Here is a 274921-nt window from a genome sequence, read left to right on the forward strand (position 1 = left end):
AGAATCCAAATGATCAAATCATACTCTTCCGAGTAACCATAAAGAAACAAATGAGTTTACTGTATTAAAAATGTTACAAAGAATGCATAAGAAGATTATTAATACCAAGGCAATTTAAATTATTTCTGATTTTGGGATTTTCTTCTCCAGGAATGCTTTCATTAAATCAAAATATTTAGCTTTCCTTGTAGAGAAGATAACCTTCACAATTATACAGAGTCTGAAATAAGGCAAACTTGAGCAAAGGAAGTGAGACCATCCTCCATCAATATGAGGATGGCTTTTGTTACAAAGAATAATTACCAATGCTTTCATGGGAACTACTCCAGCCTGTATATATCTATAGTAGGAGTGTCCTATGCCAGCACCAGCAATTTTTACTTTCAATCAGTATTCTTTTTTTTTTGAAAAATTTTTTATTGGGTTAGAACATTTTTATTTTTACATTACAATCAATTTTCCCCTAATTTTTCGTTTCTAACCCCCTCCCTTTCCCCCCCTTTTGTTGACTTCCAACAGCTTTCCCACCCTCTGTCCCTTTTCCCTTACTTCTATTAAATTCCTCTGTCTAAAACAGATATACATTCTCCATTATATTAAGCAGTGCATCATTAACTCCTTTAATTATTATACACCCAAACTTTACGTCTTTAGATAAACAATTTATCCCATTTTCCAGTTTTGAATAATTCTATATAGACCTATATATCATAAACCATAAAAATTTCCCACATTTAAATCAAACAATTTGATTTGTTCTCTATATATTACTCATTTCAACTTTTTATGGTAATTCTATATAACTCCTCAGATACTCAATCAATTTAACTCTTCTATACATTCAGTTTGGTGCATATAAATCTTGTCAAAAAAAAGAAAATATTATTAGTTAGTCAATCCTCATGTTTAAACCTTATCATTAATTATTCTCTATCAGTTGACCTATACATATCTATATATATCTCAATCAATTAATCTAACTGCTTATAAATTCACATTTCTCTTCCTCCCCCGGTAAAGTCACCCCTCTCTTTTATACTTTTATTATATTTCAGTAGTTCTCAAACTGCCACAGTTTTCCTCCCACCTCCCATTTCTTCTCCAGGTATTGTTTCAGCTTCTCCCAGTCTGTGTTGAACTGCCCTGAGTCCAGATCTCTCAGTTTTCTTGTCATCTTGTCCATTTCAGCCATATACAGCAATTTGTAGATCCAATCTTCAATAGTTGGTACTTCTTGTACTTTCCATTTCTGCGCATACAAAAGTCTAGCTGCTGCAGTCATATAAAAAATCAACGTCCTATGATGGGCTGGAATTCCCTCCATTCCCAAGTTTAGCAGCAGGAGTTCTGGGTTCTTATTTATTTGAAACTGTAAAATTTCACTCATTTCTCTTATTATTTCCCCCCAGAACTGCCTAGCTACCTCACACGACCACCACATATGATAGAGGGAGCCCTCATGTTTCTTACATTTCCAGCATTTATTAGAAGTATTCAAATTCCCTAGCGCAATCTTCTTTGGTGTCATGTACCAACGATAGATCATTTTGAAAATGTTCTCTTTAATATTAATACATGTCGTTGTCTTCATTGTAGTTTTCCACAAGTATTCCCATGCCTCCATTGTTATTTCTTTATTGAAATTTATAGCCCATTTCACCATCTGTGTTTTAACTATCTCATCCTCAGTATACCATTTCAGCAATACTTGGTATACCTTGGATATTCTTTTCTTGTCTTCTTTAAGAAGGGTCTGCTCTAGTTCCGAGTTCTCTGTTCGTATGCCCCCTTTTGCAAAGTCTGAGTTGTATAAGTCTCTAATCTGTCTATACTGAAACCAATCATAGTTAGGTGATAGTTCCTCTTGCGTCTTTATTCTAAGTTTAGATACTTCAATCTTAGTTATTTCTTTATACGTTAAACATTGTTGTTCATTATCCACAGCTCTCGGATCTATCACCTCATATGGAACCACCCACAAGGGGGTTCCTTCTTGTAAGTAAGTTCTATACTTCTTCCAGATTGTAAATAGACTTCTCCTTACAAAATGATGCAGGAACATCGAGTTGACCTTTACTTTGTCATGCCATAGGTATGCGTGCCATCCAAAAATTTTTTTATATCCCTCTAGGGCTAATAGTTTCTTATTCTTTAATATCATCCACTCTTTTAGCCAAACTAGGCAGATTGCATCATGGTAAAGTCTCAGATTGGGCAGTTGCATTCCGCCTCTCTCCTTTGCATCTTGTAAAACTTTTACTTTCACTCGAGGCTTCTTGCCTGCCCAAACAAAATCTGATATTTTCCTCTGCCATTTTTCAAATTGTTTAGAGTCTCTGATGATTGGTATTGTCTGTAACAAAAACATTACTCTTGGTAACACATTCATCTTAACTGCTGCAATCCTGCCCAACCATGACAGGTTCAATCTATTCCATTTGATCAAGTCTCTCTCTATCTGAGTCCATAATTTTTCATAATTATTCTTGAACAAATCTATATTTTTTGCAGTCAGCTCAACTCCCAAATATTTCACCTTACTAGTTACTTCACAATCCGTTATTTCCATTAACAATTGTTGTTTCTGCTTAGTCATGTTTTTGCATAATATCTTTGACTTCTTTTTGTTAATGAAGAAACCTGCCAAATCTCCAAACTCCTTGATCTTGCCTATCACTTTTGGCATGTTCTCCAGTGGGTCTTCTACAATTAACATTATGTCGTCTGCAAATGCTCTGACCTTATATGAGTATATATATGACTTATATGACTTTCAATCAGTATTCTTAATAACATTGATTCTATTTCTTTATCTAGATGAACTGCACCACACATTATTCAGTGCTGATGTTCTTTTTCAACCTCTATCACATCTTCAATTTCTGCTACAATAGTCAGAAATATATGCAAAAGAATAAGCTTGCCATCTACACAAGATCTAAGAATACTAATGTCTGCTGTATACACAATACTGCTAACAACACTATAGCAAAAACCCCAAGATTGTGATCCAGCAAACCCTGAACTCATAAAATTTGTACTGTCAGAATAGAGTTTTGCAAAGATCTTTCCATGTGCTGTTCAAAATCCCTTGGGAAAGGTGGAAGTCCCACTCATGTGATTTGCTGTATCAGGGTCCAAGTCTTAACCAGTCCATCATGTCTATAGCTGTTGTGTGGTACAAAGAAAAACAAACTTCAGGCACAAGTGCAATCAGTTTAAAACAATTTCACGGATACTTTTTATAAGGAAAGCAGCAATCCTGGATTCTTGTTTCCACTTGGGCTTACACAGTTGGCAGCATGAACATACTTCCACCAGAAAACAAGAAATTGCATTCTAGTATTCCACATACTTACTTACAAATTGCCTGTTATTGAACCCTTACCCTTGCTTTGCAAAATCTTTGTACTTCATTCAGCAATGCCAAAACCTTTCCATAAGAAAAATTAAAGAAATGTTACAGATCACAAATTGATAAACTAGGGGAAACAAAGGCTCTCCTTTATTCCTTGGCCTAACGCAATAGGAATTCTGTTTTTTTTGTATTATGCTTGAACTCCTGGGCAAGCAGCCATCTGAATTTGGTCCTTTATTAAAGAAATGACTGTTTGGCTTCAACCCATATCAAACTTCACTTCATTAGCTAAAAGGAATAAAAAAAAGTCTTTAGTACTATGACTACATGACATTGCTAAATTTTAACATTATTAACTAAGAGTTCCATTCTCCTGAGTTTGCGTTTATTTTTTGGCATAGGTTTGTCATATAAACCATTTTTAAGAAGATGTTCTTTGCTGTGATGGATTTGAGCACCATGCTGAAGCTGGAAAGAGCACAGAGCTTGAAGAGGCCGGAGTATAATCTGTCGAGAAAAAACAGAAAGAATGTAGATAACATTTGCTTTGGAGTTCATACTGGATTGTTTTTTTCCGCAAAATCTACAACTAAATCTGAGCCTATTTCCCAGGATTCCAGGAGATCTTTCCTGGACAGAAGGAAGCTCTTTATGTAATTAACTTGTGGAACCCACTGACACAGCTATGACAATTAGCTTATATAGACCTAAAAAACTATTAGACCAATTAATGGATAATGGATCAAAACAACACTTTCATGTTCAGAGGCAGTTTACTTCTTTAAGCTAGTTGGTGGAAGGCTGTGGACTTTCTGAGGCATTGGGTTGGCTAGAAAAGAGTGTTGAATTAGACGGGTCACTGATCTGATCCAGTAGGACTCTTGTTATGGTTAAATATGCTGACCAGGCTATATCATATGTCTGAAAAAGGTATCAAGGATCCTTTCTTGATATCAAAAGACTAGTGAAAGAATTCTAAGCACATTGTTGAAAATAGTTACAGAATATGATTCCAATCCTTGCTTTTCTTATGCTCTGACCCTACTGAACTGGTATGAGTCAAGGACTGCCACTGGTCAATCCCTTAGTTGCCTGACACTCGTAGGCTACAGAAATCCAGTGAGCACCTACTTTGTGGGGCTCTTATTATCCCTAGCACAAGGAAGGAGACGCAGTGGCAGACCCTGCCCCTTTATCAACACGTGGCAGTTAACAGAATTGGCTTTAAGAGCAGAAGGAAAAGGGGTTCAACGCCTTCCAACTGAGCATTACTTTTAGGATAGTCAAATGGGTGCAAAGCATAATGGGATTGTTGAACCTTCAATGAAGAGCAGGGCATTTCAGATTACTTCAGTCATGCTGTGGACAGCTCTACTGTGTACAGAACATCTACTATCAACATAATGCCTACATGAGTTCTGGCAGAGGCATCTCTCACATTGTCTGAGCTAAGTGAGGAATCTTCAACTAAATGGAATGAAAGGGTTTCTCTATTAGTGGAAAGGAGCCACACTAATACTAGCATGACCATGCACAACATTGTTTGGAGACAGCTCCAGCGTTCAGAGAGTTTCCTCTCAGAGATGGGCAGATTACTTTTTCAAAATCTCTCCAGTGTGTTTGTGATTTGCAGGAGGGCAGCTGTGACAGAAGAAGCAGTGCTCAGGAAAGTTGAAATGCAAAAAATTTCTGGAGTTTCTGAACAGTCCATATAACAGCCATGTACCCACGTTTTGAATGCATAGCAGGGGGAGGAAATAGACCACATGTGTGGGTCCACCCCCTCCCAACCTCTTGGAAAAAGATGTACTCACACAGGCTGTGTTTCCTGACTGCACAGAGACTAGATACACAGAACAACACTTCCTGCATTATCATATGTAATCCTAGTCAGTTTGAGAGCCAGTTTGGTGTAGTGGTTAAGAGCATGGGACTCTAATCTGGAGAGCCGCGTTTGATTCCACACTCCTCCACGAAGCCACCTGGGTGACCTTGGGCGAGTCATAGTTCTCTGGAGCTCTCTCAGCCCCACCCACCTCACAGGGTGATTGTTGTAAACTGCTCTGAGTGGGCATTAAGTTGTCCTGAAGGGTGGTATATAAATCAAATGTTGTTGTTGTTGTTGTTGTTGTTATTATTAGTCCTATTGCATATCTTATGCTGTCAGACTGAATTATTTTCTGTATTTTGCAGTTTACCTTGGGCCTCAGTGAGAAAGGAGGGCTAAAAATAAAAATGCACCATCAGAACTCAGGAAAAACATGCTTCCTAATTTTGCAAAAAGACTTGTACACAAGTTGGCTAAATACAGATGTTCACCCAAACTTGGAGGATTGCAGCAGGACAGTATGCAAGCCACGCTCTAGCTCAAAAAAAGGTAAATGTGAGTGACCACAGTTTTCGATGTTTCACATTTTCTGCTGCACAATTTACTCTTCATTTTTCTAACTTGTGAAAGAAAGTAAATTATAGACTTGACACAGCTTCCTACTGTGTATACACACACTGGTAAGCATGGTTTCACTACCAACTCACACGGCCTTTAAGTCAAAACAGTCTCCAAAGCAATTTTCACAGCATCCTGTAGTCTAACTGTTCTCCTAATTACTCTCAATGAATCTTCTGATGAGGAGTTTTGTTCTTGAAGTGTTAAAGATGATGTAGCATTTCAAGCATTATTTACAAACGACAAACTTCAGTGAAGACATTTTAGAATCTTGGCAGCATCTTCCATCACAGACCAGGGGGATCACTTGCAATGCAAAGGCTAATGGTTGATTGTGAGTTTTGACCTATTGGAATAAACTTAAACTCCAAAAGCTGTCACGTTCCAAATTCTTGTAGCGAGACTTGACAGTTCTAAGCTGATCAGTAGATTGAAATAACCTAATGGGTCATATCTGGAAGCTAAAGAAGTGCTTCAAGTCAATGGGATGAGTTTACAAATACATTTTAATTTCCAAGCTTGCTTCAAGGGTTGCTTAGGTCATCTGTGCAGAGTAACTCATGCAAAAATAATTTCCATGTAGGAGTATTAATTACTTGGTTGAAAGTGGATTGACAGTGCCTTTAAGACTTCAGAGTTCACCACTGACGTCTTTGGATTGTAGATTAACCATTTAACCTGTTTATAAAACATTTGTGTATCACAGTTCTAAGAAAGAAGGTAACTGCCTAACCTGACTCCAACAACTTTTTGTTAGGTATGACAAGTTACTAAAAATACGAAAAATTGTCTTATCTGATCTGGCAATAATTCCTGAATTCCACTTACATAAACAACCCTTGCTGCTAGAAGATAGGCATAAATTTAGAGTGGAATCCTAAACAGAGTTACTCCAGTCTAAGCTGATTGATTTCAATGGACTTAGACCGGAGTAACTCTGCCTATGATTTCACTGTTGGAGCAATAATTTGCTTCTGGTTCACTTGAATCATATATATCCATTGCCACACAGCCAGATATATTTTGTTCAACAGGCTCAGTTGAACAGCAATCAGAATTTATATAGCATACACATTCCACCAAATTAAGCTGAGGTACTTTGATTTAAGCCCATGTTGTCTCATTTAACTCAAAGTACTACTTCAGCATGACAATGGATAAGGCTGAACACAGTGGCACACTTGGAAGAATGTTTTGACTGATTTCAGTGAGGTTTATAAACAAGAAAGTAGATTCGGGATCATAGTTCTAATTAATGAGCGCAACACAGAGAGACATATTTAGTTTAGATTTTGAGATTTTTTTCTGGGAAAGAGTATCTAAGGAAAGGAACAGACTGACTTCGAAGCAATTTTTTTTTGGAACTAAAATGTACCGGGAGAGTGTATTTTTGACACTCTCCTGGTACATTATGACCAAACCACCATCCATGTATGCTTTAGTCTACTAGCATTACTGCATTTTTCAAGAGGGAAAAAAACACCCTCCTGTATTGCATATCACCTTATGTCTGTTAATGTAGAATGCCAAGCCCCCCCTCTCAAAAAAGAAAGAAAAACGATTGAAATATATACACTTTTAAATTCTCTGTCCCTCTGAGGGGTTTTTTTTGCTTGCATTTGGCATTTATGGCCCAAATACTTAAGTATCTGCAATTGGCTGAATTTTTAATAAGATATATATTGCATTAAGACAAAATGATGGCTTTCCCTTCTGGGTCGCTGCTAATTTTATATTCTGCCCAAATCTGCTATAGTTGCATTAATTTTTTGAAAGAGCTGTAAAAGAACCAATTCACTGCGTGTTGTTCACGTTTATTCAGATGAAAAGTAAATGCAGTCTTTTAGAATCATATATATTCCATGTTTCTCCTAAAGTGCCAACTCCAGGTTGGTAAATTCTTAAGAGATTTGGGGGTGAAACATGGGGAGGATGTGGTTTGGGTAGCAGAGGGACCTTAGCAGGATATAATGCTATAGAATCTACCCTCGGACGGTAGACTACAACCATTTTCTCCAAGAGAACTGATGTCTGAAATCTGGGGGAAAATTATAGTTTGTCCCAAACTGACTTTGCTGACATCAGCACTGTTAAGCAAGAAACAGTTTGCAGTATTTAACAAAATATAGTGAACAGTATCCAAAGGAGTACTCACTGATTATTATGCAAGAACTATGATGGCTTTCATTAATAATTTGAATTACAACAAAACAGGTTTCACAACAGCTCTTCAATTCAAGCCTTTGATCTAACAGGAAGAAATAAAGCATGCAGCCCTGAGACTACAGTTTTCTAAAACTCTATCATATGGATGGATTAGGCTCAGGAGACAGGACAGCTGAAAAGTAACCCTGTAGTTACTAAGTATGGCAACGCAAGAAACCAATTACCACAACTTTGCTCCTTTGTTCTGTTAGACCTCTGAAGCCAACACATTACAACTAGCAGACTGTAATGAAGTATTTGGTCCTTAATAAACACAGCCCTGTTAGTGAAATAACACGGCTTTCACCATGAGACTCCATTAGCAACATAAATGACATAAAATTACTTACTTCTTTAATGCAATCATTTTTTTCCATGATGGCAAGAGCAACAGCTGCGCATTCAAGCGTGGAAAGGCATGCATTTGTGGGCTGTGTACGAATAACATACTGACTTGAAAGGCTAGTTCTCAGTTGTACCTGAAAAACACCAATGATTCCATGTTACAGAAATGAACTATACCACAGTCTCAGTGTTTGAAATACCTATTTTTCAGAAAAACCCTGTGGCGCAGAGTGCTAAGCTGCAGTACTGCAGCATAAGCTCTGCTCATGACCTGAGTTCGATCCTGGTGGAAGACGGGTTCAGGTAGCCAGCTCAAGGCTGACTCAGCCTTCCATCCTTCCAAGGTCAGTAAAATGAGTACCCAGTTCCCTGGGGGTAAACTGTAGATGACCGGGGAAGGCAATGGCAAACCACCCCGTAACAAAAGTCTGCCAAGAAAACGTCGTGATGCAACGTCCCCCCATGGGTTAGTAATGACTCAGTGCTTGCATAGGAGACTACCTTTACCTTTAATTTATTTTTCAGTACTGGGGTGGGGATCAATAATATACATATAATGGCTTAGATCCAAAGGTGCCCTTGCACAAGAAGAAGGCAATTCTGATATCCCAGTGCAGTTGCAGTGCCTCCTCCCAACACCACATCCTGCATCATTCCAGGGGAGCTGGGGCTGAGAGGAGTGGCTTACCCAAGGCCATCTGCTGAGTCACGGCAGTAGTGAGATTTGAACCAGTGAAGTGCCGCATTGCAAATCAAGTACTTAATCACTATGCTAGACCATTATGGTTATAAACACTATGCTAACAAATCACCATTTTGAAGGATTATTAACACTAACATAAATCAGATTTAGAATAAGTACAGTCTTAAAAATCTGTTTATCTAAAATCGGACATCATAGCTTATTATGCCAGAATAATATATATTGATACTGAAAGTTGAATAATATGAGCCTGTCATGCAAATTTGCTCTGATGCAATAAAGGTGATTAAATTTGCTTTCCTCTGTATATACTGTTTTGTATGTTCAAGTGAACACTGAACAGTGAGAAGTTGTTTAATGTCAATTACTAATAACTGTGTGCTTTGTAACATTAAAAACAGGAGAAATGCAGAGTACTACAGGATCCAACTTTCTGTGATGCCATGATATTTATTTTCAAAATGTATATTCCTCATTTAGGCCTTCAGGGTGGCTAACAAATGAGTTGTTTTCAACCTCAGCTTTCACATAAGGGTCTTATGGGCTTCAACAGACTCTGTCACCTACTTTCCCTCTCCATGACAGAGGGCTACTTCAGCGGATGCTGTTGGCTAAGGAGTGAGCAGCACTTCTAAGAAGCTCCTGCTCCTTGGACCAATCAAGTAGCAGACAACAAACAGCAAGATGAAGAGGGAGTGGGTTATGTGCGTGGTATTGTATGTTGTGTTTCATAACAAAAACCTCAGTCTCTTACAACAAACATCTCTCACAGAAATTGACCGTGAACTCCTAAGCTGAGTTACTCCAGTCTAAGCCCATTGAAATCAATGGAATTAGACTGGAGTAACTCTCCTTAGGATTTCACTGTAAATGTTAGAAGAATTATGTTTAAGCTTATTTTAATGTAAACTACTGTTAAGAGGTTGCTTTAACTTGTGATTATTTTACAATGTAATTGTAAAATGTTTTATAAATGGAAATTAATTCATTCTGCAAAAAATGTTCAGAAATGTATCCATCATTGTAGTAGTTTAGTATCAAGTTATTTTGCTTTCAGTTTGGTTGAAATGGATTAATTAGCTTTGACTAATGCGATAAGGGCTTTATGTTCTTTATGCTCATGTTAAACCACTTTTCAAGAATGGTATTTTTCTTTCAAGCATGAGGCAGAATTTTTTATCAGCTGCAAAGCCTTTCATTGTATTTATAAACAACTGTTGAAAAATGTCACATTTGCATTTGTGACACTGCTAAGATGTTATTCATTATGTTGTTCCTTTGGCATCTCACATAGCCGGAATGGCTTTGCACCCAATGCTGAACTAGCACAGCCCAATTCTCACTCCAGAGGACATACATAAAATGATGAGACAGACAGACTGGTGGTTCATATGCAGGCAGTCCAGTGAGCCAGGCGGGTAGGGGGCCCTCCTAACCACCTCTGTGCCTTCTGCAGCCACCTGCCTCACCAGAGTGCAAGCAGGAGGAGTTACACCTCCCGGTGCCTTTGTGTCTGCTCCTGCAAGAAGCCAGAATGTGAAGAGGACAGTGCTGTCCATCAACTGGCTCACTGGACTGCGATCACCCTGGTGAGCCGGCTGCTATGGGACATACCCTGTCTTCCTCAGTGCCTTCTAGGTGCTGCTTATGGTCTCATTAACCAACAGGTGGAGAGCAGTTCTCCTCTCTGCCCTAGCACCTCCTACGTACAATAAGGTCCTGAGCTAAGAGAGAAGAATGCTCCCCATGTATATACCCAAATGGAAGACATCCCCCCTTTACAAAGCCAAAAAACAAAAAAGGCCATCTTCCTTTTGAATAAATACAGTATCTGACTAAATCCTAGCAATTATAGTAAAAATTCAAAAATTATTGAAATACTAATGCCCAACCCAAATTCCCAAGCACAGTATTTAAAGCTTATGCCGAAAAGAAATATGTTACAGTGCTTCAGGATGATGCTAAGGTTTCAGTTTCAGGAATAACCACAGCGGTTATTTCTTAACCTTCTCTTCTTTGTACTGTGATCTCTTTCCTTTTTTTTTTTCACCAGACCTCAGCTTTGGCAAATCTCCAAACAGAAGGAACAATATAAAGGTTGAAGAGGAACCTCTTTCTGAATAGACTACAAAGAGAATAAACTAGAAGATAGTACTATTACAAACATGGTTAATGCTCGCAGGCAGAATTAGCCAATCACCTCTAATTCCTGGAGTAAGGAGTTGTCCTTGGATAATATGAATGGCAGCACCTGCCTGTACTTCTTCAGGCCTCTATCTAGTGCAGACACATTTTTATTGCCGCTGCAGAGCCAGCACAGCTATTTCTATGACTCCACAAGTCCAACAGATGCAGCCCCTAGCATTCACTCTGATTTGCAGAACAAAACACTGCAGGAGCTATTTGTTCGCTGGGGTTTGCCTGGGGTTTGTTCGCTGGCATCTCCTTTCCCTTTGAGCAAAGTTCTCAATAAACGGCCTGTAGAAGTTTGCAAATCCCAAGAAGGACTGTAATTGCTTTCCGGTGGAGGGGGGCACCCAACTAGCTATTCTGGTTCACTTTCTTGGAGTTTAAAGCTTGCATATGGGGACAGGCAACTAAAGCTATTTTAATACTGTAGAAGAAAGCACAGCACTTTTTTCTGGACTAGGAAAAAAAGGAACATGAAGAGAACCTACCTGCCTAACTTTGCTTTCAAAAAAGTTTACTTATATAGCTGGGCTAGTTCTGTCATGTTCTTTACAAGTCTGGTTAGGAGAACGATCAGAGCAAGACAAAGGAGCAGTGGGACCAGATGGCAACAGAGAGAGAGGTAACAGAAATGACAAGGACAAGGAGAGGCTTGGATCCAGAGATCTGAGAACCAGATATCGCTTAGAGGAAAAAAAGTTAATTCTTCTATAAGAGGTAAGTATGCTAAGGATAAAAGGAGATTAGTACCTTCCTACAATCTCCCTTCTACTCATAACTAAGTATACCGTTTATGAGAAAACAACATCACCTGCCTCGCCAGATAAATTTAGAAAAATGAATGAAAGCCATGAAATATATAAATAACTCAAGACTGATTTTAAATAAGCTTATGTTATAATTAAAGCATTTTCCTTTCTGTTGCCACAATGATGTTCAGCAGAACTGAATGCTGAATTTCTAGAAGAATTACTACTAAAGCCAAACATGAACAACATATGTGATTCTTAAGTTGAATACAGAGATGCAGGAAAGCAAGCAATCCCAAAGCATACAGAAAACACTTTGGACAGCCCCCTCTGCCCCCGCCAATACTGAAATAATGCAGATAGTATCACCATGGCTGAATTTTTTTCTTTAAAAGACAGCAATGCGTGATAAAACATCACTGCCCTTTGAAAGATCTTCTTTGGCATTTTATGTATTGAGGGCAGATAGGAAAGAGTATCTTCCCTAGTTTGATATTCTGTAGATGCTTTCTGCTAAATAAAGTTCTACCCATTTCCTTCTTGACAGAAAAATGCAGAGTTGAAGTGAGCGTCAGCCCACTGCTGAAATTTACATCCAGAACATAAATAAGTTAGCCATTTCAAACATCTTGGCTTTAATTTAAAGTGACATTTTAAGAGCTCCACATTTTCCTATTCTACCGGGAATCTCTGCCATGCAAATGTTGGGAACAGATAGCCACAAAAAGTAAAATTGATGTCATGAAACCTCTCTTCTTTTTTCATGTTCTCATGCTTGCATATGTGTATATATTCACACTGAATTTGCATACTGTGAGAAATTTAAATTGCTTACAGAAAAGTTGGGTTAAAAGTTCTTTTGGTTTTTCCCATCTCTATGAGTTACCTTCTGCCAGAGAACATTGACAGGCAGGGAGGGAGATTTCCATCACTACCACCATTGCAGACCCTCATTTGCCACCCAGCCACCCCGTTCTTGAGGCCTCTTGATGCCCTAAAGAATGGGAGAGGGAGGCTCAGTGTGCTGTAGCAGAAGGGGGGAAATGGGGAAGCTACATTCCAAACCCTTCATTCTGTTACTGGTGCTTAGGATCCAATCCTATCACTTTCAGAAGTTCTGCAGATAGCCTTTTATTAAATTTCCATTCACATTTTAGTCATAAATTCATTTATCCAGAAGCTTCCTGCATGTTTTGCTGCTATCTAGGCAGATAATTTTAATTTTTATCACCTCATTTAATGTATTCCTTTACCAGGATTAACAAGAAGTATTCATTTCAAACATTACATACAGTATAGGTAATATTATCAGTAAGTGAATGAGGCTACTAGATATTATTTGAAGAGACTTGCATTAAGGCTTAATCATTCTGAGGTGTAGACTTAAAACATATACTGCAGGAAAAAGTGGGCAGGATAGTCATATGGTCCCAAATGTGATGGGTGGCTGTTGAACCAATGCTACTGTGTAAACCTTCTGTGACACCTGTCAGTCAGTCTGATAACATCAGCCAAATAGCAACAATGTTTCCAATGCAATAGTACTGGTTGAGTCAAAACCTCTATTCTGGCCTGCCTGCCTTGCTGATTTGGCAACATCAGATAAGCATATGATGAATAGTTCTGTCCTGAGTTAATCGATAACATAGGCTTTGAATAATACTAACTTTCTGTATGGCTCACTTTGGTGCTCAGCTGGATTTTAGCTTTAGTTGTCTACATTTTGGGCCTGTGTGTTGTAATATACCCCTGAGATTGGAATATCACAGCAATTTGGGGCGCAGAGAGGTGTGGCAGTGGGAGGATGCATGGAATTAAAATAAGTGGGTTGAGATATGGACATGCTCCCTTCTAACCTCCACCTTATCCCTAGGAATGATGGTGGTTAGGTCCAGTGTGTTTCCTTCTCTTCCAGTTTGATGTTGTGTAACTCCAGGTCAGTGAAGAACAAAACTGATACTCTCTGGGAGCTTATCAGGAAATGTAATTATGACCTAGTTTATGTGACCAAAACCTGGCTGAGTGAGGAAGAGGTGGTCCTTCTCCCGCAATTAACTCTTCCAGGTTACTCAGTCCTTCATTAACCTCAACCAGATGGTTGGGGATGTGTAGTGATACTTTTTCAAAATGTTTTCCCCTTACAATGGGTCCCTGGACCAAAGATTTCTGGCCCTGAATGTATAGGAAGCTGGGAAGAGAATGGGTGTTTTGGTGGTTTACCATCCGCTCAGCTTGCCAGGTGACACTATGCTGAGGCTGTCCGAGGCTGTTCCCGGTTGGGTCCTGGGGGACTTAAATATCCATGTGGAGACTCTCTTGTCAGGGGCCTCAGACTTTATGGCTGCCATGGTGACAAAGGGTCTCTCTCATGCTGTGTCAGCTCTCATACGTGAAGCTGGCCACATGCTAAATTTAATCTTATGTGCAGGAGGTGATCTGGAATCCACAGTTGTCTGTGAAGTGGTGTCATGGTCAGATTACTTCCTTTTAGGGTGGGATTGAAGTTAGCTTCCCCCTCTCACTTGGGCAACAAACTGATTTATGCTCGCTAACAACTGATTTATGCTTGCCAACAAATCCTGCTTTGCATAATTTCTCTGAGACTGGAGGCAGCAAACTTGATGGGCTTTCTGAGTTCTGGAGTAAGAGTTTTCGGCAAGCCATTGATTGAATTGCTCCCCGATGCCCTTTTTGCCCTTGGCACTCAGTGACTTCATGGTACAATGAGGAGCTAAGAGAGGCTAAGAGGTTGTTAAGATGGATAGAGCATAAATGGCCCCAGATTCATGACAACACTGTAAGAACATGTTTTAGGTCTCAGTAGTGTCCTATGAAGTAGCTGCAAAGGAGCAAAAAAGAATTACCCCCTAGAGACTATTGTCAACTTGTCTTTGAGCTCCAAGATTTTCCTCAGGGCATTAAAGGAGGCCATGGTGCGGCCTCTCTTAAAGAAACCATAATTGGACCCCACCAATCCAGTCAGTTACCGCCCAGTTTTGAACCTTCCTTTCCTGGATAAGGTGATTGAGTGGGTGGTCAAGGAACAGCTGCAGGGATTCCTGAATGACACCTTGGCCCTGGATCCCTTCCAGTCCAGTTTCCACCCAGACATGGGGTAGAGACATTGCTGGTTGCCCTCACAGAAGATCTTCGCAGACACCTGGATTGAAATGGATCAGCACTGCTGATACTATTAGACCTTTCAGCAGTGTTTGATACGGTCAATCATGATCTTTTGACCCATCACTTTGCCAATGTGGGGATAGGAGGGATGACCTTGCAGTGGCTTGTCTCCTTTCTCAATGGTTGGGGACAAAGGATGATGCTAGGGGAGAAGCTGTCATCCCACCATTTGCTGGTGTGTGGTGTACCGCAGGGGGCAATACTCTCCCCATTATTGTTCAATATCTATATGCGCCTCCTTGCCCAGTTGGTGCGAAGTTTTGGACTTGGGTGTCACCAATATGCTGATGACACCCAATTATATCTGTTGATGGACGGCCAGCCTGGCTTGGCCCCGGAGGTCCTGGAGCATGCTTTTGAAGCCATGGCTTGATGGCTGAAGCAGAATCAGCTGAAATTAAACACCACGAAGACGGAGGTCCTATACTTGAGTCGTGGGTGTGTGGATTTGGGACTCCGGCTTCCAGCCCTTGATGGGGCGTTTCTTATGCCAGTTCCGAAGCTTGGGGGTGATTCCAGATGCCTCCTTGAAAATGGTGGCTCGGGTCACAGTAGTTGCCAGGTCCTCTTTTTTCCATCTTCGACAGACCATGCAGCTTGTCCCTTACCTCTCGACCTGCGATTTAACTACAGTGATCCAGGCAATGGTCACCTCTACGTTGGACTACTGTAACATGCTCTACGCAGAGCTTGCCCTGAGCCTGATCCAGCGATTGCAGTTGGTTCAAAATACAGAGGTGCATGTCATGACCAGCGTGCCAAGCGGTACACATATAACACTGGTATTGCGCCAGCTGCATGGGCTGCTAGTGGAGTACTGAATCAGATTCAAGGTTCTGGTATTAACCTACAAAGCCCTATGCAGACTGGGACCGGTGTATCTACGGGACTGCCTCTCCCCATATCTGCCCCAGAGGACACATCTGATCATGAGATAAACAACTATTGGTGGTCCCTAGCCCCAGGGAGGCCCACTTGGGCTTGACCAGGGCCAGGGCCTTTTTGGTCCTGGCCCCAACCTGTTGGAACTCTCTCAAATGAGAGCAGGGCCTGGCAGGATTTACTATCCTTTCGCTGGGCTTGTAAGACAGAGATGTTCCGCAGGCGTATGGTTGGGGCTGAGCTGGGTCTCTACCAGCCACATAGAGGAGATCAGGATCCCTTCCTATTAGAGGCATCCACCATCTAGTCTCTTTAATGATGGTTTTAGGTGGTAGATTGACTGCCCCTGACTGGTTGACTGCTGCTATTTTTGTATTCTCTTAAATATTTATATATTGTATTGCTGTTTTAAACTGTTTTAAAATGTACATTTTAATGAAATATTTTTATTGAATGTAATCTGCCTTGAGTCTGCCTGTGCGGGGAGGGTGGAATAAAAATTGAAAATAAATAAATAACTAAATAAATTTTCTGCCTCCATCTTGTCCACTGGTTAACATCCAGCTCAAATGTTTAGATTGATTCAGTAGTTAACTAATCCTCTTGTGGAGTCTAAAGTTGAGATAATTCGATTTTTAGGTGCATAAGCCGTAGGAGAGCGCATCGGGAGTTTGTAACGCACTGTAAGTAAAGTGTATTGAATTTTTATATGTAACATTATGTGTGCATTTGCTGATTATAATTTTATGATTACAGTGCGTCCAGTCCGAATTCTTTCATGCCCAAGATGAAGTGAGTTTCCCACTCACGAAACGGGTTAATGACATTTGCCTGCACATCCCCGTCGGCGTTTCTTGAATTAATTTAAACTATTGGACTGTGAATGATATAACATCTTTTCGCGACTCTCCACCTCCGGCCTTTTACTAAAATTGACATTTTGCACTTTAAATGAATGGAATGAACTGTACGGACTACAAAGTCTCTTTAATGATATGTGTACTGGATATGATTGTACTGTGTATTTTTGCATTGTGAATTTATTAATTATACAATTAGACATCTTTGCACTATCGCACTTTTGCACTTTCATACGGTATAAAGAATATATAATATTTGTATAAGTGGTTCCCTGGTGTTGTTGTTTCTTTCTCTGGGTCTGCTGTTCCAGGGCTGCCCGTAGTTTTTTTCATAAGCTTGTTGATAATATATTACCAGTGGCTCCATCTGCATTGTTGGGTCTATTTTTAGACTCCTTCTGTCCACTTATCCCTGCATATTTTGAAAGAATTCCAATGGCTGTAAAGCCCACCTCCTCACTCAAGGAGGCTGTAGTGAGACCTCTCTAGGGAGCTAGCAAATTACTGCCAGTGCTTTTTGGAGCTACACTGTGGGGTCCCACAGGAATTGATCCTGTCTCTGATGCTTGCTTTTTAAAAATATATATGTATATGTGCATCTTCTAGATGATGTTGTCAGGAGGTTTGGGATTGGATGCCACCAGTATGCTGATGACACTCAGCTCTGCCTTCTACTTGATGAGCAGCTGGAAGGAGATATTTCTTCCTTGGCCCAATGCCTGGATGCCATGGTCGAATGGCTGAGGGGTAGCTGGCTGAAATTAAATCCCATGAAAACACTTTAACACTTTCCCTCAGCCATCCAGCAGTACTATGAGGACAACAATAATGCCTTGCAGAGTTTTTGCAATGATTACAAGAAGATCATGCAAAACACTTGGAATATTCAAAAGTGCTATGTGCATACTATTATTATTATTATTGCTGACCAAGAAATTCAGTACTGATGCATGATATGTTGCCTGTGTACTGGAAAGACATACAGTTGGTGCATCATGGCGGCATGCTGCTTGACTTATCATCCATACTGAAAAGTGTGTCAAATTTTCAATATACTGGACTTCATTCCTTTCCTAAAAACACTCTCCCACACCAAGAGAAGCACCCTGTGTGTAAATAGCTCTCCCCCCCCCCCCACACACACACTCCACTGTGCCATCTCTCTTCCAACAACAGCCAAATGATTCAGGCCAAGTATGTTCTATAGGGCATAGTATATCATTAAATTACCTCATTTGAAAAGAGACCTGTGCATTTCCAATGGCTCTAAATGTCAAATTTTTAAATAAAAACAGCACATTATTGAAAACAATTATACCAAACAAATAGACCAAATATGAAATGCATAATTAATAGCTAAAAATAGAATTTAAATGTTTCAAGTCTCCTTTCATGCAACAAAAAACTGGAAACGCAAGCTCTTGAAAAGACTCCTCATATTACCTTTTTGCTCTGCATATTTTCCCCCCCAGAAATGAATGTCAGGCAACAGATCAATATTTTATGCAGTGCTATCCTTTAATAATTAATGGACAAGGGAAGTGCTGCAAGGAAATGCAGGCACTGAGCAGAATAAGGATCTCAGGGTCATGAAATGAAGAAAGAAAATGTAATTATGCATATCACTACAGCTAGTTAACTTTAATTAACTGTAGATATCAGAAATATTGACAGACACGAGCAATAGCTGAGCTCTGATGCTTTTTGGAGTCTAATTATCTACACATCCATTTCTTTAAATTATTTGTTTATATTACTGAGTAGTTGTTTAGTATAAAAAAGAGTTGTGTAGGCAACATTTATAAAGCATCATTCATCTATAATAGAAATCTCACATTATAGATGAAACTTTACTGGGAAGGATGGAAAGTGCTTGAAGAGTGAGTATTAGATTGCCAAATCATGTTGAAACTTGTTAATTATGAATAAGATAAATGGGAAGAGTCGGCAAAAATCAATACAATTAATTTTGGTGAACACAAGTATGAATTAAAACAGACAATCAGGGCACGCATACAAAACTGAAAACTAACTGATGTGAGGATCTACCACTGTTAATCATGCATTGTAGCCTAACTGCACAATTTCTTTTAAAGTGTACTACACACATATTTCTGCCATTTAAAAGAGATTAATTATCCTAAGAAAAAATAATGAAGATAGCAATTAATACACAGTGCCCATGAGGAAAAATCATCAATGTAGTGAGAAAATGTAGTTTTCATATTTTAAGTTAACTCTTCTAGCTCAACAGGGTGACAAACCACCATCTTTTTAGACAGCTGGTAAAGCAGCAGGTAACAAGGCTAGCATCAACCCACCTAAGCTCTGCCAATGATATTTTTAACAGAGTCTCTAAAACATGAAAAGAACATTTGCTCTTTTCCTGAATTGCTTTTGCTTCTCATTTTAGTATCATTGTCACTATTATTTATACTATACCACCATTATTTACTAACAGGTGGCATAAACCTTTGTTCCGAAGAGGGTCACAAAATTAGTTTTAAAAAGCAGAGAGACACAAAGATGTGATAAAAGAAGTTAATAAAAATTAAATACATACTGGAGAACAGGACAATTCCTGTAGCCCATTATGAGATTGCTGCATACTTTTTACTACTTTATTTCCTCTAACAGAGATAATACATGCCTATTGAAAAAGGTCAGTATCACCACACAAGTGATTACTTATAATTAATATTTGACCTGGCAGAAAGGACAATAAGATTAAAATATTCCAATGAAACCCTCCACCAGAAATTTCAACTAAAAAGCACTGTGTTAAATGATAAAACAGAACAGAATGAAGACATTTCTCCTAGAAGTTTTGTAGAACACTGACAAGTCTTTTCACCAAAGAAAGACCAAGAATGAAAATAGGTTGAATCCAAGGACATGAATACACTGAATACATATTTCTTATTTCATGAAGCATTTCATGAGGAAAGAATGAAGCAGGAGGTGGAACTGACATGGCACAGAAAGAGGTAGCAGACAGAGGTTGGACAAACACGAAAAAAATTATAAGCAGTCAAGGAAATAAAACAATCCTTAATTGGTTTACATCAAATGTGTCAGTAGTTTTTGTTGACATTACCCCTAAGCCATTTGCTTTATGTTTAAAAAGTCTCTTTTTCAAGATCACTAAACAAGAATGAGAAAATATGAAGTGCGCGCAATATGCAAATTGGTAGCAAGTCCACACTAAATAAAAACCATTAAAATGATGTTACAGTTAAGATATAATGGCTTAGATCTTACAAACAAGTTTCATGCATGATAGATATTATCTGCTGTGATGCCTCCTCATTGCACAAGGCTAATTGAAAACCTCTGAAACTATCTAGTATGCATAGAATTCATTCATAGAATTTAAGCCAGCGTCTGAAAATTTGTCACTTTAAATATGCTACAAGGCAACAGCATCATTTCCAAAGATAGACGCTTACGAACCTAGAAATGACAGCACACAGAGGCCCTCATCACAGGCTCTGTCCCTTCTCTGAGCGAAGGATCGCCACAAGAAAGAGCCCCTTCTCCATCTCTGGAATGTCTTCCCACTAGAAGTCTGAAAATCGCCATCCCTAGCCTCTTTCCAATGGCAGATAAAGAAGCATCTATCTGGGCAAGAGTTTAGCAGTGTCTCGGGGAGGAATACTAAGCAGATCTACTCAGAAGTAAGTCCTATGTTATTCAGTGGGGTTCCCATGAAGATGTCCTTACAGTTGCAGTCTCAATTGGGGAGGGGGATTTGTGGATGTTTGATGCCTTGATGGGTGTTTTTTATGCTGACTTTGCTTTTATGCTGGTGATTGCAATTTTATTGATAGCATTTTACCATTTGGCTTTACCGGAAGCCATCTCAAACATCAAACCAGTTTTACTTGTACTGTAGCAATGTTGGAAACTAACTGAATGTATGATTACCTGGAAGCAAGTCTTACTGTATTCAATGGGGCTTTCTCTTATGAAAAATGTGTAAGACTGCAGCCTTTGTGATTAGGATCCTGTGGGAATCAGCAGTGGCTTCTTTGCCTGCTTTTCTCCTCACTTCTGTTATCCCACGATTCTTTTCATAAAAACTCCTTCAGCCTTTGACTAATCTAAAGTTAACAGCTTGACTAGTCCAAAAAGATCTAGTCACCTAACCACTGAAATATTTTCTAACATTTGTCCATTTTTTAAAATGTTATTAGAACAAGAGAAATACTATAATCATTAACATTAGTTAATTTTTTGGTCAAACAAATGGCATTGACAAATAGTTATTTTATTTGAATAACTGAAGTGGTTTCAAGTGTGGACCCTGAATGTTAGAAAATGTCACAGTTACCATTCGGCGATAATCAACTAATCGTTTTTGGTATTTATATATATTATTACGTATTATAGACTATATACATCATAGTAAACAATTATGCCAACGATAGGATAGGGAAGAAAAAATAGTAGGAAGGGGGATGCAGAAGAGGGGGTTGCTACAAAGGAGGTCAACATGTTAGATTTTTTGGAACATATTTTACAATGGCATAGATCTTTTTATGCCAGCCATGTGGAAGCCACTGTTACATAACTGCTTTCTGTCTCACCAGGATAATGTGAAAAATCTTGAGCTACGCCCTGTCACTGCTACTCATCATACCAACAATATCACTACCAGAAACCGGAACAACATTGATGCAAGGAGGTGCTGCAGCACAGGCCCCTCCCCCACGGGCCCAGGGCTCCCCACATTACCTAAGCTGCTCAAGTAGCAGAAACATTGGAGCTCTTCCTATGTTGCCAACTGCAAGTCACACAGGGGCCTAAGTATTTAGGATCCTATTTCAACATTAATTTCCATGCTTTCTCTAAAGAATGCTTACATGAGAATGAGTCATCTATGTAACTCTTTTTAAATCTGGTTTGTAAAGGGGTAATGCTGACACTTATGACAAAAGTTCATTCTAGAATGAGCATGTTTTATTAGCCTCTAGGATCCTGCAGAAAATATTTTTTCCTTCTAATAAGCAGCAGCATGACAATTTTTATTTTAAGAATCCCCACATCCTGCTTTTGTGAAGTAAAACCTACCAGTAACAGTATAAGGAAATCTATTTCGGTAGTGAAAAAGACAGAAAATAAATAAAACTGATAAATGACAACACTTGCAAGTGAAGACGCTACAGATTGTACAAGTATTTTTGCTTTTGTTAGTAATAAACAAGAAAGATTCAGCACAACCGCATTCGGGGCCAGCATCTAAAGTTTCTAAATTTGTAAAGGCATATTCTCTCTATATTTTATTTTTCATCAACTATGTGACTATGAAAGGGAAGAAACTAAGGAAACCAGTGCTAGTTTTGTATTATTCTGCACATAAGTGCTACAACAAAGTTTTAAAGAAATGTGTTAGAAACGTTTCTGCTAGACTGCACAAAAGCTGCCATACAATGTAATTTTATTATGCAGTATGGACAGCTTTAGTGAAGAAAGTGAACAAGGATCATAGCAAGCATGCATGGCACTGCCAGAACATATTTTCTCCTCTTTACCCTCAGTTTGCTTGCCTGTATGGATGAGCTTTCAAGTAGGGCAGCAGTACAGCTTTTACCGAAAAGCAGGGAAAGACCCCCAAAGAATAGCTTTCCCTCCTTGGGACTGGTAAAAATTCCACTAATACTCCACCACTGCCACAGTGATATGGTCTGGAGAGCTTGGTAACTAAGGCTGCCAATTCTGGGTCAAGAAATTCCTGAAGAATTGTAGAAGAAGCCTGAAGGGGGGAAGGTTAGGGTTTCAATGGAGTATAATGCAATAAGAGTTCACTCCTCAAAGTTGCCACTTTCTCCAGGGGAACTGATCTCTGTTGGGGAGGGACTGTGGCTCAGTGGAAGAGCCTCTGTTTTGCATGCAAAAGTCCCAGGTTCAATTCCTTGCACTTCCAGTTAAGGATCAGGAAGTGGATGATGCAAAAGACCATGATGATCCAAGGGTCTGATTTGGTATAAAGCAGCTTTGTGTGTGTTAATCTATGATTCTGGGAGATCTCCAGGCCCCTCCTGGAGATTAACAACCCTAGGGTTTATATAAAACAGGGTATATACAAAAGGGGAATCTAACAGAGCATTTAATAAGTTGAGTCAGGCTAATTCCATAAACTAGGGTCTTCTGGATTCCATAAACTAGGGTCTTCTGTAGTTCAGGCACTACATTGCTCTCTTGTTCCTAAGGCTAAGGGTGTACCCTGAGCTCTAGGCTAGCTCACTGTACGCACTCGCATTCCTCTTATAGAGTTCCCTAGAAGCTGCAGTCAAGAATGCGTTCAAGTAACAAAACATCATTGATATCTGCATGGTTTGACTGCCTTTTTGCAATGAAAAGTTGTTGAGTTGAAAAATGCTATTTTAAATGTAAAAATCAAATTTTACAAATATACATATCATTCTTAAGAAAAACAAATGTAATTACTTAGGGGGACTCTCCTTCACAGTCCACCTCTCTCCCTGAATATAAAAGGATAGAAGCAGAAGCTTGTGTGTATAGTTGTAAGAAAATCCGAATACAGTCTGCCTCAAATTAGCAGACAGAAAGATCAGATTAATTAGTTGACAGAAAGATCAGGATGAACAGCAACTACAGCAGACTGAATTATTGCTGGGGAATTATGCTTTAAACTACAAATAAAGAAATTAGGGTTTGAACATTTACATTTTTAAATTAAAATTGTTCTCTGTAAAATGAAAGGATGTACACTTTCCAAAAAGGTCATCAAACATTTCCTATATGGACACAGTATGTTTTGAAAAGAAAATGTGAATATGTCAAAGGGTTAGGCTGTGGGCCACCCTCTCTCACATGTCTGAGCAATTACTCACGAACACAGCCTCTAGAAGTGAAAAAGGCCTGGCATGCCCTTTTTGACCACAGTTTGATCTATGGCTCTGTCACAAGACTGAAAGACTGGTGCCAGAATAGTTTCTAACAATAACTTTAGAAAGGCTGACTTTAAGCTTGTTGAGCCCCAGAATCTAGCAATTTCAATTTATCTCTTTGAGAACCTCTGTAGGTTGACTAGAAAAAAAAGAGAGTAAGGTCTTGAGTTTAACACTGTTGTACAAACATTTCAAAAGGGAAACTGATGCAGCTGTAAGGAAATATTCCTCGAGCTAGATGCAGATCCTTCAAAGTGTAAGAAATGCTAAGTAAAAGACAAAGGGTTGGAAAAGCTTCCTTGTGCTCACAGGAGTGGTAATGTTTACTGCATAAGTTTTCTCTCATCTTCTTCCTACTGCAGACCCTCCACTGTTGTAGCCCTAGGGTTGCCAACTCTGTCTAGAGAAATTTAAGGAAATTTTGGGGCAGCTGTTAGGAGCCCAACCTGGGGGACAGGGAAGTGTGGGAGGGCTTGCCTTGTACTTGCGCGCTCTGGAGCTCTTCCTTGTTGCACCAAGAATGATGTCATTCTCGGTGTGACAAGGAAGAGTGTGCTCCCACGCGACCCAGAGCTCCTGGGCCCATTCCCCACGCTTCCCCCCTTGCTGGTCAGGTGAGTGGTGGTGGGGGGTACAGGCAGGGAGTGGGGATTCCCTGTAGCCACAGGGGGACTGGTAAAACTTTGGCAGCCAACAGCTCCCTGAGCACATCTCGCGCAGACTGGTAGAGGGCAGGCAGGACTCGATGACCCTCCCACTGATCCCGGCTCAGAGGAGCTAGTAGCCCTCTGTCTCCCCCTGCCGGATGTTTTGCTGGCCAAGGACGGAGACCACAGTCTCGGGTGGCATGTCTTCAGGTGCCTAGTGAGGACCATCGATGACAGGTGCTTTGGGTCATTGCCCCTGCGCACCAGGCCATCACAGACACGGCACTGCACCACACAGGGATCATTCAGAAGGGCCCGAAAGTGCCTCCATAGAGAGAGTTTGAACCATGCCCCACTAACTGTTCCAAGGGAAGGAGGACGAAGGGTTACTGGCTGTGCCGCGGAGCTGGCAATGGAAGACGGAGTGAGGGGTGGACTGCAGGCAGGGACAGCACCGGGAGTTTGGGATGGGGACAGGATGGATGTTTCAGCAAACCCCAACCATTCTGCCACAGATCCCTCGCCCTCCTCCTCCTCCTCCTCAAACATTTTAAAGAGTTCCTCTTCCCCCGGCAACAAAAGGTCTTTGGTCTCCTCCACAGCACCCACAGGTGAATTTTGAGGAGCAGGAGTCTCTGCTGCCCCTGAGCCCTGCCCAGCACTGCTTCCCGCAGGCAACCGGAACAATCTTTGCACTTCCCCCTACGACCACCCTTAGCCTCCGCCTGAAACCTCATTGTGCCAGCAAACAAGGATTAAGGAGGAAAGAAAAGGAGAGAACACTGTGAGCCCTCAGCTGAGGTGCCCACTGAGCTTGGCCCCAGGGCCTGGCAGCAGCCCTGGAAACAGAGGGGATAGATCCATATCCCACCCACCACACAGAGAAAAAATCCCAGCTCCAATGCACTCTCCCTGTCGCTCTCCCAAAAGGCTAGCAACAGCTCTGTCCCATTCCACTGCCTGCTGAAACTGAAAAGCCAGAGCTTGGAGCACTCTTCCTTTTATAACCAGAGGTCTCATAGAGAATAGCAGGAGGTCTGCGGTTGGCAGTCAGAACTGCCTAACAGGTTTTGCCGGGATGAGATTGGAGTACCCATGGCTACAGAACACCCCTCCCCCCTCCCTCCCGCCCACGTGGTCTCTGGTCCCATGCAACCAATTGTAACCAATTTGGAGCTCCACACTTGGAAGGAAGACCTGCCTATTAAGCTAAGTTGAAAATATAGTGCATGATTATATATACAATAATAAATATACAATAAATACAATAAAATATTGATCTCTCTGTCCCAACATGCAATAAATATGGTAAAAATACAGAATATGATACTAATGGTTATGAAGTATATTTTTCAAAGGAACAATGTCCATGAATTAATTAAGATGAAAATGTAGCAGCATGCAGGTTTCCTCAGATAGAGCTCCAATGTAGACGTGTGGGAGGCATGAGATGGCAAGCTCCAGTCCAAACTGCAAATAAGTCCAAAAGTGCCGACGGGATTATGCGTGCATATTTATACAATTCCCGTTTCGTATAACATACTTCTTCATGGGCACAATAAATATGGACTGTGAACAAAAGTTAAACGTAGTCAATTTATAATTCAACATACATAACAAAACTCTGTACATACATTCCATCTACTCACCAGCCCCCACTTCACCGGTAGCTCCAATATTGCTGCTTATACCATTCTGATTCCATACAATTTCAAAAAGCATGAATTGACAGACAGAAATCATGCATAGGAAAGGACTCTCTTAACCACAAACCAGTAATTGAATGATTGGCCAAATTACAATGAAACAAGCAACAATTAGATTGCAGCACAGACCTCAACACCACTTAAGTCCTGTTCCAATTTTAAAGAGACAAGTAATATTAATTACACATTCAACAAGACAATGCAGTCTATATCCCCCAAATGGGTAAGGCAACGCTGGGCATCCATTAACCCAAAAAACATGAGTAATCCACTTCACTATTGAGTCCTCCTGGTGCCAAACTCCGTATTTTAAAGATCCACCTAGACTCTAATTGCAACAATTTCCTGGGGCCATCCTGAACCCCCTCCCGAATCATATCAATAACTGTTACCTTCAGATCTCTTGGGTTATGCTGAAAACTCAAAAAATGTTGGACCAATGGTGCCTCTCTTACCTGATTACGGATTCTCGATATATGTTCCTGCACTCTAGTTTTGAGTGGACGTGACGTGCTGCCAACATAAATTAAAGGGCACCCGCAGCAAATCGCATATATCACATTGGGAGTCCGACATGTACTGAATCCACCTGGAGCGTCTCGGCGTCCAGGGAACAGATCTTCAAATTTTGTCATCAGGGTACAAACGTTACAATCCCCACACGGGAAATGTCCCCTCGGCACCCGGGTAGCGGAGCCACATGGTAATTTATGCTGTATAAATTCTGAACAAGTAAGTATGTCCTTAAGACTACGAGTTCTACGGAGACCAATGCTTGGACTCACCTCGCACCCGGGAATATTATCAACAAGGTGCCAATGCTGTCGGACAATGCGGCAAATGGGGGTGGCTAGTGTGGTATAGTCAATAGCCCATTTTAAATGTGTGTTCCTATCCGTGACTTTAGGAACCAATAGTTGTTCACGCGGTGTCCTCAATGCCCGGTTCCTAGCCGAAGCAATGGCAGCCAAAGGGTATCCTCTACTAACCAGTGCCTTCCCTAATGCAGTGCCACTTTCCCTGAAATCCGCATTCTGTGATGAATTCCGTTTCAGTCTAAGGTATTGACTAATGGGAATATTGTATTTTAGTCGCTGTGGATGGAACGAGGAGAAATGAAGGTATGAACACCTATCCGTATTTTTCTTAAAGGGACGCACACCTAGTCTCCTCTCACTGCATTTGTAAATAGTTACGTCCAAATAGTTGATACATTGACCATTCCCCTGCCAGGTAAATTTAATATCCGTACTGATCGTGTTAATCCATTGGCCAAACTGTTCTGCACTTTCCTCATTTTCCATAATGGCTATGATGTCATCAATATATCGGCGGTAAAACCTAATGGTCGCCTTAAGAGGATTATTAATGTCATTCAATATGTAATCCTTCTCTAGTTGTGACATGAATAAATTGGCGATACTAGGGGCCGCCGCGCACCCCATCGCCACCCCCTTTATCTGGTAATAAAATTCCCCATTAAACTTGAAATAATTACGTTCAAGTATAATGTCCAAAATGTTTAGAAGAAAAGGAGTGGAGGGGCTCTGCTGTGTCCTAGTTAGCAGTGCTGTTTGTACCACGGCCCTGGCTGCCTCGTGGGGAATCGATGTATACAGAGAGGCTACATCAAGAGTCAACAAATAGGCTGAACTAGGTAGCTCCAATTCTTCTATTAAAGAAATAAGGTGCATAGTATCTCGTAAATAAGCCGCCGTTTCCACAACAAGTGGCTGTAGGAAGTTATCTAAAAACTGGGAGAGGGGTTCAAGGACCGAATTGCTCCCCGAAATGATTGGTCTGCCAGGCGGCGGAATGCCCCCTTTATGTATTTTCGGGAGTAAATAAAACACGGGGGTGCGGGGATTCTTATTCTGTAACCCCTCGTGTGTTTTATTATTTATTTCAGATTGGCCTAGACCCTCATCAAGGACTATTTTAATAACCCTCTTAATTTGCGGTAATGGATTCGTGGCGATTTTCTTGTAATCGGTGGCAACTGAGAGTTGTCGAGTCGCCTCCTGAATATAGTGGGCAGTATCTAGGATAACAATACCCCCGCCCTTATCAGCCGATTTAATTACTATTGTGTGGTCATTTTTTAAGGAATTAAGCGCTTGCCATTCCTCTCGGTCCAAATTATACCTCCGGAATCTCCTCTCCCTCTCCAGGTTCTCAATATCACGCAGAACCACTCTCTCAAAACAATCAATGGAGGCATCGGAGACGGGTGGACAAAAGGTAGATCTGGATCTAATTTGCCTATCAAAATCCTGTGCCCTATCAGGGAGGTTGCCAAAAAACTTTCTAAGCTTGATAAGTCTAATAAGTTTGTATACATCCAATCTGGTGTTGAACCCATAGTAATTAGGGGTGGGTACAAAACCGAGACCTTTGTTCAAAACTCTCCTCTCGGCCTGAGTCAGCGGCCGAGAGGACAGATTGAACACTAGGTCCTCGGCTTGTACGGTCTCTTGGGGCGTGGCGGACCTCTCCCTAAAAAATTACTCCGGGGGCCCCCAGAGGGATAGGAGACGTTACGATTACGCAAATATTTAGTACTGGTCCCCTCATCACCCGAAGTGTCCGTTTCCGAGGGCTCTGTCGTCTCAAATTCAGACCCAGTCTGGAGGTTTTTAGCCCAAGATACTCTTTTGCGGGGTCTGGTGGGGAAATCCTCCTTCCAGGTATAAATCCTACCAGAAGTATAGTCCTTCCTATCACGCTCAAACTTCCTTAATTTTATTTCCTTGAGCTTTTCTTTACTTTCTGCCACAGAGCGGTCCAGTTCCGCCCTTTTGGCATCAAACTCATCAATAGTTTGTTTTGCTTTCAGTTGTTCCTCTATTCGAGTAATCTCTAATGAAAGCTTATCCGCCTCTACGTTTGATGTTTTAATAAGCAATAACATCAGATCAAACGAACACTTATTGAGAATAGCTGCCCAGCGCTGCTTAAAGTCCTCATCCTCTTGAAACATCCCGGGGGGCTTATGAATACGTAAGCCTCTTGGGATAAACTTGCTGACTGAATAGTCCGTCAAGGAAGCTGCATTAAGCAGCAATCTACATTTTTTAGTCTCTAATTGTTCCAATGTAATCCAATCCTCGAGTGGTATTGGTGTCTTACTGCTCAATAAAGATTTATTAATGGCCAAAATGGAGTCTCTTTCCTCAGCCGAATATGCAAAGCATTCTGCAAGGTCCGACATCTTTCCCTATGCAGGTTACTCTAAGCAAACAAGGGAATCCACCCGGATAGTAGAAAACCAAACAAACAAACAATTCCGGGAATATGTATATATCTAACAATTTTTTATATTTTTATAGTGCAAAGTGCAAAGTGCAAAATATAGTGCATGATTATATATACAATAATAAATATACAATAAATACAATAAAATATTGATCTCTCTGTCCCAACATGCAATAAATATGGTAAAAATACAGAATATGATACTAATGGTTATGAAGTATATTTTTCAAAGGAACAATGTCCATGAATTAATTAAGATGAAAATGTAGCAGCATGCAGGTTTCCTCAGATAGAGCTCCAATGTAGACGTGTGGGAGGCATGAGATGGCAAGCTCCAGTCCAAACTGCAAATAAGTCCAAAAGTGCCGACGGGATTATGCGTGCATATTTATACAATTCCCGTTTCGTATAACATACTTCTTCATGGGCACAATAAATATGGACTGTGAACAAAAGTTAAATGTAGTCAATTTATAATTCAACATACATAACAAAACTCTGTACATACATTCCATCTACTCACCAGCCCCCACTTCACCGGTAGCTCCAATATTGCTGCTTATACCATTCTGATTCCATACAATTTCAAAAAGCATGAATTGACAGACAGAAATCATGCATAGGAAAGGACTCTCTTAACCACAAACCAGTAATTGAATGATTGGCCAAATTACAATGAAACAAGCAACAATTAGATTGCAGCACAGACCTCAACACCACTTAAGTCCTGTTCCAATTTTAAAGAGACAAGTAATATTAATTACACATTCAACAAGACAATGCAGTCTATATCCCCCAAATGGGTAAGGCAACGCTGGGCATCCATTAACCCAAAAAACATGAGTAATCCACTTCACTATTGAGTCCTCCTGGTGCCAAACTCCGTATTTTAAAGATCCACCTAGACTCTAATTGCAACAATTTCCTGGGGCCATCCTGAACCCCCTCCCGAATCATATCAATAACTGTTACCTTCAGATCTCTTGGGTTATGCTGAAAACTCAAAAAATGTTGGACCAATGGTGCCTCTCTTACCTGATTACGGATTCTCGATATATGTTCCTGCACTCTAGTTTTGAGTGGACGTGACGTGCTGCCAACATAAATTAAAGGGCACCCGCAGCAAATCGCATATATCACATTGGGAGTCCGACATGTACTGAATCCACCTGGAGCGTCTCGGCGTCCAGGGAACAGATCTTCAAATTTTGTCATCAGGGTACAAACGTTACAATCCCCACACGGGAAATGTCCCCTCGGCACCCGGGTAGCGGAGCCACATGGTAATTTATGCTGTATAAATTCTGAACAAGTAAGTATGTCCTTAAGACTACGAGTTCTACGGAGAAAGGGAAAGATGTCGGACCTTGCAGAATGCTTTGCATATTCGGCTGAGGAAAGAGACTCCATTTTGGCCATTAATAAATCTTTATTGAGCAGTAAGACACCAATACCACTCGAGGATTGGATTACATTGGAACAATTAGAGACTAAAAAATGTAGATTGCTGCTTAATGCAGCTTCCTTGACGGACTATTCAGTCAGCAAGTTTATCCCAAGAGGCTTACGTATTCATAAGCCCCCCGGGATGTTTCAAGAGGATGAGGACTTTAAGCAGCGCTGGGCAGCTATTCTCAATAAGTGTTCGTTTGATCTGATGTTATTGCTTATTAAAACATCAAACGTAGAGGCGGATAAGCTTTCATTAGAGATTACTCGAATAGAGGAACAACTGAAAGCAAAACAAACTATTGATGAGTTTGATGCCAAAAGGGCGGAACTGGACCGCTCTGTGGCAGAAAGTAAAGAAAAGCTCAAGGAAATAAAATTAAGGAAGTTTGAGCGTGATAGGAAGGACTATACTTCTGGTAGGATTTATACCTGGAAGGAGGATTTCCCCACCAGACCCCGCAAAAGAGTATCTTGGGCTAAAAACCTCCAGACTGGGTCTGAATTTGAGACGACAGAGCCCTCGGAAACGGACACTTCGGGTGATGAGGGGACCAGTACTAAATATTTGCGTAATCGTAACGTCTCCTATCCCTCTGGGGGCCCCCGGAGTAATTTTTTAGGGAGAGGTCCGCCACGCCCCAAGAGACCGTACAAGCCGAGGACCTAGTGTTCAATCTGTCCTCTTGGCCGCTGACTCAGGCCGAGAGGAGAGTTTTGAACAAAGGTCTCGGTTTTGTACCCACCCCTAATTACTATGGGTTCAACACCAGATTGGATGTATACAAACTTATTAGACTTATCAAGCTTAGAAAGTTTTTTGGCAACCTCCCTGATAGGGCACAGGATTTTGATAGGCAAATTAGATCCAGATCTACCTTTTGTCCACCCGTCTCCGATGCCTCCATTGATTGTTTTGAGAGAGTGGTTCTGCGTGATATTGAGAACCTGGAGAGGGAGAGGAGATTCCGGAGGTATAATTTGGACCGAGAGGAATGGCAAGCGCTTAATTCCTTAAAAAATGACCACACAATAGTAATTAAATCGGCTGATAAGGGCGGGGGTATTGTTATCCTAGATACTGCCCACTATATTCAGGAGGCGACTCGACAACTCTCAGTTGCCACCGATTACAAGAAAATCGCCACGAATCCATTACCGCAAATTAAGAGGGTTATTAAAATAGTCCTTGATGAGGGTCTAGGCCAATCTGAAATAAATAATAAAACACACGAGGGGTTACAGAATAAGAATCCCCGCACCCCCGTGTTTTATTTACTCCCGAAAATACATAAAGGGGGCATTCCGCCGCCTGGCAGACCAATCATTTCGGGGAGCAATTCGGTCCTTGAACCCCTCTCCCAGTTTTTAGATAACTTCCTACAGCCACTTGTTGTGGAAACGGCGGCTTATTTACGAGATACTATGCACCTTATTTCTTTAATAGAAGAATTGGAGCTACCTAGTTCAGCCTATTTGTTGACTCTTGATGTAGCCTCTCTGTATACATCGATTCCCCACGAGGCAGCCAGGGCCGTGGTACAAACAGCACTGCTAACTAGGACACAGCAGAGCCCCTCCACTCCTTTTCTTCTAAACATTTTGGACATTATACTTGAACGTAATTATTTCAAGTTTAATGGGGAATTTTATTACCAGATAAAGGGGGGTGGCGATGGGGGTGCGCGGCGGCCCCTAGTATCGCCAATTTATTCATGTCACAACTAGAGAAGGATTACATATTGAATGACATTAATAATCCTCTTAAGGCGACCATTAGGTTTTACCGCCGATATATTGATGACATCATAGCCATTATGGAAAATGAGGAAAGTGCAGAACAGTTTGGCCAATGGATTAACACGATCAGTACGGATATTAAATTTACCTGGCAGGGGAATGGTCAATGTATCAACTATTTGGACGTAACTATTTACAAATGCAGTGAGAGGAGACTAGGTGTGCGTCCCTTTAAGAAAAATACGGATAGGTGTTCATACCTTCATTTCTCCTCGTTCCATCCACAGCGACTAAAATACAATATTCCCATTAGTCAATACCTTAGACTGAAACGGAATTCATCACAGAATGCGGATTTCAGGGAAAGTGGCACTGCATTAGGGAAGGCACTGGTTAGTAGAGGATACCCTTTGGCTGCCATTGCTTCGGCTAGGAACCGGGCATTGAGGACACCGCGTGAACAACTATTGGTTCCTAAAGTCACGGATAGGAACACACATTTAAAATGGGCTATTGACTATACCACACTAGCCACCCCCATTTGCCGCATTGTCCGACAGCATTGGCACCTTGTTGATAATATTCCCGGGTGCGAGGTGAGTCCAAGCATTGGTCTCCGTAGAACTCGTAGTCTTAAGGACATACTTACTTGTTCAGAATTTATACAGCATAAATTACCATGTGGCTCCGCTACCCGGGTGCCGAGGGGACATTTCCCGTGTGGGGATTGTAACGTTTGTACCCTGATGACAAAATTTGAAGATCTGTTCCCTGGACGCCGAGACGCTCCAGGTGGATTCAGTACATGTCGGACTCCCAATGTGATATATGCGATTTGCTGCGGGTGCCCTTTAATTTATGTTGGCAGCACGTCACGTCCACTCAAAACTAGAGTGCAGGAACATATATCGAGAATCCGTAATCAGGTAAGAGAGGCACCATTGGTCCAACATTTTTTGAGTTTTCAGCATAACCCAAGAGATCTGAAGGTAACAGTTATTGATATGATTCGGGAGGGGGTTCAGGATGGCCCCAGGAAATTGTTGCAATTAGAGTCTAGGTGGATCTTTAAAATACGGAGTTTGGCACCAGGAGGACTCAATAGTGAAGTGGATTACTCATGTTTTTTGGGTTAATGGATGCCCAGCGTTGCCTTACCCATTTGGGGGATATAGACTGCATTGTCTTGTTGAATGTGTAATTAATATTACTTGTCTCTTTAAAATTGGAACAGGACTTAAGTGGTGTTGAGGTCTGTGCTGCAATCTAATTGTTGCTTGTTTCATTGTAATTTGGCCAATCATTCAATTACTGGTTCGTGGTTAAGAGAGTCCTTTCCTATGCATGATTTCTGTCTGTCAATTCATGCTTTTTGAAATTGTATGGAATCAGAATGGTATAAGCAGCAATATTGGAGCTACCGGTGAAGTGGGGGCTGGTGAGTAGATGGAATGTATGTACAGAGTTTTGTTATGTATGTTGAATTATAAATTGACTACGTTTAACTTTTGTTCACAGTCCATATTTATTGTGCCCATGAAGAAGTATGTTATACGAAACGGGAATTGTATAAATATGCACGCATAATCCCGTCGGCACTTTTGGACTTATTTGCAGTTTGGACTGGAGCTTGCCATCTCATGCCTCCCACACGTCTACATTGGAGCTCTATCTGAGGAAACCTGCATGCTGCTACATTTTCATCTTAATTAATTCATGGACATTGTTCCTTTGAAAAATATACTTCATAACCATTAGTATCATATTCTGTATTTTTACCATATTTATTGCATGTTGGGACAGAGAGATCAATATTTTATTGTATTTATTGTATATTTATTATTGTATATATAATCATGCACTATATTTTGCACTTTGCACTATAAAAATATAAAAAATTGTTAGATATATACATATTCCCGGAATTGTTTGTTTGTTTGGTTTTCTACTATCTGGGTGGATTCCCTTGTTTGCTTATATTAAGCTAAGTTGGGCTTTGATTGGGGTTTCTAGGGCAACAGAAAGAGCGCAGACAGAGTTCAGGCAGTCCCTGCCTGCGTTGCCAAGGGAATTGATTGAAGGTGCCTGACTATATGGCTTCACGAACAGTGGACGAACGCAACAAACAAGGCTTGCGACGACCACTTGTTTGTTTACAATAGCACCTTACGAATGGCTTGTTTGCGAACAGATGAACGGGCTGTTCGTGTGTTTTTTTCATTCATATTGCTGTTTGTGCCCATGTCTACAGACAACTCTTTCACCAGCTCAGGTAACATAGCTCACATAGGTTTACTAGGAAGACTCAGACACAGGGAACTGTTAAACTCAATTTTATAACCACTCTTATTAACTTCAAATACCCAAACATCTGTGACGATGGACACTCAGGATGCATAAAAGTGGGTTAATCTATCACTGAAAACAATAGGCTTTTCCTGCAGTAGTCAGAATTGCTTCTGACTTTGGGCCAGATCCTTACTCCTTGTTAATGAGAAATCTTGCCTGAACTTATGAGAGACTTTATGCCTCTGATACTACCCTTGATAGGTAGATGTTGGGCAACTGTGAGGATGCTGATGCTGGTAAGGTTGGTATCTGTGGTAGTGATGTTTGTACTGTTGTTGCTGCTGTTTGTAGAAAGGATGAGAACTTGACTGCTGAGAGGGTGATAACACTCCACAGGATCTCACAGTCTGCCAATCTTTCCATTTTTGAGATAAATATCAGTTTTTGAAGAGAATAATGTCTCTCCTTCAAATGGTAAATCTTCCACTCTGCCTCTCATCTCAATAGGTAGAGCTGCAGATCGGAGCCATGGATGCCTCTGAAGAACTACTGCTACAGCCCTGGTGGAAGAATTGGCCACGTGCTTTCCAGCATTTATCTGTTGCTTGAAAAGTGCGATCACCTTCTCTTGGATCACTTTGATTAGGATCTTCTGGTCTTCTGGTAGATGTTCATTATACACTGCCACTTTATTCCAAAGGAATATCTCATAAGCCCCCATAATAACAACATAATTAGCAATTTTTATCTTGAGGGCTGCAAATATATAGACTTTTCTGTCCAACTTCTTTCCCTCTCTGTGAGCAGGTGTAGAATGGTGACCTTGCCTATGTCCTGATTGCATCTCCTCTGTAACGATGATGAAAGAGGATGGGTAAATATAAAGGGACATTTAGTCTTCAGCCTTCTTAGATAAAAGGGGAATATAACCTGGCTTCTGGCAAATGTATACAGCAAAATCTATGAACTCCTCAATCATGAGGAATGGAATGTTGGCTGAGTTCCTAGAATAGAGGTGTTGCTGTATTTTGTTCTTGGGTCTTGGCTCAGAAGAAGCCATGTATATGTCTAACGATTTCACCATTCGGAGCATCTGCTTGGCATAGAGTCAAAAATCAACCGTGGGAGAAACAGGTTCCTTATCTCTCACAGCCTCATCTGGTGATGGTTCAGATAGCAGACTTGGGCTCTGCTCCCCCAGAAAGGGCTCCAGTCTGATTTAGGTACATGAAATGCCATGTATGACTTTGGAATGGAGTACTGTCACAGGTGCACTATAGGTTCTGTAAAATCGGATTGCAGATCCTACAGATTCTGCTTTGTGGGTGTTCACCTCTGTAGATGCCCGACGCTGGAGGTACTTCCTGATATCATGCTGGACATTTGTGCACACAGCAGCTCTGGTGTGAAATTTATTCATGCCCCCTAAGGGTTGTGTAAGAGGGTTCTCAGGGTAATTCCTCTTCCTCTTCTGAGAAGCAAGCTGAGTGGGAACTTGAGTGAGGAGAAGGGGTATCTGGGGGTCTTCACTATTTCCAGATATCCAGTCTCCAGGCCTATGGCCTACATTCTTGGTCTTCTTTCTTGGTGGTTCCAGAGACTCCAGATTCAGCTCTTCAGTTCCTTCAGATCCTATTGGGCTCGAAACTGGATGCAGATCTATAAGGGTGGGTGTCATAGATGGAGTTCATGCCCTTGGATCTGATGGCTCCCTAGATTTGGAGTGTTGTCAGATTCAAGGAGCTATCAAAGCTGATGGGCTCAGAGTGCCTGAAGCTTGGTCATGTTGCTGGATCTGTGACATTTCCAGATTTGAAGGGCTCGGGTGCCCAAAGCCAATTGGCAGATCTGAAATGGAGTTGGATCCAATAAGCTTGGCACACTCAAGGTCAAGCAATGTTTCTGGATACGAGATGGTGCTGCCAGATCCGAGGAGCTTGGAGCCTCTGAGAATGTGACGGCTGATGGTGTTGGATCTGGTCAATCGGCAAGCTCCACAAGGGCAGAGAACTTAGCCAATTTAGTAAATGAGCTAGTCATGGCCGAAAATGCCCAATCACATAAAGTGACTTTGAGCCTGGCAGCTCTTTCTGTTCTGGCTCTGGCAGTGTTTGCACAAGCTAACATTATACTCCTTTCCAAAGTGGATGAGGCAAAGAGAGTGCTCATCTGTTCTGGCCATTTTTGTATTACACTGCATGTATTTTTTAAATAACATTTTTCCAGCCATTTTGACTATTGCTGTCTCCTGTTTGTTATAGGTGAAGAATGAAATTGATGGAAGATTGCTATGAAGAACCTCTCCAACCAGCAGCATAAGAGGAACTGATAGTCAGGGGGTCGCTCTTCTCAGAGAGCCAGCTGTTTTGTTGGGATACAAGCTGCATCTGCACTCTGGGAAGGTGCAGACACTCCTTAGAGGAATTTTTAGCTATAGAACCTACTGATTGGCAGACCTGTGCATGCGAAGTCCCATGTGGGACTGCACAGAAGTCGGGAAATGAATCCTAAATGGCAGAGTTCAGGGGAGGAGGGCACTCACAGGGGGGATGAGATGCCACAGAGCCTGCCCTATGACACTGCTATTTCCCCGATGGGATTGGGTCTGTAGCCTGAAGATGAGTTGTAATTCCAGGAGAATTCCAGATCCCAGATAGAAGACGGTAAACTGATATACCCTTGCTGTTCCCATGGGTGCACTCGCTTTAGGGAACTGCATATAAGAAGCAACAAAAAGATTTAAAGAATGGACTTCCATGGGATTGGTCATAGTAAATTAGTAAATTATTTTGCAAAAATAATTAGATAAAAAGATGAATAAATTAATGTTTACAGTGAAGAAAGAACTACTACTAGTGAGCTCAAAGCTAACAGCTATGGAAAACTGAAACAATGTAGGATAAATAAATTGTGGTAAAGAAAGCTGGAATTAGGCATACCACACAAACAGATTTACTGAAATCTTGATTCCACTCAAATCATTGGTGTATGGTATAGTAGCCTTCCAGTCTTCTGAAGAGAACACATTCATTTGGAAGCAAGTAAGCACCATTGAAACGTATTCAGGGCTGTGGTGCCAGGTGCTGGTGGAAGTATTAAAACGATGGCTGATGCTTTCACGGATAATTGTAAAAAAATTAAATATTTCCTATTTTTAACTCAAAGTACAAAAAGTGTACCTTTTACACTTAATATTTAAAGATACCAGTAGCTCTCATTTAATGAAAAACATTGCACAATAGCACATAAAACTAAGGAACTTTCCACATTCTCCTGTGATCATGATCAGAAATATTAAAAGCCACCTTTAAAAAAGGTGGGATTTTCTACAATGGAAAGCTTTTCTACATTTGATAAATTCAAAATCTACATTTTAGCTAGTCATGCAATACCAGGGCTTTTTTTCAGCTGGAATGCGGTGGAACGGAGTTCCAGAACCTCTTGAAAATGGTCACATGGCTAGTGGCCCTGCCCCCTGATCTACAGACAGAGGGGAGTTTAGATTGCCCTCCACGCCGCAATCTAAACTCCCCTCTGTCTGGAGATCAGGGGGCGGGGCCACTAGCCATGTGACCATTTTCTCTGAGGGCAACCCACTGAGTTCCACCACCTCTTTTCCCAGAAAAAAGCCCTGTGCAATACCGTTCCTATAACTAAATACTTTTATGACTGCATAAGTGTACTACATAGTGCACTGCTTTTCTATGTTGCTTAGAATTTTGTAACTGAATTGATGAAATAGAAGATGAGGGGTTTTTTTTTAAGAGGTTTATCAAGAAGCAAAGAGTTTTATTTTTGCAAATTTACTGGAGAGAATACCAACACAGTTTTATGGTCTCTGTCCCATTATTATCATAGTGTTCTTGGATTAGTTATAAGTTTACATTTAAACCATCATTAGCCTTATATTTCCTGCTACCTCATCATGTCAACTATTACGGACCATGAATACACAGACTCTTTTCTATGGAGTATTGTCTTATTGTCGCTTGGATGGAGTAACTTGAAAGGAACTCCATTTGACTCTACTCTGCATCTAACACCTGATGCAGGCTTTAACAGGACTTAACACTATGTCCTAAGGTATTTTCCCTTCCCAAAACTTGTTTTGTACAATTCTTTTTTTTAACATCCATCCTGAAGAAGAGTTCTGGTGAACTCAAAAGCTCACACACAGTTAAGTGCCATTTGGTTGACCCTAATAAGAGGCATTACATGAATTGTATTCTTGGTTTTAATACACGTCTGCAAGAAATGAAAATAATTTTCACATTTACATTTGCTTCTGAAAACAGCTTCAAGCTTTCTACTGCTTATTTAATGACGTATGACAAGGTTAAGCGCTTTTTAGCCATCTGGTCTCACTATGCAATTCACATAGTTTTTCATAAAAGCAGTCTTGCTTACTGTGCATTGTGATTGCTTGCTTTATGCAACACAACAGCAGCCTAACGGTGCAACCACACCTGCTGCGCAAACTCACTTGTCTTCTTCCTTTAACTAATTTGTATCTGTTAGACTAGCTTAATGTAATACTTCTTTAGCGTCTTCATTGCCAACTGTGACAGCTGTTGTAAGGATGCCTGTGGTGGTGTCTAGGACGCCCTTTATGTCCTTTCTCAGTTGTAGTTGTAGAAAAACACCACTGGGTAATGTGTTTCTGTAAAGGGACACCACTCCAATAGCCAAACACAATGAGTAAAACATTGCTCATTAAAAAGGAGGACCTTTTAAGCTACGCTTGGCATACACATCTCTCTGCTACTATGACAATTCCGTTCCATTCTGTTATCAAGGACCCAGAAGCTTTACATTTATATCACTAGGTTAAAAATACAAGTATAAATACATAAACAAGTATATTTTCAAGCTACATTTTTTAATGTATCACAAAATTAATCAACAAAATCTGCTGTAGATTAATAGCAACATGGGGCTTTGATGATAAAAGTCATCTATAGTAAATCAAAGCACTAAAAAGGATTGAATCCAAACAAAATTTTCCATCAGCTGAATTGAAACTCTCCTTTCTCCTCCCACTGCAACACAATGATCTTTATCCTAGAAGAGAGGCAACCTTAAGGAATGACATGAAGGGGATCTCAGCAAGTATTGGGGGGGGGGGGCGGAATCAGTGGAACTTGGCAATTTAGTTTATATCCAACCCAAAGTATCAATTGATCCTGTATCATTTTCTCTGTGTTCTAGTTTTGTGGGCCCAATATAGCTACTACAGTTCTAATCTACACAGAAGAATATATGTATAAATTATGAATTACTACACAACTAAAATGCACATTTGGTGCTCCTTAGCATCTTAGTAAGACAATTAAGTACCTAACAGAAATACAGATGTACGGTTTTAACATGATAAAACCATCACTTGTAAGGATATGGGTCAATTAAGTGGATAGTACATATCATGCCCATAATACATCCAGGACTTCTGGAGGTCATAAAGAGCTCACAGAGTTTGCTGCATATGAGGTTTGTGCAAAACTGTACTTAAAGCAGAACTGGGAAAGCAAATCCCATGTACTTTTACTATTGTTTCATGGATGTAATATTTTTGAGTTTGCTTTTAGTTTTGCTTTAAAATTAAATAACCCTCTTTGGAAACAGTTACATGAGTTTGGGACCGGACTCCAATAGCTAACAATTTCTAGATACTCTATATCCATCTCTTCGAACCCTATCTTATTGGTGTTCTGAACATTCATCCTATTTGTGCAACCACCTAAGTCCTCAAAAGAACTTCTATAGCCTGTCTTTCCTTCATTCTTGTTCTTTATACTCCCACTATAATATTCTCCGCACCTGGATAGACAATGATTTAGAGGCATCCAGGGTGCAAGGGTATGCTACATATACAATCATATTTCTTTAAAAAAGTCATAGAGAATATACACTTGTCCAAGTGACATGATTGAAAAAGTGGAACCCTCTTCAGAGGTACAAATTTAGTGAAAAATTAAACATGTGCATTCAGGCCTATCCCACATCATGTTAATGTTAACTCCCCCCCCCCCTCTATTTTTCTCTGGCTTTCTTTGCCTTTTATTTACAATAAATTCCATCCTTGTTTTGCTTATTTAATATAGCCTTACTAAGAGCCAAGCTACAAGTGATGCCTGACACAGGTTGGACCCTTGTCAGCTTCCCTCAAGTTTTGATGGGAAATGTAGGCATCCTGGTCTTGCAGCTGTAATGAAGAGCCAAGCTGTAAAACCAGGACACGTACATTTCCCATCAAAACTTGAGGTGAGTTGACAAGTGTCCAACCTGTGTCAGGCGTCACTTGTAGCTTGGCTCTAAATTTCAAGAGTGCTGGAAGGTTCAACAAGGTTGGAAATGCCTCAAACACAATTTCTCAAAGTGACAGTCCTGGGATAAAGAAAAAAAGTCAACCCTTTTTGGTCAGAGGAGGAGGGCAGCATTTTTGGAATTTCAAGAAAAATCAGGGGACACCATCACAAAATGCCTACTCTAATAACATTTGATTTATATACACTAGAGGAGCTGGGGCCCATTACAATATATACAGAAGTTTCAAGCCAACTGCTGTCCTATGCTGAAGGCAGCTATTTTCAAACTGATGTTTCCTGCAGAAATTAAGGTTATGCAGCCCCAGCTCTTCTGAAGTACTTCCAGTTCCAATAAGATGGAAGACAACCAGGATTGGTTATTTTGCTCTGGGGAAGTGGGAACCAGGAAATTCATTGTAGAGCACCAGTCTATAGCAATAGAATAATCAAGTCAGATTTGATTAAACCACAATAAAGAATAGAATATACTTTAGAAGGACTGATCTATTACACATCGACTTTGGCTAATTTGAGAGTTCTTCAGAGTGGAAAGGCACACACTTCTGTGGCCTCAGACCACTTACTGCATCAACAAGGGTTACAGCATCAACTTATTTTTCAGAGATCATTTGCTTTCTCAGAGTTGCACTAATATGATTTAGAAAGACATGGAACAACTGATTTTATACTTTAAAAAATCAAAGGCAATGCTACAAGTGCTCCATATTAAACACCAAGATCCTCCAGAAGACAAAAAAACAAGCCCAGACTAGCTTTGTATTTGCAATGTAGTAATATTATCCTACTTTGAGACCAGAAAAAGAAAGCAAAAATGATAACCACTTAATTATTACCTTCCAAGCAAACTTACCTATGTTCTGATGTTACAGACCTGTATGCTCCCCTTCACCACATACATAGATGCTATCAGGAAGAAGAGGTTGCATAAAGTTGCTTGCAACCTCAGGATACAGGGTAACAGTGCAACCCTAAATCTCTATACCATTCTGAGTCTACTGAAGTCATTGGGCTTGGAATGCTGTAACTCTATTTAAAATGGCACTGTAAATTATTTAGATATTATGAAGGGAGAGGACCAAATGAAATATATGACTACTGTCTTCAGCAGTGTTTGCTCATTTAGTGTAATGTACAGTTTGGCCTTCAAACATTCACTTGAGTTTCAGTGCTCATCTTGCCAGGAATATGATTTGCTATAGTGCTGTAACTTTGCGTACCAGCTCTTCTATTATTATTTAAATCATGTCTTGTAATAAAAACTTGCTCTAGTAATTTTAGAACCAAATAAATGCTGGCACCAAAGAACTTATTTTGAAGGAATAAAAATTTAGTAATTCTCTAGAGAAAAAGAAGAAATATTGCATACTTTGAGAAGAAGCAAAACATGGATTGTGCTTTATTTCTGTGTTATACAGTCTACTCTCAAAGGATTGGACATTTTGATTATAAGAAAATAATGTAATAATATAACCTTTGTATTAATGGAAATAAAACATGGAAGACACTCTTTAAACCTGTGTTAGGCTGATCCTTTTCACTATAAAAGAAGCTGCAGTTCAGGCACCGATAACTTTTATTGATAGCAGCATCAGAACATTACAGTTCTTTTGATATGTAAATTTTATGAAAAGGAACATTACTGTGAACTTTCTAGACAGTTTTTCAATTGTTTAGCGTAACTCCTAAGGGGTTTCAAATAAAGCAAGTACCTAGCTGTATGTAAAGTAGTTGGAAAGGTCTTTGTTTAAACTTAAAAATTGATCAGTTAGGTGTTTCGTGGGTTACCTTTTAGGGTTAATTCACAGAGTCAAACTGGTATGATAAAAATACTGGTTGAGTGGACCATCAGAGATATGTTGCAGTCAGGAGTCTTTTTCACTACATAGTTTGCAAGTACAAGACAACTGCTGTGCCAGTCTCTGTATGTTTTCATTCAACCTATATAGTCAGAAAATCAATTTGACCATGAGTAGATACCTCTCCATAAGCAGTCAAGTGCCATTAAAGAACCCTCTTTGTGAGTAGTTACAGCTTCATTGTTAGATTTTTTAAACTCTCCACATCAACAGGAAGTATGACCAGTTACTTAATACATAACTTCAGCTACATGGCAGCTGCTTTTCTATGAGCTTTGCTTAACTTTTTAAAAAACGCTTACTTTTCCTGCACCGGTTCAAGATCTTTGGCCAACACTTCTTTGCTACTGCCTCTTCAGCACCACTGCTACAGGAGCAGCAGTAGTAGCCACCTTGTGCTGCTCACTACTGCTATCCCCAACCTAACCACCTACAGCCCCGAAGTCCTTAAGATGAGCACAGTAACCTATGCATACTAGTTTCTGAAATCTTGCAATCTAGCTTCTCAGTGTGTTTGTTCATATTTGAGGTACACTGTTGCCAGCGCAAACCCTGTGGTGGCTAACATTATATTCATTTTTAAACTATTTGTATCATACTTTTCCTGTTGAAGGAACCCAAGGTAGCTTACAGAAACAAAAATACAATATAAATAAACCAGCCCTGAGTACAGCAAACTACAGTGTGGAGCAGTCCTGGATTCAGTAGCTACCTCATTCAAAAGTATAGGCAGTGAGCCACAAGCTAAAAGCCAAAGGGTCCTTTTGTCCTTTGGCTCATACTTCTCGCCACACTCAAGGGAAAAGTAACTGCTCTAAGAAGATTTTTCAGCTACCCAAGATATTACTCCCAATCTTTCCCTTCTTGTGAGGAATCCTGCACAAATTTAGAAATTGGCACACGCTGCTTACTTTGCTATTTTTAAAAACATCTAGGAAGTGAGAAGCTAAGGAGAATTTTCTTTTGGTTCCCAGCAGCTGAGCAGCGGGCAGCCCATAGGCAGCTGGTGGCAAGTTGCTGCCCCCTCCCCCGCGCAATCTAGCACCTGAAGCTCAAGGTTGCCAATAAAACTTTAAAAAACCCCAGTCATCTAAGCATGATAAATGCAAATCAAAAGCACAGTACCAAAGGAAATTAAGACCATTAAGAAGAGCCCTGCTGGATCAGACCAGTGGTCCGTCTAGTCCAGCATCCTGTCTCACACAGTGGCCAATCAGTTGCTATGGAGGGCCAACAACAGTACATACAAGCCAAGGTCTTCCCCTAATTTTTCCTATGACACTGATATTCAGAGGGCCTCTGAATGTGGAGGTTCCCTTTATTCACCATGGCCAGTAGCCACTGATAGACCTATACTCCATGAATCTGTTTAATTCCCTTTTAAAGTGTGTGGCTATCACTACATCCTCTGACAGTGAATTCCACATTTTAATCACTTGTTGAGTACAGTAGTATTCCCTTTTGTTCATCCTGAATCTACTGCCCATCAACTCCATTGAATGCACTTGAGTCCTAGTATTTTGGGAAAGGGAGAAAAAGTTCTCTCTGTCCACTCTCTCTACCCCTGCATATTTTTCTAAATCTCTATCCTATTCCCACCCCCACCCAAGTTGAACTGAAAAGTCCAAGACTCTTCAACCTTTCCTCATAGGAATGGTGCTCCAACCCCTTAATCATCTTGTAAAATGCAAATAAAGCTGTTTTTCATGCTTTTCCAAGGCCTGCAGGAAAAGTACCTGGCATGTGAACCCTGGGAGGATATTCCACTGCACCAGAGCTGCAGTAGAATAGGCTGACTTCTAACAGAGGCCAAATGCACAGAGCAGAGAAGGGATTATTAACTGTGTGAGCAGAGCCAATTTTTATGGGACTCTCTTGTGGAATCTATACTTGGTTTTCCCCACATAATTGAATGATTAAAGTCATGTAGCTAAAGCAATTTTTGAAAGACTTCTGTATGACTACTAAACTCGAGTAACCTTGGCTTGGTTCAGCATTTTTGTTACAGTATAGTAGGTGCTGTATTTTTTCAAAAGGAAAGTGACACTGAATATAAGGCCATGACTCTCCCCTAAAAATGTTATACACTAAAATCAAAACTGTTTTACTGGACATAACTGTGTCTTGTACGCACATGCAAAAAGACCCACTCTTTTTTTTTTCTTCGAGATGGTATACCTGAAAAAAACCTAGTCTTGCATTACTGTACACAGAAAAGGAGCGAAGTGGCTAAGAAGTGACATTTCCCAATCTTACCTCTCTCTCATATGAATGTAGATTTCTCCAATCTTAATTGCATTCTGATAAAACAGCATTATTATGCATTTTCTATTCACCACAGTAAGAAGAAATTCCAAAGACAATACTTAAAGAGTTTACTGTCCTTTGGATGAGAACGCACTGGAAATGTATTTCCTTTGTAATATTTATTTTACTTACAAATGTACAAGCAAAGCACACTGAAATCAAATAGGCATTCCTATAGCAGGCAGCACATCTACTAAACCTGCATCAGATTCTCACAAAAAGCCCTTGAACCACACTATGCTTCACCTTCAGCCAACTAACCACTCCAGACTCTTATTTTGACCCATCCTTTCTCTTCTCAAGCATCAAAAGCAAGGCTCTAAAAAGCTTGTGACACCTGCCCAGCTCTAAGGACTGAAGACTGAATTCCAGGACATCATGGAGAACATCCATGGTAATAATAAGGTACTATCCTGGTCACATTTACAAGATAGACAATGCTAATGGTACTGATGGTTATTTAAAACTATGTATCTTGCCTTGCCATTATACATGTCTGCAAAACTGCTTATAATTCATGAGCATACATTAATAACTTGAGGGGGAGATCAGAGAGAACTACTACAAAATGTCAGCAGCAGTAAAAGCCATAGAAGTTAGTTTTTAAATGCTCAAATGAACAGTCAAAGTTAGCCTGGTACCTATTATGCAGTCTGTGAAGAAATGTCATGCACCCTAGAGTTTCTAGTCAAAGTTCACTGTAATTGGGTCTACACTACAGGGTAGTTGTGAGGAGGCAATGGACATATCTCAGGGTTAGTTTATACCAGGGAAAAGCAGCTCAGGCTTGACTCATCTTACAGGCACAGAACCATCTGGTATTTTATAAATGAAAATGACATAAGTAGGCAAGAACAAAGAGATATCGGCTCACATAGCAGCAAGAGTCGCATCTAGGAATGCCTTTAAATGACCCACAAGTGGTTGGGCAAGGAAAGATGCTATATTCATGGAAGAAGAGTTGCTCTCAAGCCATGAAGGACTAAGCCTTTACCTAGGGACTCCGCATCTTGATTATATATTGAGGTACAACAGGGAGAAGCCCCAACTCTGAATGCTAAGATAATTCTGAATTTTAAACTACTGCAACTTCAAGTAATGCTAGCTTATCCTAATTAAACACTGTTTAGGATAAGTACCAAATGTATGGTGAGAGGACTGCATATATTCACCTTTTTCTTTGTATCCTTGCTTAGGCTTGAATAAATCATAAGTACTCTGTTTATTTAATAAATTTCCTTTTATTTTGACTGTGCAGTTTGATTCTGTAACTAAAAATCCAACCCGGGGGGCAGGGGGGGCGGGGAAGAGCAGTTAAACCTCTCACTCCTCTAGTAAGCAAGATAAGGTGCTAGTGCCCAGGATTGCCTAGGTAAAGAGAGCAGGGAATTGCCCATAAGAAGCCTGTAAAGGCAGTGGGGAAAAAGAGCCTGAGAATTCCTTTGATATAGTCTATAGTGGAGACAGCTATTCAAAGAGATGGATTTAAGGGGGCAAAGAAAGAGGGACCGGGCTGGATAGTGGTGCAGATGGCTGAGCAGTTTTCTCTCCTATCACCAGAAAACTGGCTCTTGCAAGGACTGTTTCTCCCCACAGTACAAGACTTACTGGGATAGTCTAATCATTATCATGCCAATTTTAATGTCTTCTTGAGTCACTCTAAATAAACCACTCATCTTAGATGTTGTCAACCAGGACTAAAGGCTTGCAGGTTCTCAACTCCAAATTAGGCATGTGCGGTTCAGGAATCTGATTCGGAAAAAATGCCCAAATTGGACCCAATCCGTAAAGATTCGGGATTACAGAAATCCCAAATCAAAGCTTTCCGAAGCATTTGTAATGCTTCTGAAAGCTTCGGAGCTAAATGGCCCCACTGCTGGGGCCCTTTAAACATCACCCCAGCCCCCCAGCCCGACTTACTATGTCAGCGGCACCGGTGGCTTCGGCCCTCCCCACCGCCCACAGCGCCACGGCGGCCATTTGAGGGGCAGGAAGGGCTTTCTCCACCTCCTCCGGCCCTTCCTGCCCCTCAAATGGCTGCCGTGGTGCTGCGGCCATTTGAGGGGCAGGAAGGGCCAGAGGAGGCAGCTCTGGCCTTCCCCACTGCCCTGCAGGCTCAGGAGGCTGTGCGGTGGCAGAGGAGCCGGCTGGCTCCAGGTCACCGCAACCTCGGAATGCCGCTGCGGTGGCAGCCTGCTGCCCAGCTGATGAACCTCCCGCTCTCCCTCCGGCCAGGTAAGTGGGTGGGGGTGGAGGGGCCCCAGGGGGTTGTGAGGTGGGGGTAGAGGGGTTGCCCCCCTCACTTCATTATGCTCCGAATATTTACGGAGCATACTGACGTGAGTAAAATACCATAATTCTGAAGTGGCTTGCCACTTCAGAATTATGGTATTTCCGAATTTTCCCCCCGCTTCGGGTAAAACCAAAGCAGGAAACCTTAATCTTTTCAGGCTGCACACCCCTACTCCAAACTCAAGAATCCTGGGCAAACTCAAGAAATAATCCCACCCAAACAGTTCAGCAAATTATACTGCTCCTGTTTCTGCTGGTCAGATAGACAACCCTTTAATAAGCAAAACCCTTTAACAAGCAAAAAATCCTATTCTATTATTGAGATTAAAATTGGTATACTCAAGAAGGAGTACAAATTCCTATGAATTTTACAGCAGATGAATACAAGGATAACTTACTGATCATCTGAGATAGTGCTGGAGATATTATTCCATTTCTAAATGGCTCTATATAATGCTTGAAGATACATTAATGCAAGCTGTTCTTCTCTTGGGCTTTAAAGCTCTGAAAACAACTCTGAAATTAATATAACTGACAACCAAAATGGAAAGAACATACTAATATGCAGATTAAAAAATTAACAAGAATCTGGGGTATGAAAGATCTTTTTATTTTACTGAACTTGCAAACACTTTCTTAACTACCAGTGTTTACCTATTACAAATTAAATATAAAACACAAGTGGGGTTCTACAAGAACTTGCATCTCATTTTCCCCTTCCCCACATCTTCTTTCCTTTCCCTGCCCTCCATAGCCTCTCCCCATTTTTCTACTTCTTTCTTTCCTTTCCACCCACATTTGTCTGCCCCGTCTCTACCTTTCCCCCTCCTCCTGGCAGCCTCTTCTCTATGGCCCACGTGCATGGTACCAGGTAATTTGGGCCAAGTTGCATGGTGGGGAACCTGCAAGGACTTATGGAGGGTACTTCACTTTCACCCTTCCCCATACTATTTCCTCTTCCTGGCAGCCTCCATATGCCCACCTTTTTTTACGTCCTTCTCTCCTTCAAACTCACTAAACAACTTAACTTTTATATGCCCTCATCTTCATCTATATTTATTACTTCACTACTAGTGAAGTTCTCTTGGGCTTTAAAGCTCTGAAAGCAACTCTGAAACCAGTTTGGTGTAGTGGTTAAGAGCACGGGACTCTAATCTGGAGAGCCGGGTTTGATTCCCCACTCCTCCACTTGAAGCCCGCTGGGTGACCTTGGGCTAGTCACGGCTCTCTGGAGCTCTCTCAGCCCCACCCACCTCACAGGGTGTTTTGTCGTGGGGATAAAAATGACATACTTTGTAAACCACTCTGAGTGGGCATTAAGTTGTCCTGAAGGGTGGTATATAAATCGAATGTTATTATTATATACTTCACTATTATATACTACCTTTCCCCACAATGGGGACCCAAAGCAGCTTCCATCATTCTTCTTGCCTCCATATTATCCACACAACCTTGAGAGGTAGGTTAGGCTGAGAATGTCTGACTGGATCAAAGTCAACTAATAAGCTTCCACAGCAGAGTGGTGATTTGAACATGGGCCTCCCAAATCCTACACACTTTGGGGGGCGGGGGGCAGGTCCTGTTTAACAGTAGCAAGCAGCCAGGCCTGGGTGGGTCACACAAGTCATGTGGTATTAAATCCCTCTGGCAGTTGCTTCTGGGCCTGGCCTCAATGACTCCTTCCTCAAAGGCCAAAACAACATGGCTAAACTGTTATGGATGCTAAGCAACAGCCACTGAGAGCATCTGGGTTAGAGCTACAAGCACTCCTTTTATCACTTGAGCTTCTTTAACTCCCCAATTTTTATTTTTTTTCAAGATTTCAGATTTTTCTGCAAATTTGGGGCATTTTTCAGGTGCATAGGAAGATCTGTCTTGCCAATTCATGGCTCCAATCTCTGGATTCAAGTATCCACAGACCAGAGTCACTTGGCTGTTAGTATATAAGATTTTACTTTCTAGGCCTCCATTCCAGCATTTCCTACAGTATTCATATCAAGAAATAGTACAATAAGCTGATTCAGTAATGGGAATGCATTTGTCTACTGAGTCATTGAAGAATCATAGATGTTTTTTTAAAAAAAGATACCTCCCTCGACCTTGCAGCAAGCATCATGATCTGGGTTTCTGAACAATCATGCTCTTTCAAGTAGTATAATGTATGCCTGAAATGCAAAAAAAAAAAAAAAAGCCAGCTCCCAGTGATGAGAGACCCAGTTGCCACCACTGATCAGGAATGAAAATTCAAGAACAGAGCCTGTGCTTTACAGTTACTTCTCATCCTCACATTCCCATTTCTCAACTATTTTCAAACTACTCCCTAATCCAAATGAATCCACTGTTGTCTAGGATTTGCAAATGAAGCTGCTGCTATGGCTATCATCTCCTAGATGGTCTTTTTCCTTCGTGTACTACAAGTAGACATAAAATGTAAGGGACACATGCCTAGGATTCATACCTACCTGAAATAGCTGCTTCATGTTTCCTAAAAAAGTTCAGTCTAGTTACTCACTGAACCCTTTATTAAGTGATACTGGTACCATGATCCTTAAAGAAATAGAACATCATTTTCACATTGGTTCATACAAATCTTGGTAAACGTAAATAAAATCTAAACTCTCAAAATCTGCAGTTTTGTGACTTGGATCCAAACACTTGGAAGCAGAGCCCTGCTTGCACAATACAACTTTCCCACTTCATCTATCTCCCATGCTCCTTGAAAAGTTGACCCCAAGGGTAAGGGACACTTCAGGAATGGCATTCAATGTGATACTGGAGTCTGCATCAAGAAGAGAGAAATCATCAAACACCCTTCATTTGTACTAAGGCAAGTCTGGATCCAAGCCAATGAAACAAGCAGCTAGCAGAAAAAAATAAGATACAGCTCTTTGATTCTCGCTTCAGTAAGCTATGATCCCAAATGTCAAAATAACTCTTTTAAATACAGTATTCATGCTGATATTGTATGAATGAGGTTACATTATCATTCTGGTATCAAAACTGAACCCAACAGTTGGATCCAAAGATGCCCTCCTGTACACAAAAGTTTGTCTTTTGCTTTATACCTCCTACTAAAACACTGAATAAGAGAAACTAAACCCCAAAAGATATCCTTTCACTCATACAAAAAAGAATTATCAGAAGCATGAGTGCTGCTTGAGAACACGCTATAATTTGTGGACAAGCGCTAGTTTCTACCATTCATACGTCTTTGGATCCAACCTATTGTCTATATATTAATCATGACAAATTATTCATAAAAGGACAATTGCACCCTCTTTCAAAGAAAAATAAAAATAGTGAAAATACTGTAATGTATTTACCCATTGCATTTATATTCTGTGTCTTTCCCCATTCAAGGGCTCAAGGCAATATTTATTTATTTAATGCATTTACGTGCTATCAGTTGACAGTCAACTGACACCACTATTTGCACTTTAGATGAGTTTGAAAGCAAGGTAAATGTGGAAACTGAAATAGGAAATTGCTTTTATGAACACCAGGTGCATTCATACCAGCTCATAAAAGCACACATAAATGCCTTCTCAAACTTGGGGAAATTGCTTTAGCACTGTTTGAGTCATACATAGGGGATGAGGGCATAGCCTGCTTTTCTGTCAAAGAACCCTGGAGGCTCTTTGTCTCCAGATGTGTTTCCTAAAGGTAAGCGATGATGCATATATAGCAGGATTGTCGAATTTTGAAGTCCTGCAAAAATCCATGACTTCTGAGATGGCAGAAATCATAACGTATTTTGTGATGTTACAATAGTATGTAGTCCTACTTCCTTTCAAGATACTTCCAGTTACTGCAAAGGAATCTACAATCATTTTTTTTCCAAAGCACTAAACGTGCAAAAATGACACAACAAACAAAAACTGGTTTGCTCCTCCTGAAGAATGACCACTACAGCCAACTACCTCTCCAGGAAGAAAGATGTAATTATTCCATATCCTGGAAATGTTCACACGTTTTGGGATGCTTGGACCTAGTAAAAAATCTTTGCAGATTAGCAAAACTGTGTTGAACAAAAAGGGCATATATAAACTTTAACACAGTTATGGACACATGTAGTGACATTTTCCAACCTAAATTAATAGTAAGCATATGCAAATATAGAGTGACAGATGTCTGCAAGACAGCACAGAAATTGACATGCACACACACTCCATTTTAAAGGAAAAATATTAAATCTTACCTGTTTAGGTATCCGAAAAAGAGAGTTTTTAAAGAATATATCTTTGGCCTGACTCCATGTTCCATCGATGATTACAATTATGCAAGGATCAGGAGAGCTCAAGTCTACATCTTCCAAATTTGCTGCTCCCGCTCCAGGATATAATATCAAGGTATTAGGATTTCGGCACACAGATGCGAGCTCAGGGTACCTATACAAATATTGAAAAAAGTTACGTTTCAACCCTCATGAACTTTATTTCCTCATCTTTTTCTGTCCCCGGCGATCTCAGCTATCGCCTGTTTATCAGACAGACCTCAGGAATCTTCTGACGTCTAGGCATCACGATATGTAGACATCAACCTACACTTAGGTCTTCCATCTGCTTAAGCACCACTGCATCAAGGCCTGCATAAAAACAGAACTTGTTAGACTACACACCCTCATTTATTTGGTAATGAAAACTATGGAGGTCTATTAGGGTTGCCAATTTTGACGTAGGAATTTCTTGTAAATTTGGTTATAAAGCCTGAAAAGTGACATATAATGCCACAGAGTTCACTCTCCAAAGCAGGCATTTTCTCGAAGGCAACTGATCTCTGGAGTCTGTGATCAATTTATTTCTGGGAAATCTCCAGGACCCATATGGAGGTTGGCAACCCTAAGGTCTGTTATGATGTGAAGGCGCATTAGTGGTGGTGACTGTTAAGGGAGGCAAAACCTATGGAAAGAAAATTTGCTATTTTCCTTGGCCACTTAACAGCATACACCTCTAAGATTTAAGAGATTGGCTAAATTATTAGTTCATTCCTACATAATTATACATAAATAAGTATACCCAAGAACCTGCAAAACTATGGCTGAAACACTACATGAATATGAAAAAAAAATCAAAACAGCAGCAGATAATTGTGCAAAAGGAACACAAACAGTGCAAATAAACCAACACATCTGACTCCTAATAATGAAGATAAGAACATCTTGGAGAGAACTCAATTGCATTCAGTGAAGAAATGTATGCACCACAAGGCTAAATTGCCTTTCCCTTGTCACCTGTGGTAACTTAAGAACTGTATCCAGGACAGCAGCAGATGGATGCCTTATCCCTTACTCTCTCAACACGTCTGAGAGGCTCTATGACAAGTACTGCATTCAACAAACACCATGTCCCTTTGCTTGCTTTTACCCAGCCCCATATTCCCTTTCAACAGACAAGCTCTGCATACTCTCTGAGCATGTGCAGTTCAGATTTGAACAGAAAAAAAGAGGGGCGGAAACAAGCAACTTAACATCTAAAATAACCCAGATGAAGTTAAGAAGTCATAAACTAAGAAACAGCAAAAGAAAAAACACTAAGAAAGCAGCAGCAGATAAATTATATATAATATTGAAAATGGGTTTCCTGGCAAAGTTCCAGAGAACCTTGAAAGAGCCAGGACAGAAAAAGGACACCCCTTAAAATGCACATTTGCATTTTATGATAGCACTCTTAGATTTCAGAAAATATTTACTTGTCTGATTACTTGAATTTAATGCACAACTTCTGTTTTACTGTACAGGGAAGTGCTTCTGTAGGGGAATACTATTCACAGTTGTGCTTCAATAGTGCTTGAAATGGATACTGCTGTACTAAAGAGCAGTAGGAACCTTAATGGTATCTTCAGAGTGACTGCAAGTGCTTTGAAACTCCCAAGATTCAAGCAGAAACTGAATTATCCCCCAATCATTTTTATTAACAATCATCATTTGCTCCCTCTAGATCAGAGTAGATCTTACATCTTGATGCCAATCTGAAAAATACAAGTTACCCTCTGTTATATACACATATGAATTTCTTATGAACAGTCTACTTTCCTCCCAAGCCTCAGTTACTTCAAAGAGGCTGCCAAAAAGGCTTGCAGCTGCATCAATGCAAACTGAGGGCAAAATGAAAGCTCCCACTGAGGTAAGCTCCCACTGCTAGAATTTTCAATCCTCTAAAGATTTAGCATTACTAAAAATAAACGAAAATGGGTTTTGTGCTCTTTCACAATTCTTATTTAAAAGCTAGAGAAAGTTTCTCTCGCAGAACTGAGACAAAGCTGATCTAGATACAGAGGTACATATTCCTTTCACCTTACCCACAAAATATATATTCTTTCCACACCAAAAGGGAAAGAAACTAATCAAGATTATTTGCTTAACTCTCCTTTTCAAACCCACAAATATTGGCTTGAGTGTTTGTCACATCTAGAATCAGGCATATATTTAAAAACTGAAGATCAAATGAGGACTTCTTTAAAATGTACACCATTTAGGATTTTCACAGAAAATCCGGGCGCTTTCTACTAGCTGGCCTCACTGACAATAAACAAATACCAGTTTCTGCTGTCCGACATGTAATAACAAATGATGACCAGGGATCCACAACAGTCTATGGCCAATATGAGTTATATAAGTTATGCTACAAAACTGCAGAAAATAGTTTTTTTCCCAAGCTCCTCATGGCATTCCCAATTATATAATTGAAAGCACATCCAGGCTATATTCTTTCCCCCAAACAATTCCACCATGCACTACAAGTCTCCCGCATACCAATTCTTGAACCTTGCCCCGCCCCCTTCCTTAGTTTGCTGGTGATGGCAATGAAATGGAGAAAAGCCTCTCAAGACGCCTCCAAATAAGACTTCAGTTCCTCCATGCCTGATGCATGGAATACTGAAACATAGTTCAAGAGTCCCTGAGTGTGTATGAGTGCACATGGAATCTACATAACCCAGAAGTCCTTGTACCTGTGAAGTCATCATACTCATAAGCACAGCTAGGACTGCTTAGAGCCCACAGTCCTATCAAGTTTGAACAGCAAAGGTGGCTCTACTTCATCAAAAGAACAAGAGAAGGTATTTCTCCTGTGAATTTTCATAGATTTTATCTATATTCCCAGGTTTTCTGGATGGTAGATTGTGACAAATTTCACATGAACTTGGATGTTGCTGCCATAGCTACCAGGAGAGAGGCCTTTATCATGGTGGAACCAAAGACCTTGATTGCAGGCTCTGTAAGGGCAAATCTAGGCTCTGCGTGAGAAATTACACCTGTGACTGAGTTAAGGGCAGGTGTAAGTCACCTAAGGTGGCCAACTCCTCCCCACCCAGTCCTGGCACCTAATTACTTCACCACCACTTTCAAGGATAGAAGAAGCCAAATGTTACTAACACTGTCCTATGCCCTATCACCACTTATTTATGTTCTATTTCTCTTGTGTGGTATTAGGTATTTAGTTCCTATACAAAACTACATGTTCAACCACTGGTAGTTCAACCAAATGTTTGTGGAGCAGAGATGGAAAATTTCAGCGTGATGGAACAAAGTGGAAATGTCACAATGCAAACAATGTATGTAACCAATAAAAGAAGTTATAAATCACTTCTTATAATTAGCGTCGTGTAGTGATAAGAGTGTCTGACTAGGATCTGGGAGAACCAGGTTCAAATCTCTACTCTTCCATGGAAGCATGCTGAGTGATCTTGGACCAGTCACAAACTCTTACCCTAACCTACCTAATAGGATTGTTGTGAGGATGAATTTAAGGAAAGGAAACAATGCAAGCCATGGCATGGCATAAATGAAGTAAATAAGCAAACATTTGCAGTTGTAATGTGTTTCCCAAACCCTCTAATGCATTTGAATTTCTGCTGAGCACCTGCCTGTAATAATGCTGGACATTTATAGAACATTGCTAGACTTATTTTCTATGAATTTTGAACTTTTATAACTATTTCGCACCCTTAAGACTAACCAACTTTATTGTAGCATAAGCTTTCGAGAGCCACAGCTCTTGAAGAGTGAGAGAGCTATGGCTCTCGAAAGCTTATGCTACGATCAAGTTGGTTAGTCTTAAAGGTGCTACTGGACTCTTTACTATTAGTGTGAATGGTTACCCACTACCCTAATATGAGGATTCTGCTTCCATAATCAATTGCAAAAATAACCATTTCGTTATAATTTCTGATCTATTAAACATTAAGTTCATTTGAATATATTGTGTGTGGGGTGGGGGAGGATTAAGAGTTATTAAAGCCAAAGGAAGGGGGGGGAGCATTAAGACCATTTTACTCTCTTTTTGAAAACTTCACAACAGCAATAGCCATGGATTTCACAATGTAAGTACAAATATTGCTCAAACAAGTATAAAACCACTCAAAGAATGCCAATCAAGATAATCTACGGCTGGCAAAAATAGGTATTATCTTATGTTGCTTCTGCAAGCTTTCAGAATCTTCTACTGGTCAACTGAAATATTATTTATGACTTAATGGTTGGGAAATTATTATACTTATTAAAAGACAATGAATCCCAGATTAAAGGCCTTCATTTTTGGCATTAGTATCTCTGTGATGAATAACAGAACAAGCAGTTAGTCAAAAATACACAATACTTATTAAATAAAGCAGTATACATTGGCTTCATTTATTTATATTGTGTTTTAAATTAAGTATCACAGTATATAGATATGTTTTGTGTCTTCTATATTTATTTAAGCACATTTATGTAAGGATACAATACTGAGCAATAACAGACATAAGATAAATTGGCAGAATTCAAGGACGAGCTTTTGAGAGGGAAGCCTTTGGACTCTCTAGATTGCAGAAAGAAGCATAAGAAGGTAAGAGAAATCTTAAGCTGAATGTGCAAGTGCATGGGTAACTACTATTACCACTTCTATTTATTCCTGAATACAGGAAATGTAAGTGACATGGGATCTGCAGAGCAATCAACATTAAAAATTGACAACTGAAAGTAAAGGAAAATGTGAAAAAGGATTTGAAGCTTGTAGTTGATGGAGTGATAGGAAGCCTGTACAAAGGCTTATGCTAGATGAAAACAAAAATGGGCGATGAAGCTATATTGGGAGAAAGAAGAAGCGGTGGAGGAATAAAGAGATTACAGGAATTCAACAAGAAATAAACAGGAAAAGAGATGGCAGATGTTTGGAGATGCTGAAAAAGAAACAGCAACGGGATTCAAATAGCTGAGAATTTTCTAGGCCTTTTAGGTTGTGGGAATTGTGTTTCATTAAAGGTCCTGTGCTGCCAGAGAACACTTTCAGAGGCCGCTTATCAAGGCTTCTCTCCTTCTCCTTTAAGTGTATATCTCAGATCTCACCTCTAGAGGAGAAGGTTTACAAGTGTCCAGCTACTCATCTCCACACGGCATTCGGACAGGACTAAAGAGGACTCCTACTCAATATAGGCTATTTTTTAAAATTCCAGCAGGTCTCACAAGATTGCAGCTGGCCTCCCACCTCTGTCACCCCAGTCATCAAAATTATGACAGGTTGTGATCTGAGCCTCAGATCTGTGACAGGTACACAGACCGTGGCAGCTCAGTATCCTTCCCCTGATGCCTGGATAGTGTTGGAATGGCTGCCAAGAGAATGGCTTTGCCGCATTCTCTCACTCCTGTGGCCAGGTCTGATCTTCTGGACAAGCTGACCTCAATCAGTAGGTTTGGAACAGAATCCAAATGCCGTGATGTTTGTAATGCTTTTTTCCTCCACTATGATTATGTTCATTGTAAATGCACTGGACCAGTAAAATCACAAACTAAAAACACACAGGCTTCATTTAGAATCAGCTGCTGTTCATAAAAGAAATAGAAGATTATACTCCTTACCTGTCTTCGCTGAAGCGACGACCAATCAAGACTTTACATTTGTCTTCAGGTAAACAAGCAGCGAGCAGAGGCACAGTCCGTAGTACTCTACTTTCCTTCAGTTAATATAGAATGTTAAAAAAAACACCCTAATTACAATTTCATTTTTTAATCCTGTCCTTAGCAAAAATAAGCACAGCAAATATAACATATGTAACTATGAATCCAGTAACAGGTGTCAGAATTAACCAACACGGTCAACACAAGGAAACAACTGATGAAATTGTACTGTAATATAACACTGCAATTCTTGTGCTATCTAAATTAGCTAATGCCGCCTAATCACTGACAGATGCTTGCAACGTGAAATTCACTGCCATTATTGTAAGCCTGAAATCACAAAGAAAAGGAGAAAAGCCAATATCCCTTGACAAAATAGTATACTTATACAGAATGGTTTCATTTTAAACCATTACCAACCAAAGATATACCTGGACTTACAAATGTAAAAAAGTAAGAAAAGTAGAAATAATAAGCATTAAGAGGATTGATTCTTGTCACCATAGACAAGAGGTACACTGATGAGAAGATATAACAGATGCATACAAAACATGAATGGCTTGAAAGGCATGAATAGGGTGGAATAGGTGTTCCATCCTAGATTCTAGATAGCTGGAGCTTTTGTCTCTAAAAATTATACAGAAAAAAACCACACATTTCTGAAATTGTATCCACATGTTAAAGGCCCAACTCCCATCATATGTGGATTGAACAAGCCCACTGAGGGTGCATTGAGTGAAGTGCTATTGTCAACTTTGTTTCCACAGGTGTCTTTCCTTCCCTTTTTATGATTTGAGTTGTCTTTATCTGGGGCATGTGTTTGTCAATATAAACGTTGAGGGTTTTTTTGTTTTTGTGCAAGTGTGCAGGGCAGGGAAGGGAGAAGGGGCACATATGACATGGGCCGCTTTCCCCTCAGCCTGCACTGATTGTGCGCCGAGTGAAGAGATTTTCCTTTGTGTTTTACACACACACACCCCTCTTTTCCTCCCCTGCACCTTGGAACACAGCTTTGCTCCTACTGGTATAGGTGTGAAAATGAGCAACGGTCTAGACAGACCAGGTCTAACGGGGTGTTTTTGTGCTGCTGTAATTCAAGAGAAGGGAGACTTTCCTTGTGATTTGGACTAAGGGAACTGAAGGGTTAAACTGCCTTCTCTCCCTCTAAATACCTATTGCCTTGGAGCTAGCAAAGAGAAGGGCACCACAGAGGCGCAAAGTTTTGCGCATAACAATAGCAATCCCTCTGCCCCAGCTACCATAGCTAGGTTGGTGTAGGACTGCATAGTTCATTCATTCATTCATTCAATTTATAGTCTGGGGAAGTTAGTTGGGATAGACACACTTTGTCATTTTCCTGCAGCCATGTCTCTGTTAGGCAACCCACATTTCCCCGCAACACCCCAGCAACACATGCAACCTTGTTCCTAACAGATCTGGTATTGCATAGTATTAATGTAGTGGGGGGTGCTGGTGGAAGTGGGTCCATTGTCAGTAGGTGGAATACTAGAAAGGTTGGATAAGCAACAAACATTACTGCTTGATGCGGAGTGCCTTTGTTAAGTCTCACTCTCATATTTACCAGCTCCCAATTGCACTTGAATAGTACATTTGCCAGACATTTTCACCACACAAATAAGTAGTAAGTAGTAAGTAAGAAGCTCAGGATCAGACTCCACAACATACTTGAGGTCTCAACATAGGCAACAGACTAGGGCTACAATCATGGTATAGTAGAGCAAGCAGTGTTGAATAGGTGCTGCACCCATCCTAGACACAGTTCATAATAGAGTGATGTTCCTTCTATCCTCTCATATCCTCTAACTCGTGTGGCTAAGGACTGCTCCCTGGCTGCGCGCGCCAGGCTAAGAGCCACAAGCTCTTAGCTCTCATCCTTCGGCTCCTGCCAAGAGGCTTGCGCATCCCTGCATGGTGTCCCAGTGAAATAGCCAGGCTAGCAAGGAGCACTACCTGTGAAGAGACAGAGGGGGGTGGAGGTGGGGCCTTGGGCCTGGAATCCAAATGGTCAGCAGCTGCAGACCAAAGGGAAGTATTGCAGGTATGTAGAAGTTGCAAAAGTATGTAATAATGAATATGCAGTAGCGATGGAACAAATAATGCAGTTGTAAAATAAGTAAGTTTTTAAATTTGAAACTTAAAATGTTGAATATAAGTATATCCAATGTAAGTAAGTATCATTGTATTTTATAGATAGTATCTTTAAAAAATTTGATGGGCAGAAACATTTCCTGTTTTATATATTTGGTGTGTGTGTAAACATTTCCTGTTTTATATATGCCTGGGGAGAAACATTTCCTATTCTATATATTCTGTTATATATAATTATTTTAAACTTATATAATCATGTCATATAATCCTCTTTTTTACTTTCTGTATTCCATCTAATCTTTAACTTTGTTTCTTAAAATAAATATATATATTTTAAAAAATATTTCAATTCATACACAAAACTAAAAAAATAATAGCTGGACTAAAAATAAACTTCATTTTAGTTTTCTATCTTAGAGACATAGTGGGCTGCTGTGTACACAAATCCTGCATGCACAGAAGAAACACTAGATTAGTTAATGTCTTCCCATTATTTCCAATCAGATCTCAATCCCAGTTCTGAAATTGTGCAAATGTGAGTGGTCAACTAATCTGCACCACACTGACCTTTTAAAACAAAGATATCAGTGTGACACAGAGAAACTTCAGTACGCTTAAACCACACAGAAATGGAATTCAACCCCTCAAGAGCCCTATTGACCCCAATACGGCTTAAGTATACTTTAAGGATGACTTAAATATGGGTTATGCCAATTATGCTTAAATACTCAACCACAGAGTAAAACAACATTAGAAGACATGTAAACCTCTTCAGAAAACAAGTATGAATCCTTCTGTCAGGGAAATTTAGTTTAGTCCGGGCAAGGGAAAGTCTGTATTTTTTTTAAAAAGTGAGCATTCCTACTACTTTCTAAGTGTGGTAAGGAGGAATGAGGCGAGTTTGAGGATCATTCTCCTTCTCACTCTGTGTGCGCACTAGTGAGAGTGTGTACATAAGGACAGAAAGGGAGACAAAGAGCAACGTCTGAACTGTCCCCAAGGGAGAATAGTAACTAAATGGACAGAGCTGAAACTCCCTGTCTAGTCTGTAGAAAATGCAGCTGCTGTCCCAATAAAAGGCAAACCTCAGTTTTAAGCATAATTGGAAGAGACAGTAGATTATCTCAGACCAACACATACATACTTTATAAACAAATTATGCTCAAATAGCAGTGATTTTTAATGTAGTAAAACTCTGGATTAATGGTGAATGGTGGGGACCCTATAGACATATTTTAATTTGCTTCTGAGTTGCTTTCGGATTTGTGTTTAAATCGATTACTTGTTTTCCTCTGAAATGGCTAATATGCAACATAAAACCTTTCAATACTTACATCTTCATTGTTCAAGAGGGAATATCATAGACAGTAAATGAAGTTTGTTAATGGCACAAGATCAATGCATGTGAACATTACACTCAAAAGATATTCTATGGTATGAAACATCCTTCATAGATTTTTAGATCAGCTTTATTTATATGTCAGGATCACTAAACTTTTTAAAATACATTTTAGGTAATGTATAGTTGGCATTCTAATGCAATAGAGTCATATTCCACTAGTCAAGCAAACTGAACCCCTTCACTGGAAGTTACTTTAACCTTCTACACATGATCCTTCTGCACATTGACTGAATGTATAGAGAGACAGAGTGGGTACAAATATGCTGAACTGCCCAGCACCATGAGGTAGCCACCACACATTGCCAGTGGCTGTGGTATGCTCCTCCCTTCCATGATTGGGCACTGCTTTCTGAACACTGCCAATCGAGGGAGGGAGTGTATACATGGACACTGGCTCCACATATAGGAACCATCCTGAGAAGCTTGTGATTACATAGAGGCTGGGCCAACGTGCTCATGCTTTTTCTTCCTCCCCATGTGTGTTCAGTCAATGTGTGGAGGGGTTGTGTGTAGAGGGTTTTTATTAAGAAGGGCAGAAAACCAGAAAAGAGAACTCTACAAGGAAATTCACATTTTTAGGAGATTCACTTTAAGCAGCTTCCCTCACTGAACCTCCAGATTGTTTCTTCAATAACTCAGTTTAAGACACCAGAATTTGAGTATCATTTCCATATCAGGGCCGTTTCTCTTTGATTAGGCCTTTCATCAAATCCCGAATTCCTTTTTAAACCTGGATACAGATATCAACAACAAACCTAAATACAGTACACTCCTGAATACACATTATGGGATCATAAGTTGATAGGCTGAAATGCTACTGCATTCTTAGGGACACAGTCATGTTAACTCAAAGCTATTAACGTTAAATTGGTGTATATTCATTTTAAATAGTATATTTTAAACATTTATTTTAAACTGGTTTTCTGTACATCACCCTTTAAATTCATGCCTATACTTTATTTTGAAAACCTACTTTGATTATCTTGCATTATTTAAACACAGGTGTATAAACATTCACATCATCTCTAGAAAGCAGAAGAAAAGGCAAAAACAATGGTAGATTCAGTCAAAATCTGGCTATGTCATGTAAACCTGCATGCAGTAGAAGAAACAAGAACAAGTAACATCTCTCTGTCAGCACACTAGTAGCTAATTGTTAAAGGCCTGTGAAATTTCTGTCTTATTTTTTCAGCCCTGCAGTCCCCCAAGCAATTATAACATTGAAATTGTTATTTTAATTTACATAAACATATCAATGTATGTATGCAAATTAGTAAGCTTTCCATTTTTCTGTCAGATATTGAAAACTAATCTTAACACCTTTAATATATTAAATTTGATGCCTCTTATTAATTCAGTGGGTTACAGTACAGAGTGAAAAAAAGTGGGGATGGAATCATTTTTAAAATAGGCTCACGCGTGGCTTCACAGACTTGTTAGTTAGGTAGTAGTAGTGAGTGATACTGCTGTGGAGGAGCCTTCCTCCACCTTAAATGCCTCTTCCATGGGAAGAAGAGCTACTTAAGCTGAAGGAAGGTGCCTTAGGCTGGAGGAAGGCATCAACCACTGGAGTGGTTGGATATAGGTTGGATCCACTGGAATAACTGTAGAAGCTACACATGGCTTAACATATTTTCATTCGTAACTTTGTCTTTTTGCTGAAAAATAAGTATTTATGTCATTTATAGTCTGCCTTTCTCACTGAGACTCAAGGCGGATTACACAGTGTGTGATTAGTACAGTAGTAATTGAACTTCGGCATTTCACACAGTGATACTCACCTCTGCTGGATGCTGGATGATGTACAAACAGGTGGAGACTCTCAAGGGATGGACTGGCAAAAATGGACACAAGCACACCTTTTGAGGACGGCTATAGAAGAGTAAGGGGGGGGGAAATCAGCAGAATAACAAGTTTCTAGTAAATTCTAGTACAAGTTCTGAAACAACTAAAACAGACAAAAATTCAGAAACAGCACACTTGAAAATATTTCAGGTACATCAAGGGGCATAACATAGGAATACTACCATGACTTCTGACCCTGTATGCTTATAATGAGGAGAAATGAACTTATTTTCAGCTATGATACGTTTCTAGTGATACTATGATTCTATATGGTACTTTTAAAAATGTTTTGTCTGTTGTCTCTTTCGAAAAGAATTAGGAGTAGTGTCCACTGATTCTTGATAGAAGTGGTCTTTTGAAATTATATATTTGGCACCACAAAGTTATTACTTGAAGTGAAATATCACGCAAGCCGGAATATAACTACCAACTTTCTTTACCCGGCATCTAACATGCTCTTTTCAAGACCAACAGTTTTAAAAACTGCCTGAACACACTTCTAAGATAAGTTTACATCTCATAATTAAACAGTTAGGTGATTTTCATATCTCTAGAGCACTTCTTTTGCTATTGTACTTTTCATTGGAGATTGTGCAAGAGAAGAGCTCAGTCAAGCACATCTATTAGAAGAAATGCCTGGCTAGCTATCTAGATAATAAAATGACATTAACTTATTCAAACACAATCATGCTCAAATATCTACTCACCTTCAAAAGGGGCCTTGAACAAGTCACTATTCTTCAGCATAACACAGATGTTGTAAATCACTTTGTATACTGAGAAGCTAGAGTGGTGTAGTGGTTTAAGTGTTGGGCTAGGACATGGGAGACCTAGGTTGAAATTCTTACTTCGTCATGGAAACTTGCCGGGTGACCTTGGACCAGTCAGCCTAATGTACCTCACAGGATTGTTGTATGGATAAAAAGGAGAAGAGAATGATATAAGCTCCTCTGGGTCCCCACTGGGGGAGGGAGAAAGGTGTGGGTATAAATGAAGTAAAATTTAAAAATAAATAAATAAATGATAGTCTTACAAAAATAATTGGAACAGTGGCTTGGACCCAAAAAGCCTCATCACCATCAAAAGGTGGTGTCCAGAGGGTGAGTGGCTTTGAGGGGCTCTTCAGGGGGCACAGTAGCTGTAGTTTGGGGTGGGGAGGCTACTCTCTCTTTTTCTCTTAAACTCCTCTCATACATGCTGTAAAGTCCGCCACTCAAGCAACAGGATTTTGGGAAGCTAGCCAATGCTTACAATATTTGGGCGGCAACAATTTTTGAATGAATGATGGCAGCAAAACTGTGAAACAGTCAGCAATCTGCTGTCTTTCAATATGTGGCACGACATCAATTATCAACTTTAAAAAAAAGGATGAGCTGGTGGTGGAAAGTACTTCTCTAAGCCAAAACTTTACAGGGCATTATGGTAACACCATACTTGATAAATCCTTATATCTACCTTCTTTTACTCCCTTCATACATTTTCCACTTAAGATGCCCTCATTAAATAAATATTCCATAGTGTGCATGCTTTACATAGATGGTCTAAATTTTATTTACAGTTCTAAGAATGCAAGTAATTTCAGCTTTACAATTATACCTGTGGGAAATTACTCCTATGTTTATAAATTATCCCTCCCACACACACATATATACTAATGGATATTATAGATTAGGGCAGAAATTTGCAGAATGGCTTTTCCACGAACAAGTAGAATATATGAAGAAATAGCACGGAATGTTTATTTTGACAAACTTTACATGAACAGCAATAAGTTTTAAGAAGCTGTACTCATAAATAATGTTAATAAATCAATATAAAGCAAACAGCACCACAAACCAGACATTCCAGTTTACCTGTGAGTTTCAAAAGAAAAAGAAAAAACCTAGAAGGAAGGGGGAATTCTGCAAATGTCCATTCTCTTTGAGAAGAAGTTCCTGAGATATACTATTTAGTACCTTGCAGGTCAATCACGACCAACCTGCAGAAACCAATAGACAGACAGTGTCTCATCAGCACTAGTGCAATGTGATCTTACCCTGGTCTGAAATCCTGTTTCAGTAAACAGACTATCAGTGTTTACACTACTTGCAGTTTACAACAGCCACGCAAAGAAGCACAAGGCACACACAACATGGGCCACATCTTTATCTTACAGGTAAAGGTTGTCACTGTTGTGATTACAGGAATGCAGGATACCTGTGTTTAAAACAGATGAGATACTGGTATCCCTCTTTCCTGGGAAGGAAGCAATAAACTCCCCCAGATCTCAGACTGAAAGGAGATTGTTTCCCTCTATGGAGACAAATAGGCACGATAGAGATGATCATTTGCCTATCTGCCAGCAAGGAGCAAGATTGCTGTTTTTGATATCCTGAGTTACAGTCATAAAAGTTGAGGTTGGGAAATGTGCTGGATAGCACATGTAGGGAACTCAAACCCAATTCTAGGATAGGTTGGGGAGAAAGCCTTCCAGCTGGGAGGGAAAGAGTTAAAAGGATTAGTCACCTTGTGAAAGTTGCAGAAACCAAGGACCAGGAAACAGAGATAACGAAGTCTGCCTTGACCAGCCCCTATTTCAAAGTTCCAGCTTTGCATGCATCCATTCCTTGGAATAGAAATGCCAGTGACTTGAGCAAACTAGTTAGCATCTTGATTTTGTTCCTTTTTATTTTGCTTCAGTAACATTCTTGCTAAAATTCTGAGGCTATTTTTCCTATACTCTTGTGCTCCCAGAAATTAGAAATATTTGTAAGTTAATAAGATCACTTTGTTTCTTTAAAAGAGACTAACAAAAGGCTCTTATCCAAAACACCTGTCCATTAATGCCTAGACCAAAACTCATGACTAGATTGGAATTAGATTAAGAAGGAGACATGCATGCCCCCTCCCCGCATGTCTATCAGCTCCTTCAAAAGCTGATAAGCAAAGGAAGGGCAGAGTTTGAGTGGTGGCAAGGGGAGTACATCTAGAAAATGTTTTTTGTGGTTTTGTACCAAGGGCTGTTAAGTGAAATGTTTAACATGACTGGGTAATTCTACTGTGGGATGTTGCCAGGTTATCAAGCAGCAGCCAGCAGGAGAGCTTCAGCCAGCCAACACCTTTTAAAAAAGCAACAACCTGTCAGTATTCATTTCATTTCCCTACTCTTAGTGACTGACAATAATAAGTTACCTTTCCATAGAAAACTCTGCATATGTCTTCCTGCCTTCTTTGTGGTTTGTTGCTTGTGTCATTTCAGAAAGTGAGGGAGGCTTCGACTGCAGCCTCCTCCCCTCAAGCCATCATTGCACTTTCATTATTCCCTATCAAGGACTTCCAGGGGGGGGGAGTATTGTTTTTCAACCAAATGTCAACAAGTGTCTTCTGCCTGCCCTTCAAAGAACCCCTGGTTTCAAGCAAATTGGGCAGTGTTTGAATTCAACAGACCCCTAAGCAAGCCAAGGCTCTTCTACTTTCACAAGAAAAAGTATCTCTCCAGCCCACAAGAAGGGAGGTAGAGGAGAATAGCAGCTCTCTGCTGCTAGGATTGGCTGGGAGTGCTCTTTGCTTCTCTCTTGCAACGCTCTGATTAGAAGGGAGAAATTTTCCAAGAAATCAATACAGATTCAAAGTGAAATGTGAGTTCATGCAGCATTGTTGGTAAATGCTGTAATTTGAAACACATGCATTTTCCAAAAATGTTTTAAATATGTTTTAAAGGGAAGGAAGATCTAGCCACTTAGGGCTAATTTTGGGTGAAGATATATTATTGATGGTAAAGGTAAATTTGAAGTTAGATTATAATTTGTAGCATGTATAAATCTTTTCATAGAGAAAATTGGTACTTATTCCTAATTCTTATTGTCTTCTTTTCTTTTTTATCTTTGTCTTTTTTGTGATTTTTTAAATTAACTTGGAATAATCTTTTAATAAAAACTCTTATAAAAAAGAAACACATTTTTTTTACAGGGAGGGATTTCTTGACTGCCAAGTAACTAGGAGTGGTGTTTCTGTTCTAGAGAGTCACAAGTAAGACCCAGAAACAATCATTTTTGTGATTTTTACAGCTTGTGATTTTCATTATGCACATTCCTAGTGGCATCTTACTTCATATGACAGGAGGGAAGGGTGCAAGTGGTCAAGTCCTCTTTTTACATAAGCAGATCTCCCACCGCCTCTTGGGTGCTCTCTGGCAAGGAAAGCAGGGAAGGAGAGTGGATCATAAGAGTCAAAATAATTCAAGCTGCATCCACAGAATCTGTAGGTTATTGTATAAGCCATCCAACTGGGCTCAGCACTTGATTTTTCAAGGGGTGTACAGCTCCTACTTGTACCAGGGGTTTACAGGAACTGGAGACCAAGTCCTATGAGGAAAGGTTGAAGGAGCTTGGTATGATTAGCCTCGAGAGGAGACGACTGAGAGGTGATATGATAACCATCTTCAAGTACTTGAAGGGCTGTCATATAGAGGATGGCATGGAGTTGTTTTCCATTGCCCCAAAAGGTTGTATCAGAACCAACAGGTTCAAATTAAATCAAAAGAGTTTTTGGTTAAACATTAGGAAGAACTTCCTGACAGAGTGGTGCCTCAGTGGAAAAGGCTTCCTCAGGAGCTGATGGGCTCTCCTTCTTTGGACATTTTTAAGCAGAGGCTAGATGGCCATCTGACAGCAATGCTGATTCTGTGAACTTAGGCAGATCATGAGAGGAAGGGCAGGAAGCGTTACATCAGTGCTTAGTTCTCGTGGCCCCTTCTTACATGCCTAGGGTAATGCTGATCGCCACTTTGGGTTCAGGAAGCAATTTTCTCCAGGCAAGTTTGGCTAGGGATCCTGCTGGTGTTTTCTCATCTTCTGGGCATGGAGCAGGGGGTCACTGGGGGTGTGGGGGTAGTTGTTAATTTCCTGCACTGTGTAGAGGGTTGGACTAGATAACCATGGAGGTCCCTTCCAACCCTATGCTTCTATGATTCTATAGCAATAATGAAGTTGCCTGGTCTTCTAATCACATAAGTTCTCCTATCAACAACATGTATGTCCTATCAGCATTCACCTTCCTTTTGATAAATTTCTTCCAATGTGACCACCTTCACTTACGTCCTTAGGGACACCACTGTTGCATCTGGATCAGAAGGGAGGTAAACACAAAGCTATAAGTTATGAGTTTACCAATGACACAAAGCTCTAAGTGTCAAATAAGGTTTTGCATGAGATTCACATACATCTTGAACAATACTGGCAACAAGACTGATCCTGTTAATTCTGACAGGTGAGTCAGAAGTCATCCATTACTCCTTCTTGAATCTTCCCAGCAGGCCAGAGCTGAATTAGCTTAAACCAGTCTACAGTTTAACCCACTTAAATGACATGAAAGGATTTCATGTTTATTATTTTCAATGCCATTGAACAAAACATAAGAACTAGTAGTCATTTTTCCTTCTTCATAGGTAGATAATCTAAAGCAAAGGTCCCCAGCCTTTTAAAGCCTGCAGACACCTTTGCAATTCTAACACAGGTTGGTGGATGCAACTACAAAATAGCTGCCACAGGAGGCAGGAACTGAAGTTATACATAACTCTAGTGGTAATACGTCAATATTTTAGAAAGAAGCCCTGCTTAACAGGATGTCATTATAAATGCACAACATTCAAAAATAGTTCTTTCATACATACAACTTACCTTCAGTCATACAGAGAAGTTTCTCTTGTGCTATGGTGACAGCTGCTACTGAAAGAAATGTTGTTTTTTAAAACCTGCTCAGGCAAATAGATAACCAAGGGTCAATAAGAAGCCCTGCTAGAGAAAATCCCACCTGGCCTTGCCCATTTTTTAAAAACACTCGTTGGGCACCAGGAAATGTGTTGGTGGGTACCATATGCCCACAGGTACAATGTTGCGGACCTTTGATCTAAAGGATACTAAACCAATGCCTGCATGAAATTCCACCTGAAACCAGAATGAAAAAGGTCCAGAAAAAACTGTCTTCTTATTACAAGAGTTTTGAGTTCATCGGCCACCATGAGGTCAATTATTCTGCCCAAGAATTATACACTTGAGAGTACTCAGATCTAAGGATGACTCCTTTTAGATGTAACTACCATCTTCTCCTAGGAAGAGTGAACCACACATTCATGAAGGGATCATTCATCCCCCTTCCCCATGGAAAAGCTTGATACCATTTTAATTCCATTTGTTCTGTTAACTTCTCCATTAATAATGTTCTCTCTGTGACTCCCGTATGCTCTTTCATTTCTCTGTATCTGATTATCTCTCTGTACCACCATAGACCTGCATCCCTATTTCTAGTCCCCCCCCCACTTTTTCTTCTCAACCCCCTTCTCTCTTTCTCTCCCTCTATATCTGTCCCTTCTCCCCTGGTGAGTATGTAGTAGCTACATCTTTCAGCGTGTTCCCTTTTCTATTTTTCTTGCAATGCGTGTCTTTCTGTCTGCTGTGCCCTCTCTGCACATTTTAACTCTAAGCTGTTTTTGTGTTTGAGAGAGAGAAGGTGGAGTATAAAGGTAAGAATAAATACAGCAACTATGAAGTTCAAGCACACAGAAAAGTGTTTCCACCAGCTGTTTCCTGGCTTTAGAACTCCCTTTCTGAGGAGGTCTGAAAATGACCAAGCTTAGGAATTCTCAGAAGCAATACAAGATTTATTTAAATGAACTTTTAATGACTTGTTGTATTATATGATGTTAGACGACAACGGGAGTTATATGTTTAATTTCTCAGCATGTGTTATCTATATTGTTAAACTGTTACTAAGGACCTAAAATCTATGCAATAGAGCTGGGTGAAGGAATTCAATGAATAAACGTGTTTACTAATTTCTAGTTCCAGTATTTTCCAGTTGCAAACTCTTTCATTGAGACATTTTTCAAACACTGTATGGGCTTCTGTCATATATAGTTCTTTTGAAGGTGGCAGTAAAATAATATGATCACAGATGTGCCAACCCCTGGGGGACAAAATTTTAAAAATGCAAGAACTACAGGAAAACTAAAATGAAAGGAATGTGTGTGCGGGGGAGGGGGAGTATGAGAAATCACAGCCAACTTACTGATTGTTTCTTGTAAAAGAATTTAAAAGGCAAAGAAAAACATTGGAACAGGTGCTCACAATCTTTGCTTCAATCTATTCACAGGCTATAATAAGCGCCTAATTTCCTGAATAAAAATGAGATTTCAGATAACTTTTTCTTTTACTGAATCATTCATTTAAAATATGTTATTTGAAAATGAGTAGTGATTCACTTGTGAAAGTAATCCATATTTAACACCCCAGTCATCCATAACAAGAGGTTTGCATATTACTCTTGTCACTGGAGCCTGAGAGCCTGAGTCAAAAACAGGGTAAGAACAAATTAACTTCACATGTGCCAGAATTCCCAATAACAGTAGCTTCTGAAGGCTACCGAGTCCAATAAGTTTCTAATTAGGACCAGACGCCCTGGGAAACCAGATTTCATACCTGGCTTGGCAATCCTTAATGCTTCTGCAGCACCCTAAGGCCTCGCAGGCACTACAGCAGCCCTTTGGATTGCTGTCCCAATGCTAGGTAAACATTAGCAGGAGAGGAAAGCTGGCTGGTGTGACTGATTTATTATTGGTCTAAACCAGTGGTTCTCAACCTGGGGCCATATGGCCCCCCAGGGGGCCCCAGGATATTCCAAGGGGGGCACAGGTAACAATTGTATAAATGGGGTGCCACAGCATGAGACTAGGGGGCCACAGAGGGAAGTGAGAAGTGAAAAAAACAGAGAAGTGACCGGGAAAAGAAAACAGAAAAGACAGTGTGTGGGGTGCTGTTTCTTCATGCATGTGTAACCCTGAGTCCACTAGGGGGAGCTAAAGAGCAGGGGTATTCCATATAAGGAAGAAAAAGTGCAATTTCCCCAGAGTTATTGGGAGGCCTGAAGGACTGTACATATTTGATATTCTAGGTATGAGAATTCCCATACGTTGATTGGCTATCAGTTTGTATTTTGATTGTTGTTGTGAATGTTTGTAATGGATGTTATATGAATCTTCTGAGAGTTATTGGAGGGCCTGAGCTGCCCTCCAGCTTTATTATAAAAGCATGTATTCATAGGCCAGGGCTACATGGAACTCTTGAAAGGAGGAGCAGACAGACCAAGACAGCGCAGAGCTGCAAGTGTGTTCACCTTCAAGGGACTACAGAAGCCAGAAAGGACTGAGCCCCTGGTACTGCTTTACATGTAAACTTTTTCTTGAATGTAATATTGGAGTTTTGACAAAGATTTTTTGAAATGGCAGATTACGACTGAGAGCCGTAAACTCCTTGTAGTGCTGCAGTTTTCTCTTGGGCTGATTTATTGCCCTGTGATGTGATAACATTGGTCTTGGGCTGATACCTTGGAAAGGAGTGACAAGCAAAAGTTTTATTGAAGGGGACTGAAAACCTAACACATGACTTTCTTCATTCTATGCACTTCTATGCATCTTTTGCAACTGTGGACTTTTGCATCGCTGTAATCTTGTGCAACAGTGGTAGAGGCTTTGTTCTCCCTTGTATGTGAACATTGTTGTTTATTATGGTCTAGAGGGTGGTCTAGAAATGTGATGTGATAAAATAAAATAAATATTAGCCGTGTTGTATTCCCTTTTTGGGGAGTATTTTTTTTTGTAAATTTGTAGATTTCAGTTTCTCAGTAAGAACTGCATGTGTGCATTTTGTGTGGCTATTTATGCTTATTTGTTCCTTGGCTATTTACAAACAAGACATTGAAACAGCTACCTTCAAGTACAACACCTTTATCGACATATAAAATAGCTACCTTTATACCGGTAGGACAGGGGGGCCACGGGAAGGAAACAAGGTCGGAAGGGGGCCACGGTCGGAAAAAGGTTGAGAAAGTTTCTTTTTAGTCTGTGAAAGTTGGGTTTGCTGAATCATTCCTGAAGAGGCTGAATACATGCTGCTTTCTACGAGTTAAGAGCCCCATTCACTTTGATGTCCAGAACAAATAAGGCCAAATATCCACTTCTTAAAGTTCAAAGAAAGGACCTCCTTGATTTTGTTCAGATTCCATGTCTACTTAAACTTTGGATTCCTTTTAAATGCTGCCAAAAAGGATGACAATTAGTGCCAGCTTTGATCGAGAGTCCTCTCTTGTTGACACCTATGCTGACACCACCAATCCAATCTACATTACCATCAAACAGCCGACCTATTGTAACAATTTTCAGTCACAACTCCACTGGTCTAAATCTGAACAAGTGTAGCAAAATATTTGAAAGACAGTTACAATATTTGGTTATCACGCATTGAAGTTAAGAGCTGAACATAAAAAACATACTCATGTATAAGGGCTTTAAAACAGCAATTATATATCTTGAAAAGATTAATACACAACCTTGACTTTTTGACATCAAAAACAGTTAATGAACACTTCGGGAGGAAAGAAGGGGATAATACGGGTACTATATGTAGTATCATTTATGGTGATATACAAATTACAAACTAACAAGTCACCTGGCTTGGACAGCAAATTACAAAAGTTCTTGTTGAGCTCTTAACAAAAATATGCAATTTACTACTCCAGTCGGCAAGGAATGTAGGAAAGGAACTATCTTTTTGAAAAGGGATCTAGAATAAGTTACAGGAAATTACAGGCTAGTTGGCAAAACATCTTTTTGAGTCAACTGGTGGAATTAAGCTCATAGAAGAATGCACGATCCTGAGCAAGCCTCAACATGGCTTCTGTAAAGGCCAGTCATGCCTCACAAACTTTCCTTTTCTTTCTTTGATCCAGAAAACATTATATACTAAAACATCCAAAAATACTTTCACTAAGTCCATCCCCAAAGGATCCTAAGTAACTTTAGCAGTGATGCAGTTTTTGTAATAGAAGGAAACAAGCAGTGAGTTATACTAGAACTGATGCTGTTCAATTTATCCATAAAAGATCCAGAATGGGGATGAAACAAGATGGCCAATAGTGTGCATCTCATCAAATTATTCAGGATGTGAAAAACAAAGCAAACTGCAAGGAGCTCCAAAAGGATTTGTGCAGGCAAAAACATGGCAAATGAGGTTCAATGTGAATGTACAGCAAAGCAGACTCGAGTAAGGAAAAACTCCAGATTTTAAATATGATAGAGTTTTAATTGACAGTGACTGTCCAGGAAAAAAAATCTTGGAGTTACAGTGGGTAGCTCAGTGGAACTATTAGTTTGTAAATGGTGAAAAGGGGAAATTCTATGCTAGGTATTATTAGGAAGGAATTGAAAATAAGACAGCCAGTATTATTAAACCCATCTATATATGTATGGCACAGCGGCACTCAGAATATAATGCATAATTTGTCTGGCAGTGCCTGGTGTCTGCACCATCCACCCCTTGCAGCAGCCCAATCCCAAGATGGCAGGACTTGGGTGGGCAGGCAAACTGGCCCTGGTTGAGCTGGGAGGGGAGGTGATAGGTGGACTGAAAGGCAGAGGCAGCCCTTATGGCCAATAGGTTGAGGAGAAGGGTACTCAGGCCAGCCAGGGAGGAATTGGAAGGAGTGAGACAAGGAAACTCTGTGAAAATGAGCTCCTTGGAGGGCCGAGAAGAACGCAGAGCAGACAGAAAAAATCACACTAAATGCGCAAGACCTTATGATTTCTATTAACTCCTTTAAAAAGAAAGGATTTATGTACGTAATTCCCATTAACAAAAGGTAATATAAATTGGCCACAAATCAAATGGGAACGGCCTTATGGTTACTTGCATTATGTCTATATTTTACATGAATGGCACTGGGCTTGATAGAAAGCGTTTTAAGAACTGTCTTACACATAGTATATTACATGGGCCGGGGGGCGGGGGGAGAAGCTTTGACGGGGAAAGCCAAGAACTAATCAACTTGAGACTGTTGACTTTTTAAAATGGATTTTGAGCCTGTAGTTGGCAAGACTGTAAGCTGAGTAGTGACACTTAATAGTGTCTTCATTTTGCTGAATAAGGTGTGGCACTAATGGTAAATTAAATTCTGCCATTAATAACAAATCATTAAACAAATCCTACTATCTGCAGTTGCAAGAGCTGTGTAATATATGAGTCAGCAGTTTGAAGATTCTGATATAGCAACCCCCATGATCTCAGATTCATATCATACAGCACAGGGGGGGAAAACATTGGAGCTAAAGCAAATCCCATTCTAAGAACTCTCAGACATCACCAAAATATACATCAGGGCTGCCTTGCTAAATTGGACCAAGTGTCTATCATGCAGCATTCTGTTTCCATCTATAGCAGCCAAATGCTTCTAGAAGCAAGGGGATCATTAAGTGGCTGTCCTCTTTCTCTTGTCTTCAACATCTGGCATCCAGGGCTATACTGACTTAGAACATGGAGATTTTTATGAAGCTGAAGTTGGTTCCCAGTTCCTTATTCGCAAGTCCAAACACACGTATTAGGGAAAATTGAAAAGCTCTGTACCCCAAAACAAAGCTTGGAGAAGCACATGACGTACACTTCCATGTTCAAGGGACTCTGCTCACTAAGTGGACCTAGGCTGAGTCCTTCCCCAAAGCCCAGTTCTTGAGTTAAATGATTCAAAGTAGGGTGCCCCCAGGACAAAAGAACAAGAAGAAAGGGGGATAACTGCACCCCAAACCAATCTTTGGATCACCCCAAATCACACAGACCTGCACTCCAGAGACTGCCCCCTACAAGAAGACATGGCCTGGACTCAATTCAAACTGTGGTTCCGGCATAAAGATATTCTATTTGGGCTACCGCCCAGAAGCTTCTATTGGGAAGAGATGCGAATAAGGAACTGGAACAGCTACGTACCCTTTGGTGCCCAAAATGAGGCTTACTCCAGCACATATCATACACCCCTATAGGCAGAGGACTCAGTCCTCCAAGTGGACCTGTGATGCTTCTGGCACTAAGGCCCAGTTCCTGTGCTAGCTGCTCCAAAGTGGGCTGCCCCCCAGAGAAATGCACAGGCTGGAAGGGAGGAGGGGTTGGAAGATCTGCAGCTATATCTGAAGAAACGGAAAGAATGCATCAGTAGGACCATGGAAGAGGCAGTCCTCTACCAGCATGCCCTCCGCCCCCAAACCGAGGCTTACTCCACCACATATCACATACCCGCCCCCAGTCAGGAAGATCTGCTCACCAGGTGGACTAATGATGCTTCTGGCATCAATGCCTAGTGCTAGCTGCTCCAGAGTGGGCTACCCCCCAGGACAAACGTACAGGCAGAAAGTGGGGGAAGCTGCACCCCAAAACAATCTTTGTATTACCTCAAATATATGTGAATAAGGAACTGGAAAAGCTACATGCCTTTTGCACCCCAGAAAACGGCTTACTCCTCCACATATCATGCGATTGTTGATTGCTTTGATAAAGTTTTATGTTTATTTTTAATACCCGTATTATGCATATTTTCATCTCTTTTTATGCATAATTTTAATGCACGTTTTAACACCAATTTTAGTGCACTTTCTAAGTTGCAGCACCAGTTACAATATTGATGTTTGGTGTGGCATCTGCTCTAAAGTGGGCTGCCCCCAGGAGGAAAGCACAGGCAGGAAAAGGGAAGATTACACCCCCAAACTACACCCCAATCTCCTCGAATCACTCAGCCCCACAACTCCAGAGACTACAAGAGTCGCCTACAAGAAGAGATGGACTGGGCCCCAATACAAACACTGCTTTCGTCACCCCAAAATAACTTTTGAAGTACCCACATTCAGAAATTCTATTGTCCTGTACCTAAACTGTTGACCAGCACCTCACTCAGCAGAATATTAACATTATTTATAGCTGTCTTCAAAACTCTCTGTTATCATGAATGCTATTAAGTCCCTTTCATTTTACAAAAACTCTAATATTATGATGTAATCAATACTGTATTTTTATGTTTTTTTAAAAAAATCTGGTAGTACTTGGTTCTGGCTATTTTCTGGAAAGGTGGCACCAAATGCTTTCCCTATCCTTCCTCCCATTTGTTTCTCAGTGCAGTGCTAGAGTGCACCTTGTCTGTACCTTCTTTGATCAATATTCTGGGAATTCACACGTCAGTGACAAAATGGTTTATTTGTTTCTTTAATAACCTGTACATTACCAACATCACGAGGCTGGTAATGTTTAAGAATGCCTTTGGGACACTTTGGACCACATTTAACAACTTTGTGAAGGTGATACTTGGTGTCTGTTTGTACTAGCATTTCCTAAGCTATGTCAGCAGCTTCTGTATGCACTTTGCATTGTTACTAGTATGTTTTCAGTAAATGTGCATTTCACATGGGTTGTCTCTTTACATCAATGTCATCTTACATTGTTTTTTAAAAACGTCTTGGAAAACCAGACTCTCTGATCCTGCATTTGAGGGCAAAAACATGTGTTAATAGAACATCATCCTTATCTACAGAAAGAAGATGATCAAAAGGCCACATCCATTTGGGGAAGACTAGACAGTAAGTTCCTAATACAAGCTTCTGGGAAGCAGCCCAAATAAAATTTCTTTGTGCCAGAACCATCTCTTCCCAATACAAACTTCTGGGAGGCAGCCACCATTTGAATTGGGTCCAGTCCATGTCTTCTTGTAAGGGGCAGTCTCTGGAGCACAGGGCTGTGTGATTTGGGGTAATCCTAAGATTGATTTGGGGTGCAGAGGACATGTAGTTTTTGCAGTTCCTTATTCACATCTTTTCCCAATAGAAGCTTCTAGGAGGCAGCCCAAATAAAATCTCATTGTGCCAACTGCACTCTGAATCGAGTCCAGGCCATGTCTTCTTGTAGGGGGGCAAGTCTTTGGAGTGCAAGGCTGTGTGATTTGGGGTGATCCAAAGATGGTTTTGAGGTGCAGTTATCCCCCTTTCTGCTTGTTCGTTTGTCCTGGGGGCACCCTACTTTGAATCAGTTAAGAACTGGGCTTTGGGGAAGGACCCAGCCTAGGTCCACTTGGTGAGCAGAGTCCCTTGAACATGGAAGTGTACGTCATGTGCTTCTCCAAGCTTTGTTTTGGGGTTTAGAGTTTGTCAGTTTCCCTCAATATTTGTGTTTGGATTTTTGAATAAGGAACTGTGAATAAGAAACTGGGAACCAACTTTAACTTCATACATTTTTTATTTAGCTATCAAAACTTGTAGCCTTTCCACTTTCCGTGTTTGAAAGTGGCACCACTTCTCAGTCCTAGGGTTGCTTACCTCAAGTTGGAAAATTCCTAGAGATTCTGGGGATGGCAGACAGCTCATCAGGGATATAACGTCATAATGTCCCATTGTCTGAAGCTGCCATTTACTCAAGGGCAACTGCCCCTGTAGTCTGAAGTTCAGTTGTTATGTTGAGAGAACTCCTGGAGGCTGGCAACCATTCTCAACCCTCCCGCAAAATGTGAGAATTTCCATTTTGCACAATAAATGTTATAGTCCTTAGATATGCCAAAAAATAAACAAAAATCCTCTGCTGATACTAAACGCTAAATTCTCAGATAAGTTCAAACCTTGCTTCTATTCAGAGGATTTTTTAAATCTGGCCTGCCAATTCACCAGATACTACTTAAGAAATCCCTTAATAGCTTGCAAACTTCTGTGAACTGGCTAAACAAACTGTCTCTAATTATTCTGTTCCGGTGATGGCAAAGATTTCTTCCAGAGTAAAGCTTCTTATGCCAATGGAGCAGAGTAGTTTCATATAACTCATAGAGATGATCCTGACTGACTGAATAAATATTCCAGTGACCCCTATTTTTTGTTTTCTCTGAATTTAGAAATGAATGCCATTGTGCCACTTCACTAAGTCAAACTGGACCCACATCCTGTGGGATGTGGCATATCATCCTAGCTTCATTGAACATGCTGTAGTGGAGAAAAAATAGAAGTCTGAACTGACAATGAGTTCTCAGGAGGGCTTCCACTGAAACAGATAAGAAGGTGATAAATCACACAATAGGAAAGACCGAGTAAAGACGTTTTAAATTCAGGATGCATAATATAGACAACAGCAATTATTTCCCCCTACACTGGACATCTAATTTACATTTGTGCAGTCTTTCCAACGTGAATTCTCAGCGGAATGCCACCCTCTAGGGGTAGGAGTAATTTCTGAATTGCCGCTATATTTCTGTAATGCACCCCCACTTAAAGGATTTCTGTAACGTTTTCCACATGAAACATTCACCACAGCTTCAGACACAGATTCAGACAACAAATCCTCTTTGTATTCCATTCACTTTCATCTAAAGTATATCTGCTTAAAGCAGAGGACTATACTGCTTTCAAAGATCCTTTGTTCCCACAAGTGAGATTTTTTTTTAAATGCTGAAGTATGACTTGTAGTTCATTTTCCACCCCACCCCCTCACCCCCGCTCCATGGCATAAGTAAAGATGTGAAGGCTTGGAAAACATTGGAAAAAATCAGGGGGGGGGGGAAATAAAACAAATCGACAGTAGTAGATAATGGTAATTACTATATATAATATAGACAGTTTCTGCCCAAATAATAGACTTGTTTGTTCACTACAAAAAATTGTTTACCTTCAGCTTCTACCTCTCCCCCCCTCCCCGCCCCCTGCTAAGTGCTTCTAAACATACAGAAATTTTGGATTTCTAGGCATGAGTCAAAAGCATTAAATATAAATCCTAATTTGTGTGTATTTGGAAGCACATCCAGCTGATTCCAATGGGATCTACTACCAGGTAAGTAGGCGCTGGGTTGCAGCCTTAAAACATGACATCATTTTGTACTTGAAATATTGCTTTTCAAAAAGCAGAAGGTTTGCTAATCCCTTTTTAACTGACTCTGCTCCTATATGGTCAATAATATCTTGTCAAGTTTAACTTTAGCTGTTGCTGTTTTACTCACAGCAGAGATAAACAAAATTATTTGCCTGCTTAATTTCTGCATAACTAAGGGTTGCAAAAAGTTGGAGATGCAGCAAATGATTACTTACATCACATGCAGAAAGAGCCTAAAATATACGGATGATGGGAAATACTGTGACACATTAGAAAAGTGTTATCTGTATAAATTCGGAAACTATTTTGGATGTGTTTCTTCTATAGCACTGTATAAACTAAACACATTTGTGCTACAAATCAACAGGTAAATAACCCTTAGAAATTCCTCATTCATTGTCACAATGAGCTTGGTTTTCTTTTGCAGACAGAGAGCCACTCTGCATCTCCAAAAACGCTGTAACAAAAGCCGTTTCCTATGTAAATGTGATTGATTTCATAATGTATTATTCCCAGGTCACCAAGTCTCAGCTTGGCACTGGACACAAGGTTGCACTTCTATTCCATCTCACTATCAGATTACAACGAATCAAAACCCACCAACACCTTATCATCATCAAGAAGTAGAAAAAACTTATAGCGAGAAGTACACTTCCAACACTGAATAAACACCACAGCAGAACCATTCCAGCCCATAACAACACAAATGGTATTTGCATGGTCTTTAGAGAATGAGAAACACTGAACGACTGGGGAAACATGAGCCACCTTTGGGGGCACAGCAGAAAAGGCCCTGCATGCTCCTCCCTATAGCTAATTATCTGAGCTACAGGGACCCCCTAAGGAAGAGAAGGAAAAAGAGACAGACCAGAGGGACTGTCTGAGAAATAGATCCAGAGGAGATAGCTGTGTTAGTCTGTAATTGCAAAATAAAGAGTTCAGTTATCTCATGTATCTGACAAAAACAGCTATTTTTTCTGAGAAATGCAGATGTCAGGCATTGAAGGGCTTTAAATGCCAAAATGGGCACTATGAATCAGGCCTGGTTGGTACTCAGAAGTCCCTGCATTGCCACTTGTTGATTATACCTACATAACTTCACACTTGTTCAGTTGCAGAACATGATAGTCTGCACCAGAAATTATACCACCTCTTATACCACTATTGCATAGGTAATGGCACAGAAAATCTTTAACACCAGCACACTGTTATGATAGAGTAAATCACACATTTTCATTTATTTCAGAATAGAGTTTGCAACTGGGCAATTTACAGCACATGCCAAGCACTTACAATACAGTTTTGCTGTAATTATGTTAAAAGCAGTGCTCAAAATATTTTAATGACTAAAACTTGGGTTTAATATATATGATTCTTTTAAAATTGGTAGTGTTTTCTCTAGATTATATATCCTTAAAATAAATACAAAAACATTCCTGTATTATATACAAATATTGGGATAGGATTTTAGAGAGCAAGACAGATTTTTTTTTATCAAGTTGCTATATTTATGAAAAGGAGAAAAAGGCAGCTAACAAACTACACCACTGCCCTCTGCAGGCCTCTTTCAGAATAGCATGTTCAATCTTTATCCTTAGATAATATCTTCAAAAACAAAGTTTTTGAAAGTTAGGTGGGTGAGTAACCATGTAGGTCTGCAGTAGAACAGCAAGGTTTTAGTCAGTGGCACCTTAGAGACCAACAAGGTTTTCAGAGTGTAAGTTTTTGAGAGAGGAAGCTTTGACTCTCGAACGCTTACACTCTGAAAATCTTGTTGGCCTCTACAGTTTTTGCCAGAGATACAAGACACTGACAGACACTACAGCCTGCTAGGAACTGTTAATTAATAGCTTGACTTTAAAATAATGAAAGACTGCAGCTATAAGACCAAACTGTCCAAAAGCCAGAAATCAAACTTTTTAAAAAATAGCTTTTCCCTTACACATTACAAATTTGCTTATCAAAAAATCAACACATGCTGGCAGTAAACTCACATTTTTTTCAAGCTCATCATAAAACACTGATCAAAACACAACACTTTACCAAATAATGCTGTGATTGCCATTTAGCCATTGCCTCTAAGATATGAATAAAAAAGGGGAAAATGGCTGAAGACGTACCTCTGCTGTTTGTATCAGAACTCTAACATGCAAGTCCAACACAAAAAATTTGTGAAGCTCTAAGTTTCGTACACTAGATCCACATCTGACAAGATTCACCTTTTTTGTCTTCATTTTCACCTGAACTTGTAAGGTGCAGAAAACTCCAAGAGAGCAAAGCAACCAACAGTTGTTAAAGGAGGGATGGCTGAAGCTTTTGCCTTCTCATTAACTAGTGCATGTATTCTAGATATTCAGTAGTTGAAAGAAAATTGCTCTATTGCCATTATTCAGAGCTGAGAAGGGCCAAAGAGTTCCTCTGCCTTTTTTATCATTTATATTGCATAGGCCTCACTCTTAATGAAGACAGAATTTTATAGTACATACACGGCCATACCTGGCCAAATACATTCCATAAATAAGGTATTTTGCATAAGTTATATATATTCATCACCTTCGGATGCCGTCTCAGTAAGTTTTAGGGGCTCCAAAATTCACAGAGAATACACTAATGAGCATACATGGTTTGAAATCTACAACCACTTTAATTATTCTACAAAAATATTAGATACTGAAGAATTATAATTAACTTGTTTTACTAAGAAACTTAACAAGTTGGTTCACTTCTCAGAGGTATACTTTTTGTGAGTTCAACCAAAAAAAGGTTCTTCAAAAACCAAATCCACGTCTATGTGCTCAAACAGCTATCTTTCCCAAGTATGCAGCAATTTGACAAAATACATTTGTAAGACTGTTTGGCTACAGAAACCTGAATGCGATTTCTTATCCCTTGAGAATACAGTCAAACGATCACTATTATTGTGAAGCTCCAGTCCCAGTGGATATGGGATTTCTTGTTGAATATTTGTACACGTTAAAGACAGACAGAAATGCTTGTGGCGGCTTTGGTTAACGTATTCAGCATTGTCACAACCTTTTATTTAAAAGCTCATCTTTTGTGACTATAACAACATATCAAAAGGGCTTTAAATGGACTTTACAAACATGTCAGAATGAAAAGATGTAGAAAACCATTTGCTCATTGAAGCTTTAAAGAGTAACCATCTCTATTTATTTATATTATTGATTTGTACACTTGAGAACCACAAAGAGCTGTCTAAATCACTCTAAATGCTCACCGTAATTGCTTAAAAAGAAAAAAAAATCAGTGTACCAATATAAAAATGATAAATGAATCATAAATGATTTGGATGAAGGAATAGAGGGAATGCTTATTAAATTTGCAGATGATACTAAATTGGGAGGGGTAGTAAACACGGTACAAGACAAAGTCAAGATACTGGATCATCTTCACAGGCTGGAAAACCGAGTTAAAACAAAATGAATTTCAAAAGAGATAAATGAACAGTTCTGCATTTAGGCAGGAAAAATCAAAAGCATAATTATAGGATGGGGGAGACATGTCTTGGCAGTAGTATGTGCAAAAAGGATCTAGGGGTCTTAGTGGAACATACGCTGAATGTGAGTCAGTACTGTGATATGGTAGCTAAAAACGCAAATGTGATTTTGGGCTGAATCAACAGAAGTATAGTGTCCAGATCACATAAAGTGATGGTATTGTTCTACTCTGCTTTGGTTAGACTGCACCTAGAGCACTATGTTCAGTTTTGGACTCCACAATTTAAGAAGGATATAGACAAGCTGGAACATGTTCAGAGGAAGACAATGAAGATGGTGAGGAGTCTGGAGACCAAGTCCTATGAGGAAAGGTTGAAAGAGCTCAGAATGTTTATCCTGGAGAGAAGATGACTGAGAGGTGATATGATAACCATCTTCAAGTACTTGAAGAGCTGTCATATAGAGCATGGCGCAGAGTTGTTTTCCGCTGCCCCAGAAGGTCAGACCAGAACCAACAGCTTGAAATTAAATCAAAAGAGTTTTTGGCTAAACATTAGGAAGTACTTCCTTACAGTTAGAGCGGTCCCTCAGTAGAACAGGCTTCCTCAGGAGGTGGTGGGCTTTCCTTCTTTGGAGGTTTTTAATCTGAAGGTCTCCACAGGCAGTTTCCAACCATACTCAACCAGGGATCTCTTCACTCTTCCGAGCTACCTCCCTGTTCGATGGGTAGGGAAAATCCCCTCTCCTTAGAAGATCTATCTCCTTTCTTTGGCCCCTTTGGGCATCTGCACATACTTCTCAAACCTCCTTGCAAACTTTCCCCAATTCTCCTGCTAGTGTTATAACTGCTCTGCATTAGAACTCCGTCTCCCAACTCTTCAGACTCAATCTCTCTGCTAGGACTCAAAACTAGCCCTCCTCTTTCCAGCTCATGCTACCCAATCAGATCCCTTGGAGTAGCGTGTCAATCAAAGCTCTCTGATTCTGTGATGGATTAATCCTTAATGGTCCTACAACTGTGAGTGTACAGCAATTCCATGCTTTTCAAAACCTGCAATCCGTCACAAATGTCTTCAAATTTTGCTCAGTACAGTTGTAGAATACATGGCGATTAAAAAAATCCCACCAGGAGTTTTGGGGGACTTTCTTTTCAGCCTGACTTATATTTCTCCCTGCCTGTCAGATGGCAAAAATTAAAGATACAGATGCTATAGTAGCATAGGGTGCAACACTTTGCAAATCCTTCTCATATGCACAGCATACTTGCAGTTTCTCTTATAGAAAAGAAATTTTATATCCTAAGTTATAAATAATGCATTATATGTATTTAAATAAGTAAAAGTAAAATAATGATTTTATTAGATCCTAAACTCGATGTAAGGGGCAAGGTCCAAGGAGGGGAATTTCAGTTATTTCAGCAAAATTAATCAACAGTGAGGCTGGGAAAGCAGGCTTAGATCCAGAAAAAACAACTACAAAGGTAGGAGATCTGGAGGATGATTTTGATGCACCTTTAATTATATCAACAGGGAGCTAGTAGCTTCACTCAGATGGGACTGAATTTAGGGTAGAAGCTTGTTCCAGGGCAGCCTGGATGATAAGACTAGTGATTGAATTATAAAATGAAGCTGGATGTCAGTGAGAGGTACTCAGTCTGACAATAGCTGAGGCAGGGCTGGAAGTTCTGCTAAGGTGCTTCGTTCAGGACCAAACTACATGAGACACCCGACACATGTCAGATTCGCAAGTTCACCTGGGTAGTGCAATCAGGCCACCAGCAAGATGGGAGGGAAAAAGTCAGCGAGGGGAGCCCAAAGCTGCCAGGTGTCTACCTGCTGGAAAGAAGAAGGGAAAATTCCCTGCAGGAAGCAACAACACTCAATGTGCAAAATCTCTCTTATAATAATAAATATTTGATTTACAAAGTGCACGTGCCTCTTACTTCTTCAAACAGTGTTACAAATCCATTCATAACTACAATTCCTAAACATACAATAATCCAAAGACGGCGCAGTATACAAATGGACTTAGGTTTGGTAGAAACTCAGTCCAGCTCCAGTCCTTCAAATACTTCCTTTAGTTAGTTTGTTCATTCTTCTCATGTTGTTATTTCAATCCCAGGTTCTTCCAGGTAGGTGATACCGTTCTCAATGTTAAGGGGAAAGAAGGACCGCCACGCTCAATCTGGGGCCGGCTACGAACACAGATTACGTGCCACCTTCTTCAGGAGCGTGTCACACTCCCCCTCCGAGGAACCATCACCACTTCATATCTCTCCCGTCCTGGACAATGGCTAGACCTGCGCTCTCTGAGCTCTCTCTGAGCGCAGGTCTAGCCATTGTCCAGGACGGGAGAGATATGAAGTGGTGATGGTTCCTCGGAGGGGGAGTGTGACACGCTCCTGAAGAAGGTGGCACGTAATCTGTGTTCGTAGCCGGCCCCAGATTGAGCGTGGCGGTCCTTCTTTCCCCTTAACATTGAGAACGGTATCACCTACCTGGAAGAACCTGGGATTGAAATAACAACATGAGAAGAATGAACAAACTAACTAAAGGAAGTATTTGAAGGACTGGAGCTGGACTGAGTTTCTACCAAACCTAAGTCCATTTGTATACTGCGCCGTCTTTGGATTATTGTATGTTTAGGAATTGTAGTTATGAATGGATTTGTAACACTGTTTGAAGAAGTAAGAGGCACGTGCACTTTGTAAATCAAATATTTATTATTATAAGAGAGATTTTGCACATTGAGTGTTGTTGCTTCCTGCAGGGAATTTTCCCTTCTTCTTTCCAACCGGTATTGTTGCAGGAACAGCCATTTTTGGGTTGCAGGTGTCTACCTGCGGCAGAAGGAGCTGCTGCCACTGTTGCTGCTAGACTCAACCATCCCTTGTCACAGATAAGGGAAGGAGGGATGGTTGAGTCTGGCAGTGGTGGCAGGAACAGCTCCTTCTGCCGCTGCTAGCCACCTGGAAGCTTCAGGCTCCCCTCACTGATTCTTTCCCTCCCATCCTTCTGGCCCTGCTGCTGCTGCTCCCACCCCCGAGCTCTCAGAGGAAAACCCGAGTGGAGAGGATGTTTGCAGAGCAGCAGCAGCAGCGCCAGAAGGGTGGGAGGGAAAAAGTCAACGAGGGAAGCCCCAAGCTGACAGGCAGCTAGCAGTGGCAGAAGGGGCTGCTGAGGCTCTCGCCGTCGCTAGACTTAACCATCCCTTCTCCCTCTCTGTGAGAAGGGATGGTTGAACATAGCAGCGGCGGCAGTTCCTTCTGCCACTGCTAGCTGCCTGGCAGCTTCAGGCTTCCCTTGCTGACTCTTTACCACCAGTCCTGCTGATGGCCTGACTACACGACCCAAGTAAATGTTTTGTGAACCCGACATGTGTCGTTTTAAGGCAGCATTTTCTATTATTAAAATGACTTAGGGTGCTCTCTAATTTCAGACTATGCTGAAATCTCTTTTTCGCAATCACACACAATAGGTCACCGCTCAAGGCAAGATTGAGCTGAAATAATTACAGAAGACAAACTTGATCAAAATGGTAATGACATTAATTAAGAAGATTAGTCACTGCCATAGTTGCAGGCCCCTGTTGTTCTCCTTCACCAAAAAAGCATGGTCACATTTTTTTTAATGATAACAGATCAAAGCAGGTAATAGCTGAATCAGTTAGGCACAGAATTAAATGCCCTGGAAATATCAAAACTCATTACAGTAATCATATAATTACCTCCCTGCCAAATCTTTTAATCTGATCCAAATATATGTACCATGTTAAGATTTTAGTATACTGTGTACCAACACAGTGTCACAAAATGAGACTGGAGCTAATATTTCTATGGTTTCAAGATTACCTCAACATACTCAAGAGATAGTAGGATTCTAGTATTTAAAACAGATGTTATATCGAAGAACACACATATACTGTTATTTGTCAGAAAGGCTACTGTTATAAGGATCTTAACTCAACATCCAGGGCAAGTCTTGTAAGTAGAGATGGGCACGGACTGGCATTCGCCTACAGACTGCCGGTTCGGGGTTCGTGGGCTTCCACGGACCATGGACCACGAACTTTTAATGGACCAGGCCCGGTTCGAGAACCGGTTCGATTCAGAAAGGCCTTGTTTTTCCTACACATTTTCACTTCAGTCGACTTTCCCCACCAAAGGTTCTCATGTAACGCTCCTCGATTATCACTTTTCCAAAGAGACAAACAACAACTTCCCCTCCCCTATTCTCACTGACCCTTACCCGCCCTTGGGGGAAGGAGAGATACTTGTGCTCCTGTCCAAGAGAGGTGGCTGCCCACAAAACCCACCTACATGGGGCTGCATCAACAAGAGACGCCCTCCCCGGGGGCGGGGAGACCAACTCTCCATGATGGGCAATGAATGGATGTATTTGAGTGAAAGCCAACTCCGCAACAGGAGATCATGGAGCAATTCAAAGGCCCCTTGCTGGAATGGAAGGCACGGGAGGGAGGGAAAGGATGTCTTCCACACCTTGAGGGAAGGAAACTCATGCTACCCTGATCAGAAGGAGCCTCTTTGGGCAGTGGACAACGAGTCCCATCTCAGTGACGTGGTGTGTCAGTTTGCTTGCTATCAAGCAAGCTGACCTGGGCCACTGTCCTACTTCTCACCAGACTTTGGGGATTGACCCTCAGAGGGGCCCTTGCACTTGCGGAAGCAGGACAGTCGGTCGCCGATGAAACCCACTTCACCGAACATGGCGGCATTGGCAAAGGAAGGATATGCTGGTTGGGGTTCAAGTGGCTGGCGAGAGGGTGGCCACCATGTGGGAGAGGTGAGTTTCAATGGCGGCCACCCCCTCCCTGCAGGGGCTCCCTTCACTGGCCCCAGTTGGGCTTTGAGTGGCTAGCGAGAGGGGAGCAGGGCGATATTCCCCGCCAGGAAGGAAGGTGTCTGCTGGCGGCGGCTGCTGGGTCTGGCAGGCCCAGGGAGGTGGCACCGAGCCGCCTCCCCTGAGGGGGCGGGGGATCTGGCCGCTCACTGGCAGTACCTCCCATGTGCCCGGCCGCTGGGCCAAAGTGGAGCGGGGCGGAATCCCCGCCAAGGAAGGGAGGTGGGTGAGGATGGCGGACGGCAGGCCCGGGGAGGCGTTGCCAAGCTGCCTCCCCTGAGGGGTCAGGGGCTCTAGCCGCTCACTGGCAGCACCCCCCATGTGCCTGGCTGCTGGGCCAAAGGAGAGTGGGGCGGAATCCCCGCAAAGGAAGGGAGGTGGGTGAGGATGGCAGCCGCCGGGCCCGGCAGGCCCGGGGAGGCAGCACCAAGCTGCCTCCCCTGAGGGGCTGGGGGGTCTGGCCGCTCGCCGGTGGCACCCCCTATGTGCCCGGCCACCGGGCCAAAGGGGAGCGGAGCGGAATCCCCGCCAAGGAAGGGAGGTGGGTGAGGACGGTGGCCGCCGGGCCCAGCAGGCTTGGGGAGGCGGTGCTGAGCTGCCTCCCCTCAGGGGGCGGGGAGGTCTGGCCCCGCGGGAGTGTGCCGGTACTGTCACTGGGGTAGAGTTGACATTTGCCCGGTGGGCAGCCTGATTCCCCCCCGCTATTGGGGGACCGCACCTGAAGTGCTGACTGCCGACTTAGCATGCTTACGGTGGCAGCTGACCTCGCCCACCTTCCTGCCTTGCCAGAAAGGGGCATGGCGTGTCACCCTTGGGTGGATACAGAGACTGGATGTGTTGTCGGGAGGAGGGTACTGGGACAGGTCTTGTCGTCATGAGGAGTGGGGGGGATTTCCCCCATTTCCTCCAGGCCAAATTCGAGCGTGCTGGTATTCTTCCGGGGGGGGAGGAGGCCACATTCCCCCATGGGCGACCTGATCCCCCAGCTATTGGGTGACTGCACCTGAAGTGCCATCTTAGTGTGCTTACAGCGGCAGCTAACCCCACCCACCTTCCTGCCTCGCCAGAAAGGATGGGAGGGACAACAGTCATGTTTTGTCAACATACAAATTATAATGGAAGTAGTTGGGTTTATAAAGAATAAGAGGAGGTACTTAGAAGGTGCCAGGGACAGGGCTTGTCGTCAGGAGGAGGATACCAGGGACAGGGCTTGTCATCAGGAGGAGGAGATGAGGGACAGGGCTTGTCGTCAGGAGGAGGACGCCAGGGACAGGGCTTGTCATCAGGAGGAAGATACCAGGGACAGGGCTTGTCGTCAGGAGGAGGATACCAGGGACAGGGCTTGTCATCAGGAGGAGGATACCAGGGACAGGATGTGTCATCAGGAGGAGGATAACAGGGACAGGACGTGGCTGGAAATGCCCCCCCCCAAGTCACCCACTATTTATGGAGTGAAAAAGGCTTTGAAAGGAGTGAAGCGGAGAGAGCCCCCCCCCAAACGTGCTGCCAGTCACCAGAGAGTAGGTGTTTCACAGAGGCCAGCAGCAGTCTTCCCCCTTCACCTCAAAAGCCAGGCTGGAAATGTCCGCCCAAGTCACCCACTAAAAAGGCTTTGAAAGGAGTGAAGCAGAGAGCCCCCCCCCCAAAGCAAGCTGCCAGTCACCAGAGTGTTGGTATTCCACAGAGGCCAGCAGCAGCCTGCCCTGCACCTCAAAAGCCAGGCTGGAAATGTCCGCCCAAGTCACCCACTAAAAAGGCTTAGAAAGAAGTGAAGCAGAGAGCCCCCCCAAAGCGAGCTGCCGGTCACCAGAGTGTAGGTGTTTCACAGAGGCCAGCAGCAGTCTTCCCCTTGCACCTCAAAAGCCAGGCTGGAAATGTCCGCCCAAGTCACCCACTAAAAAGGCTTTGAGAGGAGTGAAGCAGAGAGCCCCCCCCAAAGTGAGCTGTCAGTCACCAGAGAGTAGGTGTTTCACAGAGGCCAGTAGCAGTCTCCCCCTTGCACCTCAAAAGCCAGGCAGGAAATGTCCCCCCAAGTCACCAACTATTTAGGGAGAGAAAGGCTTTGAAAGGAGTGAAGCAGAGAGAGCCCCCCAAAACGTGCTGCCAGTGGTCCTAGGGTGGGTGTTTCACAGAGGCCAGTAGCAGTCTTCCCCCTGCACGTCAAAAGCCAGGCAGGAAATGTCCCCCCAAGTCACCCACTATTTAGGGAGAGAAAGGCTTTGAAAGGAGTGAAGCAGAGAGAGCCCCCCAAAACGTGCTGCCAGTGGTCCTAGGGTGGGTATTTCACAGAGGCCAGTAGCAGTCTCCCCCTTGCACCTCAAAAGCCAGGCAGGAAATGTCCCCCAAGTCACCCACTATTTAGGGAGAGAAAGGCTTTGAAAGGAGTGAAGCAGAGAGAGCCCCCCAAAACGTGCTGCCAGTGGTCCCAGGGTGGGTGTTTCACAGAGGCCAGTAGCAGTCTTCCCCCTGCACGTCAAAAGCCAGGCTGGAAATGTCCCCCCAAGTCACCCACTAAAAAGGCTTTGAAAGGAGTGAAGCAGAGAGAGCCCCCCAAAACTTGCTGCCGGTCATCAGAGAGTGGGTGTTTCACGGAGCCTAATAGCAGTCTTCCTCCCCTTGCATCTCATCAGCAGCCAAAAAAGAACGTGGGGGAATGAAGGCAAGAACTCAAGCAGACAACGCCCAAAGCTGCCTTGCACCCACTGTGGGTCTGTGAGTGGGGTGGTGTCAGAGCACAATAGAACCCACCAGCAACCCAGAAAAAAGGAAGAGATTTGGGGGCGGGGGTTAAGCCCGAGAAGAACCCAAGGACTCAAAACGCAGAAAGAAATCAGAGTAACCTGATAGTGCGGTAAAAGGATTTTTTTAAAAGTGCTCTCAAGAAAACTACAATAGAAAGGAGGAGAAAAAAATTAAACAGGAATGGAGAAAAGAGAAAGCTCTCTTGCACCAGAAGCCCCAAAGTCCTAAGGCACAAGCCGCGCTCTCACACGCACAAAAAAAACTTCCCCATAGCAAGCAGTTGCTGAGCTTAGAAGCTAACTCGCGTCCCCGCGCCAGCAAAATGCAGCGGGGCTTCGCGCGCTTTGTCTTTTATGCAGAAAGGCTGGTGATCTCTGTTTGGCTGACAGAGCTGCCAATCAAGGTTTTCTGGGCTAAGATTGGTGTGTTCCAAACGGGGAAGGTGGCTCCACCGTTGCCTAGGAAATTGTTTGAGCAGGAATCCTGGCATGACGGGCCAACGGACACACGGACAGAAAGCCCCAATGTTCGGCGCTTTCGTGAGAAAAACACAAGCCCATGGCCCGCGTGTTCGCGAAGCACGAACTGGGTAAGTTCGTGACGAAATTAGGTCCGTTATGTGGACCATGCCCACCTCTACTTGTAAGCCATCTAGATGGATGTTAAGTAGCCTGATAAATGCATGGGGGAAGGGATTGAAACCCAATCTCTATTTGATAGCCCAAGCTATGCTGGGCAGGGGAAGAGAAGACAAGAGCTTTCAGAGGAAGGGACGGTCTCTGAACCTTTCAGTGGTAAAAAGAAATCTTTCCATTATTGACCTTCACTCGCTGTTCTACCTGTCCTTTGAGCATATATGCAGAGAGGCAAGAATTTTCATGTTGTTGCACTCCATGCATGGAAGTGTTTCCAAAGAGCAGGAGGGAAACTGTGGCTCTACAGGGCTTGTAGCCCATCTGATGGTTCTGACGTATGGACTGAGCACTACCACTTTATACAATAAACCTCTCCTCCTCCTCCTCCTCCCTCCCTCTCTCTCTCTCTCTCTCACACACACACACACACACACTAAATTAAGTATAATCCAGTATGTGATAGAAAAGCAAACATTTGTTATAGTATGGAGGATAAAAAAGCAGAACCAACTAGGCATTTCGTCCTGCAGAGCCCCAACAACATCTGAATTGTAAAAAGCACATCGGTTTAGTGCATAAAGCTAAGTTAGTGGAGAACGAACAAACTGAACAGGATTGACTTATATTAATGGAATATTTCCTAGTCATTTGAACCAATGAAGATCACATTCTTCCTCAAATGCTGAAGTAACAATTCTTAGTGCAGTAAAAGCTTTGTTATTCAGCACTCATTGGGAATGGGGTGGGGGTGCTAGTTAATTAAATGTGCCAGATACTTAAGTTTTGCCCCAGGCCCTACCCACAGCAACTCAACCCCAACCTCACCAGCTGGAGTTCCCCCCAGAGCACAAAACCATCCTAAGCAACAGGCAAACAAGTGAGCCAGTTGCTGTGGAGCCTGTTAGCAGCACCTCACTGCTCAAGGCAGATTGAGGGGGAAGGAGGCCACTGAGGATGACGTCAGCTGGCAGGGTCAGCAAGCCAGCAACAGCTAGAGGCATCAAGCTGAACAGCTAGACAGGGATGGAGTGGGGCATGTGAACGCCTGAAGACACACGGTTATGGCGGCTAAGGGGAGGAGTTTACCTTCTGGGTGACGTTGGTTAACTGAGCAACCTGGATAATCAACAGCTGGATAACAAAGCTTTTACTGTATACATTAGTAAAGTGCATCAGAATTCTAATCTACTATTTCATTAATCTATTATCAAAATCTAATCCCCAAACTGGACAAATTGTAACATTGCACAGCAAGGCTACGCCCATAAATCTGTGTACATCAGGCTCATCCAAAAGAAAAATAAACAAATGTAGTTCTTTGTGGCACTTGTGCAAAACAAACGCTAACCATTTTTAAAAAAACAATTAGTACATTGGTTCCAAATCATGGAGCATATATTCAGAAAGAAATCACTGGCTCAAAGGGACAATGTTGGATGTCTGAAAGGGTACCTCAGTGAAATCAAAAGGCAAGTCTAGAGATCACATCTTCCTTGGAGTTTGCAGTCTGTCCCTTTCTCTTTTCAGTCTATCTCCCACTTCTACCATAGTGGGAAAGAGCCAACAGTGGAAATTCAGCAACCAGCACGGGGAGGAAGAGCCATGTAATTGTCCTCCTTTTTATCAGCTCCGGAGGCAGGACTTCTCTTTGTCCTAATTGTCCTGCAGAGCCTGCCTGTCTATCAGGGCAACTGCTATTGTTTTCTCTAACTAGACCTTCCAGGAAAATGCACAGCCTGCCTGTCTATCAGGGCAACTGCTATTGTCTTCTCTAACTAGACCTTCCAGGAAAATGCACAGCCTGCCTGTCTATCAGGGCAACTGCTATTGTCTTCTCTAACTAGACCTTCCAGGAAAATGCACAGCCTGCCGGTCTATCAGGGCAACTGCTATTGTCTTCTCTAACTAGACCTTCCAGGAAAATGCACAGCCTGCCGGTCTATCAGGGCAACTGCTATTGTCTTCTCTAACTAGACCTTCCAGGAAAATGCACAGCTAACTGCTTTTAGTATATCACCAGACGAACAATTTATTTGCCATGAGGCAAACATGAAGGTGGGGATTTCAGAAACACACAATACATAATGTTGTTATAGAAAATAGCAGATTCTTTTGCAGAATTGAAGAGTTATATATACCCACATCTATTAAAGAATGAAATTTGTCTACATAAGCACCTGACTTTACCTTGTAATATTTATCCAAGTCTAATTTATGGTACAAGTTAGAGCAAGCACTGTAAGAAATATGTATGATTAATTCTATTCTGTCTGCAGCAAGATTGACAGAATAGGCCCATCTTCTCCTCAAAAAGCAAACATCTGAAAAGCTCTGAGGGCTTGTAAACATATCCATTAGGGACTTAATTAAGAAGGACTGGAATAATCTCTCATAGTATGCAAAGCTTATTCCCACCATCTAACACATGATTAGCTAGTGCATTAATTCCCTAAACCAAGACAGACTTTCTTTGTGAATTATGAATAAGCTATTCCAAACATTTTTCATTCTTTGACAAATCTCACAAGTCAAATTTAATACATTTCTCTTGGTGACGATGGTCATGACAGACACGAGTAAAAATGTCAAGGTGAGCACATATCTCTGAGGTGCAGAGGGCTGCTGGTACAGTCATGAAGGACTCTGGAATAGTATTTTATATCAAAACTCCATAACCTTCCGATTTATTAAACTTCACAGTTCACTCATTTTATAGCTATTGGCATAAAGCAGTTATTTGCAAATCTCTCAGTTATGAGTTCATCTCAATCCTCCACCTGGACTGCATGAAAAGGAGTGACTTCTTTGACTGACAGATATGTATAATACATAAGTCATTTTAGACAGTAATTTCTTGGTCTCATAAATGATAACTGTGATATCAAAACCCAATTATAAAACTGGAGTCCACATAATATAGGCTGCAGAAAACTGCAGGAGGAAAAGACATCACTAATAAACCGTTTGTACTTTATTTTAAGCCATCTAAGCCTTGTGCAGACTCACACGATCCCTTCCACTAGGGTTGCCGTCCCCTTAGTGGAGCCAGGGGATCCCCCACTCCTAATCTCCACCCCTGCGACCACTCACCCTGCCGAAAGGGGGGAAAGGTGGGGAAACAGGCCTCCTGGGGCATGCTCCTGAGGCGGCACGATGACATTACTCCCATTTGGGATGACATTACTCCCTAACTGACTCAGTGCAAAGTGCTCGCACACTCCCAGGGCTGTGTGATGTCACTTCCCAGCCACATCCCTCACCAATGGGATTAAAGGGACTGTACTTTGGACTTCCCAGCCTGTATTGAACAACTTCCCTGGGATCTCCCTATTGCACATACAAGAGTTGTGCTGCTTCAGGTCACACATAAGATGGAGCACACATTACCAATGCCTCAACAACTTAACTGGTTGTTAATCCATTTCTTTTGCCTTTAAATCCTTAACCTCACTCCCACTTGTTCTCATATACTGTCCCATTATTTGAGATCTACCAATGAGGCTCTGCTCTGAAAACCATCAATGGCCATCTTTTAGGACACTTCTGCAGCCATCACAATATTACATAAGTCCCTCCTCTGAAGCACCATGTAGCTTTTGGAATATAGTAATATCTAATATACAGCGAAGAAAACAAGATCCTGCAGAGGGCACCAAGTTCTATATAGACAGGTCTGTAGGAGAAGTTCTTACTTTGTCAAGGACATTCACTCTTGGTCTGTTTGCATAATGCTAATCTTAAAATGTCCTCCTAGAACTCTCCACACTTCACTCTCTCTCTCAATCTAGCTAAGCAGCTAGGTATATTTCTCCACTTTCCTATCCAGTTCTAATTATAAAGCTAGGGTTCCAGGTCCCTATACCATCCTGGTGGGAGGTAGGGGACCTGGGATTTACCTTGTGTCACCCCCTCATGTACTCCCAGAGAGTTGTGCTGTGGAATCAGATTTCTTTGCTAATATTATGAGTTCATGATATATAGTCTTATAAATTTATACAGAAAAACTTTTTAAAAATCCAATAAATATTTGACCCAAGCTAACATCACCACAATAGTTTATATCACAATTAAGTGTGGTCGACATGCTTCTTTTATATTAGTGAAGAGAACTGGGTGATGTGACCCTAGAAATATAAGTTTTCCCCACCGTTGAAACAAGACACTGTATTTTACAAATCCCAAATACCCAGAGATTGAAAATTTAATTTTACATGAGGTGAAAAATGACCATGTTAACAGGATTAATTTTATTTTTAACCTGGGCGTTTTTTCTGCTCCAAGAACACATCTTTCTATGATTAGGTAGCTGTCCTGTAAGGAACACCTGCATCTTTCAAAAAACTTTGAAATACTTCTCTGGAGAAAAGTTTTCTGGAAAAAACAAACAAGTGGGTACCCCAAACACATTTAATTGGCTGAAGTTATTATTTTTTTTAACCCTGGGCACTTTTTTGTGTACAGAACGAAAACTATAACTGGCTATATGTTGGAGACATTCGCTGCAAGGTCAAGAACATTAAGCCCCACTATATAGAATGGGACTTTGGTGGGGACTTGTTTAGCATTGCTCCCACAGTTACTAATGTGCAAATAACAATTTCCTCCTATGAGGGAAAAAATATAGGGCCATTTCTGCATGCATTCTGTCAAAAGAGAACAACTGTGGTAAGACTTTACCACAGATAAGAATTTACCACAGCACAGAGCCAAGGTTAAACTGTTATAAGCAAACATTTACATGTTAAAATAAGTTAAATATATAAGGAAGGAATTTCATATCGCAGATTATTTTAAATAAACTTTTTTTCACTAGATGGCAGTATAGTATCACCAAATAACACAGCTTACAGCTCTTAAACCCAAATTTAACTAAAGATAGCTGTAATACTCGGGTTTATCGATTGGCAGACTATAGAGTTGCCCACCACTGATCTGCGAATTTCCTCTTATTTATTTATTTAGAACATGTATAAGCTGTCTTTCTACCTTATGGCGCACAAGGCAGCTTACAGCAAACATGAAATTAATAAAAAACATCAATTTAAAAACACAATGTAAAACTATTAATAAATAGCAAGGTAGTCAAATGCAGATCTAAATAAGACTCTCTTCAGCTGCCTCCTCATAATCAGACATGAGTGGGCTAGGCACATCTCCCTGTGAAGGGAGTTCCATAATCGTGGGGCTGCTACCATTTTTACTACCATTATGGATGCAGTTTGCAAATTTCTCACACTAAAACACTTTCAATTAAATCCTCTTAAAGCAAATGGAACTACTAAGAATTTTTCGGATTAGAACTGTGATGACTTGAAACCATTATAATAACTGGAAACTTTTTAAACACTTGCTCTAACAACTATGTACATTAATTCTGACTCCAAAGCAAAAAGAAAAATTCCACTTCAGTAGCAAAAATAACATATCTTTGTATCAACACTTGTCGTTTAGGGCCATTTCACATGTTATGAAATGAAATTCACATATGTACATCTTGTATGGTAGCTGTTCACGGGCATTTCATTGTTATGTTTAAACACTGGAAAGCAGTTCTCAATTTTCACATTTCTTCTACTGATCCACAATACAAGATGCATTTATGCATGCTTATGACACATTTCTCTATATGCAGTTGTTTTCTGTAGAGGCAAAACATATTACACAAGCCAGTGACAATACCCCAATAATAAAAACTTCCAAGTAGAAGTTGCCACTTTCTGGTGCCCCCCCCCATTTAAGATGGCTTTCTTGGCACCTACTATAGCCCATTCTTTTTCTATACTGGCCCTTTGAGAGGTGGGGGACACTATCTTTAGAAGTCTTAGTAGTTTTCAATGGAATTTACACTATGTATCTTCTTAGGGAGGGAATAAATTGGGTTTTACTGCATTTTGTATGCTGTTAATTTTTGGAATTGTTAACTGCTTTGAGCTACAAGGGACACCAGGGTATAAATATTTTTTGTGGTGCAAACATACATTTGTTACACAATTCTTGTTTTGAAAACATGATGATGTGTGCACTCATGTAGACAGCCCTGCATAAAACTAATTGTTTATTTCTACAAATAGTTACTTTTTGAGTAGAATTCTGTAACACAATACCTTGACTCAAATAGTTCGCTGTGAGCATTGTTCCTTAGATTGTCTTTGAATTTTTGTATTCCTAGTTCTATTACATTGTTCACTGGATGTCTTATACCAAACAATTACATTTTGTTTTCTCTGTAATCCTCCTGAGTCTCAGTGAGAAAGGCAGGCTATAAATAATTAGCCACGAAAATAAAAATAAGAGGCCCCCAACCATTTCCAGAATAACAGCCTATTAGCACTTTAGCTGCTCTAAGACAGGAACTATTATTAGGCAATGACCACTAAAACACAGATGAATGAACAAACCTAGCCTTCTTCAGAACAGTGCTAAATACACACATCACATTTTGGTTCTGGGTGAAATGGATAGAATATAAATATGTTTACAATGGTGATGTCTTTTAAAAAGGGGTGGGTCTAATTCTCCTGTTCCTATCTGGGGTCCAGACTTGGTGCATGGTGCAGAAAACTATTCCCTTTGGTTGCTGGAGAAGGTACTGTTTCATCAACTACAACACATGACATTAAAGGAACTGGACTCCCTTGAGTAAAATAAAATGAAAAAGCACTATACAACCAGTTCTATACATTGCAAGCCACTCTGAGCACCTCTAACAGAAAGGCAGCTAACAAATGTTTTAAATAATTAATACAGTCCAGAATTATCCATGCACATTTTCTCCCAGCAAATAGTAAAAACTGTAACTGTCCTTCTGTCAAATGACCTGATCTTTTCATCAGATTTCAAAAGTAATAGCAAGGGCAATGGGTCAGCCTTTGGTGCTGTCCTCTCAAATATCCTAACACAAAGAGAAGTCTCCAGGTATTGACAAGGAACAAAGGGGGGGGGGTATGGTCATCCTCTGGAAGAGCAGGAAGCACAAAGCAACTGCCTTGCTTAAACACATGAGACAGCCCGCTGTCATCACAGCCTGTTTTTTTCCAAACATGGGGAAAACACAGATGCATAAAGAAGCAGCAATATTTAAATGTATACCGACAAGTGTACGAAAACAGAAGTTCTCCAATAAGGGTCCTTATGGGCAAGAGAAGCTCTGCTGCCCGTTGGTTTCAGTGGGAAGCCTGACACAAGAGGATGCAAAGTAAGGGGGGAAATGACAAGGAATAGCTCCAGGTGCACTTCTCAATCACTGGCGGTTCTACTCTATGGCAAGTTTTAATAGCGGAAAGCTGCCCTTGGAATGCCTTCCCCCCACCCCCAGCCACACTAGTGAAGTGTCAAACTAGGATACAGGAGTTCAGATTTCCAGTGTACCATGCTTACTGAATGACCTTGTGCCAGTCGCTGTATCTCAGCCTATTTTAAAGCTCTGTTGTGAAGGAGGAAAAAAGGGAGAAGTATAAAATCACCCTGAGTACGCTGGTGGATAACATATACAAATATATACAAAAAGTATTGGGACATGTCCTTCCCACAATTGCCTCGTGTCAATAATTGTAATTTTAAAAGGATTTAACAGCACAGCAACTCTGAGCACACTGAGGCGACAACTGCAGAGGGAAGCAAGGATAGCCTGAAGTTTCTTCCTTGTTAATAAAAAAGATTTGAACCCAGAGTCCTTGCGGATTTGTTACAAGATCCAGCGGTGATGAGGAAAATCATTTATTATGAGACAGACGCCTGTGGGGTGCAGCAGACAAAAAGGCAGAGAATGTTTCGAGCCACCGCACTAGGCACTCCCCTTTAGCCTCAGCTGGCTCACAGAGCTGTGGCAAAAGTGAACAGGAGGAGCTAGGTCAGGCTGCTTCCACACGTTGGATAATCCACTTTCAATACTCTTTGCTGAACATTTGGAACGGCTTTTCCATGTGTAGAACAAGAAATCCACTTCCAAAGGATTGCTAAAGTGCATTGAAAGTGCATTATTCAATGAGCGTGGAAATGGCCCCAGATAGATCAAGTCCAGCCCACTTAGATGAAGGGGCTAATAAAATACCATCGTGTTAAGTGAGAGACCAATGAATATGAATGCACAGGGGCTTTTTGTCAAAAACTAACACATTTTTATTTTATCCCGTCTGTCTTGTCCACCAAAAAGCGCGACGTATTAAACCCCCGGACTGAAAGGTTGACCAGAATCGAAACCGGGCGGGGCTGTTTCACCTCTCTCTCCGCACGTGGCTGGCGGGGAGGCGTTCGGAACAGCTACCAGTCGTCGCAGGACTGTTCCTTAAGATTTCGTATTGAGGTCACTAAAGTCCGGTTTCCCACGGAAACTAATGGGAGGGTCTCTCTTTTTAAAAACCTGGCAGGTCCTCTGAAGTTGCTACAGGCGGTTGTATCGGGGCGCGGCTTTTTCACTCACCCACAGCGATCACACTCGCGTCTGCGCACGCTGCACTCCACGGGCAGCTCCCACAGGCCCTGGCAACTGTCCTCCTCCGTTGCTGCTTCGCTCTCGCTGATAGTGTGGCTGGCCAGATTTTCCCCGCTGCCCGCCGCCTCTTCCTCCATGGCCAGTGAAGGGGCGTCCTACTCCTACCGGGGTAGCCAGGTTTTAGACAGCAGCACTAGGACCCTGTAAGGATGGCACGAGCGCCCGAAAAAGCAGGCGCGAGACGGAAGTGGCTGCCAGCGTCTTCACATGATTGGAAGAGGGCCGCTCGTTCCCTGTCTCGTTGCCTTGCAGCCGCCTTTGCAAACCTTCGGTCAACCGGGCGCCGGCGCGACGAGCGTTCGGCTCTTTAAAAGCTCCGTGAAACGATTGAACTGCCTCTCCCTTTCCTCTGCAGGAAGAGGTGCAGTTGGTGGCCTCGATATGTTTTAAATATGAAAACGAAAGGAAGTTATTGTTTGCCTCTTGGAAATGAGCCTTACCTACTCTTTGGAGTTTATTGCTAAAGAGGAAACGCACATTAAAGCCTCACATGGTCAATCTACAACTACTGGTAAACTTGGAAAGTGTTTAGATTAGGCTGGGTCGTGTAATATGAGGTTAGGGTAATCAATTGCAGGAGTGGAGTGGAGTTCACCAGACATTTCAACCGATGTCCAGGCTAGGCAGATCAGTTCCCCTAGAGAAAATAGCAGCGTTTTAGTCAAGCTCCACCTTCACATCCTTACTCAGCTCCTTCCCCTCCCAAACTCTGCCCAGTCTTCAGGAATTATCCAAGCAAGAATTGGCAACTTGTAAAGGGAAAAAATCCAGGGGACTGGCCCACTGCAGGGCTCCTGGTTGCCAAATTCCGGGTGGGGGCAGGAGTTCTAGTCTTAGAATTGATTGCCAGACTACAGAAATCAGTTCCCCTGGAAGAAATGGCAGCTTCAGGCAGTGGACTGTATGGCACCCTGCCCCTGCGGAGCTCCCTCTCCTCCCTCCTCGGGTACTGCACTCAAATCTCCAAGAGTTTCCCAAGCCAGAATTGGCAGCCCTACTCAGCAAGGAAAAGAATTGTGGGGGGCTTATTTCTTGATATTTGAGTGGATCATGACACCTGGGTGTGCTGAGTGTTGGAAACTGCAATGTCTGGTGTACTGCAGCAGCAAGAAGGGAAAAAGAGCCTTCTATGCAGGGGACAGCAAGCGTCACTTAGTTAAGTTAGTGAGAGCAGCATCTTTCTTGTTTCCTGAAGGTCATTTCCTTGTCTTGTCTCCTATTGGGCTAAACAGTTGCAATATCCTGGTTCTCTCTCCTGCTTTATCACTCTTCTCCAAGATGTAGTCAGATAGTCAGGACTCTTATCTCTGTCTCTCGTCTTCACTCTCAAGTATGTATTTCTTAAATAAACTTTTAGCCTCTTTAATAAGTACAGCGTAACTTCTCTGCTTTATTTGCACTCTGCCAACACTGAGAGGCCTCTATCAGGAAACTTTGTCTTGAAGGTCTTGGTGAGTTGGCAGACCTGCAGGTAATGAATGAATACTCTTGAAAATGTTCATAGATAGGATATTCTTTTGTATGCCACATAACCATACTATGTTAAATTCAACTGGATTTATTTCCAGATTAAGTGCTCATAGGATTGCAGCTCTTCTTTCCAATCCAAATTGCATTTACTCAGAAACAGACCCGTTTAAATAGATTTACTTCCAAGCATATCTATTAGGATTAGGATTACTGTACTCTATTTAAAACAACTGCATTTGTGCCTATTCAAGCTAACCATTCTCTCAGTCTTCTCCTAAACATTGTATCTCATTTCCCACTATAGTGACCAATACCTTATGTAAATTTTCTACTGCAGGAACTCTGTAAATAACCTTTATAATTATATAAGCATCTGTGGAAAACTTGTAGCAGCTGCTATATGACTCATTGTAGTGTATTGGTTAGATTGTAGAACACGATCTTAGGAGCCTGGGTTCAAATAATTCTGCCACAGAAGCCACTTCAACCTAACCTACCTCACAGGATCGTTCTGAGGATAAAAGAGGAGAGAACAAACAATTACCAAGATAATACTGAATCATAGCTAACAGCATATTCTTGCATGTTTATCTGTTTTACTACAGTAGTAAATTATGGGAAAGCCTTTAAGTCTTTAAAGGAACAGAAAGTAGAGAGTTAATCTTTATGTGCCTGCAAGCTGCAACATATGAACAGCCCTTCTGCCCAGAAACCAATGCTTTTTAGTTTCATACATCAGAACTGGATGTGTACTGGAATATAATGCGTCAACACTGCGAAAGAGACACTATCAGCTCCTCCAATATTTGCAATACAAACACTGCAGTACATTTTGGTATTTGAAATTGACCATAAATTAATTATCTGCACTACAAGAATCTGGGAGAAAAATACAAGCAATACAAAATTGACACATGTCTTATACAGGCATATTCTCTTCTGCTATACATGTTTCAGTGGATTTAAAAGCTATCCTTACTGCTAAATACATCCGTATCTTCAGTTAAATTGAGTACGCAAGCATGGTAGAATTTTTAGCAGACCTGAAGTATTTCCATTCATACTTCTATCCCACCGTCTCACCACAGAAAGTGCTCAGGGCGCTTCTCCATTGTTTCTTCACAACTCAGGGAAATAGGTTAGGCTGAGAGTGATTGGCCCAAGGTCACCCAGCAAGGTTAATGATTGACTAGGTATTTGAATCTGAGTCTTCCCTGTTCTGCTCCAGAACTCTTAACCGTTAGTATAGGACATTTACAGCCTATTCATATCTTTTCCTCAGATGAAAGTGCCACTGAATAAGTATGTTTAAGGTTTTAGAGAACTATAGGTACAGCACGTTTCCTCTGAATAAGGGCCTTAGCATCTGCAGTAGCAGATGCTAGAAAATATCTTCAGCTCTTCTGACAGTAGCCAATACTGAGCAAAATGGACTGACTCCATACAAGGCTGTTCTGTAAACAAAAAAATATCTGCCTTTATGAGTGCAACTCAGTCCTGGAACACAATGTTCTGGATTATTCTGTGAATACAGTTGACAGCGCATACAATTCTGTAGCAGGATCTGGTAGAGGACAATGCATGCATTGGTTCTAAATAATTACCAACTCTTTAAAATCAAGTAATAACTCCAAATCTAAATACTTCCATTTAACAACAGCAAAAGTATAAAATTTTGGAATTTTATTTTGTCCACATTTGTTTTAAAATATGGCTCTCTGTTATTTGACATTGTTAGTAAGTTCCCAAATATTCATGTCTATTCCATTTATTTTGCAGCTGATTAATACACATTGATTTTTCACTAGATATTTCCCTTTTCTGCAAGTGTTTCTTCCTCAATTATCACCTGAGAAATAACTGTTAAATTGAAGGTTTGCTAGATGCTGCAGAAAGTTCCAAATACTTCCTTTCTGTATTTTTGGTTAAGCCTTCTACTTATTTCCATCGCTATCAGTCACTACCATATGATTACAAACTACTATTCTGGAGTTTAATACAAATGGAAAAGGCATTTTCTTAAAAACAGTTTAGAGCAAAGCTAAATCATAAGAATGACTAAAATAGCTATTTGTTAAAGTTAAAAGGAAGTGATGAATTCATGTGCGATTCACACTTCTTCATTCAAGCAAGGCTCGTCTTGCTAAAGTCAGTCATGTTTAAATGCTATTAAAACAATTAAGACTTAAATTTGTTGTACTTTACTTGCTCCACTGGTTTTATGTTTTGCCCTCAAATCACAAATAGCAACCCCATAGGGTTTTCAAGGCAAGCAATATTTAGAGTTTTTTTGCCATTGTCTGCTTCTGCATAGCAAGCCAAATGTAGACTTTCTTGGTGACCTCCCATCCAAGTACTTACCAGGGCTGACCATATTAGTAGCCAAGATCTGATGAGATCAGGATAGCCTGGCCTGTCCAAGTCAGAACACTGATTTCAATAGGATATAGCTAACTTCAGCCAAATTAGGGCTTAGGTGAATATTTCCGTTTAACTGTAAGCATTATTGCTGACTTGATGCTATGATTTTAAGAACTCTGATGTTCCCTTTCATTTACATTATACACCAGGAAACATGCACGCAAAGTTCCATATTTACAACTCTTAACTTTTTCTTTGACCACCCTACCCTACCCTACCCTAATGATGGTTCACATAAGTTATTTATTTTAAAAACTTGTCAATTTTACCAGCATACAATACATTTTATTATACCTCTTCACATTTCTGCAATACTGTTCTCCACTTCCTACTTATTCCTGGCACTATCACTGTGATTCCCGATTAAGAGGCAATGGGCTCTAGATAGACTGATTTATCCCGTATGTCCAATACCTTCAGTATTTGTTTGAATAAAATGGTTGTCATTTCTGCGGACAGGGTAACAGGCTCTAACCCATTAGCATTCCATACTCATTGCATTTAAATATTACTTTTTATGTAAATAATTTTTAGACACGCCTAAAGCAGTCATACATAATTCTTCTAAGTCATATTTATACCTAGGCAGTTATTATTCTTAACATGGAAGTAAATACCCACTTCCTAAACATGCATCCAGATGAAACAATTAACCTGCCTTTCTTAAAATTAGAACATCTCAAAGGAAAAAAAACAGAAATACAGATACTTCACAAAATAATGCTGCTGATTTAAACAAATGCTTTACTCTCTTGACTTCTTGGAACGAATGGTTCTCTTATCAGTTTAAACATGGGTAGTGTGTGAAAATGATTCTAGAGGTTCTCTTCAGCCAAAGTCCATCTGCTAAACTAGCAATATTAAGTTTAATTTTGTCATACATAAATAAAACATGCACCAATATTTTCCCAAGTACAGAAAACACCAAAGAACACAGTCTTTTTTTTTTACAAAAAAAATTGGTTCTTGACTTTTAAATTGTTACATACAGTGCAGTAATTATTCTAAGTCAAGAACGAATTTTTTTTGTAACAATGGCAACCCATCAAAAGAGGTGAACATTTCATCATATTAACATGTTGAAAATTTCCCCTTGAGATTGTGGTGCAACTACAGCAAATGCATTGCCTACAGCAGCTAAGCAGAATGCTGTTTCCTACTGCAATATATCCATGAGCCACCTAAAAAGCTCTTGCAAACCATACATTAAGCTGGTTGCAAATTAATATTAATAGAATCCTGCAGCCAAATATATGAGAATATACCAGCATTTAGCCTTCTGCAGATCCTTTTAGCCATTTGTACCAATAGTAACATCGCCCATAATTCCTACACTATTGTGAAGCTTTTACCCAACTATCACATAATTCTTCTCCCTCAGACACTTCACTGATTTTTTGATCTATCAATAACTCAGATATCAGTAACTTACTGTTTTATTCAGCTGTCTCACTTCATCCTGTATTAGATTTTACATTTTTACTATCTAACAGTTGTAAGTATCTGAGTGAAGAGATTATTTTTTGGATTGAATCTTGCTTTGAACCAGCCTCTTTGCAACATCTCTCCCCCACCTTTCTGTTGTGTATATAAATGGGACCTGATATGTTTACAGCAACATAGGTACCATCTAACAACATTCCAAGGCCGAGCCTCAGTATTAGTATACTAACAGCTCAATCCTAAGAAGAGTTACGCCAGTCTACTAGAGCAACTCTGTTTAGGATTGCACTCTTTGTCTTTCACGTAGGCCCTAATTTAATTAAAGTTAGCTAGGTCCTATTGAAGCCAGTGCCCTAACCTGGACAGGCTGGGATAGCCTGATGTCATCAGATCTTGGCTGGTAAGCATGGCCAGCCCTGGTTAGTTCTTAAATGGAAGACCACTAAGGAATGCATCAGGTGCAGCTGTTCCTGAAACCATACTATCAATACCAGACAAGCAACCAAAAGTATGTCAGCTCCACAGTATACTGACCCTTAAGATACCCTTCATTCAGTCTCTCTTTTTTCCACCCCAGTAAAGAGGCAACAGCTCCATGACTGAAGATGTCACCTTATTTTCTGAGTACGTTTCGTTACTCAATTGGATCACTCAGTAAGTAGAGTGCAGTGGTTAGTGTTGGACTAGGATCTGAACTAGGATTTGAACTCCCACTTCACAGGATTGTCGATGTAAGGATAAAATAGAGGAAGAACGGTGCTTTGAGTCTCCAACGAGAAGAAAAACGGTATAAATCTTTAATAAAAAAATATGATGGTTCACACTGCTGTATTGTCATAAAAAAATCTCTTCTAGAAGGACAAAACAATTCTATCTGGATTCTACTATCAAGAATATAATGGCACCAGGTGCAACTGTTCCTGAGCCCATACTACTACTACTACTACTACTACTACTACTACTACTACTACTACTACTACTACTTCTACTACTACTACTAGTCCACCACTCTCACTGACATCCAAGGCAGATTACACAGTGCAAGTGAAAATACAATATAATCAACAGCTAGAATATTCACTGAGCAAAGAACAGTAATGAACAACAGGACATTCAGTGAAAGAGATACAATAGGGTATGGTAGCAGAAAATCTTTCTGCAACCCAGCAGCATTAATTTACGTGACATGTTTAGCACTGGATCCATCTCATTAGCCTCCCTGCCGCTTTCCTGCCATTGGGGGGCGGGGAGCATATGGTCAATCTGCCTCCCCATGCTTGAGGAGTTAGAAGCCACACCTCCACCCATTTCTTCCCTTATGTATGGGTGGGCAGGGGAAGGGGGAAGGGTGCCCCATCTGGAATGTGGATATCCATGTTTGCACTGAGATGCTATTTTACTGGTTTTACCTATTGTACCTTATTTATGATTGTAACCTGCCCTAAGCCTGCTTGCAGGGAGGGCGGGCTAAAAATCCAATAAATAAACAAATAAATGTGTAAAACTCCCTGGTAAGCACGTCTTTATTAGCAGGCAGGCAGTACCCAATGAAGTAGCATATAGTCCTTGTTCTTATCAATGAATCTCTCTGTGCTACTTCTTATGGCACAGTCCTATAATCTGAGTAGAATGCCCTCCTGAATAATTCAGTTTTGCATAGTTTGTGGGAAGTCAGGAGAGTGGGAGCTTTCCTGACTTCCTCAGGCAGGCCATTCCATAAGGTGGCAGCTACCACCAAGTGTGTATACAGGTAGCTTTTCCCCAACTGCAGGGCAGTATCTGCAGAAGATCCTGCCTAGATGAGTGAAGATGCCATGGCAGAACACCACCCCAAGCATAAACAACAGGATTTATGGTTGAGACGACAACATTTAAGAGAAAACGGTGTTGGGATAGCGACAAACAGGTTACTTTACTGAATTCCTTGCTCCAAAGAACTTACATGAATTATAATACTGATAGGTAACACAAACGACATCCATTGCTGAAATAATTTCAGCTATCTGAAATAATTTCAAATTGGGAGCCTTATGTGGAGGAAAGGGGCTGAATCCTTTTACCTCCACGTGGTTTCAGTAATTGAATATGGTCTCTCCATACTGTTACCATGCCTTTAAAGATCAAAGCCTACTTTTTATTTAAAGGGCAAATAATAGTGTAGGTATGGGGCTTCAATTAAAGGGTTCATCTTCCTATTTCTCTCCCCACACAGCTTTGATCCAAGATCAGATCCCACACAGCTGTGATATAGCTTTGGAATAATAAATGAAGATGTGATCTCAGTCTTGGTCAGTTTCACATACATAGACAATGGGTTTGTCCTGAGTGTCACAGGATTTAACACAAAGATGTGTGTGTGTGTGTTATGTGCCATCAAGTTGCCTCCAACTTATGGTGACCCTATGAATGAAAGATCTTCAATACATCCTATCATTAATAGACTTGCAGTTCCTGCAATTTAGAGGGTGTGGGTTTTTTACTGAGTCAAGCCATCTCGTTTTAGGCCTTCCTCTTTTCCTACTGCCTTCCACTTTTCCTAGCGTTATTGACTTTTCCAGAGAATCTTGTCTTTTCATGTGACCAAAGCATGATAGCCTTCTCACAATGTGACCAAAGTACGATAGTACGAAGATGACTGGTTGCTTATGCTGCAGTATTAAAGAGCATAGATCCAGAGGAGTTAGCAGTGTTAGTCTGTAGTAGCAAAATCAGAAAGAGTCCAGTAGCACCTTTAACCAATTTTATTGTAGCATAAGCTTTCGAAAATCACGTTCTCTTCGTCAGATGCATGGAGGGCAGAAGGAAACTGGCCAAATATAGAGGAGGAGAGGGGGGGGGGAAGGAGGAGAGAGGGATGTAAACAACTCCTTTGATATGGAGATGCAGACAGCTCCTTTTGGTGTGGGGATCAGTTTGCTTGTGTAAAGTTTCAAAGGAGTTTGCCGTGTTAGTTAGTAGCAAAATCAAAGAGTTCAGCAGCACTGCAGCACAAGCCCTCGATAACCACAGTCCTCCCCACCAGATGCACCTGACAGAGAACCATGGTCCTCGAAAGCCCACGCCAGGTGCCACTGGACTCCCCCTGACCCCGCCTCTGTAAAGCGCAGTCACCAAATAGATCATTTGTTTATCAAGACAGATAAAAACACTCTCTTCCCAAATGGACACTGATCTTCAGCATGACCATTAGTATCTCCCCAAACACCAATATACACCAAGATGGAAATATAATAATTGTCTATCTAATTTCTAGGAGTGATTACTCCATGCTAATCTCAAAAACTCCATGTAAGTAGAGCGGCAACTCAGAAGTAGGATACAGTTTGAAGGGGGGAAATCCCAAAATTTGAAGAAGTGTAAAAAACTAAGCAGCCAACCAGTTGCATCTGAAAACTCAGTGGAAACTGTTAAGGCAGCCTTGCTACAACTCTTATACCAAGATCATAGTGTCTATTTTATATGTCAGAATCTTTCTGTATATGCAGTTTCCTTTTCAAGAAAGTATAAATATAGAATGTACATTTAGCATCTCCCTATTGCTCTTTCATAGATTACCTTCACCAGCAGTTGTTTACATTTTTCTCTGAAGATGGGTAAAACAGCCACTGATCATCACAATGGCGGGGTGGTGGTGGTGAAGTTTGCTTTTTTATGGTTGGTTGTGGTAGAAAAAGAACTGTAGAATCCCTGGGCTCAAGTGACTGGATTAAGAAATTTTTCCTGCACCCCACATTTAAGCTTCCGGAGACAGTGCAATCCTAAGCAGAGTTATATTTTTCTTGAACCCATTTACTAAAGTAGTCATAGAAGGCTGTAATTTTGTTAAGGGTTGCACTGCAAGTAACTAATTGCATATGAACATGAAGGAAATTCTAGAGAGAGCTGCTATAGCATATTGGTTAAGTGGTTGGGTTGTGAATGGGCACTCTGCTAGTTCAACTCCCACTGTTGCCATGAGCTCAGTAGGTGGCTTTGGATAAGCCACTCTTCCCAGGCCCAGCTCCTCAGCTGTATTGTGAAAATAGTAACACTGACTTTGTTCACAGCTGAGTGAGCATTAATCTGTGGAAAAGGACTGTATATAAGTGCGGTTATTATTAACTGAACCATGGTCCAGGACACTCCTATTTCACATCTGAAGCACCAAGTTTTGCAGATGGTATAAAATAAGGAAACCACTCTTTTCAAGCATCAGCTGCATGTCTGTAATTCGAGAGTTTGCTTTTATTTATACAAGCTGCAATCAAGACAACACATTGTAAGATGATACCATGTGATTTAAATGGTTTATTATTGTTTGCAAAGAAAGATGTGCAATACACAGATTTTGAGGCACAAAATACAACAGATGAAAGTACCTGGATAAATTCATCCACAATACATCAAGCATACTTCCAAATGTTATTTTACCGTCTCAACAAAATCTGCTACATAGCTCAGGAAAATTGAGTCAATATAAAACTCAGTGAGAGCCAGCGCAGTGGAGTAAATCTCAAATCCCTATTCAACCATGATACTAGATAACTATGGCCCAGTCACCCTCTTTCACCCTAATCTAACTCAAAGGTCTGTTCAGAAAACAAAATAAATAAAACGCCATCACAGACTCCTCACTACAAAGCAAGTTTTATTTTTTCCTACTCCTGAACAAGTTAACCGTCACTGTCTAGACACAGCTTCAGGTGGGTAACCGTGCTGGTCTGCAGTAGAACAGCCGAATTTAGATCCAGTGGCACCTTAGAGACCAACAAGATTTTCAAGGTGAACGCTTTTGAAAGTCAGACCTCCCTTTCTCAGTATCAGAGACAGCAGCAAAAAACATCAAGAGAAGGAAGAAGACTGGCTTAAAATCTATCTAGTTGTGGGCACTCCCTGTAAATCACCTTGATAGCAAATTGCTTAAATAAATGTCAGCGCTCCCTTCTTCAGATAGGGCTAGACTCTCGGCTATCCCGTGCAACCCAACTAGTGGGGGAGAAAGTCGTATTGGGAAAGAATGCCATGAAGCCTGCGAGACCCCACAATTATAGGCCAGCGACGCCACTATGCTCGGACTCCGCCTGTGCGGGCGCCTTCCGGCTCGACAGGCAGGGAGACATCAGACGTTGCTTTGTTTCAGCAGCGACTCCTCCGCGCAACACAAAGACAGACGACGTCAAGCACTGCCTTTATCTCGCCCCCCACTCAGATCTAGTTCCACACCGCCCTTGATCAGACTGACAGAAGTCAAAGTCCCACTGCGCCCACTTGCAGAGACAGTGCGCCGACCCCTCTACTGCCCATGACCAGACTGCCGGCCGCACTACACACCTGCCTCCACAGCTATGATCACGCAACGCTACCCACGTCTCAGATTGAATTAAAGCTTTTAACACGAACGAGTTTAGGCAGCTCTAACTGCGTCCCCGCAACCCTGACGGCGCCTCCCCTTCCCCTCTCGTTTCTTCCCTGACGGAAGTGCGCTTGTTCAGAGAGGACCGTCCCTCCCACCATAGAGACGCGGTTTCGCCACGCAGCCCTCTCGGAGATACATCAGCGCATGCGCTGATGTTGCAAGGGATGAAGGGAAAAAGGGAGGAGATAGAGAAAGGAGAAGGTTGTTGGATGAAAAGAAAGACGTAATGGTTCCGCAGTTCTCGCGAGGGTTCAGTTCGCAAGCGGCGAGGCCGCTCGGTGAGGCAGAGGGTCGGTGAGAAAGAGAAGGGACGCGCGTGCGCGCGCCTCCTTCTGAGGGTGCTCGCGGCAGGGGCTAGGCGACGCGGTGCCTGCCCACGAGGGAGGCGCTTGAGCGGAGGCCCCTCCCCGCGCTATGTGCCTCCTGCGGGACTGAGCGCGGCCGGGCGGCTGCCTCGGTTTCGCCCTGCTGTGGCGGCATCGGTCGGCCTGGGCCAGAACGGGCAGCCGGGAGCTCCACCATGAACCTGCACCAGGTGCTGACGGGGGCCGTCAACCCCGGGAACCACTGCTTCTCCGTGGGCAGCGTCGGCGGGCACCCCTTCACGGTGAGCAAGCCTTCTTGCCGGCTCCGCTCGGGGCTGCTTCCTCGTCCGCCCGACATTCCTCTCCGCAAGGTCCGACCGGGCTGCGGTGCCCGCGTCTCTCGTCCCGCTTTGGGCACAGTTGGGCTTCGGCTAGCGAAGAGCCGGGTGGCGGACGGACAGGCAGGCGGTGTGCGTCAGGGATGGAAGCGGCGGGGTGGGACAGGCTGACTGAGCAGGTGCCAGGTTGAGACACACACAGGATCCGTCCATTCCACCTCAGCCGAGTCCTTGTGGGTATTAAACACGCAATTAGGCCGCCGCTTTCGCTATCCCGAGTCGGGGAGAAGGCTTCAACTTCCGCCCCTTCCTTCTCTCCCCACCCCCCCCCCCCCCTGTCCCGGCACCATTTGTGCAGTTCTGCGCGACTGAAATAATTTCTTGGGCGCTAATCAACCTCGAATTATTTGCGGTTAATTTCATAGAGAGAGCCGATGCGGGGCTCAGAGTCTCTTGCAATTTATATCCTTTAATCCCAGATAAAAAAGAAAGGGATGCCTCACATGCTCAGGCACCTCCTTCATTAGTTTCATTTTAGGCTGAGCATTCTGACGTGTTCAGAAGTTTACACCTAGCTTAAATTGAACCCTGGGTATGAAGGTTGTGGAGAGGGGCTACAGACAATCCTATGAGTCCTTGTGGTCATCTGACGTATTTTTGGAGTGTCCAGTTTGTTTTTATTTTTCATAGATGCTGGTATTAGTCCTGTGTTTATCCACATACATCTTTTAGAACTCAGTATGTGCATCAAAAGACAAAATGCTTGAAAGTGAAGTTTGTGACTTGTGCAGTAAAATATTCCATACTTACATAACTGCACTAGTAAAAGTGTGACTGACACTAGTACCACTGAGGCTTGAAAGAATCTTGTATGCAACAGATAGAAATTTTTATCATTTTATAGATAATGACATTTCGAGTAATGGACCATATTTATGTTCACTAAAAAAATCCTTCAGTTTTATTTCTTGTGTCTTGATATAGGGTTAGATTCTTATCAGTTTTGTAATATTTGTCTTTCAGTGGTAGATTTCTCAGCACTTAAAAAACAAATGGTTACCCAAGTTGATCTTCAAACTTCGCTGTTATCCTCAATTTTTTTGTAAACTTAAAAGTTCTACTGAAGTGAGTGGATCATAAAAGATTATATTGAAGTTGCACTATATTATATTGCTAACTGAATTCAAAGGAGTGGTAGTATGTGTCTTATTCAAAAAAATAAGTTTTTAAATAAATAAATGAATAATAAAGTAATTAGGACTTCTCATCTGTGTTGATCCTCGATCAGGAAATGCTTCATTAAAAAATGACAACGTGCTGTCTCTTAATGCTGTTTATGACCTGAAATGTTACTTTGTGTAATACAGTTTTGTAACATATAGGGTCAAACTAGATGAAACGGCGATTTACTTGTTTCTTTTGGTATTCCTACCTCATTCATTCAGTTGCCTTGTTCACATTTTACAATGAATGCAGTTACAACTTGAATGTACATGCATATTACTATAAGAAAGAGCCAATGTATGTTCACTTTAGAAATAGTGACTGTACTTGGATAAATAAATGTATGAATTCAGTCACGTGTTCAGTGGTACATGTGTTGAATGTAACATAAGCATTACTTAGTACACATGTAACAAGTTTACATGGTACTCAGATTCTATGTATATTTACCATGCTCTAGCATAGTGGTGAAGTGGTTCAGATGCAAATCTGCTGGTTCGACTCCCACTATGGCCATAAGCTCAGTTGGTGCCTTGGATAATAATAACACTGTCTTTGTTCACTGCTTTGAATGAGCATAAATCTGTCCAGAAGGGTAGTATATAAACACACTGTTGTTGCTATTGTTTGTTGTTTGTGAGTGGAGCTCAGAAAGGCACTCAGAACCTTAAATTTTCTGAATCGGTTGTTTCAAGCACTTTTTTGCCCTTCTCAATAATAGTACTAAGGTGGGCTAAAAATGAGACAGTGCAGGGAAGTAAGGCACAGAAAAGGAGGAAGTCTCTGCAATGTTAACTGCATGCACCATATACAGATAAAAACATCTCTTTTTTATGTGTGTGCTGTTGTGATTAACCTCCATATTTACATTGGCCTTTTATATAGTATAGACTCAGCATGCTTTGAGTGTGTGAAATCTTTTCACAAAAAGATTATACACACTCAAAAGATAGTCTGTTAAAAATATAGAGAATTGTGTGAATGTCATTTCTAACTTTTCATGCATGTACCTAGAAGTGGAGGAAGATAGGGGTTATGGCTCAATGTTAGAGCATCTTCAGAAGCTCTGAGGTTCAGTCCCAAGCATCTCCCATTTTAGTGGATCAGGTAGGAGGTGGTGTAAAATACCTTTGTCTGAAATCATAGACAGCTACTGCCAGTCCAAACAGACAGTACTGGCCTTGATGGGCTAAGGTCTGATTCAGCATAAGGCAGCTTAATATGTCATGTGCAAGACTTAGATAGAGGGTAAAATAACTTAGTTTCATTGGTTTTTATGGGATTCAGGAATCCATACTGGTACTGAGGAGTCTTCTTTCAGCTGTGTTGCTGAATAAACATTTATCTAGATGAGACTAGAAAAAATATAATTATATTGCTTAGCTACAGAATTCACTGAGGGATTTTAGAAAATTTCTTGTTACAAGAGATGCTCTTTTCTATGTAATATAGAATGTACTTGTACTTAACCAACTATAATGTGTCAAGTGCTATTTATTCATATGAAAAATCTAAAAGAAAGGTAGCCTTTTGGTGATTTACAGCATATGCCGCCAGTCATTATGGCTTGTGCTGTGACATATTGACAACTCAGACAGGAACTGTATTGATGAGAGCAACTCTGAGCTGTTTAATTTATACTTGGGGCTGTTTTCATTGAAGCTGTGCCTCACATCTTAGTGCTATGAAGCCCAAAAATCCTTACTGAGATTTTGACGTACATGAAAATGGCAAGTAATACTATTTAATAATAATTGAAAGTTACATTTTGGACACAGAATGAAGATATTTCCTCAGGAAATGTTATGTTGAATGTCATTTTAGGAAGGAATTGTTTAACTGTTATATCCAGGCTGCTGTGCAAAAGGCTTTATGGAGTATGAACTACTTGTGCTTCATGTGGTCTAATGTCAGCCCTTGAATTGTTTATGTTCTTTTCCAGCATTTCTTCAACTCTGTATTGGATTCTTACTACTGCTATGTCTTTGTAAAGTTGTGTTTATTTACCTTATGGCATTGTTTATGGAACTGTCCTTGAAACTGACAGTACTAATCTCACACTGTGTAATCCGCCTTGAGTCTCAGTGAGAAAGGCAGACTATAAATGACATAAATAAAAATATAATAAAGAATAAGGGCTGGTCTTCTACGCTGTATTCTAGGGACTATAAAAGAAGCCCATTTCTCAGCCTTGGATTGCTCTAGCAAAACTGAAAAAAGTAGTTTATATGACATTTAAAATGTGTATGTGTGAGAAGAGTCTCTGTGTGTTTTTAAAACTAGCAAACCATACAGCACAAACCTGTAAAGCCAATTTAAGAATACAAATGGGAGCCTATTTCTGAATGAGAGTAGTTTCTTGAATGTTTATAAAAATTGCTATCACTTTCCAAATCTGAGCATATGAAGCTGTTTTATATGGTAAAACAAAGGTCCAGTGATACCACAAAGATGAACAACTTTTATTTTAGCATGAGATTTTGTGAGTCAAAGCTCACTTCCTTGGTGCTGTATGCTGTGCAAGACCATTGAACTATCTAGATAAGTGTTATTTTCATTAGACTAATACCAATCCCCAGGTTTCATGCAAAGGATTTTCACAGCTCTGCTATCCTGAGTTTCTTCACTTAGAGATACCAGGGATTGAACTAGAATTTTATGAATGCATTAATCGTGGGGGATTTTTCTTCCTCCATGTCTTTCCTATGGTATCATCAAATAAAATGCTTGTTTATCAATGTTTGGCTGGTTCTTTCTTGTTTAAAAAATGAACAAGTGAGCAAAAGTATTGTTTACTAAATAGTCCAGGAACATGGTAATGTCAACACTAACTGCTTGTTGGAGTTGCTGTGTTGAGGTGATTACATCAAAAATAGCTTAAGGCATTTTTATCTTAGAGGTGACTTGGAAGGGCTTTTCTTTGCTTGGTGAAAGTTCAGCTGCCTCTTTCCATCTTTTTTCTGTTGTGATGTGTCCCTATAAACAGTTGAAACCAAGACAATTACTGCACAAAAATAGTTAAGATTATCTTCCCTATTGCCACAGCTGACATATTGGTTGAGGGAGATGTTGGAGATGATCTTTCTTTGCAATATTAATAAAATTGGTTTTTTAAAATTAATATTATAAAGTAAAATTGAAAGAGTCCAGTAGCACCTTTAAGACTAACCAACTTTACTGTAGCATAAGCTTTTGAGAATCACAGTTCTCTTCGTCAGATGCGCATCTGACGAAGAGAACTGTGATTCTCGAAAGCTTATGCTACAGTAAAGTTGGTTAATCTAAAAGGTGCTACTGGACTCTTTTCAATTTTACTACTACAGACTAACATGGCTAACTCCTCTGGATTATAAAGTAAGACCACCTCCAACATTTCTTCCCCCCTTCCCCAGTTATGTCAGTAGTAGCAGTGTGGAAGATGATTGCCTTCAACAACTGACTGTTTTCAGCAAGCTGTTCAGTTTAGACACTAAAGCTAGGTCATTCATCCAGTCACTGGAAAATTTTGAATAACTGCTGACTTAATATTTTCAAAGGGAGACCAGCCATTGCTGCCTTGTTCTGGTAGGTTTGATGCTGCCTAAGATCATCTTTGGACCTAGCAGGGTATAACCTACTTAAGGGTTCTATCCTACACGTTCTTACTTGGGATTTAATTCTCAGAAAACAAGCACGAGAGGAGACTGCATGCCCAAACACTGCTTTAAGATTGCTACAAAAACTACATGCGTGGGCTTTTTCATGTCTATCAAGCAACACCTTCCATCTTTTTTTTTTTTTCATTCTAGTGTGAAGCAGAATTCTGGTGAACACAAAAGACTGCTTGCTCCTTTATTATGTTTTAATAGGTTTTCTTTAAAGTATTATGATCCTGTTGCTTTTGATTTTTTTTCCAATTGAACTAACATGACTGCCTGAATTTTTGATTGATTTCTGCAGAGATTATCATACTGAACAGGCTTTTAATTCCTGCAATCCTTGTAAAAAGTTCTGGATCAGCAGTGACAAAACATTTAAATTCTCAGTCATCAGGGTTAATGTTTTAAGAGTCAGCATAATATTAATAGGTAATAGCTTGTTGATAGGTAGAAAAAATACGAGACTGTTTAAGCCCTCAAATTGCATTTTTAGCGTTTGAGATTTTACTACCTTGGCTAAATGTGACAGGCCTTTACTTCCAACTGAATGAACCTGCACAGCCACCTCTTGTATTGGGGAGCTGGGTGTGTTTTGAAATGTAAACCTTCTCAGTTGATAGATATTCTTATGGTAGAAAGTGTAAAGGCTTTGAGTTCTTTGTTATGAGATGAGTAAGAAGAACTGCTGTTGCTGAAGCAGGAGGTTTATAAAAATAACAAAGATTGATTTATATACAGGTTGTTTTTAAAGAACAAAGCAGCAGCCCAAGTCTCCCAACATTTAAAGGAGAAACCTGGCTGAAGCACATGAAGCTCTTTATAGCTTCAGATTGTGATTTTAATTCTTTTTAGTGCTATCAACTACAAGTTGGATTTTGTTGACTCACCACCAGGTTAGAAATGTTCACACACAGGATTCCACCCACACCAGCTTACCCTTTCACACATATCAGGCTAAAGGGTACAAGGTCTGCTCATCACCAGAGACAGGCCTTACAACTCTGTCCTCTCTCAAAGGTAGAGTTAACCCACTTTGCCACCATTCCAGATGGTGCTATACACAACTGTCTGCTCTCTTGTTGAGGCAGACCTGAACCAAACTGCTGCTGTGACTCCCCCGGCAGTCCATCCCTCCTCCTCTGGAAGGCAATTGGATGCCTGAGCAGCAATTCCTGTAGGAGTTTGTGACTACATTTCATAGTGAATTAAAGAGTTTTGGAGGTGTTTTGTTCATTCTGATTCATCTAGATTCATCTAATTTCGAATATGTGATTTCATCAATACATGTTGCCCAAAATGAAGTGTCTAGGAAGTGATTAAATACAGACCAATGTAGAAAATGTTATTGAAATCCAAAGTTTGACATTGACTTTATTTTATAGTATGTAGATCCTTGCATTTATTCAGTAGAGTTGTGTGTTTGTGAAATCATGTGATGGAATAATTGGATAAACTTATTGAATCGGTGTCACTTATGATGTGACACTTTTCACATTAGCAACACACATGTTCCGCTTTACTGGGTTCAGGACACTGAAGTGATTCATTAACTTAGAGATAGGTAAATTGACATCCATTTTTGTTGTTATTGAATGGACAAAAGATATTGGTGTGAATCAAACAAAATGTGTGTGGAATGCAAATGCAGTGTGGTTCAGTTTTGTTTATATAAGGATTATTTTGCAAGCTGTAGTGCTGCACTAACCATCAGGGGAGCTCCGTTGGTATCACAAACCAATTGATACAATCAAATAAATGTGTTATAAAACAATCCATTAATTAAATGCATTTGTTAATTTTTTATGATTTTTTTGCTCACATATAGCCCTTGTGCTTTACTTTCCTGTGTTGTGGTTGCTATTTGACCGGTAGTACTCCCTTCCACATGTGTGTGATCACATGTCTCTTATCTTCATAGTGCCTCTATTCTGTTCACTGTCAACACTGGTAGTTTCAGCATTATGCCTTGCACAGTCTGGGTACAATAAAGTATACTTTGCACAATGGTGTAGTGCAATTAAAAAAAAACTTCTGCTAACATAAAGGCAATTTGACTCATGGAAATGCAATGCAGGATGCACACTTTTTTTTCTAAATCACTTTATATGAGTTTGATCTTTACTCCAGCAGATGAAATATAACTAGAGAAATGTGTGATCGGATAAATTAAAAGTAACTTCTGAAATATGCTTTTCTCTTGATTCAAAAATGAAGAAATATTCAGCTTTCTAATTTTTTGTAGGCATATGCATCAGGCTGTGATATTGTGATACTGGGGACTGACTTTGAAAGATTACAAATAATTCCTGGAGCAAAACATGGCAATATACAAGTGGGATGTGTGGATTGCTCTATGCAGCAAGGGAGGGTAAGTAGTAGCAATTCTATTAAATGCTGCTTCTTTATATAGTTTTGAATTGTGTGTAAACTGTTTAAAAATCTGCTCGTAAAATCCTGCTGTTCTGTTAACTGATTTCCCACTCAGTTATACTTTTAGCTAGGGTTTTTTTGTTGTAGACATTGCTATGGCATGAATACTAGCTTGGTCACAGTTGTACTGCTGAATTTTTTGTGCTTAATATCTCAGTGTTTCACGGTGTTGCGAGCCCCTTTCTTTTTCAGTTTGGTTATAGCCTTTAACCCCGTTCTTTTACACCCTCTTGGAAGATTGCTGCCACCAGGAATTATATTCCAAAATAAGTAATTTAAAATTCCCTTTTAATAACATGCCCAATCATCAGGCTCCTTCGTGGGTCTATGTGGCCCTGAGGATAGGAATGAGATACGGGAATAACAGGTACTCTGGGATGAAAAAAACCAAACAAAATAAACTTTTATTTTTTTAAGAAATGTTTCGGTTTCATACTGTTAATTAAGTTTGATGGTTTCAAAGTTATCAGTTCTTAAAGTTCCTCTTCATAGACTCAGTCACACAGACATCCACAAACTTTCCCTCTCAGGCTCACACACAGTTTGCCTGCTTCAGAGATCACTTTCTCACTCAACTGCACACACACTTTCACTCTCAGATGCACACACAGTTTTCCTGCTTCAGATAGAATTAAAGTTCTCTCACAGACACACAAAGTTCAGGCTTCCACACAGGTTGTCTAAATGAGCTAGAATCAATATTTCTCTCAGAACACCCTCAGGCTGCACACAGCTTGCCTGCTTTGCACAGACTCAATATTTCTCTCTACTCAGTAACTAAAACTGCTGTTCACTCCGCCCACACTCTGTCATCAACCAAACATCTCACTCACTCATCCCTCTCTTTCACCCCCACTCTTCATCTGTACCTCACCAAGCATTTAAAGACATACACACTTAAAATCCTTACACATGGACTAGTATTTGAATAAACAAGCACAAGAATGATTTGTAACATTTGATGGCTGATATAAAATAATTCCCTAGTGCGGAGTTACCACCTCTGCTTTCATGTCAGGAGAATATTGTGTAGAAGTATGAAAATCATATTCAGTGTCAAAAGAGACTAGAGAGAAGGCTTGAACAACCCTCATGCTACTTTATTAACAGCCTCAGGAAGAAGTGGTGTTAAGAAGAAAGAGGTAGCAAATGCAATATTTTATCATTACTAAAAATGAGCAGAGATTTAGGTATTTTAACCCAGGTTGATAGACAATCCTAGTTGTCTCATGTTCGGTTTTAAACTTATGGTTTGCAATCATCTGGTATAATTTCTGAAAGATAAACTGTCAAGTGAACAATAGCACACTGCTCCCCCAAATTATTATTTATTTATAATTGTTAAAACTAACTTTTGTCCTGGCACCTCTAAAAGAAAGGAAGAATTTCATGTTCTAGAATGATTAAAAGAGAAGTAACATTCTTGATTGCTCATTCTATCTTGCAGTGGTAATCCGTGTGCAGCTGTATCCTAGAAAGGTTGCTCTCTATCTTGATATCAGCAAGAATTAAAAACAGGCTTGAAAGCCTCATGTTATTTAGAATGGCAAGCCTTTATTGCTCCTTAACTGAAATTTCTCATGAGTTTCCACTACATATTTATTTCTCAATGGCTGTGTGAAAATTGAAGACATATGTCACACTTGAATGCTGTCATGGAAGAAAAAGACAGTGTCATACTGTGAGGATAGAGTACTCTGTTGTTCTGGCTGACACTGGTAATGTAGTTAAGCACTCAAAACATGAAGTAGCAATTTAGCATCACTTTCTTAGGAATATTTTTGATAGATATAGTTATCAATCCTTGTTCCAATTAATTTCATAATAGAAAATGCCAGTCTTTTGTTGAACTATCCAAGGAAGGGTTGATATATTATACTGTTTTCTCTGATTTTTTTTAAAGTTAGAAAGTAGATTTTCTCTTTCTCAAGTAAGGGGAAATCAGTACATGCTCTCTTCTTTTTAAAGAGCAGTGGAATACTGTGGTCACTGTCCATGTTAACTGAAAGAACCAAGATGAGGGGGACCCACTAGGATTTGCAGAAGGCATCTGATTTCCCCCCTCCCCTACTATTTCCTCTTTCCTTTCTCTGAAAGCCCCCATAGCGACTCCCCTTTCCCTTCTTCTCTCCTTCCCACCTACCAGCCAATGTACATTTTATCTGCCCCCCCTCCCCATTTTCAACTATACTTATTATTTATTTGCTTACCCCACTTCTCTCCACAACGGGAATCAAAACCAGCTCACAGCATTCTCCTTTCTTCTTTATCATCCCAACAGCCAGGTGAGATAAGTTAGGCTGAAAATATGTAACTTGCTCAAGCTCACCTGTGAACTTCCATGGCAAAATGGGAATTTGAATCTGGGTGTCCCATATCCTGATATGAAACTATAACCACCATATGGCACTAGCTTTTGTGGAGTGGCTGCTGTTGAACAGCGGCAAGTAGCCAGGCCTGGGTGAGTCATGCAGTTCAGCTTGTAGTAAGTCACCCAGTGGTTTCTGTTGGGTGTGGCCCCAGTGAGTCTTCCTTCAAATGCTCAAACCACCCTGGAAATGGCCCTGTCCCCTTCCTCTGTCTTTTATTGACATAAACCAATGCTTAGAGGCTGGCAATATTGTTATGCCATCCTATAAAATATTCTATAAAATAGTGTTTGGTAGTTTTTAAAGGAGTTGGTTTAATTACTTGTGGGCATTTGTTTCTTAAAGTTACAGGCACTGCTTCTATTGTTTTGGTGGGTTTTAACCCCTCCTCCAAGTGTATTTTTTAAAGTCACATTTTCCTGCAAATATGGGGCTTTTCCTAGGTTGGTAGAAAGATCTGTATTGTCTATTCTTGCCTCCAATCTCCAGATTTAAGTACTCACATATTTGGCCATGTTGAGAATTAGATATGTTGATGATGACACCTAAGGTCTTCCCTTCCTCTATCTACAGTGTTACAAATTATAACTATATTAAAATTTTCTGATAGGATTGGTTACAATGTAGAAAATAATGATTTGTTTCTTTTCTTTCAAGGTTGCTCAGTCTGATAAAGAATATTTTTGCAATAGTTTCTTTTTGCCTCTGGAATATGTCCATTTTTATGTTTACTCAAAGTTTCTGAGTGAAAGTATACTATAACTCAGGGGTGGGCAAACTGCGGCCCGCGGGCCACATGCGGCCCACTACAGAGTTTTTTGTGGCCCGCCAAGACAGTAGAAAAGTGTGATAGGGTACATTTGTCTCATTAAACTGATTCTAAAATTAAATGTGCTTGCAGCTATAGATGATATGAAATTAGCACAATAAATACATTGAATAAAACTACCACTATTTTGTTTAATTTATATTTATTGATTTTTATGATACAATTTATACCTTTTCTGAAATGCAAAGTTAACTAATGAATGCAATCATTTTAAAAGGTGCAGCCCTCCGCTAACCTCCGCTCCCACAAAGTGCCCCCCGAGCCAAAACAATTGCCCACCCCTGCTATAACTAATGTTTTATGCAAATATACAATAATGTTTTATGACATCCTATAAAATACTCTTTAAAATAGTGTTTGGTAGTTTTTAAAGGAGTTGGTTTAATTATTTCTGCAAGGTGTTCATGAAAGTGGAATATTATTCTGACTAATGATAGTTCAAATTAGAATATTTGACACTCCTTCAATTTGAGTCTGCTCCTCAACTAAGAAAACGCAGAACATATAGAACCAAGAAAACATATGTCTGTATTGATACCTCTGCATGTATATTGTTGTTGCTTCCTCCTTTATGTGACCCTTATTTGTTTTTAATGTATTGTCTTTAAAATGGTACCTTGTGCTTCTCTCTCTTTTACAGTCCACATATTTTATCCCTGATAAAATCTTACATTTTTTCAAAGAATATTTGACATTCTGGAGTAGTGTCCCTTATCTGTAGCAGATTTCTTGCCAAATATCTGACTACAAAATGTTCTTTTCATGCACATATGTTTTTGAAATTTAAAAAGTCCTTGTGCCATATAACTTAAGTAAAAGAACTTGCACATTAACAAATCTTGGGTTGGAAGTTCACTATATCTGAATTTTCATAGAGCTGCTGAAATTTTGGGATTATCTTGAAATTGTCCTTTAAGTGATAACTTTTAGGTGGTAAATATAAACTTGATATGGTAAAAGGAAGGTTACACAATCTGGGAATAAAAACAGATAAAATAATCTTGTTGAAAAATGTTCTTTGTTTTAGATTGCGGCCTCCTATGGGAATGTGATTTGTATTTTTGAGCCAGTTCAGTGTCTGAAACAGAAACATAATTGTCATACTGTAAGTAGTTCATCTTTCTCAATATCTTCTCTGAACAGCTACACAGTAACTTGCAGGACTTCTGTTACTTTAAAGATGGCAAACTTTTGTTAATTATTTTTGATAAGTAAATTGGCGATTGTATGAAGCAGGATGCTGTACTAGATGGACAACTGGGTTGATTTAGTATGGTTCTTCTTACGTTCTTATATTTATTAATTTGTGCTTAATTATTTGCTGCTGTTTTAGTTAGATTTTAACACCATAGTTTTTATGCTTATTGTTTTCAGATTATGTTGCTTTATCAAGAAGCAAAATAATCTGTCTTGAGAGAATAGTATAACAATAAAATAAATAAGACTGGAAGGCTGTCTCTGCCCTGTCCTTCCCAAAAAGCTTTCCCAATCAACCCTGTAATAAATAACTGGGACTTGCATTTTGCTTTTATATAGGCAGTGTTTGAGAAAGTAAGTGCACAAAGATCTCTCACTAATAAAACTAAATTAACCCTGTCAAGTTGTGAATGTGATCACCTCAGTGTGCATTCTTCAAGAATGTTGAAATTGTCATGCGTATTTCAGTAATGCTATTCTGAATTGAAGAGTAAATAAGTTTTTGTGCTTTGTTTCAGTGTATTAATGTGTGGGTTTAAATATAAGTTTACTGTGGGTTTAAATACAGGTCTGATGTGAGAAGGATGGGGGCTGGATGGGTGAGTGAAATGTGCTGTGATTAAGTGGTTGCTGTACCCTAGGGAGCAGAGTGAACTGCTGTTTTTTATCTGATACGATCTTGCCTTGTTATACTTACTGAGTACAACCTTCTGCAACATTAAGCAATAATAGCCAATCAATTGTATGCCTTTTATTTTACATTTAATCTACTTGTCTTAAATTTATACAGCTTTAGAATTTTTCACTAATATTTTAGCAACAGGTTTCAACGTATTAGCCATGCTAGTCTGTTGCAGCAGTCAGCAACAGCAGTCTGCCAGCTGAGGGCTTGCTTTCTCAGTTCAGTGAAATAGACTAATGCCAAAATATATGTGCTAGTCTATAGGTTTATATGGCTCCTTCAAAAAAAATTCTTCTTATGTGGAATTATTTGTCAAAGAAAAATAATTGATATAAGGGTTTCTTTGGGTTGGATCCAAACTAAATTTTTCCTCCCCGTCCCTCACTGTGGAGTCATGATCTCCATGAAATGCTCCTTCTGAGGATATGGGACCCTGAGGAACAACATGATGGGGGTGTGAGTGGGGAGCTAGAATCAGCAGAATTGTCAGTTTAATGGGATCAGATTCATTATATGCTTTATTCAGTAAGTCATTAAGTTTAGGTAGTCCGACAACATAAAACATTATATCATGCTGTACTTTTCATTTTAGGGACTGCATTATCAGTGGCAGAAATCAGGTCAGTTTTCACTGGAGTATGTAGTACACAACTTAACATGGGACCCTACAGGTAAGTACACAAACATTTTTCCTTGCTTCTTAGCTTTTCATTTTGATCGACGCATGTTACTGTGTAGGGAACAGCAGTGTCTTAATTATGAAGCAAGCTCTCCTGTTCCTTTTTCAGATACTCTACAGCAAGGGAGGGCAGACTTTGGAAGAAACTTAATTTTTTAAAAAAGAAACTTCAGAACTAGGGATGTGCACCAAAAAAAAATCTTGGTGGTCAGAATCTAGATTTAATTAAAGAGGGGAAACCTAGGATTCCTGAAATCCAAGTCAGATTTTCTGATCTAGATTAGAGGATCTTGGATTTAACTGGTCATTATTCCCTATGGGAGCCCCTTAAAGGGAGCTGGTGGGGGGGGGAGAGAGCAGCAGTACAGAGCTTGGCAATTTGATGCCTCCCTTCTCATGCTGCAAGCAGTTTAAAGGGCTCATTGGAACTTGGGCAAGCCTCCTCTTCTGCACTGATACTTGGTGGTTTCTGTTAGGCTTAGAAATTTTATATATACTATACATATATGAATACAAACGAATCTCAGATTTGTAGGGAAGCATCTGAAAAATTCATTTGCTGATGTGTATATCTCAAAATTGATATTTCAGCTTCCTTTTAAAAATATATATATGTGCCAGCCTAAGCTGGTCTACTCTGAATCCTACTTAAGTATTTTCAGTGCACATAACTCTCAGGAAAGTGTTCTTAGGATTGCAGTGTTTGGTTTTATTTTAGCTTTCTTTACTAGGTTTTGTGTGAACTGTTGTGACAGTGCAAGGTTTTCTCAGCTAGGAGGGTTCAGGAGAGGCACAAATCTGCAAGCCAAGGTAGCCATCATCCACCTCTTTCTTACTTGTCACTGCTCCCTCGCCCCTTCCGGAGCTGGGACTCCAGAGTCAGATAACCTGCAAGGGGACTTGGGTGGTTATTGTTAGTCAGACATTCTGGACTTTGTTCTTCCCTTGAGTGAGTGCAAAGTCCCAATTTTCCGTTAAGCCTCCCAGTGCACTTGTGACCTGCCACCATGTGTACCCAATCTCCTGCCTCACGCACAAAGTCCCTGTTGCAGGAGGCTGCCGGGCAGAGCCTCCAGCCACCGCCCACTTACTTGAGTTCATGAGCCACTCAGCTGGAGGTTACGTAGGGTGTGTGGGCAGCCAATTGGCTGTGAGGAGGGAGGCTCACCTGGAAGTGCATGGGGATTTGGCCCTGCGGTAGTTGCCATCCTATACCCCGTTTGGGCCATGAAGTGCCAGGAAGATGGCCCGAGTTTTTCCATTAAGTGGGTGCCTCCTTTTTTTGTAGCATAACTTTGCCGCTGCAGGGAACATTTCTGGACCTGGAGCAGCTTTGGAAGCCAACTAACTCATGGTCCCCCCTCCTTGCTCCCTCCACCGCCAGCACAGGACCTTGCGCCGCACTTATGCCTCTGCCTGTCCGCCCAGTGTGCCCACCGGCAGCAACCCGTCTGCAGTAGTGTGCCTTGGGCAGCTGCTGGCTCAGGGGGGGTTATGCTCTTGCGAGTGCCATTTATGCCTGTGCAAGCCTTTGTTCTCTCCCTGTGTACTTTCTAAACCTTTCCTTAGGATTGTACAGTTAGTCTCCTTTTGTAGGACTAAATCTACCATTCCCTTAGATTTTATCTATGCCTTGCATTAACTTCCTAAACATCACTTTGTTTGCTCAGCTAGTACCAATTCACAGTGTACCTGACTGTTCTTCTGGCTTAGTAGATACAAGCTGCTGAAGTATATGGCAGGCTGGTGGAATGCTGGGCAATCTCCTCCTGTTCTGTAAACATTAAGCATTTGATATAGGATGGTGCTGGCTGAGCGGGACTTAGGTCTTTTCCACTTTACAAGTCATGGGTTTGTTGTTTTTAAAGTTTATGTACATGTTGTATTTGAACTGTTTTATGGTAAGTGGCTAAAATTGCTTCCCTAAGGAGATGGTTCCAGATTCAAATATTTAGGTATATAATCTGACTTTAACTACCTGAGCCCGCTTGTGGGGAGGGTGGGCTAAATACCAAATAAAGTAAAGTAAAGTACCACATTTAATTTACAATTTTTTACAAATTTGCAAAATGTAGGCTGTCGTCTGTTGACTGGTTCCAACTGTCTGCAGCTTTGGTCCAATATTAATTTTGAAAACTCAGCAGAAGATGAAAACCATGAAAAAGCAGATGTTCAGGACTGGCGAATTATTTGGCAGTGCAAGTAAGAAAAGTATAATTATTGCTTCACCTTTGTTGTTGAACTTAATTGGGGTGTTGCCTTATTCTGAACAGTGTTATAAATATGCTTTTCATTGAATTAGGTTTATGTGATGAGCAAACTTAGTATTACTTTAAATTGTACTCTGAACTAACAGTAAGGGATTGCACTGCAGTGTAAATAGTTTTTCCTCTCCTTCTGAAGAAAATTTGAACTGAACTTTCAGGTTTCCTGAGTGCTGTATGTATAATATACTCTTGTGTTCCAAAATGACAAAGATGAAAAGGATTTTGTAAAAGCCCTAGAAGTTTTCTACTTTCAAGTCATGAGTTCACATTGCATAATTAATTAGGTATTAGTGTTAACAGACAGGTCACTTTTTAAAAACAAAAAACTTAATGTCAAATATCAGTGATTCATTTGTTGGTGAGTCTTTAATCCTTTGAAATTATTTGTGCCTATTAAAATGTTCTCTTTCTGATAAGATTTTCTTTCTGAAAGATCACATTTCTGATCCATTACTGCATTGTAGAGTCTCTGAGAACATGAATGTGCCCCTGGACTTCTGGCACCCCCTGTCTCTCAAGAAATCATGGAGTCAGAGCACTCCAGCATATACAAGAACCAAATAAAGCAAATGCTAGGACTAAGCGCCAGAACAGGGTTGATTTTTCTCAATATTGTGACGCTGTACGCTTTTGAGGAATGTACTTGTATGCTGGACCTAGAGATTAATTATATGAACATTTTAGAAATGATAAAAATTCAATTCCAATGAAATATGCCCCAAATATACAGTATATTCTACTGTAATCCTAGCAATTGTAGACTTTGTTGTTAGTAAGTAAGTAGACCAGGTGAACCTACTGTTCCATCCTCAGCTTACTGGATAACTCAGAAACAGCATCAGTTAACAGGGTTTAATTATCTTGTGACAAGTAGGATAGTGAATTTCAAGGAAATTATTTTCCAGTTCTGTTAATATTAAACATGATTTTCATTATGCTCAAGATCTCTAGAATACTTAACATGTTGTTGTTTTGTTTTTGTACAGAACTGCTTCCCAAGTTCATCTAATGAAATTTTCACCAGATGGAGAATTTTTTGCTACTGCTGGGAAGGTAAACAAGCTTGATAAGATTCACAGAGCTTTTAGTCTGCTTTCAGATGACATTTCAAAGTATCAGATGAATCTGGATTTGCCAGTGAAATCCTGCATGCCTTTCACAAGTCGGGCCCGCTTAACATAATGCAGCTCCTTACAGATTTCTTTCTACTGCTGTTTTCATTTGCCTTTGTCTGTGTCCCTCCACATTAAATGGGCTTGTCTACTAATAGAAGTTAGGAAGAATATCAGTATGTGGCACGAGCTCAGCGGCTTCTCTGGAATACACATTCACCTACATCTTGAAGACAAGGCAGTACAATTTGGTGACCTGTCAAAAGCTACAGTGGCTAAAGCCTGACTTACCAAGGAGAAGGAGTCTTTGGTGGACTTAAAGTCCAAGTCTATTGACCACAGTCGTAAAGCAGTATTATCAGTGGATAAAAGGTTAAACTTGTATTTGGAAACTTGAATTCAAGTTTAGGGCATTGTACAAACCCAACTGGCTGTTCCTCAGAGATGATGATACAATGTTACTTGTAAGAAGAATTCCTCTCAGAATTGTGATACTAAGTCATATTCTATAATTACTTGTTGCTCTCCAAAGTAAGTTATTCTTCTTTTAACCTAACAAAGTAGTCTTTGGTTTAAAGTCAACTGATTTGCCATCCTGTGCAGATTTTTGCTAAACATTTGTGTACTTTTTAAAAAGTATACGCGGTGCAGGAGCATAACATTTCAATAACATAGTAGTCTGTAGCAACTGATGTCATACTCATGTGATAGTAAGATGTATTCATATGTTATGTCTCTGAGGACAAAGGCTTTCATTAAAATTGATGCATTTGACCATAGAGGACCACTTGGGAGAAAAGAGAGCTTATATACTTAGAGTCTCATTACTTTACCTGTTTTGAACATTTTCAGTTCTGTGAATGAGATGTCTAGGATGCTTTTGCGAGAACTTCTAGAGAGCCCTTGTAAAAAACAGACACACAAAATAGGAATGTGACACAGGAGGTAGAAATAGCAAAAATTAGATGAGAAATTTAACTTTGTGTGATATTGTGCAAATCAAAAACAGAGATTTCTAAAGATAATTGTAACGATAACTTAAATTTAACATTGGTGATTCCCACTAGCATTCATGTTCCCCCACTCGGCCATATCAAAGCAAGAAATTCCTTACTCTCCTCTAAGTGAATTTCAGAGAAACTGGAGGGAGAGGTTGGGAATTTCAGAGAAACTGAGAGAAGGGATGAAAGTCCAAACTGCCCATTCTCTAATCTCTGGCATGAACAGAGCACTTTTGGGAACCGAAGGATCTTGTCTCTCTTCAAAGCACTGCCAGCAGTGAAAAGCAGCAGAGTCCCTTGCTGTTCTGATCTTCTCTAATGCCTGGTTCCAAATGGATCTGGGGAGGAACAGGGTGAGCGGTGGCATAAAATGATGTTTGGCTGCCAAGCACAGCCAGAATGTTCAGATCATTGGTCAAGACAAATGAAAAACAGCAAAAGTTACGGGTGATATTTCAGTGAGTATAAGGAATTGTAGGAAGGGAATACAGTTTGGAAATCCCATCCAACTCTTCAAAATTTCTTGCTGCTATGTTCAATAAGCTGTAAGGGGATGAAGCAGAGTGCTCCCTTATTTTTCTTGGCTGCTCTCAGTATTCTGTGCTCCTGAAGCACATTTGGTCTTCAACAGACCATATTTTGGGGGGTTTCCCATTAAAGTTTGTGATGTTTTGTCCCCTTTATGAGATCTGAACATGACTTCCTTCGTATTCCCAAACAGTTTACACTGTCTGAGTTCTCTCAGTTTGTCTTGTAGTTATAGAAAGGCCTTGTTATAGTTGACAGAATGGTCAGCACTTGAGAGTGGCTGTGATGTAAAAGGGGTTCCTATATACTAAATGAAATATAAGTTTTACTTAAACAAAAGTAGAGTTTATTTATAAGTACATAGAACAGCGGTTTCAAGATAAGTGCATATCTTCAGCCGTTTCTAAAAGGACTCCTTTACAAAGATCACACAGTTGCCCCTTAGGCTAATAATATCCACAAAGAAAAGAACTTCCCTCAAATTATAGTGCTTCACTCCTCCTCCTCCTTTCTCCATAAAAGCTTTCCAGTATACTTGAACAGTGCACTGAACTGCCTTCACACAGACACGCCCACTCCCTAAAACTTTGAGCTCACTCTACCCCTAGTGTACAGCTAACATCCACTCAGAACACACTTTACCCACCCATCCAGCCCCCCCCTTCTTCTCTTAGAGGCCTGTGTTTTAAACCACAGCAAACATGCATTTAAAATCCCACCTTAATTAGCAGAAATAAAATATGCAAACTATTTATGTGGCATAATATTTCAAACTCATATTTTTCTTCATACTCAGAAAGCCTCTAAAATATGTAGGAATCTCTTTCTTCTCTGAGTAGGCCCATTTTGCTACTTTCATTGTTATAACAGGGGCAGCCAATTTATTATTTACTGTTAGATATTCTGACAGGTTAGAGGTCTGCAAGCAGTCAAGTTGGGGGTGGCATACCTGCCCTAATTTGGATATAGTGGTATAATTTCAAAGTGATTTCCTTGTTAGTTTTCATGTTGTGAAATAATCTTATAAAAACAGTAAGATCATCTAGAAAAACTGCCTTATGTTTTAGAGTCAGATGAGGATTAAATGATGACAATGTGGAAATAGTGCATTAATCTATACTACTATTTTTCTTTACTAGGATGATTGTCTTGTAAAAGTGTGGTATAATACTGATAGTTGGAAATCAGCAGTTGCACCTCAAGTTCCAGAACCTATTGCCCAAGAAGTAGATTTCTCATTTATTTATTTGGTTCACCCTCGGTCTGTTAATGGATTTTCATGGAGAAAGACAAGTAAATACATGCCACGGTGAGGACTAATTCACATTCTTAATACTTTCATATCATTAATAGTTTTGGTTTAAATTACTCTTCTCAGAATTGTGGCTACTTGATTTTGTTAGCTATCACCATTTAGTATTAACTATAATTATTAAGCTAAGGAGGTTTCACTTTTTAGAAGGCATTAATCCTAACATTGTGCTAAGATTCTTTAGTTTTATATAGGTGTCCACAAATAGTGGCTTGGATCCACAAGAGCATTTATGTGGATGGAACGATTTCTGCCTTTGAAGTGTGCCTTTCTTGCTTCTTTGCCACTTGCTCCAGCTCTTCCCCTCCCAAGTGCTGCTGCTGGGGCAAGGGTATCACCAAGCACAATATTTTTGGCAGCAGCAGGGGAGACAAGAAATTTATGTTCTACAAATGAAAATCCCTCTTTTCTATTCTTTCTGAATCCAGTCTGGTGCCTGTACTTGGTAACCAGCTTTTATTTTCTACTAGCCAGCTGCACACTTCAATTCTATCAGAATATTACTTATAATAGTAAGATAATTTTTAGATGTATAGGTTCTTAAACTGTGTTAATAAAAGCAAAATTATTCTTTAATCTTATTAGCATTCAGTGTGTGATATTTTCCATCTTCTCTAAATTAATGAATGTATTATTTTTACTTAGATTTAAATAATTATGCAACGTTGACTGATTTGCTCTTTTTAATTTAGATTATTTTGTGAGCAAATACATATTTTTACATAAGCTCAAATTCTACAACAAGCATGTGTAACTGTGAAGGAAATCTCTTTCATAAAATGAAGAAATTTGGGGCAGCCAAAAATGAAGTTGAAAAAACTTTCTCCCTACATGGTTCTCCAAAGAGCACTATAATTCTATCTTGCACAGACTTCAAAGTTTTGCAAAGACAAGAAAGAATTTATTTTGCTTCAGCAGTACTAAGGCAAAGCAATCAAATGGATAGCCTGTTCCATTTCCTAGTGCTTGCAGCTGGCAAATAAATCAGTTCTTAACCTCCATAGGCGCATTCTCCCTGAGTAGTAGCTAGTTCCTTGAAGTTTCTGAAAGGGTATCCCCTTCAAGGAATATATAAAGTTACCATCAGGACTACAGCCTCTACTTTCCCCCCCTACATTGTACTCTTAATATCAGAGCATGACTAGATGCTAGTTCTGGAAATACTGCTGTGTACGTGATCTTCTCCTGAATACTATCTTCAGGCAAGCCAGTTAGCCATATGTGAAACCGTACAGAGGCCGTGAAGAAGAAAAACATGTAGCTTGCCTGTAACTGGTGTTATTCTCACGATCACTTCTCCCACAACACTCCCTTTCATGCTGCTGCCCTCTAATTGTGTGTGTGTGTGGAAGAACTAGCAGTTAGGGGTGGTCTTTCTGTTTCTGCCTTGAGCTGGGCAGTGGCATTTTTTTTGGTTTATAATTCTTCTTTTAACTTCTGTTATTTTCTTTTCTCTGGTTTATTGGTTGTGGGTTGTTATCTTAAAGTTGCTTCTTTGGTAGGCTTGAGTGTAGCAATTAGGGGTGTGCACAAAAAAAAATTCCAGGAAATCTGCTTCTGGGTTTCAGGGCTCCCCAAAAAATCTGGGATTCCTAAAATCTGGGAAAGTTTTTCTTACTTGGTTAAGACGGATTTGAGAGTCCCTGATTTATTCAGGGGGTTGAGGTGTGTGTGTGTGTGGGGGGGGGATAATTTTTCAAGCAAAGTCCACCAGATTTGCAGGGAACCTACTCCTGACTGTCCTCTAGAGACCTCCCAAGTTTCAGGGAGATTTGACTTGCTGTGGGGGAAACATTTCCAAGCAGGCTCACAGGTAGAAATACACAGGGGCAAGGCTGCCAGTAGCAAAAGGCATGCTCCCAATTGCAAGAGGAAGCCTAACTGAACTAAAGTGAAGCAAGGGAATGGATAGAATCCTCCCAGAACCAAAGTGACTCAAGGGGACCAACATCAAACCAGAGAATCATGTCAAAACAGATAATTTCACCCAAACCAAATTGAAGCAAGGGACACTGTTGCAAGTTAGCCCAGCTGAGCCAGTGTCCCTCTCAGAAGATGGCAGCCAAGGAGAGCTCCTGCACAGATTGGCCTCTCATTCCCCCCTCCGTTGTCCCCTTCCTCTCTTGGAAAAAAAGAGAGAGATGCCCAAATAGGAACCAGCAAGATGCTGAAGCCATGTTTCCTGGATTTATTCAGGAGTCTGGATCTGGGCTCCCGAATCAGATCCTGGATTCTCTGATTTAACTCTGGAAAGCCAGATTTAGCCAGATGAGCAAAAATCCAGCCTTTTCTGGATCCAGATTACACACCCCTAGTAGCTGTAGTAGACGCTTGACTGCCCTCTTGGAGCAGATGCAGAGCAATAGCATCTTCCTTTTTGGGAAGGGGATTTAGGTACCGGGTTTGGATTTTCCATAGTTACTTTTGTAGTTACACAGAGTGTCTCTCTCTCTCTCTCTCTCTCTCTCTCTCTCTCTCTCTCTCTCTCTCTCTCTCTCTCTGTCTTTCTGTCTCTGTCTCTCTCTGTCTCTCTCTCTCTGCTTTGATTCCACTTGAAGGACATCAGTTATGCTTAAGAAACCAGCTTTTTTCTATATTGTTTCCCAGTCTTCACCCCATCCTACATTTGTGCATGACAAGAAAATGTTATTTGTTATAGATTCTAGTCCACTGCAGGATTCAGAAATGCTTGTTTTTCAAGTACCTTTTCTTGTTTAACCAATCTCACTTTTTTCTAGTGGTGTGGTGTGCAATGTATTGCTAACATGCTGCAAAGATAATATATGCCGTCTCTGGGCAGAAACTTTGCTGCCTAATGATAGTTTGCTCTATGGAGGTGGATGTAGCCATTGGCCTGAGCCGGTGAAATTAGGAAATAACTTTAAGAGAAATGCTTCTAGTAAGGAGAGCATGAAGAACACTTTAGAGGTGAGAATATATTATCCAATTTTGAGAGAGCCTGTGAAATCTATATTGTTTATATTCCAAAGGATATCCAGATTTATTTGCTTCAGTAATAAGAAAGAATCCTGACTATGTTAATGAACTCTTCAATAATGCAGATTTTTATATAAAGAAATATATTTTTGCATAAGTGGTTGTTAATAAAATATGCTTGCAGTATTCTTACAAAAATGTTCAAATGCAGTGATATTGAATGGTTATTTGTGTGTGTAATTTGTATTTGAATAATATGTTGTATGAACAGATATAAAGTAGTCCCATCTCCCAACAGTTAAATCTAAAGCCCTTTCGACGAGGGAGGAGGAGGTCTATAGCACTTGCACATACTGGATACTTGCCACATCAGCAAGATCCTCATGAAGTTCATCGAAACGCTCCACTCCAATCTAATGCACTTTGCCACTTTCATATTGCTGCCAGCATCAATCCAGCCACAGGTAATGAATAATACAGCTTTGTAATATAAGTGGTGCGATTCAAATATTCTTTGGTAAAGCATTTGAAGTATTTTACAGGGTTTATAGTAATTGTTTTAAAGTTTTCCTGAAAAAGGAATATGCTTATACAGTAAGAATGAGTTAGAAACCGATATGTGAGAGAGCATGGTTTTTGTCTGCAGTGGATGTTTTTTTAAGATAAAACAATTTATTTTAATTATATCAGTCCACAGCCTGAATTGGCCAATTATCAGTTAGTCTGATTCAAATGTAATAGTTTGAGTTAGTGTAATAGCTCAAATCTGTTTAGATTTTCCTGGTAGTGGTTAATCTATCATCTTGGAATTATATTATGTGAAATTATAGTCTAAATGGCTGTTTGCTCTCTCTGCTGGAGATCTTGTAAGCAGGAAGGCATGACCCTATTACATATGTGGTGGGAATGCCATTTCGTTCAGGAATTTTGGAGAGTGGTTCACAAAGAGATATCCAACATGATGGGTCTTTCGTTGCCATACTCCCCCAAATTTTTCCTATTGGATTTTTGGCCCGACTCTGTGCTAGATAGGAATACCAGATGTCTTGTTTCGACATTAGTTGCCTCTGCTTGTCTTGTCATTGCTGGGAATTGGAAATCCCTCGTAAGCCCATTGCTAAAAAAAATGGTATCAGAAAATCTGGGAGCAATATTTGATGGGTAGGATTATGCACAATCTGTTTTTTGGAAACTTGCATGTGGTAGTCCCTTTATTCGAATATGATGAAATATGGAAACCAGTTTTAGATGTTTTAAATGCCAAAGAAGTAATCCCCCCAATGCAACAAAATTTAAATGCTTGTTTATTGTAATTCTTGGGTTTTAACAATTTGCCAAGAGCTGTTGTGATAATTTCTTTTATGGTTTAATTTTAATCCCTTTCCTGTTTGTATTTTATGGTTTTATCATTTCTTGTATTAAATCTTTTTCTTCTTTATTAAAAAAATGGCTGTTTGCTGTGAGATGGTAAGGGTAAATTCGAACACTTAAGCCCCTTGTACTGAGAAGCTGACTCATGGTTTTACACTCCAGCAAAATATCCTGGAATATGGGTGGGTTTGGGGGGGCGGGGCGGGTTGGTAAAAAGTTTAAAGGAAACTGTTGGTGGAAAAAGACTAAGGTTTTCAATGTGGTTGAGGAGTTGCCTTTGATGACCAGATTCCAAAGACACGTATTAGGCTTTTGTATATCCAACAGAACTTTTACGTTGAGTTTCTCAAGCAGCACCCCTCTTTTCAAAACATAATCAATAGATCTAATTCTCAACATGGCTCCATATATGGATAGTTAAATTCAGAAACGGGGGCCATGGGCAGACAAGACAGATGTTTCTACAAATCTGAGGAAAACTCCAGGTTTATGGAACAATCTGAAATCTTTTAAGAAATATGGGAGTTAAACTCCTTCCAAAATGATCAAAGCATCACAGCTTTAAGAAAAGAATGCTCTCACTGGCTGTTACTAGTTAACCACAGTAGTATTGCAAACTTTCAAGCCTTGGTGTCTGTCAGTAAAAGGCAGGGGAAGGAAGCAGAGTGCTTTCCAGGGCTCTTTTGGCTTTTGAAGGAGGACTCAACAGGGTTAGGCCCCACAGCAACCAGGGTGACGTGCTACTGAGTGACTTGCTACCACATGACATACCCATGACCAGGTATTTGCTACTGTTCAACAACAGCTACCCTACGAAAGCTAGCATGTTATAATAGTTAGAATTTCAGATTAGAATTGAGGAGATCCAGGTTTCAATCCTTCCTCTGCTGTGAAAACTTTTGGGCCAGTCATATATTCTTAACCTAACCTACCTTCATAGGGTTGTTGTAAGGGTAAAATATAGGAGAGGAGAATGATGTAAGCTGCTTTGGTTTCCTATGGAGAAGGAAGGTGGAATATCTGTGAATTAAATAAATAAAACTGAAGATGGGGGGCAGATAAAGGTAGCTTGGCTGGTGGGTGGCAAAAATAGGAAGTAACAAAGGGGAAGGCTATAGGGGCTTTGGGGAAAGTGGAAATAAAGGGGAAGAGGAAAGTGAAATGTTGCCTGCAAGCCATACAGGTCCCTCGTTTATCCAAATGTATTTTGAAAGTGGAATCCAAGTGGTATGCACAAAACATGGTCATACATAAAATTGCTCTTTGGACTCCAGCCATGAATCTTTGGAATGTTTTTTGTCAGTCTTTGTGCTATGTGTTTTGTCCATGCTTAACCTTGAATAAATGTTCTAAATAAATGCATTTGTTTCTTAATGTAAATATATTTTATGCTGCATAGGGGTGCAGTTGCTGTGAACTCTTGTGCTTCATTTGAAGAGCCGCTTGTCAACAGAACAGTTATCTGGTTTTAGTGGATAATTGCACCAGCAAATCTTAATAAGAAGTGTAGCTTTAAGGGGATTGTGTAAATAGAGGGCTGTTTATCCATGGTGGCACAAGTTGCTGATTATGTCGCTCATATTGCAGCTTGGGGTAGGATTGAAATAATTATTTCAAGTAATGCTACTGTCAAATATATATCAATTCAAATATATATCACTAATTTTAATGTAATTTTTTTTGCTCACAGACATTCCTTTGCTCCCTTCCATCATGTCTCTGAGTCTTAATGAAAATGAGGGGGAAAGTGGACCTTTTGTAGTGCACTGGCTAAACAATAAAGAATTGCATTTTACTTTATCAATGGAGGTCTTTTTACAACATCTTAAAAAGAATTTTGAGCATATTTCTTCAGAGGCCAGCACAGAAGAATCTAATCAGATTGATATAAAATCTGATGAAGGTAAAGTGCATGCCACTGTTTTTTTCCCCCAAAATATAAATGTTGTAATACAACAGCTAATATCTGTCTTACCATACGTATTTTGGTTGTATAATATTCTCATTTTGAACAATTTACACATTTAAATTGTTTGTACAGAAACTGAATACGTAAGAGAGCCAGTGTGGTGTAGTGGTTAAAGTATCAGGCTAAGATATGGGAGAACCAAGTTCGAATCTCTGGCGTGCTGGGTGACCTTGGACCAGCCACACTCTCTCACATGGTGGTTGTGGGGATAAAATGGAGGACAGGAGAATTAAGTAATCCACCTCGTGTCCCCATTAGGGAGAAAATTGGGGAATAAATAAAATAAAAATAAAAATAAAAATGTTTGAAAAGGAATCTTAATTGGAGTGAAGTTTAGTGTGTATTTTAACTGACACTCTTGTGAAGCCATGACCCTCTGAGTTTTTTGGATTTCTTATTCTTTCTAAATGTGACACTGCAAAGCATATATTTCCTATATACACATAGGTTTGTCAGAAGATTGTACATAATGGGTTCTGTGTCCCAACATTCCTCTCAGCTAAATACTGAACTTCCCTCCAAGCAAATGAACCTTCTTCTGGAAGAACAGCCACTTCTGCTGGAGGAAGGCTCTACGCTTAGCTAAGTGGCATAGTAGGATGCAGTTCAGGATCAACAAAAATCCACTATTAAGATTAAAATCCACTATTATGATAACTAGCACTAGCATGATGATACAGTGGAATATTCATGTGCCTAACATCGCACGAACCTAAGATAATTCACTAGATGTTTAGTTATTGGCAAGTACATTTTGTGTTGATGACATTTATGCTGCTACAATGACTGGTAATCTGGCCTTTAATGTTATATTAATGTTATATTCAAGGAATTTTTTTATAATCCTTCTAAAAGGCATGTCTATAAATTAAATGAACTACTTCATCTACTACAAACTGATCAGAAATTAGTAAAGAGTCCAGTAGCATAACACCTTTAAGACTAACCAACTTTATTGCAGTGTAAGCTTCCGAGAACCACAGTTCTCTTCGTCAGATGCATGGAGGGTATGAAGAAACTGGCCAGAGATATATAGGTGGTGAGGGGAGGAGGGAGTAGAAGCAAATCAGTTGCAGAAGTCATGAAAGAGGTGGAGTGCTCAATTCAGGCTGGGTGTGACCCCTCCCCTCCATAGCTGAATCTGAATGGAATGCCTGAAAGGCAGTTACTTCTGATAATGCCTTTCAGGCATTCCATTCTACTGGACTCTTTACTATTTTGCAACTGTAGACTAACATGGCTAACTCCTCTGGATCTATGATCTGAAATTGGAAGTCTTAATGGCATGGATTCTCTCTCATGCACGCTTACACAATTTGAATCACTTATCCAGTGTAGCTGAAAATGTACAGTGTTTCTTTCAGAGGATTTTATTTTATTTTTACTTCATTTATATCCTTCCTTTCTCCTCAGTGGAGACCCAAAGCAGTTTATATCACTCTTCTCTCCTCTGTGTATCCTCACAACAACCCTGCAGGTTAGTCAGAGTGTATGACTGGCCCAAGGTCACCCAGCAAGCTTCCATGGCAGAGTGTGGAATTGAACCTGGGTCTCCCAGATCTTAATCTGTCACTCCAGCCGCTGCACCACACTGAGTATTCTTGTCAGGGTTATGTCTTCCATGTAGCTCAATGTAGATTGTTACATGATACCCTTCATTATGACTAGTGATGGTGCCCCTATGGAGCTCTACTTGACTTTGTTTTCAAGGCCCCAAAAGTCCACATTTTCTCTCACCTCCCTCCTTAGTCATCTGGAGGCAGTAGCTAACAAGGATGCCTAAAAAAGCCTTCAAGCAAACTGCTGACTTGTCAGTCACCTTGCAGCTTGTGTTGGCAGCCACTAAAGCCAGCCAGCAGCCGTGTCCAGAAGCACATAAAGAGGTACTTTAAGGAAGCTGCAAACAGAAAGCCTGCAGAATTAAAGCAGGAAAGTCCTCCAGTGGCTCTGCTGGAATTAGCCCAGTTATCCTCTCAGAACTCAACCAAGATGTGTCTGTTCCCTTTCCCTTTAGAGAACTGTAATGGTGGCACCTTATAAAACCATGCCACACCAAAATGCAGTATGGAGTACTCACAGTGAGTAGCCTCTCCTAGAAGCTACAGTCCATAGGAAATCCACAACATGAGTGTTGAAGGAGGGAAGGGACCTCAACACTGTCTGATGAACTGACGTGCCCTTCCCCACCCCCATCATCATAATCAATGCATCCATCTACCTAGTTCTGTGTGCTTCAGTTAAAAAGGCAGTTATCATCAATATCCAGGTGGCTCTTCACCAGGAAAAAGGCAGAAATTACTTCCCCTTCTAGCTCAATGAGAGCAAGAAACGTTTTTTTAAAAGATCTTGGTAAAAAACGTTATAAGAGCACAGCCTCTTCCTTCTGTTGCCCTATCCATGGTATTTGTGGGAAAAGGTGGCCCATCATATGTATATCATTCCCACCTCAAAGGAGCTTACCTCATTAATCCACCTGTCATCCGTTATTTCCCTCGTGGGATCTTCAGAGTTCTATAATGAGCTGTACCAGAATAACACTTTAAAATAATATAATAAGTGAAATATACTTAAAAGATTATCTCTTAAGCATATTCCACTTAGGATTTTCCGTCTTTTAAAATGTTTTCTACTATGCTTTGTCCAAAACTAGACTCGCCACGGGATACAGTCACTCCCAAAGTTCTGATAGCAAGCAGTAGCTTTTTCCTTGAGTCTCTTTGTACTGTCTCCCTACAGCCTGTCAATAATTGGTCTAGACCTAGTTGTCTTCTCTCAGTAGCTCTCAAACTTTTTTGGGATCCAAGTCATTGTTTTACTTGATTTTATTTTACTTCATTTTACCCCACCTTTCTTCTCAGTGGGGACCCAAAACAGCTTACATCATTCTCTCCTCCATTATTCCTCACAACAACTCTGTGAGGTAAGTTAAACTGAAAGTATATGACTGGCCCAAGGTTACCCAGTAGGCTTCCATGGCAGAGCAGGAAATCAAACTTGAGTCCATCATTCTTGTCTCTACTCCACACTGGCTTTTCTAAACTTATGTAGGCCCACTTAAAAAGTAACTTAATGCTACTTCCTCCCGCAACATAAAATTCAGGAATGTCATATAAGTTCAGATACCAATTTCAATTGAATTTTTCATTTCGGATATTAATTAATATATAGCAAATATATATAACAAACTGTAGTTCTCTACCATTTGTGCTTTATGTAAGAGCAAACACCAATGTGCTATCGAACCTACTAGAGTCACCACCTCCCAGGTGACCTCTCGGGTCACCTGTCCTACATCCTCTCTCCTGGCATTGCAACCCACCTGTAGGAAAGTCATGACCTGCTTTGGTTTCCAAACCATAGTTCGAGAGCCACTGTGTTGTGTTAAAATGTTCTAGATCTTTGTTATAGCAAACCATGCACTGAGGAATCACCTCCACTCACTCCAGCATTAGTGCTGGAGAAGCAAGTTAATGCACTGCAAAAAATGTCTTTAGCCCAGAAGATGACCTTGACTTGGCCAGTCTTACTGACAGGATCCGAGACATAGTAACATGAGTACTGTAATGAACTCTACATAGTTCTCCCGTTGAAATCATCTCCAGTTGGTACAGAATGCTGCCCCTTTGTTATCATCAAGCATTAGATGGAGCATGCATATTACACCTATTCTGTAGTCACTCCATTAGCTGCCTATCAGTTCCCAAGCTCAGTTCAAGGCCTTGGACTCTCGTATTTGCAAGACTACCTCCCCATCTATGTTCTGCTGTGACAATTTCACTCATCTGAGCAGGGCCTTCTGCAGATGGGCAAGATCAACAACTGCCCATACATGTGTCTTCCCCAGCCTGTGGAATGGCTACATATGGAGATCAGGAAGGCTGTCACACTCCTGGCGTTTCACAAACTAAAACAGAATTGTTCAGGAGGGCCTCTTTATAAAGAAAATAAGACATCATAACAAATTGGTCCAAGAAACTACTGTTTAAACTGATGTAAAACCTGTTCTGCATTGTTTTAACATGTCATGTTTAAATTAGGCTTTGTCATGTTTAATACTTACATTTTGTTCAGATGACAGTTGCATTTCAGCAGTTCCTAGTCCTATTACATGGATTATTAGATGTACCATCCTATTGATTGCATAATGGTTTGCCCCAAATATCCCACCCGTCCCTTCATTCCTTACACTGTGGGTACATCAGTGTTCTGCAAAAATTGTGAAGGGGAGACAGGAATCCTCAAACAAGCTGAATAGGTTCACCTTCCTGGCATCCTTTTACTGCTTTTTTTTTGGTGAACGTGTGCCTCCTACACAGCTTACATCTAACTATGCTGTAAACAGAGAATAATGAACAAGCATTTTATAGTCTATGGGGTACAGGAGATCTCTGATGTGTTCTGGAAAATGCTGTAGCTTTTTGATTTTAAAATAACTGAAATGTTTAAAATAACCTTTTTCTTCTCTCAGAAATGGATGAAAATAGAGATCGCAAAGGAAATCAAGATCAGAAAGAACTTAGTGGTGAAAAACCCATCTCAAATTCAAGTTATGTTCCCTTGCCGTCTGCTGCTATTGATCATGAAATTGAAGTACAGCTGTCTGAATGGAATAAAAATGCAGACATGTTATTTAGTATTCATCCTATGGATGGGTCATTGCTGGTGTGGCATGTAGGTTGGCTAGATGAATACCAGCCAGGCATGTTTCGTCAAGTACAGGTACTGTAGGTTTTCTGAATAAAATATTAATATATCTGAATATGTTAACATATATTTTTTAAAACAAAATTTTAACATTTTCTGAATAAAATATTAAAATAGCTGATTGCTAATTGGAAATCCTAACTTCTTTCTAATAATTCTCTTTTTCCTTGTAAAATGTTTTAGGTATCATTTGTTTCAAGAATACCTGTAGCCTTTCCCACTGGTGATGCAAATTCGCTTTGCAGAAGTATAGTGATGTATGCTTGTACCAAGAACGTTGATCTAGCTATTCAACAAGGAAAACAAAAACCATCTAGTTTTGGCCGTTCCTGCTCCACGTTAATCTCTTCAGGACACAACAAATCATCAAACAGCTTAAAATTAAGCATCTTCACCCCAAATGTTATGATGATATCTAAGCATGCAGATGGCTCTCTGAATCAATGGCTAGTCAGTTTTTCAGAGGAATCTGCTTTTTCAAACGTAGTCAGTATTTCCCACAAATCAAGATATTGTGGTCATCGTTTCCATCTTAATGACTTGGCTTGTCATTCAGTACTGCCATTGCTACTTACAACCTCCCATCATAATGCAGTAAGGACACCAGTATTTGAAAGCCTGCAAGAGACACATGATGGCTCACCTTCAAGATCTCAGAATAAAGATGCTACTAAAGGCACAATGTCACAGGATTTCACTGCAGTTTACAGTGAACTTATCCTTTGGAGAGTTGATCCTGTTGGGCCACTCTCTTTTTCTGGTGGAGTTTCTGAACTTGCACGAATCAACTCTCTTCACGTATCTGCTTTTTCAAATGTGGCATGGCTGCCTAGTCTTATACCCAGTTACTGCCTAGGTGAGTGTTTCTTCCTGATAGATGAGAGTGTTGGAGATTGCTGTATAGAGGGAAAACCATATGTGAATGAAAATAGTGGTTTAATTTACTGAGTGCCCTTTATTGATTTCAATGTAAAATTAATTTGTATTTAAAAAATACTTTTTCGCAATTGTTTTTAGGTGCATATTGCAATTCACCAAGTGCTTGTTTTGTTGCAAGTGATGGACAGTATTTGAGACTGTATCAAGCTATCATTGATGCCAAAAAACTTCTGTGTGAACTGTCAAATCCAGAAATTTCTGTAAGTAAAGATTAATTTAGGATTCTTCATTACATAAGAATAATGATGTTGACAACTATATTTATTACAGTGAATTGGATAGCCATTCATGAGAGTCTTAATTGGGTTTAGAAAACAGGGCATTGGACAGTTGAGAATGTGCAACAGATCTAAGTGATTGCATCTTAACACTTGTATGAGCAAAAGAAACTCTTCCCCAACACCTTCCTCCTTTAGCCACCCCCCCCAACCCTCTACTTAAGTATCATGTCAAGTGCCATCTAGCACTGAGTATTGCAATGAAGAGGAAATGTTGGGCAAAATTGTCCTCCCTCACTGTTGCATGAGCAACATGAGTTTGCACTCGTCTGAAGGTTTTCGGACAATATGGCGAACTTGGGGGCGGGGGGAGATGGAACATGGTAACCCAGTTATCTGTCTTGGGTGGGCATTTTAGAAACTGACTTTTAGTAAACTATACTTGTTGCTTGATACAAGAAACAAGAAGTGTGAGTTCCCTAGCATTTTGCAATTATTTTCTATAAATTATTGTTTGTGGGAACTCCTGTTTTCACACATAGCAACCCAGCACCATTATAGTGGAGGAGAGCACAATACAAATACAAATTAACCTGAAAGTGCACATGTCATCTCAATATGAATAAAATTTTATTTCTTTAAAGTATACTGTGACTATTAAAAAAATATTGTCAAGACAAGCAAATATGATTTGTAGCTTTTCAGACTATTTTCAGTAGAAAATAGAAACAGTCCAGAAGCACCTGTAAGACTAACAAAATTTGTGGTAGGGTATGAGCTTTTGTGAGTCACAGCTCCGTATCGGAAGAAGTGAGCTGTGACTCATGAAAGTTTATACTCTACCACAAATGTTGTTAGTCTTATAGGTGCTACTGGAAACTTACTCTTTTCTACTGCAACCGACAGACTAATACAGCTACTGATCTTGATCTATCTCTATTTCAGACAGCTATCTGTCATCCTGGAATGATCTGTGATGCTGTACATTTTCAGGGGCTAGGTAGCCTAAAACTAAACACAAAGTCTTATGAAGAATAGGGAAGATTACTTTCACATCAAGTATGTCTTCTTAACAATTTGTTAGCAAAACACAATCAGGAATTAATATCAGACTGGATATGGAGACACATGGTTTCTAGATCTTTACAAAAATACTTTAATATAGTTGCAGGGGGCAGACTTTGCTCTGGGCAGGAGGGGCTTTTCAACCATTAAAACTGCTCTTCTGTGTTTCTTTCCTTCCTGCAGGAAATCATATATCTAGTATCTTTTCCCCTACAAGTGAAAAAAAATAGTTCATAGTGAGAAAATTAAGCACATCATTCTTCAGTGCCGTGCCTCTGCCCCCATTTTGTACCCCCAATTAACTTGATGCTGCTTATTTGTTTATTGGGAAAATACATATGCTGCCTCTCCAGAGACCCATTGTGGCCTCTCAAGAGCCATCCAGGTTTGGTTTTTTTGTTATAAATAGTCAGGAATTTTGGCTTCCTAAGACTTAAGCATTACTTAAATACAAACCTCAATTTAAAATCTGCCATTTTTATAGCCATACATAATCCAGAAAAAAAAATCCCTTGTTTTAGGGAGATTTAAGTAGACAAAATTACATTACCCTCCCATGTTTCCTAGTTTGTTATATTACCTCAAGAGTCAAGCAATAATAAGTAACAAGTGGGGGACCCACAAGGACTTGTGGGAAGCATCTCATTCCCCCCATGTTGTCTTTTCCCCCACCCTGCTCTACCCTCCCTAGCCTCTCCCTCTTTTCTTGCTTCCTTCTCTCCTTCTTACCCACCTATCTCTGCCCCCTCGTCTTCATCTTCCCCCCCCCCGCCAGCAGACTCTCTCCTGTAGCCCTGTGGTGTTGGCCGAGCTGGGCCCGTTTACATTATGGGGAACCTACAAGGGATTGTGGGGGTGGGGGGTACTTCACTTTTCTCTGTATCCCCTTCCCCACACTATTTCCTCTTTCCTTTCTTCCTGCAGCCTCCATATCCCCACTTTTCCCTATGACTTTCTCTCTTTCAAACCCACTAAACAACTTACCTTTTATCTGCCTCCATTTTCATCTTTATCTATTAATTTACTTCATTATGTACTGCCTTTTTCTGCAATGGGGACCCAAAGAAGTTGACATAATTCTCCTTGCCTTCCCTGAGGTGTAGGTTAGACTGAGAGTGTGGAACTGAATCCAAGTATCCTGGTGAGCTTCCACAGCAGAATGGTGATTTGAACATGGGTCTCCCAGATCCTATTCTGAAACTCTAACCACTGCATTTTGCACTGGCTTTAGTTGGAGGGTGGGGGTTAATCAGTAGCAAGCAGCCAGGCCCTGATGAACCATGCAAGAGGGAGAAGTGGTTGTTTCTGCGCCTTGTCCCAGTGATCCTCCCTTGAAGGCCAAAACAACCCTGGAAAGGGCCCTGCCCCCTCTCCCTGCCTTTTACTGATGGAAATCAAGCCTGGAATACTGACTAAACTGTTATGGCTGTCTAGCAACAGCCACTGAGGGCTTCTGCTTAAAGTTACTGGCACTCATTTTATCATTTTGGGTTTTTAAAAAAACTCCCCATTGTATTTTTTTTTTAGATTTCAGATTCTTTTACAAACCTGGGGCATTTTTCAGGTGTGAAGAAAGATCTGTCCTATCCATTCATGGCTCCAATCTCCAGATTTAAGTATCTAGAGATCAGTGCCACTTGGCTATTAGTGTATAACAATCTGTTATTCTAAAATATAATACTTAACTACAGAATTAGTAACAACATAACTTTTAATACTGACTTTACAGAAATATGTTGGTGAAGTTTTTAACATCGTAAGTCAACAGTCTACAGCCAGACCAGGGTGCATTGTAGAACTGGATTCTATTACAGAGCTGGTAAGGACTTTAAAAAGTCAGTGAGACTATTTTGTTTGTTACTGTGTTATTCAGAGACAATATTTTTGTAGTATTTACTATATTGTATTCAAATACTCTCTCAGAATTTGAGATAATCATAAATGTAATCATTCTTATGAATTTATAGATGTTTTGCATGCACATTTTAGTCATTCATCTGTATTTATTCATACTTTGTTTACTTTAATTTAGCATGGTGGAAAAATGCAGTTACTTCATGTTTTTCAAGAAGATTTCATTTTGAATAACCATGAGAGTAAACCATCAGAAAAAAGCACCATGTTACCAGACTCTGGTAAAGCACATATTTCAATAAACTTGCAGTGATGTGAAATAATTATGAATGTTTAACAGATATTTTGTTTGGGTGGCTTAATGTTTTTGTAACATGCATTTAAGATCATGATTTTGCTTGGTAGTAGTAGTCAAATCCTATGGTATAGTGTGGAGAACTAGAATATTGTGTGTGGATTGTTTCTTAAACTCCATCTTTATTCCAAGTACTATGCTAGTTGGATTTTCAAATAATACAAAATCAGCATATGGAGCAGTAGTGCCTTCATGCATAGTTACAAAAAATTATTATAAATAGTGGGGAAAGATAAGCTGTGTAGTATAGGTTTCAATTCAGAATAGTCTGAGTAAATGTAAGCACATTACAGACTTTCAGTTTTACACCAAGTAGCAGTTCTTAGTGCCACAGCTTAGATTAACATTTAAATTTCACTGAATATATAAAGAATAATTGTGCTAGCATATTGAACCTTGATTACATGTGTAACTGTTACTCCTTTAAGTAAGGAGCTCACTGGTTTGAGTCTACTCTGCCCAATACAATGCATATTCACTTGGAAGCAAATTGTATTGATTCCAGTGGTATTTACTTCCATGCAAATGTGCATAGGCTTGAGGCCTTAGTGTTTCAGCTAAGCTAATGCACATAATAAAAGTGAGAAAAAATGTAGTCAGTAGTAGTTGGTGACAGGTCCAATTGCTATACTAAAAAGGAAATCTGTTCACATTTTTACAGGATATCACAAAAATGGATTTTCTGAAAAATTCTATTTAGTTGTAATTGAATATTCGCAAAGCCGTTCAGTGTTGCACATGTGGAAACTACATTTGAAGTCCATACCAGTCTCAGTGGGTATGTTATTAATATTTGTAATTTAAAGTATCCAGTTATAAAATTCATTTATCTTTTTTGATGATTTATTGTCTGATTTGGTAATGGTGGTTTAAAAAAAAGGTAGGTAAAGGTAGTCCCCCTGTGCAAGCACCAAGTCATTACTGACCCGTGGGGGGTGTCGCATCACGACATTTTCATATTTGAAAACGTCATGAGCAGAGCCTGGGCTGCAGTACTGCAGCTTAACACTCTGCGCCATGGGGCTCTTAAGGTAAAGGTGCAAGCTCCGAGTCATTACTGACCCATGGGGGGATGTTGCATCATGACGTTTTCTTGGCAGACTTTTGTTATGGGGTGGTTTGCCATTGCCTTCCCCAGTCATCTACACTTTACCCCCAGGAAACTGGGTACTCATTTTACCGACCTTGGAAGGATGGAAGGCTGAGTCAACCTTGATCCGGTTACCTGAACCCGGCTTCCTCCAGGATCGAACTCAGGTTGTCGTGAGGTGGTTACAGTATTTAAAAAAAATGTTATTGCAGCACTGTAGTTCTATAGCCTGTTTCTCCATGTGCATTCTTCCTGATATAGTCATGAGGTATGAGGTTCAACTTTATTGTCCTTGCCTCAGAATTTTCTTTTGATCTTGAAAATAACAGAACAGGAAAATTAAATATGTAAGTTATCTTGTTAGGTTCAAGCAATAAAAAAGCAAGGTAGGGAATTTCATCTAGGCTAGTACCTGAAAGAATGATGGATAGATTGGCTAGTTGTTTTGAACAACATCTAGATAGGCCTGACCATTCAATCCCATTTTTATCCTATTCCTTCTTGATAAAGCATCAGGGTAACATTCATGATATTTACCTGGGAGGCAATAGATACTGCCTGTTACTATCAGCTGCACCAATTTTTTAAATGTATGTTATTTATAGTTCACCTTTCTCACTGAGCTCAAGGCATATTCGACAGTATAAGTCAATACAATCAATTCCTGTGACATTCAATAAAAATAAAATAGGATATGCATTGCAGAAATTTGAAAAAAAACAAGAAGATATCCAATACAGAGCTGAAACAGTGCTGAAACAAAACATGAGCAATTTATAACATGATATATTAAATGACACAAACTACCTAGTGGGAACATACTCACAGCAACAGACAGTACGTAGTTGTATAGTCTACAGTCCCCAGCCCTTTACAAAAGCATCTCTCTGAACCATTTCCTTACAGCGCATCACCATTACCTGTGTTAAAAATTCTTCTTGAATGATACAGTTTTTTCTAGTTTGCAGAAAGCCAGGAGAGTGGGAGTTTTCTTAACCTCTTCATGCATACCATTCCATAAACTGGGGGCTGCCATAGAGAATGCTTCTGTATGGGCAGCTGTTGATTTTGCCCATTTACAGGGTAGGACCTACAAAAGGCCTGTACAGATAACTGATGCTGCTGTGGCAGAATATAGGGAGAGAGACTTGACTTGCTTTTCTAGCAGCAGTGCTGGATCCAGTATAGTTCTTAGGCTCTTAACCAAGAGTCAACTGAAGGGTCAACTGAACCCCAACAAAAGTGGGGAGCATAGTGTCCTTCAGTATACCAACCAGTATCACTTCCATCTTGTCTACTTTCAGTTTTAGTTTGTTTGCTTTCAGCCACTTGACCATAGCTGTCTGGCAGTGACTCAAGATTTTTACTGCATTTCAATAGAAAGATAAAGCTGGATACCATCCACATATCAATGACTAGGGGTGTGCACTGGGGAAATATTTGGTTTTCCCGCTTCGGGTTTGCAATTCTAAAATCCCCTTTGGCATTTTGGAGTCCAGAGGGATCCATGAGCCTCTGTGGGATAACCATTTTAATGCATTCCCATTCCCATTCCACTTGGCTTGGCCAGCAAACCTGCTCATGGAATGCTCTCACCTTCCACTCAGCAGGTGACAGGCTGTCTCTCTCCTGCAACACCCTGCACTCTGAGGGTATAAATCACAGGGCAAACGCGAAAGAAACGTGGTAGTTTGCCTTCTTTTTCTACTGCTGAGTGGATGTCATAGCTTTCTCTCAGCTCATTCTGTTCTCCCATCCTCCTGGCCTTGTGACTCACTTGCAAAAGAATAACAATGACCCCACATTTGGGTCCCAACCCACAGTTTGCAAACCACTGTTGGCAGTTTCAGTCTGAAAACCGGGGCAGAAACTAAATTGAAATGGGTCAGTGTAATCCATTTTATCCCCAAAAGCCTGGAGTTGTCTGGATAACACTTATTTGAGCACTATGCTCCAGGATGGTACTATGTGTTGCTTTGGCTGGATCATGCCCATGTTTGAACTCAATCAATATGAAAGAATCTTAAATAGTTGTTTAGCAACACTTTTATTTAAAAAAATGGTGGTGATTTGCTTTGATGTAAATACTTTAATCCAAAAGTTATTGTACTTTGCAAGACGTTGTGCAGGTGATGCATCTCTAAATGCAATGCATTGTCAGTAGCAGCTGTCACTTGACTCCTCGTACTAAAAATGGCTTGGTGTGTTGAACAACGGCAAATGTACAATCTCTATCCATGTTCTGCCTGTGTAGTTCAAGATATTGTAACAAAAATAGTTACCCATTCTTTTGTAAAGTTTAAGTGACAGAACAGGATGGCTGCCATTTTTTTTATCATAAGGCCTAATGTACCAGCAAAGTTCTAAGGATGGAGCATCTCACAAACATGTTAAGTCATTTTGGCAGGAAAATAAGCAGTATAAATGCTCAGGATTGGGGTAGTGGTTGTATTTACAGAATTAACATTGTTTTACGTAACAGTGTATAATACATTCTTCTGCCTTTTTTTTCTTTTAGATGAACAAATAAACTCAAAGGCATTTGAAGCAACATCACACCAAGAAGAGCTCTATTGTTCTCCAGATCAAGAGAAGCTCCAGTGTTCCATCACACAGAAATATGAAGCTTGCAGAGAGAAACTTCAAAGTACCAGTCAACTTGCTCTTTTTTCCGAAATAGTTTATAGTCAAGAACTGAATTTGCCACAAGGAGTAGAGATAATAAGTATAAAGCCATCTGCAGGTTTGTAAATGTTGGAAAGGAATATGGGGCTTAATGGCTGTTTATTTGTACTTCTTACTCTTCTTTCTTGTTGGACTTCCATATGTTCTTGAAAGTCTAGCCATTTACTAAAGTAAGCTTAGATGTAAAAGTAATATTAAAATGGAATTTAAAATCATAGCAACTATTGTAGCAAACATCATAATGTAAGACAAGGCATTTTGTAGGGGATTGGTACTGCTTTCACCCTGAAAATTTAGATTTAAAAATCTGTAATTTTTTAAAACTATTGGTACCTGAAGAAGTTTCTCTTTAATTTTTTAGGTCACCTGAGTTCTTCCTCCATATATCCAGTCTGCCATGCTCCTTATCTTCTTGCAACTTTATGCTCAGATAGTAAGGTTAGATTTTGGAGATGTAGAGTGACATTGGAATCAGGTATGGCTTCTGAACCAGGGAGTAGCCCAAATGCTGATACGTATATATGGGAAGAATGGCCATTGCTAATTGAAGATGGATTTCTTAGTAGTAGTTCCCTTAATGTGCCAGGTAAACCTTTGGAAATTAGTTGTGCACATACAAATCGATTAGCTGTGGCATTTAAGCGAAAAACACCCTCAAATGGTGGTGGTTCTCAAGACTCTTCCGTAAATGTTGGCATTTTTGAATGTGAATCTACTGGAGGAGCTTGTTGGATCTTGGAACAAACTCTTCAGTTGGACGAGCTAAACCCAACATTGGATTCTTTGGGTACTGACAATAATTCAGTCATAGATGGAAAAGAGAACATAATATCCAGCACAAAGCATTTAGTTCACTTAGACTGGATGTCCAGAGAAGATGGCTCACATATTCTAACAGTAGGTATTGGGCCAAAACTTTATATGTTTGGTCATCTGGCTGGGAAATTGCAAGAACAAACTGGTAAAGAAGTGTTTGTATTGCCACTTTGGGATAATGCTAAGACTTCAGGCCCTTCTAGATTTGTATTGCTACGATGTGTGGATTTAATATCATCTGTTGAAGGCTCACCCCCTACACCTGTTTCTTTGTCTTGGGTTCGTGATGGCATCCTTGTAGTTGGAATGGATTGTGAAATGCATGTTTATTCTCAGTGGCAGCCCCTTTCAAAGCAAGAGCCCATTTCCATAGATTCTTACAGTGACAGTACGCCATCCATAATAAGTTTAATGAAACAAAACCACCCATCAAAACGAACATTAACCAGATCAATGACAAGTCTTGCTCAGAAACTTAGTGGAAAGAGAACTGTATTTGATCTGTCATTAGAGATGGAAGATTCTGGCCTGTTTGAAGCGGCTCATGCGTTATGTCCTACTTTACCTCAGTACCACCCTCTTCAGCTTCTGGAACTCATGGATCTAGGAAAAGTACGTAGAGCAAAGGCCATTCTGTCTCACCTTGTTAAGTGCATTGCTGGAGAAATTACTGTCGTAAATGAATCTGAACCCAGTCATGAAAGGCGGCACCATTCTCTCTCAATCTGTGCCAGTGGGAGCACTACACGGGACCCTAAAACATTCAGCCAGCGCTTTAGTGAAGTTTCAGATTATATAGAAATAGACTCTGTTCCACCGCTTCCTTTATATGCATTGCTTGCTGCAGATGAGGAATGCTCATATGCTTGTACAGAGAAGTCAAACAATCAAAGAAACATTAACAAACAAAATGTGGCAAATGAGAACTATGAAGATCTTTTCCAGAATTCCAGTCTACATACAGAAGATCTAACTTTGTGTGATGTAGATGAAGAAGATAAAAAGCCAAACGTTATTGATCTTTCTCAATACAGTCCAACTTACTTTGGACCAGAACATGCTCAAGTTCTTTCTCGTCACTTGCTTCATTCTAGTTTGCCAGGCCTGACTAGGATAGAACAAATGTCATTAATGGCCTTGGCTGATACAATTGCCACTACCAGTACTGATATAGGAGAAAGCAGAGACAAAAACCAAGGTAAGCTCTCTAATATATGAAAGTCAGTGTTTGTCCTAACCTATGTATTTAAAGAAAGTTATAGCTTCTACAAACTGTCACTTCAGATTTGTGTGTGTGTTTAGTTTATTAGCATGATTTTGTTCTTTACGAATCTGGTTATAACTATTGTAATATTGTTGCAAAAATCAAAACCTTCAAAGTTGGCAAGCTAGTGCCACTATAGTTACAAAACAAACTGTTAGTTATGGAAGGCCTTGGGAGTGAGGATCTATGAGATTTGGTGTTCTAGAGTAGCTTAAACTTGATTAGTTTTCAAATATGTTGAGTAAGACAGGCTTGGAATAACTCTTTGAGAGTACAGTAGTTTAGTGCAGTATTGGAATGTGGTTGTTAAAATACTGCGTGGTCCATTGTGAATTTAAATATAAAGTTCAGCACTTTTAAGGATCATTTTGCACTTCAAATTAGTCTGTCAGGAGTTCACATCTTTCTGTATCAGGAATTATAGTTGATTACAGAAATCAACTGTCTGTGCTCTGTATTGTTAGTATATTGCTTGACAACTGTTAGGGAATAATTCCAGAGATGTAGCTGTGTTTGTCAGTTGCATTAGAAACGATACATAAAACCATAAAGAGTGCTGCTGAATCAAACCAGTTGTTCATCTAGTCTAGCATCCTGTTTCATTCAAGGACCAACTGGTCGCCTGCAAGGCAAACCATTCCCTAATAATAATATTCAGAGGTTTATTGTGTCTGAATGTGAAATTCCCTTTAGTAACTATGGTCACTGATTGACATCCTCCATGAATTTTTCTAATACTGTTAAAGCCTTCTATGCTCGTGGCCATTGTTACATCCACTGGTAGTGAATTCCACAGTTTAATTACTTATAAAGTAGCACTTTCTTTAGTCTATCTTCTTTCTATTGCTCATCAATTTATTTGGGTGCTCCCAACCTAGTACTATAAGAGAACTGAAAAAAGTCCTCTGTCTACTTTCTCTACTTCATGCACAATTTTATTAAGCCTGTAAAATGTTCCCCCCATCCCCACCCCTTAGATGTCTTTTTTCTAAGATGTCTTTCCTCACAGGAAAGGTTCTAACACCTTAATCATCTTGGTTTCCTTCTTCTGTACTTTTTCCAGCTCCGAAGTACCTTTTTTGAGATATGGCAGCCAGAACTACTCTCAGTATTCTGAACAAGGCAGCACTATAGATCTATACAGGAGTATTACACTAGTGGCATTTTTATTTTCAGTTCCTTTCCTAAGTATTCACAGCATGCAGTTTGCCTTTTCCCCCTCTGCTGCATACTCCGTGTTTTCATCAAACTGTCCACTACAACACCTAGAATTCTTTTTCTCCTAGTCTCTGCCAGTCCAGGCTCTTTGCTCTTGGCTTTTACAAATGAGGGTGGGAGGAAGAGTCTTTATCTGCTATCTAGTGCTGTACTTAGCTACACTATTTTTAAATTCTTCTTATACTGTAGTAATAATAATACAAACTTCTCATTCTTTGTTTCAAGGAATTATTCCCTTTGGATGCAGTCAATACAAACATAATCTGAATAATAACACCATGGAATTCTATTGTATTGTCGCTGAATCTTTTCCCTTTGAGTATATATATATAGATATTACTTTGGTGGACAATATTCAGATCCCATAGTTTTACTTAGCTTTTTCATCACACAGTTGACTTTGCTTCTCTCCATTGTCAAACTTTCCATAAAACAGTGCCTTGTGTATGCCAGAGTGGATATCATTTAAATCCATGTACAAAGAGATTGCTGAATGAAAAATCATATTACTGTCTTTGGAGAGAAATTATACAGACTAAAACTCTCTTCATAGGAGGAGAAACACTTGACGAATGCGGTTTAAAATTTCTTTTGGCCGTCCGTCTTCACACTTTTTTGACAACCTCTCTGCCACCTGCTCATAGAGCCCAGCTACTTCATCAAGGTAACACTTTCCCCTGTTTCCATTTGTGTATAGAGCAAACATTTTAGGGATGACTGTTCATAGGCACAAATAAGATGAAAACATGTTGAGGAAATGTGTAGGATTGGGCCACTTTTGTGTTTATTAGGAATAACGCTTCCCCATTGGAAGCTGGATTGTGTTCTTAATGGAATACTCAAGCTTGTTTGGGCTGTAAATGCTTTGACTCAGGATTGGGGTGATATAGGATTCAAGTTTATCTATAAGCAGTAAAGTTAGGGTTAGCAATTTAAATATCAGTGTGATTCAGTTTAAAAATTCTAAATTAAATAATGTCAGTTTAAGAGAATTCATTGCATGTGCAAATTATAATGATGTTAAATAACGTCAGTTTAAGAGAATTCATTCCATGTGCAAATTATAATGATGTTAATGTTTATATTTTTCCATGGCTGCATTCAGGTAGAGTGACAAGCTGTGTTTGTCATTATGAAGACAAACCTTGGAAGGTCTCAAGCTTCTCTCTCATCTCTCTTTGCAGGAGATTCAGGAATATAAGGGTTCCTGATCACAAATAGCTCCTTTAGTTGTACCGTAGAGACATTCCACTGATGGAAGAGGAAAGAGAAACAACTTCACTCTTATTGCAATCCTCAGACCCACTTCGATTTTGTTTGCAAGGATCCCCTGAGTCTAGCGAATGCCTTTGTTGGGAGAGGGTCTAGAGAAGGTTGATGAGAGTTGAGACTGGCAAGGAAAGATCCACTTGTACTTGGAGAATTCTGTTAGATAAAACACGTGTTTTATTGCTGTATCTGAGACAAAATTCTGGTTTATTGGTTTTAAAAAAAAATCAGTCCTCTTCCCCTGTCAGGAGGGAGTGGGGTTCTAGAATATCTTACTAGAATTTCATTAAACAACTATAAATATATTTTTTTTGGATAATATAGGTTTGTCTTCTAGTCATTTTGCCTGGGCTTTTCATTCAGTAGCAGAAGAAGAACTGCTAAGTATGTTACCAGCAATGCAAAAAAGTGATCCCACATGGTCAGAACTCAGAGCAATGGGAATAGGATGGTGGCTTCGAAATACCCATAGTTTGCGCAGATGCATCGAGAAGGTAAGTGTACTTTACAATAATAATTGCATCAGATGATCAATCTGCTGTTACATTAGTGTTGATTTTTATTCCTACTATAGCATTTTGATATGGGTAATTTTTTAATAAAGTACTTTAATTTCTGCATTTGACTTGGATCCTGTTTAATGAGAGTGGGAATAAATTTTCAAAACTCCTTCATCCCACTACAGACTGATGTGCTCCATGGGAACAATGTGGGGGCAAAGTGGAAGTCTGTAGTGAGGAGAAATGTATACCCCACCCCACCCCCAGTTTCCATTGATGGAGATACCTTTTGCATGTATTCATTTGTTTCCTTACTGCTAAATAAATAAGTTGGCTTCAAGCAGATTTTTTTGTGTTGTTGGAAACATTGGAAGGTCCTGGCTAATTTGTAAGTAGTGTAACTTTTTAAGAAATAGATTATATTCAGGTATACCCATTAAATGAGACAGCCGTATGATTTTACATATAGGTAATGTTTTCCTCTACTGCCTATGCAACATCACGTGGTGGGATTTAAAGAATCATGGCCAGATGTACATCTGTTACTTACATTGTTTATGTTGGTTGTACTTCCCAATCCTTGGCTTCCAGAAGGAGCAATAGTAAGGATGTGGAAATAAAACTTTGAAATGTGGAAACGCTTGCCGTGTTTCAAAAGCCACACTCCCACAGATACCATCGGGGAGAGAGGGCAGTATCTTTAAGAGAGGGTCTAATCTCCCTCTCTCAAGGTCAGTGAGAATTCCACATTCAAGTATAGGAGAGAGTCCAGTTCAGTTGTTCCATACAGTGACTGAACAGGGGAAACTGATCTTCCACATACCCTTCTTCAGGCCTACAAGCCTATCCATCTGGGTCTAATGGCGGTAGGACTAGGGTGGGGGTTTAGTGTGCAGTTCCAATATATGCAAAGGCTAAAATGTCTGCCAGCCTATATACTCTGCTAGCTGGGTTGTACAGTCAAGTACAGTAGCTTTTCTGCAATGCAGGATTCTTCTGATTTTGTTCCAGTGTATCTGACTAATGCAAATACAAGATGCAGATTACCATGACATTGTAGCTTTTGATGGTTTTTCAGTGTTACATAGTCCCAATGCAGACTGCAGTGAAGTAATGTTTGATTTTGCTTTAAGATACTGAAGGTTATAGCACAATTTGTAAGTGACTAAATTGAAGCTTATTGTGAAGACCGGTGTTGACGGGGTGTATTTTTTGCCATGAAGTCTGAATACTGCTTGCCAGACGTATATGTGGAAATAAAAAGAATGTTTCTCTTCATTAGATAAATCGATAATGATTAGATGTACTTTTTTCCTCAGGTTGCTAAAGCAGCATTTCAAAGAAATAATGATCCACTAGATGCAGCCATTTTTTACCTTGCAATGAAAAAGAAGACTGTGATTTGGGGGTTATACAGGTATGTCATAGGGATTAATGTAGCATGTATGGAAAACTGTCTTTGCTTTACTTCTTGTGGCCAAGGAACAGCAGCATTTTTCAGCATGTACATACCTCAAATAGCTTTACAATGCTGATACTATATAGTTAGCTAGACTGTAGGGACTTTCCATTGTGATTGTGCCATTAGCAGTGCATATACCACCTTAGAGACAAATCCTGAAATGTTTTTGATGTTCATGAATTAGAGATTTTTCAACACGTGATGACAAGACATTACTGATGCTTAACTGCCTCTCCTCACCTTTAAAAAGCACTGGTTTTTTTCCAGAGCATTCTCCAACTGTGCTTGAAAGAAAATCTTTGATATTTGCCAGAAAAAGGGGCAAAAGCACCCACCCATTCCACAGGTGAAAGCAAGGTGGAATGAAAACTGGTAGCTCTCTTCCCCTCTTACAGACTCCGTTGCAACCCTGAGTACCTTTTAAAGTTGAATTCAGCTAAGTGCACTTCACCTAAGTTGTGGCAGGTTCCTCCGAGCATGTACAGAGATCCTTGCAGTACCAAGATAGTGGAGGAGATTTTAACCCTTGGCCCACTGGTCTTGGGGTCTCCAGATATTACAAAGTGGGGACAAAGAAAAGTCCAGAGCTCCCAGATATTTATGGGCAATAGAGTCTGACGTAAGCCAGCCTCCTCGGTGAGATTGATTAGTGGATTTAACCAATCTCAAGCAAAGTTCCATCAGGTGTTAGAGACTTTTTTTTCCAATCAGAGAATTATTACAGGATGGTCCTGCCATTTTTATGACTCTGCACTAACCTGACAAAAAGGGAATCTGGCCCAAACTGGTTGCTCTTTGTCAAAAAAGGATTAAGGTAGCCAGGTAGCCCCAGTATGAAATGGACTATAAAGTGTTATTCTCACATAAACCCCAGGGGTCCAAGACGCTCTAGATAGCACCCTTGAGCCATATTGAATCTTAGGGTTCTGTCATACCTGATTTCACCAAGACTGCCCTGCTCCAGTTCCTGCATCTCTTCCTTGGACAAGCAGAGGAGGAGAGACAAGAGACAGTGTTCTGGGGTCAGTTGATGTTAAATGTTGAACAGCAGATAGCAAATAATTTTTTACAACTGAGTACTTGAACTGAGCAAAGACTTTTCCCCGTTGCATTGGAAATTTTCAGAAGCAAGTTGTGCATACCAGATTAGTTTGTGGGTGCACCCTCATTTGATAATGTATATAAAATACTTATTTTCAGATCCCTAAGAGATACTAAGATGACACAGTTCTTTGGACACAACTTTACTGAAGACAGGTGGCGCAAAGCGGCACTGAAGAATGCTTTTGCTCTGTTAGGAAAACAACGTTTTGAACATTCTGCAGCATTTTTCTTGCTAGCTGGTCATCTAAAAGATGCAGTTGAGGTAATTCATTTGAAACGACAATACATTTTCGAATATGTTCACCAGTGTATGTTACTACAGTGAGGTGTTTTCCTCTGTTCACAAGCTGCTCCTACATTTCTTTCAAATAGGTCTGCCTAGAGAAACTACATGATATTCAGCTGGCCCTTGTAATATCCAGACTTTATGAAACAGAGTTTGAAGCATCTGGGACCTACAAATCAATTCTGCAGAAAAGAATTCTGGGAAGCCGGCATCATAGCAAGGAGAGTTCATTAAACACACATGCTGATCCTTTTCTTCGAAGTATGGCTTACTGGATTTTGGAAGATTACAGCCAGGCTCTTGATACTCTTATAAGCCAACCCATTTTGGATGCAGGAGGTAAGTCAAAATGTATTTTAAACATACTCTTCAACATTAATGCATATTGAAAAATAATCCTCTGATACCATTCACTAGGTAGAAAATGTTTAATTTGTATTCTGTGCCCATTCAACTAAATGAGAAATTTATAAGAGCACAGTTATGCAGGATCTGTCCCTGTTCACATCTACCATATAGCAGCAAGAATGTATCTGATAATCAAATCTTTAGACTAGCTCAGATTATACTTTGTTCCAAGATTGTACATAAAGTGAAACTTTGGGCCTCAGGTTTGGCTATTCCCATCTACTTTATTATGAAAAGTTCACATAATCTACATTCAAAGTAGTATTGTGTCTTACTGCCTTACTCCTTCTCCTTTTGGCAGAGCAGAGATCCTTCCCTGTTCATGCAACTGATGCTCATTTGTAATTTTGTGTTGAATTTTAAGCATTTTGTTAACAAGGCCATTTGAGTGATCATCAAAGATAATATTCAAATGATCTTTACTGTTTTATTCGAACTTTTTTCTTCTGTAAGAGCTCCAAAATACTCTTTAAAATAGACCATAAAAATATACCTCTGCAATTTCATATGGACTGACCAGTTGCATTTAATATTAATCACTGAGATTACATGCATTGTAGCGTAAATTATTCTTGAAAAGTGCCAGATTTATCCTCATAATTTCAAATGCATCTAGATGATTGATCGGGGGATTTATTGTAGATGAACTTGATTCTGGTGTTATCTTTTTATAGATGAAGGAAGCATCTCAAATTGTCACCCTTCAGTATTTAATTTCTATAATTATCTAAGGACACATCCTCTGTTGTTGAGACGCCATTTTGGTTCTTCTGACTTATCTTCTACAAGGATTTGTGTAACAGGAGAAAATGGACTAGCAGATGAAATCAATTTAGATGAAAGAAGATTGTTCTTCACTGCAGCATATGCTCACTTAAAGAGTGGTTGCCCCATGTTGGCTTTAGAAGTGTTATCAAAGATGCCTAAAGTGGTCAAAAAGTCAAGGACTTTAGTTAAAACACCTAGCTTAATGGACAGTAGCAAAGGCAGTTCATCTTATTCTCCAGTACCAATGGAATCAAGGGATGAGCAGTCTTCCAGCATTGACTGGTCACAACCACTAGTAAATGGTTTAGGATCATCTTCAGACTTTTCAGACAAACATTCAAATTCTGTCCTTTCTTTTGATTGGAGTCAGCCAAGTATGGTCTTCCCAGATGAGCCTTTGGAGCTGAAGTGGGACAGTGACAAAGGTGAGGAAAGTGAAGATTCTTGTCTTGAAATGAAACCTTTGCAGAAGACAGTGAGTGATAAACCCAATGAAATTAGTACTAGCTACACAGAAACTTACAGTGCTGCTGTTGAAGATGATGCTTTAATTTTATCAGAAGACATCATTTCTGCACAGTTGAAATTTAGAGCATGCTTGAAGATTCTCACCATGGAACTCCGTACATTATCAACTGGCTATGAGGTAGATGGTGGAAAACTAAGATACCAGCTTTATCATTGGCTTGAAAGAGAAGTGGTAGCTCTTCAAAAGACTTGTGACTATAGTGTAGAAGCAGAGGACATTCAGTCAGGAATTAGCCCAGTAGTGGATGAAGGCTCATTAAGTGAAACAGCTGAAGAACTGTCAGACAAACAGCTAAAAATACAGCAGATGGAAAATTCTCAGAGAAGACAGTGGCTTGTAAAATACCAGTCACTTTTGAGGATGTTTCTAAGTTATTGCATCCTCCATGGATCACATGGTGGAGGTTTGGCATCTGTAAGGATGGAACTGATTTTGCTTCTGCAAGAATCCCAGCAGGTATGGTGTTTTATTCATGTTGTCTGGTCTTCTACATTTTTAGAAGTATATCACTGACAAAATTATGCAGACTATACTACTTTAGTAATGTAATTACTTCCTAGTTATTTGTTCCTCAGGTAAGACACCAGTTGTTTATGTACTTAAATCTCTCAGTTACAGATAGTCATATGTTATTCAGCTTCAAAATGATAGAAAGTATTCCTATTTTGTCTTACAGAAACGTTGTTAGTTTTACTTCCAGGTCAAAGTTCCAATTCTTTATTGCCGCGCAGAACTGATGAGTTCGTATCTCATTTGGTCTTTATTGTAATGTCCAGGCTGAGGCTGTTGTGAATCAAATTGTGAATGAGTATTCTCCTAGCCTGTCAATTATTACAACTGAACCTGGAGTTTGAATTAGCAGCTTGAACACAGCAGGCCACAGTTTTGTTGACCAGGCACGGTCAGAAGACCAAGCTTCTAGTATTTATGCCTGGCTTGCCCAATGAGAAGCTTCATAATACCTACTAATCACAAGAGCCTATAGTTGGTTGTGCCTGTTGTGCACCTCCCTACATAAGGGGTGTTTGGGGCAGGGGGTGCTTCAACATAGACTTGGGAACATTGTCAGGTTAAACAGTAAGGTTCTTGGTTCAAGTTTTAGATTCCCATATATTTTCTTCTTTTTAATAGTCCATAGGGTGGAGGAATAATGCCATTAACTCTTTTATTTTCATGTGGCATTGCCATTCTGTGTTCAGCTGCAGTTTTTTTAAAAATTAAATTATTATAACGCTAATCTAGCTACAAATGAAGGAGTGATACAGATGTATGTAATTAGAAATTAAACACACTGTAAATGTCTTCACTAAATAAAATTCTTTTAGAAAAAACTGTTGTTAAACGTGCTAGTATATAGAATCTTGTAAAACTCAGAAGTTAAAACACATTTTCTGTACTTTCTTTCTACAAAGGAACAGACAATGCAATTGCCTACTAATAGTATATCAGAACAGAGTTCCATACCACTTCTGTTTGCTTGTACTGCAAGTGCCAAAACTGTGGTGGCCAATCCATTATTACATCTTAGTAACCTGACACATGACATACTACATTCAATAGTAGACCTTGATTCACCACCTCATCCAGATATACAGAATAACAAGGCAAGTACATTGTTAATAATGTAAACCATTCAATGTTGGTTTTTTTATTTTTTTTCTTGAAACCTGGAAACATTTCTGTTTATGCATATATGTTTAATAAAGTACAGATGTCTGCCCTTTAAGATATTCTAAACAAGTCTGTATTAGTACATGTGTATTAAGCAGTCTGAAAGTTGGCCATTTTGAATTGAATTCAGGCATGTATCACTATATGACCACTTTCATTTGACTTGGTAAAATCTTTCTAAATTTAAATAAACTAGTGTTTTCTCTGAATTATAATATGTCCTACAAATTTCTCTTCCAGATACATGTAATGCATACATTAGCGGCATCTCTCTCTGCTTGCATATACCAGTCTCTTTGTGGAAGTCACAACTATAGGTAAAGTTCTTTAAAAGTGATATGGTGCACAGCAAAAATGATAAGTTTAATCTTCCTATATTTTGGGGTAATAATTTTTGCCATAGATATTTTTTAAAAAGTAAAAATCTTTTCTATTCCATGTATTTCCTCATAATAAAGGGTTTATGAGGTGGTTCTGGCCCCTGTCCATGTATATGTGTTAAATATAATTTTACTGAAAGGGCTTTGGGGGAAGCAGTATGGGAAAACTTTAGCACAGCACATCCAATGTATTCGTTGCTAAAATTCGAAATAATCTAACATAAGCAAACTCTCAAATAACAACACTGTAGATACTTTATAATGATGCAGCAGTTAAGGTAAGGTTCATATCTCTAAGAAGTTTTTTGCTGAAGGAAAAAGTTACAAACAACATACATAGCTGTATCTCTGCACTATAAATAATAATTTTAACGTAGTGTTGTGTATTTTAAAAATGATGCCTTGTGAAATCTTTTTGTTCTTTTAATTGGCAGCCATGGACTCAATGTCTGATTGCTAAAGAACTTTTTACTAGCACTTCACAAGTTCAAAAATTTAATATGATGATCCATTGAACCTGTGTACTCTGCATTAAACAAATGTGTTCAGTTAATATAGCCACTGGCTTTGTTTGCTCTTAACAGTTCATTACAAGCAAATCAATTCACTGGAACAATTTACCAGACGCTGCTGCTTTCTCATCAACGTTCTTTAAGAACTGCAAGTGTAGATGAAACTGTAACTCCCAATACTGCACCAGCTCAATGGCCAGGTAGTATTTATTAATTTATATTAATTTATAATTAATTTATATTAATTTAATTTATAACATTGCAGCAGAGGGAGTGGACCTGGCATGTGTGACCAGACCTGGGTGAGGGAAGGTAAAACAGTCGCCTTGAAAGAATTCCCCCACCCCCCAAGGTTTTTCAGTCCTTCACCAGTCCTGGACCGGGATGGGGGAGTGGCAATACTTATTTGAGAGTCTCTTTCAGGACACTCCCCACTCCTAAAATCACTGACATTGATTGTGTCGGTCTGGCATGGGATGCTGAGGAGAGTTTGGCTATCTACTTGGTGTACCCACCGCCTAGCGCACCAGTAGCTACCCTGTCGAGCTTATTAGAGGTGGTATCGGGATGGGCATTGGAGCACCCTAGGCTGTTGGTCTTGGGTGATTTCAGTGTCCATGTCGATGATGCTGCCTCTTCTCAGGCTGTGGACCTCTTCCATGGCAGCACTGGGACGCTCCCAATTTGTTACAGCTCCTACGCATCAAGTGGGCCACACGCTGGATCTGATCTTTGGGGCGGGGATTCAGGTGGACCTGGATGCTATTAAAGCGGTGCCATGGTCAGACCACCATGTCCTGAGGGCTCATTTGGGTATGCCAGCCCCTTCCTGCATAGGCGGTGAACTGATTTATGCTCGCCTGCAGAGACTTATGCATCCAGTTGGTTTCGAGAATGCTCAGTGGGAGCCGATGCCCCCTGATGGTTCGTTAGATGTGCTGGTGGGGGATTGACATGACCATCTCTTGAAAGCCATTGACAAAATCGCTCCCCGTTGCCCTCTCTGTCCCCGTGTTAGACTGGCTCCCTGGTGCACAGAGGAGCTACGTCGAATGAAGCAGGAATTGAGATGGCTAGAGCGAGTGTGGTGGCGGAATCATCTTATAGGGCGTTTATGAAAGCCTATGAGGTGGCTGTGAAGACGACAAAGAAGGAGTACTTCACCGCCTCCATAGCATTTGCAAGCTCACGCCCAGCAAAATTGTTTCATGTAGTTCGGTCCTTGGTCTCCCTTTTGCAGGGGGACTGCCAAATTAGAAATTCAGCCATCTGCTGTGAGGCTTTTGGGAGCTTTTTTGCAAACAAAATCTTGTCTCTCCGCCACGACCTGCCTGCCATGATTGATACAATAAGGGAACTGGAGACCCCTTTGCTGTATTCCAGTCCGATTTTGGATCACTTCAGCCTGGTCACCCAGGAGGAAGTGGACAGGATCCTGCGGCTGGTGAGGCCCACTACGTGCTCCCTGGACCCCTGCCTGTCGTGGTTGGTGAAAGCCAGTGTCGACGCATTGGGGGCCCAATTGAAGGATATTATTAATTCATCATTGATCTCTGGGGTTTTTCCCAGGGCGTTGAAGGAAGCTGTAGTGAGGCCTCTTTTGAAAAAACCATCTTTGGACCCCACTGACCCGTCCAGTTACCGCCCAGTATCAAACCTCCCATTTCTGGGAAAGGTGATTGAGTGGGCAGTGGTGGAACAGCTGCAGGTTTTCCTGGAAGAGACCTCTGTCCTGGACCCATACCAGTCCAGTTTCCTTCTGGTCCATGGGACGGAGATAATGTTGGTTGCCCTCACGGATGACCTCCGTAGATACCTGATTCGTGGTGGGTTGGCGCTGCTGATTTTGTTAGACCTTTCAGCGGCATTTGACATGGTCAACCATGAGTTGTTGGCCCACCGCCTCACTGACGTGGGGATTTGAGGGATGGCTTTGCAGTGGCTTGTCTCATTTCTCCATAGTCAGGGACAAAGGGTGGCTCTGGGGGAGAGGCTGTCCACACGCCAATCTTTGTTATGTGGTGTCCCTCTGGGGGCGATACTCTCTCCCCTGTTGTTCAATCTTTATATGTGTTCCCTTGCCCAGCTGGTGCGGAGGTTGGACTGGGTTGTCATCAATATGCGGATGACACCCACTTGTATCTGCTGATGGGTGATCAACCTGACTCTGCCCCTGATGCCCTGTTGAGAGCTTTGGAGGCTGTGTCTGGGTGGGTGGCACAGAGAAGGCTGAAGTTAAATTCCACGAAGATGTAGGTCCTGTACTTGGGCTGTGGGCTGTCGGAGGAGGGGATCCATCTCCCAGCCTTTGGAGGGGCACCCGTTGTGCCCGCACCATTAGTCAGGAATTTGGGCGTGATCCTGGACTACTCATCTATGGAGGCTCAGATTGCAATGGTTGCCTGGGCTGCTTTTTTCCATCTTTGGCAGGCCAGGCAGCTGGCCCCCTCTCTCTCAGCCCAGGACCTAACGACAGTGATCCATGCAACGGTCACCTCCAGGTTGGACTACTGTAACTTGCTCTACTCAGGGCTACCCTTGGGTATGATCCGGAGACTACAGTGGGTCCAGAATGCTGCTGCACGTGTTTTGACGGGTGTTCCTTATAGGATACACATTACACCAATTCTGCAGCAGCTCCACTGGCTCCCCATGGAATTCCATATTGGGTTCAAGGTGCTGGTTTTGACCTATAAAGCCTTAAATGGACTGGGACCAGCATACCTGAGGGACCACCTCTTCCCATATGTGCCCCGGAGAATGCTCCAATCAGCTTGAAAACATCTGCTGGTGGTCCCTGGCCCCAGGGAGGCTTGGTTGGCCTCGACCAGGGCCAGGGCCTTTTCGGTCCTGGCCCCAACCTGGTGGAACTCTCTGTCTGAGGACACCTGGGCCCATCAGGATCTTCTATCATTTCAGCTGGCCTGTAATACAGAGATGTTCTGCCAGGCGTATGGTTGAGGCCAGCATGAGATCCTTACTGAGCCTCCCACCGGTCTCCCACTAAGTGTGGGGTTATACAGTGTCCACTGGCCGGCTGCCTGATGTATGGGTACAGCACAGAGCTATGTAGTGCCCATTCATTAGTTGAGCCACGTATGAGTTGCAGTATGTTATCTGTCCACTTCCCTCCCCCTGTATGCTGATGAGCAGGAATCTCGATTTGACCCCGTCTTGGGACAGTTCTCTGTTTGTTGATTTTATAATATGAACTGTTGTTCTATGAAGTGTTTAATATTTTATTTTATTTTTATAACTGTTGTACCTTGCCCTGAGCCCACTTGTGGGAACGGCAGGTTAGAAATGTAATAAATAATAATATATGGAATATGTATGTCTCTCCAGAGACATGCTTGAAGCAGTTCACAAAAAAAATCACTGCAATAAAATAAGAAAAACAGCAATGTTAGAAAGTATTAATAATGAAATAAATTGGGGCATAGAACTGTTTAGCAGTCTAAAATGATATTCATAAAACAGTAAAATGGTCCTCAGGTTAGAAGCACACCTTTATGATACCTCAGTTAACCTCAGCTAAAAGTGTGCATTTAAAAGTATTTTGCCTTGTTACATAAATGTGAAGTAGCTGCCAGGTGAGCCTCAAGGAGAAGTGCATTGCTAAGATGAGGTGCCACCACTGAGTATGTTCTGTCTCTAGTCACCACCTGCATAACTTTCCCAGGCAAAGGTACTGAGAACAGAACTTGTGAAGAGGATCTTAACAGGTGGGCTGAACAGTATAGTGGGCCTCCAATGATTTGTCTTCATTCTTTCCCCAAGTTAATCATGTTAGTTGTGAGATGTGTATAATAATAATCAGTGCATTGTTCCCACTTTCCCCCCCCTCTCGGGCACAATCTTTTTGAGGTGGGAACCTTGTAATCTTCCTAAATATGGGAGTCTATACACTCTTCTGCCCCACCCCACCGCACACACACTTGCCCCTAGCAAAGAATGCTTGTGGCAGCTCAACATTTTGTGTATCTTGTCACTGCATATATACACACATTGCACAGCACACACAGAGAGTGGATGACACAGATATGTACACACATCTTGAACTTTTATATTCTCCTCTGTGCACCTGTTCAGTCACCATTGTCAGAGTCATGTATGTGTATCATCTATGCTTAAAATGTTCATTTACATTAAAGTTTGACACATTGGCATATGATCTGCTCCTTCCAGTTTCCAGTGTTAAATGTGAAACTGAAGTCTGCATGCAATAGATTATTTTAAGAAAAATAGGCTCCCAGTGGGGTATGTTAATACAGTTAAAAAAAAAAAAAGATTATATAGAATTGCAGGGAGTTAGCATAGGTTGTAGAAGTTTGTACAGAATTATAAATGAATCAGTGGCCTTAAAAGAGTTCAGAGTGCTTTTTGCCCTAATATTTCTGAGGATAATTGCAAAATGTAGTGTATTCTGTTTTTTTTAATTGTATGGTAATTTTTATTTTTCTAGGAATAACACCTTTAATACAGTTATTGAATTGTGCTGGGGAAGAAGCCCAGCCTGGGATAAGAATTTTGCTCTGTGAAATTCTGACAGCAGTCTATCTTAGTCTCTTCATCCATGGTTTAGCTACACATTCCAGCAATGAACTGTACAGGATCATGGCCCATCCTCTTAATGACAAAATGTGGTTTGCTGTCTTTGGTGGCGGAGCTAAGATCCCTAGAAAAGGACAAATTCAACAAACAGCAAAAATGGGTTGGTTTACACTCTTTATTTTCTTTACTTCTGTTAGACTCAGACTGTATGAGAATTTTGTTCCTTCTTATTTTACAAACTGGCTCAATAATCTGAAACTTATGTTTTTTGATCTCTGCTACAGTTAGCTCTAAATAAATTACCATCTTTGAGGTATTTAAATTACTTTTTAAGTTCCAAGCATTTGCTGTGCAGCCTATAAAGAACTGTCAGTTTTTTGGCAATTGAAGTATGAATGTTAATATTTAAAATAACAGGTGAAAAGTTACTTTCCTATATTTAATATAATCCTATTCCATCATTCTAAGAGCAGTATATGTTTTCTTTCTTTGGCAGGTAGGCACTTCCCTATGCCTAGCCCACATCAGGTAGTAGTATTCTCCATGGAATGTGTGGGGTTTACCAAATCTCTAACAGCCATCACTACTCATAGCCCTACCAAACAAGCAGGCAAGATACTAGATTCAGTTTTAGGCATTTAAATCTGGTGCTGCTGTTTGATATTGCATACATAGAAGTAAAACTAAAAAGAAAAATTTCTGTTTTATAAGTCATGGTTTCATATTTTAATTGTCCATTATTTACATTTATAATAGCCAAATGAATTGAATTCTAAAGGGAAAATATTTTGATCATTCATATGTTTGGAACACTCTATATTGAATCACTTCTAAATTACTTTCAATAATATTGAAACGAAACCATGGCTTGCCCTTAGCAGAAATATTTTGAATATATTTTTGTTCATTAAGACTGCTTGTTTTGTTTCACATGACCATAATGATATGGCTGTGGATTTCTAAGTGTTAATTTCACATACAAAAGTGTTATTTGGTTCATAGTTGAAAATGGTTCAGTAGCTGCTAAAGACTAAATTAGGAAAGCAAATAGTATTCTCATGATAGCATTCCCATGATGGTGAAGTAACAATATTTCCTTTTGGCTATAAATGGCATGGGTAATGTATAATGGCCTTGTGAGAAAAGCTTATGTAATTGTCATTTTATATCCCATTGATCTTAACTATCACAAAATGCTTCTCTATATATCCATGAGATTTCTTGGAAAGATCAAATAAATGGAAAGACCCTTAACATACAGACAACATGTGTGATGTCTATGAAGAGAATCTAGATTTTAATTATGGTTTCATACCCACTTTCTTTGGGGCTCTAGGTCCAGTTGTGTGGCTACATTCATTTCTCAGACTCATTGATCTCAATGGGTCTTGCATCCAAGCGTGTAGTTTAGGATAGCAGCTTTCCATTGTCATGCTTCTCCTTACTTTCCTCCCCCCTTCCCCCAAATTTGTATTTGCAAGCATATTTTTAGTCTGTTCTGTGCAACTTCTTAGGGGAAGTAGAACATGGAGAATGTGTGCGTGTGTGTGTGTTTGTTTGTGCGCGTGCGCATGCGTACGTGCATATGCATGCCTACTTTGTGGGGCTGCAATAGCATTTGCAGCAATATAAGTGTCTGAACCTGACAAATGTGTGATTTTTATAAGAGAGCACTTGGAAGGATATATTAAACCCAAATAATGTCATCCATTATGAAAAAAATGCATTTCGATTTTCTGCACTATAGTTTGGCAATTTCTAGAGAAAGGTTAGGTTAGACTATTTTCCTCATATTTAGCTTGGGTTATTAGAGTTCATGTATACTTTGCCATAGCATGAAACAGTTTGTTAGTAGTGAAGTGTCCCATCAGCCTGGCACTTGAAAGTCACAGTTGCTCAGTGAGGCAGTACTGGCATAGATGGAGCAGTGGTCTGACAGTCAGCGTTTTACGCTCCTGTGTACTAAAAGGGCATGGTTCCAAAAACATACAATTTTGATTGTTTAAAAAGAATCATTACTTTGTAATTCCAGAGGCATAAATGAGGAGAGTTCAGGATAAACAAGACACCCTACCCTTGCAACAACAATATATATACATATATATATATATATTTATTTTACTACCTTTATACCCTGCCTTCTGCCCTCATAAGGGCCACTAAGCTGGGTAATAAAATGTACATAATAAAATAACATAATTAAAACCAATCCCAAAATACATCATTAGAACAATTAAAACCAGAGCTAAAATACATAAAAACAGTTAAAACATTGGGCAGGAAGGTGGGATTAATGAGGGAATGCTAACCAAAACAAAAAAAAGTCTCCACCAGCTAGTAGAAGATGGCAACAGGAGACAGATGAGCCTCCCGTGGGAGAGAGTTTTAGGTTTTGGTACCGCAGTTGAGAAGCCCTCTTGTTGCCACCATCCTAATCTCAGAAGATGGGGCCAACCAAGGAGGTTGAGTCAGTTCACAAGAAAGTAGATGGTCCTTCAGGCATGTTGATTCCGTACCTTTAAAGATCAGCACCTTGAATTTTTACTGGAAACAGATTGGGAGCTAGTGTAGATGGACCAAGACCGGAGTGATACGCTGGGTCCCTATGACCGACTTCAGTCAATATCCTGAATGCAGCATTCTGCACCAGTTGAAGTTTCCAAAGACTTCTCAAGGACAGGCCCATACGGAGTGCATTGCAGTAATCTAATCTAAATAAAACAGGGCATGCACCATCTGCAGGTGATTATAATTTGAAGCTGATAAAAGGTACTCTTGGCCATAGCTGTCACCTGCTTATCTAGCAATAGACTTGGATCCAAGAACACTGCCAGACAACATACCTTTTACTTCAAGGGGAGTGCACTCCCATCCAGAATGGGAGACACTTTAAATTTGTCCAGTTGTGTGGGGTACCGTTCAGCTTGTTCAGGATGTGGACTGGATTCTCCGAAGTTTGAGACCTACCACCTGCGGGTACAATCCTTGTCCCTCATGGCTGCTTAAATCTGCTGTGTGTGTGCTGGTGGACTGTGTTCAGGAGATACTAAATGCCTCCCTGAAAGAGGGATTGTCACCCCTACATTGAGGGGGGCAGTGGTGTGTGCACTCCTAAATATACCCAGAAGAATTGATTTAACTATAGTCCAGTCTCAAATGTACCATTCCTGAGCAAGGTGATTGAACAAATGGTGGCTGGACAACTTCAGGGATTTCTGAATGAAGCAGATTGTTTGGATCCATTCCAATCTGGTTTCAGGCCTGGTCATGGGACTGAAATGGCTTTGGTTGTCCTGGTGGATGGCCTGTTCCAGGAGATGGGCAGAGGGAGTACGATCCTGTTAATTCTCCTGGACCTCTCAGTTTGCATATCCTTCTGGACCACCTTTCAGGATTGGGATTGGGAGGCACTGTGTTGTGATGGTTTTGTTCCTACCCTGAAGGTAGGTTTCAGAGTGTGGTGATAGGGGACTGCTGCTCTACTTTTTAGTCTCTTGCCTGTGGGGTTCCACAAGGTTCTATCTTGTCCCCCGTGTTTTTTCTATGTAAAGCCACTGGGAAAAGTCATCTGGAGATTTGGGCTGAATTGCCACCAATTTGCTGGTGACACTCAGCTCTGTCTTGCATTTACCACAGATCCCAGGGATGCTGTGAGAACTGTGAACAGGTGCTTGAGGGCAGTTTTGGGATGAATGAATGAAAATAAGCTGAAATTTAATCCCATCAAAAACAGAGAAGCTACTAGCGGGGAAAGGCTTGATCCAGGAATGGGAATATAGATTGCAACCCAAATGTAATATGGATTACATTTTATAGATGTAAAAGAACATAGGGGACAAGATGGAACCTTGCAGGACACTATACGCCAAAGGCCAAGTGGCTGAGCAAGTTTCCCAGCACCATCTTCTGAACCTTCTCTCAAAGTGGGAATAGAACAACTGCAAAGATGGAGCCTCCCAATCCCAGCCTGGAATGGCAGTCCGAAAGGATACCACATCAATGGTATTGAAAGCTGCTGAGAGGTCCAGGAAGACCACTGTCCATCTCCCAGCACAGGTCATCCACCAGGGTGATTAGCTATTTCAGTCCCATAACCAGGCCTAAAATGAGATTGTGAGGGTGGTACAAGCAAGGGGTAGGACTCAAAATCTCCCAAGGATCCTGTCTACATCCTCAGACTGAATAAACTGAAAAGTATCCCAAACAACTGGATAACGGCATCCTGGCACCATCTGACCTGGTCACTGCTAATGTAGAGTCCAGGTTGGAACGAATGTGAGAGATTTTATCTGCAACGTGGCGAGCAAAATGGTCACATTGGTCCAGAAAGCAGTCTACCTCCTCCTACAGGCCAGATCCTATCAGGCCTCTGACCACCTGGAACAGCTTTGCTGGCTTACACTGTACAGACAAAGTGGTGGCAGAAAAAGCATTGTTTCTTTGTGGCTGTTACCACCTTGGAGTATGCTTTAGAATGAGCTTTAACCCATGTCTTCATTGGATTTGTCCCAAGTCTTCCTCCCCTGTTGTTCTAGCCATTTCCCTTATACTTTTATCATCCACAGTCTCTCAGTAAACCAAAGGGTTACCTGGGTTCTAACACTTGAGAAAGGATGTCTTGAAACAATCATATCAACCGCCCAGATCATTTCTTCATTCCAGAGATTAACAAGAGATCAACTAGAGCATAAAAAGAAGTGTCAGTCATAGCCACACAAAAATCTCCTAGAGCTGCCAAAAGGCCATTCAGAACCATATAGTTTCAGGGTTATGTCATTTTAATAGATTCTCTCACTGCTGCACAAAGTCTTGGTATCCCTGTAAGTTAAACCTGAGGAATTAGTGATCTGTCCATGAAAAAGGAACAGACAAGTTCCTCCATTCTCAGGTCTCATTCCTCCTACCCAGAACAAAATAGTGTGGCCCGCACAATATGTAGGACCACTTATTATCTGAGAGAGGACCATGATTTTGGAGGCTATGAAATCCTGAGCCGCTCCTGACAAGATAGCCTCAGCATAATGATCCATCACAATATAATTGTATGGAAGGTTGCACATATGTACAAAGGAAGATAGCATGTGGGTGCTAACCAGGGCTTTTTTCCTGCCAGAACACTTTGGAACAGCATTCTGGCAATTCTCAAAATTGCTGCCCCGCTCCTGGCCGTTTCAGTCCGAAACGGGCATGAAACGGCCAGGATCGGGCATGAATTGGCCTGGAATGGGCCAAAATGGCAGTTTTGGGCCCAAAATAGCCACCTGGGGCCTGAAATGGCGAGGATCAGGTCTCTGTCGCGCGGGGTGTTCCCCTTCCCGGCAGAGGCTCGATCCTCGCCATTTTGGGCCCAAAATGGCCACTAAACGGCCAAGATTGGGCCTCTGCTGAGCAGGGGGGGACACTCCCCTGCCTGTCAGCAGCCCGATCCTGGCCATTTCAGGCCTGAATTTGGCCCAAAATGGCCAAAAAGGGCCTGAATTTGGCTGAAATGGGCTAGAAATGGCTAGGAACACTCCCCTGCCAGGCAATGGCCTGATCCTGGCTGTTTTGGGCCCGTTTGGAGCATTTTGGGGCCCTAAATGGCCAGGATCGTGCCCAAAACAGCCAGGATTGGGCCACTGCCAGACAGAGAAGTGCTCCTCCACACCACAGTGGCTTGTTCCAGGCTCATTAAGGCCCCATTCAGGCTGAATTCAGCCTGATCCGGGCTGAATTGGGGGCCCCATGGAGCACAGGAGCGCTCCCAGGGCGGCCACAGCCTGCGTGATGATGTCACTTCCCAGAACTTTCATCGCACAATCCCAGGAGTGCGTGTTGCGTGCACATGTAGTAACAGCGGTGCCACCTCCCCCCAGGAGTTGCCTTGGGTGAGAATTCCCCCACCTCTTTCCCCAGAAAAAAAGCCCTGACGGCCTATGGAGACTAGGGGAATCGTGGCCACACCACCTGTCCTCCTAGTCCTTTTTGCAAATAGCCTCTGAGGCCAATTCCTACTCCCCACCTTTCAGCAGTCCTTCTGTGGGGAGGGCTCAGTCTTCTTTGCAAACAGGGCTGATTGGGCTCAGAGGAAGCTTACTGGATTGTTTTTTGGGGCTGGAGATTGGTTTCTGAGAGAGTTTTTTTAAAAAAACTGCTTCCCCATTAATTGCTTGTGAATTTCCACACACACACACCCCATGGTGAATTTGTAGCCGTTAGTTCCTGTATCTAGGTTTTAGAAACTCAAATTTTCTCTATAATATATTTGTAGAAGAGTATTTTCAGTCTACGCAGTACTAATTTCCTGGTACACATGTACAAGAAATTTAATTACATTTTTGCCCGCAATCCATAAAACCTGTTCCCATTTGTTGAATTGGTCTTTCATAGTCTTTGTTTAGCTTGTGCAAGGTAGTACCTAGGAGGCAAGCAGGCAGACCTAGGAAATTTGGTAGCCATAGTCAGAATTTGCAGGATTGTGTTAGTTATACAATTATGTTTACATTTAAGCCAGGGTTTGAGAGAGAATACTAGAGCCATGTGATTGCTGTATATCAAATAATTATTTGATTATTATATCAAATAATTGAGAACATACGAAGCCTCCATGTGCATATATTATATATTTCATGCAGTGTTCCAGATAGCATAGCAATAAGTGAACTGGAGAACAGTGTTTTAAGATCTTGTATGTGCTTGCATAGAAAACTAAATTACGGAGAAAATCTGTCATCTGTGAATGGGTATCTTTGAATAGTCTGTTGTATTTTGATCTGTTGATCCTTCTTCGATACATAAAATTGTACAACATTCTTAAGCCATGCCAGACAACTAGCTCTGTTTCTTAAGGTTAGCAATGAAAGGCTGTCCAGCGGGAAACTATTGGCAATTTATTCATAAATTGTTCAGATTCCTACTTATTTTATCAGACAGTCAAATTAAACATTTTCTAAAGTCATATTGTGCAGTAGAGTAGGCTGATTGTGGTTCAAAAGGTGTCACCTGGTGAGCCTGCATGGTACAGTAGTTTGAGTGCCAGATTTTGATGTGGGATATCCAGCCTTGTCTTTATTTAACACTTACTGGGTTGTCCCGAATGTCATTGATAGAACTCAGTTTTACTGAACAGATTTGAAACTTTAAAACAACAACTAGAAATCCATATTACCCTTCATTCGGTGTGTTCACTTGCTTGACACTACCAAAAAACTCAATAAAAACTGAAAATTGTCATGCAGAAGTAGTTCTGTTGCAACATCCTATCAGACTTCTTATGAGCTATTGTTTTGGGCTTCAGGTGACAAATGGAATGCAAATTGGCTGCGCTAATTGTTGCAGTTTACAATTGCAAACTAAGGAATGCTCAAAAATTTTGCTGCATATGCAAAACATGATACAGTTTGTGGTTGTTTCTTACTAGCCAAAAAGTATTTTGTAATGCTTTCAAATACCTGTGGTCTAAATACTAATTCATATTGTACATTTAAATTGATCTTGTTAACTTAATACTTGTGAGGTAAGAAAAAGAATAATCTTAATTAAAAATGCTTAAATTAACTTTACTTTTGTGGAAAAAAACATAGTCTCAATTGCAGACTGTAGTTTGTAGCTTATGGATGAATATGCTTAAAAATAGGGGTTTTTTACTGCCTATTTGTTTACCTGTGTAAAGGCAGTTCTGTACTAAAAAGAGTCTACCTAATTAAGATAACCATTAAGAAGTAAATTCCCTGCATCAATGAGGCTTCCCTGTAATATCTTTGGAATTGATTGGTAGTCTCATATGTAACAGATAGTAGTTACAGAAATCCAAACAGCAGAATCCAAATGAAAGAAATAAGATGTAAGCATAGTGGTTTCAGCTTCATTGGGGGTCAGAGGATCTGTATTATTGAAGTTCTGTATCATGTAACATTTTATAAGCTTAATATTTTGTGCCTTCATTTCATCATAAGAGTAAATTTTTTTGTTGAGCTCAAACTAATGCTTTATTGAGCTCAAACTAATGCTCTGTATTAAGCAATGCATGTGCATGCTTGTTATGCTGGCTAAAAAGCAAAGCAAGTTGTATGAGACTCTGTATTACAACATTTTTTTATCTATTAAAGAGGGTAAGTAGCATTTAAGAACAATTTTACAATTTGTGCCTTAACAAAGAGATTGTATGCTGATAAAGTATTTTGAACTAATAAATATTAAAATGCAGAAATACTTTATGCCCATAATCTGAAAAAGTGGAAATGAAAGCTCTGTGTCAGTGAGGCTGTAGTTTACTTGTTCTGCATAACATCACCCTGGAAGGCCATAGTATAGCTCCTGGATTGAAGCCTAACACCGTTGTCCTCAGGCCACATAAAAATATTATCAAGTATTTGATAAAGAAATGCCATGCTTTTTAGGAGTGGCCAGACAGAGAACATGGATAGATTTGGTAGCTAAGAACTAGATTAAAACATTCATTATAATGAAGAGTGGATGTGATAGAGAATAATTTTGTGTTCCTGTTTGATGCTTATAGTATTGAAGGCAAGTATAATTAATTTAAGGAAGAGCTCATTTTAAAATTATTCCTGTTAAACTGAAGGTTATATCTAGAACGTGTTTTCAAACTTGACTGTAAATGTACATTTTTTTATTTCTGTAGCTTGTCCTCCAGCAGATGATGGTGAAAAACAGCATAAACGGTTTAGACTGTCATCAAAATCATCTCCAAAAGAGAGTTTACAATCTACTTCTTTACCTTCGGTAGAGCAAGACTCTCCAAATTACAGAGAGAAGTTTATTCCCCCTGAACTTAGTATCTGGGACTATTTCATAGCAAAGGTAACGTTTTTTGCTCACTCTTGAATAGGGTTGTCAAACTCTAGGTGTGGCCTAGAAGTCTCCTGGAGTTACTGATATCCACAATACAGAGATCAATTCCCCTGGAGACAATGCCTGCTGGGGAGGGTGGACTGAATGGAGTTATATCCTACCGAGGTCCTAAATCCCACCCCCCACAGGCTTCACCCCTCTCAAATCTTCAGGAATTTCCCAATCCAGAGTTGGCAATCCCACTCTTGAATTGTTTACCCTAAGCAAAGAATGCTGCTTCTCTATACTTTTATAAGTTGGAAAGATGTACAAGTGAATTGTGTATTTGGGGGGCGGGGAGTAAAGTGAAAAATCATCACAACAGAGGAATACATCATGGTTAATCTTATATGAAGAAAAGTCTAAAAGCTTAAGGACAAAAGACATAAGGTAAGGAAGCTTATTTGGAGATTGTGCCAAATAATTAAATGAAACTATACATTTGCAAGATATAAAAAAAATAAATCAAAGGAAAGCCTGGCATTCATGCCCACCTACATGTTGAAAGCTAAAAGGCATAAAAAATGATTTATTATAAAGCGAAGCTCTACAATAACCTGTCTGAAAAATAGCTGAATGTGTAATTTTTGAATTCGCCTCTGTTGTGGCATGAGTTTTGTGTTTTGTTACACTGAATTTTAGCACTTCCTTAATCTCTGTTCAGCCATTTTTCCCATCATCACAAATGAAAGGTGAATATGATTCTGAGGAAAGTACAGAAAACAGTGATGATGAAGATGGTGATGATGAACATTTGAAACTTCAAGAACATTCTAATTCAAATTCATATAGGTAATTAAACTTTATTTTACTATATCTGTAATTTTGCACCTGTGAAATAGCTGATATCTACCTTAACCACCCACTCATGCTCACGTTGGGATTTTATCCAGTGGCACAGAGTGGTAAGCTGCAGTGCTATAGCCCAAGCTCTGCTCACGACCTGAGTTCAGTCGTGACGGAAGCCAGGTTCAGGTAGCCAGCTCAAAGTTGATTCAGCTTTTCATCCTTCCGAGGTCGGTAAAATGAGTACTCAGTTTCCTGGGGGTAAAATGTAGATAACTGAGGAAGACAATGGTAAACCACCCTGTAACAAAAGTCTGCCAAGAAAACGTCATGATGCGACATCCCCCCATGGGTCAGTAATGACTCGGTGCTTACACAGGGGACTACGTTTACCTTTTACAGTTTCTGACACTAGTTCTTCATACTGTCAGGTTCAGTTAGAAGCTCCCCTGATCTTCAGACAACATTTTGAGGGGCACATCAGGATTATGTACAATGCTTTGGAAACCACAGTGTTCATGTCACTTCTCATCATTTTGAATCTCTCACTCATTCCTCTGAATACTGGGTAGGCAGAGCAATCAGCTTTAGTATCTGGCACAAACTGGCAATCACCATTCCCCATGAGTGCTAGATATCCTTTTACTTATACTGAAATCCTACAGAATCAGGTATGAAAGTATTCCAAAAATACAGGAGAATACTAAAAAATTAAAATTATAATTTTGAGTAACACAGATTTTAAGTAAACCTTGAAAATAGTAATAGTTCTGCAAGTAAATTCTACTTACCTCTTTGCAAACTTGTTGAGGTAGGCTGATTTGTCTGAAGGAAGAAATTTATGATCTTAGGAGAGAGAGGAGAATGTGGAAAATGCCATTGTTATTTTTTTCTAATTATTAATGAAATTACTAGGTTATGACATAAGATTGGCAAAAGTGTGGAATAAGCTAGAGTTCAAATTTGATGGCATGAATATGTTCAGGAGTGGCCTTGGTATGCCACTGTCTTTTAAACTCCAGCATAGTATGTGGGTCTTCTGACTTCACAGGTCTTCTTTAAGTACTACAGAATGTAAGTAGTGTGTTTCAAGCGCTTACAAAAAGTATTGCAATCAGGATTTCAGTGGCTAAAAGTTTAAGTCAAGAGAAATTGCATAATACGCGGTGACGGCCTATAGCCAGCTGGCTGCTCTGCCTCCACACTGCTTCCTGCCGCACTGCCGCTCCGCGGCCCCACGGGCAGCAGGGAGGGCCGGAGCCACCGCCAACCGTGGGCCGGAGCCACCGCCAACCGTGGGGTAAGTGGGGGCGGGTGGGGGTGGGCGGCAGTTTTTGATGGTGTTTAAAGGGCCCGGCGCTGCTTGCAAGCAGCAGTGGGGTCCTTTAAACTAAGCCCCGAAGCTTTCCGAGGCATTCGAAATGCTTCGCAAAGCTTTGATTCAGGATCGGGTCAGATTTGGGAATTTTTCCTGAATTGGATGTCCAAACCGCACACCCCTACTTTCGACAGTAAAAAGTACATATTGAATTATCACAGAAAACATATTTTGAGACCACAACTTTGTGAATATCACCAAAAATTACAATAAATGTTTGTTTATTTTGTATAGTTGGTCACTGATGAGGCTGGCTATGGTTCAGCTGGTTCTTCATAGTTTGAAGAGTTTCTATCCTTTGGTTGGGCACGATCTTTCAGGTAATAGTCTGCCTTTGTAATTAACTGTCTTTTGTAGAACTCCACAACCTATTTTCAGAGTTAGTTATGTGTACCATTTACAGATTCTTCTGGTGTGTTTACTTGTGTATGCTTTATAGTACATATAACTGCTCAGTTAAAGTATTAAACTTTCAAGCTTACTAATGATTTTAAAATTTTTAGAAGACATGTGGCTTAGTTTCTGATGAGTTAGTATAAGCATCCAAGGTTTTGTTCCTTTTCAATAAAAGATATGATTGATAGTTGTGGTAATGGATCAGTATGAAGAGACTGAAGTTTAAAAAAAAAATCTTTTTACTTATTTTCAGGTCTTCCAGTTAGCTCTCCGCTGTGTCATGCAGTTCTAAAGGTACTCCAGCGCTGGGAGCAAGTTCTTATCAGACGACTTGAGATGTTTGGTGGCCCACCACAAAATTACATTTCTGTTCATACTTCGGAAGATGCAACCTCTTCAGGACCTGCACTACTCCGTCACAAAGCACTGCTGGAACCCACAAACACCCCTTTCAAGTAAATATGTACAGCGTCTGAGTTATATTGTTAATATATATAAATTCATTATTTAGCAATGAGTGTGAAATCTGCTTTCTGAGATGCACAGTTTTTTGCATTCAGTAATGTTGGTCAGTTGAAAATTCAGTCATTTTAGTCAAATGGTTTTCAGCTTTTCTAGACTTGGGATCCACCTTTAACCACTAGGTAACAGCATAGAACACATAACTCTGCAAGCAAGTGATGAGGAGCTATGGAACAAGAGAAAAGGAGCTAGAATTACGACCTCACCAATGTCAAGGCCAGAACTGTGGAAGCCAGGGTCAGGAAACATTAGCAGAACACCAATATTATAGTGAAGAACAAGGGAAGAGTCAGAGCCTCTTGAGTAGCCTCGCTGCCCTGCTACTCCTTGTCCATGTGAAGAGCACCAGGAAGCATGGCTCCTTTGCTATCTATGTATGCTCATCAACAGCAGATCTGTCTCAAAAACAGCAAAAATGGTGCCTTTATATGGAGACCTAGCAGGTGAGGTTCTGCAGCTTATCTAAAGATCTTGTCTCTAAGGTTGAAGACCCCTGTCTCAGTCAGTTGCTTATTGTGTAACCTCATGTTGCTTTTTGTAATATGGATTCTAATAGAAGCTTTCAGCATTTGAGTCCAGTGGCACCTTAAAGATCAATAAGACTTTCAGAGCCTAAGTTTTTGAGACTCAGAGCTCTCTTCTTCAGACACAAGTAGGAATAGAGATCCCTGAGCCTTTATATCCAAGGCAAAGGTGGATGGGATGTTACAAGGGAGGGCATCAGGACGCAAAGGTACAGTATAGCTTGATTAAAGCAGAAATTGGCACCTGTAGTGAAGAACAGTGCAACATTAGTGATCATCCTTAAGGATGCACCTTGTAGGCACCATGTTAAACCTGCTGTAAAAGTTGGATTTCCTCACCTAAAAAATGTGAAAAAGTTTTTGTCAGTAAGTACATTATACAGATACTTGGGTATAAATTTGAGGTGTGCAATCCAGATCCAAGATTTGGCGGTTGTGGGGGGGGGGGCAGATTTTGCAGATCTGGCTAAATCCAGCTTTCCTTAATCAAATCAGAGAATCCCAGAACAGAGATCCAGACCCCTGGATAAATTTGGGTAAATGCAGGAAACGTGGCTTTGGCCTCGGTCTGGCTTCTTCATGGGCTTCACCTGTTTTTTTTCCAAAGAAGGGAAGAGGGGGTAAAGCAGAGGCAGGAGGGAAGGGGAGTGAGTGGTCAATCCATGCAGGAACTCTCCTTGTCTGCCTGGCTTCTGTGAGTGACATTGCTTCAGTCGGGCTAAGTTGCAACAGTGTCCCTTGCTTCAGTTTGGTTTGGGTGGAATTCTCTGTTTTGACATGATTCTCTGGGTTAATGTAGATCCTCTTGATTCACTTTGGTCCTGTTGGGCTTCCTCTTGCATTTGGGAGTATACCTTTGGCCACTGGCAGCTTTGCCCTTGTGTGTTTATGCCTGAGAACCTGTTCGGAAATGTTTCTCCCACTGGAAACGTTGGAGAGTGCCTGGACAGCTTCTTTGATGTTCACTGCTAGGGTAAATTTTCAGTTAAATAACAGATGGACAACCCAGTGGAAATATGCACTTAATTTGGCCGTAATAGCATGTCTGCAATGGTACGTTTTTTCTGTGTTTACGGTGGCCAGTATGTGCCTGTGGCCATTCATGTATTTCTTGCAAAACCCGTACTACTATATGAGATTCCCATTTGGGTTAGTGCGTCTAATCATTTTGTTGAGAAGATCCAAACTCCATTTTTTCTGTCGTATTTTGGGTGTTCCAGATTGTGCAGGATACACACCCATGTGCTTAGAAACTGGGCAACTAGAGCCTGGCTTCAGACTTTGAAATTTTAGCTGCACCTTCACTTTATATCTGAATACCCTAGTTACGTGACATAGAAAAAATGAGTTATACAACAATTCTCACCATGTCAGTTAATACTTAGTTGGGTAACCTTTTGCTTTAATTACGGCCTTACAACGCCTTCCCATAGAGTGAACCAAGTTTTTAGTTCTGCAGCTGTTACAATGTGAAACCATGATTGAGTTATTGCTTCTATTAATTGTGTTTATTGCTGGGTTGCTTCTAACTAACCAGTTTCTTTAGTCAGCAGCAGCAACATGACATGGAGCTGAATCTTGTTGAAATATAAATGCTTCATTATCTTGGAAAAGATCACATGTGGAAGGCTTCAGTTTGGGCTCAAGTATTTCATTTATGTATTTTGGGGCATTTATATTGCCATTTATCACGCAAATTCTGCCCACACCTTTTGATGTCATACAACCCCATATCATAACACTAACTGGGTGTTTCACGGTAGGTGTAATGCAATCAGGATGCAAATCTCCAATTCTTCTTCTCACGTATTTTATGCCATCACTACCAAACAGGGAGATTTTGGTCTCATCACTCAAATAACACTGTCCCATTGTTCTGCTGTCCAGTTAACATGGGTTTTAGCCCACTTTAATCTTTTCAACCTTTGTTTGAGAGATAACAATGTTTTTTTCTGTGGAATTGTAGCATTAAGACCAAATTCCTCCAGTCTGCGCCAAACAGTCCTTACACGCCACTTCACATTGAATTGCACCATTTCGTTCTGTATACACCCCGATTATTTTCTTCTGTCACCTAGACTCAGTCTCTCAATTCTTCTATCATCCCTTGTTTGTGTGCACCTGCCTTTACCAGTCTGGTTTTGTAGTGACTGACTTGCCTTATACCTCTTCAAAAATTTAGAAATGCCACCTTTGGTTAAGTTTCTACCAATTTTTCTTTTAATTTCTTCATAACTGTAGCCTTGTTCACTTAATAGTACTATTTTACATCGCTTTCTGGGTGACCAGTCAACTCTTTGTGCCATTTCTTTAATTGTATTACGTTGAATGGCAAATGAAGGAAAGCTGCTTCATATCAACCTAAGCAAGTTGTGCTTCCTTTTCCTGGTTATTTGGCTATAACATTTGATAGAATACAGATAATTGAACAAACTGTTGCATAACATTCTTGATTAAATTATCTTTCCATTTAAATTTTATGGTATTACTCCCCAAAAAAGTGGTGTTATGAGCCATCAAACCTCAAAAATGCACTTTTTCCAAAAGGTTTCCACAATTTTGGCCACTAGTGTATGTAACTGTTCTATTTTTTATTGTAATTAATACTTAATAAAAGTTCTTGACTGCATAGAAACTTACCAGCTTGCCATCATGGGCTGTATAGCCTGTCTCTTGAATGTATTCTCAGTGTGTTGTTCCTGAACCTATCAAAGGCCTTCCATCAGAGATACCTTTCCCTGTCGGTTTGTTCTTTTGTACTAAATAAAAACTATGAATTATGTTAAAAGATTGTATATGAAACATGAAATATTAACAGAATGTGTAGAACACTTTATTTTGCTTTTTTAAAAGAAATTTCATCTTAGGAAGAACATGAAACTCAAGACTTTTTGCAGAAAAGTGTTGAAAATTATTTCTTTGCCCTGTGATCAGTCACCACATTTGACAGGGTGTAGTCTAAGACCCTAAAGCGATCCCATAAAGTAGATGACTATGAGTGAAAGAGAAGATGAAGAAATCAGTAATGTTGTCATCCTTCCTATACTGGAAAGCTTTTACTATTGACTGCTTTTACTTCTGCTTGCACAGTGTCATAGTTTGAAATTCAACCTTTTTGTAAATTTCATAGGGGTAAAGTTGGCCTATGTCTAAATTTAGAATTTTTGTCTAAAGTTGTTCTGCATTTTTGTAGTTCTGGATATTTTGTTCTTTCTCCCTTATGTAGGATGAGTAAAGCAGAAAGAACTTGTGCATAAATTCTTCCCAGGTGGACTGTCTCATCTGTCAGCACTTGTTATAATCTAATTAAAGTACATTGTCCACTAGAAGTGCATGCTGTTCTTACTAGAAACCCTGCTATTTCTGTAGCTGTTTTTAGAGATGTCGTGGTAGAGGATGTTGGCAGAGCAGAAACATAGTCAACTTGATCAGCTTTTATCAAGTATTACTTAATAGATGTCAGCAAGTAGGCAGCTTTTGGAAGAACATTTTAATACATCTTTGGAAGAACATTTTAAAACATCTTTTCATAGGAACCTCTGTTCATACCTCACTAATCCTCATACCACACATTGTGAAACTTCACAGGAAGTATGAAGAAGAAAATCAGGTTGCATTTAGCAGTAAAGGGGAGTGGCTTTCTGCAATTATGCAACTCTCCAACTTCCATGTTCTGTTATTTGAGTAAAAGCTCATATGATGTTTAAGTAGTTTAGTAGTGGCCTTGGTAAAGAAACTGAGAAGGGTAGGCATACTTTCCCCAGCTATTGGAGATAAATTGAAGGTATATCTTGCATTCAGATTCTTTCGCTGGCCTGTGTGGGTATACTTTCCATTGTGTGAGTGCACAGAGAAAGATAATTTGATATAATTGCAATGAAACTTTCAAGAAACTCTGGAAATTAAGTACATGTAATAAATTTATTATGTGTATATCACCAAAAATAATCCATTTGAAATTTATTATACAAAGCACTGATACTACTGAACTCTACATACCTTCCTTTCTTTTTAAAATTTTATCTTTTTAAAATTTGCAGTTCTGTTTGATCTTGTTTGGGAATTGCCAGAATGCTTAGATGTTTATCTTTCAATTACAGATGTGTAAGTCACAGTGCTCTGTCTGTGAAGAGGCTTTGGCAATATCTCATTAAACAAGAAATGGTCCAGGAAACCTTCATCAGAAACATATTTACAAATAAAGGACACTTAAACGAGGTGTGTATATTAATACTTACATATAAAATTACATACTATTAATTATGCCTTTACTTAAAACAATGTTTATCAAACTTTATGACCTTCAGAGCTTTTTCTCTTTCTAAAATTATTCTCTCTTTCAATGTATCCCGTTATCACCAAGAGCCAATCATCTGATGGGTGAAAGTGTAGGAATCCTTGTATGCTGGTAGTAGTATTTGGTCGAGGTCAACATTAAATCCATCAAATTAGTCTCCCTGCCAGCCTTCCACCTGTGGGGGGTTATATAGTCATCTGCCCCCCACGCATGAGGAGCTGCAGGATATCTGTCATGTCTGTGCCCCATCCATGCCATTGCTTGATGCTGACCTGTTGTTCTGAACCAATTTTTCATGCTATAACTTGATGTCATATTGCCAATGCCATAACTGTTTTGCTTTCACAGGCTTATTGAAGCTGCAGGTGTCTTACCTAACGGACTGTGGAAGCTCTCAGTGCTTCTGACTTTGTACACTGTTCACTCCCATGCACTGCTATATTTCAACTTTGATCTCCTGTTTTCTCAGTGTCTAGACTTGATAGTACAAATATGTGAGACGTTCTCAGGATGGGTTCGCGCCAAAAGTCCTGTTTTGCTGATGAGAGGGGGAAGGAGTAAATGTGTGAGTTAAGAGGAAGGGTTTTCCCACATGTTGCCATTCCTGTCAACCTTACTGCTTAGTTGCTTACCTTGTTTCTGAGTAATATTATGGACTTATCTGTAGAAATGATTTGATTCCTGAATAAAACCTTCCAACCAAGAGCCTGGATTCTTGCTGTGATGTTACAGGGGTCTATCTGCCATAGCCTGTCATCCATAGCGTGACATTTTCACAGGAATCCTTTATAATTCCACTGTACCTGTACCCTTTGGAGAATGGCTACCGGGTTCACGTTGTCAGAGCCAGACCCGCGGAATATGGAGCCAGGGGACTCAACTAACCACCCAGACTTGCGACTGGGACCAGGTGCAACTCATGAAGGAAATTCTGGAGAGCTAGTGCCTGCGACTCAACTGAGGATGGACTACCTAATGTACTCAAATACAGAGGAAATGAGGAGACTTGGAGCCGCAGGAACCCTCCCAATGTATTCAGAGCTGGGAGCAGTCCCAAAGAGGAGGGTTACCCATCTTATGTGGACAACTTTACCAACCCCCAGGCAATGGGCACCCCAGACCCAGGAGGAGAAAGTGAGGTGAAGAGGAGCTCTGTTTGGATGCTGCCCGGATGAGACGGGTGCACAACATCTCGATGGAACTGCAGCTGACCTCCATTCCTGAGAAAGAACCAGGGACAGAGCCAATGGAGGACACTCTTTGTTCGGGACATCCCAAAACACGTTCTAAAGGGAAGTAGCGGATATAGCCGCGAGTGGATTAGATCTGTGGTGGGATGAGGAGCTGGGACATTATGTAACCTCCCCACTACAGAGGGATAGTTATTTGCCATGGGGGTTGGAGCCCCCTCTGAATCTCCCTCAAAAAGGAGGGGGAGACCCCGAGTCTTGAAAGGCTCACAGGCAATGGAAAAGCATTTGCCAAGGGCGCTTGTTCCTTGTCCGAGATTCACCAGAACCAGATGATGGGACGGAGTTAAGATGAGAGGATTGTTTGGATTACCTCAGTGAACAGCTCCAAGTGATGAGAAACAACCTGTTGGTGTTAACAGGACTTACAAGGCGTTGGATGAGAAGCGCTGTGGATGCCCAACGTACCCTAACCCCGGTGGATTTACAAATAATGGGGGACCCTGGATTACCCCCGGACAACACGGAGGAAATATCAACACAAGCATTACTTGAGGATTTACAAATACAAGGAGGCCCTGGATTACCCTCTGGCAACGGGCAGAGTTCCCAGGACTCCATAGGTAATGATGGTACCTACACCGTGGACTGGAGCGTGGCCGGGCCATCAGACCCGTTCGGGGGCCAGATGCTGCAACCAAGAGACGAGGACAGGTACGAGACTGTCGAGGCCCAAGTGGCAATGATGAGAGAGGAGTTGGTGCAAACTGCCCAACTAGTAAATGAAATGATGAGCCTTCCGGTGGGACCGGCTGTGAAAATGCAAGGGAGAGCTCCACAGATTGGCCACGGACCAATAAATGCAGTGGGACCAACGCCTTTGGAAAGGGGAAGGCCACTTTTAGTAACTCCTGAACAGTTTATGGGAACTCAAGTAATTCCCCCGACTACAAAGTTTCCGATAGTCACTGGAATGGGGAGAGGGAGATCCGTTCTCCCTCCCACCATAGTAACTGTCTCTAATATACCGCCCCAGGGAGTGGGGGTCAGACCATCTGAGGGAGCACAGCCTTTGATCGTTCCCCCGGTCGTGAGTGGCGCAGGAGTGCCAATTGCCACAACGAGGATGAGAGTGTCAAGGAACCTACAAGTTCAGGCTCCCCCAACAGTTGGGACAGTTCCCATTTTACCACCCCAAGGAAGAATGGGGCCCATGTCAGAGAGTGTCCCACCTGCTGCAACAAGCGCTGGGGCATTAGTTGCCACCACAGAGATGAGGGTTCCCCAAACTGGCCAACCACAGGGGGGCCCTATTGTCATCCCAAAGGGGACAGGATTACAAATGGGCCATCTGCAGCCCAGAGATCCCCCAGTATACCCCCTCAAAGAGTATCGGGGGGTCAAGCACAAACTTTTCAACCACAGCACAGAGTGGTGACTCAAGCCCCTCCTATTGTGTATGGAGCAAATGGGGCACACCAAATACCCTTCATGGCACAGGGCCACATCCAGCCACCTCCCCCCCCCAACGCAGCCCCAATCCAGCAGCTGGCAGGGCATGAGGGAGTAGGAGCTCCTGAGGCGGGACTGCTGCAAGGATGGTTCAAGTTAGAAGCCAGATTTAATAGAAAACTTGAGGACTTTGGATTTTTTGTAGTACAAGCCATGAAATTTTTCCAAGATTGGGGGCATTTGTTTCCAACTGAACACAGTTGAGTGAGCCATTTAGGATCTCGACTGGGGGCCCCAGCAGCCGCATGGTATGTGACTTTACATGAAATGGGAGCACCCGAATTATATAATTTAAATGCTTTTGTGTATTCTTTAAGAGCCCAATTCGAAGACCCGCTGGAAGAGGAAAGAGCCAGAACAAAGCTCAGAACTGTAAGGCAGGGGTCCAGATCCGTATGAGAGTATGCTGCCGAATTCAGGCAATTAGCCACAAAAGTTCATGACTCTCATGAATGAGTTAAAATCGAACTTTTCCAAAACGGACTAAATGCTGACCTGCTAGGTAGAGCACTAATGCAAAATGACCCACCGTCTCTGTTAGGATGGATCCAATTAGCATGCGAGGTCAAAAATAGAAACCAAATGGTGAAACTCGTAGGAATGCAGCAACATGTGGGGCTGAGGAGGCCAACCTTTGCAAACAGGGAACGTACCCCGCTAGGGCCAAGGCCCCCCATCCCAGGAACTGGGAGAGAGTTACGATGGAGACAAGGACTATATTTGAAATGTTGGGAGGTTGGCCATTTCGCAACACAATGCCCTGTACAACCAGTGCCAGGGGGAAGAGGACAAGGCACACCAAAACTCGCGGGGGCTCCTAAACCGCCTGGTCAGACAATGCCTCCGAAGCAGGGGAGGCCTGAAACAGGCTTGGATGCCGATGAGAGTTCCGCACCCTGTAGAACTGAGCCTACCCCAACAGGCATGGGGAGTCATTGGGAAAATAGAATGTATGTAGTCAGTGATGTGGCCAAATACCCCTTGGTACTGGGAAGTCATTAGCTTTGGGACCATGACCCATACAACAAATGCTCCACTGGAGTAGTGACTTTCAAAGGGGATCGTTGTGCAAAACATGCATGGACTAAAGTGTGGGGACGAGAAGCACCCTGACTGTTAGAGACTGTGTTGTTAACCGCTGAGGAGGAAAAAGCCATTCCCCCCCGAATATCATGATTTAAAACAAGTGTTTGATGAAAAAGAAGCTGATTAACTTCCCCCTCATAGAGACATAGACTGTGTTATTGAATTAATTCCAGAGGAAAAGTTGCCTAAAGGAAAGTTGTACTCTATGAGCCCAGCAGAGAAAGGAACGAAGAGAGTTCATTGATAAAAACCTAAAGCGAGGATTCATCTGCCCTACCAGCTCCCCCCATGCTGCACTGGTATTATTTCACAAAAAGAAAGACAGCAGGCTGAGACTGTATACTGACTATCGTGGAATAAATGCTGTGTCCATGTCAAATGCTTATCCCCTTCCTTTGATCAGAGACTTGCTCAGTGTGGTGGCGCAAGGGAAAACATTTTTGAAGCTGGATTTAAAAGATACTTACTTCCGGATCAGAATAAGGGAGGGGAATGAATGGAAAACTGCTTTCAATACCTCCCTGGGGCAGTTCGAATATCTTGTGATGCCTTTCGGCTTGCAGCGGCCGCTGGGTGTGTTTATGAATTTAATTAATGAAGTGCTGCATGAGTACCTGTACAAAGGTGTGGTTGTTTAGCTAGATGACATGTTGATTTATTCTCCTGATAAAGAATCTCATGTGGAATTGGTCAGAAAGGTGCTGACTGCTTTTAAAAAGCACAAACTACCAGTGAAACTGTCTAAATGCAAGTTCCACAAGGAGGAACTGGACTTTGTGGGGTACCAGGTCTCACATCAAGGACTTAAAATGTACCCGGCAAAAGTCCAAGCCACAGTGGGGTAGGAACCCCCCAAAACGAGAATGCAATTGCAGTCGGTTGTAGGGTTCGCTAACTTTTACTGACCTTTCATAAAGAACTTTGCTCAAATCGCTCTCCCCCTAACAGACTTGCTAAAAACCAAGGGGAGGGGAACGCAAGGGGAAAAGCCTAGTGCTAAATTGAATTGGACTGTAGAATGCCAGGAAGCTTTTGAAAAGCTGAAAAAGTTGTTTATTTCAGAACCGGTTCTCCAGCACCCCAATGAGAACTGGAAATTGGTTGTCCAGGTCAATGCAAGTGACACCGCTGTAGGAGGGATCCTTCTACAACTGAATGAAGTGGGGAAATTGTATCCCTGCACATATATTTCTAAAAAATTCTCTGAAACTGCACAATTGGAGCGTATGGGGAAAAGAAGCTTTTGTGCTGAAATTTGCCCTTACCACCTGGCGACATTGGTTAGAGGGGGCTAAAATTCCTTTTGAAGTATGGACTGATCATAAAAACTTAGAAGCACCCCCTGTAAGCTGAACGCCAAACAGTTAAGGTGGGCGGAATTCTTTTCCGAGTTCAACTTCACGTTGAAGCACCTCCCTGGCCAATCAAATTTCATAGTGGACGCACTTTCGCACATGCCCCAACACAACAGCCAGAAGGAGGAGAAAATTGATACAGTTTTCTCAACAGTTCAACTAGGAGGAGCGGTGACGACACGCAGCCAAGCTGCGAAAACACAAAGCAGCATAAAACCTGATCTCTCAGAATGGAGAGAGAGGATAAAAGCTGAAACAGAAAAGGAGGGGGAAAATGTGCCCCAAGCCGATCTGAAACAGGAGGGAGATGGCCACTGGTACAGAATGGGCAAATTATACATCCCAGACAGCCTAAGAAAAGAAATTTTGAAACAATGCCATGATGCCAAAACTGCTGGTGATTTTGGGTATCTAAAAATCCTACACTTAGTACAAAGACAATTTTTGTGGCCAGCTATGAGAAAAGATGTTTCTCAATATGTATCTTCATGCCCAGTGTGCATAATGGGAAAATTTAGGAGGAGGAAACCCCTTGGACTGTTGCAACCCTTAGAAACCCCTCCTAGACCTTGGGCAGTGATTTCAATGGACTTTATCACAGACCTTCCCACCTCGAAAGGATATACAGTCATTTTAGTAGTGGTGGATTTGTTTTCAAAACAGGTTCATTTTATTCCTTGTACTACAATCCCTACAGCTAAGAAACTAGCCAGCCTGTTCAGAAAACACGTGGTCAAACTGCACTCCTTTCCTAATAAGGTAATATCTGACAGAGTTCCACAGTTAATTGCCAACTTCTGGCGGGAGCATCTTAAAATTGATGGACTTGAACAAGGACTTCGCTCTGCCTATCATCCCGAGAGCGACGGGCAATCGGAATGCACAAATCAAGTGCTGGAACAGTTTTTAAGATGCTACATTAACTATCAGCAGGATGATTGGATTGCTTTTCTTGATTTTGCCGAATATGCGTATAACAACTCAATACACAGCTCTACAGGAGCTACTCCTTTTAAAATAGTACATGGGTATGAAGGAAATACCTTGCCTTTTGCTACAACCCCTGGATCACAGCAACCAGGAGATCTAGAGGAATGGTGGACTAATTAAACTTCCCAATGGGGAATCATACAAAAGACTTTGGACAAAGCAAAAGAGGACTATAAGAAATTTGCTGACAGAAAATGCTTTGAGCAATGAAAATTGCAACCAGGAGACTTTGTATATATTTCCACCAAAAACATTGAAAGGGGAGCAACCTAGAAAAAATTGGGGTGGAGTTATTTAGGACCTTTTCCTATAAAGAAATTAATCAACTAAGTAACTGTAGAAGTCAAGCTCCCCAAGAATTTAAGACAAATCCACCCAGTATTTCACTTCAGCTTTCTGAAAAAGGCTCCCCCGCCTGACCAGTGGCATCCAGAACGGGGGGTCCCACACCCAGTGCTGATAGATGGACATATTCATTATGGAGTAGAGGAAATCCTGGATTCTAAAGTAAAGCACAACAAACGTTTCTATCTAGTCAGGTGGAAAAACTTTGATGAATCTTCCAAAGAACGGGTGGAACAATCCCATATGAATGTTCCTAGACTTATTTCAAAATTCCACAAATGTTATCCTGATAAACCTGGCCCTTGAGACGAGGGGCCGCCTTTGGGGAGGCAGTAGCCTGACACTATCAACCCACACCTTCACTCTGTTTTGTAAGATTTGTGATTTAATTGTTATGCCTGTGTTTTTGTTTTTGTTGTAACCCACCCTGAGCCCACTTGTGGGAAGGGCAGACTATAAATTAAATTAATAATAATAGTAGTACATCTTGCTGCTGCACATGAGTATCTGAGAGTAAGGGTGTAGGGATATTAGAGATGATCTCTCATTCCTTCTTTACCTTTAATTGTAAACTTGACAATTAAATCAAGCTACTTGTCTGTTACCCACATACTTTAATAACTTAATTGCTTACAAAGATCACAAATACTTTACTCTCAGAGGTTTTCATTATACATTAATGTTCTGTCCCCCACCTGATTCATCTCAGTAATTTGATGGCAATCCATAAATTGTTTATTCTATTCTGATCCTTCGTCTCTTTAATTTGGTGTGGCACACTGGCCTGTTGCTCATCACTCTGTTAGATTTATCTTCCATTTGTAATACATTATTCATGTTCTATTTATCATCTTCCACTTTTCTTCCACCTTGACTGATTTATTTTAAATATAATATGAGCCATTAGAAATTATGCATCAGAAAAATCAGGTTTGGTTGTCTCTTCTAAACATCTAGCTTTGGCCCAGTACTACATTGCTTATAGAAGTGCATATAAATATATATCTGTAATGTATTCAGCTTAGTGTACATCTATAATGTAATAATGGGAGTTCCTGTACACAAGTGTACTGCTAACATTCTATGAAAAATAAATTATTATTTCTACCACATAGTACAGCAAAATCCATATCAAGGCAATGGAATGATGATGACTTGCATCAGCTGTTGTAAAAAGCAAAACCATTTATAATGTCTTAGATCATATTCTACATTCAAGTCATCGCTTTCTGCTCACTTTATTAAGAATCATTTCTAGATTCTGTGGTAGCCTCTGACAGTGAATGACAGAGTCCCACTAATAGGGGGTATAAATCAACTTTATGATATATTCTTTGGTGTTATAAAACAATTATAAGCCATTGATCTAGAGGAGTTAGCTGTGTTAGTCTGTAGTAGCAAAATAGTAAAGAGTCCAGTAGCACCTTTAAGACTAACCAACTCTTACTGTAGCATAAGCTTTTGAAAGCCACAGCTCTCTTCATCAGATGCATGGAAGGTATGAAGAAACTGGTCAGAGATATATAGGTGGTGAGGGGAGGGGGGAGAGGGTGCTGAGAGTAAGGGTCTGGTAAATGTAAATAAGTTACAAGAAGTCATGAAAGAGGTGGAATGCACAATCCAGGCTGGGTGTGACCCCCCTCCCCTCCATGACAGAATCTGAATAGAATGCCTGAAGGCAGTTACTTTTGATAATGAGATAACCATTCATAGTCTCTATTCAATCCAAGTCTGATTTATAAACCAGATACCTTGAATCCATAATGTAGATGCCATCCAGTCTGTTTAGTATAAAAATGATTATTAGCAGTGTGTGCTATCTTCTTCCTGAAATGGAGAATTCAGCTGTTATTATACATGCTATTTAAGGCTAAGGACATTTTTACATGCTTCTGAGAGAATGCAATAAAGAATAGACTTCAGCTCTATAGGTAATAAGAGTGGATATAATAAGCAAGCCAGTAACTAGGGTTATTTTTTCCACTTTCTTCAAGATATATTTTAATATGTATGCCAGATTAGACAAAAACAATTGCCAATCACAGTTGTTTTTGAAGGGAAATACTGAAAAGGTATATCGGTGTTTGAAAAGGTCTGTTATTTTGGCTTTGAAACTTGCTTTGCTGAATTAAAGTTCATAATTTGTAATGTAATTATTTACCTTGCAGTCCAGAATTCATGTTATGTCTGATGCTGTCTTTTGTCATGTGATTTTTCTTTTGGTATAGTCTTTAGAAGAGCAAAATGAACCTATCAAAAGTACCACAGTTGAAGAACATGGAATTAAGGTATATATGGTACTAGCAGAAACTGTGGTATGGGAAAAATATATATCTTGCTTACAAGACACTATTATGTGTTGTTTCTTTTAAGATAATTCTGTAATATAGTCTATTGACATATATTATGGGCTTGGATCCTGTGAATGAGTTTTGTGCATGGTAGATAGTCTGTGTTGTAGAGTGCACCTCCAATTCCACTACTGTTTGTGCAAGAGTCCATTGAAAACCTTTGATCTTATGTAAATGGAAGTTGTAATGGAAGAGAAAGTGGGCACCTCAGCAGAGACTCTAGCATGCAAAGAATTTGTTCATAGGATCCAAGTCAAAGAATAAAGGATGCTTAGAAAGATGAATTCTGAAGCATTATGGCCCCCAGTTAAGTACTATACTTGTACTTAATGTTGGATCCTCACTTAAAATTGAAGTGATCTAAACTTTCCATAAGATATTTCCATTCTTCAGAATTTATAAATAAACTTTTATGAAGTGTTTTCCAGAAGGACGGTCAATCCAGATAAGTAAGGATAAATAGATTTGTTTTAAAGATGGAAGAGAGTTGTAAATAAGATAGAAGAGCATTCCAGTGGCAGGGGACTGTGAGGGAACAAAGGTAGGAAATAGAAAATATATAGTTAAACTCTGAGATTGATAACCTGTGGAATGAAATTATAAGTATAATCTATTTATTAAGAATATTTCTATGCCCCCCTCTTCAGAGTCCTGCTTGAGGTAGCTTACAGTTAAAATCACCACAATTCAAAAAAGCCATTAAAAACAAAAAGAACATATAAACCAAATGAAAATTATTGATGTAGTATAGCAATAGTGACACCATGGAACAGGAGAAGGCAGCATGGTATAGCCTAGTCTCGTCAGATCTTTGAAGCTACGCACGGTCAGTATTTGGATGGGAGACCACTAGGGAAGACTCTGCAGAGGAAGGCAGTGGCGAACCACATCGGCTTTTCACTTGCCTTGAAAGCCCCAACAGGTTGCCGTAAGTCAGTTGTGAGTTGATGGCACTTTACACATACAAACACACCATGGAACCCTTTAAAACTGTACGTACTTTAAAGTGAAGATTGAGTAGGAAGTTGAAGAAACTTTTCAAAAGGATAGTATGAGTTGAACACTTAAGCAGAAGATCATACAACAGTATCAGGCACTAATTTAATGTGTAAAGAGCTACAAACAACATATTCACGGAAGGGATTTTTTGCCACCTGCTCCCTCTTACTGATGTTCCCTCTATAGTCCCGAAAAGCCATTTTTGAGGGCTAGAATGGCTCAGACATGGGCATGATATGCCATGAAAAGAGGAAATCCACAAAATGTCCCAGCTGCAAACTTTCTTGGTTAGCAAGTTTTTAGGATCCAACTTTTTTCTGGGCAGTTGAGTGGTTGATCTTGGACATTTTATATATTTCCTACGTGTTTTCATAGGTAAACATGTTTACATTGTCTTTGTGTTTTCATTAATTTCTCATTTTACCAAGTAATTGAGAATTAAATGTAAGAATAATGTGACAATGAATGTTTCTAAGGTACATGGGATCTGTAATTACTAATATAAGCTTCTACTGAATTAGCTCTATAGGACTATTGCAGTTTAGCTTAAAATGAAGAGATAATGATTCTACTTTAACAGGAATTATTTGCTTTGTTTTTAAAAAAAATACAGGTAGAGAATGATATGGGATATCCAGGAAGTAAGGCGAGAATCATCCATAAAGAATCTGACATTGTTACTGCTTTTGCTGTCAATAAGGCAAGTATAGAGCACTTTTTCCCCTACAGTGCACTGAATGTTCTCCCTCTGAGGCGGAGGACATCTTGAAGATGGGTGATTCCCACCCTCTGTTCAGGGAGGTAGGAACTGAGTTGAACTTCCTGTCTTCCCAGTGGGTGTCACCCTTTCCTTCCAGGTTTGTTCCTGTCTAGACAGGGACAGCAACTGTGCTGTACTGCTCTACTGTCTTCCTTGCGATCTCTTTAATTACTCCTCTTCTTCTCTAATTCTAATCTGTTATACTTTATTTTTTCTCCTTCTCTCTGCCCGTCTGGCCTTCTCCTGGTGGCTTGGCTAGCCACAGGGAAGTTTTCTCCTTACTTTCCTGCTCTCTTGGCTGTGGCAACGGCCATCTTTTCTCGCAAGTCTCAAGGAGCACTCCATTAACATGGAGACCTCCATGGCAGACGGCTTCTTATCAGAAGGAAAGAAAGCAGCTGGAGGTCTTGAAGGCCCTGAAGTGCACCAGGAAGAGGAGCCATGCCCAATCGGATAAAGGCAGCCACTAGCTAGCATTTCACCTCCAGACGACAGCATGGCAGCCACTCACGGCCTAACCGGTGAATCATTGGCCTCATATAGCGTGGCAGGCACTCATACATTAGCCAATGTATTACCCTCCACCTCACGATCTGGAGGCAGCCGCAGAGTGGTGCCATCCATGTACCACATGTACCTTTGGCTTTGTTGAGATCCATTTACCACAGCCAATCCAAATGGGCCAAATCCAGCAAGTCCAAATCAGGCCATTCTGAGAACAGCGAGCACTCTCACTTCCAGATCCCACACTCATCGGAGAGGGAAGAGCCATGAGTAATGCACAAAGATTGGGATCCCTGGCTATGTCATCAGAACTCCTAAACTCCCTTAGACAGGTCATGAGGGAGGAAATGGCTAGACTTCAATGCAGGATAGAGGATGACAACAGTTTACATGGTGGCCATTTCTGGACTCACCAAAGATGGCAATCTTGCCAACAGACTGGGAAGTGGCTGCAGAGTGGGTCCCCACATCCCAAAAGCCAATCAGTGGGTACAGGACACAGCAAGAGCCAGCCAGATAGTCTTGGCAAACCAACAGTAGGAACAACCCCAGGGTCCAGCGCTGATGAGGATGGAGGATGCAACCAGGTCAGGCACTGTGATTTTATCCCCAGATCTCCTAAATTTTATTACTTAACTATGAGAAGGTATTGCCAAATTTGTTATCAGAGCACTGAGGGAAGAGACAGGTCTCCCTCCAGTTCTTCGTTCAACACTCCCCCACTACAGGTTGTAGAAGGGGTGATTTTCTTACAAAGGGAATCCTAACAGGCCTATTAGCTAGAGAGGAAACCTATATCAGAAAAAAAAGACAGTGATCTCTCTCAAGGAGAATCTGAAACTTATATAGTCAGTGAAGTTTTTTTTCTCTTTGTTGGCTTCATATATGTCCACACTCCCCCCTCCCCCGGAAATGGGGACAGCTCTCCCCAGGGTTCTCAGTTCCTTTTTAATCAGCACTGGGTAATTTTATTCAGCAGAAACAAATAGAAGAGCACAAGGCCTAGCACAGACCTCACTTAATGCAGGCCTCCCCTAGCAGTCCTTCAGCCCACTTTCACAGACATGAGTAAACCCTGGACTGGAGTAAAACTGCTCCAGATCTTAGTATCCTGGGACTAACATATGAAACAGACTCCACAGCATTATAATTGCCACTGCTGGGAGAGAGAGAGTTCTTGTTGCAATTGTTCAGCCTGTCCCCAGGATTAGTCCTTCAGCCCACTCTTGCAGACACGAGTAAACCCTGGATTTACTCCAGTTCTTAGTGTCCTGGGACCAACATAAAACATGAACCAGACTCCACAGCATTACAGTTGCCCCTGCTGGGAGAGAGTTCTTGTTGCAGTTGTTCAGCTCTTCTAACAAGAGTGTAGTGGTTGGAATGTCAGGCTAGGATCTCGGAGATCCAGATTCCATTGCTATTAGGGTTCCCAGGTGCCCGCCAACAGTGGGCAAACTCCTAGGGGTTTGCCACCTTGCCCGCTGCCCTGCTAGTAGTCGGTGGGAGATGGCAAGCACCCAGAGGTTGCCCGCCACCAGCAAGCACCTCAGAAATGAACACTGCATTTGCGCTCCTGACAGGCATGGCAGTGTCACTTCCAGAAGTGACATCGTCATGCAGGGAGCATTCCTGCACTTCATTTGGGGCTTATTTGGGCCCCGAACAGGCCGAATCAGCCCCACATGGAGTGTAGGAGCACTCCCGTGGCCAGCACAGCAGTGTCACTTCTGGCAGTGACATCATTGCACAGGCGCCAGAGCGTGTGTGTATGATGAGGACTTCGCTGCCAGGACGAAGTAAGTGCCAGGTCCCCCTCCCCCCGGCGGGAGGGTATAGGGACCTGGCACCCCTAATTACCATGCTGCCTGGGAGGATTGCCTGTGACCTCAGGCCTGTTGCTTCTCTAGGCCAGGCCTGCCTTGTGGGGTCTTTTGTGTGGATGGAATGGAAAGGTATGAAATGTTATATCCACCTTGAGTCCCCACTGGAGATGAAAGCAGAGGTCTAAAAATACTCCACAACCATCCTTCTACTTAGAAAGAGTGCCTTAATTTTAATTGAATTGACTGCTGACAGGGTCTCTGCTGCAACCCTTAGCAATTTATTCTCCATTCTTGTGACCATCACTATTGTTGATGGCCTGCAGATTAAATAGCACTTCCTCTCTATCCAGTCACTGTGGACAATGAATGCTGTAAACTCTTAGCCTATGTGGGAACCAGAACTCCCCTGTTGCAATTCTTTTTCCTTAAGCTGTTGTTCAGCAGGTTTTTATGGCCTTTCTACTATCCCCTTGAAGGGAACATGAAACGTGTTTAACACTGTCCAGGAACATAAAGGGCATGGGCCAAAGTGTTATGTATTGAGGCCATTAAACATCTCTAATAGCAGACTGCTTCTTTGTAGAAAAGATAAAGGCCCAGTGGCATCCTAAGAGCTAACATTTATTTGCTATGAGTTGTGAGTTAGGTTTATTTCTTCAGGTATCTATGTGTTTCATAGTGACAGTTGATGTGACTTCACAGAGACTCTGAATCCTTCAGTCCAGATAGACAACACTCTTGTCACAGGTAAGTACAACCCTGCTTTCTCATGCTTCCACTCCCTTGAAACAAGGGGAAAAGGAGTATACTCCACATTCTTCACAGTCCTAAAGAAGAACAGAGATAAGGGAATGATACTAGACTTGAAATATATCAAGTTTATCAAGCTGATGCACCTAAGATTAGAGACAATGAGATCCATTACAGAAGAGAGCTGCTGTAGCATAGGAGTTAAGTGGTTGGACTACAAATCAGCACTCTGCTGATTTGAATCCCATGACTGCCATGAGCTCAGCAGGTGGCCTTGGGGAAGCCACTCCACTCAGCCCCAGCTCCCCAGCAGTATTGCAGGGATAATAATAACATTGACTTGTTCACAGCTCTAAGTGGAGCACTAATCTGTCTAGAAGAGCAATATATAAGAAACATTAAACCCTGCTATGGAGAGCCTGTGGCTCAGCAGTGGACCCTCTGCATGCAAGGCAAATGACACTGACCAAGTTAATGGGCCTACTCATTTCCAACATGGACGCCACCCGACGGGGCCATTTACACACGAGACAACTACAACAGTTGCTCAGACCTTTTCAGTTCCAAATCGTGACTAAAATAGAGATTTTTTTTAAAAAAAATTATTTATTTTCAATTTTTATTCCGCCCTCCCCACATTTCCAGCAGGCTCAGGGCGGATTACAAGATACATAAAGGTTAAAATATATAAAACAATTACTATAATTAACGATTCTAAAAACATCTCATTTACACAGTTAAAATACAATTATAAATATCAGCATAGCGGTACAGAATTCGACTGATCAAAAATTTAAAACAACTTCAGAGCACCTCTGCCTTACCCATCCAAGTCCCCGCCAGCTTGCTGTGGTAGACCAAGTGGGCCAACCTGTTACAGGGAAAACAGTACAGCCATTCAACTCCAAAACAGATATCGATGGTCGCCAGCCTTCTTGGGTGGGAAGCCATTCTGGAGGGATCCCCAGTACAAAGTAAGTTGTCAGCGGTGGAGAAGAACTTCCTGATCAGTTTCCTGGAACTCAGGACAATATATCTGGCTCTGCTGCACTTCGGCCCACAGATGGTGGCCCACCATATTTTGTTAAGGGAGGACAATGTTTCTTCCAAGGTCTACGTCAACAACCAAGGGGGATCCAGATCAATATTGCTACGCAAAGAGGCCTTACGAATCCTTTCCTGGGCAGAAATAAATCTGGTCTTCATCAGAACTAAGCACATCAAGGGCATGCTAAACGTTCAGGCAGCTTGGCTCATCAGGCAACTCATTCAAGAGGGAGAATGGTTGTTGAGGCTGGGCCTATTTCACCTCATCACAACACATTTTGGTTTTCCTCAAGTGTACCTGTTCATATCCTCGATAAATCACCAAGTGGACCGGTTTTTCTTGGTACATCCATCTGGAAGCAAAGGTGACAGATGCATTGACAGCCTAGTGACCATGGCTTGTGCTGTATGCATTTCCACCCACTCCAGTTCTTCCAGAACTTCTAAGGAAGATCAGAACAGACTGCCGACATAAAAATAGTGGCCCTGTTACTGGCCCAGACACCCGTGGTTCTTGTCCTACAGCAGTGGTCAGTTCTTCCTGCCATTGACTCTACCAGTACACCCAGACTTGCTTCAGCAGGGCCCAGTATGGCACCCTTATCTGAAATGGTGGAGATTGAATGGAGGGATTTCACATGGTTAGGATGCCCACAGGAAGATGCCAACACAATATTGGCTTCCCGAAGATCTTCCACTACTAGAATTTGTCCTCCTTTTTTATGCAGCACGGTCTTACAAGTGGCCTTAGAGCAGCAACTCTAAGGTGCCAAGTAGCAGTCCTCGCGATGGAGCTGCCACTCTATAAAAACCTCAGCCTCGCTAGGCACCCTCACATAAGCAGATTCCTCAAGGGCTCCTCCCTCATGAACTCTCCCCCAACAGAGGTTCCCTACATGGAGGCTGCATATTGTTTTATCTGTCCTCACTAGACCACCCTTTAAGCCCATCAAAGAGATCTCAAGTGGCTTCAAATGAAGACCTTGTTCTTTACGGTGGTCATGTCGGCAAGAAGAATCTCAGACCTAGGGGCTCTACCACTGTGCCCCAATCTCTGCGTGTTCCACAAGACAAGGTAGTGTTGAGACCGAATCCCACCTTCATCCCTAAGTGAACATCCATTTCCACAGAAGCCAGGACATATACCGACCTTCCTTTTGTCCAAATCCATCTCACCCCAAGGAAAGGACATGGCATACCTTGGACGTGAGGCATGCTCTATGATTTTTTCATATCTAGGACAGAGGAAATTCGAAAGTCTTCCTCATTGTTCATATCTTTAACCACCCTGAACATAAGGATGAAGATGTCAAGAGCAGCCATTAGCTGGACTCTCAGAACATGCATTGCAGAAGCATACAACCTCCAAAATCTCAACGTCCCTATGGGAATTACGTCACATTCAGTATGCAGCGCCACAACCAATGCAGTGCTCACCAAAAATGCCACAGTAGAAGGGACATGCAGGGCAGCCATGTGGTCTTCCCTCTCTGCCTTCGTCAGACATTATAAACTAAACACTTATGACTCTGCAGCTGCAGTGTTTGGCAAGAGAGGCCTGCAACATGTACTATGACCAGAGGACGATGACCCACCCAAAGGATAAGGACACTGCTATGGGAAGTTCCATCTTCAAAATGTCCTCCACCTCAGAGGGAGAACGGGCCATTGGATACTCACCATGAAGAGTCCTTCTCCTCAGAGGAAAGGAGGACATCTGGTCCGTCCTGCAGTCATCATACAAAAAAAACAAAAACCACATTATCTCTTGCACATTATCGCTTGCACTTCCTGTTTTTCCATGCTTAATCTGTCATGTGCATCTATCCTATAAACATTCTTCAGTTATTCAGGGTTTTTTCTCTTACTATTAGTTTAACATTATTTATTGCTTTCGGAATCACCAAACTGAAAGGAAAGGGTGAAACCCTCTTAGAAGACAGGAAGTTCAACTCAGTTCCCGCCTCCCTGAACAGAGGGTAGGAATCGCCCATCTTCAAGATGTCCTCCTTTCCTCAGAGGAGAAGGACCTTTCATGGTGAGTATCCAATGGTCTGTTTTGAATTGGTGTTATGATAGGCCCATAAAAAGAGAGGGTAGCTGCACTTGTAGTAGTCTCAAAGATTTTTTAATTGTCAGATCTTAGAAAGTAGAAGCCTTCAGTTCTTGCTCTTGCTCTATTCATTCTGAAAGCATTAAAAACATAATACTCCTTCATCCTTGCAGTAGTCTCTGCCATCTTCAAGAGACTTGGTGTGAATGTTTGAAATGGAGCTTTGGGGGCAGAGCTTAATTTATAAAACAACTTTCCATTAAGTTGCACACACCAGTGCTAACCCAGAAGCTTAAAGCAGGCAGGATGGTTATCCCAGTCATGTCCTGGTTGTTGCTGATCACTTTTGGAAGTGAGCATTGAACAGGGGCCTGCTCCAGTAAGGATGTTATATTAACTGCTACACCCTCCTGTCGAAGGGGAGGACTATATTGTCGTGGTCAGTGCCATACATGCTACTTACTATATGAACCAGACAGTCAGATCAAAGAGCTAGTGGGTTTCTGGAATAGAGAGGTTCTTCATCTATTTATATGATTGCTACTGTGTGCCTCACCCTTGTGTTGCTTCACATTTATACCAGAGCTAAGGTCTTGAGAAGCTGATAGATAGATGGTGGAAGGTCAAGACGAATCCAACAAACACAAGTTAGAGCCCATTTGACAGTCCATTCTGCCTAAATTGTGTTGGCTGTGTAGTGTTGTCTAGAAATGCTGTTCAGAGTGGTAAGATGATTGTTATATCTGGTCCAGAAGGATTTCTGTGGGGACAGTTCTCCCTCAGTCTATAGCCTTTTTTGTTGTAAATATAGAAGAAGAAAAATGCTATCAGTTTTTTGTCCAGGTTGCTTGAGAAAGAATAGGTTGGCGAATCTGACACCACCAGCTCACCTACATTTTATGTTTAGCATATAATTAATCTCCATTTTATATTTTGAATCTCGTAAATAGCTCATTTGTTCAAATTCTTGATAGATATCATGATACCTACTTAATTATGTGTGGAAGTATTACGGTCAATAATGCTGTTCAATTTAACATCATCAGATCTCACTCCATGGACCCCTACCTGTGATGCCAGGGCCCACCTAGTGAGTCTTGGGGTTTAAGATGATGGCTACAGGCCTGCTGGGTCTCTTGGAACAAATAGAGGAACTCTCAACAGCTCACTGTGACTAGTTTTCTAGGCACTTTACCAATGAAAATGTTCACATCTGCTTTGACTTAGACTCTACTTTAACAAAGAATGTTCCCAAAGTACCTCCTTGCAAAGTTCATATGGACACTAGTCAATTCATTGATTCTGCTGACATGGACAAGATTCTTGGAGAAGTGTGGCTTGCCTACTAGATCCCTGTCTTTTATGGTTGGAAAAACCGACCACAAGTAACATAACACAATTAAGCCAATTATAAACAGTTCCATGTAACAAAGAGTAATGTCATCTGCCTTAAAGCTGTGCATTGCGAGACAGTTATTGGGAAGAAAAAAGCCTGGTTTGGTGGTGTTGCTGATATGAGTAATTATAGGTTGTCTCAGACTTTTCTTTTTCAAGAACGAACTCGAGGTTATCAGGATACTTTTCTGTCTACTTTCTCTGCTAGCTATGGCACATAAATCGTCTCAGTTCGCGTCTTAGATGATCTACACTAGTGACCAACATAGGAACTTCCTGTTAATCCTTCTGGATTTTTCATCAACCTTCATTACCATAAATCAAAGTATCCTTCTAGACTGCCTGACAAAGACAGCTCTGGGTAGAATTGTCTTCTGCTGGCTGAGTTCATTTCTAGCTGGCAGATTCCAGAAGGTGGTTGTGATAGACTACTGTTTGACTCTATGGTTTTATATACAAATGAATATTTTGTTTTGAGGTAGTAATGAAATTAAATGTGTTTTTAACATTAAACATTATTTTTTTCTTACAATTGTGTTGCAGGCCAACAGAAACTGTATTGCTATAGCTTCCAGTCATGACATTCAAGAATTAGATGTTTCTGGAATTCTAGCTACACAAATTTACACTTGGCTTGATGACGACTTAGAAACAGAAGCTAAAGGGTACTATATTTTAACCTTTACCATTTGCCTGTATCTCTTGTTGTTGACTTTACATTATTTTCAGAACTCAGCTAGTTCATTAGAATACCCTGTTTGTTCCTCTGATGCCCTCTGCCAAGCTTTTTCCCACACTTGCATATTTTGACTTAATTTCCTCTTTCTATTCTACTTACTCTGCCACTACTTTTTTTAAATTTTTATTGGATGGGTTTACAAACATAAACATAAAAAACATTATCATTATCCACCCCATTACATTTTCCTCCATCCTCCCCCCCCCTTCTTCTGGTGACTCCCCACAGTTTTCCATACCCAACTTAATCTAAAAAGTAATATAAATTCTTAAAATCTATAATATATATCTATATTATACATACTAATCAAATCTCTTTACTTATCTTAACTATCTACACTAACTATATTGCTTATCTTAATTGAAAATATAAAAATTATATAAGTAATAATAAGTACCTATACTAACTAAAGCAAAACTACATATATATATATATATATATATAACCTACTATTCCTTACATACCAATTAACTATATTGTCTATATTTCACATATACTCCCTATAACCTTATTACTCATACTTATACTCCCCTGTAAATATAAAAATACAGTAAAATATACCCCTTTTTAAGCTTAAGTAAGTTTCTGTCTTCCCTAATTCTCCAAAGACCACAATTTCCCCTTCATGTCCCACTTTTTCTCCACATATTTCTTGAATTTTTCCCAGCTTAGTGTATAGTCCAATTCTTCTTGTTCTTTCAATTTCCTTGTTAGTTTGTCCATTTCTGCCATGTTCAAAACTTTCAAAATCCAATCTTCCATAGGTGGTATCTCCTGAGCCTTCCACGTCTGTGCATAACACATTCTGGCCGCCGTAATCATATAAAACACCATAACTCTGTCCATTTTATCAAAATCTTCTAGGTTCATACATAATAACAGCAATTCCGGGGTTTTATTTATATTCCTTTGTAAAATATCTGACATAACTTTAACTATATCCCCCCAGAATTGCTTAGCCTTATTACAAGTCCACCACATATGATAGAATGAACCTTCATGCTGTTTACATTTCCAACATTTATCAGACATCTGGCTATTACTATTGGCCAACTTCTTCGGTGTTAAATACCATCTATACAACATTTTGTATACATTTTCATGCACAGTGGTACATGCTGAAATCTTAACTACATTTTTCTATACCTTTTCCCAAGCTTCCATTGAAATTTCCTTATTACAATTTATTGCCCATTTGACCATCTGAACTTTAACAACTTCCTCCTCTGTAAACCATTTCAGCAATATCTTATATATTTTAGAAATTATTTTCTTCCCCCCCCCTTGAAGCAAACAGTTCTCAAACTCAGAATTTTGTAATCTAAAACCATTTTTCCTTTTGTCCTTCTCATATAAGTCTTTTATCTGCACATATTGAAACCATCCATATTGGAATGGCAATTCATCATTACCTTTAAGCAAATAATTGTTCTGCTTTATCTCAAGAATCTCTTTATATGTCAACCAGTCTTCCTTTGCATATTCTGTTCTTGGGTTTACTACTTCCGCAGGGATAATCCACATTGGTATAGACTCTTCCATGTATTTCTTGTATTTGTTCCATACAACAAACAAACTTCTTCTTACATAATGGTGTAAAAACATAGAGTCTGCTTTCACTTTGTCATACCATAGATATGCATGCCATCCAAATAATTTATTGTATCCTTCCAGTGCTAATAGCTTCAAATGCTTCAATGACAACCATTCCCTTAACCAGTCCAAACATACCGCATCATGGTATAGTTTAAAATTTGGTAATTGCAAACCTCCTCTTTCTTTTGCATCGTACAATACTTTCATTTTAACTCTGGGTTTCTTTCCAGCCCAAACAAAGTTTAACATCGTTCTCTGCCACTTTTCAAATTGTTTACTATCTTTAACAATAGGTATTTTCTGTAGTAGAAACATCATTCTTGGAAGAACATTCATCTTGATTACTGCAATACGACCTAACCATGACAAGTTCATTTTATTCCATCTAATCATATCTTTATTTATTTGTTGCCATAACTTGTCATAGTTATTCTTATATAAGTCAATATTTTTCACTGTCACTTCCACTCCCAAGTATTTAACTTTGTTCACTACTTCACATTCCACCTTATCCATCAACTCCTTTTGTTGTTGTTTAGTCATATTTTTACACAGTATTTTGGACTTCACCTTATTTATTACAAATCCCGCTAAATCTCCAAAGTCTTTCATTTTCTTCATCAATTTAGGCATGCACTCTATTGGATCCTCCACTATCACCATTATGTCATCAGCAAAAGCTCTCACTTTATATTCAAATCCTTTTGTCCTCAGTCCTCTTATTAAATTATCTTCTCTTATTTGCCTAAGTAAAATCTCCAGTACCATTACAAACAGAAGTGGGGAAAGCGGACACCCTTGTCTTGTTCCTTTTCTTATTTCCAGCTTTTTTGTTACATCCGAGTTAACAATTATATTTGCAGATTGGTTTTTGTATATTGCCTTTATTGCTTGCATAAATTTCTCTCCCAACTGCATCTTCTCCATTGTTGCAAACATAAAATCCCAGTTCAAATTGTCAAACGCTTTCTCCGCATCCACAAAGAAAAAACCAACCTGCTTCCCTGGATTTTTGTCATAATACTCAATGGCATTCAGCAACACTCGTAGGTTATCTTTTATTTGCCTTTCCGGTAAAAAGCCAGCTTGGTCTTCATCTATGAATTCCACTAGCCACGCCTTGAGTCTTTCCGCTAATATCTTTGCATATATTTTATAGTCATTATTAGTTAGAGATATTGGTGTGTAGTTCTTAACATTACTTAAGTCTAATGTCTCCTTCGGTATCAGTGTAATATTAGCCTTATTCCATGTATCTGGCATCTCAGCCCCTTCCAATATCTCATTCATCACTTTTTGCATCAGTTGTTTCAAATCCTCCGCCATCACTTTATAAAATTTTGCTGTAATTCCATCTGGTCCTGGAGCTTTACCAACTGTAGTAGCTTGTATTGCTTGTAAAACTTCCATTATTGTTATCTCAGCACTAAGCTTCTCTCTCAACTTCTCCGGCACCTTTGGTAAATCAATCCTGTCAAAGTAAACTCTTATCTTTTCATAGTCCACTATTTTTTTCTGATATAGCTTGGCATAGTATTTATTCTGCCACTACTTTTTTATTTTTATTTTTAAAATTTCAATTAATAAACTCAAACACGTAAAACATAAGCTATAGTCATACAATCATCTATATCATACCTCTACAATCATCCACTTATTATCAAAAGCTTTCTCTGCATCCAAAAACAGAAATGCTGTTTTTTTCTCTTTGAATATTCAATTGCGTTCGGCAAATATCTTACTCCACCACTCCTGCTAATCTGCAGTCGTATTGCAATGAACCTGTGTGGTCTGGGGAAACCATGAGCTTTTGGCAACCATTGTCAGACCCACAAGACTGGCTTTCTTTGCCCACTACCTGCTTAAATAGTTATCATAAACCTTATAATTTGAATTTGGAGAACCCTACATATCCTATATTAGTGTAATTAATTATTCTAAGTACCTTATTGGCTGTTGAATAAAGGTACTGCTGTGCCTTTCACTGGAAAAGTACAGAAATTGTTGCTCATAAAGTATTATCAGTCCTCATAGATTTTTTTTCTTTATAGATCTGATGACTTCTTAGTTATACATGCTCGGGATGACTTGGCAAACATTCAGGGAACAACACCATATACACACAGTAACCCTGGCACTCCACTCAACATGCCCTGGCTTGGTAGTACCCAGACCGGAAGAGGAGCTGCTATAGTGAGTTCATTGTTATATAATACCACTATAATTATACCAGGAATACTGACATTTTAATGTATTTTATAATGAATAAGTAGATGCTGGTTTAAACTTTTATGTAGCCCTGTTAGGACAAATGCATTTGATATGCAAAATAACTTGGAACAACTTTCAGCATTCCTGGTCATGTGTGAATTCACAGTTTTAACTGGTCTTTCCTTAAGTGCATGAATCAAGAAGCTATTGTCTTAGATCGCAGGTCAGCTGTGAACTCAGTGGGTTTATTTAGGCAAGACACTATCTCTCCTCTCATTGCATGTCCTGCAAAGTTAGACTGCTAGACTGAGAATGTACATGAGTATCTAAAGAAGGTGTTATGCAAATACTTGGTGGTAGTGAATATGACAATAAATGATCAATAGGCATGGCCTTGGAAGTTAATTCAGTATATCCACATTTGAAAAGGATAGATTAAATGTGGTTTGGAGTTAAGGTTTTTGTCATTGCAGAATAATTTGTTAAATACAACAAAGCTGGAGGCCTTGTGGCCTCATCATGGCCAGATTGGGGAGTGAGACATTCCCTCTCACCTTGCCAGTTTTCTTCAACATATTAAGATCTTTTCCTATAAGAAGTGCTGCTGCGGATGGTGGGGAAGACGCAAAGCCTAGTGCTGCTCCCCATTACGTTGATTTCTCTTGACATGCAGTGGGGAAGTGGTCAGAAGAACTACTCATGCCTGGTACAGTCCAGAGTTTGGACTTACCTTGCTTCCTTTAGATAGGACCTGATCGTTAGTTCAAATCCATTTGTAGAATTTATCTGCCTTCACTGTCTTTCACAACTCATTGGTTTTCAAGTCCATGCATCAGGAACTCCCATAAGCCAAGATCTGGCTCTTCTCATCATGGTGCACTATTTACAACAGTAGGAAAGGATATACCTATTGGCATTTTCCTTTAATGGATCGTTTAAAGGAACAGATGCTTCTTGTGGTTTAGATCTGGCAGTTTTGTATCTGCAGTGGCTTTCTGACCACTTGAATAAGCTCGTTTTTTCCCTTTAGAATTGCTTTGGTTTTTTGCTCTTGACTGAAGACCCTTAGTGAAGAAATTGAGACTATGATGCTTTTCCCACCACTCTGTCCCTCTGCTAGGAGATGATTTATCTCCTAAATGTGTTTTAGTTTAAAATCTCAGGAATAGGACGAGAAGAAGAAGGTAGCAACTTTCCTTACCTGACCAGAACTCCATATATTTGCAAGCCCTGGATGCAGGATGTCTCCTCTTTTTTAAAAATCATATGATGTGTAGGAATGAAACAGCTGCAACTTTTCCAAACTTAGAGATGCTTTTGGAAGAATTGCTTCTGCAACATTTCTGCCAGTCATAAAGCTTTTGAAAACATGAGAAAAAAATGTAAATTTGGTAATATAGCTGCACTGAGAGCCAGTTTGGTGTAGCGGTTAAGAGCGTGGGACTCTAATCTGGAGAGCCGGGTTTGATTCCCCAGTCCTCCACTTGAAGCCAGCTGGGTGACCTTGGGCTAGTCACGGCTCTCTGGAGCTCTCTCTGTCCCACACTCCTCACAGGGTGTTTTGTTGTGGGGATAATAATAACATACTTTGTAAATCGCTCTAAATTGTCCTGAAGGGCGGTATATAAATCAAATATTATTATTATTATTACTTCATCCTTTCCCTATCTTTTTTCAATTTTATAACTCTTTGTTTCTTCAACTCTATGCTACTCTGCCATAACTATCTTGCCAGTATAGTTTATCCTGTCCATAAAGCCTGTTTGATGTTTCCACTGTAACCAAACACTTCTCCCTCAGAAACTGCCTTCTACAAGCCTGTTGCACTGATGGTTGTATCTAGGGGTGTACAGCAAAAAAAAAATGGGTTTCCTACTTTAGGAAACCTGAAGTGGGAAAAAAATCATAAATAATTTTTAAAAAATCATAAATTAAAAAATTCATAAATAAATAAGCAGCAGCAAGCTGCTTGGGGCATTGCTTATTTAACTCGCTTCGGTGTGCTCCATTAAGATTCGGAAAGGGGCATTTTAACCCTGCCAGCTTGACTCAGCTGCCTGGCATGGAACTCCTCACCAAGCAGCTGATTCAGGGATTCAAATGCCCCTTTGCTGCTGTGCTGCTGTGCAGCAGCACGGAAAGGGGCATTTAAACCTCTTGACCTGACGCTTCGGAAATCTTTAATTCAGGGTTTCTGAAACGGACGCAACAGTGGGGCCAATTCAGAAGTCCCGAATCTTTGCAAATCAGGTCCAATTTGGGTATTCTTCCTGAATTGGAAACCTGAATCGCACACTCCTAGTTTTATCATGCTCTAGTTTTTAAATTTTATCTTATTGGCAAAAATCTATTTTGTATAGACAATTGTTGTGATGATTTTAAGTAAATATGTGTGTGTGTCTTTAAATGCTTGGTGTGGTATAGGTGAAGAGTAGGGGTGAAAGAGAGGGATGAGTGAGTGATATGATTGGTTGATGACTGAGAGTGTGGGTGGAGTGAACGCAGTTTTAGAGAGAGAAAATATTAGTCAGGGCAAGAGAAGCAAGTTGTGTGCAGCCTGAGTATTTTTAAGCAGTTCTGAGAGAAATAATCAGTCAGGAGAAAGCGGGCAAGCTGTGTGCAGCCTGAACTTGTTTATGTTGTCTGAGAGAAATATAACCTATGTAGAAACCTGAACTGTGTGTTTGTGAAAGAACATTTAGTCAGGAGAAAGCAGGGGAATTGTGTGTGCGCCTGAGAAAAAGTCTTCGTTGTAATTGAGAGAGAAATTAATATCAAAAGCAGGCAAGCTGTGTGCAGCCTGAACTTGTTTATGTTGTCTGAGAGAAATATAACCTGTGTGAAAGCCTGAACTGTGTGTTTGTGAAAGAACATTCAGCCAGGGAAAAGCGGGCAAACTTTGTGTGCGCCTGAGAAAAGGTCTTATTTGTAGTTGAGAGTGAAATTAATATCAAAAGCAGGCAAACTGTGTGTGAAGCCTGAGAGAAGATTTGTGTGACTGGGTTTAAGTAAAGTAACTTTAAGAATTGAGAACTACTCTTTTGAAACCATCAAGTTTTAGAAATAATATGAAACCGATACACTTCTTATAAAAATAAAAGTTTACTTTGTTGTTTTTATATTCCAAAGTTATTTCTATATCCCATTCCTTTCCTCAGACCACATAGTACCATGAAGGAGCCTTACGCTTGGGCAGTTTACTAAAGGGGAAATTAAAAAAATATATCTTGGAATATAATATTCCTGGTGGCAGCAATCTAACCGGAGGGTGTAAGAGAAAGATTAAAGGCAAAATCTACCCAAGAGAAAGAAAGTGTCGTAAGAAGTGGAGGCTTAGTGGTGGGATATCAAACATCCTGAGGAAGAGAAAATATTTTAGGTGGTATAGAATATCCTGGGAGGAAGGAACAATCTGAGAGAAAAGCATTCTGAGGGGACAGATAGCCGAGGAGACAGAGTGTTCAGTTCAATTCTATGAGGAATATAGAACTGTTATAAAGGAAAGAGATACAGAGAAACTAGTAGGATTTATAAGAGAGAACATAATCTGGTGAAGTTTAGTACAATTGTAGAAGGAAATACAATTAAAAGAGAGAAAAATGGCAGAGTTTCTGGGTATGAAAAAGGAGGCTCTGATTCAGAAGTGCAAAGAGTTAAATTTACCTCATGAGGGGAAAAGTGTAGAAGAGCTGAGAGTTATACTGATACAAAGTAGTGTGGAGCCTAGTAGAACTGCAGAGGAGAGAAACCTTGAGGGAATGTGTAATCCTACTCCAGAATATTTAGAGTTTCTGAGAGAACAAAAAGTTTGAGAGGGAGAAGTGGAATGAACAAAAGCAGTTTGAAAGTTGAGACAGAACTTAGAAATTGAGAAACAGAACTTAGATCTTGAGAAATAGAACAAAAACAGTTTGAGAGGGAAAAGTGGAAAGCTGAAATGGAATTTAGAGTTCAAGAGATGAAAAGACAAACCAGTTTGGAAGCAGAAAGATTACAATTGGAAAGAAAGGGACTTAAGAATGAGGACAGAAAGGAGGGAAACTCTGAACCCAGAGCTGAGTTACCTCAAGTTATCCCAAAAGATTTTATGGTGTATGTGTCAGGAGAAGATCCACAAATTTTCCTTTCCACTTTTGAAAGATCTGCTCAGAACTGGGGGATACCAGAGACACAATATATGAAGTATTTACCCAGCTTAATTAGAGTGGAATTGGCTGAAATCTACAACACATTTCCCTCAAATAAACCTGTTTATGCCGAATACAAAGAGGCAGTATATGACAGATTTAGGCTGTCCTGTCAATACTGCTGAAATGTCACAAGGAAAATAAGGAGACATAAATAAAAACTGAGGAGTTTGAAAAAGAAACTATTACAGATCCTGAGTTAAACGACGTAAGAGAGAAGGCCAGGAAGAATTAGATGAACACAGAAACAGACATTTTTGTGTGGGAAAATGAGCTGTTACAGAAAAGGGTTACTAACCTAAAAATAGCTTGTTAAAAAACAGATACTTTAGAGCTGAACAAGACTTTAGATAGCCATAAAGACCTCAGCTTTCAGCTAGAGTCCTTAGAGAAACAGAATACACAAATTGATGAAGAGAATTTAGAACTCAGAAGAACAGTTGAATCTTTCAAGCGTATAAACATCAAGATGGTTCAGTTACAATTAGATAATAAAGAACTGGAAAGTGAGAAACAGTAGCTTCAGAAGAGTCCGGAGCTTATGAAAACATCTTTTTAAAAGGCTGAACATTTAGAAGTCAGTTGCCAAGGTTTGGTTACAGAAAACCAAAGGCTGCAGAAAGCCCTAGAAAACAGCAACAAGAAGATTCAAAATTTAGAAATGGTGATTTATTTTGCCGTTGTGCCCTTTTAATTGTCTTTCTACTAATATACAGGCGCTATCAGTCAGTTAGAAATAGACTTTATGTTGGAAGAGAGAAATTAATATCAAAAGCAGGCAAACTGTGTGTGAAGCCTGAGAGAAGATCTGTGTGACTGGGTTTAAGTAAAGTAACTTTAAGAATTGAGAACTACTCTTTTGAAACCATCAAGTTTTAGAAATAATATGAAACCAATACACTTCCTATAAAACTAAAAGTTTGTTGTTTTTATATCCCAGAGTTATTCTTATATCCCATTCCTTTCCTCAGGGCCACATAGTACCACATTGGAATATAATATTCCTGGTGGCAGCAATCTACCCAGAAGGGTGTAAGAGAAAGATTAAAGGCAAAATTGCTAAGGAACTCCTAACTGTCCTATAACGACACCCCGCCCCCCCCGTTTAATGAAGATTTGGCCTTCTCCAGTCCACCTCCAGTCTCCATTATTCCCTATGAGGAAAACTATGGGGGCTATCCAGGGGGATGAGAGAGGCATTTTCCAAAAGAAATCTACAATTTTTTCAGTGGGCAACCCCCTGACTGTCCTCTAAAGAAATTTCATGAAGATTGGATCCCAGGGGGGCATTTTTAGCCCCCCAAAGAAGGTGCCCCCAGTCACCCCATTAGTTTTGATTGTGGGGAAAACTGACTACCACTGCAGAAACACATGGATCATGGCTTCTCCAGGGTCCAATATCCCTGACACTTGGGGGGTCTTTAGAGGACAGTTAGGAGTCAGTCTCCTGCATATTTGGTGGATTTTGGATCTTGGGGACCCAATTTATGACCCCCCCCCAAAGAAGGTACCCTCAGCCACCTCCAAACTCCATTATTCTCTAGAAGGAAATTATGGGGGGTATCCAGGGGCATAGGGGAGGCATTTTGCAAAAGAAACCTAGAAAAATTTCAGTGAACATACCCCTGACTGTCCTCTAAAGACCCCCCAAGTTTCATGAAGATTGGACTTCGGGGGGCATTTTATGTCCTCTGGAAATGTGTAGATTTATTGTGTAAAATGCCACCCCATCCTCCTGGATAGCCCCAAGTTTTTCCCTTAGCGAATAATGGGGATTGGAGGTGGATGGGGCACCTTATTGGGGGGCCATAACATGACCCCCCCAAAGTCCAATCTTCATGAAACTTGGGGGGTCATGAGATGACAGGAATAGGTCCCCAGCAAATTTGGTATTATTTAATAAAAAATGCTCCCTCAGGCCCCCAGATAGCCAGGAATGGCATTTACCATTGGAAACAGTTGGCCGAAGCTTCCCGAATAACACCAAAGTGGCTTCAGAAACCCAAAGCAGAAGTGGGAAACTAATTAGGGATTTGGGTTTTTCTGTACCCCCCCCCCGTTTCGGTAATATCGAAGCGGGAAACCTGAATCTTTTTCCTGTGCATACCCCTACTCCTGACTTCAGGGGAGATTATTACACTGTGAGCTTTATCACTTTTATAGGGATTGTCGTATGGTGTTTGGGAACATTTTTTCATTAAAATGGCATTGAGAGAGAACTGAGATACTACAAAGGAAGGAATGGTGTACATGTGTATAATGATTACAAAATAATCACTTAACTAGGCAGAAGAAATATAAATGTCTTCAATAATAAACACCACTTAGCTCAGAATTACTTTAAAGGTCCAGAGGAGTTAGCTGTGTTAGTCTGTAGTAGCAAAATCAAAAAGAGTCCAGTAGCACCTTTAAGACTAACCAATTTTATTGTAGCATAAGCTTTTGAGAATCACAGTTCTCTTCGTCAGATGCATGGAGGGCAAAAAGAAACTGGTCAGATATAGAGGAGAGGGGAGGGCGGAGTAGAAGCAAACAGCTCCTTCTGATATGGAGATCAGTTTGCTTCTGTTAAGGAAATAAGTTACCTGTGATAATGAGATAACCATTCATAGTCTCTATTCAGTCCCAGCTTGACAGAGTCAAATTTACATATGAATTCCAATTCAGCAGCTTCCCGTTGGATTTTGTTTTTGAAAGGTTTCTGTTGAACTACAGTCTTTGATGGAATGTCCTGGTAGATTGAAGTGTTCTCCCACTGGTTTCTGGACATTGCCATTTCTAATGTCAGATTTGTGTCCATTTATTCTTTTGAGTAGAGGTTGGCTGTTTTGTCCAATATACAGAGCAGATGGACATGGTTGGCACATGAGGGCATATATCACATTGGAGGATGAGCAGCTGTAAGAGCCAGAGACAGTGTAGTTGATGCCATTGGGTCCTGTAATTGTATTCCCTGGGTAGATATAAGGGCAGAGCTGGCATCTGGGTCTGTTGCAGGGCCTGGTACCTGTGCTGGTGACTCTGCTAGCCGATTCATGAATGTAAGTGAGAAGTTGTTTAAGGTTGGGGGGCTGTCTGTAGGCAGCCCTCCCCTTTCTTCCTCTATATCTGACCAGTTTCTTTTTGCCCTCCATGCATCTGACGAAGAGAACTGTGATTCTTGAAAGCTTATGCTACAATAAAATTGGTTAGTCTTAAAGGTGCCACTGGACTCTTTTTGATTTTACTTTAAAGGAAATGTGTTGTGCTGTTAGTCACCTAAGCTGGCTGAGTTGTAATGATAGAAGTGACATTTTTGCTAGCTTGATATTACACAGAGGGGATGTGCTGCAGCTCAATATTTATATCGCAGCATTTGATTCACACAGAACTTTACCTACTCTGTATTGGCATATTGAAGTAAGACACATTACCAATATTTTTCATCCACCTATGTATCTAAATAAAGACTCCCCAAAAATATAGATTTTATTATCATAACCCACAGTTGTAATTCAGTTCTTTAGTGTCTGTTGAATATGTGCTCATTAAGAGCTGTTTAAATCAGTCGTGTTCTAATTAATGTTTATAACTCACATCTAAATTTTCTGTGATTGATTATATGCAAAACCTAATTGCTTCATCCCTACTTAATTTTTGAAAAAAGTTTGTTTGCCTCTCTCTTACATGCTTCTGCCTGTCTTACTTACCTTACAATATACAGGAATATTCCAATAGATTTAATGGAATCAGAAAGGAATTGGCAAGGAAAGAGGTAAGACTGCAGTCTAGAGAATCTCTGTTCAGATCATCAGAACTGTGAAACAAAAACTTACACCTGGGTTAAGTTTTGTTGATATTAAATATGTATTAATGCTGAGGGAAAGATTTAAGTTACTTCATTCATATATCAGTTCCAAATTAACAAGGAAAACAAACATAATAGGACATTTTGCATCACTAAGCTTCTGAACCGTTTTACAGCCTGTTTGTTTAATTTGATACATTTAACAGATGCTCAAGAAGGCTATCAATAATGTCCGAAGAATGGCTTCCCACCCAACACTGCCTTATTGTAAGTTTAATATGTCTATGCCATATTATTGTTTGCATTACTGTACTGGATTGTTGTATGTATTTATTTTTAAAACTATGCCCTGCCTTTCCCAGTGTTTTGATGAAGTTGCCACAAATACTAATAAATACTAATTGAGCAAAAATAAATTACATTGGCTTGGATCCCACCTAGAATTTTTGCAGGCTCAAGTGAGGAGTGGGTGGATTTCACCAATTCCCTTCTTCCATGGGAGAATCAGTGAACCTACAGAACCTATAGAAATTCTAGATGTGATCCAAGCCTTTAAGACAACTAATTTAAATAAAAACCTCAAAACAATTTTTATCAACTGCCCTTCTAGGCAAGTTAACCATTAGGATAATAAAATCAGTAGTTATATTTAATCAAATACCCAGTGAAATAAAACCGTCTCACTTACTCATTGAAAAGACAAAGAGGCTTGTTCAAACTTCTTCCATGAGGTTTTTCCATGAGGAATGGAGGCCATCATGGAAAAAGACTATTCCATAATGGAACCTGGTAATACTTGGCAAACTGATGGAATAGTCAGTGAATTTTATTTGCTGACATAATAAAAAATGTTTGATGAAATGATTGTAAAGAAAAACAGCACTTGTATAAATATTATTTCAGGTTAAATGTGTGGTATTTATAGCGTGCGTTTATAACGATTGTGCTGACAAGATAGGTATGTCATATTAATTCATTGGTATTTGTAAGTGCCACCACTCTCCTTTAAATCTGTCATCCAATTATTTTAGTTTGTAGTAGGGGGAAACGTTAAAGTTTCACATCCACAAATTTTAGAACATACCTAGTTGAGGAATTTTTTTGTATAGACTTGTTGCAAAGTTTGCAGTTAGTTGTTTATCCATTTAATTGTATATAAGGCATATGTATACATACGTAGCATGTGTGTATATAATATATAATATTCCAAAGTTAAAAGGTAGGGGGAAAGCTTAGGTAATGTTTCTGACAAGTTTATTGTAACATAAGGTATTATACAAGATACCTGTTATGTTTCCTACCACAGCACAACTAGCATCTGTAGGACAGGGAAGCAACATCCAGAAATGACACAGGGAAAGTAGTACTTTTCTCACTCTGAAGTTACTGCTCTGATTGAAAGGGATCTCTTTATGGTTGGTATTTGAAGCTTTGAAAGCCTCAGGAGATTCACTGCAGACTCCATCTATTATGTTTAATTTGGCCCTCTTTTCAGTGTGACGCTAGTTATCATTTTGTAAATACATCCATAGAGACAACAAGAGTATTATTTTTTTCCTTTTGCAGACTTGACAGGTGCTCAGGATGGTAGTGTGAGAATGTTTGAGTGGGGCCATTCTCAGCAAATTACATGTTTCCGATCTGGTGGCAACTCTAGAATTACACGGATGAGATTCAATTATCAAGGCAATAAGGTAAAGTTCTTTAGTCACTTACAAAATACAAAAGTTGGTTTGCTCTTATGATGCTCCCCTCTTTTTGATTTAAACAAATAACAATAGAGTCATTTTTAAATTCAGAACTAACGAAATATTTTATTTAACGTAGAGGGGAAGGTCAGGTGAAATCAGGGACTGAAAAATTCTGAGATAACTCAATATAGATAACTCTGAGGTAAAATCAGTATATGCATGAACTTTATACGTTTCAGACTAATGAGTTTGTTAAGCTCTTCACAGTTACTTAAATATTTATGCTGATAGGCTTTTCTTCCAGAGTTTTCCCAATCACTCTAGTACACTTTCTTTGAATATTCTCTTACTCTTTTGGTTTTAAGGCTGGTACCCTCTTTCCAGTACCCAAACCTCTTCTCTTGAAACACCAGTATTTGTCTTCAGTTTTTAACCGACTTGTAAGGTCTCCAAAGGCAGTTTTTAACCACACCAGACCAAGGATCTCTTCACTCTTCAGAGCTAACTCCCTGTTTGACTGGGTAGGGAAATTCTCCTCTCTCTAGAAGGTTTAATGAGGGAGTCTTCACCTACTTCGCAAACTTCCTTTCCAACTTTCCCCCAGTTCTCCTGTCTGTGTTAAACTATTCTCAATCAGGGCCGAATCTCCAAACTGTCAGTACTCGACTCCTCTCGGGTAGGGCTGAAATCAGGCTCCCCCACAGCATCCAGTTCAGAAGTCTTTCTCCATTCAGCTCATGCTAGCCAATCAGATTCCTTGGAATTACCTGACACTCAAGGATCTCTGTTTCTGTGAAGATTTAACCTTTAACAGTCCTTTGGCTGTTTGTACAGCACTTCTAAGCTTTTAAAAAGTGCAGTCCGTAATGGCTCCATTCTCAGAGGACTCATATAGATCACATAATGGCAATATTTTGTAAAGTCAAATAACAAACATCTTCTAAATTTTTTTTATTTAAATCTTTTAAAAATTACATAACAAAACACCACAATAACAATATTATAGCTATATACAACAAAAGAGGGGGAAGGTACAAGTAAATAAATTAACTCAAAACCAGTAACTTATCCAGAACACAGTAGCATCTTACAGAAATACCTAGTTGAGATAAACCGGTTTATACAGGCTTTACTATGTCACATGCCTTAGACCAGCAGTTGCTCCTTAAATCTTTGGTGCTGAAGCAGATTTTCATTTGAAACCAAAAAATCCATTATTGGAGACCATGTTGAAATATATTAGTTTCATCTTCCAGTTGTTTTCCCCCTTGATCTCCAACTGCTATCCTTGGCCATAAGCATTTGTTCTCAAAGTTTCAAATACTACAGGTCTAATGAGGGGGGATCATTCTCCTTCCATTTTTTTCCAGTTGCCAATTTTGCACATGCTGACATGCCACCAGATCCCATTTAGCCTTCAGTGATGGAGGATCTGTCCATAAGTGCAATAGTACAGCTTCCAGGGTGAAGGCTAAATCGTAACTGAACATTAATTTAATTTGGGAAACTACCTTTTTCCAAAACGCAGAAATATGTCTACAGGACCACCAACAGTGCAGAAAGGATCCAATATCCCCACAATCTTTTCAGCAGACAGGGCTGTTCCTTTTGTTAATGAGACTAAGTTTTTTTGGTGTGAAATACCATCTAGTGATTAACTTAAAATATTGGTATTTTAGATTAATATTAGTACTGCACATATAAGATGACCACACAGAGTTACCAATACTCTGCACTACTCCTAGGCAGTCCATGTGCCATTTCCTTTGAAATTGTAACACTTTTTCCTCAGAGAGATCCAGCAAAATTTTATACATTTTAGAAATAAGACCCTTATATTGAGTATACTCCTCTTGAAGCAGTCTTTCAAAATCTGTAAGGCTTCTCTCTAAAGATTGAACTATCAAAGGATTAAGAGGTTTTTAATCTGTAAATATTGAAACCAGTAAATTCTATTGCCCAGTTTACGCTCAAGTATAACTTTATCTAGAGGTGATCGATTATCCACTAGATCACAAATCTGTAATAATCCAGACTGGGCGCATTGTAAAAATATAGTGTGGCCTTTTTCTGGGGGTAACCATTCTTGATTGAGGAATGTGGATATAATGGAGATCTTTGGGCTAGCTTCCCTCTGTATCTATCCCAAATCTTAAGAGATGATTCTAGAAACTTACTGCTTTGAATATTTGGAGGCCATTGGTGCGCTTTTGACCAAATAACCTCTTGAAGTGAGAGAGGATCAACATAATCCTGTTCTATGCCATGCCAGCCTTCATCTCCTCCTTGCATCAGCACTAAAATTATGTTTGTTACGGCCACTCCATCCTGATACAATCCCAAATCTGGGACTTGTAAGCCCCCTGTATTAGATGGTCTTTAGAGAATTTCAGATCTGATTTTCAACCTCTTGGGGCCCCTTATAAATTGACTCAGATTTTTTTTGCCATTTTTTCCTTTCCTCCTCCGGTATTGCTATCAGAATGGCCCTAAATAGATAGAAAAATTTAGAAAAAATAAAATGTTTGCCCAGATGTAGTTTGTCTGCTCAAATTAGGTTCAGTTTTCTCCAGGGAAGCATTTTATCATCTGTTACCTTCCATAATGATTGATAATTGTGCTGAGCTTGTTGTGATAATTCCAAAGGAACCAAAATTCCCCAATATTTCCATCTTTTCATAATCCAATTAAAATTGAAGCTACCTCTAAGAATAGGTGCAGAAGGGTGTCTAAATGAATTGGGAAGATTTCTGACTTAATCTGATTAATACACAGACCTGATATTAGTCTAAAATCAGTGAGATTCTGTTGGATATATTCTAATGATGTTTTAGGATTAGAGATATATAGCACAATATCATCTGCATAAAAGACTGATCTTATGTTCTTTGTTACCAGCTTTTATTCCCTCGATTTCCTCTACCAGTGGCTCTCTAGCTAGCACAAACAACAGTGGGGATAGTGGGCAACTCTGTTTTGTACCCCTGAATGTCATAAATGTCATTGAGATACCCATTGACTCTTATTCAGGCAAAAGGGTTATCATATAATGCTTGAATTGTGCACCTCCAGATTTCGCCAGAGCCCATTTTCCCAAGAACTGCCAGCAAAAAAATTGGCTCCAAAGAGTCAAATGTCTTTTGGATGTCTAATGCCAAAATTACAGAGTTGATATCTTTTGCCTTAGCATATTTTATAAGATTTAACATCCGCCTGATATTATTGACTAAATTCCTATTCAGTATGAAGCCTGTTTGATTAGACTTCACAGTCTGAGATTATCTTCTTTAACCTATTTGCCATTGCCAGTACTGCTGTGAAAATTTTATAGTCCTGGTTCAATAAGGCAATAGGTCTGTATGAACCAGGGTTAGTTAAGTCCTCCTCTTTCTTAGGCACTACAATAATAGTAGCTTGTTTCCAAGTTTCTGGTAACACTCCAGAGTCCATAACCTGATGACATATTTTCACTAATTTAGGTGTAAGTATTACTTTCATTGCCCCGAGATTTATTGTTTTTGAGATTAGTAATGACATCCGTAACTTCTTGAACAGAAATGGGCTTTTCCAACAACAAACTTCTTTTAAAGAAAACGCTTTCTGTATTTTTTATTTGAATTGGGTAATATGTCACTTGTTGAATTATCCGATACACTAGCTAGCTTACCCATTTTAACATGGTATATAGTTTGGTCAGTATCTGCAAAACAGTTAAACTGTCAGCTCTAGTAGCCTGAAGGAGATGAAGCAAAATTCATCTTATGCCTTGTACAGCAAAGCCCAGCCCTTAAAAAAAAACACAGATGTGTAAAGAGACTGAGAGAGCAAACTCACAAGTTCCACATTGACAGAACTATCAGCATAAAAAACCTGGTTATGAACAAGAACATAGTTTCATTCTAAGGTATAGGCTTTAGCCTAGATTCTGACAGTAGATGCAAACACTTGTCATGTAACTTTCTCAGGTTAAAAGATATCAGCTGATTGTAAAGATGCTGCAACATAGTGCAGAAACAAAGTTTTTAAATGTCAGTATTTAAAATAGAATATTAGAAACAACAGATTATGCTATCTGTAGAATAAAGTTAATGGATCTTTGTGTAGGAGAGTTTGTTGAGGTAGACTGGGAATTTCAAAATATAACATGATGATAATGTTTCTGGGGAAAATAAAGCAGCTTCTTACTGTTTTTTCACTTGATGCATGTTATTAAATCTAAAGCTCAGTGAGAACTCCAGTATGCATACAGTACTTGCACACAAGCATACACTTTTACATTAATTTTAATGTTATTGAAAGTTCCTTTCACACGCATTGTTTATTATTTATTTATTTATTTATTTATTTAATTATTTAACTCTATATATGGCCTCTCCACCATGCTTAGTGCTCAAGGCGGTTTACAGCATACATATAAAATATAGTATTAAAATAATATAAATACAAACATTAAAATTGGTAATACAATATTAAAATAGGAATACAAGCATTAAAAACCAATAATGCAATAGAATACAAACATTAAAATCCATACATCTAAAAGAACGGTGCCATCACTATATCCTACTCACGTCCATTGTCTATAAAAGATAAATCATATGGAGTCAAGCCAATAAAAATATCGGAATCAGTCTCTGAATTCCAGGGGGAAAAACCTCTGATTTGCAGGGCCACCAGAATTTCACCAAATCCCAGACGGAGCAAGCTCCTCTGTTAATGCATTCCAGAAGGAGGGAGCTACCACTGAAAAAGCCCTCGCTCTGGGTGAAGGAAGTCAAACAGCCCTAAGGCCATAAATCACCTGCAGGCCCTGAGTTACCCTAAAATAGAAGTGATGCTTTTGCTTTGTGCGATTGCCCATGTTAAATATGAAGGTGTAAGGCTATATTTACATTTTTTCCATTTGTGCATATATGTATTGTTTTTGTTTATGAAAAAAAACCTTATGTTTTTTAACTTTGCAGTTTGGAATTGTTGATGCTGATGGATACATAAGTCTGTATCAGACTAACTGGAAAAGTTGCTTACATATTGGAAGTACACCCAAACCATATTTGGTGAGCTAGAAAAGGTTATTTAATAAAGCTTTTTAGCATTGGTGTGCTCTTGGCAGAACTACAGTGTTTAAGTTCATATTTTAATGACTGAAAGCTGTTTCGGGAGCCAAATCTTGGCAGCAAAATGGGATGTAATGAAGGTGCCGTACTTAGGGGTGTGTGCTTCAGGAATCCGATTCGGGTAAAATACCCGAATCAGACCTAATCCAGAAAGCTTCAGGATTTCCGAATCGGGGCCAGCAAGCATTCGGAATGCTTTGGGAAGCTTTGGGGGACCCAGGGGGTTAGGTTTAAAGGGCCTTTTTGCAAGCGGCAGTACCCTTTTAACCTAACCATTCCCTCCCACCCTTTCTTCCCCACCCCACCCACTTACCTGGCACTGTCAGAAGGGAAGGCTGGCCCGCAGCAGCAGCAGGAGGGAAGGCCCTGTCTGCCGGCCAGCCGCGCCAGCTGCAGCGATGGCAGGAGGGAAGGCCCTCTTTGCCGGCCAGCCGCGGCGGCGGCAGGGAAGGCCCTGGCTGCACAAGGTAAGGGGAGGATGGGGTTAAAGGGTGTTTAAGGGTGGGGGCAACCTCCTCCTCCCCCATCACTTCAGTATGCTCTGAATCTTTACAGAGCATACCGAAGTGACCTGGAAACTCGAATCTGAAGCAGCATGACACTTTGGATTTTGGTGATTTCCGGAAACCCAAATCTTTTCGGGTTGCACACCCCTAGCCATACTCATGAAGGTAATTGTAGGCAGTGCGTATAGGGCCTTAAACTTCTGCTATATAATTGGTTGAAACAATGAGAGGGGTTATGAAGGCATATGTATTTTCATTTTCAATAGGACAGAGGAGCCCAGAAATCTACAGACAAATTCGTTTTTCTTTTTGTGTTATTGTTTCAAGTATTGATTAATATTTTCAACATGCTTGAATGGTCATATTAAATGTGTGACCCTGTTGTTATCCAGTGTACTACACAATTAGTTTTTAAATACTGTTAGGAGGGAGATTGGTACAGTAGTAGACTTTGGGTTGAACATAAGAAGAGCCCTGCTGGATCTAGTTCATCATCCTATTTGATACAGTAGCAAACTCCACATTTTGATCACTCACTGTATAAATAAACATTTCCTTTGCATCCAGACTAAATTGGCAGTTTCCATTGCTTCACCCATCTCACTACAAACCCTCCTCATGTCATCCTTCAGAGTCTCCTGTCCCTCAAGAACAGCATTTTGTGGAAAACAGTGGCCTGTAGTGGGAGGGGGGGAAATTCAATTCTGTGATTGGAAACTTTAGAATAAACTAACCTTGTGTATTTCACATTCAGTTGCTGGCATCTCCAGTTAAAGTGATCTGCAATTCTGAATACAGTACTGAGCTATAAGGACCTGTGGTCTGAATCAGCAGGCAACATTATGTTCATACAATCAAGCTGGAATTGTGCTGTTGGAATATCAGTTCCCCAACTCCATCCCACCTGAAGCAACTTTCAGATTTAAATAGTGATGCATCTTGAGTGTCTGCTGTTCAAAAAAAGAAAGTCAAAAGTCCTTGAACATGTCCAGCCACTCTTAGAACTGCCTTATTTAAATATCTAAAGCTTTAAATATCTAAACAGAGCTTCTGGTACCAGTGATTATTTATAAAATAAAAACATGTGTTCATATTTTTCCCTTTCTTTTAATTACCAATTGTGTATTATAATTTTTCAGACTTGGCAATGCCATAACAAAACAGCCAATGATTTTGTTTTCATCAGTTCTTCATCTTTGATAGCCACAGCTGGGCAATCTGCTGACAACAGGTACTAAAAACTTGTTTCTTAATTATATTGATAAAGATGGTATATTTTAGAAAATTGCTGGTGAACTTTGAAGTGATCTATAGTTGTCTTACAATGATTTATTCGTTTGATTTTAAAAATAACTTCTGTAATGATTTTATGTTTCCACTTCATCTTTTTTTTCACAACAGAACTAAATGCTGTGTAAAATAACATGTAAGAACTTTCTGTAGTACAGTTACACACATGGCTCAACTAGGGGTGTGCACTTCGAAAATATTCGGGTTTCCTGCTTCGGGTTTACCCGAAGCAGGAAAAACATTAGGAAATACCCAGAACTCGACGTGGCAAGCCGCTTTAGATTTGGGTATTTGAATTGCTTTGGAATGCTCGTAAAGATTTAGAGCATTCCAAAGTGATTCAGGGGGGTGGGTTTTCTCCCACAACCTCCACACATGCCCTCATCCTCCCACTTAGCCCCCACGTTCCCTCCAACCCACTTACTCCCAATCCACTTACCTGGCTCTTTAAAGATCCCTTTAAACTATCCCCCTAGCCACCTGACAGCTGATAGTTTAAAGGACCCTTTCCTGCTGCTGGCAAGCAGCAGTGTCCTTTAAATACCTCACAACCCCCAGCCCCCCCCCCCCACTTAACTTGGCTCTGCTGCTTGCAATGGTGGAGGCCATGACCCAGCAGCAGCGACTCTGGCCTTCTCCAATGCCCTGCAGGCCCGCGCGGCAGCAGAGGAGGCTGAAAAGGCCCTTCCTGTCCCTCAAATGGCACGGCAGCAGAGGAGGCCGAAAAGTCCTTTCCTGCCCCTCAAATGGCCTTCTACCCTTTAAGTTCTCCCCCTTTACAGCTGGCTGGAGGGACGGGGGAAGAGCTTAAAGGGTAGAAGGCTCCGCGCGCCTTTTGCAAATGGTGTGCAGAGCCTTCTACCCTTTAAGCTCTCCACCTTTCTAGCCAGCTGGAGGGAGGGGAGAAGAGCTTAAAGGGTAGAAGGCTCCATGTGGAGGGCCTGAGGAAGGGCTGGAGGAGGTGGCTCCAGCCTTCTCTGCAGCCCTGCGGGCCCACGCGGCAGAGGATGAGGCCGAAAAGGCCCTTCCTGCCCCTCAAATGGCATGGCAGCAGAGGAGGGTGAAAAGGCCCTTCCTGCCCCTCAAATGGCCTTCTACCCTTTAAGCTCTCCCTCTTTCCAGCCGGCTGGAGGGACGGGGAAAGTGCTTAAAGGGTAGAAGGCTCCGCGGCGTGGGGAGTGTTTTTCCCTTTAAACTCACCCCCTCCAGCATGCCCAGAAGGCTCTTTAAACTTCAGCTGGCCCAACCGGCTAGCTGAATTTTAAAGGGCACTGAAGCTTCCCTAAGCGACCCAAATCACTTTGGGAAGCTTTGATTCAGCTGTTCTGAATTGGGGCCAGCATGCTGGCCTAGCAAATACTCCAGGGATTTAGGTTACATCCAAACAACTGCCAGTGGAAGGCCCTAGCAAATATGTATTTCCCTGCATCCTCCAGAACTTCCATTTGACCCCAGAAAGATGATGCCTGGAGTCATAGAATCTATGGGTGTGCACAGGAAAAAAAATTCTGTAAATTTGGGTTCGGTACTACTGAATTAGAAAAAAAAAATTGTATTCCCTGAATACCAAATTCATTTTTCAGTTTGACGGTTGTATAGAGCAAATTTAGTAAAACTTGGTAATATCCGGCCATTGTTTCCTATAGGAAACTCAATTCCAGTGTATCTGGGATTGGGGGGGGGGGGGGTCAGTTTTGGACAAAATTTCACCAAATTTACAGAGGACCTACTTCTTACTGTCTTCTAACAACCCTCCAGGTTTCATAAAAATTGAATCCCAAATGGCCCCCCAAAGAAGGTGCCTCCAGCCACCTCCAATCTCCATCATTCCCTATGGGGAACCTGGGGGCGATCAGTGGCATTTTGCAAGCAAAATCCACCAAATTTTCATGAGACCTACCCCTGACTGTCCTCTGTAGAGCCCCCAAGTTTCAGGGAGTTTGGACCCCGAGGGGGGGCACTTCTATGGCCCCTGAAGAAGGTGTCTCAGCCACCTCCAATCTCCATTATTCCCTATGGGAATAAGCCAATGCTCTATGCTAACAGAAAACAGACACATGATCCAGACTATTTTAAAAAAAGAGCAGCCCCTACAACAGGGGGAGAAAGCCACCACGCCAATGAACTAGCAAAAATTTACAGCACCTAACACCCACAACAGGGAAAAGTACAGACCCAAAGAGTAAGTGAATCTAATAAGCAACCATAAAACAACAAACAAAATGCTCCAACAACAGGATAAAACAGAAGAACCCCCCTCTAGAAGAACAGCAAAATAAACATTCCTTTTTTCCTTCCCCCTCCCTTCTGCCTTTGTCTCACTCCCCCCTTCTTCTCCCCCTTCCCGTCTTGTAAAAAAGGTGGGAAACAGTATTTCTTTGCTGTTCCTCAGCAAAAGAACAGCTAAGGAACAGCCCAGCCACTGTTACTATTTTTTTCCAAATTAACCTGAATTAATTTGATAAACTGAGTTCAGGAATGCCAAATCTGATTCGCCATTCCCTTTTGACTTCGACAATACTGATTTTTATCAAATCAGGTAAAAATCAGTATTTTTAAATTAATACCAAACTCAAATTGCACATCCTTATTAACTGAAAGGATTCTGTCAAGCTGGGACCTGAGATTCCTGAGAGTGCCAGATTGTTAGAATCTGAGAAAGTTGAATCTATTTGTGTGGAGGAGGTGGAGACTACAGTATAGACCAAGAATACAAAACTCAAATAGGCTACAGCACCAAATTTACTGTACATCATAATTTTTTTACTCCAAAATTACTAGTGTGGGGAAATTGCAGGCAATTCTCTCCCAGGTACCCTCCAAAAGTTTTTCTCCCCTTTGCTTTTAATGATTCATTTTTATTTTTATATGGTTGGTGTTATTTTCTCATTAACTGCCAAGTTTTATAGCTGCTTATTTAGCCTTTTAAAATCTGATACTAATTGAAGTAAATTTTACTGCAGCTGTCTTTATTGTTTTAATGCTGCTATTTCTTCTGTTTGCTGGTTGTTACTGATTATGATTTGTTTATGGATTTTTTCTTATTCCATTATCACTTGCCATCCAATCCCCATTGCCGCATTTCCGTATCTTGCCTTCCATAATACTTTCACCAGCACCACCAATGCTAATTACACAAGTCCTTCCCCTACCTAGACCAAAACCCCTGCAGCTCTCAGGTGCCACAATATCCAAGCTCTCTCCCATATGCCATTGCTTGCCCTCCACTTATGATAACTTCTCTCATCCACGGTGTTCAATACCAAATTACTTACAAATTGTAAATTCTTTGCTTGTGCTGATCTGATGCAACCTCCTGCACTCTCTTCTCTACTAGTCTCCGCACTCTTTGACATCCATGCTACTGATTTAAAGGGAATATTGGAAGATGCAGGGAGAAACACCAAGGGCATTAACTTCATAGTTCTGAAGATAGTTCAGTATTTCAGTGCAGACAGTGGAAGGCATGTTCCAGATCACATTAGGAAGCTTATAGAGATGAAGGCTTCTTGCCTTTACAGTCCAAGGAGAACATGTTCAAATATATAGTGTCACTGTTTCCTCTGTCTAGAAAAGAGAATACTATAAAGTTCCACATTTGTACTCTGGAGAGGTTGTCTTGACTTCTAGCGGCTGCTAACACACCTCAGTATTTCATTTACTTGCCATGTTTGTAATCACACAAGTCTACTCAAAAATAAAAATATATTTTGTCTTGTTCCATAATAACAGCCAAACCATATGACATTTCAAATTGTTTTTGAAGCTGCTTTGATGGTTAAATTATGACATGAGAGATCTGTGATTAAATCTCCAGTTTTTTTCAATGAATTAATTATTCCATACAGCTATTTAGAACATTGGGGAAGTGGTGCTGAAAGAACAGGGTACTTAGAGTTGTGCTTGTTCTGTTTTTCCTCCCCTTGGCCTTATCATCTAGGGCAGGGGTGGGCAAATTGCGGCCCGCGGGCCACATGCGGCCCACTACAGAGTTTTTTTGTGGCCCGCCAAGACAGTAGAAAAGTGTGATAGGGTACATTTGTCTCATTAAACTGATTCTAAAATTAAATGTGCTTGCAGCTATAGATGATATGAAATTAGCACAATAAATAAATTGAATAAAACGACCACTATTTTATTTAATTTATATTTATTGATTTTTATGATACAATTTATACCTTTTCTGAAATGCAAAGTTAACTAATGAATGCAATCATTTTAAAAGGTGCGGCCCTCCGCTAACCTCCGCTCCCACAAAGTGGCCCCCGAGCCAAAACAATTGCCCACCCCTGATCTAGGGAGGAAGGAGAATATGATTGGATAAAGGGTTAAAGGGCAAAAGGTTAACATAAGGGTCATTGTTAGACTTCAGTGCAGTCCCATATGGGACTGTGCATGCGCAGGGCTGCCAGCCAGAGAAATCTGTAACTTTAAATCTGTAAGAGGATGTCCCCTCTTCCCAGAGCACAAGCATGGCTGTTGCCTGCTTGCACTCTGGGAGAGGAGATGCCCCTACCTTCCCTTTCTCTTCTCCACCAGCTAGAGAGGAACATTTGTAATGAGCTCTCCCTTTTAAGGCTTTCCCACATCTCACCAAGGCAGGTCTGTAAGGGAGAAAGAGTGAGAAAGAGGACTTGTTAGGTCATGGCTGATAAAGCCCTATTCAAAAAGTGCACACAATGCAGCACCAAAATAACTAGCACAGACAGATGTTCTTTCAGTTTAATTTGTAAAAACACTTTGCCAGGTGTTTTTACACCCAAGACCAGGGCAGAAAGAGCCACATGATTGAAAGCTGCCTTTTCCAGCTCTAACAGTGCAGCGGCTAAGTACTCCACTTTAGCGGAGTTGAAATATCATTTGGATCAGATGCAGTCACTCTGAATCTGAGCAGTAAGGGGACATTGAATCTGACACCTCCAACTCAGATCCTGCAGCAGTCGAGGTCTAGAGATTCTTCAGAACCAACCTCAAGGGACCCCTCTTCAACTACAATGCTGGGTGGATCCCACTTTTTTTTTTTTTTGAAAAATTTTTATTGGGTTAGAATCCATTATTTTTACATTTACATTCAATTTTCCCCAATTTTTTCATCTCTAACCCCCTCCCTTTCCCCCCCTTTTTGTTGACTTCCAACAGCTTTCCAACCCTTTGTCCCCTTTCCCTTACTTTTATTAGCTTCCTCTATCTAAAACAAATATATATTCTCCATTATTCTAAGCAGTACATCTTTAACTATTTAACATTGTATGCCCAAACTGTAAGTCTTTGTTTCCATCTTAAATAAACAATTTATCCCATTTTTCAATTTCAAATATTTCTATATATCATAAACCATATAGATCATACATTCGTTTATATCAAACAATTTGACTTATTCTCTATATATTACTCATTCTATCTTTTTATAATAATTCTATATATCTCTCATCACGTAGTCAATCAATTTGACCCATCTATATCTTCAGACATTCAGTTTGGTACAAAACTTACCAAAAAGAAAGAAAATATTGTTAGTTAATCAATCCTTATATTTAGTCCTTATAATTAATTATTTTCTCTATGTTCTATTTGTTAAACTATATATATCTATATATATATCAATCTATTAATCTGACTGCTTATTAATTCGCATTTATCTCTTCTCCCCCCGGTAAAGTCTCCCCCCTCTACTTCAATGCTTCAGTAGTTCTCAAACTGCCACAGTTTTCCTCCCACCTCCCATTTCTTCTCCAGGTATTGTTTCAGCTTCTCCCAGTCTGTGTTGAACTGCCCTGAGTCCAGATCTCTCAGTTTTCTTGTCATCTTATCCATTTCAGCCATATACAGCAATTTGTAAATCCAATCTTCAATAGTTGGCACTTCTTGTACTTTCCATTTTTGCGCATACAAAAGTCTAGCTGCTGCTGTCATATAAAATATCAACGTCCTGTATTGGGCTGGAATTCCCTCCATTCCCAAGTTCAGTAGCAGGAGTTCTGGGTTCTTATTAATTTGAAATTGTAAAATTTCACTCATTTCTCTTATTATTTCCCCCCAGTACTGCCTAGCTACCTCACACGACCACCACATATGATAGAGGGAGCCCTCATGCTTCTTACATTTCCAGCATTTATTAGAAGTATTCAAATTCCCTAGCGCAATCTTCTTTGGTGTCATGTACCAACGATAGATCATTTTGTAGATGTTCTCTTTGATATTAGTACATGTCGTTATCTTCATTGTAGTTTTCCACAAGTATTCCCATGCCTCCATTGTTATTTCTTTATTAAAGTTTATAGCCCATTTCACCATTTGTGTTTTAACTATCTCATCCTCGGTATACCACTTCAACAGTACTTGGTATACCTTGGATATTCTTTTCTTATCTTCTTTAAGAAGGGTCTGCTCTAGTTCCGAATTCTCTATTCGTATACCTCCCTTTACAGAGTCCGAATTATATAAGTCTCTGATCTGTCTATACTGGAACCAGTCGTAGTTAGGTGATAGTTCCTCTTGTGTCTTTATTCTGAGTTTGGATGCTTCAGTTTTAGTTATTTCTTTGTACGTTAAACATTGTTGTTCATTGTCAACAGCTCTCGGGTCTATCACCTCATATGGAACCACCCACAAAGGAGTTCCTTCTTGTAGATAAATTCTGTACTTCTTCCAGATTATATATAGACTTCTCCGAACAAAATGATGCAGGAACATCGAGTTGACCTTTACTTTGTCATGCCATAAATATGCGTGCCATCCAAATATTTTTTTATATCCCTCTAGGGCTAATAGTTTCTTGTTCTTTAATGTCATCCATTCTTTCAACCAAACTAGGCAGATTGCATCATGATAAAGTCTCAGATTGGGCAGTTGCATTCCGCCTCTTTCCTTTGCATCTTGTAAAACTTTCACTTTCACTCGAGGCTTCTTGCCTGCCCAAACAAAATCTGATATTTTCCTCTGCCATTTTTCAAATTGTTTGGAGTCTCTGATGATTGGTATTGTCTGTAGCAAAAACATTACTCTTGGTAACACATTCATCTTAACTGCTGCAATCCTGCCCAACCATGACAAATTCCATCTATTCCATTTAATCAAGTCTCTCTCTATCTGAGTCCATAATTTTTCATAATTGTTTTTGAATAGATCTATGTTCTTTGCAGTTAATTCGACTCCCAAATATTTCACTTTACTTGTTACTTCACAATCCGTTGTTTCCATTAACCATTGTTGTTTCTGCTTAGTCATGTTTTTGCATAGTATCTTTGACTTCTTTTTGTTAATGAAGAAACCTGCCAAGTCTCCAAACTCCTTGATCTTATCTATCACTCTTGGCATGTTCTCCAATGGGTCCTCTACAATTAACATTATGTCATCCGCAAATGCTCTGACCTTATATGAATAGTCCTTTATTTTTATTCCACGAATTTCCTCATCTTGACGTATTTGTATCATCAGAATCTCCAATACTAAAATGAACAACAATGGAGATAACGGGCAACCTTGTCTTGTTCCTTTACTTATCGTCAATTTCTTGGTCAATTCATCATTCACCACGATTGCTGCAGTCTGGTCTCTGTAAATTTCCTTAATTGCTCTGATGAATCTTTCTCCCAATTGTAGCTTTTCCATAGTGGCAAACATAAAGTCCCAGTTTAAATTGTCAAACGCTTTTTCAGCGTCTACAAAGAAGAAACCAACCTCTTTGTCACAACGCTTGTCATAATATTCAATAGCATTGATCACTGTCCTTAAATTGTCTCTTATTTGTCTGTCTGGCAAAAAGCCTGCTTGTTCCTCCTCTATGACTTCCGAGAGCCACCCCTTCAATCTCTCCGCCAATATCTTCGCAAAAATTTTATAGTCATTATTAAGTAGCGATATAGGTCTATAATTTTTCACGTTAGTCAGGTCTTGGCCCTCTTTTGGGATCAATGATATATTCGCTTCACTCCAAGTGTCTGGAATCCTTTGATCCCTTAAAACCCCATTCATCACCTCTTTTAGGAATGGTGCCAGTTCATTAGCCATTGTCTTATAAAATTTAGCCGTAAGTCCATCTGGCCCTGGCGCCTTTCCTAAATTTGCAGATTGTGTTGCCTTACTTATTTCCTCGTCAGTTACTTCACTGTTCAACTTATTTCTCCAAGCTTCCGAGATTTCTGGAAGTTTGGTTTTCTCCAGATATGACGCTATTGATTCTTTGTTTACTTCTTTTTTATTATACAGCTTAGCGTAGAATTTATAAAAGGCTCTACTAATGGTAGTCTGCTCCAAATGCGTTTTGTTATCTTCACAGATTTTATTTATTATTTTCTTTTCCCTTTTCTTCTTCAATTGCCATGCCAGGTATTTCCCAGGTTTATTAGCACCCTCAAACGCTTTTTGATTCAGTCTTTTAAGATTCCACTCCAATTCTTTGTTGCTCATTGCTATTAGCTGTTCTTGAAGTATTTTAATTTCCTGGTATACCTTCTTTTTCCCTGGTCTCTTTTTTAGCTGTATTTCTTTGGCTTTTATTTTCTCCTCAATCTCTTGTCTTTTCTCCTCTTTCTTCTTTCTTGCTCTACCATTTAAGTCCATTAGTATGCCCCTTACAACCGCCTTGTAAGCATCCTAAACTTTATTGGTTGGTACTTCTTTATTCACGTTGTATTGTATAAAAAACTTTGTCTCTCTTCTCAATATTTCCATATTCTCTCTTTCCTGTAACAAGTCCTCATTTATTCTCCATGCTTTCCTTTTTCTCCTTTTTCCAAATTTCCACATAATTGGGTTGTGATCTGAGCCTACCATCGGCATTATTTCTACCTCCTTAGTCCATAACGCTAAGTCTTTTGAGGCCCAGATCATATCAATTCTTGATAATGTAGAATGCCTTGCAGAATAGAAAGTAAACTGTCTACTTTTAGGATATTCTCTCCTCCATACATCTTCGAGAGTCTCTTGTTGAATCAACTCAAAAAAAAGCTTTGGCAATAGTCCTCTTTTCTTTTGTGCCGTTGTAGTCTTTTTGTCTAGTTCCAAGTCTGTCACTCCATTGAAGTCTCCAGCAAGAATTATCTGGTCATATGCAAGATCGTCTAAATGCTTCCTTAAATCCTCAAAGAAGCTTTCTTTTGCACCGTTAGGTGCATAAAGTCCGACTACCAACACTCTCTTTAAATTCCAAATGCATTCCACTGCTACAAATCTAGCTTCCACATCTCTCATAACAAATTTTGGCTGTAGCTCCTCTTTTATGTACAACACCACTCCTCTTTTTTTCTTGTTGGAGGCCGCTACAAATTCTTTGCCCAGTTTTCCAGATTTTAAATATTTTACATCCTGTTTTCTAATATGGGTCTCTTGCAAACAAACAATATCACATTTTTGTTTTAGTAGCCAGTGAAAAATATTTTTCCTCTTATTCGGTGAGTTTAGTCCATTTACATTCCAAGATAATACTTTACACTCCATATTCATAGTCTTGTTGGTAAGTCTTTTTCATTGTCCTTAATAAATCGCTCCATCTCTCGCTCAGATCTGATGCGTTTTTTTGCCCCTCCAAACTCAAAGGACACTCCTTCCGGTAGCTCCCATCTGTACCTGATTTTCATGTCCTTCAAAATCTGAATTAGCACTTTATATTTTTTCCGGTCCAATAACACTGATCTGGGCAGTTCCTTCATTATAATAATCGTCTTGCCGTCAATCTCCAATGGATCTTGAAACTGTTTTGTCACAATCCTCTCTTTCATATTTCGTGTTGTAAACTGCACAATCACATCTCTTGGTAATTTCCTCTGGGTTGCAATTCTCGAATTCACACGGTATGCCACATCTAGGATAGCCCCAACTTCCTCCTCCTCCTTCCCCAGGTATTCAGCCAACACCTCAGTCATCTGTTCTTGCGCTGACTTCCCTTCCACTTCTGGCAAGCCACGAAAACGTAGCTGCTTCTCCATATGTTTAGTTTCTGCAACTGACATTCTCCCCTTCACCAATCTCATCTCTGTTTGTTGCGTGTCTGCTAAATTCTCCATCGCGTCTTCTACTGTTTTAACTCTCTGCTGCGTTCCTTGTAATTCACTTCGTATTGTTTCCATACCTTTTTTCACTTCTGACAGCTCCGATTTTACTGTCTGTGTAACCTCTTTAACCTCTTTAATCAGCTCCAATTTCGTGTCCTTAAGTTCTTTAATCATATCTAAAAGTTTTTTATCCAAGTTTTTATCCAGGTTTTCTATTGCCGATTGCCACTCTTTTTTTGACATCGTGGGACTTGCTTTAGCTCGCTCCCACGAATCCGCTCTCTTCCTTAACTCCGTGGCGTAAAATTTAACGTTTTTCTGTTTTAAATGTCCCAATCTTCTTGTAAAAATTAAATTTTAAAGAGTCCAAAATGTCGGGCGTCTTTTCTCTATGGTTTCTCTGTGATTTTGTAATCCAAGATGGCCTACTTCCTCTTCCGCTGAAGCCGCGACCCTTCCCCTTTCAAAAATGGCGATTCCCTACTTCCTACCCTCCAGCAAGGGCCGCTTCTCTCCAGCCACTCTATTGTTATTACGCACTTCCTGTCTCCCGTCTTCCCACAGCAGATCTCGCGATGGTGTCTTTTTCTCACAGCTCCAAAGCCACAGGTATTCAAAACAATAGTCCGATTTCTTTAATAACTTCTTTAAACTTAGTCTCTTTTCAAATACAATTCCTGCCGAGTCTTCCCCTCCTTTTCACTAGTCTGTTGCAGTTTAAAAATCTACTTTTTTTCTTCTCTGTTTTTATCAATCTGTCCCGTATCAGAAGATAATGATCTTTACCTTCTCTTCACTTTTCTCGGGTTGTAATCGCTGTTTCGATTTTGAGTTCTCCTCTCAGCTTCTTCCCCCAATCGAAGTTTGGGTATGTAGGTCTTATGCCAGCCGAATTGGCCGCAAAACTGCCGCAGAGATTATAGCCGACCCGTCGCAAGGTGGGACCTCAAGGATCGGGAGGGGACCCGTTGTGTAGAGCCCCCCCTCGTCCGAGATCTAGCTCACCCTAGGGTCTTGAGCGTTCTTTGCCTGCTCCCCGCCTGAGAGCAGTCGGCCGCGGGCTATTTTCACCCCACCGGCCGGTTAAAACGGCAGTCCGGTCAGCTCCGCAAATGGAGCTGCGTTAGACCTCCATAAATCCCAAACCGGAAGTCTCCGGGTGGATCCCACTTTGATCCGCAACCAGAGAGAGCTGGATACCCTGAGACCTGTGAGAAAGCATAGAGCACCGCAGAGTTTCCTTCCAAATAAGCACGAACAAAGTCTAGATATTCTTCCAAGCACAAATAGGCCCACCTCTGAGGAGGTGGAAATTGTTGTAATCCCATGCATACCTTCAGCCCTTTCCAGGCCTCCCTTGTTAATACTCCTTGGAGGAGGAAGGCAAACTCATCCATCTGAGGCCACAATCGACCCATGGGAACCACCAACATCCTTACCAGACTGCTGTTCAGACAGGTGCTCAATGTGGTACCCACTTTCCATGCCCCCACTGGCAGGTGTGAACTGGGATGATGTTTACCACCTAGAATTTGTCAGATCCATCTCAAATCTGACACAGTCAAGGATTCATCAATATCATGCTATTGGAATCCCATCACGCTCCTCCATTGCCTTTTACCTATTGGAGTAGGAGATGAATGTAGGAGCTCCAGAGCTAGAATCGGAGCATCCTATCAGATCCATCCCTCAATGAATTAGTGGGAGATAAAGAAACTATCTCGCTACTGATGACTTCAGAGTCTATACTGAGCAGATGCTACAGATGGTGAAGTCACTTGACATCAACGTTGACATCGTTTCTTCAACAGAGCTCAAGCCCAAAGATAAAATTTTGTTGCATTTGTATTCAGGAAATCCTTCAACTCTCATATTTCCTATGCTCAAGGGCTTTGTCAAGCTAATGTCTACCCTCTGCGAGAGACTGACATCTTTCCCAGCAACTTGCAAAATGTCCAATGGGAAGATGCAAGAATTACAGTGATTCTGAATCATGGCAAGCAACTAGATTCCTACCGCCCAATAGCATTATTAAACCAAGATGCAAATTTATTCACCATTGTTCTTGCATCCCAAATGAGCACCATAATAAAAGATTACATCTCTTTAGACCAGTCGGGATTTATACCTCAAAGGCAAATAGCAGATTCAATGTGCAGAATATTAAATACCATTTATATTACTTAAAAAAAACAAAACACCATTAGCCATCGTATCTCTAAATGCACAGAAAGCATTTGATCATTTGGAATGGGATTCTATATTCGGACTTTAAAGAAAATTAAACATTGGGCAATATTTTATGAACATAATATAGTCAGTTTATCAAAAATCAGAATTTAGAGTGAAAGTCAAGAGATTTGACTCAGAAAATGTTCCTCTGGCTAGAGGAACTAAACAAGGGTGCCCTGCCTCCCTATTGCTTTTTGTCCTCTCACTAGAACCTTTGATAATTGCCATAAAAACCAATACATATATTAGCAGGCTAGAAGTAAATGGTCAAATACACACAATATGTTTGCTGATGATGTGACAATATGAAAAGTAAATCTGAAAGAAGCAACACCAGAATTAATTAAAGATTCACAAATATAGAATAATAGCAGGATTATGCATCAATTATAAAAAATCTGGAGCATTATATATAAATGTCAAACCTAAAATACGATACGAAACTCAAAATGATTTGGGTATTCCAATATTTTATAAATCTTTCAAATATCTAGGTGTAAATATCTCAAAGAATTTAAATAAACTCCAATAGCTAAATTTTCACCCAGTGATTTGACAAATAGGAAAAGGTATTAAGAGATGGTGCCAGATACTTTTGACAATTACCAGCAGAATCAATGCTGTTAAAATTGTAGCACTACCAAAACTAAGCTATATTTTTCAAACACTTCCCATAACAACTGAATCAAAAGAGCTAGCAAAATGACAAAAGATATTCAATAATTTCATTTATGAAAGTAAAAGGCCGCAGTTGACAAAGGCGCTGAGACAAAAAAGTTCAGATCAAGGAGGATGGGAGAACCTAATATAAGTAAATATTATGAAGCAAACCAATTGAAAATACTGATAAGATATCTGTAGAGTACCTCTGATAAGATATCAGTGGGCATGGAAGCAAATAAGGAGCACTTGAAATTAACTGAAAAAATTATCTTTGGATGGGAAAAAGTAAGAGATAGAAAATGGGTTGAGAATCCTTTTTCCCACATTAAAAAAAATGGAACAAATTGAAGAACAAATTAATCCTAGAAATTTGAACAAGTCTTAATGCAATACATGTATAGCACAAAAGAAATAACGTCCAAAATATATTCACATTTAATCGAAATAGATACAAGTACTTTAAATGGATTGAAAACAATTTGGGAAAATGATAAAGATATAAAAATAGAACAAAATGTATGGGGAAAATTACTTAATTCTAATGAGTTGTATATGTTTGATCAATTCACAGTTTGTATGAAATGGTTTAAAGCTAGTGATTATGACTGTGTGATTGTTTCAAAGTTTAGAAATAATATCCTTGATAATTTTAATCTTTATCTTTTTAGAAATATTTGCTTGTGGGATACTTTGGTTGCACCTTCCAGTAGCTTAATGCATGGTAAGTTTAAATGCATGAGTCATTGTTTATGTGGATAAAACTTTTAAGACTTATGCTGCCCAGATAGTTGTCTAGATTATTCGTCATCTTTGAGGAAAACAAAGATCTTGCCCCTTTTCTTTCCTTTCAGCTTGTTCTATTACTGCTAAATGACTACTTATTGTATATGTCATAAATATAATGGGGACGTTTATGCAGATATTAACGGACAGTCCTCTGTGAGGAGACTTCTCCAGCAATTAAGTAAAATATTTAATTAAGTAAAATATTTAATTTTTTTCTTACGTTTTAATGCGGATGAGTTTCTCCACATGGATATACTGCACAACTAGCACAAAAACCAGTTATATAGGGAGGGAAAATGTTTACATTCAGTAACTACCTTTTAAGTACTCTAGTCTTTTATATGCCTTGTCTCTTCTTCATAGCAGTAGAATGATAAAACTCTGTATTTGTTTGAGAAACAAATGCCTTCTCTGTGGTAGTTGTGGGGATTACTAGGCAACCACAATAGTATTGCCAGACTTCATGTCTTGGTTTCTGTCAGTAAAAGGGGGGGCAGGATTTCCAGAACTGTTTTGACCTTTGAGGAAGGACTCATTGGTGCCAGGGTTGGGAGCAACTATTGAATGAATTGATACCATGCAATTTGTATGACTCACCCAGTCTCAGCTGCTTGCTACTGTTCAGCAGTAACCTCCCCATCACTAACCACCACTATGGTGGTTAGAAATTCAGATTAGATTCTGGAAGACCCAGGTTCCAATTCCCACTCTGCCACAGAAGCTCATTGGATAACCTTGAGCCACCCACACATTTTCAGCATAATGTACCTTACAACAACCTTACAGGGATGTTATGAAGATAAAATAGAGATGGGGAGAATGATAAAAGTTGCTTAGGGTCTACATTGCGGAAAAAGTGGGATATAAATGAAATAAATACAGCTGAAGATGAGTACAGAGAAAAGGTAAGTTGGTGGGCAGAAATGGGAAAAGGAAGTGGGGGAAAAAGGGATATGAGGGGCTGCTTGGAGAAGGAAAAGAGGAAATAGTGTGGGGTGCCCCTCCCATAGAATCCCCACCACACAGCTGGGTTGAGCAGGCAGCAGTTGTACCTGGCCCAGTGGCCAGTACTGTGCAACTCAGGTAGAGACTGATCTGTAGACACTGTATGGGGGGGAAGAAAGGAGAAAAAGCTGAAGATGTGGGGGGCGGTAAAGGTAGGTTGGTCAGTGGGTAGGAACAAGATAAGGAAGTAGGAAATTGGGATATGTTATGAGGGCTTTTGTGGGAGGGAAAGAAGAAATAGTGGGAAAGGGGGAAATGAGGTGCTCCCCTGTAAATCGTTGCTGATAATAAATCTCCACCTGTAGTAAGCTCTCATACTCGTGGGTAGCCCCACTGTGCAGATCAAAAATTCTGCACATTGGGTGACACCTAAGGCTAGGTCAGATGTTTCTGCAAAATGGGGGGGAACCTAGGTTTAAAAAATGGAGAAGCAATGCAAACAAAAGCACAGATATTGGCACTTAAAAAAAACTCAACATCACAAGATATCAGCTGCCATTTTGAAGTTGCTAGGCAACCTAGTATGTCATCACCAAAGCCTCCTGCCTTACAAACAGTGTTCTTTGGAATTTGCTGTGTGCAACAAGCCCTTAACCAAACACTGAATGAATGTTGTTTCACCCAAAGCTTGAGAAAGGGTCCTTATCCTTTGAGCAATTCCTTAGAGAAGTCTCTGTGACACAGGGAACCTTATCACTGCATTGCCTTGCAGTTCAATATTGCAGATGAGATCACTAGATAACATGATATCTCAACAGCCATTTTGGGTTGCTAGACAATGCCAAATAACATTGCCGCCGCCACCCCCAGCCACTTTTAAAAAGGGCCCTTTTAAAAACCTTGAGCGACCAGACTTTCAATTGATCCTTTGGAAAGGGCCATAAAATAAATTCCAAGGAAGAGTTTAATCGATGCAGGAATTCTCAGTGATGTAGTCTGGGGGTTGTTTTGTTAACCTAGATATAATGAGAGGCTAGAGAGGGAAAGTGGGGCTAAAACAGGGAGGAAGAAAATTAAAGAGTGTGGGTGAGAGAGGAAGAAAAGAGAGGATAAAGGGCAGAAGTACAGCTATAACAGAGGCAAGAAGTTAAGACAAAATGGGGAGATGCAGTAATTGTTGGGAGAGGAAAATGGGACTTTCCTGCTTGTATTCTCTAATTTTTATGGTTTGGATTTCAGCTTTTACCTGTCATGATACTGGAGCAACTGTCTTAGCCTATGCTCCCAAACATCAGCTGTTAATATCAGGGGGCAGAAAAGGCTACACCTGTATAATTGATCTTCGTCAAAAACAACAACGTCAGCTTTTCCAGAGTCATGATTCTCCAGTTAAAGCAATTGCTGTAGATCCAACAGAAGATTATTTTGTCACAGGATCTGCTGAAGGAAATATAAAGGTAAAGTTTCAATTACTTACTTGTAAATTTCTTCTGTTCATTCTAGCATCCTATTTTTTTATTATTGCTTCATAATGTGAGTTTTGATGTTCATGAAATAATTTTAATAGGAGCAGTACAGATCATGAATGGACGAGCAATACTGACTTTCTAAAATTAAAAATTTTACAAAGAAAACGTTTTCCTTCTTTTAAAGGTATGGAGTCTATCAAACTTCGGGCTTCTTCATACTTTTATCAACGAACATTCTCGACAGTCTATTTTCAGAAATCTTGGGACAGGTGTCATGCAGATTGAGACGGGACCAGCAAATCACATATTCTCATGTGGAGCTGATGGGACAGTAAAGATGCGAGTCTTGCCTGATCGATTTAGTGCATTCAGTGAAGTGTTGAAAAATGATGTAAAACTCATGCTCTAATGCGGTGTTATTTCTGTTTTCTCCATGGAAAATATTTGACAAGCAGTTGATAAATGTATGTTGATTGTACAAATAGTACCACAGTAACATTTTCCAGTGTTTCTATTTATTTCTTGGAGCTTTAGTCCTTGATGCACTAATGCCTTAAAGATTAACAAGTTCCTTCTAATGTTTTGCCTAAAGAATCTTAGAAGATTCAGTAAATATTTATAATGTGTATGTTGTTGAAGTGTTCTTTGTTCTTAATTTGTGATAATGCCTCATTCCATGTAGGTAGGTGAACATGGTCATTTCTTTTACCCTTCTGTAAAGATACCTGGAAGTCTTATGATGTCACCTCGTTGCCAAATTACTGTTCCTAATTGGCTGTGAATACGGTTTGCCTTTGTATAAAACCAACTTTTGCCTCTGAAGCAGATTTCTGTGCTATAATGGGACTTGCTGTATGGAGGTATTTTATAAGGCATTCTTACAGTTGAACTACCATCACTATCTAATTCCTGGAATCCAACTTTATCATTGTTGCAGTTTGAACTCTATCAAGATGAGACCTGAAAAGATAAACCTTGTGGGACTTTCCATGCTTGAATTGCTGCCATCTGGATGGCAGTGTTTCCCTTAAACCAAGAGATATACAGAATATATATATATATATTTTTAACTCTGAGCCCAGTTTCAAAATATGCAAATATTGTGTGAATACATCCCTCATAAAACTATATTAGGATATTAAAATTTTCATACGCGAAGCATTAGTGTTAATATGAAGAATTATTGGAATGTTTTACATAGGATACCTAATCTCTCTTTTGTAAAGTTGTATTTAAAGTGTAAGTAAATTACAGGAAGCAGATAAATAATGTTATTTACTCTTTCCCATTAATATGTTTTCATTTAGCCCAAAGATGCTGAATTTTTTCCAGCACATAGTATTTAGCTTTGTTATTATCTTTCTGAAGCAAACAAATTTTAAAAGAATGAAAAAGAAAATGACTATTATTGTAGTGTGTGGGATATATTATAGATTTATAAGTGAAAAAATCAAAGGTCTATTGAAGTAAAGATTTTGATGTTTCTTTTTGCCAAAATGTAAAATTGTATAATTGTATACATTAACTGTTTTGACAAATACAAAGCTGCACAAAGCCTTCAACATTTTCTATGTGCTAAAATCAGTTAATGTAACTGTTTTGAGTTACACTTTTATTTCAGAAGTGCAAAAACCTTGAAAAATGTATAAACTAGATAAGAGACTGGTTACTCAACGCAAATGAGAAACTTTTTGCTAAAATATTTTATGAAAAAAGTATCATTATTTCATGTAAAGTTAATTTGTTTGTGAATGGATATAGTGTAAATAAAAATGACAGGTTTGAATAATGAATTTTGTAATAATCTCAGAACATTAATTTTAAGTCTTTAATATTTTGTATAATTTAAAATCTGCTTTTAGTACATTTCTGTGGAGCGTGTAGTTGAATGCGTATCTTTGCACACTAAACCTGAATTTAAATTTTACAATAATGTACACTATTGGTCTTTCAGAAAAAAGCACTGAAACAGCTCTCAGAACTAGCAATGCTTTTTGGTGCAATTAATCTTCTCTTTCCTCTGCATTACTTGTAAAGTAATTGAGATTCAAGTAATTGAGATTTAAGTGGTTAAGGTGATCACATGGGTGACTAATAATAGCCTTATTTTGTTTATTCCAGCTCCATCACGTCTGGTGGACCTAAGTTTAATAATCTGCTTCTGAAACTTGTTGCACCAGCAAACAATTGCTTTAGTGTAGCAAGCTCTCATTGTACAGTGGAAGCTTAATAGCAATTATGATACGATAGCGTTGCAGAAGTAAAGAAAGTGTTTAGGGTTGGTTCCACACTTCCATTTTCGTGCTGCTCTGCGATTCCTTTTCCACATTCAGCTGTAAGATTATAAAGGTTGGTGCTGTAACCATTTTATTCCTGTACATTCACTGATTCTGTAAACAGTCGCCTTCATTTTAAATTCATAAGACAGATATGAGTAGATGCAGTTCAACTTTTTTGGTAAATTATTGCTACAAGATGCATTTCAGCATAGTTGCAGCTCAAATATAAAATGCATCAGACTTAGATGGAAGCATTCTTGAGCTATAGAAAAGGTGAAAAGAATCTTGAGTAGAGATGGGCATGAACCCTTAAAAAATGAACCATGCAGTTCGTAGTCTGTCGCATTTCATGAATCATGAATCCGCCCTGGTTTGCAAACCAGTTCGTTTGGTTTGTGAAAACATCACATCCGGGTCAGCAGAAGGTCACTTCCGGGTCAGCAGGTCTGCAGAAAGTCCATCTCCAGTTGCTTAGGAAACTGATTGATTGGCGCTAGGCTGCCTGTAGTGACAAACAAGAAAATGAACCAACCGAACCAGCCTGAAATTCATGGCAGTTCGTCAGAAATGGGCTCTGACGAACCACCGGTTCACAAACCGGAATTTTGGTTTGTATTTCGGTTTGTGCCCATCTCTAGTCTTCAACTATAGAAAAGTTGGGATATATGTATTTTAATACAATAAAACATAAAATAACCATCTTTGTTAAGCAGAATCAGTATAGAAATAACTCATATTTTGAGCAAAACTATCAGTAATCTGTTTGATAGCTTGAACTTTTAAGTTTATCAAGACTCTAATGTTGTGAAATGGGAGGATGAATGTTCATCTTCAGTCTTCTGTGCAGTCCCAGATGGGACTGTGCACGTGCAGGCCTGCCTCCCACTGCGCCTGCTTGGCTGTTTTCCTGCCGAAATGGCCCCTTAGGAGGTCCCGTGCTACCTTTAGTTCCTCTTTTGCCACCGTATAGAGAGGTTCTAGCTTCTTCGTGCGAGTTAAGTAGTTTCACTGCTCTTCTTGTTTGTTGCATTGGAGAAATGTCGGAGAATGCTCTTTTCAAGCATTGTGTAAAATACAACACTAAAATGACTAAAACAGATGGGCATTCACTCTGCTTAATGTGTCTCAGGGAAGGACACAACATGCAGACTTGCAAACTCTGTCAGATCTTCACTACGAAGGCCCATGCAGAGAAAGCCAGCGGGCTTAAAGTGGCATTGTGGGAAAAGGCCATGGCAGTGGTGGAACCCATGCCCATGGCAAAGAAATCAGCAGCAGCTGATGGTGCCAAATCGTCAGATCCGAAGTTGCCCTCAATGCCAAGACCTACGGACCTGAGAGCCAGCCCATCGGGGTCTAAGGCATCACACAGCTGAGCACTGTCTGTCTCCGGGTTGAAGCTGGTTCAGGCCCAACCCTCAACATTGGAACTGAGATCTCCTATTCCTTTGGAACCGACAATGGCAGTCCACCGTTCAAAGTTGAAGGAGTCGATCCCAACACCAGACCCAACTGCAGAACACTCAGATTTGACTGGCAAGAAGACAGTTGGAGACAAACCACCTAGGAAACGTACCAAGAAAACTAAACACCGCTCCTCTGAAGAACCACCTGGACCATCTCCAAACAGGGAATTACTGAGCGAGGTGATAATTGTGGAGCGCCCTCTTACTCCATCCCTGTGCTCCAGATCTTCATCTCTATGCTTCAGATCAAAGTAGATCTTATCTTCAGAGGAAGAGGGAGAGCTTCCCCATAGGAAACAGGCCTCTCGCAGATCCCTACAAGGATACCCTTACTACCAGGAGAGAGAAAGATGGTACCTCTCTGGTCGTTCACTTTATGAGGCTGAACTAGGGAAGGCCTACCACACTGATGTTCTAGTCAGGGAAACATCGCCAACACCCTTGAGGAGGCCTCATTCATTTTCCAGCTCACTAAATGGCCTTCCAGCTGTCGGAGACAGAGACAGGACCAGACCCATACCAGTAAAGGCGTAGCCCTACCCTGCCTTCAGAACCCTCACCAGATGAGGCTGTGGGAGAGTCTAGAAAGGTGTCGCCCGCAGATGATTTCCGCTCCTTCACAGAGCAATTAATTAGAATGGCCGAGGTGTTGGAGATAGACATTTCATCAGCCAAACCCAAAGCGAAAGGACAAAATCCTACAGCATTTGTATTCAGCGTCTAGCATGGCCTTTACAGTAATCGAGGGGTTCATGGAGATTATGAATACACTCTACCAGAAACCAGCATTAGCCATGACCACATCTAAAAAAGCGGAAGGCCTCTATAAGACAAAGGATGAGTCATGCCCTTCCCATCCACCCACCTGCGTCATCCCTAGTCATGGAGGAATACTGTTTTGCTAATTGCACTGTGCACTTTAAGGAAAAGGTGTTGAAGGTGAGCCTATGGCTCTTTAATTAAAGCAGGATATTTTTGCATAGACAATTGACACGGTGTACTTTGACTTTGTAACTTTGACTGTTTTCTGCATTTTGTTTCCATTTGTAATTCCGTGTTGGTAGCTGCGGTCCCCTTCTGTGTAAATTGTGTATTCCGTGTTGGGGGGGGGGGATGTCTACCGTGCAAGGGTCTTTGCAAGGCACCTTTGCCTGTTTGGTGGAAGAGATTAATCAATTTTTTGCGGATGTACCGTCTTACTTGAATGAAACTCCAGGTTCATGTAATGAAGATTGGAATACTTTGCAATTTTTGCTTATTAGACAGATCAAGATGAAATCACATGTGGGTTCCCTGATAGAATATCATAAGGCCAACAAAATCCCTAGGGGATTGAGAATGAACAAGCTGCCATGGATGTTCAGGGAAGATGAGGAGTTTAAACTTAATTGGATTGCGATCCTGAATAAATGTTCTCTGGACTTGATGGTATTATTGGTGGAAACCTCTAAGAAAGAAACGGAGAAATTGAAGGTGGAAATTGATAAGGTCACCAGCAACTTAAAGGCATCGATGGTGACGCGGAGTTTGATTCTCGAGGAACTTGAAAGGGAACGTGGTGGAATAGCCAGTGGTGGAATAGCCAGGGAGTCTTCCTTTAAACATGAGTATCTTTCACTAGGGACGTGGGGGTTACCTCGGATGCAGAGACTTCCTGTCCCTCAGAGGCGGAAACATCGGGAGATGAAGGACCCTCTATTTGATCCTTGAGAAATAGAGAGGTCACCCATAGGAAGAAGGAGTATTTTTTAGGAAGGAACTCCTGGCCACCCCCAAAGAAAGGGAGGAGGTAAATTTGGTATTTAACTTGTCAAGTAGAACCCTGAGTGAGACTGAGAGACGGGTTCTCAATAGGGGTTTGGGGTTTGTGCCCACCCCTTAATACCACACATGGCAGACCCAGATTGATCTATTCAAATTGACACGGCTTGTAAAATTAAAAAAAAAAAACTTTTTGCACAGGATTCTGGCTCTGTAGTCTCTGGCAAGGTTCCTTTAAAATCTACATCCACTTTCAACCCGAATATCCAGGATGCGGCCATTGAGACTTTTGAAAGGGTTGTCCTTAGGGATGTTGAAGAAGTTGGAACAGGGAGACTGGAACAGATGGGATAACATGAGAAGAGTAGAAAGGGGAGCTTTGAGAAGGTTGTCCACCGATTTGAGTATCGTCATCAAACCGGCGGACAAGGGAGGTGGGATTGTGCTCTTAAACATGGAGGATTACATCTTTGAGGTACATAGACAGGAGATTCCATGAACAATCATAAGGATTGTTGTAGATGAGGCGTTAGGTGTGGGGGTAATTAATCAGGGGACATAATTTTTTGATAAATAAGAACCCCTGCCTCCCTACTTTTTATCTGTTACCTAAAATTCATAAAACTGGGTACCCGCCCCCAGGCCATCCTATTGTCTCGAGATCTAATTCAATTCTAGAGCCCCTTTCTCAATATTTGGAACATTTTCTGCAGCTCCTGTCCAGAAAGGCCACGAGAGAATTCATAAGAGCGGTTGAGAACACCCCCATCCCAACTTCTGGGGTACTACTTATCATGGACATGACAGCCCTGTACACCTCCATTCCCCATGACAAGGCCAGAGAAGCAGTTGAAGAAGCTCTTGTATGCAATCAGATTCCTGCCGCCCTATTTTTGCTGAACTTATTAGACATTGTTCTGGAGCAAAATTATTTTCGCTTTGATGACCAATTCTATATGCAGGCGAAGGGCGTTGCAATGGGGTGTGCTGCCACCCCAAGTATTGCAAATATATATATGATCAAGCAGAAAAAGCAATTTATTATGAATGAATATCACAATCCCTACTGTCACAATATTTTGTATTATTGTAGGTACATAGACAACCTCTATTTTTTGTACAATGATAGCAACACAGTTGAGTCCTTTGGCATGTGGCTCAACTCAGTCAATCCTCATATACAATATTCATGGCAGTTTGGAAGGGACAGCGTCAACTACTTGGATATGGTGACATATAGGAATGCTTCAAATACTGTCAGCATACGTCCCTACCGGAAACAAACAGATAGGAACTCATATTCGCAATTTGAATCCTTTCATCTTCCCCATTTAAAACGTAATTTATCTGTGGGGCAATTTCTCCAGTTGAGGAGGAATGCTACTTTGCAGCAAGATTATGTGCTTGCATGAGACAGATTGTGTCAGGATCTCCACAACAGGGGGTACCCTTGGGATGTGTTAGATAAGGCCAATAAGTGAGCAACCAGGGTTGCAAGGGATGATCTCTTTCAAATGAAACAAAGAAAAAAGCAGCAGCCTTTGGTGGTCCTTGGAATACACTCATTTAGCAACAAATGTTTCTAGGATCATCAAGAAACATTGGCACCTATTGAGTGACATCCCAGGTTGTAATACCGCTCCCTGCATAGGATTTAGACGTACCAGGAATTTGAGGGACACTTTGGTGCACTCGGACTTCAGTAAGGAGACAGGAGTAGTGGGGCAGGGAGATCTGGGATCCCAACCTTCTGGACACTATAAGTGTCATTGATGCAATGTTTGTAATTTAGCTGCTACAGGAAAGCAATTTATTTGCAAATCATCTGGCTGGGCTTTATCACTCAGAGATTTTTCTACATGTAGTACCTCTGGGGTCACTTATATCATCGAATGTTCCTGTGATCTTCTATATAGAGAGAGCACCTCAAGACCCATTAAAATTAGAGTACAGGAACACATTTCTAGAATTAGAAATAGGGTCCTGGACGCACCCTTAGTGCAGCATTTTTTGGAAATGCACAAAGATCCTAGGGAATTTTGTTTTACGGTCCTGCAGGTGATTAAGGACATAAGATTCTCTAATCTTAACTACTACTAAGGAGGCTTTTTGGATTTTCCAATTGGACACAGTACACCCGAAAGGGTTGAATCAGAGTTTGAATTGGTCAAGTTACTTGTGAAAGCAGGAGTTCTGTCCGTGATTGTGCTGCCCTTGTGCTGTTCCTGAATGACTGGTTAATTCTTGGGCATTAGGTCTTTAAATGAATTGAGGAGCCTTTGCAAATGGGTCAGCATTTGTTATAACGCTGGTCTAGAGGGGATCCACAGAATTACAGGCCAGCTGGGCTAATATTTCTTCAGGGTAAATTAGTAGAAACTTATTAAACAGAGTTACTAGCTACATAGAGGAACAAAACCTACTTATGGAGAATGTGTGGCTTCTGCAAAGGGAAGTTTTGTCTCACCAACCTGGTGGGAGTTCTTTGAGCAGATTAACAAGCATGCAGGAAGATGAACCAGTAGACTTATATAACTCCAAAAGATTTTTAACAATGTACTTCACCGAAGACTCCTGAGTAATCTTAGCAGTCATGGGATAAGACAACAGGTCCTCTTATAGATTAAAAATTGGTTAAAGAGGAAGCAAAGAATAGGAATAAATAGACAGTTCTTGCAACATTGTACAGAAGAAAGCAGCAGGATCCCACAAGGATTGGCGCTGGGACAAGTGCTATTTAATTCATAAATGATTTTGAATTTGGGGGTCAGCACCATAATGGCCAAGTTTGCAGATGATGCCAAATTATTCAAGATGATGAAAACCAAAGTGGATTGTGAAGAGCTAAAGGAGAATCTGTCTAAATTGGGTTAGTGGACAATAATGTGGCAAATGAAGTTCACTGTTGTTAAGTGTAAGGCAATGTACATTAAAATGAAAGATACTAACTTTAAATATATATTCATGGGTTCTGAAATGGTAGAGACTAAGGCCCTTTCCACATGGTCATTTTGCAGTGGTTCAGTTTCCATTCTGCTCCCCATGATCTCCAAAGTTCTACATGTGCAAGGGAGTCATGAGACACAGAATCAAATATTGTTGTCTTTCCTGAGTTTTCCCCCTACATACATACTGTGACATTTTTCTTTCTTCTCCCCCGTTCCTTTTCTCAGGTGCAGATTAGTTGGCTGCCCACTGGTAACCACTCTCACGCTCTTCAGCTCTCTGTACTCCTTTTCTGCCATTTTAATCATTAAAGCGAGGAAAGAACTGTAATGCCGCTGCTTCATTTGCTTCCTCCCTCCCGGCTTTAAAAGTGAGGGAAGGTTCATAAGGCTGATACTCTGTTCACTTCCTCCCTCCCAGCTATGTACTCTCTTTTAAAAAAAAACCAGGAAAGAGTCATAACATTGCTGCTTTGTTCGCTACCTCCTCCTGGTTACCTGGCGTGTTTCAGGATTCTCCTAATGCCAAAGAGGAAAAAAACCCAAATATGTGTGTGAATGGAAGATTTTATTCACTTACCGTGAAGCTTCCTTTCTCAGTGGTCCAGGAGTGGGGCAGTCAAGACCTCTGGGTAGCTCCTCCTCCATCTCTTACACAGGGTCGGACGAATCTTGCGATCCTCGGGGGAGGGGCTCCCAGGCTGCTCCAGTTCCTTTTCAAGCCCTCATCGATTCCCCATAAAGTTCGTTTCCAGGCTGTTACTGACCTGCTTCAGGTAACTATAACGTTAACAGATTAACCATTCCACAACGTAACAGTACAACTACACCCCAAGTGAATTAACCTAAACAGGGATGTCAATCCGTTTCTTCTGCCCTTGTATCTTACATAATTGCTTTACCTAACCATTCATGTACCGGGCGGGATTGTGACTGCCCCACTCCTGGACCACCGAGAAAGGAAGCTTCATGGTAAGTGAATAAAATCTTCCATTCTCCAGTGGTCCGGAGTGGGGCAGTCAAGACCTCTGGGATGTATGCATAGCAGTGTTCCCTGGGGCGGGTATTCTGTGTGTCTAGGACATGCTGTAGCACCCTCCTGCCAAAGGCCACGTCAGCCGAGGCCATCTGATCTATCCTCTAATGCTTGGTGAAAGTGTGGACTGATTTCCAAGTTGCAGCTTTACATATCTTCTCCAGGGATGGGAAAGATCTGTATGCTGCAGAGGTGGCTGTCCCTCGGAGGGAGTGGGCAGTGATGCCTTCTGGAGGCGGAAGGTCCCTGGCTTTGTATGCTAACCCAATACACTCCCTAATCTATCTACTCAGCGTAGATGCCGTTACTCTCTCTCCCATGGTATTCCGTCTGAACGAAACAAACATGCTCTCCCTTTTACGTATCTGCCTTGTTCTATCAATATAGAAACTCAGAGCCCTTTTAACGTCTAGCCTGTGCCACACCTTCTCCTTACCATGTTTGGGATTTGTACAAAAGGAAGGCAAGACGATGTCCTCCCCCCTATGGAAGGACGAGTTTACTTTTGGTATAAAGGCAGGATCTGTTCTCAACACTACCTTATCCTGATGGAAAATACATAGGTCCCTATTTACCGAAAGTGCCCCTATTTCTGACACCCTCCTAGCAGAGGTCAAGCCCACTAGAAAGACTGTCTTAAGTGTCAGATTCTTCAGGGAACAAGTTGCCATTGGTTCGAAGGGTTCCCTAGTGAGCGCGCTCAACACCAAATTCAGATTCCAGGTAGGAAAATGATGCACTTGAGGGAGATTCAGCAACGTGGTCCCTCTCAAGAACCTCTTGATATGAGGGTGTGCAGTGAGGGATGTCCCGGTCTTGGTTCCCCTGATGGCCGAGATCGCCACCTGCTGTTTCACCGTACTGGTACTAAGCCCTTTGTCCAATCCATCTTGTAAGAACAGGAGAACCTGTTTCACGGGCGCCAACATCGGGTTCCCACCATCCTTGACACACCAGTCATTGAAAATTTGCCATGTTTTATTATAGCTTTTGTTGGTAGATCCTTTCCTTGAAGCCAACATCGTGGAAATCACCCTTTCTGAATATCCTAAGTCCTTAAGCTGGCCATGTTCAACCTCCAAGCCGTCAGCCTTAGGGATATTGGGTCTGGGTGCCAAATCTTCCCTTGTGTCAGAAGGTCTTCCCTGCATGGCAGAGTCCACGGTTCCTCGCGAGACATCCTCTTTAGGTCCTGGAACCAGGGCCTCTGCCGCCAGAAGGATGTGATCAGAATGACATCCACCTTCTGATCGAAGATCCTCTGAAGCACTCTGTGTATTATCTTCGGTGGAAGAAAGGCATAAAGAAGACATTGTGGCCACTCCTGAGACAGTGCGTCAACTCCCATCGCCTCTGATTCGCTGTACCTCGAGAAGAACTGTGGTACTTGTCTGTTCTTTATAGAAGCGAAGAGGTCCACTTGTCATGAGTCAGCCCCAGCCCCGACTGGCCACCTTACCTACTGCCTCAGAGTCCTCCTCAGAGGATGAGCAGGAAGGGCCAGCAGAATCTCCTCTGGAGTCGGAAGCCCCTGCAGAAGCTATGGGAGAGGAGGAGCAGTCAGAAACTACTGCTGCTGCTCCAGAGGGAATTCAGCAGGAACAGCCTGGAGCTTCTGCAGAGACTGTCAGGGACGAGGAACAGCCAGAAACCTCCACAGAGGCTGTAAGAGACAAAGACTCCCCCAGGGCTAGAGCGAAATCCGAGCCTCTGGGGCCAGGTGAAAGGAGGAAACTTAGAGATAAGGCAGCGTTTCTGGAAAGGCGGAGGAGTAGCCGGCTAATAGCACAACGCCGGGCAGAGCTGTTCGAGGGAGAGGCAACAGCTGGCCCTCATTAGAACAGCAATAAAGGAAGACGCTGAGAAGACCAAGCGTGGAAGCAACTCAGCTCGCCACTCCCTGCTACCTGGACGTTCGTGTACCTTGCTCTACTGCTTGTTTGGACTTGACCTTGGCCTGCCTATTGACTACTCTTCTGCCTGCCGCTCTCTCACTCCCTGACTGATAGCCTGACCCTGGCACCTGGCCTGACTCCTGGACCCTGGTTTGCTGTCTTGCAATACTGAACTCCTGCCTGCTGTGTCTAGCCCTGCAGTACCAGTGAGCCTCCTGCCTGCTGTGCCCAGCCCTGTGCGCGACACGTTGCTTCCACCCACAACTCAGCAGCTACTGGCAGCATGGATGCAGCCACAGCTGCTGCACTTGTAGCTCAGAACCAGACGCTGCAGCAGACGGTAACCCAACTGAGCAATGCTGTGGCTCAGCTCCAGCAACAGCTTCAGCAGCAAGCTGCGGCAGTGCCGCCGCCGGCCACGCCCAAGTGCCCGGTGAGTCCACCAGAAAAGTTCGCGGGCAATGTGGAGGAGTTTCCTGTCTTCCTAGCCCAGTGCCAGCTGTACATCAGCCTGCGCCCCCGAGACTTTCCTGATGATAAGACCAAGGTGGGCTTCATCCTGAGTCTCTTGAAAGGCCAGGCGGCCAAATGGTCTACCCCTCTGCTCCTGGAATCATCGCCGCTGCTGCAAGACTACACTGGGTTTGTGGAGCGGCTCCAGCAAACTTTCGCCAACCCCGTTAAGGCTGAGAGCGCCAACCGGCGCATCCGACGGCTCCGTCAGGGACGGGGGTCCGTGGCCACCTACGCGACGGAATTCCAGTTACTGGCTCAGGACCTTGCGTGGAACGAGGCAGTGCTGCAGGACCAGTTCATAGAGGGCTTGTCTGATGAGGTTGCAGATGAGCTAGCCCGAACAGAACGCCCCAGTTCCCTTCAAAACCTTGTTGTGCTGTGCCAGCGCATTGACCAGCGCCTGGAAGCCCGGAGACAGGCGCGCAGTGAAGGGGCCTGGTGGGGAAGGGTGCCCCGGCCGGTGCCTGCAGGCCCCTCCTCCACCCCCACTGCTCCTAAGGGGGCGGAAGGGGAGGAGCCCATGCAGCTGGGCGGCGCCCGACCCCGTCTTACGGCCGCAGAGAAAGCAAGGCGACGCACCCAGGGGCTGTGCTTGTACTGCGGCGGGGCCGGCCACTATGCCAACGCCTGCCCGGAAAAGCGCCACCCAGAAGGTGCCGCAAAAGACCGGCCCAGGCTCGCGGACCCACGCGGACCGGGGCGAGAGGTTTACACCAATGGGGCCCTTGACGTTGGAGGGGGACACCTCCTCCTCCACCTAGAAATCCAGTTGCCAGACGGGCGGCGCGTGGAAACCCGCGCCATGGTCGACTCTGGCGCTTCCCGGAGTTTCATGGACCGGCAGTTTGCCCATCAGCACCACATCCCGTTGCACGAAAAACCCGTTGCTGCCCTAGTGGAGGCCATCGACGGGCGGCTACTGAAATCCGGTCCAGTAACCCACGAGACTGAGCTGGTGGAGGTAGTTGTGGAAGGCCACCGGGACCGCGTCCAGTTCGATGTAGTCTGCATGCCGCACTTCTCGGTGGTGCTGGGGCTGACCTGGCTCGTGGGCAGCAACCCGCTCATCGACTGGAAGCGCCAAGTCGTCCAGTTCCCGACCAGGAAGCCGGATCCCCTCCCGAAGCTGCTCGCCAGCGCAGATGCCAAGGTCCAGGGATCCCTGCTGCCGCCCCGCTATGCAGAGTTCGCGGACGTGTTCGAGGAGAAGGGGGCTGATCAACTACCTCCGCACAGACCCTACGATTGTGCCATCAACCTGATTCCTGATAAACCCCTCCCCAGCGGACGCCTGTACTCATTGTCGGAGCCAGAACGAGTGGCCCTCAAGGACTTTTTGGCAAAAAACCTAGCGCGGGGGTTTATCCGACCCTCAGCCTCTCCGACATCTGCACCAGTCCTGTTTGTCAAAAAGAAGGGAGGGGACTTGCGGTTATGCAACGATTACCGGGCCCTTAACCAGATTACAGTCAGAGACCGCTACCCACTACCTCTGATCCCTGACCTCTTAGAGCGGCTCCGAGGAGCAACTCGGTTCACTAAACTAGACCTGCGGGGAGCATATAACCTCATCCGGATACGGTCAGGGGATGAATGGAAGGCAGCTTTTGGGACTCGTTATGGCCAGTTCGAGTACCTGGTAATGCCCTTCGGCCTATGTAACGCGCCAGCGGTCTTCCAGCGTTTCATCAACGACGTGTTCCGGGACCTCCTCGACCACTATGTCATCGTGTACCTGGATGACATTCTGATTTACTCCCGCAACCCTGCCAGGCATGGGGAGCATGTGTGTTCTGTGTTGGAGAGACTTAGACAGCATGGGTTGTATGCCAAGCTCGATAAATGCGAATTTGACCGGGAAGAAGTTGAGTTCCTGGGACACCGAGTGTCCAACCAAGGAGTACAGATGGATCCCGCTAAGGTCGAGGTGGTACTCTCCTGGCAGGCTCCCCGAAACCGTAAAGAGGTTCAGTGCTTCTTAGGGTTTGCAAACTACTACCGACAGTTCATCCCTGACTTTGCTGCACTAGCCGTCCCCTTGACCCGATTGACACGGCCCCGCCTGCCATTCCAATGGACCCCGGAAGCCCAACAGGCCTTTCAAACCCTGAAGACCCGGTTTACGACTGGACCGGTCCTTGTATACCCAGATCCGAGCCTCCCGTTCATAGTGCAGGCTGACGCCTCTGACACCGCTTTGGGGGCAGTCTTAGCACAAAAACGCTCCTCCCACGAGGTGTCCCAACCATGTGCCTTCTACTCCCGACAGCTCACCCCAGCCGAGCGGAATTACACTATCTGGGAGAGGGAGCTGTTGGCCATCAAGGCTGCCTTTGAGACCTGGCGGCACCATTTGGAGGGAGCTCGGCACCCGGTGGTGGTATATACAGACCACCGTAACCTAGAACATCTGCAAACCACCCGAAACCTAACGCAACGCCAAATCCGATGGGCGTTGTTCTTCTCCCGCTTTAAATTTACTATCCAATACATCCCTGGCTCACAGAACAAGTTGGCGGATGCCCTGTCCCGGAAACCTGAATTCAGCCGGCAGGCAGGAGAGAAGCCGCCAGCCACAACCATTCTGGCTCCTGAGTGCTTTGCAGCCACCAATGCCCCAGATGCCCTGCGGGATCGGATCCGGCAAGCTCAAAGCATGGACCCCTGGACACAACGCATCACCCAGGGACTACAGGACCCCGCGCAGCCAGACCCCCCAGGCTACCTCCTGCAACAGAGCCTCCTTACATATGAAGGCCAAGTCTATGTTCCCCCAGGTGCTCTACGAGGGGAGGCACTGCAGCTTGCTCATGACACCCTAGCAACTGGTCACTTTGGGAGATACAAGACCTTGCACCTATTGTCCAGGGATTTCTGGTGGCCCCGTATGCAGGTGGACGTGTTTCGCTACGTGCAGTCCTGCGATACATGCCGGCGGGCCAAAGACCTTCCAGGGAAGCCAACAGGACTGTTACAACCGCTGCCCACACCCGAGGGGCCCTGGGAAACTTTCCATGGATTTTGTCACGGACCTGCCACCCTCTAAAGGGCATACATGCATTGCGGTGTTTGTTGACCTATTCACCAAGCTGGCCCACTTCGTACCTTGCCCATCGCTGCCTACAGCCAAAGATTTGGCATACCAGTATGTCCAAAACGTGTTCCGGCACCATGGGATTCCCCGGCACCTGGTCTCAGATCGGGGGGTGCAATTTACTTCACGTTTCTGGAAGGCCCTCCAGACACTGCTCAGAACCCAGGTTCACCTGTCCTCGGCCCATCATCCACAGTCCGATGGGCAGACGGAGCGGACCAATGCCACGTTGGAGCAATACCTGCGCTGCTATATAAACTACCAGCAGGATGATTGGGCAGACCTCCTAGCCATGGCCAAGTTTGCGTATAACAATTCAGTGCACGCCTCCACACGCCAGACCCCGTTCCTGGCCACCTACGGACGCCACCCACGTTACTTTCCCAGAACAACGCCAAACTCATCAGTACCGTCAGCAGATGACTTTGTCCAGGAGCTGCAGGCCCTACACCTGGTTCTGCGGGAACAGTTAGACTGCGCCAAACGGGCCTACAAAGCAACCGCGGACCGGCGACGGCAGGAAGGGGACCCTTTGAAGGTGGGGGACTCGGTGTGGCTTTCCACTCGGCACATTCGGTCACAGCGGCCCTCCCAGAAATTGGACCACCGGTTCATCGGGCCCTACCGAATTACCGCCCAGATCAATCCTGTTGCCTACCGATTGGAGCTCCCGCCAACACTCCGGATCCACCCCGTGTTCCATCGCTCCCTGCTCACCCCGGTAGCACCTCCACACCCCCTCCGTGAACCTGTACCACCGCCTCCCCCGGTCCTGGTGGACGGACAGGAAGAGTACGAGGTAGAACGGCTCGTGGACTCTCGCTGGCACCGGGGCCGTCTGCAGTACCTGGTGGAATGGAAGGGCTATGGACCCGAGGATAGATCATGGGAACCGGCCGAGAACCTCCACGCACCCCGCTTCATCCGCCAATTCCATCGGACCTACCCTAGCAAACCCGGACCCTTGGGTGGAGGGGGCCTTGGGAGGGGGGATGGTGTCATGAGTCAGCCCCAGCCCCGACTGGCCACCTTACCTACTGCCTCAGAGTCCTCCTCAGAGGATGAGCAGGAAGGGCCAGCAGAATCTCCTCTGGAGTCGGAAGCCCCTGCAGAAGCTATGGGAGAGGAGGAGCAGTCAGAAACTACTGCTGCTGCTCCAGAGGGAATTCAGCAGGAACAGCCTGGAGCTTCTGCAGAGACTGTCAGGGACGAGGAACAGCCAGAAACCTCCACAGAGGCTGTAAGAGACAAAGACTCCCCCAGGGCTAGAGCGAAATCCGAGCCTCTGGGGCCAGCTGAAAGGAGGAAACTTAGAGATAAGGCAGCGTTTCTGGAAAGGCGGAGGAGTAGCCGGCTAATAGCACAACGCCGGGCAGAGCTGTTCGAGGGAGAGGCAACAGCTGGCCCTCATTAGAACAGCAATAAAGGAAGACGCTGAGAAGACCAAGCGTGGAAGCAACTCAGCTCGCCACTCCCTGCTACCTGGACGTTCGTGTACCTTGCTCTACTGCTTGTTTGGACTTGACCTTGGCCTGCCTATTGACTACTCTTCTGCCTGCCGCTCTCTCACTCCCTGACTGATAGCCTGACCCTGGCACCTGGCCTGACTCCTGGACCCTGGTTTGCTGTCTTGCAATACTGAACTCCTGCCTGCTGTGTCTAGCCCTGCAGTACCAGTGAGCCTCCTGCCTGCTGTGCCCAGCCCTGTGCGCGACACCACTTCTGGGGAGCTGAACCTTTGGCATATTAGCGCAAATACCTGTTTGTTCAGAGTCCATTCGGACTGGTCGATTCTGTTCTGACTCAGCCAGTCCGCCATGATGTTCTGTTGTCCTGCGATATGGCTTGCCTTTATCGATTGTATGCTCCTCTCCGCCCAGAAGAAAATCTTCTCCGCCTCCTTGGTCAGAAGCTTGGACTTGGTGCCTCCCTGCCTATTTATGTAGGCCTTCGCTGTCATGTTGTCAGTGTGTACCATCACATGACTGCCCTGTAGGTCATTTTCAAACTCCGACACTCCGTTTCTTATGGCTTTGAGCTCCAGAAGATTTATGTTTGCCTCTCTCTCTTCGGGAAGCCACTCTCCCTGTGCCACTCTGCCCTTTATGTGGGCTCCCCAGCCTACCAGACTTGCGGCTGTTGTTATCGGTATTCTGTTCGGTTCCCTGAGTAGTGATCCCTCCGTAAATCTGTTCGGATCCAGCCACCAGTTCAGCTCCCTGAACAATGACTGGGGAATCTCCACTAGTCTGTGCCATTTGTGACATATGACCTGCTGGTATGGGCGCAGGAACCTTTGCAATGGTCTGGTGTGAAATCTGGCCCACTGTAGCGTATCCTGGAAGGACACCATCATGCCTTGAAGCTTGGCCAGTTGCATTATCTCCACTGGTTTGCCCGCTTGTACGGACTTGATCAGGGAAAGAATTTTCTGTTGTCTTTCCAGAGATACAAAGGCTTTGTCCAATACTGTATCCACTGTCACCCCCAGGTGAATGATCTTCTGAGTTGGGGACAGTATGCTCTTTTGTCGGTTCACAATAAAACCGTGATCCTCCAAGCAATCTAATGTCCTTGATACCGCCGTCTGTGCTGATTGTAGAGAAGGTGCCTTTATCAGGATGTCGTCCAGATAAGGGGACAGGGCTATACCTTGGACTCTGAGGAAGGACACCAGCGTTACAAGCACCTTGGTAAACACCCTCAGCACGGATTTCAGACCGAAGGGGAGAGCCCTGTACTGGTAATGCTCCGCATCGTAGGCTAAACACAGGTACCTCCTGTGAGAGGGGTGTATAGGGATGTGCAAGTAGGCCTCTGACAGATCTATGGACACCAAAAAGTCCCCCTGCTACATGGCTCCGGTGGTGGATTTCATCGTTTCCATTTTGAACTTTCTGGATCTTATGTGAAGGTTCAGCCATTTGAGGTCCAAAATGGCCCTGATCTCCCCGTTCTTTTTTGGGACGATGAAGAAAACTGAATACACCCCCTGCTTCTTGAATTGTGTTGGCACCGGTTCTATCGCCTTGATCTGTAGCAAGTGCTTGATGGCTTCTTTTATTTTCCGATGTTTCTGTTGTGATTGATTCCGAAGCACTTGAATGAAGTGTCTGGCTGGTACCCTCTCGAATTCCAAGGAATAGCCCTTGGATACTGTTTCCAGTACCCATCTGTCTGATACAGTTTGTCTCCACTGGGGCGCAAAAACCTGAAGGTGACCCCCAATTTGCCCTGCCTTCCCGTGACACGGATAGTCATGCTTGGTTGTTCTTCTTCTGTCCTTTGGATTGGATGGCTGTCTTTCTGAAGGCAAAGGGTCTGGCATCGGATCTCGACTTGATTTGCCACCTGCTCTTGAATGGTCTGTCAGTGCTCTGGCTGGCTGGCCTTCTGAAGTCTCGAAAGGAGTGTCTTCCTTTGTACCTCGTGTCCCTTTTCTTTGATGGTAGCACTTTTTTCTTCTCTGCGTTTTCCACCAAATATTTGTCCAAAGCCTCTCTGAAGAGTTTGGAACCCGAGTATGGGATCGCTGCCACCCTGCTACGGGCTTGTTGATCCACGTCCCAGTTTCTCAACCACATATTCCTTCGGGCTGCAACGTTAAAGCCCATGGCCCTGGAAGACATTTGGAATGAATCCAGGGTGGCGTCTGCTGCAAAGGCTGCTGCTAGGGCTATTTTCTTCACCTCGTTTTTGATTTCCTTGGGGACTCCTCTGCCTGCTGCTGCCCGATCTGAGGCCCAGGTATAGGCTGCTCTGGCAAACAAAGACCCAGTTGCTGAGGACTTCAGGGATGCTGCGGATGCCTCAAAGTCCCTGCGTAAGGCCTGTTCAATCTTTTTGTCTGAGGGTCCTTAGGCATGCCCTCTGCATCCATAGGTAGGACCGAAGTTGTTGCCAGGCTAGTAACAGGATCATCCACAATCGGCAGCTTGATCTTTCTGGCGTCATCCGGACTCAAAGAATAGAATTTGTGAAATATAGATTGATACAGCTTAGGTTTTGCTGGATTATCCCATTCCATTTTTAGAACGTCGTGGAAAATGGCTGGCAAGGGCACGCCTGAATGCTTGGGCCCCATTTTAGGTAGTGCTCTCTCAAGACCTTGGGGGTAGGAGGATTCCATCTCCTCTTTACCTGCAACAGATTGTGATATCTCCAGAGCTCTCAATACTTTTGTAAGTAGCTTAGAATACATTTCAGGTGGGAAAAGCCTACATTGCATTTGGCTAGTATCCACCTCTTCCTCCTCAGATAATTCCCCTTCATCACTCCCTGATGACCTATGGGATGTTTCTGAACCTTCTAGGGAATCATCTGAGTCACTGGAGTCTTCATCTACCCACTCCCTCACTTTCCTCTTTTTGGCTTTAATTTGGAGGTACTTGGTTGTTGCTTGTCTTTCTTATGGGAGGCTGGGTGCCCTTTCAAATTTTTTACTGCATCATCTATTCCTTTTTTAATTTCTGCTTGCAGCCAGGCTAGAATGTTTGCCTTTGCTTCTGGACCTGCCAGGTCAGGGTCACTACTTCCCAGACTTTCCCCTTGAGAGGGGTGTATTTCTCTCGGCAACTTTGGGGACTCCATGCTACTGAAAGCAGACTCAGCCACTTTCTGTTCTGCTGCACCGGCCTGTTACATCATTCCCGCCAAAATTTTCCTGCCTAAAGTGAAGATAAGCATGGGCAAGCATTACTGTGCAGCCTGAGCCTAGGTACCCCTATACCCCCGTGGATCTGCAAGGATCAAGAGTCTCAAATAAGGAAGCATTGACCCTACTTAGCTTCCAAAATCTGACCAGATAAGCTGCTTGAACCATTGGGGTCAGGGCTCTCAGATTAATGAAACATTCCCCTAACTGGCCCTAAAGAAAGAGGGCACTCGGGAAAAAGAAAACCTTCAGGCTGTTTGCTGCCACTTCATGGTCTTAAGGCCGTCTCTGTTCCCAAGCCCTTGAAAAGGCCTAAGGGAAGATTCCCCCTCCCCCCGGCTGCTTCCTTGAGGTTCCGAGGCCTCTCCATGGGGTCCATTGAATTTACTCACGTTTCCGACATGATCTATGAGGCCTCCGCCGCTCGGAAACCCCTCCAGGCTTCTTCCCTTTCCCGCGGCTTTTGCAGCGTCCTCAGCCGCTTTGATGTCTCGTGCCTCTGCAGAAGCTGGGTCCTAGCTAACTAGGATCGTCGGCTCTGCTGCTCACCTCCGCGGCGTTTGAGCCGCCCAAATCCTGGTGCTCGGAATGGAGGAGGGGGGAGGGAGGGGTTGGAGGAACGCGTCCTTCCTTTCCCCGGTGAGCTCACATCTCTCTCTCTCTCTCTCTCTCTCTCTTTTGAAGGATCGCTGCTCCCACGGAGCGAAGAATTCCACGTCCACCTGCAGAGCAGGGCTGGAAAAAACTGGAGCAGCCTGGGAGCCCCTCCCCCGAGGATTGCAAGATTCGTCCGACCCTGCGTAAGAGACGGAGGAGGAGCTACCCAGAGGTTTTGACTGCCCCACTCCGGACCACTGGAGAATGGCCCAGGAGGGAGGGAGCTTTTTGCATAGCTGTTTGAGAAACAAGCAGTAGGGAAGCACTCTTCCCTGGCTTAAAAAAAAATGAGAGTGTTTATAGCCAGGAGGGAGAAAGCAGCACAGGCTTTTAACTCTTTACTGGCTTTTTAAAGGAGGAGGGAGTAAGCGGACGAAACATAAGCCTTTTAACCCTTTCCTGGCTTTTAAAGCCAGGAGGAAGGAAGCAAATGAAGTGGCACCCTTACAACTCTTTCTTGGCTTTAAAAAAAAATAATAAATAGGTGTCAGGGCTTGCCGCGTAGGCCACTGGACGGGGCACCAGCATGCCCAGCCCTGACATCAACGGGGTGGCAGGGATACTGCAGGAACCTGCTCTGTGGAAGGAGAGGCGGTATACCTCACCCAGACTCCCTCTCAGTCCACTCACTGGCCTGCTCAACCTGCTCCAGTCATCCCCCTTGATCTCCACCATCTCCTCCTTCATCAACTCGCCTCCTCCCACACTGCACTCCAACTCCACTCCATCACTCCTACACAACCCACCAAGCGCACTCTCCTGAGTCAGCTTTTATAGGGTTTCCTTTAGCTGCCTCCACCCTTCTTTCCAAGTGTTGTGGCCTCTGAGTCCTCAGAGGATGAAGACCTCGGGGAGGATGACAGGAGTGGTAATATTCCAAGCCCCTCCAGAGGCAGCTGCTTGGAAGACCAGAAGGGAATGGAGCAGCAGGAACCCTTGCCAGAGCTGTTTGAGGAATCCAGGGCAGACTCAAGGACAGAGGCTGTTCCCTTACCTGCACCTGCTCCTGAGTCCAGGGCAGAATCTCCACCCAGCTCCCCTGAACCTGATAGGCAGCGCAGAGGGAGACAGCGTCTTGCTGCACAGGAAAGGAGGCGAAGTGCAAGGCTTCAGGTACTCAAACAACGACGTAACAACCTTGAGTTGTAATAGGGTGCAGCACTGCCCTGCAGGTGAGAGCTCTTAAGCCAGGACGCCCTGTCCCTCATTGCAGAAGCACCTGTGCACAGACCCGCCCGGTTTACTGCAACTCAGTTCTGCTCTGACCCTTGCATTCGGCTCCTTGGACTATGCTTCCTACCTGCTCCCCCGTCAACTTGGTTGAACTCCAGACGTTCAGAGAGGCTCTTGGCAGACTCCCTGCCGGCATTCCAGCACACCAAGCTCCTTCCCTCTCCTGATGCTGAACAGCTGTGTGTGCTCTTAAGTGTTCCTGCCCTTCACTAATTCCCCCTGGCCTTCCTTGCCTCTCTAGCAGGGTGGGGCTGAACGCAAACGTGTCCCAGCTGAGGCTTCCTCCAGGTGTGCTTCCTTTCCTTCCTCCCACCTTCTCCTTCAGTGTTTCCTGCAGGACCAGGCTGGCAGGGCTTTTCCAGATGATACGCCTGGGCCGTCTCTGCCTTTGCTCATGAGGTGCCACCCTAGCTGGCATCTGAGCTGCCTGTCTACTGGGGCGGGTGTGGCTGCGCTTCCCTGGCCTTGCTCCTGAGGTGCCAGCATCTGGGCTGCCTGTCCATTGATGCTGGGCGTGGCTGCGCTTCCCTGGCCTTGCTCCTGAGGTGCCAGCATCTGGGCTGCCTTCCATTGATGCTGGGTGTGGCTGTCCTTCCCTGACTGGCTTCCCCCTCTGGCTCTTCCCCTCCTACACTTGCTGCAGGCTGTGTTGCCTTCTCTGAAGCCTTTGGGCCCCCTGACTCTACTGCTGGTGTGATGTGACTGGTCCACCCTGGACAACTGTCTGTTGAGGCAGCTGGGCAGTTGTCTCCTGGGGGGTCTCTTGTCCTTTTCTCCAGGTAAGTCGAGGGGCTGGGCTGTAGACCCCAGACAATGGGAGTGGAACAAGTACAAAAAGTATGTGTTCCTCTAGAACGCTGCCACCAATTGCCTCTCCAGTGGGCACAGGACAGCCCAATCAGCAAAAACAGGGATGCGGGGAGGGGGTGGGAATGGGCTCCAACATTGCAATGTTATGATGCATGCACAATTTTTTTTTAAAGTGATGTCAGCTCCATCCCCCACAAATGGCAGTTTCAAACACATCTCAACTCGTCAGCAGACACCAAGTCACCTTGAGGTCATGTAGTGCAGGATGCCAGGAGCCCAAACTGATTCAGCACTGATTGGCAAGAATACACAGAGGCACCAACTTAAAAGTGCAGTGCGGAAAGGGCTCAGGATTGAAAGAGCTTGAGGATAGCTGTGAAAGTGAAGTGCGCAGCTTGACAATGGCAAACTCCATACTGGAGATTACTAGGAAAGGGGTTGAGAATAAAATAGCCAATATTTTAAGGCCCTTGTACAGAACAATAGTGTGCCTGCATTTGGAATATTGTGTACCGTATGACTATTGTATGTTGAAAGGATATTGCAGAGCTGAAAGAAGTACAGAAAAGGGCATCCAAGATGATTAAGGGAGTTGAAACACTGTTCCTAGGAGAAAAGGCCGAAAAGTTTGAGACCCTTTAGAAGAAAGACGGGGTAGGGGGATGAGGTTTATAAAATTAGACACAGAGTGGAGAAGAGGGATAGATTTTTCTCCCTCACCTGTAATACTAGAACTTGGGATCACCCAATGAACTTGATGGGCAGTAGGTATAAGTCAGACAAAAGGAAATACTTAAGTAATTAAATTGTGACATCTGCTGCACCACAATTAGGTAACAATAAGTTAGCTACAAGTAGACTTCCAGTTTGGGATCTATGAAGGTCTAACGCAGTTCAGGGAGCTGAGCTGTCCGTGCCGCTGTTTGTAGGGGCTGGAGGGGTGCAAATTGCCCATAGCCCCCTGTTCTCAGGCGGAGAACAAGCAAGTACGCTCAAGATCTCGAGAGTGTGTTGATCTCGGGTGTGAGGGGGGGGTCTATGCAACGATCCCCCATCCACCCTTGAGGTCCCACTCATAGACAGACAGCCAAGATCACTGCAGCGGCTCAGGAGTCAATTTCTGACATAAGACCCTCATGCCCAAGCTTCAGCAACACAAAGAAGTACTTTGAATCGATTGGATAATTGAAGCAGTGACTACAACCCAAGAGAAATGTTTAAGAAGGTAAAGATTGTGATCTCTCAGTACGGGACAGATTACAATAAGAAATAAAGTGATAAAGAGAATTAGGCAACTGCGATAGACTTAATATATAACTGAGAAAGTTCCGGCATACAAATTGCTAAGAAGTGACTTTTTAAAGAGAAGTTAGAGCGTAAAAATTAATATTGTTTACATACCTGCGGCTTGGAGGAGATAGTGGACTGTGAGAAAGTTTCAGTATCGTGAGAGCTGCTTTGCAACGGAGAGGAACAGGAAGTGCATCACAACCATAAAGAGACGGGCGAGAAGCGGCTTGTAACCAACGGAAGTGGAATATTGCCATTTTGAAGAAGGGCAGAGTTTTGACTTCAAGGAAAACGGAAGTAGGACATGTTGGATAAGGGTAAGGGCGGCTGCCTCAAATAAGATCATAGAGAAAAGACGCCCGGCATTTTGGATTTCGTAAACTCTAACTTTTGGAAAAACAATTTAAATTCGGACTTTTAAAAATAAAAGAATAAATTTGCGCCACAGAGTTAAGGAAAAGAGTGGACTCATGGGAGCAAAGTAAAGTTAGCCCCACGATGTCGAAAAAGGACTGGCAGACTGCGCTGGAAAATTTAGATTAAAAAGTTACAGAGGGAAATAAAGAGATGGAGAAAAAAGTTATGGAAGGAAATAAAGAGCTTAAAGATATGATGCAAGAGATGGCGAAAAATTTGAAGGACTTTAAAGAGGCATTTAAATCGGAGATGGTAGAACTATCCAAGAATATGGATCAAGTCCAAAAAGACTTACAAGTCACACAGCAGAGAGTTAACGCAGTAGAAAACGCGGCTGACACCTTGGCGGATGTGCATAGAACGGAGATGAGAGGACTGAAGGGAAGAATGGCCACAGCTGAATGTAAACAAATGGAAAAACAACTTAGATTTCGTGGGATCCTGGAAGTTTTGGAAAAATCAACCCAAGAGCATATTACAGAAATTCTGTCAGGTTACCTGGGCAAAGAGGAAGTGGAAATAGCAGCTCTTCTGGATGTGGCATACAGGATTAATTCAAAATTTGCAGCTCAAAAGAAGCTACCAAGAGATATGATCATGCAATTTACAACTAGAAGCATCAGAGAGTCAATTGTGAGTAAACAATTCCAGGATCCATTAGAAGTCGACAAGAAAGCGGTGAGAATCATGAAAGAGCTGCCCAGATCGGTGTTGTTGGAGAGGGAAAAGTATAGAGAGCTGGTCCAGATGTTAAAAGATTTGAAAATTAGATACAGATGGGAAATACCTGATGGGCTGGCTTTCAAATTTGGTGGAGTTTGGAGGAATATCAGATCTGGTCAGGAGATGGAAATGTTTATTAAAGACAATGAAAAAGTCTTACCAAAGAGAGCTAAAATTTGATCATGGAGTGTAAAATTATATCTTGGAATGTAAACGGACTAAATTCACCTTCTAAACGTAAGATCATATTCCACTGGCTTTTAAAACAAAAATGTAACATAGTGTGTTTGCAAGAGACACATATCAAAAAGCAGGATGTAAAATATTTAAAACCTGCAAAACTTGGAAATGAATTTGCAGCGGCTTCCAAAAAGAAGAGAGGAGTTGTATTGTACATAAAGGAAGAGCTGCAGCCCAAATTAGTTTTATGTGATACAGAAGCCAGATATATAGCAGTGGAAATGATTTGGAACTCAAAGAAGACTTTGGTGATTGGAATTTATGCGCCTAATGGTGCGAAAGAAATTTTTTTCAAGGATTTACAGAAACAGTTAGATGAACTGACCTATGATCAAATAATCCTGGCAGGCGACTTCAATGGAGTTACACACTTGGAAGAAGACAAGAAATCTAAAAGTGCACATAAAAAAGAGGACTTTTGCCAAAATCTTTTTTTGCGATCAAAGAACAAGTAAGTCTGGAAGATGTATGGAGGAGACAAAACCCTAAAAATAGACAATATACATTTTATTCAGCAAGACATTTCACACTATCAAGAATTGACATGATCTGGGCCTCCAAAGAATTGGCGGTATGGACTAAAGATGTGGAGATAGTACCTAGGGTAGGCTCAGATCATAACCCGATTATGTGGAGATTTGGGGAAAATACCAAAAGAAGAGGATGGAGGATAAATGAGGATTTGCTGCAGACAGAAGAAAATACCAGTACAGGGCTGAATACTGAATACTGAATACTGAACTGAATACACCCCCTGCTTCTTGAATTGTGTTGGCACCGGTTCTATCGCCTTGATCTGTAGCAAGTGCTTGATGGCTTCTTTTATTTTCCGATGTTTCTGTTGTGATTGATTCCGAAGCACTTGAATGAAGTGTCTGGCTGGTACCCTCTCGAATTCCAAGGAATAGCCCTTGGATACTGTTTCCAGTACCCATCTGTCTGATACAGTTTGTCTCCACTGGGGCGCAAAAACCTGAAGGTGACCCCCAATTTGCCCTGCCTTCCCGTGACACGGATAGTCATGCTTGGTTGTTCTTCTTCTGTCCTTTGGATTGGATGGCTGTCTTTCTGAAGGCAAAGGGTCTGGCATCGGATCTCGACTTGATTTGCCACCTGCTCTTGAATGGTCTGTCAGTGCTCTGGCTGGCTGGCCTTCTGAAGTCTCGAAAGGAGTGTCTTCCTTTGTACCTCGTGTCCCTTTTCTTTGATGGTAGCACTTTTTTCTTCTCTGCGTTTTCCACCAAATATTTGTCCAAAGCCTCTCTGAAGAGTTTGGAACCCGAGTATGGGATCGCTGCCACCCTGCTACGGGCTTGTTGATCCACGTCCCAGTTTCTCAACCACATATTCCTTCGGGCTGCAACGTTAAAGCCCATGGCCCTGGAAGACATTTGGAATGAATCCAGGGTGGCGTCTGCTGCAAAGGCTGCTGCTAGGGCTATTTTCTTCACCTCGTTTTTGATTTCCTTGGGGACTCCTCTGCCTGCTGCTGCCCGATCTGAGGCCCAGGTATAGGCTGCTCTGGCAAACAAAGACCCAGTTGCTGAGGACTTCAGGGATGCTGCGGATGCCTCAAAGTCCCTGCGTAAGGCCTGTTCAATCTTTTTGTCTGAGGGTCCTTAGGCATGCCCTCTGCATCCATAGGTAGGACCGAAGTTGTTGCCAGGCTAGTAACAGGATCATCCACAATCGGCAGCTTGATCTTTCTGGCGTCATCCGGACTCAAAGAATAGAATTTGTGAAATATAGATTGATACAGCTTAGGTTTTGCTGGATTATCCCATTCCATTTTTAGAACGTCGTGGAAAATGGCTGGCAAGGGCACGCCTGAATGCTTGGGCCCCATTTTAGGTAGTGCTCTCTCAAGACCTTGGGGGTAGGAGGATTCCATCTCCTCTTTACCTGCAACAGATTGTGATATCTCCAGAGCTCTCAATACTTTTGTAAGTAGCTTAGAATACATTTCAGGTGGGAAAAGCCTACATTGCATTTGGCTAGTATCCACCTCTTCCTCCTCAGATAATTCCCCTTCATCACTCCCTGATGACCTATGGGATGTTTCTGAACCTTCTAGGGAATCATCTGAGTCACTGGAGTCTTCATCTACCCACTCCCTCACTTTCCTCTTTTTGGCTTTAATTTGGAGGTACTTGGTTGTTGCTTGTCTTTCTTATGGGAGGCTGGGTGCCCTTTCAAATTTTTTACTGCATCATCTATTCCTTTTTTAATTTCTGCTTGCAGCCAGGCTAGAATGTTTGCCTTTGCTTCTGGACCTGCCAGGTCAGGGTCACTACTTCCCAGACTTTCCCCTTGAGAGGGGTGTATTTCTCTCGGCAACTTTGGGGACTCCATGCTACTGAAAGCAGACTCAGCCACTTTCTGTTCTGCTGCACCGGCCTGTTACATCATTCCCGCCAAAATTTTCCTGCCTAAAGTGAAGATAAGCATGGGCAAGCATTACTGTGCAGCCTGAGCCTAGGTACCCCTATACCCCCGTGGATCTGCAAGGATCAAGAGTCTCAAATAAGGAAGCATTGACCCTACTTAGCTTCCAAAATCTGACCAGATAAGCTGCTTGAACCATTGGGGTCAGGGCTCTCAGATTAATGAAACATTCCCCTAACTGGCCCTAAAGAAAGAGGGCACTCGGGAAAAAGAAAACCTTCAGGCTGTTTGCTGCCACTTCATGGTCTTAAGGCCGTCTCTGTTCCCAAGCCCTTGAAAAGGCCTAAGGGAAGATTCCCCCTCCCCCCGGCTGCTTCCTTGAGGTTCCGAGGCCTCTCCATGGGGTCCATTGAATTTACTCACGTTTCCGACATGATCTATGAGGCCTCCGCCGCTCGGAAACCCCTCCAGGCTTCTTCCCTTTCCCGCGGCTTTTGCAGCGTCCTCAGCCGCTTTGATGTCTCGTGCCTCTGCAGAAGCTGGGTCCTAGCTAACTAGGATCGTCGGCTCTGCTGCTCACCTCCGCGGCGTTTGAGCCGCCCAAATCCTGGTGCTCGGAATGGAGGAGGGGGGAGGGAGGGGTTGGAGGAACGCGTCCTTCCTTTCCCCGGTGAGCTCACATCTCTCTCTCTCTCTCTCTCTCTCTCTTTTGAAGGATCGCTGCTCCCACGGAGCGAAGAATTCCACGTCCACCTGCAGAGCAGGGCTGGAAAAAACTGGAGCAGCCTGGGAGCCCCTCCCCCGAGGATTGCAAGATTCGTCCGACCCTGCGTAAGAGACGGAGGAGGAGCTACCCAGAGGTTTTGACTGCCCCACTCCGGACCACTGGAGAATGGCCCAGGAGGGAGGGAGCTTTTTGCATAGCTGTTTGAGAAACAAGCAGTAGGGAAGCACTCTTCCCTGGCTTAAAAAAAAATGAGAGTGTTTATAGCCAGGAGGGAGAAAGCAGCACAGGCTTTTAACTCTTTACTGGCTTTTTAAAGGAGGAGGGAGTAAGCGGACGAAACATAAGCCTTTTAACCCTTTCCTGGCTTTTAAAGCCAGGAGGAAGGAAGCAAATGAAGTGGCACCCTTACAACTCTTTCTTGGCTTTAAAAAAAAATAATAAATAGGTGTCAGGGCTTGCCGCGTAGGCCACTGGACGGGGCACCAGCATGCCCAGCCCTGACATCAACGGGGTGGCAGGGATACTGCAGGAACCTGCTCTGTGGAAGGAGAGGCGGTATACCTCACCCAGACTCCCTCTCAGTCCACTCACTGGCCTGCTCAACCTGCTCCAGTCATCCCCCTTGATCTCCACCATCTCCTCCTTCATCAACTCGCCTCCTCCCACACTGCACTCCAACTCCACTCCATCACTCCTACACAACCCACCAAGCGCACTCTCCTGAGTCAGCTTTTATAGGGTTTCCTTTAGCTGCCTCCACCCTTCTTTCCAAGTGTTGTGGCCTCTGAGTCCTCAGAGGATGAAGACCTCGGGGAGGATGACAGGAGTGGTAATATTCCAAGCCCCTCCAGAGGCAGCTGCTTGGAAGACCAGAAGGGAATGGAGCAGCAGGAACCCTTGCCAGAGCTGTTTGAGGAATCCAGGGCAGACTCAAGGACAGAGGCTGTTCCCTTACCTGCACCTGCTCCTGAGTCCAGGGCAGAATCTCCACCCAGCTCCCCTGAACCTGATAGGCAGCGCAGAGGGAGACAGCGTCTTGCTGCACAGGAAAGGAGGCGAAGTGCAAGGCTTCAGGTACTCAAACAACGACGTAACAACCTTGAGTTGTAATAGGGTGCAGCACTGCCCTGCAGGTGAGAGCTCTTAAGCCAGGACGCCCTGTCCCTCATTGCAGAAGCACCTGTGCACAGACCCGCCCGGTTTACTGCAACTCAGTTCTGCTCTGACCCTTGCATTCGGCTCCTTGGACTATGCTTCCTACCTGCTCCCCCGTCAACTTGGTTGAACTCCAGACGTTCAGAGAGGCTCTTGGCAGACTCCCTGCCGGCATTCCAGCACACCAAGCTCCTTCCCTCTCCTGATGCTGAACAGCTGTGTGTGCTCTTAAGTGTTCCTGCCCTTCACTAATTCCCCCTGGCCTTCCTTGCCTCTCTAGCAGGGTGGGGCTGAACGCAAACGTGTCCCAGCTGAGGCTTCCTCCAGGTGTGCTTCCTTTCCTTCCTCCCACCTTCTCCTTCAGTGTTTCCTGCAGGACCAGGCTGGCAGGGCTTTTCCAGATGATACGCCTGGGCCGTCTCTGCCTTTGCTCATGAGGTGCCACCCTAGCTGGCATCTGAGCTGCCTGTCTACTGGGGCGGGTGTGGCTGCGCTTCCCTGGCCTTGCTCCTGAGGTGCCAGCATCTGGGCTGCCTGTCCATTGATGCTGGGCGTGGCTGCGCTTCCCTGGCCTTGCTCCTGAGGTGCCAGCATCTGGGCTGCCTTCCATTGATGCTGGGTGTGGCTGTCCTTCCCTGACTGGCTTCCCCCTCTGGCTCTTCCCCTCCTACACTTGCTGCAGGCTGTGTTGCCTTCTCTGAAGCCTTTGGGCCCCCTGACTCTACTGCTGGTGTGATGTGACTGGTCCACCCTGGACAACTGTCTGTTGAGGCAGCTGGGCAGTTGTCTCCTGGGGGGTCTCTTGTCCTTTTCTCCAGGTAAGTCGAGGGGCTGGGCTGTAGACCCCAGACAATGGGAGTGGAACAAGTACAAAAAGTATGTGTTCCTCTAGAACGCTGCCACCAATTGCCTCTCCAGTGGGCACAGGACAGCCCAATCAGCAAAAACAGGGATGCGGGGAGGGGGTGGGAATGGGCTCCAACATTGCAATGTTATGATGCATGCACAATTTTTTTTTAAAGTGATGTCAGCTCCATCCCCCACAAATGGCAGTTTCAAACACATCTCAACTCGTCAGCAGACACCAAGTCACCTTGAGGTCATGTAGTGCAGGATGCCAGGAGCCCAAACTGATTCAGCACTGATTGGCAAGAATACACAGAGGCACCAACTTAAAAGTGCAGTGCGGAAAGGGCTCAGGATTGAAAGAGCTTGAGGATAGCTGTGAAAGTGAAGTGCGCAGCTTGACAATGGCAAACTCCATACTGGAGATTACTAGGAAAGGGGTTGAGAATAAAATAGCCAATATTTTAAGGCCCTTGTACAGAACAATAGTGTGCCTGCATTTGGAATATTGTGTACCGTATGACTATTGTATGTTGAAAGGATATTGCAGAGCTGAAAGAAGTACAGAAAAGGGCATCCAAGATGATTAAGGGAGTTGAAACACTGTTCCTAGGAGAAAAGGCCGAAAAGTTTGAGACCCTTTAGAAGAAAGACGGGGTAGGGGGATGAGGTTTATAAAATTAGACACAGAGTGGAGAAGAGGGATAGATTTTTCTCCCTCACCTGTAATACTAGAACTTGGGATCACCCAATGAACTTGATGGGCAGTAGGTATAAGTCAGACAAAAGGAAATACTTAAGTAATTAAATTGTGACATCTGCTGCACCACAATTAGGTAACAATAAGTTAGCTACAAGTAGACTTCCAGTTTGGGATCTATGAAGGTCTAACGCAGTTCAGGGAGCTGAGCTGTCCGTGCCGCTGTTTGTAGGGGCTGGAGGGGTGCAAATTGCCCATAGCCCCCTGTTCTCAGGCGGAGAACAAGCAAGTACGCTCAAGATCTCGAGAGTGTGTTGATCTCGGGTGTGAGGGGGGGGTCTATGCAACGATCCCCCATCCACCCTTGAGGTCCCACTCATAGACAGACAGCCAAGATCACTGCAGCGGCTCAGGAGTCAATTTCTGACATAAGACCCTCATGCCCAAGCTTCAGCAACACAAAGAAGTACTTTGAATCGATTGGATAATTGAAGCAGTGACTACAACCCAAGAGAAATGTTTAAGAAGGTAAAGATTGTGATCTCTCAGTACGGGACAGATTACAATAAGAAATAAAGTGATAAAGAGAATTAGGCAACTGCGATAGACTTAATATATAACTGAGAAAGTTCCGGCATACAAATTGCTAAGAAGTGACTTTTTAAAGAGAAGTTAGAGCGTAAAAATTAATATTGTTTACATACCTGCGGCTTGGAGGAGATAGTGGACTGTGAGAAAGTTTCAGTATCGTGAGAGCTGCTTTGCAACGGAGAGGAACAGGAAGTGCATCACAACCATAAAGAGACGGGCGAGAAGCGGCTTGTAACCAACGGAAGTGGAATATTGCCATTTTGAAGAAGGGCAGAGTTTTGACTTCAAGGAAAACGGAAGTAGGACATGTTGGATAAGGGTAAGGGCGGCTGCCTCAAATAAGATCATAGAGAAAAGACGCCCGGCATTTTGGATTTCGTAAACTCTAACTTTTGGAAAAACAATTTAAATTCGGACTTTTAAAAATAAAAGAATAAATTTGCGCCACAGAGTTAAGGAAAAGAGTGGACTCATGGGAGCAAAGTAAAGTTAGCCCCACGATGTCGAAAAAGGACTGGCAGACTGCGCTGGAAAATTTAGATTAAAAAGTTACAGAGGGAAATAAAGAGATGGAGAAAAAAGTTATGGAAGGAAATAAAGAGCTTAAAGATATGATGCAAGAGATGGCGAAAAATTTGAAGGACTTTAAAGAGGCATTTAAATCGGAGATGGTAGAACTATCCAAGAATATGGATCAAGTCCAAAAAGACTTACAAGTCACACAGCAGAGAGTTAACGCAGTAGAAAACGCGGCTGACACCTTGGCGGATGTGCATAGAACGGAGATGAGAGGACTGAAGGGAAGAATGGCCACAGCTGAATGTAAACAAATGGAAAAACAACTTAGATTTCGTGGGATCCTGGAAGTTTTGGAAAAATCAACCCAAGAGCATATTACAGAAATTCTGTCAGGTTACCTGGGCAAAGAGGAAGTGGAAATAGCAGCTCTTCTGGATGTGGCATACAGGATTAATTCAAAATTTGCAGCTCAAAAGAAGCTACCAAGAGATATGATCATGCAATTTACAACTAGAAGCATCAGAGAGTCAATTGTGAGTAAACAATTCCAGGATCCATTAGAAGTCGACAAGAAAGCGGTGAGAATCATGAAAGAGCTGCCCAGATCGGTGTTGTTGGAGAGGGAAAAGTATAGAGAGCTGGTCCAGATGTTAAAAGATTTGAAAATTAGATACAGATGGGAAATACCTGATGGGCTGGCTTTCAAATTTGGTGGAGTTTGGAGGAATATCAGATCTGGTCAGGAGATGGAAATGTTTATTAAAGACAATGAAAAAGTCTTACCAAAGAGAGCTAAAATTTGATCATGGAGTGTAAAATTATATCTTGGAATGTAAACGGACTAAATTCACCTTCTAAACGTAAGATCATATTCCACTGGCTTTTAAAACAAAAATGTAACATAGTGTGTTTGCAAGAGACACATATCAAAAAGCAGGATGTAAAATATTTAAAACCTGCAAAACTTGGAAATGAATTTGCAGCGGCTTCCAAAAAGAAGAGAGGAGTTGTATTGTACATAAAGGAAGAGCTGCAGCCCAAATTAGTTTTATGTGATACAGAAGCCAGATATATAGCAGTGGAAATGATTTGGAACTCAAAGAAGACTTTGGTGATTGGAATTTATGCGCCTAATGGTGCGAAAGAAATTTTTTTCAAGGATTTACAGAAACAGTTAGATGAACTGACCTATGATCAAATAATCCTGGCAGGCGACTTCAATGGAGTTACACACTTGGAAGAAGACAAGAAATCTAAAAGTGCACATAAAAAAGAGGACTTTTGCCAAAATCTTTTTTTGCGATCAAAGAACAAGTAAGTCTGGAAGATGTATGGAGGAGACAAAACCCTAAAAATAGACAATATACATTTTATTCAGCAAGACATTTCACACTATCAAGAATTGACATGATCTGGGCCTCCAAAGAATTGGCGGTATGGACTAAAGATGTGGAGATAGTACCTAGGGTAGGCTCAGATCATAACCCGATTATGTGGAGATTTGGGGAAAATACCAAAAGAAGAGGATGGAGGATAAATGAGGATTTGCTGCAGACAGAAGAAAATATTGCGTTGCTACGGAGGGAGACCAAATTTTTTATACAATATAATATGAATAAGGATGTACCAACCTACAAGGTATGGGACACCTATAAAGCTGTGACAAGAGGAATATTAATGGACTTGAATGCAAGGGATAGAAGGAGAAAGGAAGAAAAGAGACATGAAATTATGGAGAAAATTAAAGCCAAAGAGATACAACTTAAGAGAAGACCAGGGAAGAAGAAAATTTATCAGGACATAAAAATTCTGCAGGAACAGTTGATGGCAATGAACAATAAAGAATTGGAGTGGAATTTGAAAAAAATGAATCAGAAGTCGTTTGAAGGTGCAAATAAACCTGGGAAATATTTAGCGTGGCAATTAAAGAAGAGAAAGGAGAAGAGAACTATAACTATGATTCAAGAAGATGATAAAACATGGCTGGACCAATCAGCTATTAGTAAAGCCTTTTTAAAATTTTATGCAAAATTGTACCAAAGAAAAGAGGTGAAGAGAGACTCAATAGTGGAATACCTGGAGAAAATAAAGCTTCCAATAATTTCAGAGGAATGGAAAGAAAAGCTAAACAGGGAAGTGACAGAAAAGGAAATAAAAGAAGCCATACAATCAACTAAATTAGGGAAAGCACCAGGTCTGGATGGAAAAACAGCTAAGTTCTACAAAACGATGGTTAATGAATTGGTACCTTTCCTGAGAGAGGTAATGAATGGAATTTTGCAGGGCCAAAAGATCCCTGATTCGTGGAACGAAGCCAATATATCGCTGATCCCGAAAGATGGATAAGATTTGACCAATGTTAAAAATTACCGCCCAATTTCGTTATTGAACAATGACTACAAGATATTTGCGAAAATTTTGGCGGAGAGGCTAAAGGGATGGCTGTTGGAATTTATTGCAGAGGAACAGGCTGTATTTCTACCTAATAGACAAATTAAGGATAATTTAAGGACAGTGATAAATGCTATTGAATATTACGATAAGCATTGTGACACGGAAGTTGGTTTCTTTTTCGTGGACGCTGAAAAAGCATTTGATAATCTGAATTGGGATTTTATGTTTGCCACTATGGAAAAGTTGCAAATGGGAGATAAGTTCATACAAGCAGTTAAAGGAATCTATAAAGACCAGTGTGCAGCGATTGTAGTCAATGACGATTCGACTAAAAAATTGAAAATAACTAAAGGTACGAGACAGGGTTGCCCATTGTCTCCATTGTTGTTTATTCTGATTTTGGAAATGTTGTTAATTCAAATACAAGAGGACGAAACAATTCGAGGCATAAAAATAAAGGAATTCTCCTACAAAGTCAGAGCATTTGCGGATGATGTAATGTTAATAGTGGAGGATCCAATATACAGTATGCCAAAAATACTGGACAAAATAAAGGAATTTGGAGATTTGGCTGGATTTTATGTGAATAAAAAGAAGTCGAAGATATTTTGTAAGAATATGACAAAGCAAAAACAGCAAGAATTGATGGAGATTACAGACTGTGAAGTAGCTAACAAAGTAAAGTATTTAGGAATTGAGCTGATTGCGAAAAATATAGATTTATTTAAAAATAATTATGAGAAATTGTGGATACAAATAGAAAGAGATCTGATAAAATGGAATAAATTAAATTTGTCATGGTTGGGAAGAATAGCAGCAGTGAAGATGAATGTGCTACCACGTGTGATGTTTTTATTGCAAACAATTCCAATCATTCAGGACTACAAACAATTTGATAAATGGCAAAGAAAAATTTCGGACTTTGTGTGGGCAGGCAAGAAACCTCGTGTGAAAATGAAGGTGTTACAAGATTCGAAAGAAAGAGGCGGCCTGCAATTGCCAAATTTAAGATTATATTATGAAGCAATCTGTTTGGTTTGGTTAAAAGATTGGATAACGTTAAAAGACCGTAAACTGCTGGCTTTGGAAGGATATAAAAAACTGTTTGGATGGCATGCCTATTTGTGGTATGATAAAGTTAAAGCAGACTATGTTTTTGCATCACTACATTAGAAAAAGCCTTTTCACAATCTGGAAGAAATATAAGAACTATATGGAAGGTGGTATTCCCTCATGGGTAGTACCATATGAAGTAATAGATCTGAGGGCGGTTTATAATGAACAACAATGTCTAACCTATAAAGAGATAATGTCGATGGAACATAAAATGTCAAAAATTAAAACGGAAGAAGAGTTATCTTCTCACTATGGATGGTTCCAATACCGGCAAATAAGAGATCTTTATAACTCGGACTGTTCAAAGGGTGGAATAAGATTGGAAAATTCGGAATTAGAAGAAGTGATTCTTCAAGAAGGAAAAAAAGAAATTTCAAAAATTTATAAAATACTTTTAAAATGGTACTCGGAAGATGAGATAGTTAAAGTCCAGATGGTGAAATGGGCAATAAATTTTCATAAAGAAATAACAATGGAATCTTGGGAGCATTTATGGAAAAATACGTTGAAGATTTCAACTTGTACCAATATTAAAGAGAATGTCTATAAAATAATGTATAGGTGGTATCTAACACCAAAGAAAATTGCACTAGGAAATACTAATATGTCAGATAAATGCTGGAAATGTAAGAAGCATGAAGGATCATTATATCATATGTGGTGGACTTGTGAGGTAGCTAAGCAATACTGGGGAGATATAACTAAAGTAATTAATGAGGTTTTGCAAACCCAAATAAATAAGGACCCAGAATTGTTGCTGCTGAACTTGGGAATGGAAGATGTTCCAAAGCAGTATAGAATACTGTTGTTTTATATGACTACAGTGGCGAGACTTTTATATGCGCAGAAATGGAAAGTGCAAGAAGTACCAACTATAGAAGATTGGATATATAAATTGCTGTACATGGCAGAAACGGACAAAATGACAAGAAAACTGAAAGATCTCGATCCAGGAGGATATATTGCAGACTGGGGAAAATTGAAACAATATTTAGAAAAAAAATGGGATGTGAAAGGAGGATTGTGGCAGTTTGAGAACTGTTAATTTGTGATTTTAGAAATAGAAGAGAGAAGTAACTTTACCATTAATGGGAAAATTTGGCTATTAATCAACCTAAGCTAGTAATATTATTAGTTTGACTATATTAAAAATACATAGTTCAATTAATGATGTAGACAATGGATATATTCGTGGAGACGATATAGTATATATAAAAGAATATGAATAGGCTTAGATTAAGAGATACAATATATGTATGTTTTAGAAGAATATAGTAGAAAATAAGTTAAGTAATAAGATAGGTTAAGGGTTGGAAAGCTGCTGGAAGTCTATAAGGAGGGGGGAGGGAAAGGGTGGGGGTTGAAATAAATTCAGTAGGAGGGGGACTGTATGTATTAATGATGTACTCACCAATAATTTTTTTTTTTAAAGTTAGCTACAAGTGTAAATGTCTTTAAAAAGGAGTTAAACAGATTCCTGCAGGAGAGGTCCATCAATAGTTACTATCCATGGTGAGTAAATTGAACCTCCATATTCAAAGGCAATAAACCTCTGAAAGCCAGTACTAGGAGGAAGCATCAGGGGAAAGCCTTGGTCTCTATATTGTTTTCCTGCAACTGGTTGGCTGTTATATGAAACAATACTGGACTAAAAGGAGCACTGGTGGTCTCTGATCCATCAGGGTGGTTCTTAAAATTGGGCAATACTGACTTATTTTAAGTCTTTTGATTCAATCAAGGCACCAATGGACACAGTACTCTGTTCTCTTGGTTTTTCCTAAGAAAAAGGACTTCACATGGCTACAAGAGCTTCTCAGCTTTCTTCCTACTGCTCATTTTTAACTGCACTCAATGCCTTTTGCTCAGTTCTACTACCACCACTTTTCTTCTCAACCCTGGCCTTTTTTCCTGGTGGGTCTGAAGTCTTCGTATAGTTCTATAGTCTTTTTCTAGCATTCTCCCAGGAACCTCTAAACCCTCCAGGCTAGTACAAGTCTA

The 274921-nt window shown here is 41.2% G+C and overlaps 2 protein-coding genes across 4 annotated transcripts; one reads left to right on the plus strand and one right to left on the minus strand.

Annotated features, from left to right (window-relative positions):
* Positions 1 to 2748: 2748 nt before the first annotated feature.
* Positions 2749 to 99457, minus strand: DTWD2 (DTW domain containing 2). Its single transcript, XM_054986159.1, has 6 exons — positions 98726 to 99457; positions 62866 to 62956; positions 57535 to 57629; positions 51901 to 52090; positions 8360 to 8488; positions 2749 to 3865 (listed from the first exon to the last, which is right to left on the minus strand). Exons 1-6 carry the CDS (start codon positions 98872 to 98874, stop codon positions 3695 to 3697), a joined length of 825 nt encoding a protein of 274 aa, XP_054842134.1. The 5' UTR covers positions 98875 to 99457; the 3' UTR covers positions 2749 to 3694.
* Positions 99458 to 109970: 10513 nt separating this feature from the next.
* Positions 109971 to 239267, plus strand: DMXL1 (Dmx like 1). Of its 3 annotated transcripts, XM_054986305.1 has the most exons (46): positions 109971 to 110133; positions 117274 to 117399; positions 121687 to 121764; positions 123131 to 123209; positions 125293 to 125419; positions 126471 to 126537; positions 129265 to 129434; positions 132176 to 132365; positions 132673 to 132838; positions 135436 to 135648; positions 140183 to 140433; positions 140602 to 141274; positions 141436 to 141557; positions 144370 to 144459; positions 144673 to 144775; positions 145511 to 145627; positions 148458 to 148682; positions 148986 to 150638; positions 152476 to 152586; positions 153516 to 153685; positions 155011 to 155108; positions 156354 to 156519; positions 156630 to 156882; positions 157626 to 158704; positions 159661 to 159852; positions 160160 to 160236; positions 160884 to 161011; positions 165277 to 165525; positions 165862 to 165975; positions 173989 to 174167; positions 174862 to 174989; positions 176596 to 176681; positions 177011 to 177212; positions 181904 to 182021; positions 190807 to 190866; positions 192542 to 192628; positions 200807 to 200928; positions 204650 to 204791; positions 212700 to 212750; positions 212990 to 213050; positions 214350 to 214477; positions 219439 to 219531; positions 221237 to 221328; positions 234943 to 234995; positions 237245 to 237462; positions 237659 to 239267. In XM_054986305.1, the coding sequence occupies exons 1-46, from the start codon at positions 110047 to 110049 to the stop codon at positions 237881 to 237883; spliced, it is 9219 nt and encodes a 3072-aa protein (XP_054842280.1). In that variant the 5' UTR covers positions 109971 to 110046; the 3' UTR covers positions 237884 to 239267. The 3 variants fall into 3 exon arrangements, with proteins under 3 accessions (XP_054842280.1, XP_054842281.1, XP_054842279.1); XM_054986306.1 differs by lacking the exon at positions 212700 to 212750; XM_054986304.1 differs by lacking the exons at positions 165862 to 165975; positions 212700 to 212750.
* Positions 239268 to 274921: the final 35654 nt, after the last annotated feature.

Source organism: Eublepharis macularius, chromosome 8 (assembly GCF_028583425.1).
Source record: "Eublepharis macularius isolate TG4126 chromosome 8, MPM_Emac_v1.0, whole genome shotgun sequence".
Taxonomy (NCBI): domain Eukaryota; kingdom Metazoa; phylum Chordata; class Lepidosauria; order Squamata; family Eublepharidae; genus Eublepharis; species Eublepharis macularius.

Bases quoted from the DNA above. Each gene is read 5' to 3' on its own strand.
- DMXL1 (XM_054986305.1), top strand. From the start codon at position 110,047: ATGAACCTGCACCAGGTGCTGACGGGGGCCGTCAACCCCGGGAACCAC. The intron at 161,012-165,276 runs GTAGTATTTATT...TTATTTTTCTAG, and splicing joins TGCACCAGCTCAATGGCCAG to GAATAACACCTTTAATACAG. The intron at 204,792-212,699 runs GTGAGTTCATTG...TACAATATACAG, and splicing joins CCGGAAGAGGAGCTGCTATA to GAATATTCCAATAGATTTAA.
- DTWD2 (XM_054986159.1), bottom strand. From the start codon at position 98,874: ATGGAGGAAGAGGCGGCGGGCAGCGGGGAAAATCTGGCCAGCCACACT. The intron at 62,957-98,725 runs GTGAGTGAAAAA...ACTCTTCTATAG, and splicing joins CGCGAGTGTGATCGCTGTGG to CCGTCCTCAAAAGGTGTGCT. The intron at 57,630-62,865 runs GTGAGTATCACT...TATTAACTGAAG, and splicing joins TCATCCAGCATCCAGCAGAG to GAAAGTAGAGTACTACGGAC.